The following is a 277373-nucleotide window of genomic DNA, read 5'->3' as shown; positions in this document are numbered from 1 at the left end:
GTGACATGTTTTAATGAGCTTCTACAACCTTCTTTATCAAACTTTTAGACTATATCATGTGACCATTTCCCCTCTAAATACGATATTTGTTAATATAATTTCGAGGTGGTAAGTGTAAATTTAAAATCTATTAATATTTCAGTAATCGAATCTGTAGCATAGAGTTTTTTATGCAAGAAAATACATGGTTATTTATTTAACTAACCAGATAGAATATTTACAGTGAGATTATCTAATTTCAAAGGAGAATGATAGAAATAAAATATTATATCTTCTCAATATTTTTAATTATTTGTTAGCATGACATTTGACATCACTTTATACGTTATACTCCTACCTATATTCCACATGTTGTAAAAAAAACTAAAAATGCTCTTTTAAAAAGATAAGCTTTCTTTATATATTGTACTTATATTATTGGTCTTTTATCATAATTTAATAATGTTAATTCGGTCCACTGCTAAGTGAATTTTTTTTTTTAAAAAAGAAAAACACTACTACGATTTGGACAATTTTTTTTTAGGGTGACCACCCACTTTTTTTTCCCTCCATTTTCCCGACTTTCCTTTATTTACCCAACTTCAATTAACAATACCCAAATTATATTTTCTCTCTAATATTTTATTAATCTATACCAGATTCGAACTTGAAACAAAATAGCAAAAATTTAAAAAAATTTCGACCTGTACCCAAAACATCACTATAATTTATTTGACATGAGCATAACAAAACCGAAAAAGGACATTTTTTATGGATGAAAGTAGTACTATGTCATATGTTCCATATAGAATGCGCACAATTTATAGAGCATAACAATCACCTAAAGATTCATAGTGACACACTAATGAAGTAACAAGCATCAATTATAGAATAGACATTAATAACTGATATACATCATACAACAATTCAACAAAATCCCACATTTACACTAGAGTTTCAAGGGTAAAGCAATGCTAAATTCCATTTTTGTACTTAAGAATTATTTCCACATTTCCCTTGCAAATCATGCTTACCCTAATTGTTGCAAATGCCAGAAACAAACCGCGGTCAATTGGCCCCACGGTAGATAGCTCCGGGCAACAGCTCGTCCATGCTATCGACGTTCCTATATCCATTGTACTCTCTCAGATAAGTCCACCCACGGCGTGAGAGGAAGTCGCGAAAATCATCCTCCGTGTAGAAGGTTTTGTCCTCAGTGTGCGGCATCGGCCCAGATTCCTCGTAGACGCACACTTTTATTGTCAGCCCTGCATCCAGCAACATGAATCCATCATCAAGATTCAAGAAATCTCACAAGGTTTAACGTTATGCAAAGGTCTCCTTCTCTCTACCTTCATCAACGTGGAGAGTGTAGTTTCCAAGAGGCATGTCTCTGTCGAGTGACCTGACCACATTATCTTCGTCTTCCAACCAAAATGCACGTTTAGTCCTTAACCTGAAAGCAGATTTGATGGCTTCCTTGATGGCATCTGCACTGCCATCAATCCCTATTCTCTTCGTATACTCTCCAAGTTTAACTATTATCACCCTTCCATCATACGTATTAGTCTGTTCGCCTGCGTAAGAACTCAAAACATAAATTACATAATTGGTTAAAGTTTGTGTTTTCAAGCACAACGTTAGACTAACCACTTCCGGGCGTCTCCCTCCAATTCCACGGAGAAACTCCACTCGCTCCAACAGCATCAGCAGCAGTTATAGCAAGAGGGTGCCCCTCTTGATCCAAACGTCGCTCTAAGTTGAGAGTCGACCTGCCATTAGCTGTATCAAAATAGCATTTATGTCATCAACATTATTAGGAAAGCTAAAACAATTCAATTTCTCACTCATATCTACGACACACGAATAATCAAAATCGCAGTAAAGGAGCATGTAATGACCCAAAAATACCCCCATTTTTCGGAACTTAACCAAATCACCTCTACCCTAAAAGGTAGTATTTTAGTTTACTGAGTTTCTTTGTTATATGTAACTAGGCATGAAACATATCGATAATGAGACAAATACATCTTCATACTTTTCACCATTTCAGCTTAAAAATCAGTCGTGACTACAAAACTACAAAATCAGATGGTAGCGGCCTTGAAAAGACGACAAAACTTCAACTGAGATTTACCAAATCCGAAAGCAAGTGAAACCTACTGAGACTTTTAACATACCTTCTACCGGCCCAAAAGTAAGACTGGCGTCATCAATACCTGTAGACGCCAAATAACATAAATGTATGCTAGTTAATGAGATTCATATAAATCAGGAATCTTTAATGCATTTAGATTGAAGGGAATTTATCGGTGAAATGTAGCACGTGGAAAGTGAAAAAAACATAATACTCATAAATAATCTAGATCAGATATGGTAGTAGAATCACGAGCAGATAGAAGAACCCCAAGGTAATAACCACCTCAGTGCTAAACTATACAAGAATCATCTCAAAAATTAAATATAGATACTATAAAAGAAGATTTGAATTTCTTTCATTCATAATACCAAGAATGAACACGACATATGGACCAATTTCTTTAAATAGGGTTTCTTTATCGTTGAATTCATATTCCAGCAACAAAGTAGGCCATAAAAGGATGAGAAAATTTATTTGCTAACTCATTCATGTCAAACAAATGGAGCTAACAACCAAACCATAAAATTCATCCATGATAAAGTTAGTATTCCAAACTTCAAAGTTTTCCCAAAGAATGGTGTGGCTTCTGTGTACGAAAGAATACGATATACATGACAAACGAGTTCAATTGGTATCCTACTTCTACTGCCACTGTTGAATTGGAAACAATCATGAATCTTGATCATCCACAGAGAAACTTAAAAAAGCAAAGAGGATAGACGTGGCAAGTGCATGCTCCTTTGCCAGTAAAAAAAGAAAATGAAAAAACACATACGACCAACAACTTACCATATCCATTTGACACAAGACTTATACCTAAAAAGCATCCATGATAAATTCAGTAATCAAACACTAAGTTCCTTTTTTATGTCCTTAACTGATAAAATACTGTAGAAAAGGGTAAAAACACCAGGGGGAAAACAACACACGAAGCGGCTAAGGATATAAACACCATGCTACATTTCACATACAAAGTTAAACAAGACCCAAGTTCTGCAGCACTCCAATCATCAAACAAACACATAAAATTAGCAAACATAGAAAACCAAAACACCTCAAAATCACACATCTCAAATAAAACACCGACGCCATGAACTCCTCCCTTTTTCACTAGACACAATCATGAATTCATCAACATCCAAAACACAAAACACGCCTATCCACCAACTGCAACGTAATGCATAAAAAACTCCACTTCGAATAGAATAACATACACCAAAAATCAAATAAAACCAACTTCCACATCTCTACATCCCTACACACTGCCATATAAAAACAACAGAAATACTAAACAACCATCCAAGCAACACATACCAAATACATCAAACAAAACCAAATTCCACATCTCTACACTCCAAAACCAACCATACTAAACAATGTTAGCAGAACCTCAAAAGATCAAACCTTTATCAGAAAACTGCATAAAGGAATCAACTTTGGGAGCCCCAGCACCGTTCCCGCCTTCAGAACTCTTCCAATTAGGCGGCCCATCTCTGCCCCTCTCCCTCAAAATCTCCTCAATCTCCTTATAATAGTTCATCTTAGCCGACCCATTCCCACTCCCATCCCGATTATTCTGCTTCACCTTCTTGAATTCCTTCAACAGATTCCTCCATTTATCAGTACACATAGTCGGAGACCTATCAAACCCTTTCTCCCTCATCTTCAAAGAAATGTTATCCCACAAGTGCTTGTTCGATTTCGAGGTGTTGAACAGCATATCTATCTCTTTCCGGAACGAAATGAGAGACCTCGTCTCCTCCTGCACCCACGTCTCGGCCCTTCTCTTCGGCGCGGCGGGGTGGCTGGAAGGAGCCACGCTGGGGGCCGGGATGGCGTCCTCGGCCGCGAGGGGCGGCGATCCGTCGTCGGGGAGGTGGTGGGGCGGGAGCTGGATGATCATGGCGGTGTTTTGGAGAGGCCCGGCTTCTGGTTTGTAGAAATCTACGGCGGATTCTTGCTGCCGTTGGGGTTTCTCGGACATGTACATGTTTTTCTTGATTTCTTAGTGGATTTTATGATTTGGGGATTTTTCCTTCAAATTGAATTTGCGATGAATCAATTCGATTTTGGATTATACATTATGACGATACGTACCTCAATTTCTAGGTTTTGCTCTATTTTTTTGACATGGACCTGAGTAGGATTTAGCTAAACTAATTAATTACAACGTGCTATTGTAGTAACTACTCCTAATACTCTGACTATGGATAAACATACCAAAAATACAGGAGTTAATTCAGTAGCAAATTTACTACTAATAAGATACTACTAGGATCTCATACTCATCTCGATTTAATCTCGTAGATGAAAATGACGAGAGTGAATTACTTTTTGAGAAATTAAGCGATTGTTCGCGATTAGTGTAGAGTGTAAAACGATTCCTTTTGATTGAATCATTTTGAAAGTAATTTAATTATGAGAACTATATTCATCAAAAATAAAATTTGAAAAATCATTTACTATGAGTTAGATAATCAAGAAAAAACATCATGATTTTAAATTTCTATTGATTAGTAAAATTTAATTGACAAATAGATGAAATGGTTTGTTTACTGAATAATAGTAGGAGTAATATTTAAATAAATTTGTTTGGTAAAATTCATGAAATTTCACGTATTAATTAATTTCTCAAAGCCTGCACAATCACTCGGTTTGATGATGGAACTAAATAAACAAATGTCGCTTCTATGGCAAATGGTTAAAAATACAACCATTTAAAATAAACTTTCATAAGTGGACTACTAATTCTTTAGCTATTAACGGCACACAAAAAATAACAAGACAAACATCTTTATCGCCAACTATTAATCTCTACGCTACGCTACGCCAAATGCAAGTATCAAGAATAGATAAACTTCAGCAGACTAAACCACAAAATAGGCTGAGTTTGTCATAAACATGCATCAAACCCAGGAATCATAAATCAACTTAAATCTAAGCAACAAATAAAGCAAATAAGAAATAACGCAGTAGCCAATGAAACTTAGTTAAGTGTGCCATGAAACATCATGGCAAACTTTTATTGATAAAAACTATCCACCATTCCTGAGGCAAATAGCAGCACAAGAAAATAACAAATAGAAATCAAGAAACACTCAGTTCCACAAGAGAGGCTGTTGATAACAAGAAGAAATAAAAATGACGTCGTCGATGTCGCCATAACCTATGTGACGATCCCTGCAAGAGCACAGACCCCACCAAGTATATATCTCCAATCTACCAAGAGCTAGGAGCATAAGCACGACCAGAAAGCAGGACACACATCCAGCTTTCCAAAGCAAAGCACGATCAGCTGAATAGAGGCGAGGCAAGCTCCCGCCTTTAGTTGACATGTCAACTAATATCTAAAATCTTCACAAGGTCAGATCTCCATTTTGCTAGAACTACCAACTGCCTTCAAGGACAAGTATTTTTTATGATGCCTTTTCCTCTTTTTCCCCTTCTTTTTTGCTCTTTTTATTTTTTTATTTTTTTTATATTTTTTCCTCCTTTTTTCCCTTTTTTGTGGGCGAATAGCCCTTTTTCGAACATAACAATAGACATATCAAAGCAAGAAGAAAATGAGTAACCAAGAGTGGAAGCTCACAGGGTGACCTGGATCATGTTGGTTCTGCACCAAAGGCGGAGACTACAACAGCAACAAATACAGCCTCATAAGCGTGGTCAGTCAAGCAACCATGCTCATGTGGTCTCCACATGGGTCAGCCTTCTCATTAAGCCCGTCCTGGTACTTGAACCAGCTGCTTGAAACAATCTGAGCATACCAAATCTAAACAGAAAGTCTCCTCATACTCATTGTCGTTAATGCAGGTGCCGCACTGTGAGCACCTTGTTATACACAGCGTGCATGCTCTGCAGACTTGGGATCCATTATCTTTCACCTGACATCCCTCTGACGGACAATCATAAACCAACTTGAATTTCTCACATCTTGGGCACATTTCAATATCTATTGCGCGGTCATCATCATATGGAAGGTAATAGTTTCCTCGATGATAGATATGCGGCTTGTGATGACTCTTGAGGGTGTTGTCATCAGTACCCAAAAGAGACTTCAACTCCTCGAAGTGTTCATGCGTGACACCATAAAGGCCACCGATTCTCAGGAACTTTATACCTGGGGCATCTTTATTAGAGTTATGGGTCCATACATTTTTCAACATCCCTTCAACAGTGAGCCTTGTACATCCAGGAACAAATAGCTGCATTGCACTCACAAGAATTAGCACACAACATCAATGGAACACATGATATAAACATAATTTTGAGGGAAAGCAGAAACAAGCATGAAGATACAGCTCCACTGGAATTGGAACAGACATCCATTGATTATCACAACATGAGAAGAAGTTTAAATGTGTTGATTGTCTATCTTCAATCTTCATTACAACAAAAACCTGATGATCTCATGTAAATTAGAAGACTCGTAAGTAGCATGACCCAATTCATGGCATACTAACACCCCCACCAACTCAAACTATTTACTGTGTAAAAACTTTTACTACCTCCGTCCCTGAAAATTTGACACAGTTTACCATTTCGGTCCGTCCCTGAAAATTTGATGCACTTCACTTTTACCATTTTTGGTAGTGGACCCCATATTCCACTATCTCATTCCTACTCACATTTTATTATAAAACTAATACTTTAAAAGTAGGACCCACATCCCACCAACTTTTTCAACTCACTTTCCATTACATTTCTTAAAACCCGTGTCGGGTCAAAGTGTAGCAAATTTTGGGGGACGGAGGTAGTATAAGATTATAGTACTTGATAATATCACAATATGGTCCAAAAGAATCAAGAGTTAAATATTCTTGCAATTACAATTCAGTTCCAATACAATAATAAAAACTACAAAATAGTCTACAACTGAAAATGCTTCCCAATTTTCCAGTACGAAAGTTGCATATCAGTACTTATCTTGCAGCAAAAAGGAGAAGATCATATTTACGGAAGTTCCATTAGCTCCAGCATTTAAAAAATTTAAGAATACAAAATACCATTGCTCATCACGCATGATCCAAGAAAGCAAGTTCATACACACACTAGCATTCAAAACCCTACATAATACCACTAACCTTTGTTAACCGTGGATTGGTTTCAAGTACACGCTTTATGCCATCATCTGTGATTTTCAGGCACTCCACCAAGCTCAGGCTTTGAAGGGTACCATCAGCCCTACAAGCCAATTCAAAAAGAATGTCATCCGTGATCTTTTCATTCAGAGGCGGGTCAATGTGGATACTCTTCCACAACAAAGGTTCACCTCGAACCTCAGATCGAAAGTAACTACAAACTGTTTCCATTGACAAGAGGTCTTTCACCCCCAGATACATTAGACAAAATTTAAAAGCATCATGGGGTGCTTCATCAGATTTGGCAGCACCCTCCACTTTTTCTCCAAACTGCAACTCAGAACTGTAGCTAGTGCCCTCGTTGCTGAAATCCATCATCCAACTTTCTTCGCAGGCTGGAGGAAATTCATTGTTGTATGAATCCAATGAATTCTCCATCTCTGTATCGACATTATTGATAGCATCTAATGTCTCATCAGGTTTCACATAAACCTGAGGACTGCTTGAAAGGGGCAGGATACTATAATTGACATCCTCATTGGACTGAACACCGCTGGAAAAGGGCTGGGGCTGGGAATTTAGAGCATTGTTATATAACATACAACACCCAGCAAACAAATTATAATTCTCTTGGTCGGATCGTTGACTATTGCTCCTAGTATACGCACCATAATCGACCTCCAAGTCCTCAAGCCATCCCGTAAGAGCTGTGAAGGTAGTCTGTATATCCATCCCAAATGGATCAGAAGGTAAACGATCAGCAATGTCCCTCGAGTTCGACTCTGGTGAACAGCAGCGACCAACTGCATCCTGGCTAATGAAATCCCACTCCCCCATCTCTTCTTGGCTCGGATGCCAAGGCCTTAGATAACATTCACCATAAACTTCAGGAGAACCCTCAGCAAGACAGCCGTTCACAGTCCTCAAAGGTGACCACAAAGTTTTTGCAGAAGTGTGAGCCGGGAACACAGGCCGATGTGAATAGTTCAAGGCCATTTCAATATCTCTACCTCAAAACCTCTCCCCTTCAACCACTCCCTCTCCTCCAATCTAAAGTACAACCAAAAGATAGCGGATTTTTCACTTGCAGAGGTATATGGAATACCTCCTATTTTCCTTTTTTTTTTTTCTTTTTTTTTTTTCTTTTTCTCTTTTTTTTCTTTTTTTTTCTTTTATCACAACCTCTATTAGGGGTTAGACGAATTTCTTACAAAGATTCAAACAAGAAATCCCTCGATTTTCAATGACAAACTAAAACGGAGCACCAAAAACTTCACTGAGCCTTTCTTGTAACGAACCCAAACCTTTTTCAGTTTTTTATCAGCTAAACCTATGAAACCAATCAAAAAAAACGCTACCTGCTATTATATACACAAAAGAATCAAAGAATTCCTAAAAAAAACTACCCAAAAATGGAAAGAAAGAAAGCACAATCAAGATTAACCAAACCTAGGTTATCTGACAATCAATCTCTCACATACCCTACCCGGTCAATTTTTCAAATAGAAATACAGATAACGAAAAAAAAACAAGAAAATAAAAAAAATAAAAGCGATAAAAAAAAATCAGATACAATGAATACAACACAACCTTATCCCTTTCTTCAAAACCCAAACCCTAATATTTCCGCCGCAAGATATCGAGGGAGATATAGATATGGAGTCCTTGAATCATTCAAGGGGCTCGAAATCGCCTGCCCTAGGGGCGATCCGATCAGGAAAGCACGCCGAAATCGGGGGAAGGAACAGTATCTGCAGATCGAAGATTCAACGGCCGGAACGGTAAAAGGAAAAAAATTTGAAGAGAAATTGGGGAAGGAAAATATATTTATGTCGGGGAGGGGCAAAATGGGATAAGCGCCCAAAACGGGTGGGAAGCTTTGACACGTGTGCGGAGGGAAAATATTTTCCCGGTATTTTCCGGTGGATTAGGATAGGAAATTGTCCTTCCTATTTTTGAGCTTTTTCTCTTATTTTTTAGTATATTATTAATCCACTTTTTATTTTCACCCATAAAAAATGTACTCTCTTCATCATACAAATATATAGTACTTGTACCAATTTGAAGTAACGTATCCTAGATTTGGGTTGAATCGACAAAGGATGTCACTAAATAACTACTTACGTGTCTAACTATATTATTTAATCTTCTATTACATAAAGTTGAAATATAAAATGAGGGGAGTATTTAAGATTTTATGGGCCGTTGTAAGCCCATTTTAAGCAGCCCATTACTGAAAAGGAATAATGGGCCTAATGTATTGAGGCCCCACTCCGTTCTGTGTCTTTGAATAAATAGCGGTAGCAAACAATTTGGGAAGAGATCTATACATTATTTTGTCGTTGAATTCTAGGAATAGATTCCTGACAAAAAATTCCAGGACATAGAATGGAGTTTGTGTTTGGTATAGTACAATTTTAGCAAAAGTTTCAATATTATACTATAGAATAAGAATATGTATCACATGTGTGTTGGCAAGATGTGTGCGTCATTCATAAGGCAAGTTAGCTAGTTGGGTGATGTAGTCGATGAAATTAGCTGCTAAATAGGTAGTAGTTCACTAAGTTAGCAACGAGGATCACCTCCAACTTTTCCTTTCCTAATATATCTCCTAATTCACCCTTTACATACGTGGTAATAAGCTCCATTATCATATTTTATGTATGTGAGGGATGGATTAGGATATGTATTAGGAAAAGTTGTAGATGATCCTTTCCTCTAAGCTAGTCGAAAAAGATGCAATTGTCCATCAAAGTTAAATTGTTATAGAATAAAACCGTCAATACATTATACATATAAATTACTATATAATAGGGGAGCACTATGGTCCAAATGACCCTTTAGTGTTAAGTTCCAATCTAATTATAGCCTTAGGATTAACTAAATGGACGGATTAGATTTGTTGTTTAGATGATTCTCCGTGTTACATTATTATGGTATCCGATTTACATTATAGGGGTATATTTGGAACATCTACAATAAGAATAGGTTTACAAAATAGAAGTTCCGAAATGAGCGCGATTTAATTTCAACCGACCTCCCACATCTCCTCACTCTCGATTTCTCTCCCCTTTTCAGCCCATTCACTCCAAAACCTAGTTCGACTTCTCCACACATTCAACGCTTTTCTCTACACATTCAACCCCAGATGATTTCATTTCCACTTTTCACGGCGACGGTGAAATTGAAGCGGCCATTCTTCGATTTTTTTTGAGGTAATTTACAGACTGCGTTTCTTTAATTAAATGGCTCTTTTGAGTATTGAATCGGTTGAATCCACTCTTTTAGAACAAAGGTTGTATTGTTTGGTTACATTATGATTTCAGTAAAGTATTTTTTTAGGTTGTATTTTTTGGTTACATTATGATTTCAATAAAGTATGATTTCTGTTGTTAAAGATTGTACTTACAGTGTGTATTAGCACACATTTCGGTTTTGAAAAGTGATTACATTGTTTAGTATAACTTTGGATAGGTTGTTTGCTTGTTTGTTTGATTTGGGTTATTTTGAATTCTACTAATCCGGGTTGTAATGTTGTGGTCATTCAGTAATATCCGATGGATAAGGTAGAACGTGGTAAAAAGAGGGCGACCATTCAAGGCCATTTCGAAACCCATAGAAGGTAACATGTAGCTATGTTTTTGTTTACATTATTGACGAGTTCCTGTAACATTATCCACATGTATAACAAAATAATGTATTCTAGATTTATCAACAATGTAACTTAATATGTAATTTAGTATGCGATCATTTAAGGCCATTTCGAAAACCCACAGATGTGGTAAGGGTTGTAACTCTTCTTGCTGTTACTAACATATAGTCATGATACATTATCAAATTTATTTACATTATTGATAAATACTTGTTACATTATCTGAATGTAGAATGAAAATTGTAGTCTTGATTACGTTACATTATAGACCCAATCAATACATTAAAACAGTCTTTATACACAAATCTATATACATTATTCAATTGGTGATGCAAAATTATGTGTTATAAGCTAATTATATTGTAATACATATTGTAATCGTCCATGTTTTATGTACTTATATATAGGGTCTAAGAGGGCAAGAGTAGTTGACATTGATGATGATTCTTGGGATGATTTCATTCCCATAGCAGCCGCTAAACAATACCGAAACGAGATGAAAGAGTAGGAAGCGAAGATGGAGGAAGATGATGCAGGGGACGGGGTTCACCCAAAAAAGAGAGAGAAGATGTATTGTATTTCCAAAGAACATCAAAGGAATACGTGGACATGATTACAAAGCTAAATCCCCCGACAGATTGAAGTTGTCCATGAGCTCGGGTTTGGAGGTATTTTGGACTACAAAATACTAGAGATACCAAGAGAAATGGCCCAATGGATACTTTCTGTGTTCAACAGGGAGCGGTTTTAGAAGATGAGTTTGTTCGTATCACATAGGATGACGTGCATCTTACTTTCGGCTTTCCAAAGGGCAATGGCCTGATGGACCAAAGAACTAAATAGATAGATTTCGCATTCCAGGAAGAAATAGCGAGGCAGCTAATAACATATTAAGTTGTTTGCTGGCATTATTTGCATATCCTTTGTTTCATTATGTACCATTTAGTGATACATTATCCAGTAGGCAACTGAGAATAATGTATAGCATGTTTGTTAACATTGTTGTCATGCGAATGAGCTTTGGAATGCGTGTTTGTGATATACGTTACATTATTAAGCCAAATCAGTACATTACAACAATTTTAATACAATAATGTATGCTAATAAAAACAATAATGTAAACAAGATGCGTCTTCATGTTGTTAATTTTAATACAATAATGTATGATAATAAAAGCAATAATGTAAACAGGATACATCTTCGTGTTGTTGTTATATACATTATTCAGTTGGTGCTGCAACATTATGCGCTTTCAACATAATTATATTTTAATACGTTTGTGAAATATAGTACTCTGAAGAAACATTATGCACTCTCTCTCTCTCTCTCTTCCGTTAAATTTATCTTTCGCTCCATCTCTTTCTCCCCCAATTTTACTTATTTTTCCTCAGTTTCTGTAAAAATGGTAAACATATAGCTAGCTTGCATAGACCTCATCAATAATAATTTCTACAAGTATAAGCTCATTTCTATTAGCCGAATTTCACTCGAAAGAAACAATATAGCCTTCAACTTCTTCTTCTTCGGAGCGACGCCGGCGTGACGGAGGGAGTGACCATGGTGGATTTCTGTCGGAGGCATAAAATATACTTACAATCTTCTATTGTTGATAATAGCAAATTAGAGTTCGGGAAATTTTTTTGATTAAGTTCTAAAAATTGATTGTATTATGACTAAAATACAATCTTCCTATTGTGATTCATAAAAAATTGATTAATCTTCCATGGCCTCCGAGACGTTCTAAACATTTCATAATCAACTATCATGACTAAAATACAATCTTCCATTGATGAATCACGGCGCAAAGATTCTTACTAGATGATGAAGGACGGCGTGGAGATTAAGTTAACGAAAAAAACAAATCTCAAGACAAAAATTATTTTTCCCAAAATGATTTGCTTTCAATTAAAGGGGAGAGAATAAAATCATGAAGTGGCGTGAATCATGGAATGGTAGTAACCGAATCAAATATCATATGCCATTCTTACCCTTTTTTGATTTTAATACCTATTTAAAAACAAATAAAAGAGAGCCATATGATCCGTTGGATTGATAAAATAAATGGACAAGATCAACGTGGATATTTGACATTAATTGGGTTATGAATTTGAGCACTCTAATAATATTATGTATGAATGAAATTGAAATTCTGTGTGATATAGACAGAAATTATCATTCTTCTTCCATTTTGTTATCCTTCACTGAATTTATTTATTTTTATTTCATATTAGATTTAATTTTACAAAATTTTAAATTTTAATTTTTAAATATCAATAAATTTTTTTAATTATAAAAATTATTAAATAGCAAAAATTAATAGTTATAATCAATATTTGATAGTGTATAGTACTATGTAATCAATAAGGTATGACAACGCCTTAGTTTTAATCAATATTTAATGCTCCCTCTGTCCCACGTTACTTGAGTCATTTCTTTTTTGCACTCGTTTTGGAAAAATAATACTCCCTCCGTTCCATAGTAATAGAGTCATTTTGCCATTTTGGTACGTTCCATAGTAATAGAGTCATTTCCCTTTTTGTAAAAGTTAACACATTTTTCAACACCTACTTTACTCTCTCTTACTTTTTTCTCTCTTCACCTCTCTACCTTTTTTATTTTCCACTTTATTCTCTCTTTACTTAACTCACCTAAACACAATTTTTCTTAATCTCCGTGCCGAAAAGTTTCGCCTTCATTACTATGGAACGGAGGGAGTAATAAATAGTTAAAATGGAGAGAAAAAAAAGTAAGAGAGAGAATAATGTAGAGAAGAGTTTTAACTATATTATTCTTTTTTTTTACTTTATTTTCTCTTCACTTTAATTATTTATTATTATTTTTTCAAAACGAGTGCAAAAAAGAAGTGACTCAAGTAACGTGGGACGGAGGGAGTAGCGTTATCATAAATAGATTATATAACACAATTTATTCTGAAATAAATATGCATCTAATGTAAGACTAACATAATTTTCGTTTATTAATTTGAAAACAATCAAAATTTACTAGAAAATTTCAACAAAAATACTCCTATATAAAATTTTAAGTAGGATCAAATTTTTAGTCAACTTCATAATATTTAATCACAAGCAATTATAACAACCGAACGGAGGCTAAATAGAATAACTCTTATTTTTCCATCATGATTAATAGTATTTTTCTGTACTTCTTCAATTCAATTGAATATTATATTAAATAACAAAAATTAATAGTTTAATCAATATTTATAGTGTCCATGAATTAATAGTTTTCATTAAAAAAATTTATTGATATTTAAAAATCTAAATATTAAATTTAATTTTATAAAATTAAATCTAATATTGAAAAAAAAAAATTCAGTGAAGTATAACAAAATGGAAGAAGAATGATAATTTTGAAATAATATCAAAGTTAGTACATAACTAAAATAATATCAGATTTAAAATGTTAAAAGTGTTACAAGACCAAATTGCCCAAACCCCCCAAAATAATATCAAAAGGTATTTTCGTACCAAAAAAAGCCAAAAGGACCAATTTCGAGATAAACCCTTAGTACAGGGACTATGGACGAGATAAACCCATAGTCTAGGAACTATTTTTGTAGTTCACTCCAAACTATAAAGTCTATGGGCCCATTACTCTCTAAATAGTATAATGTATGAATGGACCCATAACTCCAATAGAATTTATAATTGCATTCACTTTATAAGGATTTCAATTTCTCAAGCTGTTTTAATTTCTTGGTGATAGAAATTTGGGTTTAATAGGTAGTACAATCGATTTGCTATGCTTGTAACCAACTAAGATATCGCCGGCATAATTTCATAACGGATCCAATTCTTTTTCATAAACTTGACATATGTAGGCATCTGGTATAGAGCTTCTATTAAGGAAATATTAATATGCATTTTTTTCAAAAATCCAAAAACTTGAGAATCGTGCATCATTTTCCAGTTTATCTTATTCGGCAATAGGGCATGGAAAGGAACCTTTACCGTACGTGAGATGAAATAGACGTGTTTTACCGATTAAATTGCGCTTTATTATTTGTGCATTAATTTTCTTAGTAATAGAATCAATGATTTAGACTTTATCATCTGTAATTCTGTATATTGTTTAATTAGACCGGATAAAGTATTAATTAACTATAGTATTTTACTAAAAATATACTTGAAATAAGGAAAAATTATCATTTAAATAATTAATTTTGGTTGATTTTTGGTCACTTTTTTAACTTTCAAAAGTAAAAACTAATTAAACCTACCTTTCACAATTATCTCATATTATTAAAAATTCTAATGAAATTTTTTATGACTTTGTACCTTTCACAATTATCTCGTATAATTAAAAATTTTAATGAAATTTGTTATGACTTTGTATCTCTTTTCATTATACCTTCACCAGTCACCACATGCACCATAGTAATTAATTTCATTTTTTTTGTCAATCCAAATTACTCGTCAGCATTAAATGAACAGCCCACAGGCCAATATCTTTGACATAATCCATATCTCGTCGGGCAGAAATGGACAGCCAACTAGGCAACTACAGTAGTACATATTTATGAACGATTTTTAATATTAATATATAAATGTCGGTTGATTGGAGAAGAAATAAAAGTTTAGAACTATACTAATTTTATGACTTTAAGAAAGAACAAACAAAATATTTGTATTCTTGAAATGGTCAAAAGTCAACAACTATACTAATTTTTTGACATTAATAAAAGAAATTGTGATGCAATGATTCGATCGAATTTGGACTTGAGACATTCAAAATCGTAATAATTCAATCCATTGGCATTAACTCATCCCCAAACAAATACTGAAATATAGTTAGATTTTGGATAAGAAAAATAGATCTCACGACGTAGATAGCCATCATGCAACTTTAATTAATTAGAAATTATTGGCTTTGTGGAGGAGTTGGAGTGAAGAGTTGGTAAAGCTATTTTCGTCAAAATTAATTAATATTTCGTGGTTTGAAAAATCAACATGCTAGTTATAGAAAGGATTATATAATATATAATTAAAAATTGTCAACCAATGGTTGTTTTCATGCCATAATCATACCAGCGAATAATTTGCCATAAAAAAAAGATAAACGTATAGGATAATTAATGCATGGTGTTACTCCTATAATAGATGGATAGCTAGTCAAATAGAAAAATATGATAGTATAATGTAAAAAAAGAGAAAAACACAAACCTGATGCGGGCGTAAAAACAATTCGTAACCTAAAACACGCTATGATTAAGAGAGTAGATTGTTTTGAAATACCAAAAAAAAAAAAAAAAGTGGATTCAAGGAGTTATTTTTGTTGTTCTAGTTTTAACATGCATCATTTCTAAAGATAAAAGGGCATATCGTAATGTGAATCTTCTAGATTGAAGACTCATGAATTTGCCCCGAACTTATTCTTGTAAATAAATCCAACAAATAAACAAGATAAACCAAGAAATGGAACAAGAAAAATAGATAAAAGGATAGATGATGGATTAGTGTTATGATTTAGGTGAAGAACAAGAAAGAAATCCCAAAGGCACTTTCACATACAAACACCTAATGGCTCCACAAACTAGCAACACAAGAACTAGCAAGCATACCTTTACAATCAACCTTAGCCCGGCAAAAGATCGAATGCAACCCGAAGGAATTTGATAAGTCTTCAAAAGATGAAGAAGGTGAGCTCTCAAATATGGAGAAATAGTCTCTTACAAATATTCAAAAGCTGAGAATGAAAACCCTACAAAACAGTATTTATACTAAAACAAAAGTAATAGGGAAAATAGTCTTTAAAATCTTAAAAAATGGCATTTTCGGGCAAAACGCCCGGCCCGGGCGTTTTGGGGCCTTTCCCGGGCGTTTTCTCTGTGGCCGGGCATTTTTGGCAGTTCTGCGCGACTTTCGTCAAACGGCCATAACTTCCTCATCCGAGCTCTGATTGAGGCGTGTAAGGTACTCACGCGAAGCTCTTTTGACGATATTTGGACATCATTTTGATAGGAAAATTCTGGTTTGAGTCAGACCTCCGAATCCGGCTTGGCTCCTTGTCATATCTCCACCTTCTTTTCGGACCCCAATCAACCCATGGCCCTCGATGTCGTTGCATCCTATGATTGTGAATACCCGGATTCACATCATCCTCTCCTTCTTTGTGAAAGGATTTGTCCTCAAATCCGGTTCTTCGATTATTCTCTAGGACACCCGAATTCACATCATCCCCTCCTTCTTTTGAAGGATTTGTCCTCAAATCCCGATCAAGTTCACCTTGGGAAAGAGGTGATTCAACTTGACCTTGCGTCCATGAGTTCATCACCGGTAAGAAGTCACTCGGTGCATCCACGACTCGAGGTTCACATTCCAATCCTTCCAATTCCTGTCTCAAAATGTCATCCAAGAGAAAAGACAAGTAATAAGAGTTAGTGAAATAAAAGTCATTCTCCCCACCAAGGGCAAAAATGATAGGGTGGTTTAGAGCCCTCCCATGGGTGATCTTAGAATCTAAAAAGCAACCTTTTTTTCTCACATGCTTGTGGTTTTTCTCTCTTGAAAGTGTTGATTCACACTCACCCCACCACTCTCTCTTGACTTTTGCATCTCACATTTTCGCCTTTTCTCACGCTCTATTTGCTTTTGAAGCATGCTCTCATTTTCTAGCTTTTGCTCTTTCTCTCGATTCCCTCTCAAGTGCTTATTCCCATTATCAACCTCATGTGGCTTTGGTTCGTTGTTCAAGATTTAAAGGGCATTTAATGGCTCACTTCCGTCCCCGGCTTCCACTATGCTAGACATTCCATCATTGAAAGTTGGGCGAGCGTTTTCTCCATGTACGGCCGTGGAAGACTCTTCATCATCATCGGCAACAAAATCCACTCTATGCTTGACATGCTCTTTAACAAAGTGGTTAACATCGCCACACTTATTTTGATACAAGCTCTTTGAAGTAGTGAAGTTAGATAACAACCACGATGAAACCTTCGTGTGATGGCTAGGATGAGATCGGTCCACCTTCTTTGGTGGGATGCTTATTCGGCTTGTGTCATCACCATAATTTCGAGGGCTTGAGCTCTCCCTTGATTTACTTGAGACTCCCTCTCCTATTAACCACTCATGCACCTTAAGATGACCATGATCATTCATCCTCTTAGAGTTAGACTCTTCATGGAACTTTGGTACTTGTTCCCTTCTACTCCCTCTATCAAGTCCATCATCGTGATACCTTGACTTGTAGTCACTCCTATCATGTCTCTCTCGGTCACTAGGTGCTATGGAATGGTTATGCCTAACTCGATCTCTTATGAGAGATATATTCTCATGGTATGCCGTAAATCCCTCTTGCATAGAATTCATGATTCCCCGCGCATCGCGCATCTCCTTCATGATTGAGGAAAACATCTCTTTGAGGGTGTCGTCGGATGTGGACGCGATGTCGTCCCCATCCTCCCTTCTAGGCGAATTGTGCTTAGAAATCCTCGTACGTGGTGGCATTTTCGGTACCTACAAAGAAGATAAAGAGGACTAGGGACACATCCCTTTTGTTAATAACACAAACAACGCACACACCCAAGAATGGAGACTTTAGTTAGGAGCTCATTTCCCAACCCACAAAGTATGTCCCCAATTCCGCAAACTCACACCCAATGTCTCTCGGAAGGTTTAGAGATTTAGTGGCTAGATACTCTCCCTCACTTGCTCTCGATGATGTAATCCCAAGGGTTGCACAAATAGCACAAACAAGATACACAACTAGGCAAGTGAAAACTAGTCCAAGAAGCCATAAGATTAGTGAAAGTAGGGAGCTAAGCCAATGGGACAAATTAACAAACACTTTGTGTGCACAATTTCACCCAACAACAATAGACCCAACAATTGATGTAATTTCGGCCTACAACTTTCCAACAATCAAATTGACATACCCAAGAACACATATATCAATTTATAGCAAAAGCCCATGGATAGGATTTGAGATCTCTCTTTTTTTTTTTTTTTGACAATTTTCTAACAATTTTACTCTTTGAAGAATTTTTTTTTTCTCTTTTTTATTTTTTTGCTTACAATAACAAGAACCAATGGCTCTTGATACCAAAAAATGTGAATCTTCTAGATTGAAGACTCATGAATTTGCCCCGAACTTATTCTTGTAAATAAACCAAACAAATAAACAAGATAAACCAAGAAATGGAACAAGAAAAATGGATAAAAGGATAGAGGATGGATTAGTGTTATGATTTAGGTGAAGAACAAGAAAGAAATCCCAAAGGCACTTTCACATACAAACACCTAATGGCTCCACAAACTAGCAACACAAGAACTAGCAAGCATACCTTTACAATCAACCTTAGCCCGGCAAAAAATCGAATGCAACCCGAAGGAATTTGATAAGTCTTCAAAAGATGAAGAAGGTGAGCTCTCAAATATGGAGACATGGTCTCTTACAAATATTCAAAAGCTGAGAATGAAAACCCTACAAAACAGTATTTATACTAAAACAAAAGTAATAGGGAAAATAGTCTTTAAAATCTTAAAAAATGGCATTTTCGGGCAAAACGCCCGGCCCGGGCGTTTTGGGGCCTTGCCCGGGCGTTTTCTCTGTGGCCGGGCATTTTTGGCAGTTCTGCGCGACTTTCGTCAAACGGCCATAACTTCCTCATCCGAGCTCCGATTGAGGCGTGTAAGGTACTCACGCGAAGCTCTTTCGACGATGAAGATAATGGTGGTCTTAGAACAGAATTTGGACATCATTTTGATAGGCAAATTCTGGTTTGAGTCAGACCTCTGAATCCGGCTTGGCTCCTTGTCATATCTCCACCTTCTTTTCGGACCCCAATCAACCCATGGCCCTCGATGTCGTTGCATCCTATGATTGTGAATACCCGGATTCACATCATCCTCTCCTTCTTTGTGAAAGGATTTGTCCTCAAATCCGGTTCTTCGATTATTCTCTAGGACACCCGAATTCACATCATATCGTCTCGAAAGTAGCAGCAACGCAAATGGAGCTTTGGCAAACTAGTTGAATAGGATGCGAGAGCTTGAGCTCGACGTGACTAGTCAGAGCCCCCCACGAGGCTCACCCCGTTGTAGAGCCACGCAGTACTGTGATGTCTTGAATTTTTCTAAGAAAGGATTACAAACAATTTTCCATTTATTTTTGTGATGCTTTGACCCCCCATTCTATTGGATGCAATTTCTTGATTTAGCTTACGTGATTTTAGCGTAGCACGCGTATTGTTGGCTCTTCCTATTTATTAATTATACCGCTATATATTATTAATATTATTATTATATTTTTTTTAGTTACTAACAAGTGTTAAATTGTAAAAATGACAACAAAATGTATGATTGTTGATACTTAGAAAAAAATACAGTTACACCAAGCATTTACAATAACATTATTATTGAATCTTATACCAACCAGACAACTAGTATAGAATCATCCGATTATATGTTACTAAAAGGAAATAAATATTATATAGACATTTTGATTACAGTTTACTAGTAGTACTAATCATTAGTGAGGCTTGCAATTGTCCATATCATGTTAGTTCAATATGATCATCGCCTCAATTCCATTTCCACCACACTTGGAATCCATGAAATAAACCGTATTCATGAGCGGAAACCAGCCCAGTCCGATCCAAACCGGTTTTCCCAACCCGAAATCCACCTCATAACCCGGAAACCCAACCAAACTCGAAAAACCCAACGAAACCACCTCGTTACCAATCAAATCCGCATTCTCTTCCAAAAAATTCCTACCCCCTCCGTCGACGGCCTTCACGGCTTCCCGCATTTTCCGGACAACCTCAGCGCCGTCGTCTCCCGCCCCCGGATTCACCCTCGACATCCCTAATATGTTCCCGAAGCTATATTCCGACATTGGCGGGTCGACCCGGCCCCGTAGGTTTACCATATGCGTGAACGCGCATGTTTTACCCAGGTCGGATCTCACCGTTATGAACCGGGTCCATATAAAAGCCGTTAAGGCCTCGGACCGGCTCGGCCTCCGCCCTCCGCCGGCTGAGTACGCGATCTCCGACTCCGGGAAAGTGAAGATTCTCACGACGTGCTCTTCTTTCGCCAGCGCCGAGGCGGTCACGTCCACGGGAATATCCCGTGGCGGGAAATAGGTGGCCGCCTCGAACTTAGGCGGCGGCGTTGCGCCGCCGGTGGAGGAGGAGGACCAGGCCTTGGCTAGCATGAAGGCGGATAAAGCGTCTCCCACCTTGTGGGACATCGAGATTGCGACGGCGACGCCGCCGCAGCAGAAGTAGGTGGCTTGAACGGCCATGCAAAGGCCTAGGGTTTTTGGGGGGATTGCGAATTTGTAGGTGTTTTGGGGGTGTGGATTGGTGACGGCTTGAGAGCGGGTGCAGTTGGCTTCGGCTTCGGCGAAGGGGACGCCGGCGTCGTTGCAGTCGACGTAGAGGATGCCGACGAGGCGGCCGGCGAGGGGGTAGTAGAGGGAGAGGGTTTTGGAAAGGGATGTTTTGAGGTGGTTTGAAAATTGGGATTGGGAGATTTTGGGGTTTGATGAGTAAAAGTAGACGATGGGCATCAAGATGGGTGCAAACATTTGATCAAGAAAGGAAAGGTGGTGTTTTTGGAGAGATTTTGGGGTTGGGGAAGATGGTTTGATGGTTTCAATCGATGTTACTTTTGTTTCAATCTCCATTGTAAAACGGATTTTGATGGCTTTTGATTTTCTTCTCACAACAATGTTAGAAGTAGGAGTATTATATAGTGGCAACCTCCAAACGTCTGACTATTTAAATTGAAAATGTTGACGTCTTGATCATTAAAATATAAAAGGTGCTTGAACTTGCTCTGTGAAGGCAACTCTAGTAATATAATACTCCCTCGTACGTATCCCTATTAATTGTACAATAGTGGAAATATTGTGGATTTTGATAAACTATTTGACATTTTAAAGAAAAGTGTGAGGAATTCTATTTTTTATATATATACTACTCCCTCCATCCATGAAATATTGTCCAAAGTTTGGCTCGACAAGGGTTTTAAAAAATGTGAAAAAAAATGAGTTGAAAAAGTTAGTGGAATAAGGATCTCACATTTATATATTAGTTTCATAGTAATATGCGAGTGTAAAGAGTTAGTGGAAAGTAGGGTCGAATTACTTATAATAGAAAAAAATAAAGTGGGCAATTTTTGATGGACGAACTAAAATGCCAAAATTGAATAACATTTCACGAACAGAGGGAATATTAGTTTTATATTATGAATGAAATGAATTAGTGAAATAGGAAGTCTTATGAAAATAGTTTTATATTATGAAGTCTTGTGACACAAAAGTTTAAAATATACTCCCTCTATCCCATTAGAAATGAAACGTTTGCTTTTTCACACATGTTTTGAAAAAATAATAATAAATAGTTAAAGTGGAGAAAAAATAAAGTAAAAAAGAGAATAATATAAAGGGAACTCTCCTCTACATTATTCTCTCTCTTACTTTATTTTTTCACCACTTTAGTTATTTATTATAATTTTTCCAAAACAAGTGCGCAAAAGTAAACGTTGCATTTTTAATGGGACGGAGGGAGTATTATTTTATGTGTTAAGTGGAGAGAAAAAATATTTTTTTTAATATTAATATAAGAATTTTTTCTATAAAAGAAAATGTGATATTTTTTCAAACTAAAAAACATCCAAGATTAAAGTGTGGTTATTAATTGGGAGTCAACTTGTGATTTTAAATATTTATATGAGCTACAAGATATATTTTGCTGAAAATAGAATTTTTAGTTATAGTCCATATTTTGGTAATAAAATAGGTGGACATAAATGAAGTAGTGCACGTGTGGAAGTGTAAGAAGAACAACAAGTGTATACGTGTCTAGCTAATAGAGAATTAAACATACATTTGTAGTATGACATGGTCAAAAATTTCATTGGAATATATAATTTAGTGTAATTATAATACATAAGGGGAGTGGTCATCTAAAACCGACGGAAGGAGACACATGAGTTTATGTATATGCATGTATACGAATTTCTTAAAAAAAATAAAATGAGAGAAGTGGAGAGAGAAAATAAATTGTTGGAGAGGATATTTGTTTTAAAGATATTTTTCAGAATTAGAGTCATAAATCGGGAAGCAGGAATTTGTGTTCGGTAAAATTATTTATTTAAGTAAGGTTTGTATAAATCTTATTTTAAATTTTATAGTGTTGATTTAGAGTGAATATAGAGATTATATGAGGTGAACTTGATATAGCTATATCTTATTGGACAATGGTGGTATAATATGATATGAGTATATGATTGGTGCAATGGATGTATTTATATATTTTATTAGAATTATTTGGTGGGATATGATATGGATATGAGATTAGTACAATGAATATGTTTTACATATGATATTGAAAGTACGTGAATCATGTGAATTAAAGAGGATCTGTGACGATCTTGCTCTGGATCTGAAATTTTAGAAGTAAAATACAGAGGGACCTTCGGTTCAAATATAGAGGGACCTATGAGTCTAATCGAAGGGTCATAGAGGAATCCTGGACAGATACCAGACTTAATTTGTCACAGAATAATAAATGGAATATGCATATGGATATTAGTTTGTTAATGATATTTATTGCTCCTGGTTATATATACTGCTTAATAAATATATTTGATATTTGTGTGGTCTGAAATTAAATGTGAAGTTTACATACACTGAGTTGTGGTTCATTTAAATCACTAGTATTTTTTAGATAAGATATCAATGATGTTTAGTTAACATGAGTTATGCGAACTCAACGTGTTATCAGAGTCGGCAGCGGACACATTATGTCAACCTTCTCCTTTTGTCATTTTTCATGTAGATAAACATATACTCCCTCCGTCCCGCTTTAGCAGTCCCATTGACTTTTCTGCACTCGTTTTGTAAAAATGATAATAAATAGTTAAAGTGGAGAAATAATAAAGTAAAAAAGAGAATAATGTAGATAAGACTCTTCTCTATATTATTCTCTTTTTTACTTTATTATTTCTCCACTTTAACTATTTATTATCATTTTTACAAAACGAGTGCAGAAAAGTCAATGGGACTGCTAAAGCGGGACGGAGGGAGTATCATATAGAGTGATGAGAGAGTCCCACTATAGTTCAAAATATTTTGAAATACGTATCTGATAAATTATGGTTTATGAAATTATTATGATATATGGTGTTTTGTGTTCTTAATATTTGGTTTAATTGTTCCAAAGTTGGGAGTTTATCATTATAAGAGAATACATAATATAATGAGGTTTGGGTGTGACAACTCCCTCTGTATTAAAAAAAATAGAAATATTTGAAACTGACACACGGATTTTAATGCACAATTGGTAAAGATAATGAGAAGAGAATTGATAAAGTAAGAGAGAGGAAAGGAAAAATGAGTAAAGTAAGAGAGAGGAACAGAAAAAGTAGTGAGAGCAGAATTAGTGGATTGTGGGGTCCATGTCCTAAAATAGAAAGATTCTGCAATTTCTATTTTTATGAAACGGCCCAAAATGGAAATAGTTACTATTTGTAAAAAACTGAGGGAGTAAAATATAACATCTGCGTATCAATGAAGGGAGAATTGTCCATTTTATTTTATTCTCTCAGTAAAATAGACAATGCTTGATCTTCTCTCTTGTTGGATTCAACATAAGACCAAACCAAGAAAACATGTACTACCTCTATCTAAAAAAAAACGGACTAGTATTACCATTTTAGGCTGTCCACCAAAATTAGACCAATTTTTAAATATAGAAAGTTTTAAACAATTAAATACTAGTATTAATAATATAGACTCCTCAATCCACTAACATTAGTACTTCCACCACTTCTCTTCTCTTTTTTATTTTACCAATTGCATATTAAAACTTGTGTCATTCACAATCTACTCTGACTTTTGTGGACGAAGGTAGTAGTATGATTGATGCTTAATATAAAATTGCGAGACAAAAAATTTACGTGGAGAAACAAAAATCGAGAAAGACGATGAGACCAGAGTCTAGATATCTTCCACCATGCATATAACATACGAAATTCTCCCTACACTCTAGAGGAGAAACACAAATCTCAAGTTTTAGTAACTTGAAAAACACAAAAGGATTGAGCTACAATTTTAAGGGAATTAGGAAAAAAAATCCATATGATATTTTCTGACCCTTTCTTCTCTCAGAAATTTATAATGCATGCATTCACCAAACTCTCCCGTTTTCTATCCCACTAGTTGCTAGTGAAAATGAGCTCTGTTATAAGAGAGTTGAGCTTTTCCTTTTATTCTCGTACAGCCGCCCTAGTAGTAGAAGAAGAAAACTCATATAGGTGGCTTAAAAACCCATAGAATACTTTAGTGCTAATATATACTGCAATTTGCTACTGCCATTTTTCTTTCCTGCATTAATTGCAATAGGACTTCACCAACTTGATATATAGTCAAAGATGGTGTAAGGACTTGGTAAGCATATGAAGTCTAACTCATGTAGAGTGTCGATTCAAGGAGCCCTTTTTGTTGCTCTAATTTGACCTCTGATTCAAACATATATAGGTAAACTTGATAGTTTGGCTTTTCTATAATGTATGCATCAAATTTGTACAATCTATATATCTAGAGAGTAAGATCATAAAATACAGTCATGAAATTAATTCACATAAATTACATTCAATCAATTTAAGGAACTGATATTTTGTTAATGTTCCAATTTCCTTGCAGTGTGTTGGCATTTGCCTCATATCTCTGTTTTGATCAAAAGCATATGGCTCGAGATGGACCTTTATTAACCAATTGAAAATTGTGTTTTTTGTCGATCTAGGATATAAATGCTTCTTTCAAAATTTTATATGCATCAGATGTATAGAATGCCGCAAAAGACTAACCTATTAGGAGAGAGAGCTCATTTGGTCTATATTCCCCACACCAGTTGTTCTCACAACCGATGTGGGAATTGAGCCGTAACAACTGCCTTCCCCGGAAAACTCCTCCCAACGCCCCCCCGCCCCCACAGCGTCTTACACTCTGACCTGTGATTCATTTATCCTCAAGCAGGACAGCTTTTCAACCATATGTTATGTTATTCCTTTCTTACTACATGGAGTATTAAATTTTGGCCTAAGAGCATCCGCAATGGTGCTTAGGCCAGCCATAGGCCAGCCATTCTCTCCCCTGCCACGTCAGCAACACTAAAAAAATCACCTGTCACATCAGATTTAGGCCAGCCATAGGCCAGCCGCAATAAAAATAATTCAAAATATACTACATTTACGGAATTAAAATTACGATTAAAATACGGAATTAAATTTACGACACATATACGGGAAAATTCATTAATTGCATTTAAAAATGTTACATAGATAAAAAAAAATTACATGCATAATAAAGAAAAAAAACTATCGCCGTGCAATCCTCCGTGCCTACAACTCTTCAATTATATCCTTTTGGAGTTGAATATGAGCATCCACTTGGCGCATGTTGGCAAATTCCTTGAGTCGGTCGGCTTCATCGAGAGGTACCCCCTGTCGTACACTAGGGGTGGCCGTTCCGTGGCTTGGACCGGCTTCATCGTCACTGACCCAACTAGTCAGTTGCACGCCTTCGTCTTCGACGATCATGTTGTGCAGGATAATGCAGGCGTACATTATCTCGGAAACGCATCCGACATCCCACAAACGCGTTGGACCCTTAATTGCCGCCCATCGAGACTGGAGCACACCAAATGCGCGCTCCACGTCCTTGCGCGCCGACTCCTGTCGTTGCGCAAAGTAGGCCTTCTTTTCATCACTTGTTTGTCGGATCGTCTTCACAAAGACCGGCCACCGAGGGTATATCCCATCCGCCAAGTAGTAGCCCATATCATGCCGGTTGCCGTTGGCCACAAAAGAGACGGCTGGACCGACGCCCTGGCACTTCTCGTTGAAGAGGGGAGACGAGTTCAGGACGTTGAGGTCGTTGTTCGACCCGGCTACCCCAAAATACGCATGCCAGATCCACAGCCGGTAATCAGCTACGGCCTCGAGGATTATCGTGGGGTTCTTTGACTTGTAGCCGGTCGTGTAGGCCCCCTTCCAGGCAGTCGGACAGTTCTTCCACTCCCAATGCATACAGTCTATGCTGCCTAACATCCCCGGGAACCCATGCTTCTCCCCGTGCATCTGCATCAAATTCTGACAATTTTTGGGAGTAGGGCTTCGAAGGTACTGCTCACCGAAAATGTTGATCACGCCCCCACAGAACTCCTTCAGACATTTCAGGGCTGACGACTCACCGATGTGGAGGTACTCATCCCACATGTCTGCCGCGCCTCCGTAGGCCAACTGCCTGATTGCCGCCGTGCACTTTTGGATAGGGGTGTGGCCGGGTCTGCCAGCCGCATCGTGCCTGAAGCGGAAACACAGATATTGACGCTCCAATGGCCCAACGATGCGCATAAACAACTCCCTGCGCATTCTAAAACGCCGCCGGAACATGTTGGCGGGAAACCGCGGGTACTCTGCAAAGTAGTCCTCGTACAGCCGCTGATGTGCAGCTACGTGATCCCGATCAATCACTGCTCGGTGGTGGACAACTCGTGGAGGGCGAGGTATCGCCTGCTGTTCCACCATACGCATGTACCGCTCCATCCCGCGGTTCATGTAGGCCTCCATAGCCTCGTTCATCCTCCGTTCGTACTCCTCAGGATCCACACCACTACCACTACCACTACCACTACCACCTGCGTTACTCATCGTTCGATGATGCTCTTGTACAGAAAGTTAGAGAGATAGAAAACTCGTTTTAACAAGTGGTGCAAATGAAAATGAAACGAAAATCGCGTTTATATATGATTAAAAAAAAAAAAAAAAATGAAAATCGGCGCTGGCCGATCGGGCCTCCACAATGGCGGCTAGCCGATCGGCTAGCACTTCGGCCAGCCCACGCCGATCCGCTCGCCGAAATCGCCCTCGCCGGTTGCAATGGTTCGACTAGCCGATCGGCTAGCGCGACGAATCGGCTAGCCGGTCGCTAGCCGACCATTGCGGATGCTCTAATGTTTAATTTGTTTTCTAGTACTAGGAGTATTTAAAGATGTCCTTTTTTTTATAATTAACCGTTTTGAGGAGCATAGACAGAGGCTTTCACGAATCACGAGGGGAGAGAGAAGAAGTCTGCGTATTTAAGTACACCTCTAGGCTCTAGACGAAGTTTTTAAAACCATCTCCAATGCTAATTTAAAATTCAAAATGGATTAGATAATTAGTTTTAATAATATACTAATTTTTAGATTTACACTAAGACAAATTTAAATTATTTTTTAAAATTTTGCAAGAAAATATTCAATTTAAATTAAAATTTAGTGTAAATTGTTGAATATTTTTATACACATTCTAATTTTGGAATTAATAAATACTACTAGTCCAGAGCACATGATGCAAAGTGCATACACAATTTTGAGATCAGTATGCATAGACTGATGGGCCCATTATAAAATGGACCCATTACTTCAATAATGCATGCACCCATAACTCCAATGCATTAAATTCTATGGAGATGAGTACAACACGTTAACATAACAGACTTAGAAAATCAAAACAACACGGCATTTATAACATGATTGAATCGTACATGGCAGAATCATCCATTTATAGCAAGTATACTGTATATCTATGCTGTAAAAAGGAAATAAATAACGCTCCCTCCGTTCTTTATAGTTGAGTCATTTTTTTTTATTTCTACTCCCTCTGTTTCTTCATAGTTTCATCATAGTTGAGTCATTTCCATATATGACAACTTTTTTCTCTTTATTACTTTTCTCTCTAACTTTATTCTCTCTATATTTTCCTCATTCTTACTTTTTTATCTATTTATTTAGCACACCCAACATTCATTTCTAAAACTACGTGCCAAAAAGTTCCGCCTCAACTATGAAGAAACGGAGGGAGTACTATATTAATTTTGATTACAAATTACTCATGAAAAATGAGGCTTCAAATTTATCCATATCACATTTGCTCAATATAATCAACGCCTCAATTCCACCACACTTTGCATCAGATAAATAAACCGTATTCATAAACGGAAACCAGCCCAGCCCGATCCAAACCGGTTTCCCCAACCCGAAATCCACCTCATGACCCGGAAACCCAACCAGGCTCGAGAAACCCAAGCAAACAACATTCTCATTATCAATCAGATCCGCATTCTCTTCCATGAAATTCCTACCAACGCCGTCCACCGCCCTCACCGCCTCCCGCATTTTCCGGACAACCTCAGCGCCGTCGTCTCCCGGCCCCGGACTCGCCCTCGCTTGCCCCAATATGTTCCCGAAGCTATATTTGGACATTGGCGGGTTGACCCGGCCCCTTAGGTTTACTAAATGCAACAGCTCATAAGTTTTATTCAGGTCGAATCTCGCGCCCGTGGCCGCTATGAACCGGGTCCATATAAAAGCCGTCAAGGCCTCGGACCGGCTCGGCCTCCGCCCTCCACCGGTTGAGTACCTTTCCCGAAGAGCGGATATCTCTGACTCCGGGAAAGTGAAAATCCTCGCCACGTGCTCTTCTTTCGTCAGGTCCGAGGCGGCGGCCCTGTCCACGGGAATATCCCGTGGCGGGAAATATGCTGCAGCCTCGAACCTGGGGATCAGCGTGGCCGAGGAGGAGGACCAGGCCTTGGCGAACATGAAGGCGGATAAAGCGTCTCCCGCTTTGTGGGATATCGAGATTGCGACGGCGACGCCGCCGCAGCGGAAGTAGGTGGCTTGAACGGCCATGCAAAGGCCTAGGGTTTTGGGGGGGATTGCGAATTTGTAGGTGTTTTGGGGGTGTGGATTGGTGACGGCTTGAGAGAGGGTGCAGTTGGCTTCGGCTTCGGCGAAGGGGACGCCGGCGTCGTTGCAGTGGACGTAGAGGTTGCCGACGAGGCGGCCGGCGAGGGGGTAGTAGAGGGAGAGGGTTTTGGAGAGGGATTGTTTGAGGTGGTTTGAAAATTGGGATTGGGAGATTTTGGGGTTTGATGAGTAGAAGTAGATGATGGGCATCAAGACTGGAGCAAAGATTTGATCAAGAAAGGAAAGGTAGTGTTTTTGGAGTGATTTTGGGGTTGGAGAAGATGGTTTGATGGTTTCAATTGAAATTACTCTTGTTTCAATCTCCATAACTCAAAAACTTATTTTGATGGTTATTGGTTTTCTTCTCACCACAACACAAGAATTATATAGGTGCGAACGCAGCCTCCTCACATCTAAATAATTGAGTTCAAAATGTGTGTGCGCGTGCATTGGTCTATTGGTAGAATGATAATGTTTGAAGCTGCCAGAAGTTTCGGACTTGAATCCATTATGATACGGTTTGTGAAAGTTTCTATTTATATATCCATTGAAAAAAAAAAGTGATGTTCAAAATGTTAGCGTCTCAATCTCAATCAATATAGAATATACACTTGGAGGATAGATAGTATTAGAGTGAGGGGTATAAGCACAGAAATTAGACCTATTTATTACCCATAAGATCTAATAATTGTCATAAAGATTTTGCATTATCATCTTAAAGGTATTATTGTATGCGCAGGGAAATAAGAGTGCGTTAAATCATTTTTTTGAGATAAATATGTGTTTGTTGACTGATATGTTCGGTTTATTATATTTATAACTGTTCGATAAAGATGTTTATTTTTAGTTAAAAAAATATTGTTTGGGCATGCTATGATATTTTATCCAGTGATATCCTAATTAGTAGGATAACATTGATTGTTTTTTGTGATACTTTTTTGAAACTAATGCATTTATATGTTATGATGATATTAGTTTATTGATGCTATGGTATAGGGGTGGCAAAATGGGTAGCGGGTAATGGGTAATTCCCATCTCGACCCGCTACCCGCCTGGTATTGGGTACCCACTACCCGACGATAACGGGAAACGGGGCGGGATCGGGTAATGCGTTTTAGAGTTTTACGGGTAGCGGGTATACCCACTACCCGCGCGGGTTACCCCTTAGTCCCGATAATACCCGTTATTATTAGTATTAGCCATATTCCATCTTTTAATACTCCCTCCGTTCCATATTAATAGACGTGTTTCAAATAGTTAAAGTAGAAAAAAAAACAAGTAAATAGTTAAATAATAATAGCCTTATACGCACTCATTTTGAAAAATTAAAAATATATAGTTAGAATGGAGGAAAAATAAAGTAAGAGAGATAATAATGTAGAGAAGAGTATTTCTATTATTATTTTTCCAAAATGAGTCAGAAAATGAAATGTCTCTATTAAGGTGGAACAATGGAAGTACTTTATCTAAGAATTCTTTTGAAACATTTATATATTCCAACGAACATACAATTGAAAACTCACCGAACTAGCTATAGAGTGTTCCCTACCTTTTATTCCCAATATATTCAACGTTTACCATTGATATTAATAAAGTAAATTAGGGAACATAGACGGTTGTTATGGTTTTCAAATTTTTTATTAGGATTTCGGGTCGGGTACGGGTACCCGCAATGTCGGGTACGGGATACCCGACACGGGTATCGGGTAATCCCGGTACGTCGCGGGGCGGGTATCGGGACAACAATTTAGCTAAAATCGGGTACGGGTACCCGACTTGTCGGGTGCGGATACCCGCGGGTAACCCGTTTCGCGAGATTATTATTGTTTACAGAAATTAAATCAAATGGTTATTAAATTCTTTACTTATTTACTTTTTGTGTATATATACTTTGTGAATTGAGGGGGACCACCATATTATAATTGGGCAAGACACGATCATAAATTGATTAAAAAATATCTATCCTCTTCCTCTATGAATCTTCTTCACATTCTCAATTATTCAATCAAATTAATTTAACAAACATTATAAAAATAATTGGGTCCACTACTATATGTAAAGAAAAAAATTGTTGTTTATTCATGTATCCGGGACTTGATATTGCTCGTTGAATATATGCTCTTTGAAAATCCAAATTTATTCCCATCTATTTTAATTCATAGTAGTATAATTATAATTTGGCTAGCTAAAACAATTTTCTCTGTAATACTGACATTTCAAAACTCAACGTTTGATTATACTAAGTAATTATCCCTCCGTCCTATTTAAGATTATCCATCTTTCTTTTTAATTTGTCTAAGGTTCATATTAAAATATTCAATTATTTTTTTTCTCTATTAAAATTCTGTAGACATTTTGAGTGGGACGGAAGGTGTAGAAGGTGTCTACAATTAAATCTAATCCATCGATGGCTAAATTGTTTCATTTTCACACTCTGGCAGGTCACAGGTGCATGCATCGACGTTTTACGACGCAAACCGAAATGCAAAATCTTGAATGTATCATTGATTTGCCCCTAACTAAAATCCGCTTCACACAACTGGTACCAGCAAAGTAGAAGCTAATCTTCATCACTTGTGAAATCTAATCATCCTTCGTTCATACCACTTTAACGACTTTCACGAGGAGGGATAAGAAGAAATTAGTGGAATTTAAGACAAATTCCAAAGTTTGTGTATTTACGTGTACAATTATTCGTATTTAAGTATTTTTTTTTTTACTTTATTAATGAAACTATTTATTTCCTATTATCTGTACTATAACCAAAAGCTAATCATATCATATGTGATCCGAATTGAAAATCTCAAAATCCTAACATGCTACATGGTCTAAGACAAGCTCCGTCTCATATTCACACATATGGAATAATCCTTATAACATTTGACACGGATGGAGTCCTAATTCATGGGAATATGTCAGATGATCAGAAGTTGATAACAAGATAATTCTTCAACAAAAGCAAACAAGCGTCTGATTTTGGAGATTGTACAAATTATATTCCATTTTAACAAACTGTGGATCTATAGAATATTATGCGTACTGCGTAGGTATAATTCTAAGAAAGCAATTAAATGCATAATATATGTATGAATAATATGCTTAAATAATACTAATACATTACCATAAATCTTGATTTAATAATAGATCGAGCGTTAGAAAAAAATTCTTCAGACAATATGTTTAGTTCCCTGTCATCAGGCCCATATGTTTACTAAATTAATGCACCACAACAGTCATTGCATCGATTTCTTAGTTTAATTAACATGAGATGGAATCAACGATAGAATTCAATATTTGAAAGGAGTAATTCACATTGTTATGCATCAAATTAATACAAAGCATATACAACAAAGAAATTTTTCAAGACAACATAAGCTAGCTAGGGATGCAAACTTTGCAAGATCAAAACAAAAGAAAGATAATGTAACTACGAATTACTATGTGAATCGAAATTTGAAATACGTTTATGACGTAAAAAGAAGCTTCTGCAACTCCAAATCAGCCTCGAATTTCTCCATATCATCTCTCTTCAAACTAACCCACGCCTCGATTCCATCTCCATTTCTTGTATCCTTAAAAATAACCGAATTTTTGTAAGAGAGCCCGGGCGATCCAACCCAGACCGGTTTGCCCCACCCGAAATCCGCCTCATAAACGGGAAGCCTACACAAACTCGTGAAGCTGAAGCTAACCAGCTCGCCCTTGTCGACTTGACCCATTTTCTCCTTCAACGAACCCAAATGCTCCCCGCCCTCCACAGCTTCAATGGCTTCCCGCACTCTCCGCACCAGCTCCACGCCGCTGCCCCCAACCGCCGGCTTAGCTATCGCCATCCGGAATATGTTCCCGAAATGGTATTCGGGCAGGGGCGGGTCGGTCCGGGTCCGAAGGTTAATCGCGTGCTGAACCGTGTAGATCTTACCCGCCTCAGCTTTTAAACCGCTTGCGGATATGAATCTGGTCCATATAAACGTCGACAGGGCTTCAACCCGAGTCGGCCGCCGCTGCTGCAAGTCATCTCCGGCGCCGGCGTATCGTTCCCGGAGAATCTCGATTTTCTTCGCCGGAAATGTGAAAATTTTGGTGGCGATCTCTTCCTTCATCATTCCGGCGGTGGGTTTGTAAACGGAAATGTCTTGCGGCGGGAAATAGGCGGCTGCGTCGAATTTTGGGGGCGGAGAGGCAGCGGCGGCCGCCCAGGAATTGGCGAAGGAGAAGAAGGAGATCGCGTCGGCGATTTTGTGGGAGACTAAGAGGCCGACGGCGACGCCGCCGCACCGGAAAAAGGTGGCTTGAACGGCCATGCAGAGATCAAGGAATTGGTTGAGTGCGAAAGGGAGAAATTTGGTCATGTGTTCAGGGTTTGGATTGGTGATGACGTGTGAGAGGTCGCAGTCGGCTTCGGCCTCGGAGAAGGGGGCGCCGGCGTCGTTGCAGTGGACGTAGAGGTTGCCGACGAGGCGGCCGGCGAGGGGGTAGAAGGTGGAGAGGGTTTTGGATAGGGATTGCTTGAGGTGGTTTGATTTTTGGGAATTGGGGATTTTGGGGTTTGAAGAGTAGAAGTAGACGAGAGGCATGAAGAAGGGTGGAGCTAGTTGGTCTAGGAATGAGAGGTGGTGTTTTTCTAGTGATTTAGGAGTTAAAGTAGATGGCTTGATGGTCTCTGTGGAGATTATGTTTGTTTCAATCTCCATTTTTGTGGGAAAATTGAAGTGATCAAGTGGTTTTGGTTTCTTTTATCCACGCGTAGATGACACTTTTATAAGTGTCACCGTGTGAGTAACAATTTCGTGACTGGAAAGTTACAAGTATTATTAATCTGTCTTATGATTAAGATGTAGCTAGTTTATTGTAATCAAGTCAATGTAAGCATGTTTGAATGGGATTTATTTAATTAAGAGTGATTCAAATTTAATTATGATCACTAGCCTCGAAAGTTTTTTTTAGATTTTTTTTTTATTTTTGAGTAACGATTTCATGACTGAAAAGTTATAAAATTGGATAGTATTTTAATTTGTTTTTATCATGATTAAAATGTAGCTAGTTTAATGCAATCAAGTCAATTTAAGCAAGTTTGGATCCATTTCCATGGGCTTTATTTAATTAAATAGTAATTTTATAAGAGTGATTCAAATTTAATTATGAACACTAGCCTCGAAATTTCTTTTAGAATTTTATTTTTGAGATGGAAGAAGTTTTTTCTCTCCTAAAGGAGAAAAAGGCATATATAGGTTAAATAAATTATTTTCCAATATTTCGTTACATATATAACTCATTCTAGTTGGTGAATTTTGAACTCAGTAGTATTCTCTCTTTCTCATTTAAGATGATTAAGTTTTTTTTTTATTTGTCTCAACAAAAATAATCCATTACTAAAACTAAAATCGTCTTTTTTTAAAAAAATTATTCACTTTCTCATACATTACTTTCTCCACTTTAACACATACTCTCTGTGTCACTGAAATTTGTCGATTATATCCATTTTCATTCATCCTAAAAATTTGTCACCTTTTACTTTTATCATTTTTTATAGTGGATTTCACATTCCAATAATTCATTTTCATGCACATTTTTTTGTAAAACTAATAGTATATAAAAGTACGACTTATGTGCCACTAACTTTTTCAATCCAATTTTTATTATTTTTATAAAACATTATCGAATTAAATGGTGACAAAGTATAAGATAAAATTGCAAAAAATTTTGTACCACCTAAAAAGAATATCTTCCTAGCTTGGAGTGACAGAGGGAGTAACTCTTAATATTGCTAAATGGACAAGAACAATGCCTCACGTGTAATAATAATGTAACAAGTATCTTTACTTTAGTGATATAGTATAGTCTTTCCTTTCTGGAAATCGGAAACCATGATCTAGACATGTGGAAGGTATATATCATAGTGCAACATCACATTCATAATAAAAAAATAGTGTGGCATATTAACATTTTCTTCACTTATCCGGTTATCCCAATAGTGCGGTTTGGTTTTTCCATTAATTAATTTATTCATTAATTCAAATAAAACTTGCAACTTTCAATTTACAATTCCCCTAAATTGAATTCCTTCCAACTGTATATTTTTATATAGGATTATTTGATTAAAATATATTAGTAAGATTTTAATAAAAATAAGAATTGATTTTAATACAAAACCAAGTTTAAAATCATGAGATTTGTCGATGTGATGCTAGCATATTATGTGAAGTAGTATTTTCTATAATTGTCACAGTTAGTTACTCCGTTTTTAGGTCTTTTTTAAAAAATTCGGATTTGAGGTTATTTTTAGATTATTTTAGATTATCTTTTTAGAATGATCTAAAAATACATTATTTCTTCCTTTCTCTAATAATTGTCCGTTTTGATTCGAGTTTTAAAAAATATAAAAGAACGCGGGTTGAAATATAGGTTCCATTTTTATATATTAGATTTATAATAAAATACGAATAGAATGAATTAGTGGAATGTGTGGTCTACTATCATTTATAGTAAAAAGTGAAAGCAAACAATTAATTGAGAACGATGAAAATTTAAAAAAAAAGAACAATTAATAAGAGACATAAGAAATAACAATGACCACAATTATATCTAAAATTGATCTCAATATTTTTAGTTTTGTGTTCTATATTAAGATTAAATTTTACGTACATATCACGAGTTTATATTAATATACGTATTTATCCCGATAGTGATGATTGAAATATTCAACAAATTAGGTAGCTTAATGCACAAGTCACGCGGTTTTTCCTTGGTTGAAATTCATACAACAAACTAATTTATTTATAATTAGCATTATTATATAACATTTATGAAAGTCAGCCACGCAAAAGTATAAATAATTAATTGACCTAAAAAAAATAAGTGATATTTAAATTGGGGATGTCACAAAATAGCAAATTGCGATATTATTTCTAGTGGATGGAAACTGTATATTCACCTATGCTATATCTATCTATAAAATTAGACCAATTCTAAATATTAAAATTTTTAAATAAATACTATCCTCAGCGGCATATCCAGTATAGAACAAGGAGTACAACTGTACTCCCAAAACTTTGTCTTTAATACTATATATGTCGTTCTATATTAACAAAATCCATTAGTAGTCTAGTGGAATATGGGCTTTTACTGCAGACTAGAGGCCTGTGTTGGTCCTCTTGAGCACATTTCCCTCGTTTTCCTTTTTACTGTAGCCTACCTTTCTCTAAATTAACCAATAGCTTGCTCTTTTTTCATTTAATAGTTTAGTCTTTCATATTTTTTTTCATTAATTATTTTTAATAAATACTTATATGACTAGTATAAACTATAAAGTAATAGTAGTATATTTTTGCAACAGTGTACAAAAAAGACTCAACATAAATTACTAAATTAAAATAAGTAGTATTATAAAGTAATATTTATAAAACTAACCTCCTCGTAACATTCATATCTATATAATTATATTTCTAAGTAACAAAATATGGATACTTATATTTCAAATGTAAGTATAATTTTTGTGATACTATATACTATCTCCATTCCTGAAAACTTGTCCCATTTTTCTATTTCCGTCCATTTCCTAAAATTTGTCTCATTTAATTTTTTTTTTATCATTTTTGATAGTAGACTCCATATTCCACTAACTCATTCCTACTTACATTCCTACAAAAGTAAGACCCACAATCCACTAATTTTTTCAACTCATTTTTCATTACATTTCTTAAAACCCGTGCCGAGTCAAAGTGGGATAAATTTTGGAGGACGGAGGTAGAATAATTTATTTTTATTTAAAATAAAACTTTTAGATAAAAAAAATAAAGAGAAAGATTTTATTTTATAAAATAGAATAATTGAAATAACATAACAAAGAAAATATAAAAGATTAGTTAAATTTGAAAATTTTATGTCTGTAATTATTTTTTGCACCCCATATCAAAAATTCTGGATACGCTACTGACTATCCTTACAGATCATTCTAAATTTAACCCCACAATTCACTAACACTACTTCCACCATCTTCTCTCTCTACCATTTGCGCTTTAAAACCCACCATTTATAACTTTGTCTAATTTTTTTGGACTCAGGTTAATAATATACTCCCTCCGTTCCGCAGTCATGGAGACATTTTGCCATTTTGGTATGTTCTATAATAGTGGAGTCATTTTATTTTTAAGCAAACGTCAACACATTTTTTCTTTCTTGCTTTATTCTCTGTTATTTTATTCTCTCTTTATCTTTCTATAATTTTCATTTCTTGCTTCATTCTACTTTTACGTAACTCACTTAACACAATTTTTCTTAACTAGTGCTGAAAAAAATAACCCCACTACTGTAGAACAGAGGAAATATTATTATATTATGCTTGATGGGTTGGGACCAGGTCATCCCATGCCGCGCTGGATTGGGACCTAATTGATAATTCTAACCACACATTAAACTGATGACGTAAGTTTCATTATCCACTATAAGTATTTCAATTATTTTTCTTTTTTACTTTTAATACTTGCCAATGCATTTGTGTTGTCACCAAAATCTCCTATTTTAAGGAACATAAAAAGTATTTTAAAATAAATATATACTGTACTATTCCCTTCGTCCTATGATTTTTTTTTTCTTTTTTGTTCGTCCCATAAAAATATTACATTTCCATTTATAAAAAATTAACTAAACTCATTACTCATAAATATCAATCCAAAAACTTGGTGCACTAATTATTAGTGCTAAAAATACTTGCAAATATACAATGTAGATCTAGTATAGCTAAAGGTCAGTACCGAGATATCGAACACAGGGAATAAGATTGCAACTGTCTATTACACAGGAATAAGATTGCAACTGTCTATTATGTACTAAGCGTCATATACTATTTAGAGACACGAGATTTTTGGGTTGATTAATTAAACTAGGCAAAAAGAAAGAAAGAAATAATAATAAATAAAAACAAATAATACAAAACAAACTCAGGAATGCAGAATTTTAGGAACCACAATCAAAAGCTAATATCCAAAGGACTTTCTTGAATTACGGTCTCTAGAGTTACTAAGCTATCACATACATAAAACTATATCTTCTCCCAAAGCACATAATTTGTAGATTGCTACCTATAACCAGTGGCGAAGCCAGGAATTCGGAGCTGGGGGCCCCAAGAATTTTTTTAAAAAATAAAACATAAATATTATTATAAAAAAATTCAATGTTCAAAAATTGAAACTACATCATAACATTTGTCTTCTATTCTTCATTTTCTGAAATCGCTGCATAATAGCTTCATTAGTAACATTAAGAAGCACTTCTCTTTCAATATATGGAACTAAGCAATCATTTAATAATTGGTCTCCCATACTATTGCGTAGAGAAGTCTTGATGAACTTCATTGCTGAAAAAACTCTTTCTACCGAAGCGGTGGCAACTGGTAAGATCAATGATAACTTAATCAACAAATAAACCAATGGAAAAACTTCATGTTTCCTGGTAGAAACCATCTTTTGTGAAAGACCTCATATCCCTGATATCTGTGAAAAATTTTCATCTATGCGCACATCGATGATAAATGTTTCAAGTTTCCTTTCAAGCTCATACAAAGTAACTTCCGAAAATTCTGATGGATAATACCTTGCAAGATGAAGCAGCTTCTCCGAATCAAATGCAGAAAATGAATCTCTAGGATCGAAACATGTCATGCATAAAAGTAAATATGTGTTGACTTCATCAAAACGTTGATTCAACTCTTGAGATTGCATGTCAATCACTGAATAGAATAGCTCAACTCGATAATGGTGGAGATTCTTCGTTTTCTCAGCTCCCCGTCTTACTCTTCTTTGAGGTACAAACTCATCTTCCATGTCAAGCAGAGCTATGTTATGTTCGCTACAAAACTTTGAAACATCAGTAAGCAAAAGCTCCCAACCTTTTTCTCTCATTGTTTGCAAACGTAATTTTGTCACCTTAACAAGATTCATTGCATTAACAATTCATGTGTGATTCCCAAGATTTGTTTCATAAGATGTAACACAAAGACAAACTCAAAACGAGTTATAATTTCTGACACATCAACAGCTTCAGCCCTCGTTGAATCATCAGTACCATTCTCCTCAACATACTCAATAACATCAACAACAGAAGAAAATAAATTTATCAAGTTTATGAGAGTACCATAATGTGAACTCCACCGAGTATCTCCAGGCCGCTTCAATGACATTTCTTGATTCAATCCTCTTCTAGTGTTAACTTCATCACTTGCAATCCTTTCAATAATCTTTTCTCTTTGTCTCTCCCGAAGTATATCTCTGCGCTTACAAGAACCTCCAGCAGTGTTACATAAATGAGCGATAGTATTATAAAAAGACCCAATACTTGTATGTTTTTTAGCAACAACAATTGTGAGTTGAAGCTGGTGAGCAAAACAATGTACATAATAAGCACTTGCGTTCCTCTTTAGTATCAAAGTTTTCAGTCCTTTGAGCTCACCTCTCATGTTGCTTGCACCATCATATCCTTGACCTCTCAAACTAGATACACTTAAATCATAAGTAGATAATAAGGAATCAAGTGCTCTCTCAAGTGAGGTCGTTGTTGTGTCACTAACATGCACAAGACCAAGAAAGCATTCCAGAACACATCCACTCTTGTACACATATCGTACGACAACACTCATTTGCTCTTTGATAGATACATCTCGACATTCATCAACTAGTATGGAGAAGAAATCATTTCCCATATCCTGCACAATAAGTTTTGTTGTCTCAACAGCAATTGCATTTACGATATCTTTCTGAATATCTGATGAAGTTAATTTGAGGTTTGCAGGAGCATTTTTTAGTACAACATTAAATATCTCTTCACTGCAAGAAGCAATAACTTTCAAAAGCTCAAGAAAGTTGCCTTGATTCAAGGATTCTTCAGACTCATCATGTCCACGAAAAGTCATGCCTTGCGTGATAAGATAACGAATAGCCATAATTGTTGCATTTAATCTGCAACGGTAATCAAGCTAAGATTGTGTTGATTGTTTTACTAAAGCAACCTCAATGTGTTGGGCTTGATTCATCAAATCTTGACTTGCTAATCTACACCTATTATGAGCACTAGTATGATCTCCAACATGATCTCTCAATCTTTCTTTTTTGCACTATGTTTTAAATCCTCCAGACACAAAAGCATCTTGTCCATTTCCATATACTCTCGAAAAAAGATAGCAATACAAGCAAAAAGCTGCTTCTTTGGTAGTACTATACTCGAGCCAACCCTTAAATTCATCAAACCAATGTGACACAAATTTACGTTTTCGATTTCCATTTATTGTAGGACGAAAATCATGCTCACGTGGTCGACATGGCCCTTTAAGTAAGTAAGCTCTACAAACTTGTTCTATCAAGTTTGGTGGATAACTCATTATATCCGGTCGTTGCCCTGGATCACTTGGAAGATTGTCTAGATCGACTTCACTTTTCTCTTCATTCTATAATTCTTGTGGTTCAGTATGTGGAGGTCTACTAACCGGCGAAGATGAAACTTCAAGACTAGGAGAAACTTTCTTGAAATAACGTTCCATTTACCTAATTATAATTCAACATATAATAAACTTTATTAATCTAAAACAATAGATAAATTATCTAATAATTACTGCAGTTAGCCAGTTAATATTCTTGATAAATTAAAGTATAAAACTAAAACGCATTAAGTGTCGAATCTAATATAATCTCTATTTCGTATGATCATATTCAACAATTCAAAAACTTTGGTGTTTGAAGTGAATCTCACAGCACAAGACAGAAATCAGTAAATCAAATTATTTGTTATTTAGTAGTTTTTTTTCACATCACAACTCCAAAAATCTAAACAATTATAATAAGTAAAATATATTTTAATCGGCTATCACAAATACTTACAGAAATCTAAACAATTATAATAAGTAAAATATATTTTAATCGGCTATCACACATACTTACAAAAATCTAAATAATTATAATAAGTAAAATATATTTTAATCGGCTATCACAAATACTTTGCCTATAGGAGAGGCAAAGTAATTGAGGCAAAAGTAATTGAATATGAGTATACGTGTAGTTTAGGTCATATTTATACCTTTATTATGTACATATAGTGAAATTACCAAAATACCCCTAGTTATTTTACAAAATTCATGGGGGGCCATGGGCCCCTGATGGTTCCAGGTTCTTTCCCTAGTTTTACGTATGCAATTTGGAGTGTATCCAACTGATCAGGAAGAGATTCCCGACCCAGCTGAGTCATTGGTACGACAACCGGGACCTGGCTTCAAACAAGTTTCCTCAACCCACTTCTAATGATTAGTATAATGGAGGTAGGGGTCGAATCCCACGAGGATGGACACGTTTTGATAACTGCGGTGACTTTCCTGGGTGTTTTGGTTAGCTACCACGCTTGGGTTGAGATTTTACCTAGGCGAGAAATAAAGGTGGTACTCTACTGACTAGTAGGCGTGAAAATAACAGGCATGTGGTGGTGTTCGTGAAAATAGGGGACAATGTGTCTCAGATGCATATGGAAAGTAGACAGTTACTAAAAGAGGAAAATTAGACAACAAGGTATATCTGGTGGCTGGGGCTCTCTGACAGGTCTGGATAGTACAACTGAAAAGTAGGGAACAAAAGCAAAAGTAACTTAAAAGTAAAAGTGGTCCAAACTAAAGTTGATTTTGACGTTTTCTTCTTCACCAAGTATTGACAAAAATCATATGAACACAAACACCATATATAAACTTCAGATTCATAAACTCAAGCTCAAGATCCATCGATTAAAATGCTCAAACTTAAATTAAACGGTGAAACTGCAACCTTACTTCTACTGACTGACATGCAAGGTGGTAATCACGGCGTAGAAAAGAAACTCATGCACGGAAATTTGACTAAACATAACTGCAACTTCAAATTAACAACTCCAGATAAGAAAGCACTCAGAAATTAAAAGCAATAGTTAGATCTAACTTCCCTAGGCAGAATGAAGCAAACTCGAACCAAAGCGACATGCGAAATAGAAACTTCATAACGTAAATGTTGAAAAATAACAAAGTACTTCAAAAGGCAACAGCGAAGAGTGTTTGCAACAAAAACAACGACAAAAACAAGTAAGGATTAAACTAGGAAACAAAGTAACGATTGTTTGGCCACTCCGGGCGATGATGCTGCTATACTACTACGATAACTGGCTGGAACGGCGGGCTGATGACTTCTCCGGCAGACTCTTGGACGTCAAGTGACCATGGCTGTGGCAATGAACGAGAGATTGGATAATGCTGAAGGAACTGATCTTCTAGAGAGTATTCTAACTAAGTGTGGTAGCTGGACTCTAAAGGCGAACTCCTTCTCTCTCTCCAAGTGGCTTCTTTTATAGGGAGGCTTGCCCTTGCTTTTAGGGTAGACTTCCTTCAAGTTTTAACTTTTATGCCCTTGTTAATGATCATCCCAGCTATCCTTCTTCTCCATCTCAAGCCTTTTCTCTGGCATGCATCCTGGTCAGTATTGCACCCTTTTAGCGCCCTTTTCACTTGCGTCACCTGAATCGTTTCTTACTGACTTGGATCCTTTAATCCTGCACACTTGAGCAACTGTTTTGCAGATAATGCATGCATTTCACGACATACTGACCAGTAACCAAGGCTTAGAATACGACTTATCAGCCCCCCTGGCCCCTCTTTACCTTCGCCACTGCCTATAACCGAAGTCTCCTTCCTAGAACTAAGGCAACAATTCCTAAAAACTCTTAAGATAAATTTGCTTCATTCAAAGGATCAAATCTTTCGATTTTATTGGCAAAGACGTCAATTTCTCCTCTTTCAAATTAGACTACTCACTTCTCAGTTCTTGTAGTAAAATCCACATGCACTCATAAGATGGATAATCAAACAAATGTATAAGCACAAGAGAAATTGAATTAACTACAAGAGCTAACAAGGAAAAAAATTGAATAAATAACTCAAAATCAAAGCGTGTTACCAAAAATTGCACAAAAGATGTTTACTACTCATAGACAAGTAAAAACAACAAAAAGTACTAGACATGAAGAAAAACAAAATAAAACCCAAGGTTGAATTATGCAGTCTTCAGTTTTCTCTTGTCTGGATCTACAGAACTCCGCTCCAATGGATGATGGAAGAATAATATGTGGAATATATGGGATGGAAGAAGAAGTATAGGGATGGAGAGGGTTGGAGGCTCCGAGATGAATATTATAAATTAGGTTAAAGGGTATATATAGGATTTTAAAAGGTTTATAATAGGTAAAAAGTATAATACCCCAACTTTTTCTACCTTTTTATTTGCTCTTGAAATGACGTCGTTGTGCACCTGAAAATTTTTCGCTTTGTTTCTTTTGTCGAGAGAAGGATTTTACAAACTTGGGCTTAAACAATTATTATTTTCTAGCCAATTTAAAACCCACTTATTATGAGCCCAAAACTTTTTTATTTAGTGTTTCCTTCTTTGAGCCCATCTTAGATCAATAACCTAGTCAGCAAGAATTTTAAACGTGAAATCACCACTCATTTTTCTGTTCCACAAAATCCGACTTTGACAAGCTGAAAAAGATTTCTTGAAATCAGTTTTCTATGTATATATATCTATCTCCCCATGAGTGCACGTTTCATCACAATCAATTCCAAGAAAATCCAAAGAGTTAGAAATTAGAGAATGAGAGATGATATGCACTATGTTTTGAGAAGAGTTGGGCCAAGGGAGTAGAGATGATGTGAGAGGATGACGGAGAATTTCGCTGAGGAAGCGACGGCAGAGGCGGCGCTGCACCGCTGTGGAAAGTACAACTGCGATTGATCATCGTGGAATAGCCGGTGCATACGGAGCCGAAGGCGGCGGCGTGATTTCGAGTGGATGAGTGCAGCGGTGGTGCGAAGCTGATCGGGACAACGATGGCACTGCTTGTACGCTCGATGAATCCCGAACAACAGCAGCAACGATTGAGGTGGGCTTTCTTTTTAAATAAGGGCAATGCCCTAAGTATATTTTTATGTGAAAATGAATATTTGTCATGCCGTGTTTTGTTTTATCTATGGAACCTATCTGCTGTGGCTTTTGCCATCTATGGATAATCGATTTCGGGTCTGACTAGGGAGTGAGTCCCTACTCAGGCTAGTGTACACCAATGGGGATCGTGAGCCGTCTTTTGGGGACCGGTCTAGTGACTTGGAATGTGGCCACATTCCTTGTCATCAATGGATCAGATATGGTAGACATCTATGAGAAAATGACTGCAGTCGAATTTTACAATGGAAATGATTTTAGTGTCTCGGCATTTTTAAAGTTAAACCCCGATTGCACTCAATGGTGGCATGATAAATACTTATTATAAAAATGTTTTCGGCATGAGTCCACTGAGTGCATCTCAGCCCTGCATTTCTTTTGAAAAATGTGCAGGTTGAGCTGTGACGAGCGCGGTGGGTGTTGAGCATAAAAGTGAAGAAAATAACAAATAAAAGATATCGAATATATTATGTCTTCATACATAGTATTATTCTTCTCTCGAATGCTTCCGCTGAATGTTGTTTCTTTTATTCCAAGTATTGTTGATAATATTCGTTTCGAGTTGTTGATTGTTGAATTGATACTCTGATTTTATTCGAGCTATTCCATTTATGTTGAGCTATGGTCGAGTTTTGTTGTTTCCCCCTTTCTTCCCCGCTTCTTTAACCCACCCCTAGTCGCGATTCACCGTGTTTTCTATCCTTAGAAAATGCGGGCGTGACAAGTGTCCTCCAAGTAATAAGAAATATGGTAATATCGAATCCTTCAATTAATTGGAGAGATTTGGTATCACAAGGCAACAATTTCTTTCCTTCCTTAATTTCCACCTAATTTTGATTGCACTGCGCAATGTTCGTAGAATTTCCATAACTTTCCCCACAGAACTCCGATTTAGATGTTCAAGGTACCCACAAAAAGCTATTTTGAAGACAAAGAGAATGGTATGTAGTAGGAACTGATTGGACTTCAAACTCATTAGCAGAATGGGATCGAACAGAGGCTGCTGCACTTTAACCTTTTTTGCACCTTTTTTCTATCTTTTTCTATCATTTATCAACAAACACATCAAAATACCAAAATATACAATATATGTATTTTAAGAACATAGTTTGCATGATTGACATTTAAAACGAGCCAACTCTAGGCCTTAAAAACATGCAAATCCCGTGTTTATCAATATATTTATTTACAACTTATACTGCTAGGATCTACCATTAAACACTATTAATAATGTGGGTAACTGACATGGAATCCAACGTACATACACCAATAGCTACGGCAGAGACGGCGATCAATTGGCTTGGACACAATGCTGAGACATTTGCAACTACGGCGATCAGTTTGGTTTGAGCACCTCCTGTAACCAAAAGCTAATCATATGTGATCATAAAATCCTAACATGCTATATGGTCTGTTGGGTCTCAGTGGTGCACACCCGAACTCCACATTAGTATGATATTGTTCGCTTTGGGAAAAGTCCTTACGGTTTTGCTCTTGGGGTACTCCCCAAAAGGCCTCATACAAATGGAGTTGGGGAAAGCTAATTTATATGCTTACAACTCTTGTCCATTCTCCATTGTGGGATATGGTTTGCATTACCACAATCCTCCCCTCAAACCAAGACCACCAGACAACATATCACATGTCTACCCCATGTTACAGGTCCCTAGGTCACCGCGGGTCTTGGTCGAGCTCACTCAGAGACATTGGAGAACTTGCAAGCTCAATCCACCGAACCCCGAGCCACACAGGCCTAGCCCTTGAACCAGGGCTCTGATACCATTGTTGGGGATCAGTGGCGCACACCCGAACTCCACATTAGTATGATATTGTCCGCTTTGGGCAAAGACTTCACGGTTTTGCTCTAGGGGTACTCCCCAAAAGGCCTCATACTAATGGAGTTGGGGAAGCCCATTTATATGCTTGAAACTCTTATTCATTCTCTGATGTGGGAATTGTTTACCCTCACATGGTCGAAGACTACTCTGCATCATATTCGCACATAAAGAACATGTCAGATGATCAGAGGTTGATAACATGAGAACTCTTTACATGGAGAAAAGCAAATTATATTCAATTTTAATAAATTGTTAGATCTTATGCAACAATGCTTTTCTTGGTTTTCTAATTCTATTGATGGTGTTAGATCTTTTAGGGTGTATTTAAATTGGTAGATCGGAATAGTTAAAGGGTATTTACTTGTCCAATCTAGTGTTTGAATTGCCATATAAATATTATGTGTGACCCATTCATAGGGTAAGAGCCAATTGTAATAGGGCAAGAAAAGAGAGTATTACTATCAACAAAAATTCAGTAATAGCAATAAATGCCAATTTTAAATTAACTGAAATTAGTCAATTACTAATATAGCCTTCAGATTCAATACACTATAAAAACTTAGAGGATAGTTTTGAAATTTCACACTATATAGTGGTAGTATATAGCATATCAAACATATGTTATTAAAGACAATAAATAATATACCTTCAATTCAAACACCATAAATAGAATTAGAAAACCAAGAAAAGCATTGTTACAAAATGATTGTGCTCTTATCTAATCTAAATGAAATATTAACTAGAATTCAAACAAACTCTTAATAACACATGTTTGATATGCTATATACTACCACATTATATGTGAAATTCCAAAACTATCATTTGACTTTTTATAGGGTATTGAATCTGAAGGCTATATTAGTAATATCAGTTAATTTAAGATTGATACTCCTTCGTCCCAAGGAAGATGACCCATTCCTTGGGCGACACGGGATTTTATGCAGTTATATTTTGTGTGGTAAGAGGAGAGAGTAAAGTAAGAGAGAGGGAATAAAGTAGAGATAAAGGTGTTTCCATTTTAAGTAATGGATCATTTTGATTGGGACAAACCAAAAAGTAAAGTGAGTCATCTTTAATGGGACGGAGGGAGTATTTTATTGCTATCACTGAATTTTTGTTGATAGTAAATACACCCTTTTCTTGCCCATTTACAACGGGCCCTTGCCTTATGAACGAGCCTCACAAAATATTTATATGACAATTCAAACACTAGATTGGGCAAGTAAATACCCTTTAGGCCATGTTTGTGTGATATCCCTAACCCGAAACTTACATTATTTTGCATATTGACATATTTTTATTTATCTTTGCAATTTATATTGTTAGTTGTCTAATCAATAATAAATATATATTGATACTTAAACATATATATAGTGTATATACGTATAGGGGAGCACTAGGGTGCCACCATAGTAAGAGTGACAATGTACCACTAATTACATTTGTTGGATCTCTATATAGACGCGTCAGATTGATTTGTAGAAATAGAGTCCGAATTGCATGTTACTGTATTAGATATTGCTTGCTAAGGGTATATTTGTCAATCCATATTAATTTGATTTTGAATCAGTTATGGACATCCACTAATTTAGGGAACGTATTTTTTGTAAATCAAATTCTAAATGAGAAGAGACTCTCTCTCTTCACTCATCCATTACACTCCATTCCACCCATGACGTCGATTTCGATACCAAAGGAAGACGCCAGGTTTGAAGATTAAAAGCAAATCTCCAACCGGATTCTCTGCAATTTCTCTTGAGTTTTGTAGGGTTTATAGGATTTTCACAATCACGCCTCTACTACTCTCATAAATCCTTATGTTCTTTCTGTTCTGATATATTTTCTTTCGATATCTGCGGTTTTTGGTGGAGTTTACAACGACCCCAATTTTCACTTCGTTGTTGAGGGTTTTATTGACATGGGTGGAGCATAGTTGCAAGTGTTTCTGCTCTAGTTCTGCCATGGAAAGAGTCCGCGGATTTCTAATATAATTTTGTCATTCAGTTGCCATGATTTTTAGGACGATTTCACCGTCACTGGGGCCTGGTTGTGCATCTTCATTCTGATTTTGGTGTTTTCATCCCTATGTTTTTTGTTGTGGCTTTTTAGTGTATGTTATAAAATGTTATAATTCCTTGCTTTTTCCTTGGTAATTGCTTGATAATACTAGAAGTGTTGCTTCTCTGTTTTGTTGTCGAAAGATTGGATGGCTATCTATTAACTACGTCATTTAGTTGGTGCTATTTTTAGGTCGATTTTTGCCATTGCTGGGACTTGGTCCTGCATCCCCATCCTGATTTTGATATTTTGGTTCCAATGTTTTCGGTTGTGGAATTTTGCAAATCTAAAAAATTGTTCAATCAATGTGAGTTGCTTGTATTTTGTTTGATAATTGCTTGCTTGGATAATTTCTTGATACTCATGTAAGTGTTGCTGCACTGAGTTTTGGGTCGATTTTGTTAGGTAGCTTGTTTTATGGTTGAAATCGCTTGCTTTGTGATACAACATTGCTTGCTTTTTCTTTCGTAATTGCTTGATAATCATGGAAGTGTTGCTGCTCTGATTTTTGGGTTGATTTTGTAAGGTAACTTATTTTATGCTTGAAATTGCTTGCTATATGATAAAAAAATTGCTTGTTTTTTCTTTCGTATTTGCTTGATAATCATGGAAGTATTGCTGCTCTGATTTTTGGGTCGATTTTGTTAGGTACCTTGTTTTATGGTTGAAATCGCTTGCTATATGATAAAACATTGCTTGCTTTTTCTTTCGTAATTGCTTGATAATCATGGAAGCGTTGCTGCTCTGATTTTTGGGTCGATTTTGTTAGGTAGCTTGTTTTATGCTTGAAATTGCTTGCTATATGATAAAAAATTGGTTGTTTTTTCTTTCGTAATTGCTTGATGATCATGGAAGTGTTGTTGCTCTGATTTTTGGGTCGATTTTGTTATGTAGCTTGTTTTATGGTTGAAATCGCTTGCTTTGTAATAAAACATTGCTTGCTTTTTCTTTCGCAATTGCTTGATAATCATGGAAGTGTTGCTGCTCTGATTTTTGGGTCGATTTTGTTAGATAGCTTATTTTATGCTTGAAATTGCTTGCTATAAGATAAAACATTGCTTGTTTTTTCTTTCGTAATTGCTTGATAATCATGCAAGTGTTGCTGCTCTGATTTTTGGGTCGATTTTGTTAGGTAGCTTATTTTATGCTTGAAATTGCTTGGTACATATGATTAAAAATTTCTTGATTTTTCTTTCGTAATTGCTTGATAATCATGGAAGTGTTGTTGCTCTGATTTTTGGGTCAATTTCGTTAGGTAGCTTATTTTATGCTTGAACATTACTGATTTTTTATTATGTTGGGTAATATACTATGTAATATAATGTAATAATATTTATTCTATGCAATGTAATATTTGAAAAATAAAATTATACACTGCACATGTTTATAATAAATTTCAATTGATTTTTGTTTTTTTGCAGGTTTATGGAAATCGAAGAATACGAGGATTTGTTGTGGATCAAATTTGTTACATTTTTATGTGATGGATGGAAATCAATGTATTTTTCTATTTCAATAATATTTCTATGTAATGTAAACTCTACAACAATTATTTCATGATTAATGCAATAACAAATTGTATATAATGCAGACTCTTTTATATTGTAATGCGTAATGCGTTGTACTGCACGTATTAAAAAAAATGTAAACTTCAAATATGAAGTACTTCATAAATCACATGTAAATATTATTTCATCATAAAGCAATACTCAACACAATACTATGCATAGTAGTCATATCCTGTACCACCATCACAGTGAATGAAATGTGGAATAAACAAAATAATATTATTATATAGTATGCAAATCTTAATTTAGTCACAAGCAAATTCTAAGACATTACGCTGCACTATGGTAGGCATATTGTATGCGCTAACAAAAAGTATGGAACAAAACACAATAATATGTGTGTAATATGCAAACCATAAGTAAAATGTAATATTCAATAAATAACGTTGCAATATTGTTATTAACAGAATAAGGTAACACTGCAATAATGTTTAAAATAATATCATGCATATGAAAAAATTATGGTTAAAGAAATAAAATAATATCATGCATATGAAAAAAATATGGGTAAAGAAATAAAGGAAATCAAATAGTCGACATTATAAGAGAAATAAATCTATAATTTTTACAAAATATAATGAACATGCCATAATATTAGGAAGAATAATAACTTACCTTATCTACCATACTCTTAATTGCTTGAATTTATGGAAGAATAAAACCGTCCAAATCAGATTTTGGTGGCATACCTTTAATACCCCTTCACGTCTAATCCCATATTTTTTTTTATATAATTATTATACCATGTGGCAGTTTATATATATCCACATCTCACCCAAAATCTAACGGCTCAGATTGGTGGCACAGTGGCACCCAAAATAGCGTTGTCATTTTAACATCTCCCTATACGGATATTACATGACTATTGAAAAGTATAAGTGTGTGTATGTGTAATAATGTGAATTTGCGTATGGAAATATAGTATTATTACACGTCAAAATGTGCATGGAAGTGACTAGTGTCCTAACTATTAAAAGCTATGGTTATATTTATACTTAATATATGAAATGTTTTTTTTAAGTAATCTCTACCTCACCACTAAATATATAAGTGACACGTAGCACTAGTACTTAGCTAAGAATATGCCATTTGGAGTTAAATTATCATTATTTACATGCATGAGTCGGCTATTGACCGACGTGAATGTTTATAAATTATTAATCATATTATGCATAAATATATATATAAAAAGAAAAAGAAAGAGATTTTTAGGAGAGTTTAGTGGAAGAAAAATAAAAAGAACGAGAAGGGGAAGAAAGCTTTCAGCAAATAGCATCACATGTTGTGGAACGAGAAGCAGAAACAAGTTCCCGACTAGATTAATTATTGTAAAGGTGTGTATAAATCATACTTCTAATTTTATATATTTTATGTGATTGATTGCTATGTGTTAAATTGGAGTGAATATTTGTATTATATGATGCGAGATTAAAATGATTATGTGTTATTTGATATTGACGATGGAATATGATATGGATATATGAGTGGTGCAATTGATATGTTTTTATATGGCATCCGAATTACTTGAATCATGGGATTAAAGTGGATATGTAACAATCTTGCCATGGGTCTGATATCAATAGTAATGAAAATAGACATATGGGTCATATTCAATCATAATGGACCTACGGCTCAAAGAAAATATGCAAAGAGGGGTCTTCGTGGAAATGTCAAATCAAAGAGGGGTCTTCGTGGAAATGTCAAAAATGCAAAGAGCGGCCTTCGTGGAAAGGTCAAATCAAAGAGGGGCCTTCGTGGAAAGGTCTAATAATTAAAAGGGACCTGCAGGTCGTATACAATGGAAATCTCGGGCAGGTACCAGGCTTGATCTGTCACAAAATAATAAAAAGCACGGAGAGGCATAAGAATATGAATATTAAATTTTTTATGATATTTATTACTTCTGGTGATATATGTTCGTGAAAGAATGTGTTTGATATTTGTGTGTGAAATTAAAGGTAAGGTTTATATGCACTGAGTTGTGGCTCATATAAACCACTATAATTTTTCAGGAATTAGATATCAGTGAAATTATTCGTTGACATGGGTCGTAGGAACTCCACATGTTATCAGGGTCAGCGGCTGACGCGTTTTGGCAACCTTCTCCTCCTCATCATTTTTGCATGTAGACAAATGTATAATATATAGAGTTGTGAGAGAGTCCCACTACAGTTTAGAATATTTTGCAATATGTACTTGATAAATATTGTTTTTTGAAATTATATAATATGTGTGTTTTATTTACTTGACGTGTAGATTATTTGTTTTAAATTTTGAATTTATTTACTATAAGTAGTTATCATACAAGGTTGGGTGTGACAGTTTGGTTGTCAGGATTCTGTCTGAGAAAGTAATCTGATTCCTTTAATTTTAAATTTCTGTGTTTGTTTTGGTTTTTAATCAAATTGGAAAAGTAATCAGAATTCGAGAACAGAGAAAGTTAGTACAACTTTCCAAGATTCTGAATCCTAACTATTCTTAGGTATTCTTTTTCCCAGTTTTAGGATTCTTACATATTTAATGCAATATAGTATAGTTTATTATTATTATTATTATTATTATTATTATTATTATTATTATTATTATTATTATTATTATTATTATTAATTATAATGTTTTAAAAATAATTTAGATTCATAAATTATACTAGTACTTAATTTCAGTATGATAAATAGCTACAATTAAAATTATCGTAATTATAACTATATTTTATAATATTTCATCATAGTAATTACTACCTACGTCCCCCAAATATTGGCACTTTTTGATCTGACACGGGTTTTAAAAAATGTAATGGTAAAAGCATCTCCAACACGACGGCGGGCGGACGTATTCCCGGGACGTCCGTCGCGACGGCGGGCGGACGTCCGCCATTGGGCAGACCGACGGACGTCGCCGGCGGACGCCGATGTGATTTTTTAATTTTTTTTTAAACTCTATATATACGGCTCGTTGCAAATCCTATATATACAGCTCGTTGCAAACTCTAAATATATGGCTCGTTGAAAACTCTATGTATACGATTTTTAAAAAAATTCTAACGCATGTATTATCATTGAAAATGAAGGACTAACATACAGCGAGACCTCGTCCTGCTAGCGGCAAACTATATAGATTAAACGCATATGTATGCTTTTTTAAAAATAAAATCATTGCATTTTCTCCATATTTGTGTCGAAATTTTAATTCCGTAAATTGTTTAATTCCATAAATTGTTTAATTTGGTAAATTTGTGAATTTTAATTATTGTGGAAGTCCGTCGGGATGTCCTTTGAGATGTCCGCCACTGTGCAGTGGGATGTCCTTATGACGTGGCAGTGCTGTGGGAAGTCCTTATGATGTGGCCTGAGATGTTTTTTGGAAAGTCCGTCGGGAAGGGCGATGGGACATCCGTCCCATTGGAGATGCTCTAAGTGAGTTGAAAAAGTTGGTTGGATATGGGTCCTACTTTAAAAGTATTAGTTTTGTAATAAAATGTGAGTATGAATAAGTTAGTGGAATATGGGGTCCATTGCCAAAAATGATAAGAAGTGAAGTGCGTCAAACTTTCAGGGACGGACCGAAATGGTGAACTATGTCAAACTTTCAGGGACAGAGGTAGTAATAATTTATTAAATAATTTAAATATAACTATATAATATTAATAATATAATGAATAATAACTATTATATTTTATAAATTAATAATTCATCAATAAAGTCGTATTGAAATTTTAAATAATAAAATTTATTCAATAATAATATACGTAAATATTATAATAATAATAATAATAATAATATTTATTATTTTAATAAATGAGTATAATACTCTATGTAACTATAGTTACAATTATATTATTATATATTATGATGGACAATCCATATTTAAACTATCCATCATAATAATAAATATAATAATATAATAATAATTATTATTTAGTAATAAAAAAGTAATAAATTTATTTTTAGTTTGGTGTTTAAATTTAAAATTATGATATTTTCCAAACACTGGAAAGTAAAGTTTCTAGGAATCATATTCCTAGGATTCATTTTTCCAGGAATCATTTTGCTTTTCAACTTTATTTTCCTGTCAACCAAACATGGCCTTAGGGCATCCGCAGCGCATCTCGCTGCGGTCCCTATCTCTTCTCGAAGAGATGAGCTGGCATCGAGACGGCGATGCGGCATGCATCTCGTCCCGAATAGACGAGCCAGCTCGTCGCGCATCGCCCGCGGAAGAGGCCGGCCTCGAGCTGGCTCGCCACGCGCGCGTGCCACGTGGCGCACGCTGGCACGCGGCGTGACGCCCACTCGCACCGGCGAGTGGGCGTCGTAATAATGAGGTCATAATTTGTTTTTTTTTTAATTCGATTTTTCAAAAAAATAAAAAACGGTAATTATGTATTTTTAATTTAGAGTATTTTAATTATATATTTTTAATTTTCTTTTAGATTTTAATTACTCCCTCTGTCCGCGAATAGGAGTTCCGTTTTTTCATTTTGGTCTGTTCGCGAATAAGAGTCCCGGTTCATAATTACCATAAATGGTAAAAAGACCCCACGTTCACCTAACTCATTTCACTCACATATCATTTAAAACTAATATATATATATATATAAGTGGGACCCCTATTCCACTAATTTTTTTTCACCCACTTTTCTTAAAATTTCTTAAATCCCGTGCCGGAAACAAATGGGACTCCTATTCGCAGACGGAGGGAGTATGTATTTTTTAATTTTTTAGGCCTTTAAATTGTACTCCCTTCGTCCCAGATAATCCGTCCCAGTTTTTCATTTCGGTCCGTCCCACATAATTTGCCCCATTTCATTTTTACCATTTTTGGTAGTGGACCCCATATTCCACTAACTCATTCCTACTCACATTTTATTATAAAACTAATGTATAAAAGTAGGACCTACATTCCACTAACTTTTTCAACCCAATTTTCATTGCAATTCTTAAAACCCGTGCCGGTCAAAGTGACCCGAATTATCTGGGACGGAGGGAGTACTTTTTATTTTATTTAATGAAGTGTGTTTTTATTAATTGAATTTGTTGGAAATAAAAATAAAAAATGAAATTGAATGAATAGTTAAGGGATGAGATGTTTAAGAGATGGAGGGATGCATATGCTGTCTCTTAGTTAAGAGATGGGCTGAAAAGTACAGTGAGACCCATGAATAGTGAAGAGATGAGACGGTTAAGAGATGGATAAGAGACAGGAATGCGGATGGCCTTAAATGTTCCTATCTACCGATTCAAACACACCCTTAGAATATTATGCATATATTTAATTATAAGAAAGCAATTACCATAGTATATACTGTATGTATGAATAATATGAATACATCACCATAAATCTTGATTTAATCCTAGATCGAGCATTAGAAAAAAAAATTCATACAATATGTTTAGTTTCCTGTCATCAGGCCCATATGTTTTTACTAAACTAATGCACCACAACAGTTATTGCATTTATTATATCATATTTCTTAGTTTAATTAAAATGTAATGGAATCAACGACGATAGAATTCAATTCAGTATGTCATTTCAAAAGTATTGGTTATTAATCGGTAATATATTTGAAAGGAGTATTAATTCACATTGTTATGTATCACATACAAACCATATGTTGTAAGATCACAAAACTTTGCAAGATCAAAACAAAGATGATAAATTAACTACGAACTATGCGAAGTGAAAGAATTTTTATGATGCAAGAAGAAGCTTCTGAAGCTCCAAATCAGCCTCAAATTTCTCCATATCATCTCTCCTCAAATTAACCCACGCCTCGATTCCATCTCCATTTCTTGTATCCATAAAAGTAACCAAATTTTTGTAAGCGAACCCAGCCGACCCAACCCAGACCGGTTTGCCCCACCCGAAATCCGCCTCATAAACCGGAAATCTACTCAAACTCGTGAAGCTGAAGCTAACCAGCTCTCCCTTATCGACTTGACCCATTTTCTCCTTCAACAAACCCAAATGCTCCCCCCCTTCCTTCAGCCGAGCCACGTAGCCGCCGTCCACGCCTTTAATGGCTTCCCGGACTCCCCTCAGCAGCTCCACGCCGCTGCCCCCAACCGCCGCCTTAGCTATCGCTAGCCGGCTTATGTTCCCGAAATGGTATTCGGGCAGGGGCGGGTCGGTCCGGGTCCGAAGGTTAATCGCGTGCTGAACCGTGTAGATCTTACCCGCCTCAGCTTTTAGACCGGTTGCAGATACGAACCGGGTCCATATAAAAGCCGATAGGGCTTCAACCCGAGTCGGCCGCCGCTGCCGCAAGTCGTTTCCGGCGCCGGCGTACCGTTCCCGGAGAATCTCGATTTTCTTCGCCGGAAATGTGAAAATTTTGGTGGCGAGCTCTTCCTTCATCATTCCGGAGGAGGGTTTGAAGCCGGAAATGTCTCGCGGCGGGAAATAGGCGGCTGCGTCGAATTTTGGGGGCGGAGCGCCGCCGCCGCCGCCTCTGAAGGCGGCGGCGGCCCAGGAATTGGCGAAGGAGAAGAAGGAGAGCGCGTCGGCGATTTTGTGGGAGATCAAGAGGCCGACAGCGACGCCGCCGCACCGTAAAAAGGTGGCTTGAGCGGCCATGCAGAGATCTAGGGATTGGTTGAGTGTGAAAGGGAGAAATTTGGTCATGTGTTTAGGGTTTGGATTGGTGATGACGTGTGAGAGGTCGCAGTTGGCTTCGGCCTCGGAGAAGGGGACGCCGGCGTCATTGCAGTTGACGTAGAGGTTGCCGACGAGGCGGCCGGCGAGGGGGTAGAAGGTGGAGAGGGTTTTGGATAGGGATTGTTTGAGGTGGTTTGATTTTTGGGAATTGGGGATTTTGGGGTTTGAAGAGTAGAAGTAGACGAGAGGCATGAAGAAGGGTGGAGCTAGTTGGTCTAGGAATGAGAGGTGGTGTTTTTCTAGTGATTTAGGAGTTAAAGTAGATGGCTTGATGGTCTCTGTGGAGATTATGTTTGTTTCAATCTCCATTTTTGGTGGGAAAATTGAAGTGATCAAGTGGTTTTGGTTTCTTTTCTCTCGAGACGAGGTGTAGATGACACTTATATAGGTGTTGCCGTGTGAGTGACGATTTCGTGACTGAAAATATGTACTCAATTATGTACGTGTGCATGAGAAAGGGATGGCAAAACAAAATTGGATAGTATTATTAATTTGTATTTATCATAGTTAAGATCTAGCTAGTTTATTGTAATCAAGTCAATGTAAGCAAGTTGGATCCATTTCCTACTACGCGGTATTGAATAATTGAACAATGCCCCCAAATTATTTGATATGATATGAAAATTAGATTGGATGTATGCATTTCTTTGTTGAATTGATGGAAAACCCACGATCGGAAAATTTAGTTTTTTCCAAGTGCAATTAATTTCACTACAATTCTTTAATTGTGTACGTCCACTACAACATTTTCATGTTTTTATGAAAAATATAGTTTTCGTGATAAATTATGGAATAGTTGCATGAAAAGCTATAAAGGTTGGCTAGGTTTCACAAGGGTGTGAATGCATGGACGTCGGTGCTTCTCTTTATATATATTACGACGGTGATGTGTGTTTTATCAAATTTCAAAATGGAAAGTATGAATAGATTGGAATATATGTGATGTAAGGCTTTGAATTTTCACTACTGCTAGCTGCAAATCACACACTACAGAGTATAGACTATAGAGTATAGTATAGCAAATTAATTATTATATCCTTTCAACACTGCTTCAACCTTTCCAGCCTAAATAAAGAACTATATCAGCCGTAGATAACTATTTTGGTTCTATTTGATTGTTAAACCCTTTTATTTTTTTGAGTGACAAACTGACAAGAAACCACCCTAGATAAAATTATCTTTTTTTCTAATTGAGAAAACGAAAGAAATGCTGCTTTGAGATTTTTTAATATATACCATGGACTTTATTTAATTAAATAGTAATTTAATTAGAGGGATTCGAATTTAATTATGATCACCAGCCTCGAATCTTTCAGATTTTTATTTTTGAGATGGAGGAAGTTTTTTCTCTCCTAAATGGAGAAAGGCATATATAGGTTAAAAAATTAATTTCCAATATTTTGTTATGATGTGGAAGTAAAAGTTATACTAGTAAGTTAGAAAGTTGTGTAAGTGGATAAAAAAATGAATATTTTATTAAAAAATTGATTGAGGTTGGGTTAGGTGAGGAGGGTTATATATAGATGAAGATAATTTTAAAGGAGAAAAGACATATATAGGTTAAATAAATTAATTTCCAATATTTTCTTCCCTTTGGAAATCGGAAACCATGATCTAGACATTTGGAAGGTATATATCATAGTGCAACATCACATTCATAATAGTAGTGTTGCATATATTAGATCAAAAAATAGTGTGGCATATATATTAACATTTTCTTACCGTATCCGGCCGTTATCCCAATAGTGCGGTTTGGTGTTTCCACTTTCCATTAATTAGTGTATTCATTCAAATAAAACTTGCAACTTGCAATTTACAACTCCCCTAAGTTTGAATTCCTTCCAACTGTATATTTTTATATAGGAGTATTTCTAGGGATGTCAATCGGGCCGGCCCATCGGATTTCGGGCCAATCCTACTCGGGTTGCGGGTCAATCGGGTGCGGGCTTGTCGGGTGGTGATTTCTTTCGGATTGTAAAAGTTCGGCCCTAACCCTAAAAGCTCGAGTTTCGGGCTAGCCCGACGGGTTAATCGGGTTGCTACCGATAAGGTTAAGGCCCGAACAATCCAATAAATCATGATGAAAATTAGTTATATTATAAAATATAAAATATTTAATTATGATAAATTTGATATATATGCTTAAACTCAATCATAAAATACTAATATTTGTGACATTTCGTGAAATTTTAATGCATGTTAAAAATTTAAATATTCTTTTAGTGAGATTAATTTATTTAACAATTATTATATTAATTAAAATTTAATATATAATTTATATATTTACCATAAAATTGAAAGTTATCTTTTTTTAGTTATCTATGTCATAGAATTTGTCAATGAAGTGTCGAATTAGGAGTAAAAAATTGAAAAATATAAATTTTACCGGGTTATCGGGCTAGCCCATCGGGTTTTCGGGTCTGGCCCTAACGGGTTGCGGGTTAATCGGGTGCGGGCTTATCGGGTTTTATTTTTATCGGGCTAGAAATTTCCGACCCTAACCCTATAAATTTAGCGGGCTATTCGGACCAGCCCACGGGTTGCGGGCTACATTGACATCCCTAAGTATTTCATTAAAATGTATGAATAAGAGTTTAATCTAAATATGAATTGATTTTAATACAATCAAATCCTGATCATGAGATTTGTCAATCTAATGCTAAAATATTATGCATTTTCTACTAATGTTATTATTAGTTACTCCATGTTTAGGTTATTTTTTAAAAAATCGAATTTGAGGTACTTTTTATATCATTTTAAGTAACTCTTTTAGAATAATTAATCTAAAAATAAATTAACAATGACCTCCGTTATACCTAAAATTGACCTCAATATTTTTAGATTTATGTTATACAATAAGATTGAATTTTTACATATATGACAAATCTGTATAAATATATATATATATATATATATAAATATATATATATATATATATATATATATAGAGTTGTGATCAATGTCGAAGCAATTTTAAAGACCGAACTAGAGACTAAATCTGGGCCATTAGATCTAATTTTTTTGATGAGATGTGCTGCTGTGAAAATTTTTTCGGCTTCATTACAAGCCCATTTTACTTCATTGTATAGGTTCATTACTTCATTCTGTACGTAATACCTTGAAACTATAACATGTTTTTACTTGCTTCCAGTAGGTTTTGAAATGATTCAACATATGCTTCATTCAAATTCATTGACGTGGGTTTTTGCTTAATTAACATTTAAAAATGCAATTTATTCAAGTGAGTTTATTACTTCATTCAGAAACGTTATTACTTCATTGGATAAGATTTTTACTTCATTCCAGTAGGACTTCAAATGCTTCTACATATACTTCATTCCAATAATTTATTACATTATTCCATGTGTTTATTAAACCATATTAGCACCATGGCAGTGGCGATAGATATTGTAGAGAGAAAGAACGGCACGCGACGGCGAAACCACATTTACGTACTGGAATGAAGTAAAAACCTACTGGAATGAAGTAAAAACCTACTAGAATGAAGTAAAAACCTACTAGAATGAAGTAATATATTCTGGAACGAAGTTAAATTTTCGTAACATGTTAGTATGACTTATTTACCTTCGGATGAATTAAAATAGGCTCGTGATGAAGGCGAAAATAATTTATAAATTTATGTATCTTATCCATAAAAAACTAGATCTAAAAGCCCTAATTTGATAGGGTTCGGTGGTTCGGTCTTTAAGAGTGGATTTGTGGATAATGGGACTCTCTCTCTCTCTCTCTATATATATATATATAGGGGTGCGTTAGGCTCCTTTGCACCCTAAGTATCCTATTTCCTTCTTAATCTCAGCCCTTGGATCCTTGAATTGGATGGTTGTGATCAATGCATTATTAGTCTATAATGTTGCATTATTAGCCGTTGTGCATTATTAGAATGAAAATGTGCATTATTAGTCTATAATGTTGCATTATTAGCCGCTGTGCATTATTAGAATGAAAATGTGCATTATTAAATGACACGTGGCATTAATCTAACCGTCAGATGACAAAATCGTGGGGCTAGGATTAAGAAGGAAAAATGACAAAAGATATGAAAAGGATTTGAATACATCCCTATATAGGGGAGTGTTATATTGCTAACTCAATGCTTAATTGCTAACTACAACTCAATAATAGCCATTAGATATTCAAATTAAAGGCCTAGATCATTAACCACAAAATATCAATACGATCAACAAAAAACGTCAATAAGGCTATAGGATTAATTCCAATAAAAATCAATAGGGGTATTAATGTCAAGTTAGTTATAACTAACTTTTAAAAGAAATCTCAAAACTTTAAATTCATATAACATATATCAAATTAAAGATAGTTTTATAAGGATTCCAACGATATACTACATGCATATGTTCCGACGTCAAAATTTGAAATTTTTTTTTTAGAATTTTCGTATTTTTCGTACACAGGCTAATGTCAATACAGCTAAGATAATATGTCAATATAAAGCATATACAATGTCAATCCTAAATTTGTGTTGACATTCTCAAAGCATTGTGTTGATATTTTCAAAACACTATATTGACATTTTCATCCAAAACCCTAATTTGGCGTTTTTTTTTTAATTTTTTTCGATTTAATTAATAAAAACGAAAATTACACGTGCCAAATTGTAGACCACACGTTTTTTAAAATCATATAACCTTAAATTAATTGTAGTTAGCAATTAAATGATGAGTTAGCAATTGATCACTCACCTCCATATATATATATATATATATATATATATATATATATATATATTTATCCTGACAGCGATGATTGACAATAAGTCAACAAATTAGGTAGCACACGCAAGGATGAAGCTTATTTTCATTATAATTTGTCAATATGGTGTACTAGTAGTTTAATCCACAAGTCACGCGGTTTTTCCTTAGTTGCATTTTCATACTACAAACTAATTTATTTATAATTAGCATTAACATCTACGAAAGTCAGCCTCACAAATATATAAATAATTAATTGACAAAAAAATTAAATAAAATAGCAAATCGGAACATTATTTCATATATGGAAAGAGTATGTTCACTTATACTATCTTCGTCCACAAAATTCAGACTAACTTTACCAATATTTTGGGTTGTCCATCAAAATTAGAGTAATTCTAAATATGAGAAGTTTTAAACAAATATACTCCTATTAACCTTACAAGTTACATATCATTCTAAATGTAGACCCCACAATTCACTAACACTAGTTTCATCATCTTTTATCTCGCTCTCTCTTATTTTACCAATTGCGCATTAAAATCCGCCATTTATAACTTTGTTTAATTTTTTGTAGACGGAGGTAGTAATAATATACTCCCTCTGTTCCGCAGTCGTGGAGACATTTTGCCGTTGCGATACGTTTCACAATAGTAGAGTCATTTCTCTTTTTAGTAAAAGTCAACGCATTTTCTTTATCTTGCTTTTTACTCTCTCTTACTTTCATCTATCTCTATATTTTTACATTTTTCTTCTTTTATTTAACTCAATTGACACAATTTTTTTAAATAGCATTCCCAAAATTACAAACTAATAAAAAAAAGTTAGAATAAGCTACTTAAAACTTTTAAAAGAAAAATAATTATAACGATTCGTGGGACTGGGCCAACCCATGTCATGCTGAATTGAGCCAACCTAGCTAGTTGATAATTCTAACTACACATTACACTAACGATGTGAGTTTCATTATTCACTAGTTGTACTTTAATTATTTTTTCCTTTATTTTTAATACTTATCAATTCATTTGTGTCGTCTCAAAATCTCCTTTTAAGAAAAAAAAAGTAATTTAAAATAAAGTTTATATTGTATTATTCCTTCCATTCTATAAAAATAAGAACACTTTCCTTTTCCGTTCGTTCCATAAAAATATCATATTTTTATTTATGGAAAGTTCTCCCAAACTCATTATCCATATACTATATTAATTTATTTACAACTTAGACCACCAGAGTCCACCATTAAACACAAATAATGACGTGGTCTCACTATGCACTAACATTATTTTAACAATCGTTTTCCGCATCTCTCTTACGGTATCAATTATGCATTAATTCTCATGCCGTTCTAAATGTTTTTTTTTGGACGGAAGACGTAATATTTTTTTTTCATTAAATTTTATTTGTTAGAAATAATGGAATATAAAATTCCCAAGCCGTTACAGGCGGTACTCTAACTATTACAATCGAAGGAAGATAATAACAATAAATGGAATGAAAACTACAACGGAAATAATAAAACAAACCGAACTATAAGTCGAGTCGAGGGAAGCCCTCTTTCCGCAAGACAAATTACGCCCCGGCTAGTGCTCACGGAATGGCGTATTGTCCCCAAAGATAAAACGACTTCCTCCTAGCGTGTAGAAGCACCTCAAACCCGCTGGGCACCGGCGAACTTGATGGAGTTCCGAGAATCAAACTATGCAATGCTACTATGATGTAGAGAACTAGAGAGAAGAGAGAATGCTTTTTGTTGTTGTATTCTCCACTCCAAGATCAAGCCTATTTATACGCTAGAGAAAGCACTTGAAAGGCCTTGCAATCAAGATTATCTCTTAATGCGTTTGGGGGTTACCTAAGATGAAAGGCCATAGGTCTTGGCCACCTCAAAGGTCTCCCACATTTTTCACATATTTTTTCCACAATCCCCCACATTGGTTAGAGCACTGCAAGCTCAAACCAACACAAGACGTGTATGCATGCATGCAGACTCTTCGCTCAATTCTCGAGAAACAATATTACATTTGGAATAGTAGCTTGGGGCTTTGAACTTTCCATAGTCAACACTATCGGGCAATACCGGCGGCCTGGTGGACGTGATGCCTTGAACCATTCCTCCTTGGTGTATACCGAGACAATAATAGTGACACAATACTATTTACAAACTCATCAATTCTCACGTTTGTGTCCTTTACTGGCCATGGAACACCACTTTGGATTCATAAGTGATTCACATGTTGAAGCGGCCCACACTTCTTCACTTACATAGGTGATTCTTTTCCAGGTATCCTGCAATACCCACCTCCTCGAGGCTTCTAAGAATCATTAAAAGTCAAAACTTAGCCTCTTACCACATGCAGGTTACAACACTCGATGCTTTCAAAAGAATGAACGAAGATAAAATATCTTCCGAGTGTTACAACTAGAGTCATATAGCTTTGTTTTCCCATTGAACCAAGCCCATGGGATCTCCAATCGTATGGTTGGGTTACCACTATAATCATCTTTTAAAATGTGGTTTTCAGTCCCATTCCTTTTAGCAATTTATACATTTGATCACGGTTTAAACTTTTCGTTAACGGATCCGCTAAGTTATCCACTGACCTTACATAGTCAACTGCGATAACACAACTTGTGATCAACTGCCTCACGGTATTATGTCACCGACGAATGTGTCGAGACTTACCATTGTATAAGCCACTATGTGTTCTCCCTATAGCCGCTTGGCTATCACAGTGTATCACTACTGTCGGCACTGGCTTCTTCCAACATGGAATATCTTCTAGGAAGTTTCTAAGCCACTCGGCTTCTTCCCCTGCTTTGTCTAAAGCGATAAACTCAGATTCCATGGTCGATCTAGCTATACATGTCTGTTTTGTTGACTTCCACGAAACAGTTCCACCCCACACAGTGAACACATACCCACTCGTTGAAAACGAGTCTTTTGAATCAGAGATCTAATTTGCATCACAGTACCCTTCAAGTACTTGGGGATAGTTTGTGTATTGCAGCTCAAAGTTAAGAGTATACTTCATGTATCTCAAAACCCTACGCAGAGCTTTCCAATGTTTCGTGCTTGGGTTGCTCGCATATCGGCTCAGCTTATTCACCGTACATACAAGATCTGGTCGTGTGCAGTTTGTGATAAACATCAAACTCCCTATGATCCTTGCATATTCTTTTTGAGCTACAGGCTCTCCCGTGTGCTTACTCAAATGCACATTGAGTTCCAATGGAGTCTTAGCTGGCTTACAATTAAAGGAGTGAAACTTCTTAAGCACTTTCTCAATGTAATGAGATTGTGTCAAAGCTATTCTCTCAGGATTCCTTTTAATCTTGATTCCGAGAATCACATCAGCTAGATCCATATCTTTCATGTCGAAATTTCTCTTCAACATATTTTTGGTCTCGTTGATAATGACACTATTGCTGCCCATAATCAACATATCATCCACATAAAGACACACAATAACGAACCCATTATTTTTGTTCTTAATGTAAACACACTTATCACACTCGTTGATAGTGAACCCATTTGACAACATCACACTAGCTTGTTTTAATCCATATAGAGACCTCACTAGCTTGCATACCTTCCTTTCTCGGCCAGGTACTACAAACCCTCCAGGTTGCTCCATATACATTTCTTCCTCTAATTCACCATTCAGAAATGCAGTTTTCACATCCATTTGGTGAATTTCAAGATTGTGCAAAGCAGCAATTGCAAGAAGCACCCGAATAGAAGTGATTCTCGTAACGGGTGAATACGTGTCGAAGAAGTCATATCCTTTTTGCTGCTTAAAGCCTTTTACAACTAGGCGAGCTTTGTACTTTTCAATAGTACCATCAGTTTTATATTTCCTTCTCAGGATCCACTTGCACCCTAAGGTCTTACAACCTTCTGGAAACTCTACTAACACCCATGTGTTATTTCTCATAATTGATTCAATTTCACTATTGATTGCTGCTTGCCAGAATGGCGCATCTGGGCCAGACAGCGCTTCCGCCAACTACTTTGGTTCATCATCCAACATAAAGGTTATGAAGTCGGGACCAAAAGTCTTAGCAATTTTAACTCTTTCACCACGCCTTGGTTCTACATCCTCAAGACTTGACCTCGTCCTTTTTGGAGGATTGGAATTAGTGGATTCATCCATCATTCTTTCACTAGAACGATCCTCCTGCCTCTTGCAAGGGAAAAACATTCTCAAAGAATATTGCATTCCTTGACTCTATCGTTGATCCTTCAGCCACGCCAGGCACAACTGACTTATGGACTAGGAAATGATATGCACTACTATTAAGTGCATGACCAATAAAGATACAATCGACTGTTTTAGGGCCAATAGCAACTTGTTTCGGACGCGGCACTTCTACCTTTGCTAAACACCCCCACACTTTGAGGTATGAATACGAAGGTTTCTTTCCTTTCCACAACTCATAGGGAGTCACATCCCTATTTTTAAGTGGAATCTTGTTCAAGATATGATTCGCCGTTAACACAGCCTCCCCCCACATGTTCTGGGAAAAACCTGAACTAATCAACATAGCATTCATCATCTCTTTAAGTGTTCGATTTTTGCGTTCAGCAACACTATTCGATTGAGGAGAATATGGAGCCGTGGTTTGGTGAATTATACCACTTGCATGACATAATTCTGCAAACGGCGCCACATATTCACCACCTCTATCACTTCGAACACACTTAATTCGACAATTAAGTTGATTTTCGGCTTCATTTTTGAAGTCTTTAAATGCTTCAATTGCCTCATCTTTACTTCTTAATAAGTAAAGGTAACAATACCTTGTGCAATCATCTATAAATGTGATGAAATACTTTTTACCACCTCTTGTTTGCACAAATTTCAAATCACATACGTTTGTATGGATCAACTCAAGAGGTTTTGTGCTCCGCTCTACCGAATGGAACGACAACTTAGCCATTTTGGCTTCAACACACACTTCACATCTTTCTTGTGTGTTAAACTTATCAACTTTTAGTAAATTAAGATTTACTAATCTTTTTATAGCATTTAGATTTACATGTCCCAATCTATTATGCCATAAATCAGAGCTCTCAAGCAAATAAGAGGATGTGTCATCTTCCTTATTGCATATTCCTTTTCCACGGTGAATGACGGTAACATTCAGCTCAAAAAGCCCATTCACTAGGTGGCCTTCACCTATGAATTTTTCATTCTAGGTCAATATAACCTTTTCACACTCAAATTCTAGTGAATATCCATGATTTACTAGAAGTGAGTCTGACACCAAATTATTTCGGATGTCTGGGACATGCAGCACATCCTTAAGGGTAAGAACCTTTCCAGATCCTAGTTTTAGGAACACATTACCCACACCAACTACCTCAGAAGAGGCTTGGTTTGCCATGCGTACTTTTCCAACAGATTTGTAAGTAGAAAAAACGTTTCTCTCGGAACACACATGACATGTGGCACCCGTATCAACAAACCATTCATTTGGATTATTACCATGGTCCACGTCGGAGACCATTGCGACCACCTCGTGATCTTTGTTGTTTATAACAATACGTTCAAATAATTTGCACAATATTGTCTCCAACAATAAGTACACAATTATATTGAACCATATGTGCATTGGTATATTCAACACCACGTGCATCCCAATTATTACTACCAAGTCTAAATTGGTCTTGCTTGTCAAATGACAAACGATAAACACATTTCTCAAGAAAAAAGATCTCAAGGAATTAACCACTTCAGTGCGCATCGACATTGCGACTGTTCGTTTCTTCATTCCAGCTTTGGAGCTCACGTTTCCTCCAACTTCGATTGGTATAACCCTGTCTTAGAAGAGTACACTAATTTGTCTTGTGATTGTTAGAAATAATGGGATATAAAATTCCCAAGCCGTTACAGGCGGTACTCTAACTATTACAATCGAAGGAAGATAATAACAATAAATGGAATGAAAATTACAACGGAAATAATAAAACAAACCGAACTATAAGTCGAGTCGAGGGAAGCCCTCTTTCCGCAAGACAAATTACGCCCCGGCTAGTGCTCACGGAATGACATATTGTCCCCAAAGATAAAATGACTTCCTCTTAGCGTGTAGAAGCACCTCAAACCCGTTGGTTACCGGCGAACTTGATGGAGTTCTGAGAATCGAACTATGCAATGATACTATGACGTAGAGAACTAGAGAGAAGAGAGAATGCTTTTTGTTGTTGTATTCTCCACTCCAAGATCAAGCCTATTTATAGGCTAGAGAAAGCACTTGAAAGGCCTTGCAATCAAGATTATCTCTTAATGCGTTTGGGGGTTACCTAAGATGAAAGGCCTGTTGGAGAACCTTGTGAGAAGCCAAGTGATAGTCAAGCAAACTCTACATGTCGCATTGAAGAAGTAAGTGCACGAGAGAAGTCTGATGGTGATTGTACACAATCACAACTCAAACCAAAGCCTGTTGCAGATTCAACAGCCAAGTCAGGGGACCACTCACGTACTTGGAGAGACGTGGTGATCAATGGGACCTCGAAGAAGGTAGTATAGCATATTCTGTTATGCTTAGTTTTAATTAATGGGAGATTATGATGTAGTACAAAGATTAGAAGTAGTTCTAGATTGTTCTGAGGTAGACTATATATATGTTGGAACTTTGTAACATTTGTTTGACCACGAATGAAATACTATCTTCTCCCAATTGCTATTCATGGCATGTTTCTGCTTTACTTTCCTCTTCTTGAATTCATATGAATGCTTTCATGGTATCCGAGCAGGATCCTTTTGACCCTGTCTCTCCTACCTAGTCTAGCCTATCTAGCTTTTTTTGTTTTTATTACATAAAATGGCAGAATCAAGTGATTCACATGCCAATGTCATTCCTCAGTTTGCAGCATTACCCATATTTTCACAATTACCCCCTATCTCTGTGAAGTTAACAGATGTAAATTTTCTCATGTGGCAGTAGCAAGTAGATGTTGCTGTGTACGGCTATGGCCTAGAGGGTTTTCTTACTGGGGAAATAAATCCCCCACCTCAAATGGTTCCAGATCCAGACGAAGGGTCCATGGTGATGAATCCAGCTTTTGTAGCTTGGCAAAGACAAGATAGGAGAGTAGCAGGATGGCTTCTTTCCTCACTTTCTGAAAGAGCTCTTACTCTTGTTGTAGGGCTCAGATCTTCCAGAGATATATGGAGGGCTCTAGAGACCAACTTCGCCAGCCGCTCAACTGCCAAAGTTATGCAGTACAGACAACAATTGCAAAATCTGAAGAAAGATGCTCTCACAATGAGTGAATATTTGAGTAAGATGAGAACATATTTTGATTTGCTTGGCTCAGTTGGTTGCAGAATATCTGATGGAGAACAGGTCTTGTACATCTTGGGAGGATTGGGTCAAGAATATGACCCTGCAGTGTGTGATGTTACTTCAAGAACAGATTCATGGAGTATTGGGGATGTCTTTTCTTTTCTGCTAAGTTTTGAGTCTAGAATGGAGACAACTAGGGCTCACTCAACCAACACTGAAGGCTCCCAACCAGTTTTAAACTTGGTCCAACAGTCAGGACAGAAAAGAGATGGTCCTCCTTATAACAACAAGTTTGATTCTGGAGGGGACAGAGGAGGTTTCAGAAACCAAAGAGGTGGACGAGGCAGAGGTTTTGGAAGAGGTGCAAGCAAAATTATTTGTCAATTGTGTGAAAAGCCGGGCCATTCTACTGCCAAGTGTTAGCACAGATTTGAACAAAATTACACACCACCACAGGTCCAGTTCAGAGGCAATGCACCACCTCCTCAACAACACCAGAGCTACTTTAATCCTTCAGCTCATCTTGTGCAGTCAGTCCCAAGGTCTCCATCGAGCTTATTCTCTGTTGGAAATCAATCTGAGTTCAACTATGATTCGAGTGCATCAACAAGCTGTTGGTATCCGGATTCAGATGCCACTCATCATGTATCAAATGATCTGAGCAACCTCAATATCAGCTCAGAATATAATGGAGGTAAAAACTTACTGCTTGGTAATGGAGCTGCTGTCTCAATTGCAAATATTGGTGAAACTTCCTTTAATTCTCACTCAAGTAGCTTTTCTAGGAAACTCCATCTCAAAAATCTTTTGCATGTTCCTAACATTACCAAGAATCTTCTTAGTTTCTCACAATTTGCCAAAGATAACTTAGTGTTTTTTTAGATTCATCCTAACTTTTGTTTTGTTAAGGATCTGGGAACCAGGGAAATCGTGCTCAAGGGAACACTTGAGAAAGGATTGTATCATTTTCTTCTAGATCATTCCTCAATCAAGAGAAGCTCCAGCTCCAAACCTCCTTCCAGCCAAGAAAATCCAACGGTTCACTCCATCTGCATAGACAACTCTAAATCTAGCAGTAGTTCAGAAAATAATTCTAGTCTAAATATAGCCTTGTGGCATAGTAGACTTGGACATCCTACTCTAGATGTTGTTAAGAATGCATTGGACAGTGGTAAAATTCCTTTCACTTCAATGAAAAATCCTTCTCTGTGTCATTCTTGTTGCGTTTCTAAAGCCCATAAACTCTCTTATTCTCTTTCCAATGCAGTACACAATTCACCACTTGAGCTAATTCACAGTGACTTATGGGGACCTTCACCAATCATATCCAGAAATGGTTTCTTGTATTATGTGTCTTTTGTTGATCACTTTTCAAGATTCACATGGATATACCTTTTAAAGCACAAGAGTGATGTATGTATTGTCTTTAAGCAATTTAAAGCTTTGACTGAGAACCTTTTCAATTCCAAAATTAAAACTCTACAGTCTGATTGGGGAGGTGAGTTTCAAGGTCTGACTTCCTTTTTGAAGGAGAATGGTATAGCCCATAGAGTGTCATGTCCTTATACTCCACAACAAAATGGCCTTGCCGAAAGAAAACATAGGCACATCATTGAGACTGGTTTAACTCTTTTAGCACAGTCGTTTCTACCTCATAAGTTCTGGGATGATGCCTTTGTGACTGCAGTTCACCTTATAAACCGCATGCCTTCAAAAACCATAAATAATCTGTGTCCTTATGAGAAATTGTACTCAGAGAAGCCAGACTACAATTCTCTTCGAGTTTTTGGGTGTCTCTGTTACCTTTTGACTAGGCCCTATAATAAGCATAAGTTGCAATTTAGATCAGTCAAAGCCACCTTTCTTGGATATAGTACATCTCACAAAGGCTATAAAGCCCTTCTCCCTGATGGTAAAGTCATTGTCACTAGGGATATCATATTTGATGAAACAATCTTTCCTCATCAGTCAGTCGGTTATGCTCAAAATAAGCAACCATCTTTCTCTTCTCCAGCTCAATTCCAACCTGTCTTTGTCTCACATACTCCACCTCCACCTCCACCTCCAGCTCCTTCCCCTCAAGATACACACACTCCTTCATCACCTTTCACACCAAATACTTCATCTAATCAACCATCAGATTCATCTCAACACACTTCAGCTTCAGCTAGAGCCTCACTCTCTAATTCTCAATCTCACTCTGCACCACCTTCATCTCACTCTGCTGATCAGCCTCCTCAAATACTTCCACCTGCTCAGACCTCTCAATCCACTCATCACATGACCACAAGATCAAAGCTTGGTGTCTTCAAGCCCAGAATCTTCTCTCTGACCATTTCACCATATTTGCTACCAAAGTCAGCTCTTGAAGCTTTGCTCATTCCTATTTGGAGAGCAGCCATGTTGGCTGAATTCATCGCCCTTCTCAAAAATTGAACATGGATTTTAACTACTCTTCCACCTGGAAAAAACCTCATAGGCTGCACTTGGATTTTTAAACTGAAGTTTCACATTTCTGGTGCCATTGCTCGACATAAAGCAAGGCTGGTAGCTCAAGGATTCTCACAACAACCGGGTTTTGATTTTAATGAAACTTTTAGCCTGGTTGGCAAACCTACAACCATCAGGGTAATTCTGAGTCTGGCAGTATCTAATGGTTGGACAGTCACTCACTTGGATGTGAACAATGCATTTTTGAATGGTCAACTAGAAGAAGATATCTACATGAAACAACCTTTGGGATTTGAGCAAGGAGGTCCTCACCTGGTTTGTAAACTGAACAAAGCCATCTATGGCCTTAAACAGGCTTCCAGAGCTTGGTTCTTCACTGTCTATTAAGTGCTTCTTTCTCTTGGATTTTCTCAATCACGTGCAGATGCTTCTATGTTTTCCAGACAGGGGGGAGATGAAGTCGTATATCTACTGATATATGTAGATGATATGCTTATCACAGGTAATTCCTCCACTGCTATCCAGGATATCATTTCTCAATTAAATTCCCATTTTTCTTTAAAAGATCTTGGGGAGGTGAGCTTGTTCTTGGGAGTGGAAGTGATTAAAACTGCTGACAATGGACTACATCTGTGTCAATCGAACTACATCAAAGATCTTCTAAAGAAAGTAAACATGACAGGAGCAAAAGGCTGCCCAACTCCCATGGTTTCTAGCTGTGAGTTGAGTAAAAATGTAGGTGAACCCGTTTTTGATCCCAAGTTGTATAGAAGTGTTGTTGGGGCATTGCAATATGCGACTATCACTCGGCCTGACATAAATTTTGCCGTGAACAAAGTCAGCCAGTACATGTCTTCACCGTTGGACACTCACTGGAAGGCTGTTAAAAGGATACTGAGATATCTTTCAGGAACTTTGGACTTTGGAATCCAAGTTCACAAATCGAACGGAAACATTTCAGCTTTTTCAGATTCTGATTGGGCTGCTGATTTAGCCGATAGAAGGTCGACTACAGGTCTCTGTACATACTATGGAAGGAACTTAATTTCTTGGTGTGTGAAGAAGCAAGGAGTGGTTGCAAGGTCAAGCACAGAGGCTGAGTATAGAAGCTTGGCTCAAGCTGCTTCAAAGGTAGCATGGTTAAACTCTTTACTTGGAGAATTAAAGATCAAGAAAAAATCAAGTCCAGTCATTTGGGTGGACAATATGAGTGCCAAAGCTTTGGCTTCGAATCCTGTTCTACATGCTAGGACCAAACACATAGAACTTGACATATACTTTGTTAGAGACAAAGTGTTGGGAAAGGAGATAGAGCTCAGACATGTTCCCACTACTGATCAAATTGCAGATATCTTTACCAAGCCTCTAAGTTAGCAATCCTTCGTTAAGCTGCGAACTAGACTTGGTCTAGTGTCTCTAGCCTCGCTCGGATTGAGGGGGCGTGTTGGAGAACCTTGTGAGAAGCCAAGTGATAGTCAAGCAAACTCTACATGTCGCATTGAAGAAGTAAATGCACGAGAGAAGTCTGATGGTGATTGCACACAATCACAACTCAAACCAAAGCCTGTTGCAGATTCAACAACCAAGTCAGATTCAACAGCCAAGTCAGGGGACCACTCATGTACTTGGAGAGACGTGGTGATCAATGGGACCTCGAAGAAGGTAGTATAGCAGATTCTGTTATGCTTAGTTTTAATTAATGAGAGATTATGATGTAGTACAAAGATTAGGAGTAGTTCTAGATTGTTCTGAGGTAGACTATATATATGTTGGAACTTTGTAACATTTGTTTGACCACGAATGAAATACTATCTTCTCCCAATTGCTATTCATGGCATGTTTCTGCTTTACTTTCTTCTTCTTGAATTCATATAAATGCTTTCAAGGCCATAGGCCTTGGCCACCTCAAAGGTCTTCCATATTTTTCACATATTTTTTCCACATTATTTAGTACTACTAGTTTTCTTAAAATTTGAACAAATTACAGACGGGTCGGATTAGTACATGTAAATTTCCTCGCTCAGTCGCTCTAAACAGGTGGATGTTCGTGGACAAGGATTACACTATTTGGTGCGTGATTATTCATGCTGTCAAATCATTAGGATCAAGTCGTGTCGGTGTTATTTAGTTGCGGACTTGCGGTACAAAAAAAGGCATCTCATTATTTAATTGTTGACCTATTTCTAGGTTTAATTTGATAATGATGCTTAGTTAATTTTGCAGATTCAAAATTTTGGGGTCAAGAAGAAACATAGTAAATCACAAGTCGGGTACTCATCAAGTCGTGCAAATGACATAATTCAGGGACTATTTTCTATTTATAAACTTTACTCAAGAAGCTCGATCATATTGTTTGAGCTTTAACAATTACTATAAATTAATTTAAATCTCCCATATTTTGAGTAAAAGAAACCGTTGATTTTGTTCTCTGTAAATTTTATTACAAACAGTTAATTTCTAGTAACAAATTATTAAATAGGTAGCGCGCGATACAAAACATTCAACTAAAAAAATTGAGACAAGAATTTCATATTCGAAATTCCAACCCAAAGTAAACATCTCAAGACTTTACAACAAGTGCAGTTCAACTAAACTAAAGTCGGCAAAATTTATATACTACTAATCAAGTCATAATCATCTCTAATTCGATGTATTTATTCGTGCAAGTACTATGATTATTCATAATTGCCATACGAACTCGAGGGTGTCTAAAGTAAGACCACATATATATTCAATGTCTATTTAATTAAAATACAATAAAAAATTGCAACTCAATCACATAAAGATTTGATACACAGAACATCTACAGAAAGCATGATAGATAAAAATAAGGCGAAAATTCCCCATAACCAGAATCAAAAGGTACAATAATTGCAATAATAAAATAAAAAATTGAAAATAAAAGAGTTGCCCCCCATGAACGGAGCTGCCTTGTTGTAAAAACTTTTGTTTCTTCCCACTTTAATTTTATGCGAACGTTAAATTGCAATAAAAAACCATGTCAACGACAACCAACTACCCATTTTTCTACTAAAAATGTGGCTGAATTCTAATCATTTGATGCAGTTTATAACGACACAAAATAATGTCAGAAATAGTTCTCTAAGCATGAACCATGATCTTTTTTTGTTAGTGACTTTAAGCTCAATAGTTTTGTAGTTTATAATCTTTTTTTAATTTATTATTAGCTGGAAGAATCTTGGTTTTGATATATATAAGCACTAGTTGCTTTTCTATCTTTATTTTGCAGCATTCATTGCATTTTTTTCTCTCTGATCAAATCATGGGAAGACAACCTTGTTGTGAGAAGGTGGGGCTTAAACGAGGTCCTTGGACAATCGATGAAGATAATAAACTCATGAAGTTTATCCTAAATAATGGGATACAATGTTGGAGGCTTGTTCCAAAACTTGCAGGTAAATCATTAAAAAAAGTACTTGTAATTTGTAGGAATATTTATGCAAAAGTTTGTCTTTTTTTTTTTTTGGAGTAAAAGTTGCAATAACTTGTTATACTGTATTAATTTTTGATGTTAATGCAGGTTTAATGAGATGTGGAAAGAGCTGCAGATTGAGATGGATAAACTATTTGAGGCCGGATTTAAAGAGAGGTGCATTGACAGATGCAGAAGAAGACATGATCATTGAGCTCCATTCTCGACTAGGAAATAGGTAAAAAATACGTTTTATGTCAATTAGAGTTATCGAATGAGCCGGACTGGAAACTTTTAGCTGGCCCAATATAACAATCTTGCTAAACCGGTTTTTGGGCCAAATTGGCACTCTTTAGTCCAGTCCTGTAGATTCTTATTTGCTTACAAGTGCGTTATGTTTGTTTTTTCTCAGGTGGTCTAAAATAGCCACATACTTTCCGGGAAGGACGGACAATGAGATTAAGAACTATTGGAACACGAGGATTAAGAAGAAGATGAAGCTCAACGGGTTGGACCCGGTAACCCACAAGCCGGTCCTCTCCAAATCTCACGATTTCGAGACGAACAAGGAAGAAATGAAGCACCAACAAAACCTTGGATTTCAAGAGACCATCTCAATCCCAAGTCTAGAAGATTATAATCAAATGCAGCATAAGACAGAAGGGTCGTCGCTCTCGAATCAAAGCAACGACTATTCTTCCTGCATCACGAATTCGGACATGGGAATGGGATCTTCAATTGTGTTCCAAAACAAGGAATCTTTGGAGAATTTCACTATGGATTCTTATCCGAATTTAATGGAGAATCCGTTTTTCTGGGATTGTTTCAATGGCCTGGGAGAGAGTTTCCCATGAGAATTTTTATTGGTATTGTTGGTGCAATATGTAAAGCTCAATATCAAATTTTCATGTCACATGATACCTATCACGGGCAACAATTTGACTAAGGGCTCGATTTAATCATTTGTTCTATTTTAACTGTTGGATCCTAAGCAGTGCAGGTTTATTAACAAAGGGCAAATTGCAGGAAAAACTATGAAATTTTATAAAAAGTCTGATTTTTCCATAATTTTAAAAAATGTCTGGTAAAATTATGAAATTTGACATTGTTCTAAATTTTTTATAATAAACATTTCACAACATACATGTAATATTATTTTATGTATGTATGTCTCAAATTAATGATGTGGTGGTGTAAATGTGAAGTGTGTTGCCAATCATATGAAAATTATGAATTTGAAGATATAGTTAATTTTTGTCACAATTTCATCAAAAATTAAAACTCATAGGGCAATTACAAACAATATTTAAAATTATATTTTTTCAAAAAATTTTCCTCTAAAGTACATATGCGTCTCCAGTCCAAATTTTCAAAGTTGCATTAACATTTTTCGAGTAGTTACTCATTTTCTAGTTAGATACTGTACCACACAATATTAATTTCCTCTAATTTTAAATTGTTATCAAATATTGCATCAACTAAAATTCTTTTATATTTTAACCCCCCCTAATTTTATATTTCCCCAAATTATATTAATACATAAATTTTTGTAAATATAGGAGTAGAAAAAAAAAATCGGAAATTAAAGTTATCAGACAACGACATGAAAACAGAGTGGACCGTTATGGTGTATAGAAGCTTCTTCAACCTCCGGCCAGCTTCTGGAGAAATCCAGTAAATCCGACGCTTCCAGAATCCTCTCAATTTCTATTTAAATCTGCACCCAAACCTTTTTCTCACTCTCACCAAAACCTCAAGAATTAAACTCAGACATTTAAACCTCAACCAATCATCAACTAAACACATTTGTAAAGAAGAGATATGTCACACTGTTTATCCCTTTACACTCCCATTTCTCCCACTTCAAAATTTTCCACCTCCGGCAGAAATTGTGCCAAGCTCGCCGTCAGGGCGGCGGCGGCAGACGGCCGAGAAAATCTCGATCATTTGCAAAAGCAAAGTAGGCCTCAGCAGCAGGTCAAGAAAAGGGCCACCCCTTCCGTGGCTCCAATTGGTATGTGCATATGTTCTTTTTCTTACTCATTAGATTCCCAAATTAGGCCATTTCTTGAACTAATTCAGTCACATCTCCAGGTTTATGGGACAGGTTTCCAACAGCTCGGACAGTGCAGCAAATGATGGAGACAATGGACAGGATGATAGACGACCCTCTCGTCTACAGCAGCGCCTGGGCAGCCCCCTCACCTGCAGCCGACGCGGTGAGCAGCTTCGGGCGAGGGAGGACGCCGTGGGAGATCAAGGAGGGCGAGACCGAGTACAAGCTGAGGTTCGACATGCCAGGCATGACCAAGGAGGACGTCAAGGTGTGGGTCGAGGAGAAGATGCTCGTCTTGAAGGCCGAGAAGAAGGCCGCAGAGGGCGAGGAGTGGCCGGCTAAGAGCTATGGGAAGTACAACACCCGGATTGCCTTGCCTGAGAATGTTGAGTTTGAGAAGATTAAGGCTGAGGTTAAGGATGGTGTGTTGTATATCACTATACCCAAGGCTAGTATTAGTGCTAAGGTTTTTGACATTAGTGTTGATTAAAAGAGATTAATGTTAAATGTAATCATTGTTAGATAGTTTAATAAACATCTATTTTCCATACAATGATCATTGATGAATGGAGTATTGCAAATGCAAGAAAACAAGCTGAAACATAGCTAGATTCACATGTAGTAGGTGTGTGTTTTGTTGCAAGTGATGATAGAAATCTGATCATTATATATGGTTAGTTACAGAGGCACACTTTTGATAAATGCTGAGGCATCCATATTAGGAATGTGTCACTCGCTTTTTTTTTTGACATTTCACAAGCAATATATAGTCCTAATATAGCGAGGCTCAAGCAATGTACAGACCCTCGTCTATTACAGGGTCGAGCGGGAACTTTAGGGAAGTGACTTCGGTGATGAGCTCTTGACCGTTGAAACAGAATGGGTCTATAGTGCCAAGGTAGGGATTTGGTGGGTATGGAGAGGTGTAATCACACGCGAGAGCTGATCCAGTTCCAAGAAGCGCGTTTATGTGCCAAGGTTCGTCGTATAGATTCTGTTCGAAGCTCTGGCTGGTCTTAGTGCTCCATATGGAGCTCGGGATTGGATCAATGGTGTGGCAGTCTGTAAAAGGGCTTTCGGGCTGAATGCAGAACAAGGCTGCAGTGCTCTCAACTTTGGTTGCCTTGCTCGGTTGGCCCCTTTTTGCCTTGCTGTATGGAGGGTCTGTTGCAGCTGGTGATGGTTTATCGGAGGTTTTGTTATCCGTCCTGTGATGCATGGCCACAGGAGTGTGATCAAACCGGTGCTCTGCAACGAACAATGGTTTCTGATGCTGCTCTTTCTTGAACCGGAGAGGTGGTTTCTGCTCTTGCTTGAATCCAACGGGTGGGGCTCTGGCTTGAGGCTTCTGCTCGGGTTTGAACTGGAGAGGCGGAGCTCCAGCGCTCCACGAGTACTGAACTTGGATCGTGGGCTCGGATTTCGCATCAGAACTCTGTACAAAAGGGCGATCAAAGCTGATACTTGAAGTGCTACTTTTTGCAAGATCACTGATCTCAGCAGCCTTGGCCTCTGCCATTGGCGTAGGACTCGCCTTGGCGATTCCTTCGCAGTTTCTAGGATCGTCGTGATGAACAGAAATGTTCTGTTTAGAGCTCTTAGTGGCCAGAGTTTGAAGGGACGCGTTTCCTGGGCCAGCAGCAGCATCTTTCGGAGATAAATCCGAGTGCATCGTCCCACCAAGCGTGGTTCTCAGCTCGTTCTCCTTTTGTAACCTGCTCAAGTAGAGTCGATACTTCTGAAAGCATTAAAAGGAATTTCTTAGGACTGTGAAGCAACAGTCAGGGGCGCGGTTTGGAGAAGGGCAACGAGGCTAGGCAACGAGCCCTTCGTCCCTATCCACTTTCCCCTTCAATCATGATCAAGAAGTCCCTATGTTTCTAAGAGGAGGTAGAGTTTTACCTGTAGGTGACTAGCAACATTCTCTCTAGTTAGCCACGGAACGCCCATCAGATCGAGGATTTTCTTTGGACCGACTTCTGCAACAAACATGACGAGTGAGACGATCAGCAACAGTTGGTTTATCAGCAAGAAAAACAAGGGGATGATGAGAAAACTAACTCTCAAAACCAATGAGATTGACAGCTTTGACAAACTTCTGATGAAGTTCGACAGTCCAAACCACCCTTGCCTTCTTCAATGAGGAGGGATCGCCTCCCACGCGGTCATCACTCCTGTGATCAACGTCCTTCCTCTTCTTTCCGGGAACTGGATCCCCACCGAAGAAGAAGCCATCATCCAAGAGGTCTGCCCCGCTTCTGAGCATCATCTCATCAAGGCTCTCGTGGCCTTCAATATCCCTCACCTCGTGTATCCTCTTCCTGAACACGTGCTGCCATATGTTGCGCAGCTCCTTCATCCTGATCGGCTTGAGAAGGTAGTCACAAGCACCGTGCTGGACGCCCTTCATAACCCTGCTCGTCTCCCCATCCACAGACATCACTGCACAGATACAATCAATTAGTGCCTGCCTGGTCATACGGAACACAGCTATTTAAGGAAGCCGGTTAGACTCACTTATGACGGGCAGATCCATCTCCAGGCCAACGTGCTCTAGAAGCTTAAAACCATCCATATCTGGCATGTTAACATCGCTGATCACAATATCAAACCCATCCTTGCGCTCGCGCAGCAAGTCGAGAGCCTCCCTCGCCAGATTACATGTTGTTACTGAAAATTCCACAAAAATACCAGTTAAAAAATAGCTACTCTGATCTTCCACAAAAGGAAGGTACTTATCGATCATTACATTACTCAAATCCAAGCTTGAAGGTATACAGAAAATGCATATTACCTTATAATCTCCAACAGTTTATATACATCAGATAAAATTCTTGGAATTGACTTCATAAACTAATGAAAAATGCAATCTTTTTCCATTTCTTTCCTCTGATTTATCACAATTCAACCAAAAAATCCAAAGATTCTGAAATTTACTGAGTTTTATGATCTCATCAACACAAATAACCAAGTGAAATTTTGGTATAGTAATTTAATATCAGACCTTATCATCATCTTAAATTTTTCTTTCAATTTTCTTCCAAAGCCCAAAAACACACCCTAAATATATGCTAATCAAGGGAACAAAAGAGAATCAAAATAGTAGTACAAACACACAATCACAAAACATCTATAAAAATCCAATCTTTATCACCGAAACACAAATCAAGAACACAAAAGATGAAAAAGGGCAGTTGCATTTCAAAAAATCTAGGCAAAAGTGAACCTTCATAATTGCACTTTTTAAGCATCTTTTCAAGAATCTTGAGCCACGTGGGATCGTCGTCCACCACCAGCACCCGGAGACCGGCCGGAAAACACTCGGTCCGCGGCGAAGAAAACCCGCACGAATCCATCAAGAGCAAAAACAAAAAAGGGGCCGGATTTTGAGGTCCGAAAAGGGACAAAAAAAGAGTGATGAGTAGCTTGTGGTGTGATGCTACACTAAGATATACAAAAACAAGTGTGTATGTGTTGGTGCTGCGTATATATATTATTCCATGTTGACAATTATAGTATGTGAGAGAAAACTAGAGAGAGAGAACTCCAAAAGTAGAGTAATGTGTGGATTTTTATGGGAAGGGAAGGGAAGCGAGAGAACAACGAATATTTGGCGCCGGCCGTAATTTGTTGTTGTAGCTTCTTCTTACCTTTCCCATGTTATTACTATTCGATCATATTAACGAGTGATACATATCAATTTCAAGATTTGTGAATTCATCATGCTTTTGCTTCCAATTGATTTTGGCACTCTTAGATTTGGATCATTTTGGTTGTGTCTTATCTATTGATTGATCAAGATTGTCGTATGACTTTCAAGATTAGTCAAAATTGAAATGAATATAGTAAAATTAAATATGACATGATAACAAAATTACTTTGTTTCAGATGTATTGCCATCTTTTGACAATAATCAATATATATGATATCGTCATTTTGTAAAAAATAACGCATTTTGTTGTCATATCATATTTGATTTTGTCATATTTAATTTCAGTATTGACCAATTACAGGACAATTGAGAAAGACTAAAGTTATGAGATTGATCAAAGGCCACCTGAAAGTATGATTTAAATAACAATTAATCAATTATCCATTATGTATGTCTATGAATATAGTGTCGACTTAAGTTGTGTCTTATTTTAGTTTATTTTGATTTTTAAAGATTTGTCATATAATGATAATATTTTGTATCGATATGAATATTGTGTCGACTTACAGTACATGTTATATTGGAGCCCATTTTCAAGAAGAATATCTGATCAAGAAACAATCATCCTACTTGACAATAATAAATTTTAGATAAATAGGCGTATTAGAATTAAGATATGATCAATCCTAATTAATAAGTACTGCTATTAACTAAAAAAAATCCTAGAAGATAAACAACCGAAAACAGTAATAGTAGCATAGAGAATCTTGAGTAACAAACATAATGCACTAGTAAAAATTATAAATTACCACATGTACTTAAAAGATGCATCGTTACTGTTTTAGAATATATTTGAGATGCAAAATAAGTGGCTTTAAAACTAATTATTGCATCAAATTGAAAGTTTAATTGGTTGATCAAAGAACCTTGTTTATTGTGCCCTGTCTTTAATTGAGCCAATATTTCATCAACAGCTAAACCTCTAAATGGTTCCCACTCCATAAAATGCCATTACTATTTTCTTTATTTATTTAATAATTATTCATTTGCAAGATGCCCAATCATTCACCACATTAGTAAAATCATATACTACCTATTTTATCTTTATAAAAGCACCTTGTACTAGAATGGGGCTAGTTAGATATTAATCACCATTTGCTTAACGATTTAATTCTAATTATTGCAACCTCGTTTGATGGACGGAGCCCAAGTGTACCACTCTCTCTTGGGTTACGTAAATTTGTATGAGACTTTATGTCTTTATCTACGAAACAGATTAAAATTTGAATTAAAATTTTTAATTTAATTAATTGCATATTTAGAAATTTGTTGATATTGATAGTATATAACAGATGCTATTGAATACTCTAAATTTAGATTAGAGACTCGCCCCAATAATGTTGTCCATCATATGATTCTGGTAATTGACGTGCCTTTTGTCAAATTTGATAATAAAAAAAAAAAATTATGGAGCTCCCTGCTCCCTCTTTCATTATGGAGGCTAGATTCATCTAATGACTTAAGATTTAAGAACAAAATTATATTTTAGAAGATGGATCCAAATTGGAAGGCTGAAAGATAATTTCATTATGGAGGCTAGATTCAAGGATTATATTAAAGAGTGAAATCCAAAGTTTCCTTTGATGGAGCAAATATATGAGGAGTGAGTTCATCAAGATTAGAAGATGGTCAGATAACAAACATAGGACTTAGAGTTCAATGAAATACCACTAAAGATTGAGGCGACATTTTCTTGCCTTCGATTTGTGATTTAGTGCTTTCATCCTTGGTATTACTTACCTTGTGGGTTTTGACGCATGTGGTGTGTGCTTTGAATGAAGGATTGTGTGCCCTCCTTTTTTGGTCTTGTGCTAGCAAGACTTCTTTTTCTCTTTGGACTGGGCTAGGTTGTAAATTTTTATAGTGGCGTTGTTAGACTCTTATTTCTGTGATTTGTTTGAGCCTTCAATTTATCGAGAAAAAAATTCTCATAATTGACACCGTAATATACTTGAGATTTCCATGATTTAATTATATTCAATAATAGATCATATATTATAATTTATTGCTATACTCTTGTTATTATTAGTTTTCTTTTGATAATGAAAGAAAACATGAAATTATTCGTTTTTCCCTTAAAAATAAAAATAATCTATATTTAAAAGTACTAAATTGAACTCTTACCCCCCTATTGATCTAAACGCTAGTCCTTTATTTAGTTGTATAGTACATTAAGAATTTAAGGAAAAAATTGTTTATTTTCGGATTTGAACTTCTATATGACTACCTCGCCAAAAACAATTCCTCGAGTGTTTCTTTAGTACGAAAAAAAAGTAAAAAATTTAATGAGTGGGGGAAAATCTTATAGTTTGACACATGCTAATTTTGTTTCCAATTATGAAACGACAAACGCAATGTTTCTTTTCGTTAATTCTATTTTAATTTCTTTATATGTGGAAACCAGCGTAGGACATTATATGATTTATATCCCATTCAAGTCATGTTCGAAACCCTAGTTGTCGCCAACTTGTTGGAGCGTCACTCTCACGCACCTCTCCAACAACTTATCCCCCTACTTTTAAGTTGAAATAAGATTCCTAATTACTTAAAAATTAAACTTTTTACTAAATTTAATTTCCCAAGTGTTTTAAGAATCTAGAGAGTGTGACAGAGATATATGTGCATTTGTTAATTTATATTCAGAAGATTCTCGATTTCGTATTCCCAACACTTTTATTGGAATAATTATAATTATTATAATACATAGAAACCCTCAAGTAAAAAATTCAAGTAGATGAATTTACTAGCAAAAAAAATACACACTATTTGCAAGATTATATAATTAATGCTCACTAATCAACACGTCAAGTAATAAATTAATAAATCATGACGATAAATCACACTTAATTGGTTTTGTGGATAAATTCAATTATTTCAATCAAAAGGCATGCTTAATTAAATAGGTTATTATACTATACTCCATTATTCAAGTGTGACCACTTTAGCAAAGGAAAATCTATCTTTATCTAGAGCAGCCTGAGTTAGCTGATAAGGTGGCAGCAGCCAAAACACTAAATATTTCCACTTTTCATGAAAATGTTTTCTTTAATAATTTCAAACATAAAATAATTGTATAACATGGTTTGCACTATCATCTTTAAAATTTTCACCACACACTTAGCAACTGAAGCACCTGTGCTGAGCATATTATGACTCAATTGACACTATGCATACTTTGTTTCAAGTACAAAAGTGGAAGAACCATTTCCACAATATTATTATATTAATCTACTAATTCTGATCAACTTTTTCTCTAAAAGCACACATCTTATTTTTTAGTTCAACCATTCTGTTTTTTGTACAAATCATGTCCTGTATTAATATTTTTATTTGACATATATCAGTCAATAACTAATACACATTCTCATTTTTCACATAAACATGAAACAGAAGAATCCAGAGGGTTTAATTTAGTCTTCTCATTTTGTTTGCTTTGCTTTTTTCTTTGTTTTGCTTATAAAGTTGTGAAATTTTAATTTTTAATTATGTGTGAATCATTGTGTAAAAGCATCTGTCCAAATTATACGAAGTCTTTTTAAAATTTCAAACTCGAGATATCGAAAAACATAAAAAAAAAAAAAAAATACATTCCACGTACAGTCTTTCCATAGAGTTCAGTCAGGGAAAATAATATTTAAAAAGAAATTCAAGACTTTATAAAATTATTCAGTTTTATATTGTTCAAACAGGGAGAAGGATAGACATAACTTCAAACCAAAGGAAAAATGCCTATATACAAATACTAATTAATCATGGTCTAATCATCTCATAATCCACACATTTACACACACTTTTGTTGCAAGATTAACGGTATATGGTGATTATCTTTATACAAAAAGGCACCCCATAATATTAAATACATTGTTTACTCACTCATATTTTTTTGTTTCATGTTTCCAATTAATATATTTAGGGTATTGTTTAAAGGCATAGCTTTTGAGAGTGGGGTAGGTTTTGAAAAGAAAACCCTAATGGCTCAAAAAAGGAAATGCCCACTAATTTGAAGTTCCTTTTGGCTAAAGAGAGAATTGGAGAATGATTGGGTCTTAACATATTGTGAGGATGAACTCCATGCAAATTCTCTTTAGTGGACTATTTCCTTTTCATTTTTTTATTAAAAAGTGAGCATTTTCAAACCCTCTCCCTGTGAGTTTCTTGATTGCTACTACACATGCTTATTCTTCTTAATCTAGGCCTTTTCAATTCTTAAGTATGGTGCTTTATGTATGGTGATTGGTTCTTGAGTATATGCCTCTAGAAAAAGTAGAATTTAGGCATTCTGTTTTCTAGCCGTTTCCTTTTATTTTAGCTTTCAAGGAGGGTGTGGGGGTTCGTTTTCGTTCTATCCTAGCTAGTAGAATGTATACTTATATTTTTTTAGGTAATGTGCGTGTTTATGACTTTATGTTTTGTAAAATGTTTCCACCTACAAGGCTTACTAATTTTGCAATAATTTGAGATTCTTGCTAGGTTTACACCTACAATGTTGATTGAATATTAAGACTTTATTTTGGTTCCAAAATCCAAGCAAAAAAATTATGAAATCAATTAACATATTGGTGTAATGACGTTACATGTAAAGGCCCAACAGTTTAATGAAAAACAATCGGAAAATTAGGCCCATTGCAGATTAGGCCCAATAAACTTTGTTGAGCAGTAGTACTACTATTTATATTTCATCCGTCCAAAAAAAATAGTGGTCCCTCCGTCCTTTAAAAATAGAAATTCTTTTCTTTTTGGTTCGTCTTCTAAATATAAAAACTTCTTTTTAAGAAAATTTCTTTCTCTCTAATAAAATTTGACTAATTTTCCACTAACATACTTTTCTTTCTGCATCACTTTTACTTTACTAATTTTACACTAAATCTCGTGTTATTTCTAATGTTTCTATCTTAATGTTTTATGTTTAACTTTCTACTAAAATTAATTTCTATCTATTTCACTACAAAAAAAGTCTATATTAGTGGCGAAAAATAGTGGCGGAAATATTCCGCCAGTAGTACTGGCGGCATAGTGGCGGATAATCCGCTAGCAAATTTAGTGGCGGAATTCTAACGGACCAGTGGCGGATTTTAATTTGCAAATATCTGTGGCGGATTAATTCCGCCACTACAAATCATTTTTCAATAAAATATATAAATATTATAAAAAATAAATTATAGTGGCGGATTTTCCGCCACTGTTTTACTGAGTCTGAATTAAATCTAGGGCACATTTACGCTTTTCATTCCCTTCACTATTGCGCGAAATTCTCCCCCCTCCTCCGCCATTCGCCGCTGTAGCTCGCCGCCGCCATTCGCCGCTCCAGCTCCATCGCCGCCGTTCGCCGCTCCAGCTCCGTCGTTGTCGCCCGCTCGCGTTTCACAACAACCGTCGTCGCCACCAGGTAATCAATGTACCATTCCCCCCATTCCCCCGCCTCTTCTCGCCATTTCCTCTTTTGCCTCTCAATTGAAGTTATCTGCGTGTCAATGACTGCTCCAATTTTGTGAAAATGCGAGAGTGCTCATTTCTTCATTGTTTAATTTTTCACTTTCCAAAACTTAATCTCTCTTTTAATTATGAGCTTATTTTTCCTAAACGGTGGATTTTAGTGCAGATTACTTTGTGATTCTCTTTTTGAAACTTAATCCTTACTTGTTGTTGCAACAGTTTACTTTTTGGATCTCACCTCACCTTTGATTTTCAACATCGTCATTCCCCCTATCTAGGGAATGATGCAAGTACGAAAGATTTATTCCATATGCTTTAAGTATGCTCTTTTGTTTGTTTTCTTCAATATGCGTGTAAGTGGAAGATTTGAAGAGGATTATTATATTTGATTTGATTAGGTTATCCGAATAGCGTACATGATTTATATTTAATCTGCTTTTGCTTGTTAAATATATGAAGATATTGCATGTTTCCTATACCTAAGATGTGGATGTTTCTAGGACATATGAGTTTCACTCACTTTTGCTATGCCTTTGCAAGTAATCTTAGTATCTTACATATGGAATAACTCACATGAGACATCATTTTTAGCAAAAGCTTTTCATCTAGAAACTGTTTTTAGTTGTACTCACTCCTATTTGTTTAAATATAATATACTTAACCCTTAATATTGCCTCAATTATTTAGTTCAATTGTGCTTACTGCTAAGTCGTTGTTAGAAACTGAGCTTCACCTATTTGAAGTTAAATAGGATTAAGATCTTTAGGAGGATGCTTGTTTGGGATCTTAAAATTGCAACTTTAAAATCCAAGTTCCATTATTCATTCGTGTACAACTTTTGGAAGCCAATGATCTAAATTTTGAATTCACTTTGCCTTTCAAGATTTGGCATCTAGAGCTGACTTCTCTCCTCAAAATCTTTAACTAAACTTAAGTTCTACTATAAAATAAGTTCACCCAATTCCAAATCTCTGTTTTGGATTAGTAAAGACATTGTTGAATATTGTGTTTGTAGGCCTTGTTTGAGATTTTTCTTTGTGCACTAATTGAATTTTTTTACAATTTTTTTATTTAAAGAATGGAGAAAGCCATCATCATGGTTGGTTTGTTGAGCATATTGATTTGTTCAATTGCTCAAGTCAATGGCAATTTGTTAAGCTTTGAGAGTAGTGTCAATGTCAATGTATATCTGTTGTATTCTCTAAGTGTCATGGCGAGTTCTTCTTTCTCTCCCTCTTTTCTTTTATAATCTTTATTTGCAGTTTTTCTTCTTTTTTGTGATATTGGGAGTGATACATGGCACTTCTTCTATTCTTGAATTTGTGAATAAAGTTGAATGTTGTTATGATATTTCCCTATTTTCTTTTAGGAGTATGTAAATTGCAGAGGTGTGCAGCTTTTCACTTGCAGATGGCTGCCTTTGTTTTCTCCAAAAGCTTTGGTTTTTCTATGCCGTGGTCTCTCTCTCTCTCTCTGTGTGTGTGTCACGTGTTTAGTGTAAAGTGTGGAAACTTTATTTGGGTTTGCTTGTAAAAATTAAACATTGATGAATGTTGTTGCAGGTTATGGCATGGAGTGTAGTAATTGTAACATCCCGAAATTCCGTAAATTTAGAAAAAAAAAATTGTTAAAATGCAATGGAAGTCGACAATTAAAATTAAATTAGAAGTCTCGGTGAGTAAAGATTTGCGTGTTGAATTAGTAGGAAAATAAATGGATTAGATACGTGTTTGTATTGATTGTAAAATGTAAAATCTAGACTAAGTGTTGTGGTGTAGGATTTTAGAAGAAAAGTATTAAAATTGAGAAAAAAAAAGAAAGGAATTAAGAAAAATGGAAAATGGAAAGGTTTGTATTTATCCCTCAAAAACTAGAACCTACGAGATTCTTCTCTTGGCACACACTTTTACACCTCATACACACACTCACCGTGATACATATATTGATACACACACACACCCTATGGGGGAGATACGCAGTCCCTCCGCCGGCAGCATTGCGCCTCCGGCAACCTTTGTTCTTTGTTGAAAGTGGCACCCTCTCCTCGTCTCCCTCTCTGTCTCGATCTTTCTCTTGCTACTCACAAACATATGGTACTTTTTGTGGCTGATCGACTATTTCTAGCCGTCATTACTTGATTTCAGCGACAATAGATTAGCTTTGTCTCCCATTTGTGTAAGTAATGTTCCTATTTTGTGTATTCTTTGAATTTTATATGTGACTGAAAGTTAGGGCTTCTTTTTGAAATTTATCCCCAAATTATTGGTTTAGCAAATTGGGTGAAATTTTAGTATATTAATGGACATTTCTGTTCTTACTTATGATTGGGGAGTTGAGTTGGACGATAACTATGAATCTTGTTATTTAAATGAAGTGTTAGCTTAGAGTTCTTCCATATAATTTATGGAAATTGTATTGCTACTTTGGATTGACTTTAGAATATCTAAATCTATATGTGGGAGAAAAGTATTTTTGGTAGGGAAAAGTTGGGACAATCCATTGACTAGTGAGAATATTGATGATTTTTGCATATTGTTGTTTAAAGATGCTCAAATGAGTTCTGTTATGCATTCATGGGAATATTTGCTACATGATTAACTAAAGATCAATGAAGAAGAGTTGATACTTGAGGCTAGGTTGTTTAACTGATTCTGGAACTCAAGATTTTAGAGCAATGATAGAATTTTATAGAAGTTGAGAATGATATAAAAGGATAACATATTTTATATTTAAATTAGTTTGTATTGATGTTAGTATATGTAATAAAATATGCTAAAAAGGTAATCTTTACCGAGATATAATACGGGCAACGAGCAGAAGTAGGATTAAGGTGATTCTGGTTTCAAGGTGTTTTGGAATTTGAGATTAAGTGATCAAAGTAGCTCTTTTGTTGTACATTTTCCCAAGTTGGGTCGCTTGCCAACCTTTTGTGTTTGGGTAATTCTTTTGTTATGCTAGTTGTGGCATGCACAAGAAGTGTAATATAGTTGGAACATTTAGTTACCGCGTGCACCTTTGTTGAATATGTATATTTGTAAATTGTTATCCCAGTTCCATAAATATGTATATTTGTAAATTGTTATCCCAGTTCCATATATATATATATATATACATAGACTTTTAGAGCAGTTTTCTTTTCGATTACCAAGTAATGAAAAACAATTCATCTATATATAAATTAAGAATCAAGGATTTTCTGTTAATTCAATACTTGTACCAAAATGTGACATCACTTGCATGATTATTAAATTAATCCGGTAAGGGTGTTACAGTAATTTCATGAAAGGTATGCCCCATACTATATATAGCAACTTCATTATTTCTTATTTTACTATTTCAGACAATAACAACATCTGCATTTCAGATATTTCAGTTTTTTAGTCTTACTCATATCTAAGATTTATCAGAGTAATAAAATTGGATTTTTAGTCATGATTTCCACTATTAGGCAACACCAACTTTCAATATTTCAGACAATAACAACATCTGCATTTCAGATATTTCAGTTTTTTAGTCTTACTCATATCTAAGATTTATCAGAGTAATAAAATTGGATTTTTAGTCATGATTTCCACTATTAGGCAACACCAACTTTCAATAATGATCGCAGTACTTTTTCAATAGTGTTATTATTTTCCCTTAATTTAGTGATTTCTTGCTTACAACAATTTCCTTAGTGTATAAGAAAACATGAAATTAAGGTATGTGATAAGAATTTGAAAATGAGTTTGGTGGCTTACTTTGGTCGATCTGGTAAATGAATCTTGAATTCATCGGCGAAGGAATGTATATCTGTTGTACAGTATTTCTTTTCTCATGCAGTTGCGAATGTTGAAACTAGGCGCTGCCCTTTCTCCATAATTTTTGTCCAACATATGATTAATTTTATGAACTCACATTCAGTAGAAGTGAAAGTTGTATACATTGTTTTACTGTAGGAGGAGATTGTTACAAATGACTACTTAAAATATAGCTGCTCAACTAATTCATTACACAAGAACTTCTATTCAGGTATTTCCATTGTAATAATAAATAATGAATGCAAACTCTTAGATCATCACTTATGCATCCAATACATCTTTGTGTGAAAGATATTGACAATATAGTACATACTGTTATCATCTATGTCATGACTTATGGGTATTTTTGTATTGAATTTATTATTGTTATTGTTGTTGTTGTTGTTGCTGCTGCTGCTGCTGCTGCTGCTGCTGTTGCTGTTGCTATTACTAATGCTAAAGATTTTTGTCTTTGTGTTTGTGTGCTTTAGAGAAAGGAAGCAAATATCACTTGCAAAAAGCTCTAGCTAACAGGTACTTGTTATTGCTAGTCAAAGAGTAGTTCTTATGATAAGTTTAGGAACAAGTTTTATAATCTTTATCATTATTCTGAATGCTTATATGATCTGGACGTCGTAGTATTTTATTATTCTTCAATTTCTCGTGTGAACCAATAAGATATGTTAGGCCTATATATATTATGCATTGCAAACCTAAGGCTGAGAACTTTTCTGGTTTCTTACCAACTCTTGTAGTTTCATGTATCAAAAGCTGGCTTAAGAGATGAACAGATAAATTTGATCAAAGATTTGGAAAGGAAAGAGACGGAGTACAAGGACGGAGTTCAAGAGACTGAGAAAAAACAAGATATGTGTAGATGATAAATTTGCCAACAACATTTCCACTAGACATGAGACTAAGGAACATGAATCATTATTTGTTACTATTAACTAAAGTTTTAGAATTTGTATTGATGCTCAATATTATTACGCTTTGGTCTTATGAGTAATTAAAGAGTATTGGTGTATCTATTGTTACTTTTATCATGAAATATGTACTGATTTGTTGAAAAAATTATCGCAATAGGGTGGGTATAAAATAAAATAAATAAAATGAAAAATCTGTATAAAATAGTGGCGGATTCATTCTGCCACTAAATAGTATTATATAGTGGCGGAATAGTGGCGGAAACAAGTTCCGCCACTAATAATGGCTCACCCAAATCCGCCACTATTTTAAACTTTTAGTGGCGGAATTGCTCTGGCGGACTATTTTCCGTGGCTAATCCGCCACTACATTTCTGTGGCGGAAAATATTCCGCCACTGATATTTTAGCGGCGATTATATTGCCGCGGCTATGTTCCGCCACTAACTCGTTTAGTCACGGAAAAATCACTATTTAGTGTTTATAATAAAAAAAAAATTTATCTTCAAAATTAAAAATGTTTTACTAGTATATTAGTCAAATGTATTTAGATAGTCAAAGTTTTCAAATTTAAGTAACACATGTCATCTTATCTATATATCTTAACATTACATTTGTTAGAATTGTCAATGGCGGCCTTGAGATTTTATTTTTCTTCTAAATCTTCAAAACTATTAATTTTAAAGTACTATTAGTTCTTTATTAAGTAATCTATACTTTTCAGACTGGAGACCTGCCAATATTTTCTTTATATAATTATTTTATAACACGAAAATATTAATCGTGAAAATGACTACATATATTTTTTTTGTTAAAGTATACTCCTCCGTACTATATTGTCGCGAAACAAATTCAAGTACCCCAATTATTGTTAAATTTTCCCAAATTTCCACGTGGAATTCGACATTTCTTCAAAAAGTTGGCGCTGAAACCTGACAATGGCGATTTGTGCTGACAGAGGAGGCTGCCCCAGCGACTATGTTGCCGTCTCCGTCGCTATACTCTCTGTAATCCTGTAATTCTCCAATCTATTCATCTTCCAAAACGTTGTTTTTAGCTTTTAGATGTTTGTGTTTGTGCTGTCAATATTTACAACTTTGAACTTGGAGGCTCTTCATGTTTTGCTTGATATGAACTAGGATTTTGTTATTTCTGATCAATTTTGAATGAAAATTATGATTTATGGTGTAGATTTGATGATTTGATTCTGAATTGAGCTGATTTTGTATGCAGAATAATGTCAATTTAACGATTGTTTTAGGTTTGAATGCTAAATGCTTGGATGTAGTTAAATCCCAAATGAACGAGGAGATAAAAGGCTAAAATAAGCTTAATTTGTAGGGATTTTGTAGTTATTTCCTCATTATTAGTAGTTGTTAAATTTGGGTGAAACATTTAGCAAAATATTGAAGGAAACTGCCTTATATCATAGTAGAGGAGGAATTCGAGTCCAAATAGGGGGTTCTGTTTCTAATTAACCACGTCTCTTCAGAACAGTATAGGCTATAGGTGGGTGGGAATGAATCACTATGTGATCATGGCTGTTGTATGTATATACAAGACTTGTTGAGATGAGAAAATTGCTTCCCTGTTGCAGGCTTCTTGCAAAGGCTGGTGTGCCCTATCTAATTCATAAGATCCCGAGACCTAAAGGCAGTGGCTTTTGGCTTGTAGCAATGCAAGTTATTGCCAGTTTCAACCTTTTACTATCGATTGTGGTACTTTCTTTCTCTTTTTCCCTTAGCCCTTATTCAACTTTTGATGTTTCGAGATGTACGTTCCGTTTCACCTACATGTTGAATGTGGTGTGGTCTATACAGATGGCCCTTGGTTTTTTGAGGTTCAGAAGGAAGCATTGGTGGAGTTCTTGCTATATATGGGCTGGTAAATTTACTACAGCATGACTATATGAGTATCTTCGTGTAATATGTTGTCTATTGAATCACTCATGCATTAGTTTGTACCTAATTGTTCGTATGTTCCCAGTTTGGGTCGAAGGTCCATTAGGATTTGGCTTGCTGTTGAGTTGCCGTATTGTACAAGCATTTCAACTGTATAACTTATTTGTTAAGTAAGTAATTCTTTCTGAGCTGTTGGAATGTAATGGATAATGATGCATTTGTATCTTAGTGAATTTCTTATTCCCAATATTTAGCTTTTGAATAATGGAATAAAGGGGCATTTGCATACATGCATACTCCATGGAAAATGGTGATAGAAGGTGGTGCCGAGTATATACTGATAAGTTAGTATAGGAGCAAGATCTACAATGAAATAGTTTAGCCAGGAATTGTGTTAAAATTATGTTATACGGAGTATAAAATAATCTAGTTGAGATTGATATTCAATAGGCTTGCTTCCACCAAAGTGTAGTTGTTGAAAGTTGGATATAAAAACTAAAATGAGAAGGGTATGGTAGTAACACTATTGCTTCATCATCATCATCATATAGTATACTAGTATCTGTTTTTACCCTATGTTTCTATACCATAAAATTCATACAAAGAAACTCGATTAAGATCTTACTTATTTTATTCTCTTGATGCTCATGATCTCTCAGGAGACGTTTGCCACCCATCCGGTCGTTTATATTTCTTTCACTGGTTCTCTTTCCCTGGATTGTGGGTTCGGCAAGTAAGTGTCTTGCAGTTACTTCTTTTGTTTGCATTTATATCCATGTGCTCTTTGCCAAGAATGTTAAGGTTCTTGAGGAGTGATTTGATAAATCTACTGATCTCGTCTTGATTATTTAAGTTCATTTAATTTCTCTCTTAGTGTATTGCTACAAACATTTTCGGCTAATGAATTGAGAATTGTAATGTAGTTATTCAAATCACCCAGCCTCTAAACCACCGTTGCCACATGAAAACTTATTGGATCATCCCAGTTATTTCTGTTCACGCTCTGTATATTGCTGCTTTGGTTGGATTTACTGGAGCAATTCAGCATATCGAGTTTAGATTTCATGAACTCAAGGACCTCTGGCGAGGAATTCTCGTCTCAGCTTGTTGCATCGGTACATAATTTCTGCTTATACCTTCTACTTTATGAGTTTAATAGTATAAGTTTCTAAACACGAAAGTTAAATATTTGAATTCATAACTGCTATCTGAGTCAACAGCTCACTTACTGCATCTACCTGTTGTTTCTCGAAGGAGTATGGGTGGTCGCTTACACTCTGAACGAGATCTATGAAGATAATGCATTGGTCCAAATCATTTCAAGATCTGTATTACTAATCATGGTAAGCGTAGCCAGTTTCTTCAGATGACTAAGATCCTGTTTTATTTTCGTTTCACAATTTTCATTTTCCATAATCATGCACTTTTACAGACAAGTTTCCTTCTACTGGCATTCTTCTCTATGTCAATATCACAACCACTTGCCTCACTTTTGAGCTCGATGAAAAACGACCAACAGGATTACACCATGATGGGCCGGGCCCTCGGCATTCCTGACAGTGGTCTTTTAGTACAACAGGAATCAACACAGTCGATAAATCCTAACGATCCTTTGGATAAGCTTCTTGAAAACAGAAGATTCCGTCAGTCATTTGTTAAGTTTGCAGATAGGTCAATTACAGTTACAGAATCTATATAACTCCTCTTTTTCCCTTGCGTCTTAACTTCTTCCCCCCGTGTGATGATATTGAACTGCGTCTGCATCCTTATGCAGCTGTTTGGCAGGGGAAAGTGTCCATTTCTACGAGGAGCTGCTGCAGCTCGACAAAATCCCAGTTGACGATCATGTCAGGAGAATCTATATGGCACGCCACATTATTGACACGTATATCACTCCCGGTGCAACAATGGAGGTGAACATATCTCATCGTTGTAGGCAAGAGATCCTATCAACTCCAGATTTGGCACACCCGGACCTCTTCAAGAATGCGTTGATTGAGTTGATTCAGTTGATGAAAATGGTTAGTCTCTTTTCTTGATCCGTACATACATTGTCTTACCTGCTAAGGCTCTTATATGGCCTAATCCAACACGTTGCTTGAAGAATTTGGCCAATGATTATTGGTCATCGACTTTCTTCATAAAACTGAAAGAAGAGGAGATGGTGAAAACAGCCGACTATGAGCAAGAACAGAGCAGTTGGAACTCCTCGCACCGGCTGAGCTCAGTGCATTGTGCTGATGACCCTTTCCACCAAGAACACAGTCCCTGCAAGTTGAGTTCGAGTAGCCTTGAACTAGAGCTGCAGTGACCATCCGCCTTCCTAAATCACACGCATAACACGAGCACTTTCTAGGTCTGGGATGAGGTCGGCTGCTTCCTGTGGATAGCAGCTAACATGACATGGCAGAAATTGGAGACGGGGGCACTTCTGCTTCCATATTCGAGATGTATGTTCTTCTTTACCTGCTAAAATTTTTGGTGTTCAATTATATATGGAGTAGAATATGAGTTTAGCAGCTTTTTCTTGGAAATTAATGTTTAGTGTATTTGTTAGGCATTTACATTTTATAGTAAAGGAGGAAGGAAACCAGTAAGTGTTGGTAGATTTCTAGGTTTCAAGTTTCTTCCTTTTTTTTGTCTGGATGAACATAAAAGGCTGCTTCACGGTTATGTAACCTTATGTAAATGTCTTAGTCTCTATTAGGAAATGATAATTTACTGTCACACTTCGTTTTGGCAAAATTGATATATCATGAAATAAGGAAGATGTCCCAAGTATAAAACCTTAAAATTGTTGAGGTGGTATGTATGATGTATGGTTGTTTCTTTTTGCCGTTCAATAGAAAAACAATCCTAAATTTTTAGTTTTTTGAAATGATAGGAATTTAAGAGTGTCCACGGTAGAGTGGCACAGTCACAAAAATTCTTCCACGGCCATAAAAACTTGTCCCGATCAATAGTTGTCACGCCATCATCACAAATCACATTATTTTATTAATTATTGGTATATTTTAATTGGAATGAAACAAAATTAATTAGACAAAAATAAATAAAATAGAATGGAATGAAAAATATGATTTAGAATAGATTATTTATAAATAAAGATTTTTAAAATAAAAAAAATCAGAAATTGAGAGGCGGCGGCCACCTATTGTGGACACTTTTTAAGAATTATTGTTGTACAATCAAACATCCAATTATATTACTCCTAATGTAAGAAGAAATTAAGTCTCTTCACCAACTTGCATCAAGTAGCAAACTTTCTTAGCTGGTGGTAGATCTTAATTTGTACACGTAATTATCGATTTTAATTTGCAATAACGTGCCATTGTCCTAAAATGTAATTTGACATCTTAACCTACAAGACTATAATTTGCCAAAATTAAAACTGAAATATAGAGTATAAGATAGTAGTACCTTAATTTTCCAATCTCTTATTTTGATGTCTAATATATTCTTTACAAAATATTATAATCCATGTCCCGAAATTATATAATTTTCCTTCATTTAGGATGTATTTAACTAAAAGGCAATGTTTTACCCATTTATTATTAAATCCATATTAAAATCTGTGATTAAAGTATTAATTAATCATAAAAAAATAAATATGAGGCACGCTAGAAAATTCATTATTCATAAAGATAATTTTATTATAGTTTATTATAGGCCAAAATGTATATTGTGAAATTACAAGGACTAAAAACGAAATCCACAGCCCTCGAATATATCACCTTGCATTGTATACTGCATCTCCATCCAGCTCCAGATTCCCCTCTTATGGAGATTCCATCCCTCTTCATCCTCGCCGTCGCCTGCTTCGGCTTCATCACTCTCTCCAAATTCCTACTAAAAATCCTCTCATCGACATGGTCCACATTCATCCGGCCGGAAAAGGATCTGAGATCGTACGGCGCCTGGGCGGCAATCACCGGCTCCACCGACGGCATCGGGAAAGCAATAGCGTTCGATATCGCAGCGAGAGGCCTCAATCTCGTCCTAATCGGCCGGAATCCTTCGAAACTGGAGGCGACGTCGCGAGAAATCCGGCAGATTCACGGCGAGGTGAAGGTGAAAACCGTCACGGTCGATTTCTCCGGTGCCTGGCGAAACGGGGAGGAGATGGCGCGATACGTGGAGGCAGAAATTAGGGGTTTAGATTTGGGGATTTTGATTAATAACGCGGGATTAGCGTATCCGTACGCAAGATTCATGCACGAGGTGGATGATAGGTTGATGGAGAGCGTGGTCGGAGTGAATTTGGCGGCGTTGACGTGGATTACGAGGGCGGCGGTGGCGGGGATGATGGAGAGGGGAAGAGGCGCGATTGTCAACATTGGATCGGGCTCCTCCGCTTGCCTTTCGTCGTATCCGCTTTACACGGTGTACGCCGCCACCAAAGCGTAGGTGTTACTTCACCTTAATTTTATTCATTTGATTTTAGGTAAATGTTAATGTTGAATTTGCAATTTTGGTGTTCTGTGTTCAGATATGTGACAATGCTGTCAAAAAGCATGAATTTGGAGTATAAACAATATGGAATTGATGTGCAATGCCAGGTTGGTGAAGAATTATTAAACAAAGAATTTTTTTCTGGAGATTTAACAGATCTTTCCTCTTTCTATTTTTTTGCATTGCAATTTATCCAATTCAATTCATTTGTTGCAATGGAATAGGGCTCGTCTATGTATAATTTTTTTGGTGTTCCATTTTTTATTAATTTTAGTTTCTTATATAGTAGTAGTAGCTTAATTTTGATTATTTAAATTAAGGTACGCATACATTTGATTTTTAATGTCTTATAAAATTAAAGAATTTGAGAATAAAATGTGACTTGGTCATTAATAGTGGAAAATCGAGTCACATAATATTAAAAATTGAAGTAGATTAATTTTGAAGGACATGCCAATGACAAAAGTGGTTTTATTTTTGAGGTAGAGGTAGTATTAGTTATTGGTATTTACTAACTATCACTAATTTTATAATAAATACTCCATCCGTCTGTCGACGAAAAATAGTTATATTTTGCATTTTGGAATGTCCATGAAAAATAGTCACATTTCAAAAATGGAAACTTCCTCTCATATTTTATTCATTTCTTTTTCTTTCTTTTTATTCTTACCTCTCTTGCTTTATCTAATTTTCTTCATTCTCTCTTACTTTATCAATTTCTCATTAAAACTCATGCAGTACACAAATGAGACTATTTTTCATAGACGGTTAGTATGATATAAGGCACTGTGATGCTGAAATATTTATTCAATAAGAGACTTACTACTCCCTCAGTTCCATAGTAATGGAGGTTGTTCTTTTCGTTACGGAGATTAAGAAAAATTATGTTAGGTGAGTTAAGTAAATGGAGAGTAAAGTGGAAAATGAAAAAAGTTGAGAGATGAAGAGAGAATTAAGTAAGAGAGAGTAAAGTAGATGTGGAAAAATGTGTTGACTTTTACTAAAAATGGAAATGACTTTATTACTAATGACTCTATTACTATAGAACGGAGGGAAGTATAATTTAGTTTATATACATTGCACTAATATTATCCGCCGTTTTAATTCTAAATATATCATTAGACATCTTTTGGCATATTGTGTTTGGAGTACTTTTGCATTTTTTAAAGCCTTTTTTGGGTAAAAGTTCTATTTATTTATATTTAAAACGCAAGAATGTTGTTGACAGATCCCAATGTTGGTGGCAACAAAAATGTCATCTATAAAGAAAGCATCACTATTCACTCCATCTGCAGAGACATACAGCAAGGCTAGCATGAGATGGATTGGCCAAAGTGATGCCATCTGCATACCTTATTGGCCTCATGCATTGCAGGCCTTCCTGATCTCCTTCTTCCCCAACCAACTTGTTGACAACCTTGTCTTCAGATATTTCGTCGGGATGCGGGCCCGTGGCCGGAGGAAGGATCAGAAGCTTCACTCGACTAAGCTTAACTAAACCGTGATCTTTCAAATTGTAAATTGGAAAGTGTATGACTTCATTCTGAATTGTTCACTCTACCAAGTACCAACTAGCTTGATTGGATTTTTTTTTTTAATTATCAAGGGTGTCCACCGGTGATCCTAGTGATTAATTCCCGTGCTGATTTATAGACACCTCAATGGATAGGACAACTGGTCCAATAATTTAAAGCTACTCCATACCCAAAGGCAGGGACCATCGATGTACCAAGTGGAGTACCAACTAGGTTGATTGGATTTTTTAAATACTCCTAAGATCTAAGATCCGATTTGAACTCATCAAACTTTCTAACTGAACTAAAGACTTTGGGCCCATGGGCTTTGCATCCTTTTGTCTGCAATTATAATCCATTAGAGCACTCCCAATGGGCTCGGCGTTAAACTCGGCGATTTTTCGCCGAAAATCGCCGAGTTTTCACCGGCCAATGGGACGATTTCGGCGAATTCTCGGCGTTATTCCTCCCGAATTAACGCCAACCGACGATCCATCGCCGAAACATCGCCGCCCACTGTGGGCGCGATTCGGCGATGTTCGGCGATAATTTTTTTTTTAAACGGCTATATCTATAATTCCACCACTATAAATACTTCCTCTTCCTCCTCCATTCATCACACACAATTCTCTCAATTTTTCAATCTCTTATCTCAATCTTCAATCTTCAAAATTATGAGCTCTAGTAGGAAAAATTCTCGAAAAAGTAAGGATAAGGGCAAAGAGTCGAGTTCGCAAATTCCCAACACTGATGAAGCAAATGAGCAGTGGATGAGCTCGTTGTTGTCGATGGGTTCTCCTCCCGGCCAATATCCATATGCGGGTCCGTCCCCATTGCAGACTCCTACGCCACGCAGACTTTCTCCGTACTTCCAGTCTGCCCTCAGCATGCCCTCTCCAGCCGACGATGTGTATCGCCCCCAGATAGTCACATCGTTGTTCGACACCCCTGGATCAACCCCAGGCGACGAAGAATCTCAGGCCGCGACGTACACAACGGATCCGACACTCAGCACGGACGACTACGAGGTGGAAGAAACGCCCGCCGAGCCGCCTTCCAGGAGCGGGAAGGGGAAGGCGCCGGCGTCGACGGCTGCGACTGATACGGCTTTCGATGAGAAGCCGAAGCGGACAAGGACTACTTACACTCTCGAAGAGTCCGAGCTGATAGCCAACTGCTGGGCGGACACGACGCAAGACCCGGTGCGCAGCAACTACCGGACTGAGATCATGTTCTGGGCGCAGGTTACGGAGAAGTACACGACCAACAAGACTGCCTCGATGAAGGACCATGGCAGTGAGGCGATCCGCCGGCATTGGGAGCGTCTCATGAGGGACTGCGCCCATTTCAACGGTATATATTCTAACTTGATGACGAACATGACGAGTGGCCAGAACGAGCACATGGTCCGAGATGAGGCCATCCGGATGTATAGTGGCCAGTTCTTGTCGAAGGGCTTCAAGTATTGGAAAATCTATGATAGGCTGAAGGATCTCCCCAAATTCCGGACGGAGATGCACAGCGCGCTGCACGGGAAATCGGTGCGCTCGCGACTTAGCGGTGCGGAGAGTGAGGGCAGCGCGATCCCCATCGACTTGTCTGAGGATGGTCCGCACGAGCGCCCTGTGGGAGCGAAGAAGGCGAAGGGGAGGCGGAAGGGGAAGGGCACATCGTCAGATGCCCAGTCGGAATCCCCGTTCTTACAACAAGCCACGTTCTCTTCCAATGCCGCCACTCTGGCGCAGTTGTACACGCTGTACTTCACCGGCGGCGGAACCCCAGAAGAGAAGCAGTCCCTCTGGTCGACCATCCAAAATATGAAGATCAAGATGGACCTCTCGTCGGACGCTTCTCCCTCTTAGTTTTTTAAATCCTTGTTTTTTATGGTTTTTTATTTGTAGTTTTTTTTTTCTCGTTGTATTATATTTTCCAATGATTAATACAACGACGAATTGTTCATTTATAAATCTATTTATTAAACACATTTGTAGGGAAAATTAAATAATATTAAAAATGATGATGTAAAAATGAAATGTTGAGTTAGGGAGAAATAAGGGAGAAATAAGGGAGAAACCATTGGAGCAGAAAGTTGGCTAAAAACTGGGGATAAATTTTGGTGCTGATGTGGCGCTGATGTGGCAGGAGTTAGGGAGAAATAAGGGAGTTTTTAGGGAGAGAATTGGGAGTGCTCTTAAAGCCCATGATTTTTAAAGACAAAATCTTGTGGGCCCACGAGGCCAAGAACCTTACAACAATACATTCAAATTAACAAATTATCCATTTGCAGTTCAAAGTCCTAACAAATTAAACCCTAACAAAATCAAGATGAAGAAAATTGTGCCAGAAAGAGTTTCTATTATTAGGAATAATACAATCACATGCACATGAAAAAGAGAAGAAGATTTCATATAATTACACACATCCTTTTTACTCAATCCGATCTCATCCTGTTAATCTGGTTCAAAGCAGGCTGCAAGATGTTGTAAAGCACCCACCCAATCGCCGGCGCCACCACAAACAGCAGCAGCTGCCCCCTGTTGTCCGCCGCCGCCTCCGCCGCGGCAGCCGCCTCTTGCGGATGGAGGAGCCCCGCCGCCGCTAGGCCACCGCCGAGGCCGGCGATGAGGCCCTTGGTGACCCTCATCTTGTTGATCTGGTTGAGCGCCGGCTGCAGGATGTTGTAGAGCACCCACAGGATCGCCGGGATGATGGGGATCAGGAGGGCGATGCCGCGGTTGTCCCCCTCCGCGATCTCCGCCAGCTGCTGGGCCGCCAAGGCCGGCTCTGCGCCCGACAGGGCCGCGAAGACGGTTCCCGCCACGGCCGGGGCGGAGGCGGGGGTGAGGAATTTGGGGAGGGAGAGGAGGGGCTTTGTGGGCTTGATGGCGGTGGTGGGAGTGAAGCATTTGGGGTTGAGGAGTGCCATGGTTGTGGCCATTGTGGCTGCCATTGTGTGTGTGTGTGTTTTTGGGGGTGAATATGGGTGATCAAGAAATTAGTGTAATTAAAGTTTTGGAATGTGAAAATAAGGGAAAATGGGTAGAAATATTTGGGAACCAATGGGAGTTAGGATTTTGGATTGTTTTCTTATCTTGAGGGTGTGATTGGTGGGTGAGATTTGGACCTCATGTGGAATGTCCCACTTCCATTTTCTTATCACAAACTTTCTTCTCATATTCTTTCATAATTAGGTATATAGTGTTTTTTTGTGATATTTAGTGGAATCGGATGTTGAAAGTATTCACAATAGTAGTTTGTACAGTCCCTTTGTCCGGTCATAAATGTCTCATTTTTTACTGGTTCGGACTTAAGAAATCATTTGACTTTATAAAAAAATGAAGATAAAAATGTTATTGGAACATGAAATATATATTTCTATTAAAAATTTTAGTAATAAAATGTGGATGTAATAAGTTAGCGGAATGTGAGGTTCACTCGCTAGAATTAGGGAGTAAAAGTTAAATGAAATGTTTATTGATGGATCGGTGAAAAAGAAAAAATAGGATACTACTCCCTCCGTCCCAGCTAAAATGACACGTTCCTTTTTTCACATGTTTTGAAAAAAACGTTCCTTTTTTCACGTGTTTTGAAAAAAAATGATACTAATAAATAGTTAAAGTGAAGAGAAAATAAAGTAAAAAAGATGATAATATAGAAGATAGTGTCTTCTATAATATTCTCTAACTTACTTTATTTTTTCTCTATTTTAACTATTTATCATTATTTTTTCAAAAAAAGTGCGAAAAAATTATGTGTCATCTTAGCTGGGACAGAGAGAGTAGTATTTAATAGTGGACGGAGAAAGTACTAGGCTTATGTATGATATTTAGCCCATGATTTTGAGATCCTTTATCCCGATTTCCAAAAGCCCAATTCACGTTTCTGTAATTATCAATAGTTACTATTTGAGTGTCTGTAATTTCATTGGGCCTTTGGTTGGGCTCCCTCTACGTATAATTAATGTTTTAAAACGTTTTGGGCTACTTTAGTAGATTATTACTTATTAGTAATTACATGATATACGAGTACATCGATAAATAGAAGTATAGAACCCTTTTAATAAATGGAGCAATTAAAATATTTCTAAATTTTATTAATAAAACTTGTCCAATATTGTTGGTGTTTGGATGCTACTCTCTCCCCCAATCAAAAGTTCTAATTTATTGTAGGTCCACTCATTTTAATTATTTTAGATAAGGTATCTAATATTTAATTAATTAAAATAATTAGAAATATAGGACATATATTCCACCAATGCCTTTATACAATTTCATAAAATTCATGCCCAAACTTAATGGACGTACATATCAAAAATAAAGAATTTTGAAAAGTCAAACATAAAAAGGTTAGAGTGAGGGGTAGTGTATAAGATGTTAACAATAGCTTGTCGTATAAGTAAAAGCTAGCATACTAATTAGGAGTATTTTTTATTCAACATATGCATGTTTCTTATAAGCATCATGAAGACCAGTACTATAAGTTATGATATCCACTACAACCATATAGTAATTGTCAACAAAATGAAAGCTACAAACCTTGTTACTTTCCCTTTTTCATTACGGATTTTCATTCACTTAGAAAAACAAAATTTGAACCAACACTTTTTCGGTGTTTCAGTTTTTTAACCGATGAATCATTATTTTAACATCTATGTAAAAATGTAAAATCAGGGCATCCGCATCGCGTCTCGATGCGGTCTCTATCTCGTCTATCTCGTCTCGACGAGATGAGACAGCATCGAGACGGCGATACGGCATGCATCTCGTCTCGAAGAGACAAGCCATCTCGCCGCGTGACGCGTCCCGAAGAGGCCGGCCTCGAGCTGGCGAGACACGCGCCTTGGCGACGTGGCGTGCTCCGGTTCGTGCGTGACGCCCACTCGTCGGCCCGCGAGTGTGCGTCGTTTATATCCGTTTAAATTTTTAATTTTATTTTTTAAAAAAAAATCAGGAAAATTCGAAAATAAAATAAATTAAAATATTGTAATTTTTAATTTTTGTATTTTTCATTATTGTAATAAAAATTGAAAATTAAAAAATTTAAATTAAAATTAAAAATACTCCATAGGATTTCAATTATGTATTTTTCGTATTTTCGGATGTTGTAATTTTTGTGGTGTTTAATGATTTAATGAATTATTAGTATTAATTTAATATTTCAATGAAATATCAATTGAATTTGTTGGAAATAAAAATTAAAAATAAAATTGAATGAATAGTTAAGGGATGAGATGGTTAAGAGATGGAGGGATGCAGGTGATGTCTCTTAGTTAAGAGATGAGGTGAAAAGTACAGTGGGGCCCATAAATAGTGAAGAAATAAGACGGTTAAGAAACGGATAAGAGACAGGGATGCGGATGCCCTTAGAACATACATAGAAATGTACTAAGGAGTACTAGTATATTTAAACGCAGGACATCTATATAGTAGCAAGTGTATGGACGATTGTACCATTATGTTGACATTTGGTATGGACTATGTTGACATATATGTACATTCTAACACCCCTATGTGCCAAACAAAATGAAACATTTCATTTTTAGCATGAATATTTTATATAAATGAATTGAGTAGAGAGATTAATAAAATTTATATTTTAAAAAAATGTCATTTTAAATGGAACATCTAAAAAATGAAATTGAGTTTAAATAGCGCGGAGGGAGTAAAAACAAAAGAAATTCATTTAAGTGGACAAGTGGTGGTAACATCTTAGTAGGACTCATGACATTCGTCTTAATTATTTAAATACTATATTAGTTATAACTAAGGTATGGTGGGTGATTAGGTCATATACATTTTTTAGTGCATTGTAGGTCATAGAGTATTACTGTTGCAAGTAATGTCAGGAATCTTAATATTTGTTAAGTTGGGTAAAACAATATTTTTTTTCTTTAATATAAATGATTGCTTGTGTTTATTTGCTTGATTGACAAACAAAATAGATTTTAATGGGTAAATTAAATACATTCTACTATATTATATATCAAGACGCATTAAATTGAATCACAGTTTGAAAACATTGAATTGGGCATCGTGGCCAGCAAAAAACATGCGGATTGAGTGTAAATACCTCTTCAATTAATATCTATAAATATATATGTAATTTAATAAAGACTCTACTGTAGGGAAGTGTTAGGGTGCCACCACCTCTTAAAATAACATCATACCACCATTCCTAGCCAATCATTTATACACATGGACGAATAATAAGCTGCCACGTGGTAAAAAACATCTGAAAAAGATGGCCAGTAATATTTTTCTTGGCCAGCAATATCCAACACGTTATACAACAATATATAGATTGCTGTTTAGCATTTATAATATTGTTGTGTAGCGTTTATAATATTATTATATAAGTAATGTCACGGTATCACTTTAAGAGGGGTTGTCATTTTAATACAAACTCTCTACTATATACATATATATACACATTATTTCCATCAAGTGCATGAATCCAACCGTGTCAGGATTATTAAACCTTGATATTCTCAAGTGGATTAAATCGTGATATTATATGAATAATTTATCACACATTTTAGGAATTGTATAATAAAAAAGCTTAGTTAAAAAGTAGAACGAAGCATCGATTATGCAATTCCCCTTCCCTTTTTAAATTTTCAATTACCAACTATTCAAGTATTCAATAACAGATTACGCTATTTAGTAGAGAAAAAAATAAATTAGTAAATGGTCAAAGTTCAAGAGGGAAAATGCCCTATAATATATGAACTCAAACATATTATTTTGGTTTTCTATGTATTCCTTTCGTTCCAAAAATTATCCTCTTTTATTAACTTGGTCTGTTTCCGAAAATTAGTCTACTTTTTTATTTTAAAAAATTTACACCTTAATTTACACTATTAATTATATGATTCTTATTATCAACTAACACTACTTCAAAGTAATTTTTTATCTTTTTTCACATATTTTACTAATTTGCATCATAATTCGATCGTATTTACCCAAAGTCTCTATTATTAGATGCTGTATAGATTGTGTTATAAATATGCCATCCGCTCAGTAATAGGGTATCACAATTTCCTATTTTCGTCATTCACCAAAAATATACTCCATCAATTTCTTTTTTTATTCATTCCCACCCCACCTATGGGATGGCCCTTTTCTCTATCATGTCGAATACATAATGGAGTATATTAGTGATGGGAGTTCTTTATATGCTATTTCTCTCTCAGATTGCACATTATTTTTAATAACATTTGGACTTTCCAAATATATTCAACAAGACCATGTATTTTGATCTCTTTAGGTGTTTACATAATTTGTGAAAAATGAAAAAGACCACCACCACCACTACAAAAGCAATCTAGCCACCAGCTTATTAGCATCTCTCCTCACATTTTTGCCATATTGCTATTTATTAAGATGATACTTGTATTTATGAAACTAACTTTGTGCGCATATACATGGAGAGAGTATTTATATAGATACATATATTGCAATAAAAAAAATAGTTGCTTCACAAATTTACAGCACTTGACAAATTTAGACCAAATAATATCACATTCCCTTATCGGAATAATATATAATGCCCAGTAGTTATGAATCAAACATGACGTGCCAATTGAGATAATATGCCACCAATATTTAATTGGGCAAAGCTCCCAATAATGGATGAAGAAATTGACTCAATCCTATGGTCCCTTGTCACACACATTTAATATCACTGGTTTATTTTAATACGATAGCAATAAGTCCAAAAGTGGGGAAATTAGGCCAATAGATAGCCATGACCTACATTTTATATACATATTTTTGTTCCTATTAAATAAAATAATTATGATAATCCAAATCAATTGGATCAACTGAGCTCCCTCTCATGGTGACACTTTTATCGTTGATTATAAATCAATATTGTTTTAAATAAGGATTTTGTTTCTTATTTGGGTATATATATTCGAATGATTTGCTATTTCAAAACCTTGAAATTTTATGAAATGTGGATGTTGAGTTCTTGCTTTTCTAATAAACAAGCTATATACCACAAAACTTTACAATCACTCTTCCTTCATTTTATTGAAGTGTATTATTCTATTTACTAGTTAATTACTATAAATTTATAGCAAATTTAAGATAATAATAAACATATACGCTACATTTATATGTGAGCAACTATAATTGGTTCTCATTTCTAACATAGAAATAATAGGTTTCCACTATCCTCATCTTTGTTATATTATCATATATTAATCTTTTAGATATGATTGGGAATCGCAATTTGAGGTCACACCTCAAATTATACAATCTTGGATTAAGTAATGCATAGTAAATGACAATTTCACCCTTGAGATATAGAAAGGATATTCTCCATTACACAATCATTCATTTCATTTTTTGATATATTTCGTAATTGCACAATACTACGAGATAATTATAATACTCCATATAAGGTGAGATTGTGAAAACGTTATTAAGAGGATAGCATTGGTAAATTCTTGAATTTGTTAGATTTGGATAAATTCAATCTCCCAAAATCTTGGGATTGTAGTTAGATACACCCAAATTTCTTTATCTTCTTCTGAAATTCACCATTTTGCATGTAAACAGTATAATTTTCACGCAGTAAAACGTGTGAGTGTGAGCAGAAGCCACAGAATAAAACAGGGTTGACACCTCATATCTTTCTGTTCCCTTCAATTTCAATACATTCCATCCGATTTATAGAGAAAATAAAGGCGTTCTATATAACCTCACACACAGTCACACACATACTATCTCTTTCCGAACAAAAACTCCTCCTTTTCTCTCTCTTACCCTTCTCAAAGAAGAGGAAGAATTCTACACAAATATCCCATCATCAAGATCAAATTTTTAATCATCTGCGAGGCTAAAAATTCAACCGCAAGTAATCACCTGAAAATTCCCTTTTGATCATTGTGAAACCCAAATTCAAGGCTGTTGCTTTGTGATCGGAAATTTTGATGTGTCTTTCATAAGTGGGTTTTTGGGGAAATCTTGTGCGCCTATTGCATGTGAAAAGCTTTTGCTTTTCTGGGTTTTTTTACCCCTTTTGTCTCTTGATCTGTTTTTGTGTAACAATGTGCAGAATCAAGACTGCCCCTTGTTGGTTTTTGTGATAAAATCCCACTTGATCTTCAGTTTGTAAAGGAAATTTAACTTTTTTGGGCGATCGGATGTTGAAAGACTGGATTTTGTGAGGTTAATTTGTTTTGTTGGATTGCGATGATCATTTAGAATCATGATCATCAGCCAAATCATTTCTGGGATTTTTAGATTAACCCTCTTTTTGTGAGAATTCCTTTGTATTTTTGGGTGCTTTTGGTGTGTTGGGATATTCTGTGGTGGTTTTGGGAATGCTTCATTCAACAGTATTCTTCATTTTTAGTATACGTACAATCTACGCTTACACCTTTCTTTTTCTTGTGGAGAAGATAGTTGCTTGTTTGAATGTGTTTGCTTGTTGGATATCATTTGATTTGATGCTTTAATTTGGGTTGTTACCTTTTCTCATTGGATCACATATTGTTTTTTTGTTGATTCTGGTTTGATCATTGATGGGTGCTTGTGTTTCTCACTTTAGCTCTCTGTGATTGGTAGTTGTGACTTTTGGTGTTGTTTTCTTCATCTTTAGCATCTCTTTTGACTTTTCATTCGTTGCATATATTTGATTCTTGATTGTGTATTCATAGCTGTGTTTGTAATGCAGGGTTGATTTTAAAAACAGTGAACAAGTAGCTAGAAAGGTACTGATTATTGTATCTCCTACATTTTACATTTTGTTGTGAATTTGTGATCTTTGAGTAGTTCGATTATCTGTTCTTGCCTAGTTAGAACGGTAGAAAAAATCGAAAAAAAAAGCTTACATTTTGTTGTGAATTTGTTATATTTCAGTAGTTAGACTATCCATTCTTGCCTAGTTAGGGCACTGCAGCGATAGAGCGGTGCCCATGGATGCCACGGCTAGTGGAGCATCGAGCGTTCAGTACCACAACATCACCGAGCAGGCAATCGCGCCCCTTGCTCCGCCTCCCCATGTTGCACACCAGAGGCAGCAACGACATTGCTTTGGGAATGCAACCCCAGGGGAGTTCCCGTTGTCTGCTAACCCCTCCATCGTCCTGCATTTCCTGTCCGCCTGCAATTTAGACCCGCAAGATCTTGCCAAACTCGAGGCAAGTGTGTTTTACTTGCCATTTCCCAAAGTTGGATTCTTGATTGACATTAGAGTTGATGATACCGCTGATTGAATTCATAATGCTTGTTGCAGGCGACTTGTTCGTTTTTTAGGCAGCCTGCGCACTTCGCCCCTGACCACGAGCTCTCATTGGCTGAGCTTGCAGCTCTTGATATGTGCCAGAAGAGGGCCATATTCAAGCCAATGACCATAGAGCAGCAGCAATGCTTGAAGCAGAGTTGTGGTGGCTCGTGGAAGCTTGTCTTGAGATACTTGCTGGCAGGGGAAGCATGTACGAGGAGGGAGAAGTCGCAGGCAATAGCCGGCCCTGGCCACAGCCTCGCTGTGACCTCTAAAGGAGCCGTGTATTCATTCGGTTCCAACAGCTCCGGCCAGCTTGGGCATGGAACCACAACTGAGGAGACGCGCCCTTCCCTAATTAGGTCGGATATGGATATCCTCTCTAAACCTTACGAGAACCCTAGATTTTGCAAAAGGGTAAAGTTGATAGATAATGCACACTTGTTTTGATGCAGATCTCTGCAAGGAATCCGCATTATTCATGCTGCGGCTGGGGCTGGACGAACAATGCTGATTAGTGATGCAGGACGCGTCTATGCCTTTGGGAAAGATTCTTTTGGTGAAGCCGAATACGGGGCTCAAGGGAATAAGTTAGTGACTACGCCTCAGCTAGTCGAATCTTTGAAAGATATCTTTGTTGTCCAAGCTGCTATTGGGAACTTCTTCACCGCCGTGTTGTCTAGAGAAGGCAGGATTTACACCTTTTCTTGGGGAGACGAGAGCAAACTCGGCCATCAAATGGAACCTAATGATCTTGAGCCTCGCCCGTTGTTGGGAGATCTCGAAAATATACCTGTGGTTCAAATTGCAGCTGGCTATTGCTACCTTCTTGCTTTGGCATGTCAACCTAGTGGAATGTGAGTTCCCTACTATCCTTATTTAAACATCAAATTTGTTGAGTTTTTGGCTTTGTGAGTTCCCTAAAACAGACATGCCTCGTTTGTACGTGATTTTAGGTCGGTATACTCTGTCGGGTGTGGGCTAGGTGGGAAGCTTGGGCACGGTACTAGAACGGATGAGAAGCAGCCGAGATTGATCCAACAGTTTGCAGTGTTGAATCTTCAGCCCGTTGTAGTTGCTGCCGGTGCTTGGCACGCTGCAGTGGTCGGGAAGGATGGAAGGGTATGCACGTGGGGATGGGGGCGGTACGGTTGCTTGGGGCACGGGAACGAGGACTGCGAATCAGTTCCCAAAGTAGTCGAGGCACTGAGCAATGTCAAGGCCGTACACGTTGCAACAGGGGACTACACGACCTTCGTTGTCTCGGACGATGGGGACGTCTATTCTTTCGGGTGTGGAGAGTCCTCGAGCCTTGGACACAACACCGCTGCTGCTGATGAGCAGGTTTGATCCCGTCCCAATCCGTGTCTCAGTGTCTCATCTCATGTTGAGACGAGACACTGATTAGGATCTCTCTCTTTTTTTTTTCCTTAAAGAGGATCAATAATGGTTCTCCACAGTTGATGTCTCAATCCGTGACCTAACGTGTCCGTTTGCTCGATTGCAGGGAAACAGGCACACGAACGTGCTAAGCCCGGAGCTCGTGACCTCGTTGAAGGAGGTGAAGGAGAGGGTCGTGCAGGTAAGCCTCACGAACTCGATATACTGGAATGCGCACACATTCGCACTCACGGACTCGGACAAGCTCTACGCGTTTGGGGCGGGTGACAAGGGGCAGCTCGGGGTCGAGCTCGCGGCGAACCAGACGGAGAGGGCGAACCCGGACCGCGTCGAGGTGGACCTCAGTTGACTATAATCTGCCTGTACTGCCCTTTGCCTTTAATCTCATTATTAACATTGCATTGTAGATATATGATGGTTTCATCTCATGGTTTATTGGTATGTGTAAATAGAAACAGTGATTGTGAATAAGGGTAGGATTTAGGAGCTGCAGAATTAACCTCCTTTAGAAATTCGTTAGCTCTTTGTCTGAAACCAGTAAATAGTTTTAAGAATGACTCATCAAGATTTCTTTTTTAACTTATTAAGATTGGTGAAAAAATTGCCTTTTTTAACCATTATTACTAGCGTGTGAAGCTTCTCTTTTGTTCAATGTAGAGGAGTATCTTTAATGTGTTTTTGGTTTCTGTGTTTGGAGATTTGTTTTTATTTTGATGTATTGTGCTGTGTATATTATTGTGCGTAGTGAATGTTAGGGTTGTATTTTTACATTTTTTGTATAATTTAATTCATGTTGAAATTACATTTTTGTAAATTTAAATGCATGCTGAAAGCTGAATGATTTTATTTGGCCTGCAATTTTAAGAGTTGATCACCAGATTAAAATTGTTCAGCCTTTTTATATGAGGCAAATTGCCAAATAAATCACATGAGATGTTGAATTCTGATCCGGTCTACAAAATAAATTCTCTCTCTTTTCGGCGTTTATATACTAATGTTGCAATAGGTTTAAAACGCGTGGATAAAACAATGTTGAAAAAATGAGAGGTTTTAATTATGTTTGAAACGCCGTTACATAACTGACTGACACATATGTGGTAATTTGCTAAAAAGGAAGGAATGATGAGATAAGTACAAAATTCTCATCTTTGATGATTATTATAAATCATAATTAAGAATTTTTTTCCATATATTTTTGTCATAGCATCAGCACCAAAATAAAAAATCTTAATTTGAATAAAAAGATCATGATCAAGATGCATGAAATTTTTAGTAATACTACAATAATAAGAAATTACTAGTAATGGTTCCTTACATAAACATGCACTGGAAACCTAGACGTTTTTTATTGACACGTTTTTTTATTTATACAATAGTGAGCTTATTTCTCTATCTTAATATATTTTGTTATCTCTTCTAATTTATTCTCTCTTTTTCTTTTATTTTATTTTCTCTTACATTAATATTTACAATTCACTAAAGATCACTATCTAATTTCTTATGCCAAATGGCAAATAGAAACATCTTACATAGGCAGAACCAAGGAAGTGTTATAATATTTGATTTCTAGTTGAATTGCATATTTTTGCTAAGTAAAACTGACTTCAAACGCTCTAAAACTTACCTGCAATTTACTAATGTATCCTAGCAATATTTCAATTTACGGTCAAATAACATATCGTTGGCTGAATATTACAAAAAATTAAAATGCTCACGAATTATTTCCATGATTCCTGCATTCCTGTTGAATTTGACTGGAGTATATGATTAAATTTAGAAAATTTTGTATAAAGAAGACGAAAAAGTGTAGAGAAATATATAAAGCCCATCTCAAAGAGAGAAAACCAAAGTTCCACATAAGTTAAAACGAGGTCCTAAAATCGACCAATTCCACAACCCAAGAAACCTAAGAAATCAGGTCCTAAAATCGACAGCATTTGATAACAGCAAAATTTAAGATTTCAAGCAAATCATGTAGAAAAATTCAATACTCCGAAGGTGAGATAACATCATCAATCTTCAAAATCATCTTCACAACTTGTGTTGCAAGCAGAATCTGCTGCTGTTTCCCGATCAGAGTCTCAAAAACGTTCTGCTCACGCATGTCGTTTGTGCCAACGTCGTTGCAGTCGATACCGCAGCAGCTGTTGTTTTCCTGCACATTGAAGATCATGTCCATGTTAGTACTCGTGTTTACAGAAAGCTAGTGATGCAAAGGGCGGTCATTATCTGATTCTGATGAAAGGAATGCGCGAGACAAGAAGCCGGGTGTGAAATTACCTTGATTTGCTGGGATTTGACAGCGGATAGAGTTTCTATAGGTTGGAGGCCGCTGTTTTCAGCCAGTGCCATCGGGATAGCATCTAAGGCATCTGCAAAGGCTCTGATTGCATACTGCAAAATTGGAAGATTATTGTTATGCTAAAAATGTCTTGAAAGTGGAAACTGAAGGTTCAAGAGGGAAGGATGTGGGCTGACCTGCTCAACTCCGGGGTACTTATCAGCTGCTGCTTCCACAGCAATTGAGCAGGAAATCTCAGCTGAGCCACCACCATATACTATGGAGTTGTTACGGATGAGATTCCGAGCAACGCACAAGGCATCATGAATACTACGTTTTGTTTCCTCTATCATCATCTTATTACCTAAAGCATTGTCAGGAAACAAGAATCAATCCGCATCCGTGTTCTAGCATTTGACATGAGCACACAACCCAAAGTAAAAACATAAAATAATAAGTGAATCGACCATGGAAAATCTCAACTGCCTCTGATAGATTTAAAATCATATCAAAATGTAGAACTTGAAAGAATACCTACCACCACGTATAAATATGGTCACGGCCCTTGAATTCGCACAGTGTTCAATATATATCATCCGATCCTTAGTGGTGCCAAAAGCCTTTTCTCGAACCAAACCGGCCTGACATGAGTAATCAAAGAGTTAGGTCATATGGTTTCTTAGATGTAAGTATGACAACGTACAAGCTTACCTTGCCCAACTTTTCTGTTGTTAACTCCTGAAATCTGGGAACAATTCTCCCACCTAATAACAAAGTCGAGAAAATGTTTTGTAAGATGTGCCAACTAGAGAAAGTAACATAAGTAAAAAAATATTCAATAAATTGTAGGATTGCCAAAAACCTGTGGCTATGGCTATCAGCTCTAACTCCACACCACCAACCCATCGGACAGCAGGCAAATTCCTGTGCATCAACAGATGGTTTGCCTCATCATCAAAACCCCATTGGCAGATCACCAGAGTGGCCCCAACATCCTGTGACAAATTGATGATTTTAAATTACACCAAAGTCTTTACTTCTATGGATTTCAAGCATACATACCAAACATAGATCAAACCATGACAAGGATGGACATGATTTATTGTTGCCACAAATTTTGCAAAGATTGTAGAAAAAACAATTATGAGCAAACAATATAACATACATAAAAAAGTCACCTTGCATTTTTGAACCATATCATCGAAGTACTTCTGCTCTTGTTGACGTAAAGTTTGGAACTTTTCCACAGTATCAATATCGACCTTATGTTTAGTCTTTGGCTTTGGTGGCTCAAAGGGGCAAGTCAAAATTGCAATATGTGCATCCTCAATCTGTTTTGGCATTTGGGGATGACTCATATCTTTGTCTACAACAATTCCATATATTAGTTCTGTATCCTCTAGCTTCCCGCCAACTTTCCCTTCTACTTTAATCAAGTCAAGATTGACATCCCTCCTCTCTAAATCTGCAACAGCGAGCACGGCTTTGACTGCAATTTCAGCCAAACTGCGCTTGCACCTATTCACTCTGCAGAGCATATTTTACAATACAAAAACAAGTCAAAATCAGCAGGCTGAATATTAGTATTTGGAACTTAACAATCCAATAGCAATTGAATGTAAAGTCCATTAAGCAAATTTTCACATGATCAAGACAATAATAACTTAATAATGCTAAGAGCATAAAAAAGACAATGAACAAAATTTCATTCTGAAAAGCAGCAGCAGAGAGGGAAAGAGACATTGCTTTAGCAGAACTCATCAAAACAAGTTCTTAAGCTTCCTCACTATGCACAATGAAAAGAACATCGAAAACTGTAGCTCAGATCTGGATCTCCTAAGATATGAACACTCCACTAGAGTTCACAGTACCCATCAAAAATTTTAAAAACTTGCCAATTTTAAAAATAAGATAACAAAGAAAATGCAATATACTCAAATAATAGCATGAGTTTCAAAGAAGGGCATATCAGCACTTACATCTTAGAGGATAAAGTAGTCATACAAGTCCGGATCAAAGGCTCCGCATCTGCGCTGCTAAATTCAAATTTATGCGCTATACTCTCCAAATGCTCAAAGGCAATCTTCGAAGCCAGCTCATATCCCTCAGCAACCCTAATTGGGTGAATTCCACGCTCCAACAGCTTCTGAGCTTGTTCTAGAAGCGAACCTGCCATTACAACAACTCCAGTCGTCCCATCCCCTATCTCATAGTCCTGACTCCGCGACAACTCAACCATGAGCTTCGCAATCTGGTTGTCAACATCCATCTGCTCCAAAATCGTCGCACCATCATTTGCTGACATCAAAAGCAGCAATTATTTACACAGAAAAAATCAAGCAGAAATCTAGCACGGAGCTATCAAAAGCAGAAAACAAGGAATAGTTTTTACTCGAAGCTATCACAATGCTACATATTAAATCCAAAACCCTAGGAGTTCAATTAAAAGGAAAGGGAGCAAAACAGAGTGAGGGCTTACTTATGGTGACCTCGCCGTCGGGGCTCTGGAGCATTTTATCCATGCCCTTGGGGCCTAGGGAGGTGCGGAGGATCCGCGCCACCGCTTTGCCGGCGGAAATGTTGGCCTTCTGAGCATCGAGGCCGCGCAATCTGGTTTTCTGCTCCTGCTCCCGTATGATGAAGAAGGGGCGGCCGAATTCGTCGAAGGCCAGCGACATTGTGCGGGTTCGGGCGAACGGATCGGATCTTCAAGCAGATCCGAATAGGAAAATGGGGAAAAGAGGAAGAGTGGAGGGAAGGAGAGTGATTTCAGAAATTTCTCCAAGGTTTAGATTTATGAATATAGGTTCTGTGCCCTAGTTTACTTCAGTGGCATTACTGTAATATTGTGTTTATCCAACTATTTTTATGATTTTTTTTTAAAGTTATTAATTACAAGAATATTATTTAATTACAACAAATTTAAGCTGCATTTGTGATAATTCATCTGTATCTTTAAAATTCGAACTTCGCCACAATTTTTAAGTATCGACTAAAATGAAAAGTATTGCTTATAATTTGGTGATATCAATTCGATGCATTATATCAGTAACGGTTACTATTTGTCTTGTAAATACAGACTTTTTACACTTTTTGATTTATTTTTCTTCTCAGCTTTAATATTTGTATTCAAAACATAAACTTTGAGATTTTCTTATTTTTCAATCGATAAACATTTCCGGCTAAATCAAAATTGATGTGGAACACTTGGCATATTATCACGCACGTAGCAAAAATGGTGACAAATTACAACATATTTTGTTTTTTCTCTAGAACTTTAATGTATTTTTATTTAAATACATAAATTATGAGATTTTTTCCCATAAAAAACAATTTAAAAAATATATTTAATTATGAATTGCTATAATTGTGTCATTTTCTAAATTGTAGTATTGTTTAGTTTTTTAGACAAATAGTATTTTTTGGACTATGTTTAATGTCTTTGAAAAAATAAAATTTTAAGAGATTATGATTCGAAATATTTGCAATTTTTGTCTTAAAAATTTCATTTGGTAGGGTGATAATTATTTTATTTTTTATACATTATTAATTACTAATGCCTATTTTTTGTGATTTAGAATGATAATAAACTAATGATGAGATCCATCATAATATTATAACAAGGAAATCAAGTCCTCCTTTAAAAAAGGAAAAGAATCACTATTTTCTGTATCTAATAAAGAAAAATAATCCACTATGATCACTTAGCTAGAGATATAAAATGATCACTGAATAAAAAATAAAGTAAAACGAAAATTAACCACTTATTACACCGCTCCCTTATTTAGTAAAAGAAAACGGATCCAACAGCGGCGGCGGCGGCCACTGCGGTCGCTGCGGCGGCGTTGGTTCCATGCTCTGCAGCGGCGGCGCTGGCCGTAGCATGCGAGCCGCCAGCTGCCGGTGGGGAATGGGCGTTCTTCAAGGCTCCTCCGGGGGCAGCTGCTTCGTTGAGAGCTCCGAGCACGGCGTTAGGGTCCACTCCGGCGGCGGCGGCGGCGGGGCCTAGGTTGGCTGCGGCGGCGTGAACGTTGGGGTCTTCGGCGGTGGCTTGCATCCCCACGGCTGCGAAGAAGATGATCAAGGCAACGGCAATCATTTGTTGTTTTGCCATTTTTAGTATTTTCTTCTTTTATTATTATTATTATTTATTTTTTTTGTGATTTTTGAAAGAGAATACCGCAGCTTGTATGTGGAGATGTGAGTTGCGGTGGTGGAAATGGTGGAGGAAGGAGGTCATTTATAGGGCGGAGGAGCGGCGGAGGTTGCGGACTATTCATGCATGCAAAATAGCCTAAGTTGCGTTATTTCTTCCAGACCATTGCTATATTTGGCATGAAAGATGGATCATCCAAATATTTTAGGCAATTTAGGACCACTCATTATTTCTTTTTCAAAGAGTAGATATGTGTATCCTATTTGAATTTGAGGTTTAATATTCTATATTCAATGTGCACAACATATTTTGGAAATAAGTTACAAGGTTTGATGAAAATGTACAAGGACATATCTATGGCCACGAAAATTCAGCTAATGTAAAGAAATTCATCAACTCCAGAGATGGTATATTCATCTTTCTAACCAGCATGATGCAGAGGTGAGACGAACGGGTCGTCTTCATCGAGATTTTCCTTTCGAAATCATAAAAGAAACTGCATTGGGCTGCTGCAATCTGATGGTCAGTAAGGAACACATGAAATGGTGCTGACGCTGGTGGCTTTGTGATTTTGATTTTGACCCGAAAAATTGTCTTCTTCACAGCTACAAGAATCTAGTTTGATTGATCTTCATGTATATGAATCAATACATTCCCTTGAAAACTGGGTTTGTGCGGCATATGCTTGCTCCACATTCCTCATACTCGGCCTTCGTATGGCAAGCCTGTGTGAGGGGAAGATATTAAGGTTTAGAATTTAGGATTGACAGAGAAAGAGACAAGAAGTCTACAAGACAGTAATCTAACATCATAGCTGTCGAATTTATAGAGATCAAAGTCATCAACTGGCAGCAGTTCTTGAATTCTACTCTGAGCTAACTAAATTGAAGCCTTTATTGAGATAGTAATGATGATGCCACATATTTTTGGGTATAGTGATCTTAAGCTTTGAGAGGATATGTAGGTAGTAAAACTTACCGTGAAAAACTCAGGAGTGGATGCAAGTACCGAGCCTCCAAACCAAACTGCATATCTCTGGATTGGGTGGCTAACAACATTTACTTCCACAGGTTGCGACTGTAAGAAAAAGTTTGTGGCACTCAACTTCAGCAAAATAGCGCATCACAAAATATCGTCAACAATCAAGTTAGGAAAAGAGCTAATGCTGTTACCTTTATTTCACCAGCTAGCCTAGCATCAGATGCAAGAACTCGGGCATCAACAATCTTCTTTATATCCCTTTGTAGCCTCCGGTTGAAGTCCTTGAACATGGTTGATCCTCCAGATAATACGATGTTCTACAATATTGCAGATCAGCTCTAGTAAACTGAAAAAGGCAACCTAAGGATGGAAGTTTAGAGCTATTTAACTAGTTTATAGTAGTACCTTATACAATGCCCGTCTTGTATCTATTGGCGCTGACTGAATACATTTATCGATGACATCAGGCAGAGGGGTGGTAAAATCAGTAGTGTAGATTTCAGGGTTAAAGAAGACCTGAACACGAACCACAGAACATAAGTTTCTGTGTTATTACCATTGGATATATTCTATACCATTAACACGTGGAAATAACAATACAAAGAGGTGAAAAAACGCTCATTATAGAATTTTGGGAATTACTATGTAAGATGATAGATAGTTTACAGGGGATAAAAAGAATAGTACAAATAGTGCTGCTCGGATAAAACACACACATAAAAAGAGTAAACGAAGCAAACCTCAGGACCGAGGAACCTTTCGTAGCCTATATCACAAGAATACGGAGCCCCAGTCTTCGGCTTGGTACCCCTCCACTGCTTGATGTATTTTGCAGGCTCTCTGTCATGCTTATTGAACTCCTGGCTTGTCAAAGAAAACAGATAATACAAATTATTACGATCTATGTAACAGAAAATATCGAACTTTTTTCAAATTATGCCTTGGTATTTAAGAGATTGACTGCATCTACTTTCTTGAGCTTTTTGAGAGATTATAAACAACAGATCCTTAATTAAGAAGTTGGTATTCTTTAGACCATACCTTGACAATGTCCGAACAAGTGTAACAATACATTTCCTTCACTCTCCGGGCTACATCAAAGGAGTCTTCAGGTGGAACATGCTCCCCCCTTTCCTAAACGGAGTAAATGGAGAATCTGAGAAATAATAGTTGGCTACTACTAGTCTGAGCAAAGTTTATCTTAATTAAGAATACTGCAACCCCCCCTTATAAAAAGAACACCACAACCAACATCATCTCACAAGAACGACAAAGAAAAAATATTGTTTGATTTCACGAACTAAACCATATACTTCTCATCATATTCTACGAACCCTCTTCAATGATGTACAATCCAAATCGACAAATTTCCGAGTCCAGCATGGAAATACATGTATTTCAACTATTTGCAAACGATTGACCAATTGTAAATACAAAGCAGTGTAGAATCATACTTTCATGAGCTGCTGGATGAACCGAGTTACATCTTTCCCTGCAATTGGAATGGACTTAATGCTGCTCCCGATAACATAACCATCTGCAACAGGCACCACATGAGTAGCCCCATCTCCCACGTCCACTACAACTCCTGTCATTTCACACTAAGCGAAGTATTGAAAAGTAAGAAAAACAAGAAATCACGAACAACTACTCGGTTGTGTGGTAATAATGTTCATCCTATTGTCTACATGGCTCGTCTTGCTTTATCAGTGGACAGTCAAAATGACATTAGTTGTTACTAACTATTCAATCTCAAATAAGTAGGTTACATATGTGGAGTCAATCTGTAAAAGAAAAAAAGAAGAACACCAATCTTCCCAAATTGATGATTGAATATTACTGTTAGGCAATCATTTTCCCCCTTTACTGGAACTATCCTCAGATCGCATATGTCACTGAATCAATGACTCATATTGATAACTTAAAGATATAAACTTTCTGCACATGTTCAGCCATTACACAGACCAGTGATATCCTCAATTAACGAAGATTTGAAATCAATAGATGCATCTAGCTTAACTCAACCATAGACTAATTCATCTCACACAAAACTTCACTGAAAATCACGGAAAAAATTTGCACAATTTCAACTCCCATTGTTGAAAATATTAACATGCTAGCTCAATGTTAAATAAGTTACTATTATTTCTAAACAATCAATCCCTAAATTTCGAGAAAAAAACAAAAGCATTCCAATTCCGTTATTCCAAGACTGCTAGAGTTAGCACCAACCTTGGATGTGGTGTATCCAGCAGCCAAAGCAAGCACTGGCTGAACCGCGATATAGAGCCCTGGAATATTAAATGTCTCGAACATGATCTCTCCGGTGTACTCCCGACTCTCCGGTGCAGTCAAGGCGCTCTCCGTCAAACAAAAATAGTGATCCTCTGGATCGCACCGTAGATAGTTGAATATACAGTGCTGCCAGAACCTCTCCATTGAATCCCAATCATCCACCTTGCCTTGCTTAATTGGATAGCTCAAATTGTAAGTGCTGCTAGATTTAGATCTAGACAACGCTTCTTCGCCTATATAGAAATCCAGATCCGCCATCACCCCTGCATTGTGCTGTCCTATCCAATTGCTGTTTTTGGTCGAATTCAGCCGCGGCTGGTTCAAGAACGAGTTGTTTGACGCAACAACAGTCGGAACTATAAAGCACGGCTCCACATTTCCAGCAAATCCCATTTTTGTATACCTAAATCCGATCAAAACACAGCATTCTTTTACAGATCGAAAACAACGAGCTTAAAAATTGATTCATTGAATATTCAGCGAAGTCAACACAACTGGACTCATTGACGCATTTCAACAAACAGATTCGCCTCAATTTCAAAAAGGGGGAAAGACCATTGAACAAAGCTGGACTCATCATTGACGCATTTCATCAAACAGATTCACAGGAATCTCAATAGGGTAAATCAAATACTAATTGAATCCATCAACTTACCCGGTGCCATTGTCGATTACCACAGCAGGGCGGGAGGCGCCGGAATCCATTAGAGTAAACACTCCAGCTGCTTAAAAATTGCGATAGTTTTAAGGAGAAAAACGATCATAGTCTTTGGAATACGTCAACAGAGTTTGGTGGGAATGAGCTTGACTTCTCAACTCCGGGTTGGTGAAGCAACAAACAAATCTAGTAGATGAAGAAATAGTCGCGAAATTCATCACCCAGACAAAAAAACAGTCGGCTTGCAGCTGGTTTGAACTCTTATTGAAAAAAAATTGAAAAAAAACAAGAGGTACAAAATTTTATTCTATTTTTTCCTAATTCGAGCAATCAAACGAGTAACGGTTGGAATCTGGATTCTGAATTAAATGCTGTTGCTCGATTTTGGTTGGTGAAAAGGGTTCTCATTGATTTGGTAGGCCATATTTATTTTCTTCATTTTCTTTACATGAAAGCAAAATTGTAGTTGTTGAATTGAGTAATGACAATAGTGGACCTGGTGTTCGTGTTCATCAAAAAAAAAAAACTGGAAGTGCAAAATATTCTAGTAATGATATTTGTAATATATTTGATGATACATTTAATATATTTGAGTTTTAGCACGTTTATTATATAGTATTCCTATATTTTACAAATAATAGAGATTAAATAGATAATTGAGCGTACAAAATTTACTACTCATATTTATAACATATTTGATGATACGTATAAGAATATTTAATCATGGGTTCTATTTAATCTCTATTATTGTTCATTTGTAAAATATAAGAATATTTAATCATGAGTTATAAAAATATTTAATCATGGTTATTTTTTTAATATTTAATCATGGGTTCTTTATATAATAAAGGTGCTCAAACTATAACTTAAATCAATTCATATTATTAGTAGTACTAAGAAATAAAGTACTCTACTGCATTTCAGATACTTCCCCATACAACAAGCATTTGAATGACGCCTAATGCAATGCAACTTTCCCCAAGTATCAAAGCTCATCCTTTGGTGGCGACGCTGGTGGTTGCGGATTATCCGACGATAACTTGATAGGATACGAGGCATCCATCGCGATTCCACACAATCCTTCTCTTTCTCCAACACCGCGTTGCATCCTAATATACCCTTGCTCACCCCACTCAGGTCCCCACGAGTTCTTCACTATCCAATATTTAGTCCCATCCAGCGCGGATCCATAACCAACAACCGCTACCCCATGGTTCAGCTCCGTGCCACATTCGCCCGTAAACACTCCCTATAATCAACAAAATGATTTATAAATCTGAAAACACGATTTTACTGATCTATCATAAAATTTTGAAATGTTAACTGCACCTCGGAGTAAAACTGGAAATTAGAACCACCAGCATCTATAGCAACAGATACAGGTTGATTTGCAACGGCTTTCATCAACGCATCCTCATCGTTTTCTGGCACGTTCTCGTAGCCGTCAATTGTAACAGCCGGTGCATTCATCTGCAACACAATATTGCTAGTCATATAAAGAAACACAATATTATAATAAGTCAGATAAAGAGAGAGAGGTTAAAATATATATGCTGACTTTGGTTGCATCACAATTCCCATCGGTGGCTGTGTAGGGATAGATGCTCTCCGTTGCTAGGCCACCTTGTTTCTTGATAAACTCAAATGCATGTTCCATCAATCCTCCATTGCAACCTTCGTTATCTTGCTCACAATCAACCAATTCTTGCTCAGACAAAGACACCAACTCCCCACTTTTGATCTTGTTGATGCCCTCAACTCCCACCACAGTTGAGAAAGCCCAACAACTACCTACAAAAAACAAGATTTAAAATAAATACACACAAAAAAAATATATATGATCAAGAAAAGGCCTCCTACCACAGCTGCCTTGATTCTTGACTCCAGTGACAGCACCCTGAGCCCTCCAATCAACCGAGGCGGGCAGATCCCTGGCCTCCTCGTGCATGAACCCGGTGCTGGCCCTGGCACCGCGCAGCATGCGGTGGTGCCTGATCTTCGAGGTGTACGAGGCTCTGAACTCGTGGTTGGTCATGTCAGCATACTTGTTGAGCCTCAGCTTGTAAGGCTTGTCCATCTTGTTCACGGCGTGGATGTGGTGCACATTGGCCTTGAACACATTGAATCGCCTCTGTTTCTCTGCTAGATCGCGGGAGACGGTGTGGTGGCTCCTCCATCTCTTGTACAAGTCCCACAGGCTCTCATCCGAGCTTAGGTCCTTCTCTGTGAAGTCTATGCTCACTGTGAGACTGAAAACTGAGGCAATGAGAATAGAAAGAAAGAGAAACTTTGCTATCACCATGATTTGAAATCTAGAAACTGAATTTGTTGAAATTGGATGCATGAATTCACTATTTATGGAGCTTTGATAAAGTTAGTAATCTCACAACTTTGATGACTACATACAGACCTGGAGCCCTTTTTCATCTTTTTTAGGATAAAGTTGAGGAAAAAAAGTGGCTATTTTTGGAGGAGAGTTATGATATGGCTGCTTAGCATGAAAATCATGCTGTGTTTGTTTAGCTTCTTCTGCAAAAACGTGACGATTTATGTCATAAAACTGTTTGAAATCTCATCAATTTTCTATTCTGTGCAAAAATCCAACCTTTTCAAGAAACAGAAAGTGGAAAGCAGGCTATTTTAATTTGTAACTGCACTTCCCATTCTGATTTGTTAGCTTCTAATTCCCTATCTCCTAGATAATTGCTGTATTGTATTACAAGATTCTTGCAGCTGCTGAATGCAATAAAAACGAAAAATAAAAAGGAAACATAAACACTCTTCAATAGATGATTATGATTGATTCAGCATACTTAATTAGCTTTGTTTGGTATTGTTAATGCTAGTTAGGAAAATTTTATACAACTATATAAAGGATTATCAGAATCAAAAATATACAAGGAGATTAATCACATACAGAGATTTATTTCATCAAGATATAATAAAGCCCTGTCATGTGACAAAATACAATATTAACATCAATGGTTCATTTTGAACAGAGAAACTGTTTGAATGGCATGAAACTATGAATATGAACATAAACCATTGGGCATTGGCTACAGAGCATATGATCTATTGCTCCCAACGCAGAAAACTCATATTAACAACAGTGAAACTGTCAATGGTAATAAGGCCTATTCAGGAAGAAGCATTCAGATCCCAAAGTTCAAAAACAACACAGGCATTCTACACAAAATATACCAGAGAGTTACCAAGCAAGACGAAGAAGTCTGGAATAACGAAGATCAATGGTTTCACACCACAGTGTTGATCAATCAAGAGTTTTACAAAACATATCATATAGTAGAAAATAAAAGGACCTGCTGAGAATGATAGATTGGAAGCACAAAAACTGTAAAGCCAATCAATATTCATAGTGAATCGTCAAATCAGCATGTATGGTACAAGATCCACACTTTATCTGAATACAGTCGAGCATTATTGCCAGAATTTAAAAATGACAACAAAAAGATAGACCATGATCGCAAGATTAGACGCTAGCATCCTTCTCTCTCTGTTGCTTATATAGCTCTGCTTTCATTCTCCTTATCTCAGCTTCATTCTCCATTCTCTCTTTCTGCAGTTAACAGCAACATCAAGAGAGAAATTGTGAGTCAACATTTTTGCAGTGAATCAATCAAAGATCATGCAATTGTTAACACATACAATTCGCAGAGAATCAATTGGTGACCAATATAATGCAATGTTAAGACATTAAAGGTTCAGGCCCAGAGCTCAACCATAATCCATATAAACGACGACGTTTGACTCTGATGCTAAATATCAGAAGACAGCATTCACCAAGTAAAACCATAACTAAGGTACTACAATTCTATTAATTACATTTCCCAAGCTCAAACTCCGGCTTCCAGACATTAAATGAGTAATTTCAAGGAACCCTAAAAGTTAGGTTTTGCGAATAACGAATTCAGTAAAAACATTATTCTCCTGAAGCAGGAGACACATATTTAAGAGAAGAAATCAAGATCCAAAAGGAAAATTTCTCAATTCCTGTTCAAAGATTTCTCTACTCAAGGAGCTGAACGAGTGAAAAGTAATCTGATCCAAATCGAAAACGCCCAATTGAATAAACCCTAAATCTCCAAAAATCGCCAAATTCCGATTTCGAACAACATTACTCATTTTTCAGCCCTATATGGAACGAAATCACCCGATTCAAAAACCGCAGATCCCGAAAGAACACATTAAAATCATCAATCAGAAAACAAGCGAGCGCTCATAAGAACCAGAGGGTGCGAAAGAAATACCTTCTCATCCTGGTGAAGAGCGATCCAGACATGGACCTTGTCCATTGTTTCCCAGAAAAGGAATGCTCCGAATGACATAGCGAAGAACGTCCCAACTTTCACCATCTTCGAAAAATTGCAGCAAAATCGACGATTTTCCGAGAAGCTGAGTTCACACTACCTGTTAATTTTGGCCATTGTAAGGTGAAAGAGTCATAGTATGCGGCATGTCAACCCAAAACGACATCGTTTTCATGCATAATATAAAACGACGGCGTTCAAGCAATTACATTGAAATTTAATTTAATCGTTGAAAAAAATTTGCAAAAATAACCTAATAAATTTCGAAACCTTATAAACAAATAATTAAGCAACGGAAAAAGCTCAAAAACAACTTCCAAATAATACATTGTTGATCGCTTCGACGTGACTTCTAAAGTATTCTAGTTTTCATTTTGCCATTTTGGTATATAACTTTATATATACTCGAAGAATATAGAATTGCAAAGAATGCATTTGTTTTTTTAACTTGTATAAAATGCCTTTTAGTATTCGGTTTTATGTGAAATGACTTCACATTTTCCCAAAATTGTTACATACAATGACAAGCCAGTAAAATAAAAGAAGTTGAGTGTGACAAACGCAAAAAGATTTAAGTTTAGATATTAAATTGATGGGGAAATAATTTCCTTTGGAGAAAATTTGTCGTTCTCAGGTAAACTAAGTACTCCAGTATTTGATTTTTCTCAAATATACATATCTACACAAATAAAAGAAGAAACTATAATGTTTGTAACTTTGTTGTGACAACTTATGTGAAAGTTATGGTTCTTTACAGTTGGACTAAATCTGATTATTAGAATAGGTTTATAAATAAGATTCTCATAGACTAATATGGGCTAATTCTGCTTCTTCTTTTTTGGCTGAGTGTGTATACATCATAAAAAGTTAAAATGTTTACTAAAATTTTAAGATAGGATTTCGATACATCTGCAGTCATTTGTTTGTTCATATTCTATTTATTCTGGTAGATGCTACCTATGATGACTTCAATCATCTGTCTTCATCTTAATCCTGCAATCTAGCCAAAGCCTTGTGCCTGCATATGATAATGATATGATGTCTCCACTTTCATTATTTATACCAAAATCTAGAGAGAGAAGATGTGATCATTACATGTATATATCAAACATTTTCACTACTTGCAATCTCAAAAGAAAAAATGAGAGACCTTGTGAGGAGTGCTGATAGTGTTGACAGACTGCTCATGCTTATAGGCACCGTGGCCGCCATTGGAGAAGGCCTGTCGTCTCCTGCCACCATGTACATGTTGAGTGGAGCAATAGACGCGTTTGGCAGCGCGGATCAGTCCATTTCCAATGGCGTAGTGAATAAGGTTTGATCAAAAAAATTGTTTTTGATATGATTTGAATCATGCCTTTAACTTACTTTTTTTAATCTGTTCTTTTCTTGTGCAGTATGCACTTAGGTTGCTTTATGTTGGTGTAGGAATTGCATTTTGTGGTTTGTTAGGTTTGTATCTATAATCTTGGCCTATTTTTTTATAACAAATAGTAGAAATTTGTGAGCAAGATTGAATTTTTATGCAGAGGGGCTTTGCTGGACAAGAACTGCTGAGAGGCAGACATCAAGAATGAGGGTGGAGTATCTGAGATCAGTTCTGAGGCAAGAAGTTGGATTCTTCGACAGCGAAGATGTTTCTTCTAGAACCTTCCAGATAGTCTCAAGCACATCCACAGATGCTCACACCATCCAAGATGTCATAGCCAACAAGGTTGTGAAATTTCTTGATTTCCTCTCTTTGTTTGCCTTTTTTTATGGGAGTCAAATGTATCTCTTCTCTTGCAGATCCCAAATTCTCTCGTGCAGTTCTCCTCACTCGTGTTTGGCGTTGCTGTAGCGTTCTTTCTCTCGTGGAGACTAGCACTAGCCTCTCTCCCATTGGTGATCAGCTTCATCATCCCAGTTTTGGCCTTTGGGAAGGTGATGACTGAGATAGGCATCAAGAGCAAAGATGCATATGGCGAGGCAGGCGACATTGTGGAGCAGGCGGTCTCCAACATACGGACTGTCTACTCGTATGTGGCTGAGGCGAAGACAGTGGACAAGTACAGCAGCGCGCTTCAAGAGAGCACGAAGCTCAGGATCAAGCAAGGACTGATGAAAGGGTACATGATAGGGAGCATGGGGGTGATGTTTGCAACGTGGGCGTTTCAGGCATGGGTCGGGGGCCTCCTCGTCTCAGAAAAGGGCGAAAACGGAGGTCGTGTCTTCATTGCTGGAACCTGCATCATCCTAGGAGGAATGTAAGCTAAGCCCCAAAACATACAAGAAAAAACACATCCCATGTTAAAAAATTAGACCTGATTTGTTATATGTCCATTTTTTTCAGATCCTGCATAACAGCTCTGCCTAATGTGCCATACATCACAGATGCATCGGCTGCTTCAAAGAGGATATTCGAGATGATCAACCGGAACACTGACATAGACGTTGAAGATGAAAGTGGGAAGGTTTTGGCAGCTGTGAAGGGGCAGATTGAGTTCAGACAAGTTCATTTCAGCTATCCATCAAGAAAAGATGAGGCAGTTTTTAAAGGGCTCTGCCTCAAGATTAGGCCTGGCAAGAAAGTTGGCCTTGTGGGGGGAAGTGGCTCCGGGAAGTCGACAGTCGTCTCGTTGCTCGAGAGATTTTACGATCCTACAAAAGGAGACATATTACTTGATGGGCACAGGATCAAGAAATTGCAGCTGAAATGGTATAGGTCTCAATTTGGCCTAGTAAGCCAAGAGCCAGTGTTGTTTGCCACATCCATAAAGGAAAATATTCTGTTTGGGAAAGAAGATGCTTCTCTTGAAGAGATCATAGCTGCGGCTAGGGCCACCAACGCGCACGATTTCATCATCGAGTTCCCTCAGGGATACGACACGCAAGTAGGGCAGCTCGGAGTTCAGCTGTCGGGAGGGCAGAAGCAGAGGATCGCGATAGCACGAGCATTAGTCAGGGACCCGAGGATCCTCTTGCTAGATGAAGCTACAAGCGCGCTTGACTCACATTCCGAGAGCCTCGTACAGGAGGCCATCGAGCAAGCTGCACAGGGCCGGACAACAGTACTAATAGCTCACCGGCTCTCCACAATCCGAGCCGTTGACACAATCATGGTTCTAGAATCAGGGAGGGTGGCAGAATCAGGCAGCCATGACGAGCTGATGGGGATCAACGGCGGGATCTACAGACGAATGATGGATCTCCAGACGTCGTCTATGCACAATGAGGCCACATCACACAAAATTGGTCATTTTTCACATAGCCTGATGAATTCCCAAAGTTTTAGATCTTTCAACGACTCGAGCATACAGGGTAACCCTGCTTCCCCCTTCGCGCCTGCATTGCCCCTAAGCTTGCTCTCGTCCATCCAAAACAGCCCGACCTCCTCATTCAGTGCCCCTTATGGAGGAGATGAAGAGTCAGACTCAGACGGTTCATCTCCTCCAGATCCTTCACTCTGGCAGTTGCTGCATATGAACTCGCCAGAGTGGAGGAGAGCCTTACTAGGCAGCTTAGGAGCAATCGCGTTCGGAGCAGTCCACCCCATAAATGCATACTGCATGGGAGCTCTTGTCTCTGCTTACTTCGAGACTACGCCCTCGAAGATCAAGTCAGAGACGAGGCTCTACTGCTTTGTCTTTTTAGGACTTGGAGTCGCCACCTTCGTCTCGAATATACTCCAGCACCACAACTTCGCAATCATGGGGGAGAGGCTAACGAAGCGCCTCTCCGTAATGGTCCTTGAGAAAATCCTAACATTTGAGATCGCCTGGTTCGAGAAAAACGCGAATTCGAGTGCTGCAGTTTGTGCTAGGCTCTCCACTGAGGCGAACATGGTTCGTTCTCTCGTGGGGGACCGCATGTCCCTGCTCATGCAGGTCTCCACGAACGCCTTCCTTTCCTTCGCCCTCGGCCTAGTAGTCGCGTGGAGACTCGCGGCCGTGCTGATCGCCATCCAGCCCGTGATCATCACCAGCTTCTACTTAAAATCGGCACTGATGAAACAGATGTCGATCAGAGCCCAAGAAGCCCAATACGAAGGAAGCCAACGAGCAAGTGAAGCAGTGATGCTTCACAGAAGCATCACGGCTTTCTCCTCACAGGGAAAGATTCTTTCCCTGTTTGAGGCCACCCTGGCAGGGCCGCGGGCACAGAGCCTGCGCCACTCCTGGATTTCAGGGGCAGGGCTCTGCGCCTCGCAGTTCCTGACAGTGGCCAGCATAGCGTTGGCCTTCTGGTACGGCGGCACACTGATGGCGCGAGGGCAGTTAAGCGCGAAGCAACTCTTCCTCGCCTTCTTCATCCTCATGAGCACCGGCAAGACCATCGCCGATGCTGGCGCCACATCATCGTCCGACACAGCTAAAAGCCGTAGCGCGGTGGTTTCTGTCTTTGCAGTGCTGGCCCGTGAAGGCAAGACTCACAGGGCAGGAGCGAAGGTAGACAAGGTTGAGGGTAAAATAGAATTCGACAACGTCTACTTCTCCTACCCGTCTCGCCCCGCACAGGTGATCTTGCGGGGGCTTTCCCTAAGGATCGAGGCGGGGAAGACGGTGGCGCTAGTTGGAGATAGTGGCTGTGGGAAATCAACCGTCGTCGCGCTGATCGAGAGGTTTTACGATCCGATGAAGGGGACGGTTCTGATTGACGGCCGTGATGTTAGGACATATGATTTGAGAGAGATGAGATTGCAGATTGCGTTGGTGAGCCAAGAACCGGCGCTTTTTGCGGGAACCATCCGTGAAAACATAATCTACGGTAGAGATGGTGCCACGGAGTCCGAAATCGAGCAAGCTGCAACGCTAGCAAATGCTCATGAATTCATAAGGTATATCATTTGTTATTTTTCAAATTTTGAAAAGTGTGAGACCGATAAGAATTTGACTATCTTTCGTGATTTATTTGTTTATTTGGGCATTTTCAAATAAAAGGGCGATACATTTTTTGAAAATCAGTTAATTCAGTTATGTAATTTTTTTCAGTTCAACAAAGGATGGGTACAATACATTTTGTGGGGACAGAGGAATCCAGCTGTCGGGAGGGCAGAAGCAGCGAATAGCGCTGGCTCGCGCCATTTTAAAGAATCCTAAGATCCTTCTTCTTGATGAGGCAACGAGCGCTCTGGACAGCTTGTCGGAAATTCTAGTGCAAGAAGCTCTAGATAAGGTTATGATTGGCCGGACTAGCGTCGTTGTCGCCCACCGCCTCTCGACGATACAGATGGCCGACAACCTTGTATTCATCAAGAACGGGAAGGTCGTGGAAGAAGGAAGTCACTCTGATCTAATTGCCCGTGGAGATGGTGGTTTCTACCATTCTCTAGTTAAGTTGCAACATCTCTCTCTCTCCAAATCCCTTTAGAATTAGAATCCAATAAAATGGAGAATGTGTATGAAAGGATGTGGGAATTAGTTCATTGTATTAGTGATTGTATTGTACTTTTTTGTTCTTTTTTATGGTGTTAGTGATAGTATTGGCAAATCATTATGAATATAAAAACTCAACTACATGTTTTGCGAAAGGATGAGCAAATTAGATATGTTACCTACCCTCCCCTAGAAACATTTCAAGTATTTTAAAAGCTTTTAGTTATGGTCGTATACTACTGTCAAATAAAATCACAGAGCACGAATTGGTGATAGTGAAATCGAATGTTCATATTACATGCTGATGGAATCGTTTATTACTCCCTCCGTCCTACTCAAGATGGCCACATTCTTGAGTGGCACGAGATTTTAGGAACTGTTGTTGGGTGGAATAAAGTAGAGAAGAAAAATGTAGTTGAATATTTTGATGAGAAGAGAGGTGAGACGAGGTTATTTTCAAAATTGGAAAGTTGTCATCTTAATTGAGACAAACAAAAAGGAAATGTGACCATCTTGAATGAGACGGAGAGTAAAAATTTTCATATCACATCACATAATGTTAGGGCCAATGAACAAGGTGTTAAAAATGGGTTGTTTCTTGATTAAGACACGTAAATTACACATTATACAATTATATACCGTACTATATATATAGCTGTCCCATTTGAATTTCAAGAAACATATTCTTGTTTTAGACATTCAGACACAACAATCTGTTTTATATAGTGTTTCAAGGCGGCAGACATATTGACTAAGCCAAAAACTTAGATATCATTGAGGATTGATTCCGTGTAATTATGTCATAATCTTGTCTAAATTGACACTTTCAAGAATAATCACAAGTTTACACTTAACAACCTGTAAGTTAATGGATTAATTGTGCAGTTATTTAATTTATTTCAATAATCTAATATTATTTTATGCGGATATATCAATTTGATGGACAAGTGGGTCACTAATCTTTTGTCATGGAATAATTCATTTACCAATTATCTCATCTCTTCAGAAAAATTCAACAAATTAACCCTCACTCGTCACATTATTACCCTTTTATTTAAAAAACATTTTTTACGTTTCGGGTCATTTTTTATTTGTGAACTCATGTAATTATATAATCCATTATTCATTTTTATTTAAAGCAGCTAGTAGCTACATAGCTATGTTTTTTAGAATGGAGACTGTAACTATATTTTTTATATTCAATTAGGAACAAATTTGAATGGATGGAATTATATTTTGTGCTACAAAATATAAAGACTGATACAAACTCAAAATAGTAATCCATATACCTAATTTCAAGAAAAACTGCACATTCACGACTGACATTAACTAATTAACTCATTGTCGAAATTCATTTTCGATCAAGACGAAGAGTCCCAAATTCTGAGAGAATATTCTATTGTCGATATATGCATATATACCTAATTAGTTAGGAAATCATAGGAAATTGTGCATTGTGTCTATTAATTATAAAAGAAAGTGTAGTATGAAAAAGCTCAACTTGGTTAATAAATTAACGAAGTCGGCGATTTTGATTATTGACTAAGAAATTAAAACCTCAAAATTTTAAAAATAAACCAATCTATGTAAACGCTCAAGCCCAAATGTCGCCCAAAAGCCCTCCTTTTGAATTTTAAAAAATGTGATAAAAAATTGAATTGAATGGAGTAAAATATGAGTCTCTCTTCTAGCTTCACCTTCATTGCATGGGCTACCTAATTTTTAAAAAATTGTACTCCTAAATTCAGTTTTAATTACATTACTAATAACAAATAATGTTGTTAGGATATTAATTGTAATAAAACTTACATCTTTCAGTTTGAAAGGTTGTATAAATTTGTAAACGGCATTGCAATTTACAACTACCTAATTTGTTTTGATAGAGATATAATTATTAGGGATATGAATTGCAAAAAATATCGCATCTTAATTTTATTTTTTTTTGCTAAGTGTGCCGTGGTGGGATTTAACCACAACATGTAATTTGTAAAAAAATGGAGAATCAAGTTGTATGAAGAAATTAATTGGAGAAGAAGAAAATGTATAATCCGAGAAGAAGATGATGAGTTTTTCTTGAATAATGTCGATAAATGCTAATTAATTATGTGTTAGAACAATAGCTCTCTATCTCCCTTGAATATTTATACAAAAGTGGGCATAATTACGAAGAACAAGCCAATCTTTTTTTTTAACAATCCAATTTATTCATTCAAACTATATTTACTAACTAAAATTTTAAAATATATGCTTAGCTATCGTTTTTGGAATGAGAGGGAGTAGTTAAACTTTATTGGACAATACTCAATCAAAGAATGCACAAAATTATATATACTAAATTGGGGAAAAGGTTGAAAATGTCAGTTACAATGCATCAAATCTATATTAACAAGATTGCTAATGGTATTTTTTGTCACGCATGATTAGTTAATATTATCAAGAGAATATCATGCAACTTCACTTCAATTCCTGCTTACAAAAGTTGGATTCTTTAGCTGACAATAGAGGTTTTATTAGAAAAATATATATATTGCATGTCTTGTTGCTTTCTATTAAGAGAGTAATCTTTGATTCTTTTGGATGAAATTTATAAAAATGATGCAAGATCTGAATTCCAATATAATATACTAACAAATCAACATTTTAGCTGACTATAGAGATTTTATTAAAAAAATTACACACTTTTTTCATTAAATATCTTGTTTATTTCAATTAAAAAGAGTAAATGAAATACATAAAAAAAATTACACACTCTGATTCCCATTAACTGTTTCGTAGTTGATCGATATAGGCTCCAAAAATTATTTGACTTTGTAAGGAAAAATGCGATAAAAAATTTAGTGAAAATATGGTCCACTTATCAATAAGTAGTACTCTCTTTGTTCTTTCATAGTTGAGTCATTTTTTCATTTTGAAAAGTTTATTCATAATTGAGTCATTTATATATAGTACTAACTTTTTGTCTTTCTTACTTTACTCTCTTACTTTATTCTCTACTTTATTCACTTTTTACTTTATTCTCTCTACCTTTTTTTTTTCTTTTTTATCTATTTATTTAACACATTCAATATTCCTTTCTTAAATTTCGTGTCGAAAAGTTTTGCCTCAATTATGATGGAACGAAGGGAGTAAAAGTAAACAAGACAATCAATAAGGAAATCATGGAAATGGCAAAATGGGACAAATAATGAGAATAAGAGGGAGTAATACACAAAATAAAAATTACTCCATCTGCTTTCTTAAAAATAAGAACTTTTGAAATAATAAGAGTTTTAATCCAAAATTGATAAAGTAAGAAGGAATAAGATAAAAATGGTAAAGTAAGATAGATGAAGTAGTGAAATTAGTTTTAGTGATTTGTAAAGTCTATTTTCTAAATGGAAATTTTCTATTTTGAAGAAACCGACAAAAAAAATTATTTATAAGAAATTAAGGAAGTATTTTTATATGGTTATAATCAAAATTGAAGTGCATATTATTGCATAACTAATATAGTAGTACTAAGTACTAAATATCGGTGTTAGGATCGGATTGATGTTGCATGGGCATGACAGCAAAATTTAATTAATTATAATTGTTAAAACTAATGCTTAATCATTATTAATACAAATATTTTTTACTATCATGTAATCCAATTTACATAATAAAAATATGTAATCCTTTTATACATATTTTCATATACTGAGATAAATATTTCATTGATACTACATAGATGAATTTTGATTTATTTCAAAAAATTAAACAAAAAAAGCAAATAAGTATACTATATGAAGCTATAAATAATTATACAATTAAATATACTAAAATTATGAAGCTATAAATGTATGTTATTCTGATGTTTAATCTTATACGAAAATAAGCAAACATTATTAATTATATGTTCCCACATTTGCATACCATAATTAAAACACAAATCGATATAATCTATATATACATACAAACTTTCCTTATCTTTCCTCCCGTCCTTATTTGCACTCCAAATCTCTCTCTCTCTCTCTTCGCCGGCAGCTTACAAAAAATGAAGGTCCGATCCTGGCTTTCAACATGCTCCTCCGCCACCTGCATCGCCACCTCCGCCGACTCCTCCCCACCCCCTCCACCAAAATCCCTATTTTCCGACACCAGCAGCAGCTACTCCACCAACAGCAACAGCAGCAGCAGCATTCAATCCAATCTCTCTCTCCTCACCCTCCCCTCTCTCCCTTCCCTCCAAAAGCTCACTCTCTCTCCCCTCAACCCCGCCTCCGCCCCCTCCGCCGCCCTCCTCACCTCCCTCTCCCCCACCCGCCGCGCCCACGTCCACTTCCTCGCCCTCCACAACCACCTCCTCTACGCCGCCTCCGCCGACCAAATCCACGTCTACGAAACCATCACCAACACTCTCCTCGACACCTTCTCCGGCGCCGGAGCCTCCGGCGCCGTAAAATCAATAACCTTCCGCCGCGCCAGAATCCTCACCGCACACCAGGACTGCAAAATCCGCGTCTGGAAAATCACAGATCGGAAAAAGCACAAACTCGTCGCGACTCTCCCCACGCTCGAGGATCGCCTCCGCCGATCCATCCTCCCCCAAAACTACGTCAAAATCCGCCGCCACAACCACCGCCTCTGGATCCAGCACCACGACGCCGTATCCGGCCTCGCCGCCGCCGAAAATCTGATTTTCTCAATCTCGTGGGACCGGAGCCTCAAAATATGGAACTCCGAGAACCTACACTGCCTCCAATCGATCAACAGAGCGCACGACGACGCGATCAACGCCGTCGCGGTGTCCGGCGACGGATTGATCTACACCGGCTCGGCGGATAGGAAAATCAAGGTGTGGAGGAGAGAGGAGAAGAAATTCGCGGCGATCGCGACGCTGGAGAAGCACAAATCGGCGGTGAACGCGCTGGCGCTGAGCGGGGACGGTTCGGTTTTATTTTCCGGTTCGTGCGACCGGTCTATTCTGGTTTGGGAGAGAGAGGACAGCGCCGGGCACATGGCGGTGGCGGGGGCGCTGAGGGGTCATGCAAAGGCCATCTTGTGTTTGATCAACGTCCGAGATTTGCTCATGAGTGGATCGGCTGATCGGACGGTCAGGATTTGGCAGCGCGGATTTGATGGGAGATTCTGCTGTTTGGCGGTTTTGGACGGGCACCGGTCGCCCGTCAGGTCGATTGCTGCGGCGGAGTGCGGCGGCGCCGGTGTCAGAGTTTTTAGTGGTAGTTTTGATGGGGAGATTAGAGTGTGGGAACTTGGTTTTTGAATTTCATTTTCATTTTCATTTCTGGAAATGTGGACTAGCATTAATTTTGTATAGGTTTTTGGATCATACATACATTCACTTATTTTCAATTGAAATAGGATGAATTGATTCGAAACTTGACAATAATTTTTTTTAGAGTTTAGCTAGAACACTCAAACTTTGTATAATTAGCAAATGCCAACTTACAAAGCTTGATATGGTTATGCTTCTTCTGTTTAATGTGGGTGTTGATTTTGATTTCATGGCTTTAATCATCGGTTAAGTAGATGTAGGATTCATGTGAATAGAATCTATATCATATTAATCAGTGTATTTTATATGCACAAAATGATACTATAAAATAAATAAATCATTTATAATTTCAGATGGAATTTCTGAGCACTCTTGGATTTAGGCTTAACATTCATCTAGATCGTCACAACTAATGAAATTCCCCAATGCAAGTTTCAGATTCATTATACTTTGATTGGAGTAGTTAGAAACAAATTACGGTGTACAATTAAGTTTTTTAGATAATAATTTGTATATCTACATTTCAGAAAAAAAAAAATCCTCATTTAAAATATATTATAGGAGTATCACAAACAAGCTTGCTAAAGAGATGATATTTGTCGTTTGAAATAACAATAACAATAACAATAATAATGAGAATATAAACAGGCTATCTATGTGACTATGTTGTTAGTTTGAAATACTCCACTTGGCATTCATATCATTTACTAAATCCCAATTTTTAGAGGTAAGTGAATGGGACTAACTTTGTCCTATCTCACCAATTAAGAATCTATGTATATACTATAGGCTAGTGGGACTGTGGGAGACTTCAAATTTGGATTTTATGGAAAGATAAAATTCAAACTCTTGTTTTTTTTCTCCAATTTTATGACATAGTTTGCATAGTTCTTGAACAATGTTTTATAGTCTCAAATGTTCTTGATCGTCGTGGTGAAGTGGACGAATCTATTGTCAAAACCTTTTAGTTTGAATTCATCTACTAATATTTTCTCACTTTCGAATCTATTGCCTAAGATGTTTTAATGAGTACAAATTTACACTGATTTTTTTTTGGAATATACCAGTTGAGTTCGAATTTTATAATGAAAATTTTTCATTTTGTAAGTGGTGCTAATTCCACGACAAATGCAATGAATACTACCCCATGACCATATTTTGTATGTTTAATCAATTTACGCAATAAATTAAAACAATATGTAATGTAGCCATCAAACAAAACAATGGGCGTAACGTGGATTGCGGAATCAGCCTATGCCTGAAGAGGAACTGAGCAATTTATTACGAATAATTTAGGAATCTAATCAGATGCTAATTTCTTATATTAAATGTTAGTTATGCTTAAATGCCAAAACTAGAGCACTAGCTAGCTTGGTAGCACGTGCTAATCCGTCGTGATTAACTGCTGCTTTTAAGGTTAAGATATATCATTAGCATGCAAATTTTTTGTTTGACTTACTAAATCTGATTACTTTTAGTTACAAAAGGTCGTCCATAGAGACAAATCAAACCTTTTTTTATCGCCAGTTTACTTCATTAATTAATTAACTTTGTTTAATTAATATGAGTACTAGTATTCTTTTCTAGTAAGTTGGATACATATTTGAAACTTGAAATCTACTATTTTAGGCTATTATGTTGTAAATGGTGTATTTTTAAAGTAATGTGAAAAACAAAATCGGTGCAAAATTTTATGTATTTTTCTATAAATATCCCTTAATTATATATGTCATTAAAGATTTACTAGAATGAAAAATTTAAATTTATTCCGCCAATTAACCTCTATGTAATAATCGAATAAGGGTGGTTATAAGAACGATTTTATAATAATCAAATAAGGGATGTTAATATAACCACAAATGGTGCGCATAAATTTCTTTGCAGCAATTGCAAATTGCCTAAAGTCCATGGCTCAAAACTATCTATAGTTGAGAGAGGTAGGACAGTCGTGCTGCAAAAGTTGGTGGAAAAATGTTTGCTTTCTCACATTTGCTTGCTTAAAAACAAGCCAACAATGCTTAGAAAAAGAGAAAAACTAAAAAAAAACAAGCTAGCTAGCAAATTTTGGATGAACTTGAATAATAAAAAGCATAAACTATATGATATCCAATATTTTCTTTCCTTTAGGCAACTTGGCAAGTTGAATTTGAAAACGGGTAATTAAATATATAAATTTAATTTCTATAAAGTTGTGTAAAATGTTGAACTGGTCACCATTTCAATCCATGGTTCAGTCTATATTGGAAATCCTACGATATCACTATATAAGTGTGTCAGAGTGTAATGATATGATATCCACATATTTATATTTAAGCTTTTTTATCCCTAAAGATTTAATCTAAAAACTTGTAGCATCCTCCACAACCCACATTTTAGCCTTTTTCATTGAACTCAGGTATATCTAAAATGATACTGTCCTAGCTTGAAAACCTGAGATTCAATCAAATAGACTAAAATACCCTTGAGTGGCATAAATGTAAAAAGGGGCATAAAAGATTGAAATAGCGAAAAAAAATGTTCGAAATGTGATTACCCTAAGTTTAGATCCCTCTTACCTGAAACATTCAAACTCAATTATCCAGATCCTTATTTTGTACTCCCTCCATCTATCATTTAAAGAGTCATTTTGATTCAGCATGAGTTTTAAGAAATTGTTTGACTTTATAAAGAAAAGTAAAGAGAGAAAGTGAGCGGGACGTGAGACTCATTTAAATATTAGTTTTATATTGAATTGTGAGTGTAAAAAGTTGGTGTGTGAGGTCCGCATACTAAAAGTGGGATAAAGTAAATGATTATATATATCGTGGACAAACCAAGATGACAAAAAGATTCTTTAAATGATAGACGGAGAGAGTAATTCACTCATAGTAAAATTACATAATTGGAAAAAACGAAGCTATTCATAACTTCCGAGTAATTGAGTCTTTAGGGTAGCGCAACAAAGCATCATTAACTCCAACTAGTTTCATTTTCGCAACCATTACCCCCCTATTCTCAGTCTAAGGAGTCGAAGATGTGGTCACTATCTTCTATCCATTGGACGACTTCTACTCGACGTTTGGCTCACCTCCACGTTCTCAAGAGCTTTTTCATAAGCGATGTTCATTCTCTTACTTCTACGTCGGAACCATCAGATCCCTATTTCTAGCAGTCTCACTTTAACACCCTTTACTCGATTAACTAAATAATCGAACAATCAATATCACATTTTGACATGTTCTCTGTCATCAAACCACATAAACATTTTAGAGATTTTGTTTTGTTTTTGCTTTCGTTCCTGGTTTCGTAGCCTAATAAACCTTCATAACAAACCTCCCGCAATTCTTGTTTTACTCACAAAATTTCTCTGGATAGAGTCTAGATATATCAGGATTTTTAGAATAAAGTGAAAAATTCTAAAATATGGAAAGAATGCCAGTATATACTGTATAACATTATTCTTCACAAGTTGAGAAGTGAAATAATTTAAGTTTTTGCCAAAATTATCAAATATCCTAAACTATTTATTCATATAGTAAACCACATTTCTAGAACCTAAGGGCATCCGCATCGCTGCGCGATGCTGTCTCGGTCTCGTCTCGACGAGACGAGACAATATCGAGACGGTGATGCGGGATGCATCTCGTCCCGATGAGACGAGTCGTCTCGATGCGTGACGCGTCACGGAGAGGCCGACCTCGAGCTGGCAAGACACGCGCGCGGCGCCACGTGGCGCGCGCTGGCAGATGGCGTGACGCCCACTCGCCGGCCCGCGAGTGGGCGTCGGAATTATGACGTCATAATTCATTTTTTTTAAAATCAATTTTTCGAAATTTTTAAAAAAAAAAAAAATGATAATACAACTGTTCAACGGTCATATTTTAAAAAATTTTATTTTTTAATTTTTTTTATTCTATAAATACTCTTCTCATTCTCCATTTTACACACAAACACACATCTATTATTCTCTCATCTCTCTTTCTTTCCTCTCCAATCACTTCTATAAAATCATTCCTTTATTTTTTTCTTCTCCCAAATTTAATCCATTATGGATTCATTTGAGCAAATGCGTCGAATAATGGAAGAATCGCTAGAAGAAGATCGACGTAGGGAGGAGGAAGCCGCCGCAAGTTTGGAACGTGATTACTTCAGTCCGAACCCGGTATGGGGAGATATCTACTTCCGTCGCCGTTTCCATATGTCACGCGCGCTATTTTTGCATATCGCGAGTACATTGGCGGCACGGGAAGAGTAATTCAGAGAAGGGTTCGACGCTGTTGGCCGTCCTAGCCATTCGACTCTCCAGAAATGTACTGCAGCGATCCGTCAGCTTGCTACTGGACAAACGGCATATTCGTTCGACGAATACCTGCACGTCGGAGAATCCACTGGGAGACTTTGTTTGTTGAACTTCTGCAAAGGCGTCCGGGCAGCCTTCACCGACGAATTTCTGAAGAAGCCAACCACCATAGATTGTCAATTTCTGCTCCAACTTCACGAACAAGTGCACGGATTCCCCGGGATGCTCGAGAGTGTCGATTGCATGCATTGGCAATGGAAGAATTGTCATGTGGCGTTGAGGGGGTCATACACGAGCGGCCACAAAGGCACCCACCCCACCGTTATACTCAAGGCCATCGCCGACTACCGGCTATGGATTTGGCATGCGTATTTCGGGGTCCCCTGCTCGAACAACGACATCAACGTGCTCAACAATTCCGACCTCTTCAGCGAAGTTCTGAATGGTAAAGCGCCGACCATCAACTTCATCGCTAACAATCGCCAGTATAAAATGGGGTACAATCTTACCGACGACATCTATCCGAAGTGGCCAACCTTCGTGAAGACGTTCAACAGGCCTGCGAACGAAAAACATTCTCTTTTTGCTCAGAAGCAAGAGGCTGCTCGCAAGGATGTAGAGAGAGCGTTCGGGGTTCTCCAAGCTCGATTCAACATTATCAAAGCCCCGGCTCGACAGTGGTTTATGGAGAATATGGTCGACATCACGTATACGTGCATAATCTTGCACAACATGATTGTCGCCGACGAAGGACCTGAGGCGGGAAATTGGTTCGACCCTGAAACCCCGGGAAGCTCAACCGCAAGTAGTCCGCCTCGAACGGGAGTGCATCCGTCTTTGCAAGAGCGGTTGTCTATTCGGGCAAGGGCACGTGATTCTACCGCCCACGCCCAACTCCAGAAGGATCTAATGGAACACATTTGGGCAAAATTTGGCAACCGTTAGATGATCGTCACTAGAGTACTCCTTCTTCTGCTTCTTTGCCTCCATTTTTTTTTATTTGAGTTTAAGGGTGCAATTTGTAATTTCTAGTTTTTTAAATTATGTCTTTTTTATTTTTTTTAGGTATTTAAATTTTAATTTAATTTTATTTAATGAAGTGTGTTTTTATTAATTGAATTTGTTGGAAATAAAAATAAAAAATAAAATTGAATGAATAGTTAAGAGATGAGATGGTTAAGAGATGGAGGGATGCAGGTGAGATGAGCTGAAAAGTACAGTGGGGTCCATGAATAGTGAAGAGATGAGACGGTTAAGAGACCGATAAGAGACAGGCATGCGGATGGCCAATGGATGTGAGAATTGAAGAATGACGTTAATATGATAACTATAAGTTGCACTAATGTTTGTATAAAAATTGTGATGAAGTCTAAGCTTACGTTTTTTTTGGACTCGTTCATTTGTCTGATATGGTAAGAAATGGAGAAAAAACTTGACATTTATGACTATCCAGTGTGTTAGTTTAAGTTTCATTCCTTGTAGCCTACTTCTCGCTAAGCTCGCACTGTTCATATCACAAATGGGGTTTTTCAATTATGAGGAAAGAGGTGGCTTTTATTTATGCCTCAAAAAAATCACCAAGAATTGAACTCAAAGATACAAATTTACCACGTTCATTTTCGGTTCCCCTCCCCCAATTTCGTCCTCCATTTCTCACTTCCGCGAAGCACATCCGTCGTGAATGCCTGCCCACATCGTTGGCTCTACTTCCATAAATTTCAGCAATGGCCGAACATTGTTCATAGCCCAGATCTAGATAAAAAAGAAAGCTCTGTCGTGTGGGCCTACCCATTATAGAAAAGAGAGACATTTGTTCAAGAAGTAGGCTGCTATTGAATTGCCACAGATTACATGGGCAATTAAAGGCCACCTCCACTATCAATTCGATAAGTATTCCCATGAAGTGGGTGTTTAATGGGTATACCCTATAGGCGAGGTGGATGGGTTTTTTTTTATGCCGGAGACGGTCTCTGTGTTTAAAGGCCTAAGAAGTAAAAAAAAAATGAATGTGTTATAAACTTATAATACAAGTTAGATTGGACCAAAAATAGACTCAAATTTGGATGAAGAAATAGTTTGTGATAATCTGAATGAATAAGTTGAAAGAATTTGGAATCAAATTTGAAAGAAAAATATATTACGAATAAAGTATAATTAAAAGAAATTTGGCAAAAATCTTAATAATTAATTAATTATATAGACTTCAAAAATTTGATATACTCCCTCCGTCCAACAAAGATTGTCCTACTTTGACCGGACACGGGTTTTAAGAAATGTAATGAAAAATGAGTTGAAAAAGTTAGTGGAATGTGGGTCCTACTTTTATATATTAGTTTTATAATAAAATGTGAGTAAGAATGAGTTAGTAGAATATGTGGTCCCCTACCAAAAATGGTAAAAGTGAAATGGGACAAATTTTGTGGGACGGACTGAAATAGAATAATGAGACAATCTTTGTGGGACAGAGGAAGTATTTGCTAAAAAGTGGATCCTGTATCTTAGTTTGATATTTGTGGAACAGATGCAAAAATGTAAACAAAAAAACAAACAATGCAGATCTTATTGATGAACAAATAGTAGTAGTAATATGGCATCAATACAAATCACTCAGCAGCCAGCAACACCAACACCGCTGACTATCCTCAACAAAACAGAACTATAAAAAAAACATACAAACATCTTCAAATTTTTATTTCATGCCAAACAATGCATGTCAACCACTCCCCACCACGGCGGCGCCACCTCCTCCTCCTCAGTCGGTGCAGCAGCGGTACATCACAAACTTGTCCATCATCTTTCCACACTCGGTACACACGACTGTCTCCGGTATGTAGCCGGCCTGCCCTGGGAGTATGAGGCGGTGGCAGTGGTGGTCGGGGTGGAACCCGGACAGGTGCTTGTCCAGCACCGGCACGAACTTGTCCGGGTGGTCCACCTCGTACGCCCACTCCGCGTACCTCTCGACCACGGGCAGCACCTTCTCCCCGATCCCCATCGTGATCTCGTAGTTTCCCCTGCTGAAAACGGCCCACCCCTTCTCGCTGCTGTCGAACGTCAAAAGGTCTAGAATGCCCTTCATGATGCGGTCGTCCTCCACGGTCCGTCCGATCTGCTTCTTCGAGTTCCACATGCTGGCCAGGCGCTCCCAGAAGTACCACACGTAGTCGTAGTACTCCGGGGCGAAGATGTGGCTCAGATTCTCCCGGGTTATGACGTCGTGGCACTGCCGCACCTTCTCGCGCGGGTTGCGCTTCCCCACGTAGAGCATCTCGAGGGTCACCCCGACCGAGCGTGCAGCAGCACGCGCGGCCGCGGTGAAGTTCCGGATCCAGACTATGTCGTCCCCACCGTAGAGGCAGATCACCTTGTTCGCGTTAATCTATCAAGAGTAAAATCGGAAAAATGATTACTTTTTTATCTTTAATAATAAGAGACAGAGGGTAAAATTGTAAAAGTGAATACTATATAAAGAGGTTGTGGCAAAGACAGAGTCGCAGTGGCGAAGCCAGGAATTACCCATTCTTGGATGCGGGGGTCAATGTGATCTGCGAGGAGTTCGATGTTCCAGTCGGACTCCTCCCAGAGCTTCCTCTCCCAATCCTTGGTGAAGGGGAACGCCTTGGCGCCCCAGATCCACATCATTGGGAGGGCGTTGTGGTTGGAGAGCTTCCCATGCGGGTCGAGGACCACGAGCAGCGGCCTATGAGTGAAGTGGAGCTCCTCACGGGCGTACCGGATGGCCACCGGGTTGACCATGTTCGGGTGGTCAGCAGAGTACCATGGCATGCTGTTGCGGAGGTCGTAGAATTTCTTCTCATCATACTCGGTCATGGTGCTCCCGTGGGCCATGATCGGGAGCCAGAGCACCTCGTAGTCGTGCCTCACCGACCGCTCGTTGTGGATGATGTGGAGCACGTGGAGCTCCTCCGGGGGCAGCTCGAGGTCCGAGATCAGGAGCAGGACGTATTTCATCTTCAGCACTGTTAGTTGCTCCTGTTATGAAATCAATAGCCGGTTTCAAGTTAATCATTTCTGTTAATAAAAAAAAACAATCGAGGTGAATATAAAAGTTATAGAAATCCGACATTAGTCCTTCTTGAGCCATCGTAGAGCGGCCTTTGGTCTTCTCTGAAGCGGAAGAGCTCGGTCAGGACTCGCATGTTGTCGATGTGAGCCGTTTCTAGAAGCCTCTTGAATTTGATGTAGGCATCTTCAAACTTCTTCCTCTCTGCAATCCAACATAGTCAGTATTAATTAAAAACCATATATACCAATCAATTTTGCTTAATGGCTGAGATTCTCACCAATGATTTCCTTGCAAATCTTCATTTGATTCTGCAAGTGATCAAGGATGACTTTGAGCTTGTGGGCCAGGTTGAGTATCTCCCACGAAGCAGAGGTGGAGGTCATGAACTCATGGCCGCCGCCGATGAGGTTGAGGAGCGTGGATGCGCAGACGAGTAGGCCTCGGATGCTCCAGTAGACGGCAGAGGGGATGTGGGCCGTGGCAGCAGTGATCTCGGGCGACTGAGAGTTGATGTAGAGAGGCGGCAGCTCCTTGAACTCGATGATGCAGTGGGTGACCTTGAGTATCTCGGTGAGCAAGTCGATGACAGCGTCGAACTGCTTCCTCAGCTCGCCTCCCCCGGCCACAGCCATCGTGTCCGGGAGGTCCTTCAGAGTGGCAATGTTCTTGGCCAGAGGGTTCTTGGTGTGGAGATGCTCCACTAGCCAGAACTCCCCGTAGTTGATGGCGAAGGCCGCGAAGGCGATCACGATCTTGGCATCCCAGGTGTAGCTGGCTAGCGATTTCAGGAGGTCCATTGTCACCTGGTGTGACTCTCCCCCACCCGCAGATTTGCAGACGATCTGTTTTCGGATTGGGGGAGGAAAAAAAAAATCAGGTGTTACAGACTCGGACCTATAAAAGTCGAAAAATGTCTAGTTTTGGGGTGCGTACCTCGCATGAGACCTTGTTGATGGGGAAGGCTAGTATTTTGACAATCTCCGTCTCGAGATAAGAGGGGCTGTGGTAGGCCTTCTCGTCGCGATAAGAAGGTTGGTAGGCCTTCTCGTCGCGATAGCCAGTCTGATAAGGCTTCTCGTCGTGGTATGCACCGCGGGAGACCTTATCGGCCGACATGTCCAAGTGGGGATGAGTCTGAGCTCCCTGAAAAAAAAGAGAGACACATTAATTAGAATAATTGATTAATAAGGCAATGTGATTTGTAGCAGCAATCATACATGAGTAGCAAGAGCATTAGTGGGGATATGTTCCTCGGCTGAAGGTCGGGCGAGGCGCAGGATGTCCTCGATGATGGCGAGGACCGGCCTCACGTTGATGTCCTCCATATCGGGTGCGTGAGTGGCCTGGATCTGCTTGTTGAGGGCACTCTCGTCGGACGAGAAGAAGCCGCGCTCCCCGGACATCGGGTGGCCGCGACCTGCCAAGCCCGGTCTCAGGGAGAGGGGCTTAGTGGAGACGTGATCAAGTTCGTGGCTAGGCCTCAAACTGTGATCCGCCACGGGAGTGTGGGCCCTGTGGTCAGTCACAGGATTATGCATCCTGTGATCGACCAGAGGGGTGGTGAGAGTGGATGCTCCTCCAGTCAGAGCCGGGGTGGTTTTGGTGCCCTGAGGGAGTTTCTCACCGGCCAACGGGGGGTTCTTGGTGGTTGCCGGCACAAGATCGCGGCCCGCCATTGCAAAATGAAGGGAAGGGAAAGGATGTGTGAGTGTGTGTTGTAGTGAGAAGAGAGTTGGTTGTGTTTCATTTGGTTAGTTTTCTAGGCTTTATATAGTGTTGGAATTATGGCCTTATTCTTCAAGCGCAAGAGATATCAGAGAGAGATTTTGATGATTAGAATAAAGTGGTGATGCATCTTGTTCTTTGCTTCCGTTGTGAACTTATGTTTTGAATTTCAGTTACTATAATTTTCTAATTACATGAGATAGACAAATCCTCTTTCGTTACAAAGTAAAAGGCCATTGTCCTATGTTTTCTAGCAATTATTATTGATTTATTTCAAACATTTTTCTGTTTCAAGAGGAATCAATCCCACAACGTGAGTCATGTTTGAACCTTCCTTACTTGCTGTCAACACTATCCTCAAACAAAAATCTTGTACTTGGATAATTGGATCAAGTTTGTATTTTAATTTCTTGATTTAATGGTACGTACAATCAATAAACAAAAATACGTTCACAAATTATTATTTTTGTCGATTATTTTGTATATCTAAATAGTCTGCAAGTGAAATATGTCGAGACATTTTTTGTACTACAATTCCTGAGATTTTGCTGTCTGTACTACGTAACATTTTCAATCTTGAATTAGACAAAGAGGTTGATTTTGATAGGAATAATCTTTATGTTTGTCTATATCTCAATCTGTGCTACTTTGCTTGACACTTTAGGTTATTTTAATGGTCCCCTATATTATACTTGTAAGATTCTTACTATTTAAAGTGCACTTCAAGCTGTTGAACTATTTCCTGTTCAAGCCAATCCTGCTCTTAGTCTGTATTATTATTTTTGTAAAGGTTACACGCTTTAACAGTAGCAATACCATAATGTATTATACGCACTAGTGTTAATAATGTTATTTTTCATTTATAATTCTAGCAATCTAACAAGTTAGCTAGGACTAGTATCTCACTTGTGCCGATTGTTTTCCTTTAAAATTAGGAGTATATCAAATTAATATACACCACAAGTAGAAGAATTTAAAAAAAAAATTAAATTAGCCCATAATATTGACATACTTGGATTTTACATGGTTTTAAAGGGTGGTTATGTATGAATTTGATCATATTTTGTCTATTATTGGACATGTTTATATCTACTTCTCTATTATATTGGTATGTTGACCATTTTGTTAAGAATGTGTAGAAAAAGGTACAAAATATGTGGATGTGCAGCAGCCTTGCTTTGAGACAATATTTACTGGAGATTTTGAAGTCCAATCAGCCCATAATGCATACCAATCTCTTCGTCTTTGAAAGAGATTCACGTGGGTATCTTGCACGCCTCAATCGAAGTTCGGTAGAAGAAGTTATGGTCGTTACAAGAACACTGCACTATCCAGAAACTTACACGCGGCCGGGTGAATTTTTACACTGTAAATTCACCCGGCCGGGTACTGTAATTCTGCGCGGAAATGGCCAGAAAGGGGTCGAAAATAACCACCCGGCCGGGTGAATTTTACTCTTTATAATTCCACTCAGCCGGGTACGCTATTTTGGCGTATTCTTTTGCCAAAAACGCGATTTTTTATGGGAGATCAAGGGGAAAACGCCTAGGGTTCACATTGATTCAACACCTACCGCCTCCAACACTCACACACACCTCCAAGAACACCTTTGAGAGAGAGAATTGAAGATTGAAGACTTCCAATCGGAAGATTGAAGTTGCAATTCCATAGATTCATTCTCACAGGAGTATCTTAATCTTTTCTCCATGTATTTCATTGAAGCTTTTGTTTCAAACATGGTTTTTATGAAGAACATGAGTAGCTAAACACCTTTTTGTAGAATTCTTGGTGAAGATGCACTAATTTCATAGTTTTTATCTAATTAATTTTGTTTTTGCCTTGCTCTTGTAGTTATTTGATTGTTCTTGGGTTTATTCCTTTCAATTGCTTGATCACCACTTGATTGTGTAGGATTAATTAGATTAATCGGGAGATGAAATAATTAATCTGGAAATAGAAATAGTTCACACCTTAATGCAATAAAACTCGGGAGAGTTGAGGTTTTGAGTGAGGTCTTTGACCTAATCGAGTTTTTGGGAGTTAGGGGTTTTAGGATTAGAAGAGGACTTCAATCCTAGCACTTAATCTACAGGTTTCTCACCTCGGGAGGGGGTTTAATCTATAATAGTGGTTGACTTAGTAACTCTAGAGACACCAAAAGGTAAGACAATTTGATTGGATAAGAGCTTGGAATTGTGCATCGGATCCTTGAGTTCTACAATTTTCTCCATATTATCTTTTCACTCCGTGTTTATTTGTTTTTATTTATCTCTTTGTTCATTATATGCTTTTCATAGTGTTAGAACAAAACCAAACATTTCCTGATTCTCTAAATAGTAGTCAATATTTGTTCGTGGCAGTTAAGTTGATACGAATTTGTCTCTGTGAGATACGATACTCTTGCTTGCTAATTGCTACACTAGCCCCGTACACTTGTGGGTATCATTTGTGTTAAAATAAGTCGAGTCAAATATCAGTTAAAATATTGAATTTGGAATTGAATTTGAAGAAATTGGATTCTAATTCAATTCTAAATCCTATGTTTGGTGAGTAATTTAATAATTGATCGTGAGTGCGAGTTAGCCTAGTGGCACCAAAAGTTTTGGGTTCGAGTCAACCGTGACACAATCATTAAATTTATTCGTTTGCATATAAAAATATTATAAAACAATTGATATGAATTTATATATAATTCCAAATTTTTTGTTGAGTAATTATTTAAATATACGGAATTTAGGAACCGATCTATTCTTTAAATTTTGTTCGAGTAAACCGTGACGTAATCTATAAATTTATTCATTTGTATACTAAAAAAAGGTACTATAAAAGAATTGATATGGAATTATATATAATTCCAAATTTTGTTGAGTAATTCTTCAAATATAAGGAATTTAGGAGGCGATATATTTTTTACTTTTATTATTCAAGTTTATGCTTTTTATATAATGCTCTTATTTGTTGTCTTATAAATCCAAAATTGTGCTACTAAATACCTGAAAGCCAAATATCGGACCAAACCACACCGAAATTAACCTTATCAACATAAGTAAGCTACTCTCAGACACAATTAGTTCCTTGATTTATGTCTTTTTGATAATAAAATAATCAAATACTTTCTGCTAATATCTCAAATGAAAACCTTGAAGTACGTAATTTGTTTTTGGGTAACTTGTGTTAATCACACAATAGGTTTCTTACTATCTTACTACTAAAAATTGCTAAATAAAAAACCTAGTATGATGATGATCGACTCAAAAGTTAATAAATGGAGTAATTAATTAATAAGAAATTATAAGCATATGGATTTTAAGGTTTTATTTCTCGGGTTCCATAGGTCTTAAAGCTCAAGTTTTTGTTTTCCAAAGTGTGAGACACTGAGTCGCGACCATCTTCGAAAATAATGACTTAGATTTTGATTTTCAATGTATTTTATAAATATTGATATTACATCTGGACACAAATTACATGTCATATTCTATGTCAATGTCAAAGCAATTATGCCACGTCAATTTCTTAGTATAATTGTGAACGTTTGAATGTGTATTTTGATGAATTGAAAAGTCATTAAATTATTACATTAATTGTAAAACTCGTCTAAATTTAACATCGGAGCAAATTTGTGATTTTTTCAGCAAATGTATGTAAAGTCGGGTTGGATCCAAGCCCATCTGATCGGCCCAAATGATGATTATGGGTAATTATATAGCCCACTAAAAAGCAATGTTGCACCAAAATTAGATGATCTCACACAACTCACTTAAAAGGGTCAAAAACACACTAACAACAGCAAATTATATCTATATTACTATAGTGCTGTTAACCTTAGATAAAACACTCTCTACGCCTCACATTTGTAGACAACAAACTTCTCCATAGGAACTCTGCATTGCCCACAAATCTTTGTTTTCTCAGCCAATCCTTCTTCATATTCTACCACTTCATCATGCCTGCACCCCCTACCATCACCCGGACCCTCGAGGGCGGCCCTGAGGGCGCCCGCCAAGCCCGTCACCGTCTCATTTCCACGCCACATATGCAAGGCCTCGAGGCCTTGCTCAAGCACTCCTTGCTCGAGCATCACCACGTCTTTTGACCACCCCTTCCCGATCACCCCCCATCCATCTTTGCTTCCCGAATCCAGCAGCTCCCCTACCCGGGCTGCGATCTCATCACATCTGCCAGCCTGGCCCTGCTGCCCTATCGATCTTTCTAAGGTCTCGAGCCTAAACCAGAAGAAATCTATACTGGTGAAAGTGATGGAACTGCTCAGATCTTCTTGATCAATGGTGTGTATGATGCTCCTCACATTTTCACCAGGATTCTTGCACCCAACGTATACGGCTTCAAGATCGAACCCTAATGCTCGTATTTTCTTTATCTTTTGGCTGAAGTTTCTGATCCAATCTATGTTGTCACTCCCATAAATGCAGAGGTTCCTGTCTTGCTCAATCTGAAATTTCACAACATGAAGTGTTAAAAGGCTTTAAAGTGAGAAATTCACTAATTCAGACAGGAGTCTTACCCATTGAGACAATAAGGGGCTGATCCCATCAACCAAGAGGCCTACTGTCCAATTTGCTTGCTCCCACAGCTCTTTTTCCCTCTCACTGGTGAAGGGAAAAGCTCTAGGCCCCCATATCCACACCATATCCATCGCGTTTGTGTTGGAAACGAGACCATCTTTGTTCAACACGACCAAAACCGGATCATCTCCGAGTCCCCACTCCTGCCTGAAGAAGCTCACAACAGCTGGATGCAGCGACCACGGCCTTCGGACAGAGAGCCATGGCACGCGACTTGAGAAGAACTCGAAGCTCGTCTTAGCAGCCGAGCTCCACCCGTTTGTAGACGGAACTGGGACCCACAGCACCACACAATCCTCTGCACCAGTTGTTTGCTGTACTAGAAAATATGCTTTGTCTAAAGGGAGCAGATCAGGCTTTGTGATCAAGAGCAGAACTGTCTTACTCTTCAATTCAAGAATGCCAATCTGTTTTAATTCAAATAGTAATTACTAATTTATCCGAATTCTTATAAGATTTGGTAAAAAAAACTCACCTTTTTTGAAGAACAATCCTTGAAAGGAAACTCATCCTGCCAAGAGAAGAAGGCGCACAGCGCCTTCTGACTGTCTCCCTTCTCCTCAAACACATGAAGCAGTTTCTCATACAGCCTTCTTTCTGCAAGACAACAGCCTTAGATTCCCAGACTAAGCAAAGATAAACTATTTTCAACACAAATAAGCAACCTATTTGCTGCTGGCATGTATCAATACATTCTCCAAGATCATTGCACAAACAACTCAACTTGTTGCCTAGACTGTAAAGCCCCCATGCTGCGACAACAGCTCTGTCTGAACACCTGCAGAGAAAGAGAGGGAGAGAGTTTACGCGCCTCATAAACTGAAACGACATGGAAAACAACAGAAAACAGAAACATGGAATGGAAAGAACATGCACTTGCTCAAGGCTAAAGTTTCTCAAATCCGCAATCTGTGAAAAGCAAACCAGTAAGCTTCTACAGATCCAGTAGCATGCCAAGCAGATCTTCGACCTCGTCATCTCCCTATCTTGATTATCCACCATCTCGTGCATGGCGGACCAGGACTCGTAGCTGATCAGCAACCTAGTCAGCCTCAAAATGGTCCCAACCAGCAGATTCAAGGCCTTAAACCTCGGCCTCATGAATGTGACCGTGCTAGGGATTCGCCTCACTACTGCAAGCAAATGGGATAATGCATTTTCTGACTGCATCTGCAAAACAAGCCAGAACACGCCATAGCTGTGCGTGAAGGAAGCTAGAGCCACCACCATTTTGGCATCCCATCTAAAGGGGCCAAGCACTTCAAGTATCTGTATCGTGCTTCTGTGCAGATCTTCGCCCCCAATGCAACGCGCAAGCATCTGGGATTCCAAGATTATGCGTTAGGACATCAAATCGAGAAAAAGGGTGTCTAGGTTTTAAATTTTTACCTCGTTCGAGACCTTGTATATGGTGCGACAAACCGGCTCCTCTGATGCAGATAGATCATAGTCGAAGAACGTGTCTTGATCAAAATCCTACAAAAAAAAAAAAGAACATGTGTAATGCAGCAGGTGAAGTTGGGAAACAATCAAGAAAACTACAATGCAGAAGGCAACCTACGGTTGGATTCTCTGTCATGCAGCTGAAAATGGCCTCTACTAGAGTCAGCAGCAGGTCGGGATCGAGCTGCTGCTGATCATCAGGGTCGTGCGTGAGCACGATCTCCCTTATTAGAAAATCATCAACATTTCTTGTAGGTGAAGGCATGATGCATGAATTTATCAATCAATCAATCAATCAAAAATGATGCTTGTTGTGATGGAGAGAAGCAAAGATCCTCATTTGAAGGGAACAAGCAGCAGCCCTTTTTGCAAGATTCCATCTTGTGTAATCTTGAAGAGACAACATCAAATTTTGTACTACTACCATTTTTACATTATGGCTTAAGACACTATACTTAGTTGAGGCTTCACTTTGGTAAGAATTGTTTTTTTTTTTTTTGGCCATTTTCTTTTGCTGTTGTAAGTTGGTAACTTTAGCTTTGGAATCTGTTGATTAAAGCTGGTGCTGCAATGCAAAATTTGGGTGAGGAAACTCACGATATTTATGGGTGAAACAAGTGGAATCTAAGTGGGGCAAAGGTAAAATGTGGTATTGACTACAACAAGAAAAGCACAAAATTTGCAAAAGTGACTGTTGTTAATTGTGTTTTTAATTCCTGCATCGTTGTTGAACATGTGAGTAATATATGTTCATGTGACTTATATTAATATTATTCATAAAAAAAAAGTTGCGGTAGTACTTCTTCGGTCCTTTATAATTTGTCATCATTTGATACCGTATAAGTTTAAGAAATATAATAGAAAGCGGGTTGAAAAAGTTACTCACATATGAATCCTACTTTTATATAATTTCTTCGTCCACGAACAAGGTCTCATTTCTTTCCGGCACGGGTTTTAAGAAATGTTAAGAAAAATGGTTGGAAGAAAGTCAGTGGAATATGAGTCTCACTTGTATATATTAGTTTTAAATGATATTTGAGTTAAATGAATTGGTGGAATGTGAGACCTTTTTACCATTTATAGTATGAACCGAGACTCCTATTCGTGGACAGACAAAAGTAGAAAAACGAGGCTTATATTCGCAGACAGAGGGAGTAATAGTTTTATAATAAAATGTGAATGAGAATGAATTAATGAAATGTAGGTTCCACTCCTAGAAATGATAAAAGTGAAAGTTGACAAATTTTTAGGGACAGACAAAAATGGAAAGCTTAATAATTTTTGGACAAATCGAATGAAGTGAGTGAGATTTGAGAATATTAAGAAAAGCTTAATCTATTTTTCTCAACACCAAGCAACCAAATTAGATTTCTTTTCTAAAGTCATGGGCTTGAGGTATATTTCTATACTTTTTACCTATAATATTATTTACTAGTATTTGTATGTAAGATAAAGAATTTAGTGGGAATTTGTTGGTGTTTTGTATATAAGTCGAACAATTCAAAAATTTGTTTGAAAATGAAAATGTAGTGTAGTACACATATTGAGTAGAATTTTTATTCAATGTATGGTGGCGATTTAGTTAGGAATAGAATAAAAGACGTGTCATTGTGATAAATGATCGGTGTTGGTTGTTATGAAAAGAAGAAAGATCTGGTTTGACAGTGAGACTAATTAGTTGATGATGAAATACTTCAGGTTGCTGTGATTCTCGGAGCAGATAGCAACTGAAGGCTGCGTATCAATTCTTGATTCATTTTTGCTAATTAGATGTTAAGTATTGAGTGACTGTGTCAATAGTATCTACTAGTGCTACTAATATTTTGCCATTTCATAGGCATGGTTAGTTCCCAGCTGAAGCTGTTCTTGACTCCTGAGTGTAGGTAGGCCTGATTGTAAGCTCTCTTTCTTGGACTTAGAGAATTAGAGAAGTCCATATCCTTTTCAGTTTAATTATATAATGTGATTTAGCAGATGGATGAAGGAATTGAAATGGTTGCTCATCCTATCTGCTCTGGAATTTTCGATCATCTTGGATGTATGGATGATAACAAAGGTTTCGTTTTGAATTTTGATATCCTTGTTGTTTCCTGCATCTCAACTTTTCTACACGTTTCCAGGGAAGCTAGACTGCATATATGATTGAGAAGGGCTATTTGAGAAACCGGTAAGTGTCTTCTTGTCTAAATAGCTAGCGAAGCTCAGGTGATTCTATCACGGAAAATGCCTTATTGCCTTTTTGCGTTATTGCTCATGAAGATCACACCACTGAGACACGATGAAGGAATGAGAATTCAGTAATAACTCAGAAAACAATCAAGTAAAAAATCCTATCTATCTATCAAATCCAAAAGTAAAAAACTAAAAAAAATGAAGCTCTCAAATCTTGATGTAGAGTGATCTACATCTCCATTATTGATCAGAATCAGATAGAACATTTCTTCAAACTATTTACAGGGGTGCTCGGCACCTTGGATCCTCAGTCGATCCCTGCAATGGTTTCAGGCGACAAAATCTTCAAGACTATCAGCAGTTGATGGCTAAGGATACAGCTTTATTCTGGTTGTGATGATGCTCCTGCAAATCGGACAGTCTTCGAGGTACACTCCACACTCACAACAGGTCTGTTTTGGCACCAAATCCACACACAGTTTAGTGTTTTTACTACTTTATTGAACTGAAATGGCTGCTTTTATTACCTGGTGTCCACAGCCAAAAGCCATGTCTTTCGCGTTGCTGAGGCATATGGGGCAGATCTATTCAAGAAAACACGAGCTTAAAACAGATATGGATTGTCAGAATCACAAGACACCATATTTAGGAGGATTCTTCTTACCTTGCTGTCATAAAGAGAGGTGGAAGATGAGGCTATGCTGTGAGCAGGAGCTGTTGTTTCGTGTGGATCGGGATAGTATGAACCAATTCTGTGGAAACTGCTACTCGAGCTGCTGTAAGGACTGTATCGGTTGCTGCCACCCCTCGCTGTGGAAGGCGGCCGCAGAGCAATTCTGCTCGGATCTTGACCTGTTTGCCGGCTGTTCAAAAACAGACAAAACTGCTAATTAGTACACATTTGTCTGAAGGTAAAATGTATCACGATGATCATGCAGGAAAAAAAATTGATCTAAATTTGTTTACTTTAAAATGTTGAGCTCTAGGGTAGCTTGGTACTGTGTTGGAATCTCCATAAGAGCAGACAGTGCAAACTCTGCCTCTTTTCTTGATTGCTCCACATTTCTTGACATTATGTCTGTGAAGTTGACAAACTGAAACACCCAAAATTGTGAATAATTGGAAAAAAAGAGTAAAATGTAGTACTCTACTTATTAATCTGTGATCCATGGGTGGCTTACTTGAAAGTTGTCGAATGCTCTCTGGGGGAGGTTGTCGTCGAACTCCTTCATCATGTCCCAGGGGCCATCGCCAACACCAACGACAACGATGGACAGCGGATAGTAGCTGGCATTGCTTGTCCAAAGATTGTTAGGATTTGCACAAGTGAAATGTGTTTAATTTGCAAGAGGGATTGTTGTCACCTTGCTCTAACAATTGCATCTACTGTTTGTCTCTCTTGATGGCTGAGTTGTCCATATGGAGTGTCAACACTTCTTGTTACCTAGATCATCACCCATTTTTAGATGAAGATCATAGTTTTGATTGATGGATGAAAGAAGAGAATTTACTTGTCCATCTGCTATAATGAGGAGAACATGGTATTGGCCACGGCTCTCATCGACGATGCTCATAGCCATCTCGATAACCGGGGCGAATGACGTCGGCCCAGAAAGGCGAAGTTGGGGGACTAATTCTCTGTATCGTGTCAGGACCTCCTCGAACCCCTCACAAAACCTTCCGTCCCCATAAAAGCTAAAGACGTCTTGATCGTGTGTCGATGCTATAAAAATGAACTCAGCTGGTAACACGCTTCTCTTTCAACCATGTGTAAATAGTAAAGTCAATGAAAAAAAATGAAAAAAAGTACCATCTCCAAATCCGAAACATGGAATCAAATTATCATCATCAAAAGCAGACAAAGTTTTTCCAATGATTGAGATGGCTTGCTCATAGGGATTTGGTCCACTCCCAATTGTGTGTAAGCTTTTCCTATTGAATGATCTTGCCCCTACAATTATTTTCAAATAATTACTAAAAACTAAAAAAATATCTAAATTAAACAAAATTAAAATTTAGATGAGAAATTCAACCTGTCCACTCATTGCTTTTAGTAAAATCAATGCCAACTATCAGATTTGATGACTCCAATCCCGACCTAGAAAGAGCTTCCGTAACCTAAGACGATACGAAAGATTATTACAAAATGTGAAATTAATTTTTCTAAGATAAAAATAAATAAAAAAATTGACTTGGGTTGACTTCATGCTAACCTGATCGAGAGTTTGGTAGTTATCGGCGATTCTCGAGAATTTCCGGTCAAGACGGCGGCGGGGCGGGGAAGGAGTCGGGGGAGGCGGCACGTAGCTGTAAGCGGGCGGGGTGTGGTGGTGGCGCGGGGTGCAGCACGGGTGGCGCGGCGTGGCGGTGTAAGAAGGCGGCTGGCGGTAAGAGTATTGATGATCATGATCAAATGAAGATGAAGAAGTGAAGAATCTTCTTGCACTTGAATTCTTGTTTCCCATCAAATAAACTATGCCAAAAAACAATATCAGCAAGAACCACATAAAACTGTTTTTTTATTTATGTGATACTCAACTTCTTATGCAGGGATTTAGTGCTTTTGTAGAGTTGCATACTTGCTTTTCTATGCAATATAATAGTGCTATATATATGACTTTTTTGTTGGAAGAATTCATGACTTATCCTATTCCTTTACATTTAAGTAGTTTTATGGTTGTTTGGGAATCGCCTAATTCAGATCTAAAATATGTTTCACTTTGTTAAAATTACTAACTTGGAACTCGAGATCGCATTCATTGTATGGCTGAAAATGATTTTTTTATTCTCATAATAATTAAGGTAATAAAATGCGTTATCCTTGATCTATTGTATTATTAAAACCTGAATTATTTTATTAAAACCTTAACAATATTCGCGGTTCACAAATTGTCCAGATGGCGAAGAGGATTGCACTCATGGCTACAGTGGCGATCATATGGAGGACCCGGAACAAGATTATCTTTGATGGGAAAACTTGACGCAACTAGGGTCATCTTTGAGATCAAAGAAGCACCTATAACATCCTGTACTCACACTTTCTACATGAGCAGGTTCTTCTCCACCTTCCAAATAAATGATGGAGTTAGTTGGATGTTTTGGTATTAGACACACTTTGAGTCACTCATCAGGGAACTCTTTTTCCCCTTGGGGAGTTTTATACCATGAGGTTTTTTCGGCAAGAGGTTTTAACGAGGCCTGCCCACTCTGGGTTTAGATAGGTGACTTGAACTGTGATCATCCTTTTTGGGGCTTGCCCCGTATTGTTCATTTCTCGGTCTTTACCATGTTGGTTTGTACTAGCCAACTTGTGGCTATTTCTCTTGTACTTCCTAGGTTATGCCCGAGTGTATGATGTAAACATTTGGTTTTGGTTCTATTTGATTTATTTATTCATAAAATAAAATAAAATTAAAACCTGATCTCCAAGTATTAACAAAGTGATATAATTTTTAATAATAAGCAAATCTTGAACATGCGAAGACTTGATGCAGTTTGGTCAACGGAAATAAACTTAATATACATGACTTTTTCATAAAGTTCAATTAACTCTCAAATTAAATTTCTAGAAAAGTGATTGTTTTCTATTCACATGCAATTTCCAAGAAACTTTGGTAGAGTTGGAAAACTGCGACAAGTAGTTTCTCACCATTATACCATGAAATAAATATGGTCAGTCAAAAATTATAAAAGTGTAAATGTGTAATTAATTAAAAAGTCGTTTGATTTTGATGCAAGAAATGAGCATCTTGTACGTAATCGTTGAGAGGGCACCACGACAGCCCATTTAGGTCAACTAGCTATCTGCAGTTAAATTTTATTTTATCAATTTCTATATTTTTATACATCACATTGTGAGGAGGAAATGTGTTGTCCATCTTTATCTAATCAGAGGGAATCCAAGAAATTATATGTTATAATGTGGTAGTTACAAATTTGAATGACTTGTTTGTTTGTAGGGATTTTTGGGTCCTACTTAGATATAATCTTGTTATAGATAAGAAAAAAAAGGGTTATGTCTATTGATGAAAGTATTCCTAATTAATCATACCTCCCCTTTTGTTTCTTTGGGTAATACTCGTTTGAATTTGGGCTATTTATAATACTACTACTGAATATTGTTCAACTCTTATAATAATGTCTCATCCATATTTTTATCACGTCGTCTATTTTTTTAAAATTAAATTCGACTAACATTGTTGGTGTATCGAACTTATGTAAAGGGCAGAAAAGGATAATCTAAAAAGCCACTAAAGACCCAATACATTTTGATATTTGTATGATTTGGGCTTATTATCTGGGATTGTATAAGCCCACGAATGGGCTAGGAAATGAAATGACAGGCCAGCTTTCATCTTTGAAATGTGAGTGTGTGTGTGTGTGTCTATAGGGGGAAATTGAAATGATTTTATATTTAATTAAAATATGAGAATTCGCATCATTCTCACATTGTGATTATAACAGCACAAGGAGGAAACATACGAAAGACTCATGATGGATTATTCCGATAGTAATCTGGCATATGGTTCAAAGGTGTAATGTATGCATTTGGCATATAGTGGTATGGTCGGTCAATCACTATAGTGAGTACTTACGTGTTTCGGAAATAACGATTTACGAATGTTTGCATCATTTTTGTCGTAATGTGATGAAATTTTCGGAGCACATTACTTGAGAAAGCCAATGGCTGATAGCTACGGCGATTGATGCAAATGTACGAGGAGAGACATGACTTCCAAGAATGTTAGGGTGTATCATTTGTATGCATTGGAGATGGACATGGAAAATTATCTGCATGAAAATGTCACTTTACTCGCAGTGTTCATGGAGCATGGAGCCCCTACAAGCTAGATGATAGGAGTTGCAAGAAAGAAAGTGTAACGAGTATTTGAGATTTTTCAAGCTTGTTGGTCCATGATTAGAGGTGAAAGGTAAAAAAATATTGTTAATTTTATGTTTCCTTGTAGCATTATTAGTGCTAAAAATTTAGGATGAAATGAAAATTGAATGGACAGGTCAAATATCAATCAAACACATGATTTTATAGGATGATTCATTGAGTAAATCCACATAGGTGAAAGTTGAAACACACAAAACAACCTTCTATATGACATAGCATATGTGAGCACGATTTAACAGTATTTAATTAAGGGTGAATTACCTGTAAAGTCACGAGCTTTTATATAATTTGTCTTTTTCTGTGAATTTTAAATATTGCATGAAAAAGTCATGAACTTCACTCGATTGTGTAAATTTCTCATCCGATCCGATCCGATAGATTTCTGACATAAACATATCATATGTAGCGCGCGAATGCATGACTTGGCAAATGACAAATTTATGTTTCAATTTGAATTGTGGAATTAATGCTACTTTTATGCTGAATACGATTTGTATGTTTTCATTTGTGCTACTTGTACGCTTGTGGTAAGTCCGGTGTTAGAAGTTGCAAAGATAGAAGAAAAACAATAAGAATTAGTGGAGTTGCCAAGTCACGCCTCCGGCGCGCCACGTAGGATAAGTTTGTGTTGGAAATCTGTCGAGTCGGATAGAAAATTTACAAAGTCTGGTAAAGTTCATAACTTTTCATGCAACAATTAAGTTCATAGGAAAAATCAAACTATTTTAATATAGAACTAAAATTGGTCATAAAGCACAAATTGATTAAAGGCTCTTCTCTTTGAGGTGAAACATATGTTTCGTGGCCAGAGTTCATGTGATTTTACTGTCAGGCTGGAACTGGTGGTCGGAGTTTATGTGCTTTGTGGCTGACGAGAGAAGAAGAGAGATAAAGTGAATTTCCTTTTTCATTTTAGTTAATTATGGGTTAATATTCTAATTTAGTCAAAATTTTGCTAATCGTCCGTTGTGCGTTAGTTTTTAATTGAACCGTCCAAAATGAACTGATTTCGGCCTGAGTTGAAATGTGTTGGATGCAATAATTCAAAATATAATGTCTGAGACCAAAATCGTAAAATAGTCATATGCTTATGACCACTTTTGGGCCTTACTCTTGCGTGTATATTTTCATCCTGAATTTATAATAAATATTCGGCGTTATACTATCAATTTCAATAGTATTATTAATCAGTTATTTCAATCTTATTTATTTATTATTTTTTATATAATTAAAATAATTTGTAATTATATTATGGAGTATGAAAATAGTTTATCCATGCAATTAATTTAATTAATAATAATAAAAAAAAAAACCATAGTAATTTGCCAACCTGTAATCTTTGGCTTACTCACTCTCTCTCTTTCCCATCGCTTTCTCTCCATTGAAAAACAGCAACCTTTGTTGAACGGATCTTCTATAATTTTGTATGTGTATCCTCTCTTTAATTATTTAATAATAACAATAGGAAAAAAAGAATCTCCTTTCTCACTTCGCAGTAATCAAATCTATGCTGTTCATGCCCAACGACCAATTCACTAGTTCATGTAAGTTTTCTTTTTAAATCTATTTCTCTTTCAGTTATTGATGCGATTTTTAGCTATTCTATAGTATTTTAGCTCAGATTGGTCTTTGTCGAATCCAATTTTCTCCTTTGATTTTGAGCAATTATTTTTGGTCTCCTGAAAGCTATGTAGTAGGTTTCTTTTTAGTGAGGGGTTTGGGTTAGAAAAATTGGATGAATTATTTGAGATTGGAGCATTAATTATTGACTTTGGGATGTTTTTTTCTGTGAAAAATTTGTTGTTGTGGGGTTTAATTGAATTGGGGAATTTGTGAAAAGCTTCGTCATTTGGGGGTTCATTGCCCTAATTTGATGTGTACTTGTGGGAATCGGGAAGTTAAGTTTAGGGATTTTTTTTTTGGTGGAAATGTGACTGAGATGCGTTGGGCTCTTGTTTATATATAGTACTAATTTTTAGGCTTGATTTTGGTTCATTGCCCTAATTTGATGTGTACTCGTGGGAATTGGGAAGTTCAGTTTAGGTTTTTTTTTTTTTGTATAAATGTGATTGAGATGTGTTGGGCTCTTGTTTTTATGTAGTACTACTAATTTTCTAGGCTTGATTTCGGTGTGGTTTATGATAGGGTTATCGAAAGAAATTCTCAATAGGTTTACTTGGTTTTACAGATTGGCAGTTTAGGTTTTGAGATGTTAAGGGAAGAAGAAAAAGATCAGGGATCCAGTGTTGGTTGGAAGACGTTCTCGAGGTCGGTCTCATGGACTGAGCGTCCACCGAGAAAATCTAATTCTAATTCGCAATGGAATAGCAAGGCGAGGGCGTGTTTGTCACCTCTTCAGCCTCTTTCTATTGCCCGACCAAGTATTGAAGAATGGCCAAGAGCTGGGTCAGATGATTTAGGTGTATGGCCTGATCCTCCGACTCCCGGTGCAAGGCCTGGATCAAAAACACCGCGCGGAACCTCGAGTTCTGATCTACCTCCAAGAGAGTTTAAGTGCAGGAAGGACAAGCTTGCGTTTTTTGACAAGGAGTGCTCAAGGATTTTGGATCATATATATTTGGGAAGTGACGTGATTGCCAAGAACCGTGAGATCCTCCGCCAGAGAGGGATTACCCATGTGCTGAACTGTGTGGGGTTTGTTTGCCCGGAATATTTCAGGAATGAGCTCGTTTATAAGACCCTTTGGCTACAGGACAGTCCGTCTGAGGATATCACTAGTATTCTCTATGATGTGTTCGATTACTTTGAAGATATTCGTGAACAAGGTGGGCGTGTCCTTGTCCACTGTTGTCATGGGGTATCTCGATCAACCTCATTGGTCATTGCATATCTTATGTGGAAAGAAGGGCAGAGTTTTGATGATGCTTTCCAACATGTCAAAACAGCTAGAGGAGTGACTAATCCGAACGTGGGATTCGCTTGCCAACTTTTACAATGCCAGAAGCGTGTGCATGCTTTGCCTGCCAGCCCAACTTCTGTTCTTAGAATGTATCGTATGGCACCTCACTCACCTTATGACCCCCTTCATCTTGTACCGAAAATGTTATGTGAAGCAGAAGCCAACAGGCTCGATTCCCGTGGAGCGTTCATAATTCACATTCCTTCTGCTTTATATATCTGGATAGGGAAGCACTGCTCCTCAGTGATGTCTGACAATGCAAGGGCAGCTGCTTCCCAAATTATTCGTTACGAGAGGTTTAAGGGTCCAGTTATGTTCATCAACGAAGGTGAAGAGACAGTTGAATTTTGGGATGCTTTTGGCCATAGGAAAGGTCTGGCTGAAGGCTGTCATGTGAAACCTGTGGAGATAAATGGGCTCTCTGCAGGGGTTGACATGGCTACTGCTGTTCCATGTCTGAATCAAAGGAAACTTGATGAGTATGATTTGGATTTTGATATCTTCCACATGGCACTTTCTGGTGGGGTCATACCGCCTTGTCCATCATCTGAAACAGGATCCGAGACATGTATTCCTTCCCGAGAGAATGGTTGGAACAGATTAAGAAGTAAGTTTACAGATGACACTGTGAAGGAATTTGCAACAGACTCTGTTGTCTTGCAGGGATGTGATAAAGTTGAACCGGTAGATATGTGTTCAGTGAAAGACACTGTCTCGTCTGCTGATATATCGAGCTCTTCGAGTATGAAGAATGATTCCAAGGATCCATTCGCTTCTTGTGTATCCAGTAGCCTAGGTTCTGATGCTTCTCTAGTGGACTCTCCACCGTTCAATCTGGTGGATTCTTTTTCCTCATTCTTTGTTAGTAAAACGAAATCGAACTCAACGTCGCCGTCAATCTCACCTTCAACATCTGATTATTCAAGTTCCTTTAGCTTCTCACCATCGTCCTCTAATTTGTCTGACTCGTCATTTGTATCTGCTCAACCATCGCCTCACACACTTGAATCAAGTGATAGTGATCATAGTAAAAGAGGTCCTACAGAGGAAAGTCTTCGTTGTGTAGCTGAAAGTACATGTTTACGTGACATCGCAACTTCTCCTCTATCAGGAGAAGCAACCTCCCCTTGTCATGTTTCAAGAGCCGCTGGTTTATGTTCATCCTCTGGACAGAGTTTGCCCTCCCTTGCAGAGCGTAGAGGCAGCAGTCTTCCTTCTCGGATGATCTTGGCCTCCATCGATGAGGAGTCTCATGTTTCAGAAAATTTTCCAAGATTCTTGGAAGATGATGCTGTCAAGGATGTTGACTGTGAAAACTCCCATCCTGGCGTTTCTCTGGAAAGTACAAAGGAAGAACCTATTCGTGATGCAAACGGCCATGTTGCTGATGTTGACTGTCCAACCACATCTCCAGTTGAAAAGAAGTATGACATTTCATGTTACAGCGGATGATATGACAGATGAAAAAACATTAACTACTAATCTAGGAGTATCATTTAAGTCATCTTCTATGCATAAATTGGACATGCTTTAGGCATCTTTAGTTCTAGTCTTCTAGATCAGTTTGTAGTATACTTTTTCTCCTACAAAGCTTTCTGCTCAAATTTCATATTCCTTTTATGTGTGGATAGGGTGTAATGGGACATTGAAGGGAAGTCATAGTTAGATGATTCAGTACAAACGTCATAATTTTCTCTTGAGGAGGCTTTCGGCATAGGTGCTCTAGTTAAGGTAACGTAATCCTCATCTAAACTTATTATACATGCATTGACCATGTTAGGCTGAAAAACTAATATGTACACGCTGGGTGGGGAATGTATTGTGAGCAATCTAAGTCGCAGATTGTACCTATGTGTTTTTTATCATCTATTTTAACCTAGGAAACTGGTGCTCTACTAATCACACTTATCAGTATATGCAAACCAAATCTAGAATTTTCTATATGGGTATCTACTTAAAGCTTCCTGAGTGCTTAATATTGAGGATGCCCCTTTCTTAATATGTCGAAATTTGTAGATGTGTGTATATGTGTGAGAGATGTATGTCTAATGAATATTAAATGTGAAATATTTGTTTTGTCAAGTAGGAGAGTTTGTTTAAATGCATGTATAGTGTTAAGTGTTAACCATACATATGCATTATATGAATCTCTAACATAAATGACCAGCAATTCAAGTCGGATGGACACGTAGATGTTAGATTAGTAATATTGATGACAATCTATTGTGCAGTGACTAAGTTCTTGAATTTGCCTTTTTTCATGTCTTCCCAGATAGTCAAGGAAGGTGAAGAACCATTGTAGCTCCTCAAGCATCTGGCGTGCTTCTTGTTAGACAAGTATCTAGATAGTGGGATCGAGCAACGATGAGAACCACCATTCAGGTAGGCAGCATCTTTATTTTTTTCTCTTTCGAACCTTTGATCACAGCTCTAATGTTGACAGCTCTAATGAGTTGCAGTGGCATCCCAAAGCAGGAGATGTAATGACAGAATTCATTTTTAATTCTAAAAACAGGGAATAATTGTGTATGTTTATAGGAAGGATTTTATACTACAAGTCTTCATGTAATAAGTGCTATACCACCCTTTCTATAATCATCTTCGTCTACTTATGTCGCCATCTCTCTCGCCATACAAGGATTTTGAGCTATGATTTTACTATATTAGTGTTGTCTGCATTCAAGTATTTGATTTATTCGTCGAATGGTTCTTGATTTCAAGGTCTGCATACCTATGCTTATGCTGTTCTTGAAATATGATGCTCTTGAAATGCTTCTGCAAATCCATGATTTAGAGGTCTCTTGCTGCAAATATTATCTAGGGGATTTTGCCCTATTTGAATCAGAAATCATGCTAGTGAAAACTGCACAAATTCACATTGTTCCATGTCCAATTCTTGAAATTTGTAATGATATGTGGACTATGTTCCTCTTTATTAGAAGAGAGTAAGATTAAATGATTTTGTTGACCACTTTTAATATGGAGTATGTAGTATGCAGTGACGCAATTGTTACAATTATTTCATTTTTGTGAAAGGTGATGCACTTGCCCCATTGAGGGAATATTCAAAAGGCCTATAGGAATCTTAATAGTAATATAAAAATATTAAATCAAATAAAGTGCATGGGCACGATAAAAAATTGTACAATTAAGATTCAAATATGTGATCTTTTTATTACGAGATCTTCTTCTAGCCAAATCTTACACTTATCATTACGTCAAGAAAATTATCCATTTAGTTTGATTATATATAAATGTTTGATTATATATGTACAATTATGTATATTTATTATCACTACCCTTTTGGCCTTTGCATAATAGTATGCATTGCTTTTTCTTGCACGCCTTTTCTTATGATTTTTTTGTAGGAAGCTTTCATGCAGCTATCTTAGTCAAGCTTATTAAAAGTTCTAAATCAATTTGGTTACATATTTTCATTATTAGAATCCTTTTGTCGATTGTGTCATGTGACTCACACTAGTATAAATAAATACTTTCATCACATGATATCATTAAATGCCTAGATATACGTTATTCTTAAATATGCTTATATAGAAACATTTTTTTTGAACATAATATCAAATTGTGTTGACCTAACGTTAAATATACACATCAATATAATCCCATATTTCCACACTTCCATTTCATTTCCTCCAATCATTTTTTCCTTATATCTATCTTGATCCTTGAGTGTATATTTCGTCTTGAAAGAAATAATTAAAATAGACTTTAACAAGTCACGCGATATAATAATTTGACTTTATATATTTATTCAATATTTTATTTTTTAAACTGAAAAAAAATCTCACAGATAAAAGAATTTAAATAATCCTGTATCACCAAAATCATGGTACCAAATTAAACTTTCACTAAAATCAAAGCATATCATAAAAAAAAAAAAAAAAAATCTTCCATCATCTACTGACAAATAGTATGGAGCTGCCATATAAGGTCATTTTCAAGATGAATAGCAAACCTATGTAACCATATTCAATCTAGAAACAATAGCCTATCATTATTACTAGTAGTACTCCTACTATATATTTTATCATTACAAAACTGAGAATATCTCGCTTTGTTCATATTTTGCCGCCTTCTTTGAAGGATCTCTCTCAGCGATCTTCTCCATTTCAACTCCGACAAACCCACAAAAAAAAATGGGATCTTTCACAGCAAGAACACACCTTTCTACATCTCCTCCACCCTTCTTCACAAACCCACCAAAAACAAATTTCATGGACGCAGGCCCCTCACACATCCACCTCAATCCGCGAAAACCCGCCTCCAAAAATCCCCCAGTTTCAAGATTTCCCTTAAATCCCACGTCGAAAAATCCAATCTTTCCGCTCTCCTGCGTCGCAATCGAGCATTACAAACCCTCCTCAAGCGTGTCGGAGAAGTTGCAGAGATTAGGCTTCGAGTTCCGATCTCTACCGGCGCCGATTGACAGAGTAAGAAGACTGCTGCAATACGCGGAGATTCTGCCCCCATTCGATGAATCTTGGAGGGTTCAAGAGAATCGGGTGCAGGGGTGCGCGACCCAGGTTTGGCTGGAGGCGGGCATGGACGGGAATGGGGCGATGAGGTTTCGAATCGACAGTGATTCGGAGATTACGAAAGGGTTCTGCTCTTGCCTGATTTGGGTGCTCGACGGCGCTGCGGCGGAGGAGGTGTTGAGCGTGAGGGCGGATGATTTGGTGGCGATGAATGTGGGGCTGCCTAGTAAGGGGAATTCGAGGGTGAATGCGTGGAATAATGTGTTGATGAGTATGCAGAGGAGGACTCAGGTTTTGGTTGAGGAGAGGAGGACATCCTTTTATTTGTTGTAATCAAACTCAGGTATGAAACTTTTGTTGTAAGTACCTTGCAAGAGTTTGAAGGTTTTTTGTTTCAGTTTTGATGCTTGCTTTTGGTGGAATTGCATGTGCAGGTCTCATTGGCTTGTCTTGATTGTGTTGAGAGAGAGAGAGAGATGTGAATTTGGACATGCTTATTGATTTTGTTGAATGCATTTTTCTGATTCATCAGTTTTGAGTGTGTTTGAATGCTTAGCTCATTAGGGACGATTCCATATTTCCATAGTTGATTCATGAGAGGGAGAGAGATCTGCTTGTGAGAAGATCTTTTTGATTAGGGACATCAATGATCACATACACGAATATTATATATATAGGGAGAGATTAGAAGATCACATTACTAAAATATCTTTTGTTTAAGATCCATAGTGATATCTGATGCAATAATCTTGGAAGACCAAAAAGTGGAGTGCGTATTGTATTTCAGTCCAACTTGTGTTCATGATGGTGGTGGTGACTGGTGAGATACTATAATGGAAAGATGTTGTATCCATTTCAATACTACTAATAGTCATGGGGATTGGTTCCATATCTAACTTTCTTGATCTTTATGGCTCCAAACATGCATTACCAAGAATTAAGATTCTTTTCAACTAAGGTGGAGGGCTTGAATCATGACAGATGGTGTTTTCAAAGATGAAATGAATGCAATAAGAACAGAAGCATTTTGATAGGTGACATATAGCTATATATTTTGTCATTGTTCGATAGATCATACTACTACAATGTAATGTGTGTTGAAGTAGGTAGTTTTCTTGATGAAGTGTAATTTGAGTATCCCATATACTAATTTACCAAATTTACAAGTTGGAATATAGAAAACAAGTTATAGTCAAGATTTAAAACGTGAACTAGTTTGCTTAAATTTTGTAGGAATACGAAGTCATTAGATAGCTGTCCTAGCAATTTTTCATTAAAAGTAAAGGCACCGATGACATCCACAAATTATGTTTAGGTAAGAAAATGACACTTCATATGTTTAGCCTTGAAATAGTGCAACACCTCGATTTTCTAATCCATATCTACATTTATACGTTTGAATTACAATGTTTGAAAAGCAACACTTTCGTAGGGAAATGTACTTATAATTTTAAACGTGTATCTATTTCCACTTTTGATTGTTTGAACATTTATATTTTTGTATAGGTATGAATTTATAATATTTACTATTTAAACGTGTATTTATTTTCCACCATATTAGCTCTATTGCGAAATCTACCTCATAGAGGGAATGTTTTTTCTTTTGTTTCTGCAAAAGTGGAAAAAAGATAAGTTGCCCCTTTCACAAATATTCTAGAATTTCTAAATCGTGAGGACATAAGTGACAAAAATAATCAGTTTAGATACACCATCACAATATGTTTTTGGTTTATATGGTGTTGAAGGTTCTAGTCTTAATCAAGAATTTGACTAGTCCAAAATAATGTAAATGTTTATGTGTATTTTAGAAAATCACTAATTTTAATCGACCTTACAACCACATATTATACTAATTTTTGCAAAATGTTTAAGTTATAGTATCTATTTTCATGCTAAAAGTTTTTTTTTTTTTACAATTTTAAAAACAGCAATCCATTTTTCATCAAAACGAATCCGACAAAATGATATTATTGGGGAAAAGTTTATATTAATTCTTAAACGCAAAACTATTTTTGCAAAAGGATATACATAAATTAATAATTTAAATCAGTAATCATGCACTATTATTAATTGTTCTATTTTAATAATATATCAACAATTTTTAAATTTAAAATTATAATACAAATTTGAAAGTTTTGAAAAATGTATTCTAAAAAAAGATTTAGGTGAGCAATCATAATGGTTGTGTAAGGCCATCTTCAACCATTTACACCAAATTCAAACCCATTTTTGAGTTTGGGTCACACCAAAAAGTAGTTTTACTCCAATCATTTACTCCAAACTCAAACCCAAAAGAATATTCCATATTTATATTCTTTTTATACCTTTTCAATTATACCTACATATTTACTTAAATTACATATTAATCCCATAATATTTTATCAATAATTTATGTAACTTAAATAATTATACAAATTTTTTTATTAATATATTTATGTATTAAATATATTTTATATTAAAAAATTACACTACTTTTAAAATTAAATACACTAAACTTGCAATAATAAAATTCAAAATATAAATTGAAACTCATTTAAATATATCGCAATTACATAAAACATATCACGATAAACATAAAAAATAGCTAAAATTCAAGACTCGAAATTTGTGTATTATTCCCACAAATGATCAACTAGCGCATTTTGAAGTTCCAGATAAGCACTTTTATTTCTTATTGTGTCATATCAGGCCATATACTCTTGAAATAATAACAAGATTTTTTCTGCAATATTCATTCCTATTTAGTTATTATTTGTAAAAAAACATAATTTATTATAATATAGTCAGCTTGCTAATTTCTATTTAATTATTTTGATTAGAAAAATATATGTAAATTCCATGAACAAATTGTGTCTAAATTATGTGGCTGATAGTTTGAATCAATTATCAAGTACTACTGTACTAGTACACAAATTGACAGTATACAAATTGGCCGCCGGCTGATTCAACAATCAAAATAATAATAAGGACTATTATGCAATATTTAAAACTTTTTTGCAGTAGATACTCAATTTTGGTGTTCACTTCAAATTTGGTGTTGTTTGATTAAAAAACCCAAAAATGGGTATGAGTATGGAGTATGGTTGGAGCACATTTTTACACCAAAAATGGGATTTGGTGTATGGTTGGAGGTGGTCTAACATCAATCTTATCTTAAAACACATTTAATCCATTTTGTCGGAAATTGTTGATTAAACAACTAGATAATTGCCATTTATATCTCAATCTTTAGACATGTCGCAATTAGATTCATATATTTAAGATATATTACAATAAATAATAATTCAATCGTTTCATTTGTAGCAAGCCAGGCTCCCATATTTTAAATTGATTTACTTGGTTTCAAGCCTATTGTTTGTTAATCTTGTCATTTAGCACGTGGTTAAAATTAATAATTTGAACGAGAATTCAACCAATCAATTTTGATCCCTGAGATTAAATAATGTCTAATCTCAATTACAGTCTCAGCAAACATATTAGAAGGAGAAATTTGCCAAAAATGAGACTTGGTGAAACAAAATTTATAGCATCATCCTCACTTCGATGAATGGGATAGTAATGAATAGCATTGGCTGTGTAGGTGTATGTATCGACACATATGTTTATCCAACCACAAACTTGTATGCAATATTTATTATGATTGGGATGGATATCTATGAAATTTAATCCACACTAACTCCATTGGTCATGCATTCAATAAAGGTAGGCATAGTTGGCTTCTATAAATTGGAGAATGTTGCAGCGTTTGTACACACAACATCACCTCAGTAGGCTTCTTCTTTCTGTTCGTCATACACTCATGGATTTGCTCGTGATTTTATTAAGTGAAATATTTGTTTTGCATTTTTTCATGTATGCATCAAATACTTCATATGATTATACTCATATATTTCCCATAAAATATTTGATACAGTGTTGTGAACGGTGTACCACCACCACCACCCCCTTTTGTCGTCACATATGGCGGGCTGATGCACCGTTCGCGAACCATGTTCACCAGTTAAATGTTCCTAAAGGATCCGTAATAAGTAAAAACGAGACATTAGTAAAACATTTTAGTTGTAAATAAAATTCAATGTTTGAGATTTGAATGTTAATATCTCTTAAATGATCATTTAAATAAATAAACAAGCCAATATTTGATTCTCCGCCCATGGAAGAAAATATGATTTCTCCACGCCCACTATGGCTAACAGTTGAATGTCTTAACCAATCAAATTACTCCACGTCATCAAATTTTATTTGGGGCACCCTAAACTCTGCTTCGTCCAGGAAATATTTTAGCTGGAAGTAATCTAAGTTAACGCTATACTAACCGTATAGTTTTTTGGAAATAAATAATTATCTAAAATATTTACTAATATTAAAAAATGAGTCCATATAAAGTGGCAGCCAATGAAAAGATTCCACATGAGTTGAACGTATTTTTGAAAATAATTTAAATTGAATGAGTTTTATAATTAAATGTGTGAGTCGTGACCTTGTTGGCTTAACTGTAGTCTTATTCCATCTCTTGTGTTTCTATATTTAAACTCTCAGATTTTGGGGGAAACGAGAAAAAAAGGAAATTATACTCCACAAAATTCACATTTAATTGCCAGAGATCTTTGCACCAAATGTCGAAATCGCCATGGGGAGTCGGCGCCTGGGCCGCCGAGGCCGAGAGGGAGGAGGCCGAGCAGCGCGAGGCTGAGGAGAAGGCCGCCGCTGCGGCGGCGGCGGCGCCCGCGGCCAGCTTCCCTAGCCTCAAGGAAGGTGTCAGCACCGCCAAGCAGAAGAAGAAGACCAAAATGTCACTCCAGGAATTTAGGGTTATGCCTTCTCAGGGCCGCGGACTGACGCCGGAGGAAATGCTCCGCCTCCCCACAGGGCCCAAGGAGCGCTCCGCGGAGGAAATGCAGTACGGCAGATTGGGCGGCGGCTTTTCCAATTACGGCTCCAGCGGCCCTAATTCGGGTCGGAGGGAGTTTGAGGGCCGGAGATCTTACGGATTTGAGGATGATGGGCGGAGGGGGCCTCCGCAGCAATCTAGGGTTTCGGAATTCGATCAGCCTTCGCGTGCTGACGAGGTGGATAATTGGGCGTCGATGAAGAAGCAAACGATCCTACCCGATCACGATTCGCGTGAATCCCGGGCTGGGGGTAAGTACACCTCACTTGGGGGAAGCAGCGGCGGAGCATCGCGCGCCGATGAAGTGGACAATTGGGCGTCTATGAAGAAGCCTGTTTCACAGCCGCAGCAGGCGAGAAATTCGAGCTTTGGCTCGGGCTTTTCGAAGCCCGAGACTGATCGTTGGACCCGTAATGAGAGCTTTGGGTCTGGAGTCTCAAAGCCTGAATCCGACCGGTGGGGGGGTCGGAGTGAGCAAAATCCAAGCTTGAGTTTGAGTTCACTTAAAATTGAGGATGGGGATGCGGTGAAGGTTAACAAGCCGAATCCGTTTGGGGCGGCCAGGCCGAGGGAGGAAGTGCTGGCTGAGAAAGGTTTGGATTGGAAGAAGCTGGACTTGGAGGTTGCAGAGAAGAAACACTCGGTTAGTGGTGGGAGTAGGCCCTCGAGTTCTCACTCGACTGGTCTGGAGTCTCCGCAGGTGAGCGGGTCAGAGGCACCTTCTGCATTGGGCGGAGCTGGTGAAGCTATAGTGAGGCAGAAACCTAAAGTAAATCCGTTTGGGGATGCTAAGCCTAGAGAAGTTCTGCTGGAGCAGAAGGGCTTGGATTGGAAGAAGATTGATCTTAAGCTGGACAGACGTGTGGACAGGTAGTTATTAATTATGCAATGCATTTTGTTGCTGTCGTTTCATTTTTGGAAAGGTGTATAGGGCTGTGATGACAAGTTTATGGTTTGTTTGGTAATGTCCATTTTGGCTTGATACATGCAATCATGGAAATTGGTGAGTTTTTTTGTAGTTATTCTTGACTTTTAGGGGTATGGTTTAGTTTTGGCATCATAATGATGGAGAAAGGAATATTTGGAGGCGATATAGCGGATATAGATATGGTCTCTATTGTTTCGTATCATCAATTATAAATGTGGTAACATGTATAAAATGAATTTTCATATGCGAATTGAATGGGACTTTATAAGTGTCCTTATGATGAACAAGTGAACTTTGGCAGTTTAATATCTGTATCCAAGGGATATTTCTGTCAAAAAATCTTGAAGCCCACTGAGTAAAGCTGTATCCAGTTAGAGCATTTATGACAAACTCTGATTTATATCCAGCAAGATCGTTTATGACTAACTCCAAACATACATTTGTTTGGTGAAGGAATTAGAAGTTCAATATCAACCCAATATGATTAATTTATAGAGTTACGCAGAGATGTGAGCTAATGGTGACTGGTGGATGGGACTAAGGATGGATGTTTGGGTTATAGTTGTGAGGTTTATAAGTGTTTTTTTTAACTCCTAGTATTATGTAGTAATAAACAATGTAATTTTATGGGTCAAGGTAACATTAAATTGGCAAGTATGCCCAGAATATCAGATGGAGGTATGGAATTCAGTTGCAAACAAAAGGCCTAGAGGACTGCAATTAGTTTAGGGCAAGTTATTTCTTGATTTATGCATAATTCACTTCAGTTTAGATGAATGCAGAGGTTTCCGTTAAGGTGTCACAATGCTTTTTAAACGCTTGATGTAATAGCACTTATACTGTTTTATGTTCTTGATTGTGATATGGGAGTAGGTGCTGATGGTGTACTATTTTTAATAGTTGTAAACTGTTTGTGGTATCTTTTAATTCATTCTCTGGTAGTACTAGATTGGATAAATTCGTTTAATCAAGATGAGCATAAACATAATCGTTGTTACCTCTTTTACCTACAGCGAATCTGAAAAAAATTGAAATGGTAAAAGCTTTAGCATGGGTACAAGATACTTTTGTTTTTAGCTGAAGAGATAACATTTTCAGGCCTGAGACAGAAGAAGAGAAGAATTTGAAGGAAGAAATCGAGCAACTGAAAAAAGAATTACCGCAAAAAACTGGTGAAGAAGAAGCTGGCGTGCAAGACCAAATACATAAAAAAGAGCAGGAGTTGGAACTTCTGGTCTCTCAGTTGGATGACAAAGTTCGCTATAGTCAGAGAAATTTCGAGAGGCAAAGCCCCGGGGCGGTTCGGGGTGCTGGATTTAATGATAGACCTCCTTCTCGAACCGGATTTAATGAGGGCAGATCCGGCTTTCATGACCGACCTCCTTCTGCGCCTGGACAATATGAGGAACCTAGAGCAGGCTATCAAGAGAGACCTCGATCTCGTCCAGGTGCATATGAGGATTCAATAGCTGGCTTTGCTGAGAGACCTCCTTCTCGACCAGGGGCACATGATGATCCCCAAGCTGGGTTACATGAAAGACCCCGTTCGAGGCAGGGATCCTATCAAGATACCAGATCTTCCTATTCTCAGAGAGCTTCTTATGCAGATGGAGCATATCAAGATCCCAGAGCTCTTGATGGCAATGAGAGGCCTCATTCGCGTGGCTCTGTAAATCCATGGGCGAGACCAAGTGACGACAGAAGATATATTCAAGGAAGTGGAGGCAGAGGATTTTCAGGTGGTAGAGATGTCAACAGGTACTGCGTTTTCTTTTGATTTTCTGTATTTCATATTTTCTCCTGCGTCCTGCGCTTGCAAGTTACCTGACCCAGCTCTTACTACTATAAACCTGTGGAAGCTTCTTGAAAGTCTTCCTTTCTTGATGAATATGTTTGAGATATTGGATCCTAGTAATCTTTGGCATTTATTAACTAGCAATACGAGTAAGAGAAGTGGCTTCATATAAAAACCATTCAAGTCTGTTATTTCTATTGGTAACTTTAGAAGGGACTGTTGTAGCCCTTTTGGATGTGTGTACTTGGAAAATGAAGGTGTCACCTTTTTCTTGCATTACAATTCTCACTTGCATGGCTATATCATGTAACTGAGCTTCTAGCTTTGCTGGGGGAACTTGTACTGGTAAGTCGATGATGTTAGAAACAGTAGTCAATGCAACTGTGATATCGGGACACTCCTTGCTGCCTCATGATTTCTACTCATCGCACTTAGGATATTCTTACATGCACACTGTTAACTTCTTTTCATCTCTGCTAAAGTATGATGAATTCATATGATCACTGATAACATAGAACTTCCCCTATAATATCATATCTGGTGGTATAGAACTCACGATTGATCGTTGTGCTTGTGTCATTTGACAGGTCAGGGTCGAGGTGGTGAACTCCTGCACGAGATTCTCCCAGGACTCGATTTCTTCCAGTTGTCCTTTTGCTCGCTCTCTAACTAGTTAGATGCAATAATACATTGGCACCCCTATTCATCATTTCATGATTTTTGCTGTGCGGAATGGAGCTGGAATATCTAAATTCTGACAACATACAACTCTTGCATTAATTGTTGTTGCATCTTGATGATGTGTAAAATTCTCATTTCCCCCCCTTTTCATTTCTTTCTATCCTTTTGTAGTGGGATCAAGTTTCCATATTCTCCAAAAAAGGGACATTGTAATGCACAACACTGCCCTGGTTTTTGGTCTTACTCTGTTTTTACCTCGGAATATATTTGTTTGTGTACACTCTATTCCTGCCTTAATCCTATGTTGTTTGACAATTCTTACTCTAACTAGCAATGTTGTTCCCATGTCCTTGCTAAAAATAGTCAAAACTATCCAGGCTGCTATGCTTCTTGGTCTTCGTCATCTTGTTTTCTGTTTAAAATGAGGGCCTATATGTTCGATAGATGACATTGTAATGATTTTCTTGTTGGAATAAATGGGCCATTTGCTATCATTTTTTTCATTCGATTAAATGAATTGGAAGAGTCGATGAATTCCAGTTGGAAAAGTCAGTTTGATGGGGAGAGTTCTGGAAGGCTACATGCTCAAACTTATGCATCTCAGCAGCAAAACTAGTCAAATATGATGTGATGTATATCCGTCTATTCTTCCCAATTTTCACTCTATAAATCCAATAATTGACATACTAAAAAGTCCCCTCATAAGACTACCTCATATTTCATGGAGTTCAAGGTTTCCACACTGCATTTCCTGCTCATAGCTCAGATACTGAACCCAAGTTCAGCTCTTGGCTCAAACACCTGCAAATTCCCAGCCATCTTCAACTTTGGCGACTCGAATTCTGACACCGGTGGCTTCTCTGCAGCATTTGGCCAAGTTCCTCCTCCCTATGGGGAGACATTCTTCCACGCCCCGGCTGGCCGCTACAGCGATGGCCGTCTCATCATTGATTTTATAGGTGTGTACCATTTCCTTGGTTCTTGAAATTATATGTTTGTGTTGACAACTTATATTGTCACAGCTCAGAGCCTAAGACTGCCTTATCTCAGCGCTTTTCTTGATTCTGTTGGCTCAAACTTCAGCCATGGAGCTAACTATGCAACTGCTACTGCAACCATAAGGCCTCAAAACTTATCCCTTTTCAGTGGAGGGTACAGCCCGATCTCCCTCGATGTGCAGCAGGTCGAGCACTCGGATTTCATGACAAGATCACAAGTTGTTAGAGAAAAAGGTGCATACTTTAGCATATTTTCATGTCTGGCTGGTTTTCTCGCCTCATATTAGATTCATTCCTGTGAAGGGTTCTTCCACAGCTTGTTGCCGGAGAGGGGCTACTTCTCCCGGGCTTTGTACACGTTCGACATAGGCCAGAACGACATAACCGCCGCCTATGATCTCGGCTTGACCACAGAGGAAGTCAAGGCACAAGTTCCTGATATGATAGGACAGTTCTCCTCTGCCATTAAGGTTTTAACTCACCTTACTCCTTTTGGAAAAACCATTTTTTTTTAAAAAAACTTTTGGGGCATCTTAAAATCGCGTTAAAAATCTTGTTTGTGGGGCAGAAAATATACAGTTTAGGAGGGAGAACATTTTGGATACACAACACAGGACCATTAGGCTGTTTGACCTATGTTATTGATGCTCAAGCAGCTACTACACCGGAGGTTGATAGATATGGTTGTTTGATCCCTTTCAACGAGGCTTCGCAGCATTTCAATGTGAAACTACACAAAGCCGTGTTGCAGCTGAGGGAGGAGCTCCCTCTTGCTGCAATCACATATGTTGATATCTACTCAGCCAAGTATGCTCTCATAAGCCAGGCAAAGAAACTAGGTGAGTACTAAAAGATGCTGTCATTTGAGATTTATCGAGCCATGTTGAAAGTTCGTTTGTGCAGGATTTGAGGATCCATTCCGAGTCTGCTGTGGCTATGGAGGGAAATACAACTACAGCAGGTTTTCTAGGTGTGGGGACAAGACAGTAATGAACGGGACAGAGTTCGTTCTTGCCAAGTCGTGCAAGGATCCATCTGTTTGGATCAACTGGGACGGTGTTCACTTCACCGAGGCAGCCAATAAGTGGATCTTTGATCAGATTACAAATGGCTCGTTTTCAGATCCTCCGGTTTCACTTGAATTCGCGTGTAACAGAAGCAGCTGAAGATGGCATTAGCCCTTCATACAGTTCCATTGATCTCATGAGTTGTTGAATGCTAGGCATTTGTTAGTGTATTAGAGTTGTAATTTACGGAGTTTTATAGTAGCAACTTTGCATCGCACTGCTGTACGCACTCTTTTCTTCCGTTTCAGAGTGTTCCATTTTTCAGTTCAAAATGACAGTGAATCATCAAAACCATAAGTGAATTATCTTCTTAAAAAGTCACATAACCACTTTAAACTCGTTTAGGAATAACCGATTCATGAGGGGGTTGGAGTATCACAGGAGGAACTGTAACGAATCCGGGGATTTGGAGTTACGAAGGTGTAGCTGGGGCACATATATATTGTGGGAAATCACTACTTTGTAGTGAATGTGAAGCAAAATATTAGGCTACCAAGTGAACAGCATACTGTATGTTTCAATATATTATCACAAACATTGCTGATTAATCAAAAGATTATTCATAAAGATTGCTGGTTAGTCAAAATGGAACACAACAAAATATTAGTCAATGATAAGGTTGGTCAGCTGTCTATTTTTCCCAGTTTCTCACTCATGACATATCACAATTAAAAAAAATAAAACAAAGAAAAACTTAGTGCTGACTATACTTTGGCCTAATCAAATCCTATAAAAAGAAAATTCAGGTTTAAACATTCTGAAAATCTTGTCAAAAAACCATCTCAGATTTCATGGAGTTTAAGGTTTATTCTCTGCTTCTGATATTTCTTCTTCTGCCAAACTCAGTTCTTGGCTCAAATAAGTGCAACTTTCCAGCCATTTTCAACTTTGGCGACTCAAATTCAGACACCGGTGGCTTCTCAGCCGCATTCCGTCAAGCTCCTCCTCCCTATGGAGAAACATTCTTCCATGCTCCTGCTGGCCGTTGGAGCGACGGCCGTCTCATCATAGATTTCATAGGTCTGTGAATTTCCATATCATAACTGAGTAACCATTTTCTAGATTATTGAAAGTGTATGTTTATATATAGTGTTGCTTTTGTTACAGCTGAGAGTTTGGGATTGCCTTATCTCAGTGCTTTTCTTAATTCTGTGGGCTCAAACTTCAGCCATGGGGCCAACTTTGCAACTTATGCATCAACCATTAGGCCTCAGAACTTGTCCCTTTCCACGGGAGGCTACAGCCCGATCTCCCTCGACGTGCAGCAAGTCGAGTTCTCTGGTTTCATGACAAGATCACAAGCTGTTAGAGAAAAAGGTGCCTATTTCAACATATAAAATGGTCTGTTTTTGCCTATTTTTCATAGTTCATTTCCATGAAGGGCTGTTCCTCGACTCTCTCCCGGAAAAGGACTACTTCTCCCGGGCATTGTACACGTTCGACATAGGCCAAAACGACCTCACTGCCGGCTTGGATCTCAACTTGACCTTGGAAGAAATCAAGGCACAAGTTCCTGATATGATAGGACAGTACTCCTCTGTGATTAAGGTATGTACATTTTTTTCACTAGCTTCTTTAAGAAAATTTTCGAGCACGAGTGAAATCATGTTTTGTGAGGCAGGAAATATACATGCTAGGAGGGAGATCATTCTGGATACACAACACAGCACCATTAGGCTGTTTTGCATATGTTCTTGATGCTCTAGCTGCCACTACACCAGAGGTTGACAAATATGGCTGCTTGATCCCGTACAACGAGGTTTCACAGTTTTTCAACGTGAAACTATACGAAGCCGTGGTGGTTCTGAGGGAGGAAATCCCTCTGGCTGCAATCACATATGTTGACATGTACTCAGCCAAGTATGCTATCATCAGTCAGGCAAAGGAACTAGGTGAGTGAGTAGCAAAACATGCTCATTTTTTCGATTTATGTAGCTAATGTTGAAGGGTGGTTGGTGCAGGATTTGAGGATCCATTCCGAGCATGCTGTGGGTACGGAGGGGATTACAACTACAGCCGGTATGCTAGGTGTGGGAGCAAGGCAGTTGTGAATGGGACAGAGGTGGTGGTGGCTAAGTCGTGCAAGGATCCGTCTGCTTGGATCAGTTGGGATGGACTCCACTTCACCGAGGCGGCTAGCAAGTGGATCTTTGATCAGATTGCGGATGGCTCGTTTTCAGACCCTCCGGTTTCACTTGAATCTGGGTGCAGCAGAAGCAACTAAAGATGACATTAGGCCTTCCTATTTTGATCCATTTTATGTATTTAGAGTTGTTTCTTTGCTGCAAATGGTTGGAATTCAGTTAGGCCTTTTGCTGCTGGTACATTGATCTACAAATTCAGACATCAGTGAAAAGTTCCTTATGAAGAAATACTAATGTGAAACCATCTGCATATACAGGTAGAGCCCAAAACGGAAACAGAGTCAAAGTCTATTTTGGAATGCTGAATCTTAGAAATTTTCAAATTAGTGAAATATTTTATTCAGTTTTGTTGACTTCTATTCTATCCAATGGGGTCGACCATTATAACAACTCAAATCATTCGAACAGAGTGATGTGTACCTATATTCTACTGTTACTACAGTCCACCAAAAACGACAACCTCAATACTGACCTTGGCCAATTTATTAAAGAAATTCAAAATTGTAACATGCACAATCTTTTTTTTTTATTCACCAAATATTAAGAGAGACAGCTACTCAGCTACAGACTTCAGTTGCTTCTAAAAATTATGGAGTTACTCAAATTGCATTTAATTGCCCTATTTCTTCTTCCAACCTCAACACTAGGTTTTAACAAGTGCAATTTTCCCGCCATTTTCAACTTCGGCGATTCCAATTCCGACACCGGCGGCCTATCCGCGGCGTTCGGCCAAGCTCCTCCTCCCAACGGAGCCACATTCTTCCACTCCCCCTCCGGCCGCTACTGTGATGGCCGCCTTCTAATCGATTTCATAGGTCTCTCTCTCCCTCTCTCTCTCTCTCTCTGTTTTTGGTAGTGGATTAATCTGCTTTTGCTGCAGCTGAAAGCGTGGGATTGCCTTATCTCGATGCATTCCTGGACTCGATGGGAACAAATTTCAGGCATGGATGCAATTTTGCGACTGCTGGATCGACGATCAGGCGTCAGAACACAACCATTTGGCAGAGTGGGTACAGCCCCATCTCTCTCGATGTTCAATACCTCCAATTTTCGGATTTTATAACAAGATCACAAAATTTTAGAGAAAAAGGTATGAATATTGTTATTCATTCTGCAATTTTTCACAGTACATTAATTGGATATTGGTCATTTCTTCTCTTCTTGTTTGTTTTTTGCTGAAAAATGGATCTTGATTCAAAATTAACACACAACTTGAGATGATTTAACTGCATTTTCCCTTAAAAGGGGTGTTTCAGAACCTGTTTCCAGAGGAGGACTATTTCTCCCGAGCTTTATACACCTTCGACATTGGCCAGAATGACCTCACCGCCGGCTACAAACTCAATATGTCGACTGAGGAAGTCAAGGCCTACGTTCCTGATGTGTTAGGCCAACTCTCTCATGTAATCAAGGTAAGAAAACAAACGGTTTAGCCCTCACTGTCGTTGCCAGATGCAAATAATGGCTGTTTTACTGTTAAACAGCTGATTTATGGCCAAGGGGGGAGGACAGTTTGGGTGCACAACACGGGGCCTGTTGGTTGCTTGCCGTATGTCATGGACAGGTTCTTGGTCACTGCAGCGCAGATTGACAAACATGGCTGCTCGTCTCCATACAACGATGTCTCACAGTATTTCAACCTCAAACTGAGGGAGCTCGTCTTGCAGCTCAGGGAAGAGCTCCCTGCAGCTGCAATCACGTATGTGGATGTTTACGCGGTTAAGTATTCTCTCATCAGCCAAGCAAAGAAACTAGGTATGAGTTTCCCACTTTTTTTTCTGTTTCTGCTGAGGGATCTGTGTTTATTCGTGTTTTAGTCTGTGTTGATGAGAAAAATGGCAGGATTTGAGAATCCATTCGTTGCTTGCTGCGGCCATGGAGGGAAATACAACTACAATAGGTTCATCAAATGTGGTAGCAAGACGGTAGTCAATGGGACAGAGACTGTTCTTGCTGTTTCGTGCAAGGATCCCTCGACGAGGATCAGTTGGGATGGGACACACTTCACTGAGGCAGCAAATAGGTGGATCTTCGATCAAGTTGTTGGTGGGGCGTTTTCGGACCCTCCTGTTTCGTTGAAGTTTGCTTGTAATAAGATGAACACCTCACAGAAGTAGCTGTGGTCATGTCATCAAACACAGATCTTGAGACATTGTTGCACAATGAATAAATATGTCACATTTCTTGCAGCCTTAGTAGATGTGAATTTTTATGAAGCATGAAACCTTAAATCTGTGAAAAAAAATACTACTAGTACATTTATAGAATATATCAGAAACTACTTAGCAACTACTAAAGATTCATGGTTATAATGGTTCAAATCAATTATCATGACAGTTATGTCATCCAAACTACCCCTGCCAACAGCAAGATCAGCAAGCTTCTTGCACGCGGCTAGAAGCCCTCTCTCGTTCAAGAATCTGTTCTCGTTTTCTGGGAAACGAGTCTTCATCTTCGTCTTCGTCTTCTTCACCACTGAAATTCTCCTGGACTTGGCTGGAGGGCTTCCATCCTCGTCTGCACTTCCTCTCTGTCGTATGCTGTCCATTTTCCGGCCACTAGGGTTTCGTATCCGTTGCTTCTTGGCACTTGAACACGACTGCATCACGACATCTACTGCTTCTTCATTGCTCACCTATCACCATTGCACAACACAAAAACAAGATCGCCGGTGAGCAGCTGAATTCTTGCAAAACTACATCAAAATCGCGATTTTCACTCACCTCTTCCCAGAGGCCGTCGGATGCTAAAAGGAGGTACTTCATATCCGGATCCAAGCATACAACCTTCGTGTCGGGTTCTGCCATCACCCAGTCCTTGAGATGAGCATCTCCGATGCTTCTGGAAACTGCGAGGGTCCCATGAACTCTCCAAGTACCGCGATGAATCTCCACATATCCACCCTATTATGTCACATGATCATCAAATAAGCTCCAAAACTCATTTCAAGATTCACTAATTGTGTGCATATGATCAGAAAAGGAAGGACTCATGAGAAGTAGAAATACTTTATCCTCTATTCGCCTTCGCTCCTCTTCTCGCATGGGTCTGTGGTCCGTCGTTAGAGCTTCTGCCGATCCACCTCCCATACACAAAACTGCTCTGCAGTCGCCCAAGTTCGAAACCACCATTTCCCTCCCATCAATCAGTGCAGTCACACAACAAGCACCACTATCCAGCCCCTGCAATTTCAGTGTAAAAGTGAGTTTTGTGCAGAAACTCATCATATGTTCCAATTCAAGAAAAAGAAGAAAGATTACCTGTTTCAAGAATTCCTCATCTGTTTTCAAATAGCCTGCTTTACATGCTGCTTCCTTTTCTTTGTTTTCTGAAATGCTTTCTAACATTTCAAAAATCTTTAGATGCAAATTCTCTGCCACAAATGCTGCTGCTTTGCTTCCTCCATGCCCATCATACACTCCAAAGAATCTCTACATTTCAAAACACTATCACTTTCCAAAAATCATATGAATTGATGGCAAAAGCTCCTATCACAGAAACAGCAAGAATCCTAAATTCCAACTCTCCAAACACCAAAAATTTATCTTTTTAATACATGAAAATGAACAAAAACTAAACAAAATCCCAAGAATCGATTTTTGCACCTACCTTATCACCATTTGCAGAAGCAAAAACTTTGTAGGAATCTTCCATGAACTTCTTCTTCCCCTTCAACGAATAAACACCCACCCCAGAATCAGCAAAACAGCACACAGGATCATCGTAGGATTCCTCAAAATTGGGAATCTCAGACAACACAGCTGGAATCTCGATTCTCAGCGGCCGTTTTCTCTTCAACGCGCCGCTCAAACTTGGGCCCCCGGCGATTACAGCTCCATCGTTCATTTCTTGGAAGGTTTGAGCTCGAAAATTGTGAAATTGCGAATGGCGCAGTTTGGATTTTTAGCTCGTATGATTGGGTGTAACGGTTGGGAATTCAGGTGGGGTCAAAAAACAGCATTTTTGTGGGAGTTTTTAAGGTTTGATTTTGATAAAGTCAGAGGTGATTGGTCGGAACTTTGAATGTTTGTTACAGAGCCGTTAGGGATTTGGAGATTATTTAATAAGCATATGATTATGTCAAACCAATATTCAATTTTTTAATTATGAAATTTATAATTGTATATTGATTAAATTAAGGGAGTACGTAATTGAGAAATCTTGTATGCTGAAATGAAACTATCCACTAAAATAAAATGCTAAATGGAATGTGTTTTAAATAATTACATGAGTACATAACATAAGCATAGAAATATTATAATACAATTTTATTTATTTTTATTGGATTGACAAAGTTATTTTTACTCACAGTCGCTACATCATAGACATGTCAATTAATTTCAAAAATTTTTACTTTATTCAAATTATGTCACAATAACGTTTGTTTAATCTTTTATGTCAAGTATATATATACTAAATAAATAATTAAATATAATTAACTTTTGTCAATCAATCTTGAAATTTTCAATACTGAAGTTGAGCTCATAACCTGATAACAATTAACAAACGAAATAATCTTTTGAATTTATCTAATTATTTGACATAGACAATGGTTCTAGATCATTGCCATTTGCCGGCACCATTCTTCATAATTAATTCTTCAACTTTTTCATTGAAATATAGCAACCTAGTTACTTGTTCAAATGCATGCCACAATTTTAGTATTTTAGATTGTGAAGTAATTGACCCACTCAACTTTTTATACTAGTAGGAGTATTATGCAGTGGTGGCAACTTGCAAGAGCCAAAAAATTGGAAAGTGATGCCTACAAATCTATATCAAGATGATATTCAAATATTCAATCCTACCAATCACACTCATTAAATCTCAATCTTCAAATACCCGGTTGTGCCTTAACTAGCTACTCCAAAACACTAAAATTGCACCAAATTAAAATAACTCAAATGTGGCATCGTCATATAGTAACGAAAACAAATAAAAACTCAAAAGATGTCACACTAATGAATTGCCTCCATAAATATACCAAAAAAGAGCAATTAAAAACCATCCAATTAATCTCAACCAAATAAGGCAATTAAAAGCTACTAGTAACTACTTATTTACCAATATAAAATCATCATATTCATAATAGCTAGCTACCTCTAGATAATCACTCTACTAATTCCCCAACCTCAACCAATAACACTTGATCCGATTAATACGATGAAAGTCGATTCTTGACATATTACTCTCAAAATGTAACACAACTTCTTTTCTTCAATCCTAAACCACATCCCCTCAAAAACCATGCAAAACCAAATCCCATCACCAACCCTTCTCTCAAAACCAATCTAATCCAACACTATGCAAAGAAATCCCACTCAACCCATGCATCTCATCACCCCACCATGCAAGAAAACCCTCCTCCTCCTCCTCAGTCTCCTCCTCCATCTCCACCCCACAAACTCCGAGATCGAAACCTTCCACCTCCACTCCGACACCCGCCCCTTCATCCTCCTCCAAGACTTCGGCTTCACCTCCCCCGGCTTCATCTCCATCTCCGTCTCCTCCATCTCCATATCCTCCTACCCCACCCCCACCCCCGCCCTCCTCTCCTCCATCGGCTGCTACTACGCCCCCTCCCCCGCCCGCCCCGCCCTCGAGCAAGCCCTCCTCCAACACACCTGCATAACCTCCGACCCCTTCGTCTTCCCCATCTTCACCCTCAACGACCCACTCAAACACTTCAACCAAACCATCCTCATCTCCATCCCCGATCTATACTTCATCTTCTTCCTCAACTGCGCCCACAACTCCTCCATCTCAATGACCCTAAATCTCGAAACCTACAACGTTAAACCTAACGGCGATCTTGATTTCATTGATGACCAATTCGCCAATCTTCCCAACACCCTTTTCCTCTTCTCCTTCATCTATCTCTCCTTCCTCCTCGCTTGGTCTTATTACTGCAACAAAAACAAACAATTCGTGAGAAAAATCCATGAAGTTATGGCCCTTTTGCTTTTCTTTAGGGTTTTTGAGCTCCTTTTCCATGCCTGCAGCCAGCACCGGATCAGCCAGATCGGATCTCCCCACTTGTGGAAAAGCTTGTGGCTTTTCATTTATTTTATTAGAAATGTTTTGTTTATACATGTGATCATGCTAATTCGGGCTGGATGGTCACTTTTTAGGCCTAATTTGCAAAATTTGCAAATCAGGGCTATTTTTGTAACTGCCGGGCTTCAATTTGTTGCAAGTACTTGCTTTGTTTTGAGTAATGGACTAGGCACCTCGAGCAGCAGCTATGGGTTATGGACAGTGACGTACTACGCCGTGGACTTCATATGCTGTGTCATCATGACTTTGCCGGTGAGTCCGTCTATCGACAACGTGGTGGTGAGTGCAAAGATCGAGGAGAAGGAGGAGAAGAAGTGGGTGTACAAGAGGGCTTATGAGAGCTTTGCATTGGCTCTTTATATCTATGTTGGGTTTACTAGGCTTGGGATGTTCTTGATTAGGTCTATCACGAGTTATAATATGTGGGGTTTGAGCATTGCTTTGGAGTTGACGATTGAGCTTATATTTTATGGTGTTGTGTATTCGATGTTTTGGCCCAGTGAGAGGTATGACTATGTTGTTCTTGAGGATAGGGAGGAGGATCATTGTGGTAATGGTAGTTTGGCTGATTTGAGGTTGTTGGAGTTTTGAATGTTGATGTAAAGACTTGAATTTTTATGATGATGATTCTTGTGATTTCTTGTGGTTGTGATTGTAGATGTTTTTGTTTGTAGAAAAGTGGGAATATTCAGGGCTTGTAGTATTTACTTTCTTGTTTAACTAGAGTTTTGAAGTTGATGTAATTTAAAGGTTGTTTATTGTGTACATAATTAAGTCCAAATTCGAACTTTGAATGTGAGACTTTTATGTTGATTAAAGATTCGATCTTTATGTTATTGGTTTGAAATGAATTGGCAGTGAGTTTCACTAAATGTGATTAATTTAAGGTCAGAGCTTTGGAGTTGATGAAATTTTATTGTTGCTTTTATCGTACATAAGTGCGAAATGGAGCTTTGAATGTGAAACTTAGGTATTAAACATTCGATCTTTATGTTATTTGGTTGAAATAGATGTAAACTTTTTTTTGTATCTTGTGTACACAGCTAAAATTTATACAGGAGAAGTCGGCTTAGTAATAAAATGTTAATTGCTTTTAGACGATGATTTAACAGATTCTTGAAGTTAATTATTTGTTGGTATACATATGAGACAGAATGAAAGACAAACCTCTTTCTCTCTCTCTCTCTCTCTCTCTCTCTCATTGCTGGCTTTTCTTCTCATATTTCTATATGCAACATTCTTAAACGTAAATATCATTTCTGGGATTTTCCCAATGGTATCTTTCTTGGGGAGATGCATTACTATGTTTTGAAGCCACTGATTTTGAATTTTATGATTCTTCAAATAATTCAAGTAAGCCCAGTTGTTAATTTGCTTGATTTTACCCGTGTTCTATCTTATAGTTCTTGAGGGTTGCACATGGAAGGTTGCTTGATAAGTTTTTAAATATTGCAACTTTTTGCTGATATAAGCTTCTGCAAATGTCAAAGGGTTGCACATGGAAGGTTGCTTGCTATTCATGGACAAAATTGACATGTTGTTCTTAACTTTTGATACATGAATCAGTTCCATATTGGAACTTTCACACTACTATGATAGAACTTAAAATATGAGTATATATTTAATTGCTTCTCATCATTGAGACATACATAGTTTCTCTTACTGAGCTAATGAATATTGACAATCCCTCTGCATTTTGTGATTCTTCATCCTCTGTCTTCATTTAGCTGATCAAGATAACGTGTTGCAGTCATTGGAGTTGTGAGCATGGATTCAGTGAAGGGCAATAGCAAGGGATACATTGGGCACAGGTTGGTTTCTTTTGATTGCAATGCTTTCAACTATTTTTCAAGAATGCTGAATTCATTTTTTATCTTGTGATTTTTCTCAGCACAATGGCTAAGAAACCAATTGAGAACATCAGGTTTCTCATCAGTGTTAGTGTTGGAATCATGTTTGGTTTCTTCATGGGAGTGTTGATTCCCAAACTCCCACAAATTAAGGTGACTTTTGAGTCTGGTTTTGTGATCCATGTTTTTTTTTCATTTTATGAATGTGTTTTGCATCGGTTTCTTTGTCAGATAGGCACGGAGTCTGTTGTTCTAGATGCTTCCATGATCTACGGGGGAAACGTCTCTGCTGCCTCCACAGAAATTAGCAGAAACGTATCTATTGGAAACCAGCAAATTTCAAAGGTTCAAATCTCTAGTTTTCCCTTAATGCATACAACCATTAAGATAGTTCATCCTCGTATCAACTGGTTACCGTTCAGATTTGGGTGCCTTCTAATCCGAGAGGCGCGGAGAGGCTTCCTCCGGGCATCGTGGCATCAGAGTCGGACCTCTATCAACGAAGACTGTGGGGACTGCCTAGAGAGGTGAAACATAAGCTTTTGATTCTTTTTGGTTTCTATTGTAATGATGCATCTTGATATATGAATTTATGTTTCTTATTAATTTATGATGTTTTAGGACCTGCCCATTACACCAAAGTATCTAGTGACTTTCACAGTTGGTTATAAGCAGAGGTTTAACATTGACAAAGCAGTTAAAAAGGTTAGTTTAAGCCTTTTTCTGCCTCTCTCTGTCTCTGTATTTCTCACTATCTGCATTCTTGCATCAGTTTTCAGAAAATTTTACAATCCTTCTGTTCCATTACGATGGAATAACCACTGAGTGGGACGAGTTCGAGTGGTCTAAGCGTGCCATTCACATCAGTGCTCGAAAACAGACAAAATGGTAATAAGACTCATAAACTTCTCTAACAGAGTTATGGTTAGTCTGATTTGAGTAAAGCTGACACGTGTATTATCAAAGGTGGTACGCAAAGAGGTTTTTGCATCCGGACATTGTTGCATCCTACGACTACATCTTCATATGGGACGAGGACCTTGGAGTCGAGCACTTTGATGCGAAAGAGTAAGAAGCCTAACCAGTTTCACAGAAAAATATTGGCCTAAAACAAACTCTCACAGTTCTGTTCTTGCACAAACATGTCAGATACATTAAGCTTGTGAGGAAACATGGTCTTGAGATTTCCCAGCCGGGCCTCGAGCCAACCAAGAGCATGCCATGGAGGATGACAAGGAAACGCGATCACAGTGAGATTCACAAGTACATAATCTACAAGAAAACACCATCCACATTTCTTCCTTTTATTTGATTTCTTACACACTTTGTTTTGAATGTAGGGTCACAGAGGAGAAACCGGGCTTGTGTCCTGATCCACATTTGCCACCGTGTGCAGCGTAAGACACCTCATTCAACTCAAAATCTCTTCGTTTCATTGGCCTACAACCTCAATTTCTTACCTCTTTTCACAATATACACAGCTTTGTGGAGATCATGGCTCCTGTCTTCTCTAGAGAGGCTTGGCGTTGCGTGTGGCATCTGATTCAGGTAGTTTGTCCTTGCTCGACTCTGCTTATGACAACATTCTTTCTTATCTTACAGATGCTATTTTTTTAAGAATGACTTGGTCCATGGATGGGGTCTGGACTTTGCCCTCCAAAAATGTGTAGAGGTCAGTTTCAAAAATCTTGCAAAATGCTTTCATGAGTATATCTTTAGCTGCTGATCATGCTTTGATCATAGCCTGCACATGAGAAAATCGGAGTCGTTGATGGGCAATGGATTGTTCATCAAATTGTTCCTTCATTGGGAGGCCAGGTAAATATTTTGTTTTGTGATGAACCTAAGTAATAAAAAAATAGAAATCTCATCTTTTTTTTGATGATGCATATATGTGTAGGGTGAATCTGAATCTACTAATGGAAGGGCTCCATGGCAAGAGGTATGTAGCCTTTCTTTCATTTGGATTGTTTGCAGTTCGGGTTCTCTATTGCAAAGATTACTAGTGAAAAAAATGAAATAGAATGCAAGATTGAAATTTTATTTTATTTTTTTGTGATTGTGTTAACTTAGGTGAGACTAAGATGCACTAGAGAATGGGCAATGTTCAAAGCTAGGATGGCCAATGCAGAAAGAGATTATCACAAGTCTATGGAGATTGATTCTTCCCATTAGACTACTTGACCCTTGAGGCATACTAACAAGGTGCTTGGATACGGCCTTCAACTTCAAACACTCAACAACATTGTTGTAGAGATATCATATGTCAAAATTTATTTTGGGAAATAGATTTATTTTTTGAAAGGACATACAGCATTATAAACATTGATCATTCAATAGTGGTTCCCAAACACACAAACACAAACAACTCCATTTATTTAGTAGTGGAACTCTTGAATATTTTTAGCCAAAATCCCTTCATCATCATATGCTATTACAAATTACAGAAGCGAAAACCTTGTGACATCATTCTGCATCAATTATAAATTTAAAAGTCAAAAAATTAAATAACAAGATTACAAGAAAAAAAAATAGTGTATATATGATTAAATATCAATAGACAAAACGTTGAAAACGTGGCTTTCATGTAATCAACAAAAGATAGAAGTATTACTACAAGATTGCAATTCTAACTAAGCTCGAGATAACCCCAATAATTTTAACTAACCAAGAAAATAAAATATAAATTATAAGTCTAAACTTATTCATAACTTTAACCAAAACCAACTTAGTCAATAATCTAAATCATCTGAATTATGTAAAATAATTAAATCATTTAATTGTAACCATTTAACTAGAATAAAACCAAGTCCGAAAATTTTATTTATAAGATAATCTCCAACCACAATACATTAAAATGCAACAATCACGGTAAATATTAATACATATTTACAATTAAAAAATAATACAACTATTTCAATGTAAATTAATGGAAATATCATTCTTAATCGTCCATATCATTTCTGGGATTTTCCCAATGGAAATATCATTCTTAAAGTAAATATTCCCAACTTGTTTTATCTTGATTATTCATGGGGTTGATACATTACTATTACTATGTTTTGAAGCCATTGATTTTGATTTTTATAATTCTTCAAATTATACAAGTAGGCCCAGTTGTTAATTTACTTGATTTACACTTCTTGTAACTTATAGTAGTTCTCGAGGGTTGCAGGGGAAAGCTAAGTTTTAAAATATTGAGACTTTATGGTGATATAATTTTATGCAAATGTCAAAGGGTTGCACATGGAGAAAATGGGGGCAGATAAGTTATGGTCAAGTCTTATTGTATTTGTCATTATCAAGTCGACCCAATAAAAAACCAATGATTTCGGGTTAGATTCGGGTTATCGGTTTAAAAAATTATAAAATTATTATTTTAATTATTTTTATTAAATTAAGAAATATTATACTTAGACATAAAGCATGATAAAGTTTTCATCATGTTATAACAGATTTTAAGTGTGCAATATCATATTTTATCGTGTAATATCATATTTTAATTGTGCAATATCATATTTTGGTTATTATCGTGCAGTGTCAGATTAAATTGCATTAACGTTAACAGTAGGGCTGACAATTTTCCACATGAATACACACGAAGTTAATGGTTAGGACCTTATAAGAACCCAATGATTTCAGGTTGGATTAAGGTTTGACTTTATTGGATTGGATCGATATCGGGTTGACCCAATATCGACCCTATCCGCATGATTTGAATCAGTTTAATATTGGAAATTAACACGTTCTTGATAACTTGTAAACTTGTAGTATCAGTTTAATAGTGGAACTTCACTCATACTTAAGGGATTTGATATGTTGGAATGTCTATATATTTAATTGCTTCTCATCATTGAGACATAGTACATATTGACAATCTCTCCGCAGTTTGTGATTCTTCATCTATCTGTATGAGCATGGATGCAGTAGAGGGCAACAGCAAGAGATATATTGGGCACAGGTTGGTTATAAGCAGAGGTTTATCATTGATAAAGCAGTTAAAAAGGTCAGTTTAAGTCTCTCTCTCTCTCTTCTTGCATCAGTTTTCAGAAAATTTTACCATTCTTCTGTTACATTATGATGGAATGACCACCGAATGGGACGAGTTCGAGTGGTCTAAGCGTGCCATTCACATCAGTGCTCGAAAACAGACAAAATGGTAATAAACTTGTTTAAGACAGGAATGGTTAGTCTGATTTGAGTAAAGCTGAGGCATGTAATGTAAAAGGTGGTACGCAAAGAGGTTTCTGCATCCGGACATTGTTGCATCCTACGAATACATCTTCATATGGGAGGAGGACCTTGGAGTCGAGCACTTTGATGCGGAAGAGTAAGATGCTTAACCAGTTTCACATAAAAAGATTGGCCTAAAACAAACTCTCACAATTCTGTTCTTGCACAAAATATGTCAGATACATTAAGCTTGTGAGGAAACATGGTCTTGAGATTTCCCAGCCAGCCCTCGAGCCAACCAAGAGCATGCCGTGGAAGATGACAAAGAAACGCAATGACAGTGAGGTTCACAGGTACATCCTCTACAAGATAATGCCACATTTATTTCTTTTGTTTTGAATGTAGGGTCACAGAGGAGAGACCGGGCTTATGTCCTGATCCACATTTGCCCCCATGTGCAGCGTAAGACGCCTTGTTCAACTCAACATCTCTTTGTTTCATTCGCCTACAACCTTAAGTTCTTACCTCTTTTCACAATACACACAGTTTTGTGGAGATCATGGCTCCTGTCTTCTCTAGAGAGGCTTGGTGTTGTGTGTGGCATCTGATTCAGGTAGTTTGTCCTTGCTCGACTCTGCTTATGAAAACGTTCTTTCTTATCTTATAAACGCTAGTATTATTTTAGAATGACTTGGTCCATGGATGGGGTCTGGACTTTGTCTTCCACAAATGTGTTGAGGTCAGTTTCAACTACTTGAAATCTCGCAAAATGCTTTCATATCATACACCTTTTGCTGCTGATGACGACGATCATGCTTTGATCACAGCCTGCACAGGAAAAAATTGGAGTCGTTGATGAGCAATGGGTTGTTCACTAAATTGTTCCTTCACTTGGAGACCAGGTAAATATTTTGCGTAATGGTACTGCTCCATGGGAAGAGGTATGCAGCCTTTCTCTCGTTTTGATTATTTGCAGCTCGGATCATCTATTGCAAAGATTACATGTGAAGAATGATTGAAATTTTATTTTATTTTGTTTTTTTGTGACTGTTAACTTAGGTGAGACTAAGGTGTATCAGGGAACGGGGAATGTTCAAAATTAGGATGGCAAATGCTGAAAAGAATTATCACGAGTCTATGGAGATTGATTCTTCCCATTTGACTGCTTGAGCCTTGAGGTGTTTGGATAGGGCCTTCAACTTCAAACACTCAACAACATATTGTATGTCCAAATTTATTTTGAGAAATAGATTTAACTTTTGATAAGATAGGATATTACATTGATCATTAAATACTGGTTCCCAAACACATACACATACAACTCACTTATTTAGTAGAGGAATTCTTGAATATTTTTACCCAAAAATCCCTTCATCATCATCATCATATGCTATTACAACATCATATATATCTCCATCATCAGTCTACAATGCTCTTGAACTCCCAGACTGAAAACTTCTGATTTGGTGGACAATATTGCCCCTGGTGGGCCCCATATCCACCATGCTTCATCCCTCCTCCTTGATGACCAAAATACCCCTGATGACCCCCATAACCATAACCACCACCATGCTTCTCCTCCTTGTGAAGTCCAAAGTGCACTTGGTTGGCCTCGTACCCACCGCCATACTTCATCCCCTCTTCGTGCTGACCATAATGACCTCCATAACCATAACCACCACCACCACCACCACCACCACCACCACCATATTGCTTCATCCCCATCCCCTCCTTTTCAGGACCAAAATACCCCTGATGACCCCCATAACCACCACCGTGCTTCTCCTCCTTGTGAATACCAAAGTGCCCATGATTGCCCCCGTATCCACCACCATGCTCCACCCCTTCTCCGTGATGACCATAATGCCCCTGACCACCACCATGTTGCTTCATCCCCATCCCCTCCTTGTGACCTTCGTGGTGCATCTTGCCACCTTGGCCATAATGCTCACTCTTGGCGCCGCCCCAGCCTTCATGCTTCATCTCTGACGACACCGCCATGTGGCCCTTCTTCTCAAGGTGGTTGCCACTGGTGTAGGAATTATTGTAGTCGATCTTTGGCACGCAATGCTCAACAGGAGGCTTCATCATGTGCATGGAGCCGTTGCTGTAGCTGTATTCGTCTTTGTAGAGGAATTCCTCTTCCGTGGAGTAGTAGTCTTCCTTGTACATCTGCATTTTTCTTGATTATCTCACTCTCTCTCACAATTGAATGATGGTGGTGTTGTATCTGCAGCTTCTACTTATAAGGTTTATCATGATGGGGATGAATCATCTGCATCAGTTCCCATTATGGTTAAAGTTGGCTTCTTTTTCATTTGGAGGAATTTTCTTACAGCTTCGATCCCACTTTGGGAAGAATCTTGCATGGTGATCGTGCATTTGGACATGGGAATGGGGCCTTGAATCAACAGTTGAGATTCTAACTGTCTATTCTCACATTTGTGTAGATAAGATAAACATTGAGGCCACATATTTCTAAGATTTGTGAGAATCATTTAGTTTGTGGAGGATAGAGTTATTCTATTTTTTGTCCCTTATTGATTTAGCCAATAATAATAATATAAGTAACAAAGATATGAAGACATGAAGTATAGTAAGGTTTTTGGTTTAAGTTATAGTACTACAATTTGTGTTGAATAAAGCAAATGTAATGAGCTGCACATCCATCAGTGGCAATTCATGACTATATTTTCTTGATAAAAGTATTCGGACATGCCAACCTTGAACAATGCCAAAAACCATCATAAATTATTGAGGGTATCAGATTCTTTCTTTCATTTGACTTTTTTCTTAATTTCTTTTCTTTTTTTACAATAATTCATAGTTCAACAAACAAGAAACATTGAGAATCCTCTGTTTAAGACAAAACTTAGCAGTAAAACAAATTAAAAATCTCAATTTCAAGAGCTGAATCATATCATTCTCCATTAGAAATTCAAAAACAGTTTGAGAGATCCAAAATGAAGTTCACAGTCTGAAGATGAATCTATTAGCTCACACCAAAATATTTCCTAAAGAAAAACGGACAGCAACAACGATGAACCAACCCCCCCGCTTTCAAGGGGGGCATAATGCACAGTCATATCGCGTTTATGTAACTAGTTACAACGAGTAGTTCCTAGCAGAGCCGCCTTCTCTTTTTCCCTCTCACTCAGTCCACTGATGCCATCAGTTTGCTAGAAAATCGAGTCTAACAAAGATTATATACAAACCTCAACCTAAGAAGTCCGAGAGATATGTCCCTTTTTTTCGGTATCTCAAAAGCTCGAAGGCAAGAATGATATAAGCATGTAGCATGGTTATAAAAATAACACACTGCAGCCATGAATTTGGTTAAAGGGCACCCTTACCCGGGAGTCGAGCAGAAGCTTGCTTCCCCGCCTGTACAAGAAGATACACAGCCTCGTTTGTGTAGTTTCAGCCACTCTCTCTTTCTCTTATGCAATTCCCAGGTAGAAGGAATTTGTATTGATCAGCTTCTTCCAAGATATATGCAGGCAGATGAACGGCCGAGTAGGAATGTGGGATCGGCCCCATCTTCCCGATTATCTCTTTGAACGTGTACTCCTCGGGAAGCATGTCAAACAAGTCAGCCCCTTTGCAGATCACTTTCTGGATTCTCTTAGGGCTCAGGAAATGAGAGAATCTCACTCGATCCACGTGGCTGTAGGCTTTCATCTTGAATATAAACTCGCTGATTCGTCTGAAGCAGAAGCTACAATGCCACCCTGCATCGGCCAAGATCTCATCAGATTGTCGATAGTGAGCATATTTCGTCTTCCCAGACTGGTATACGTGGACAGACGCCCTCCAGCTGTTGTTATCAACAAAGAACTCGAACGAGTACAAATAATTCTTGAGGCGGAGATGAAGAATTGGCGGTATGTCATCGCACCACCTCAAGAGATTAATTGTGTGCCTACTTGGGATCTCATCAACATCCGACATTATCAACAAGTCATCATCTTGAATCCCGGCTTGCTTGAGAAGATAATCCAATGCATATCTCTGATACGCCTCTTCAACAAAAGGGTTCTCCCCTCTCTTGAATCTCCCCGGGACTTGGCCATAAGTTAACCGGGGCTCAACAAATTTGAACTGATCACGGACAGTTGAGAAGAGGTAGGGCTTAGGCAGCCCAGTGAAGGTGGAGTTCGACTCAAGGAGCACAAACTCTGTCACATACGGATATAACTCCTTCCAGCGCATCTTTAGGAGGTCCGCCTCGTTGCTGAACAGCACTGCATCATACACACGTCTAGGATACTCACGAATTCCCCAGCCGTGAAGCTTGCACAGATTCTCCATAGACACATTCTCGTGATAGTAGTGAGGTCTCTCGTGGAAAGACTTAGGCGGGGACTCCCACAACGGTCTCAGAAAGTACGTGATCTTCTGGCCATGGACATATATAACTAAGCCGCACGTAGGGATCAACACAAAGAGAAAGAGCAATGCTTTGAAATCGAGCCCCCGGAGAATACATCTCAATCTGGTCATGCTTAAAGGCCTTCCTGAATCCTGCAGTTTTTACAAACACCAAACAATTTATGAAAACTGCAACAATCATATAATGTTAAACACCAACTCTAACAAACATATACACAACTTCCACAAGTAGATTTTCTCCAATGTTTTGTTTATTTCAATATGGACCCTCACAAATTACAAATAAAGCAAGAATCTTACTTTCCCTATATCATTTTTAAGGAGTTCAAATAGCTAATTAATGGTCTTCAATAGATTAATGAAAACTACCCAACAAATAACAGCAATACAATTGAAAATTCAAGCACAAGAGCTAAAAATATATTGAGAAAAAGACATTCCATTCAGAAATCACTCTGATAAAAAAAACACAGGATCTTCAAATTTCTTGGAGCTGATATATACCACCAGAAAAAATTATAAATGCGAGAATTTGACCTAATCCCCTAATAAAAGACATAAAACATGGTCTAAAATTGCTCTAATCAAAACAAATGCCAAATGTTCCTCATCCCAACATCCAAAAGCCAAAATTTATGTCTCATCAATCACTCTGATTTATAAAAAAAAAAGGTTCAAAAACTAAAAAGGCAACAGAAACAAGACATTCAAGAATTTTCTAGAGAAAAAAGAAGGGGATGAAAAAAACCCACACTTTTGGTATGACATACATTAGCAAAAAAGCAACCCCCAAAAAAAAGATGGGATTTTTACCTCACCACAGGCATCACCACATATATCATCAGATTTCTTCGAACAATTCCGAGATCCTCCTTCGGTCATCATATTCACCTTCTCCCAAATTTTTGATACACCGCTCATCTCTCTCTCTCTAAAATAACCTAACAATCACCCTCTTTATCCCAATAAAATGCAGACCCAAATCAAACCAAACAAAACCCAGATGAGATCTCCCTCAAAGCTAGAAACTTGACGCTCCGGCCGTAGAGAGGGAATGCAACAAGTGACCCTAACGTAATTTCCTCAATTAATATTTATATCACAATAATAAAAAAGGCCCTTTTGCGAATTACTCAAATATGAATATAAAGAGAGTATTTGTGGCGTGTTGAATCTGTGGCAGTTGTCAAGATTACAATGTATGCCGTTTACTCTGTCTTGTAGCAGACAGATTTATAGGCTCCAACGTTAGAGAATAGTAGTAGGGTTTATTTGGCGGAATTGCCCTTGTTGGTGGCCGGATTATATGGGGATAGGCATGGGTGATTTGGTCTTATCTACTTGTCTAATGGGTTTAGGATTGTTAGACGAGTCGTTATCCCAATTCGAGGAGTATTAGTATTAGAATTATAAATATGTTAATGCATTATTATGTTGATTAAAATAAGTATTGAACTTTTCTTTTGAAAGGTTGTGATATAGTAGCAAATTGAGGAATTATTAGAGTGGTTTGAAGGATATAATCATATAATCAGTGTTATTGATTAGGAACTTTTCTCCATTGCTATTTTTTTTCAAATAAATTGTTGGTTGGTTTGAGTTGAATATGGTCTTACTTTAGCCTCTAGCTAGGTCAACTCTCATTTACATGATGTCAATTGATTTTTGTACCTATATTTGTTGTTTGTAATTTACATTTACTTTATAGAACTTAATAACATTAATCATAAACATATTATGGACAATAATTTAGAGATATTAATGTCTTTTCCATAATAAGAATGAATTTAAAATTTGTGTATAGCCTCTATCTATAATAGTATTCTGTTTTTATTTTATTTTAAAAATAAATTTACTTTATTTTATTAATACAACAAATAAAATCATCTATATCATGAAACGGTTACTTAGCTTGTTTTATGAGAATATTATGATACGAATTAAAATTGATATACGATATGTTCGGAAAAATTAAATTTAAGATGAACTAGTTATTGATCATTTAAAGTTTTTACACCGTATTAATTATCTAAAACTAAAGAACAATATGTAACTCCTTATTTCATAAATTTTAACTCAATTTTAATAAAATTTAGAACAAAAATGAACTCCTTCCGTTTAAACAATTCAACGCATGTTCTGATCTGGTCGATGTTGCAAGTATGCATTCAATTTCAAATTGTGTATATGTATAAATTAATGATAAAAATATTCAATTTTATCTGATTTCTCCCTACCCATAATACTACCATTACAATATAATGTACATTAATTAAATATAAAATACAATTTTAAAAAAGACACAATGATATAAAGATATTGTGTGAATTTTTTTTGTTATATTTATATTGTAATTAGGTTATATTAATTGCTCAATATTTCGTCATATCCAATGGAGCTTTGGATGGACCTGAATAATATCTGGACAACATTCGCAGAGCTGTATGTATTGGACAATATTAAATTATTGTATATGCATAACATGAATGAGTAGAATTCAATGCGACCAACAATAATTTTCAGCTATTAATTTATTTAAATACTATACAATACGTATAATTTCATTGTATTGGTTTATCTCTAAACAACAATTACCCCAATTTTTTTGGTAGAAATTTAGTTATCTCGAGCATGATAATAGTACGTACTAGTATTATCCATTGTCACATTTTAAAAAGTATTTCGTTATAGTATTCTTTAGAAATATAAGCTGAAAAATGGTTTTATATAATCTAATCCCAAATCAGCGGCGCACATGGTCTTTTAATCATTGGCATATTGTAAAGAGTCGCTAACGATTATTTTGGATTTTTCTTTATCAAAATATATTCTGAATTGGTTTATGCTCCAACTCCATTTATTCCTCTTTTGTTAAAAACAACAGTTTCTCAAACTTGAATCCATCCAATTAACAGTTTCCTAATCCAAATACTAAAAACTATTTTTCACTTAAATATGCCTATAGTTATTGGGTGTTTGAACATTGTGTGATAGCTAGACTTGATAGGTAAAAATATATAGTCGAGCATTTAAAGAATTTGATAATTAAATAAATCTTAAATTAGTGCTTATTATCTATATATCACTAAAAGCGAATGCAATCCCAATAATATTTTTTGCAATTAACAAATACATGAAGTTATTAGTATGTTATTAATTCCAAGGACGTTATATATATATTACGTGAATAATACTGGTATATTATTTTATTTGATAAATTAATAGTATAAATTTAAAAGTTGTGTTAATGGACTCGAGATGTTAAACACTCTACTACTAGGCAACACAAGTATATATAGTAGCACATTTTATAGGGAGTAATTTATATGGGATGTGGGAATAGGTATCACGATCGACACACTATTTCATTTGATCTGACCCCAAACTAAAAGTCATACAGTAATATAATGGAGTTCTTATTAATAAATAATGAAACAGGTTTGCTGGTTGTCCTTGACTGAGAACTCAAAGCAAATTAGGGCCTAGCTAGTTAATACTAACATTTAAATAACTAAGACAGTTGAGAAATACACTAAAGTAGAAAACCTAAATTAATAATTGCAGTGCAAAATAAAATCCAACTTGGGAGATGAGACATTAATCCTCAGCATCTGCGAAATGATCATATGATTTGACCTTGTAATGTGTGACTATTTCAATATAATTAGCCTTTTTCCTAACGCTTTTAGAAAATTAATTAATTAGTTTTTAAGCGGACAAGGTTTTGATATTATTATTTGTTTAATGGTACAAAAGTCAATCTCAATTTTGCACATTGTTGGAACCGATAGTTTTAACTTTTAAGGCCGATAATATGGGATATGTATCTAATTGTATAAAACAAATTTTGTATATGGTATAATTTATTCAAATAACAGATGGAGTTTGTTTTACACGTGTGTACTTATTTGGCAAGTATGACTAACTAATATTTAAGCTTGATTTAAATTATATGTCACTTCTAAATGCAATAATTTACTCATGTTTGGTGATAAGTGGTTTAATATTCTCCATAAAGATATAGTCCAATACTATGAAATTTCCTAGAAATTAATATATTTTTGGTTTTATTACTAAGAAAAGGCAACAATGGTAATGTAACCAAATATAAGACGTAAAGGATTGATAAATTACCATTTTGAGGGATATCTATGAGTTTTCAAGAAAGCAATATATTACTATATCAATCTATATCACTAAGATCTCAAACGTAGCAACTAAATACATGTATATACATAGAAAAAACTGTTTTCTCAAGGATATGTAATCATAAACTCCAAGTTCATTATTTTCCAAAGAGATCATTGGTCTTGATTTAAAAAAAGTGGACAGATAAACTATATTCATGAAAATGAAGATAGTTAAACAACATTCTCACTTGGCATAAGGTGGAAATATGTAAGTTTTAGTTATAAAAATGTCTCCAACACAAATCTTATAATAGTATTTAATTAGATTGAATCTGTCATAAAAAAAAATCCGATTCGAGACAAAAAGAACATATATTCTAGATCGTGCTCATCGCACATCGTTTCCACATGTAATATTCCGATAAGATCGATTACGATGATTAAGTTAAAAATTATGTTTTGATGATTGATTATTAATTATCACTCTTGTAAACCGTGTAGCTAGGGCAGGTTTCAATTGGGGTTTGCCTAATTAGTGCCTTGTTTGGGTCAACTAATTTATCTATAAATCCGACTACACAATCCCACGCCATCTATACACGTTTTGATACGACTGCTCAATACTAGTGTTGATTGCTCAGTCAATTAAAATTTGCACTTTAATTAGAAAAAATGCCAAACATGTCGCTATCTTTGGCCACATTGACTTGGTAGTCATATAACTTATAGTTGGGTTATCAAAGGGCATTGACTTGAATAAAGAAAATAATTGAAAATTCTTCTCAAGTCATTTCCTCGAAATTAATAAGATATGTATATATTGCTCAAATCAAGTTGGGTCATTACATAGTTGCCACTCGTCGCTATTATCTTTATTTCTTTCTTTGTCTTCAACCCATTTGGAATTTGGAAATTGAAAGGACCAATTTCAAGTTGCGAGTTGCTACTTGCCTAGCTACTTGGTTGGAATAATAATTATAAGTTGCTATCTTATTTATTACTCATGTTATTCAATTTATACAGTGACTTATTTGACTAAGTCCGCGTGTATACTATGGATGCATCGATCAAAGAACCGTCGGTTCTGATTCTGAAAAAGTTGGAACTGATTCACGTACAATTCACAAATCATAAGTTTTTTTGGTGAATTTTGTGATCTTTAATTTTCAACAATTTTTAATTTTTTCAATTTTGGCAAATCAGTGTCACAATTAAAAATATAGAAACAGAACCAGATTGATAGAGCCGGTATGCCAATTCGGATAGATGCGATAGGTGCCGGTTTAAGCCAGACATCCCATAGAGTACACAAGACAAGAACCTCTTAAATCTTTGTATATAAGTTATAACTAAGTACTTGATTAAAGGTTCCTGGTAGGCTAAAATTCAATTGTCTCCATGTGAATTTTTTAAACTAGAACTAGATAAACATTTAATAAATGACTTCACTTCGTATTGTAATTAATTGATATACTGGGACATTTCTTAGCGTGTGACAAATTATCTAACCTAAAATGGAACATATTTTAATTGGAACCCAACTGCTCTAGATACTATGCATGTGCTTGAAAGGACAATATAAAGAGAGAACATAATTAGGCCATAAACCAAATATTTATTGCCTTCTGGACAAACAGCTCACGTGCTTTCTCTACCAAGTCTATAAAAAATTCAATCTCTTTTCAGCCCATTAATCTTTATTCTTCAAGAACTTCTACCTGCTTTACAACAAGACATGGGTAAATAAATATATACTCCACATATATAAAGTAAAAAAGCAGTCCCACTCCCACCTCGAACAACATTAAAAGCCTTTAATTAGTTTAAGGTAAGAAATCATGGTAGGTTTTAACATATGGTGTGTGAGATTATGGTTGGTGCATAGGGTTGTGTGTCTCATTTTCTTTCTTTTTTTTAAGAATAGGGTTGTGAGAGTTGGTATATACCATATACTTCATCGATATTCGGAAATGTGCTATAATCAATAATCAAAACGTATATCATAGAAATAACCAAGTTCACTCTTATTATATGCCATTATTGCATGGAATGTGACATATAAAAATGAGACATTTATCTGGGAATCATATTTATTTTTGAGTATAATACATATTCGAAAATTGAAATAGTAAACACCATGATTATGGAGCAAAATGTTGCGAGGTTTATGTTTAGTTGATATTTATTGCGTGTAGTATCTTATAAATGTACAAGTCAATTAATACATGTGTAATAGGATCGTATTATGTACCAAACTAGTGTTCAAATGCAAAACGTAGAACAATTCACTATAAGATATCATTATAACTTTACTTGCGGTTCATTATTAAAATTCAGATTTTGAAAAACACAGATGCTATTGTATAATTTTAAAAAAAAAAATTGAAAACAAGGATCTCATATATTTAGCGTTTATAAGTAGTTTGGAGTTGATCACACTCCATGTGTATAATGTATGGGATAATCTCGAATTACTTGATATTATTGCATATTTTAAGTGATCCCATTTTATAGGAATGTAGAGTAAAGGTAAAATATAAAGGCCCAACAATAGTTATTTGGGCTTACAAATGAGCAGCAGAAACTGAATAAATTTCTCATCTCTAACAAATGGGCCTTAAATACAATAAAGGGTTTTAATCTAGCCCAATATCCATTTTATTAAATGGGCCACTGGATTTTATGATATTTTCCGAATTATGAATTCCTTTGCGATTCTTGATTTATAAAACCAAAAATCAAACACAATTCGAGAAGAAATGGTTAAAGAGAAATAAAACAAGTGCCTTTAAAATTACAAAAAATAGAGCCCCGTTAGCAAAATCCTATAGATAAATCCCTAAGGTGGCATTCGGTTGTCATAACTAATAATCATGAGACTATCCATCTAGGATTAAGTAGTGGGATTATTTTAGTTGGAGGGGGAGACTATGACTAATTATCATGAGACTATCCATCTAGGATTAAGTTGAGGGAATCAATCTTATGAACCAAACATGATACATATTTAATCATGAGATTTAGTCTTGCCAACCGAACACCACCTAAGAAAGCACAATATTACATGACATCAACATACATAAAAACAAATTCACATCTAGGTTTTGGATATGGATGGCATGCACGTGTGTTGAGTATAGACATGTTTGGTAATATGATCTTCTCAATATCCCTTTACCAAGAGGCCATTTAACTCTTTCACTTGAGAATTAGTGTGGTCAACTATTTCATTTTGGGGCCATGATTTAACATTTTATCAAACGAAATCAATGCCTATTTATTCATCCATTTATAGGTTAATTATTGGCATGTAAGTACATGAGTTATAGACTCATAGGCCATATACGAAATTTGTCTACATGGACTTGACTTGTGAAATGTTGATAGTATGTTTTTGGCTTGTTATTGGTGTTTACTAATTTAGGAGAAATTTCGACATCCATGTTAGCTTAAACTTAGAGGAATTACAATCTCTAGGTGAACTCAAATGAACCATGCAATCACATAGATCATAGAAAATTGATATTCACAATGTTTTATCCAACTTTCTATAGGGGCATCCAACCAATTTGTGAACCAAGTCTTCTTTAGTAAGCCATATGGATACATGAACTTAATTAGACGCTTACAACATTTGTATTAGAGACTACTAAAAATATTAGTATCACATAGAAAGATGTGTTTGATGTTCTTTCATTCTTTTTATTTGAAACTATGCATATATCATCCTCAATTCCATCGATATCAAGTCTGCCGAGTCTTTCATTAGAGTTTGATATTTTTTTAGGATGAAGTACCATATTTAAAGTTGTGCTCGTGATAGAAAGACATTCTTCCAGACCATCCACCATATCCATATGTATGTTTAATGCTTAGTTTATTATAAACCTTTCAACTTGTCCATGTATAAAAGAATTATATAAAGAGAAATTTAATAATACTAGTAGATAAATATAATGATTGAGATGTGGTTCTAGTTCTAGATATTTCAGCAAAAGCATGGACGACATTGATCTATAAAGATTGCGTCACAAGATTAAATTTATTTAATTATTATATCTTTGTATAATAAGTGTATTATCTTTAGCCTTTAAAACTCATCATTTTTTCCCACTTTAGTAAAATCGATGAGGACCCATAATTATCTCTAATTGATTCTCATCAAATCAAGTACTTCATCTTTCCCAAAATAAATTAGTCCACACCAAAATGGGATAATGAATGATATAATTATCGATAATCATATCATTCATCATGTAGAGATGTATGTAAAGATCAATTTATAAAAATATACTTAGAAATGATAAGGTCATCGATAACATTGAAGCATCAAGCATCATTACGTTATTAACTCCTTTCAGGCATAAAAAAATTATCAGAAAATAAATTGTATAACTTAATTATCGTAATTTAATACTATTTCATTATTTTTTGTAATATAATTGACGCAATGTAGCACCTACAAGCTCATTAATAGAGCATAACTCACATATTTACAATTTATAAATAAGTTCTTTTCCTACGAAACGATTAATAAAATAAAATCTCAAAGTAAAATTTGATATGATATAGAATCATTTTTATGCAACAATGATTGCGCATTTTTTCAAGGTGAATTTAGGTCAAGTCACACTCATAGTGTCTTCCCCAAAGAGCATCTTTGACAAGCACTACATGTTAAATATTAGCTTGGAAAACCGTAATGCTAAAAGAAAATGAGAAAACCTAATCTCTGAAACCCATAACTGTAAATTTATAATTGGATCATAAAATGATTGTTAAGGTTGACAAAGAAATTGTTCTCTTCTTTTTCTTGGTAGCATTGTATGTGATTCACGGCAATGAAATCATTGAAGTATTAATAATGCGGAAGCAATTGAAATCTTCCATTATTTCAACTTTGTGATGTGGCCATGTGGGAAATCCATAGCCACATTTGTGGTTGCCTTTTTTTCGATAACATATACAACTCTCATTTTTTGTTATAAACGATATAGTAGAAGTATTAATTAATTAATCATAATAACATAAAACAAGATATGGATAAAAAAAAAGGCGATACTTTGAAAATTATATTATTATATATAGAGAAAGAGAGGCCCACAAGAGGCCCAATGGAGAAGTGTGGCCCATTTAGGGGAAAGGAGAGAGGGACAGTTGCATGATAGAAATTGTAGAGTGGAGCGACTGCAAGCGTCACAGACCAATCAACGATGTTTACAACTCAAAACCTTAAAGCAAAAGATACACACACAGCGGTCTGTGACAGTAGCAGTTACACATCTATTTCAGTTGTGCATGTGTGCGTGCACACTCTTATGCTTATGCATGCACGACTCTACCCCAAATCAAATTGCATTTTCGCTGCCTATATAAATAAAACTATATTCCGGGAAAACTCCGGAAATTTTTTTAGTTGACTTATGGTTTTCAAATTTTATTCGGAAAAAAAAATTTGTTGATTCAGATCATTAATATGGGTTTTTAACAATCTAAATCACCTAAAAATATTTTGTTCGAAATAAATTTTAATCAAACAAAGGCTCTAAATTTTGTTCAAAAAAAATTCAGATCATTAATTTCTTTACGAAATGGTTATTTAGAAATTTAAGATTATAACTTAAAGTGAATATTGCCAAAAAAGAAAATCAATCAAGCCATGCAAGTGCAACAATTTAATTATAAAAAAATATATGGGTAGAATGAGTCATATATTGAGGACTTGAGGTCAACTTTCCAATGGAGTAGAGCATTTTTGTGCATAAATTTAGCGATAAATGGGTTAATATATAATGTCAAAATTCATATGCCAAAGTCAATTATATTGTAACGTGGATTACCTTAAATCCATTGGTGACAACTAGATTATATAGGATTAGTGGTCGATTAGATAAGAAAGGTTTATACTTGACCATGTCCCTATACATGCATCTTCATATTTTTAATTATATGTACCTTTTGTTACTTTTCTCAGTGATGATTCTAAAATGAATCGACATTGAACTTATAAAGATCATGATTTCAACTCAATACATTGGAGCACTCCCCATGCTCTTCCTAATAACTCCCTTATTTCTCCCTAACTCCTGCCACATCAGCACCACATCAGCACCAAAATTTATCCCCAGTTTTTAGCCAACTTTTAGCCAACTGCTCCAATGGTTTCTCCCTTATTTCTCCCTAACTCAACATTTCATTTTTACATCATTACTAATTTAATTGTTTTATTTTTGTATATAATAAAGCTAGCTAATTTAATTTATAAGACAAAACAAATAATATTAATAAAGTTCGTTGTATTAAACACGAGTAAACATTACAACGACGAAAATTAATTAAAAAAAAATAGTACAGGAATGGAAAAAAAAATTCAAAGTAAAAAAATTCAAGGGCGGTGGGCGCGGTTTCTATTTGCCCACAATTCTTCGATCATATCGTGTTGTAGTGCTCGATGGGCCTCCTTTTGGTGTATGTCCATGAACGCCTTGAACCGTTCATGTTCGTTGTACGGTACACCCCGGCGGGCGGACTCGGACTCGGTTGAGACACCATGACTCGATGATGCAACACTGGTGTCGTTGGTGACGTTGAGGACGTCTTCGTGTTCATCCTCGATGATCATGTTATGCATGATGATGCACGCATACATGATGTCGGCAATATCCCCCTGGTAGTAAAAGCGCGTCGGGCCCTTTACCAGTGCAAATCGTGATTGGAGCACCCCAAACGCCCTCTCCACATCCTTGCGCGCAGACTCTTGCGCTCGGGCAAAATACTTTCTACTATCTCCGATTGGGCATCTGATCGTCTTCAAAAACACGGGCCATTGCGGATAGATGCCGTCAGCCAGGTAGTACCCCATGTTATGCACATTGCCATTGGCCGTGAATTCGATGGAGGGGCCTAACCCATTGATCCGCTCGTTGAAAAGGGGCGAGGAATTGAGAACATTTAGGTCGTTGTTCGACCCGACTATACCAAAATAAGCATGCCAAATCCAAAGCCGTTGGTCGGCAACGGCTTCAAGAATGATGGTGGGATGCGTACCTTTGTAGCCGGTAGTGAACTGGCCTCGCCACGCGGTTGGGCAGTTCTTCCACTGCCAGTGCATACAGTCGATGCTGCCGAGCATCCCCGGAAAGCCGTGGGTCCTCCAGTGCCAATCCAGCAGGAACTGGCAGTCAGCTGCGTCTGGCGAGCGAAGGTAGTGCCCCCCAAATATCTCTCGCACGCCCTGACAAAAATTCTTCAGGCACTCGTTGCCAGTCGTCTCGCCGCATTGCAGATACTCATCGAACATGTCGGCGGACCCTCCATATGCCAATTGTCGGATGGCAACAGTGCATTTCTGCAGGGGCGAGCTTCCCTGTGGCGTCTCGCTGGAGCCAGAACTCGGGGTAACGTGCGGACAACGCATTAACAATGCGCAGGAAGAGGGAGCGGCGCATTTTGAATCGGCGACGAAATACATCTGCCGGATAACGTGGTTCCTCAGCAAAATAATCGGCGAACAGCCGATCGTTCCCACCAGCGTGGTCGCGGGGGATGTATCGGCGCCGCCTGCGGATTGGCCGTTGGGGTGGCTGCTGCATTCGAGCAAGCTCGCTTTGTATGAAACGGGAGATATAGTTGTTGACTGGGTTGTTGGCGAAACCCGCGACATCCCATCCGGTGGGAGCGGGAGGTACCTCCTCTTCGGAAGAAGAATGAGATATCTCCTCGTCGGACCGAGAATGAGAAGATGATTCAGAATTCATTAAATATAGATGGAGAGAGAGAAAATAAATGAAGAGAGAAAATGGATGAGGATGAGGAGAGAATGAAGAGAGAAAAGGGATGAGGATGGGGAGAGAATGAAGAGAAGGTGTGTATTTATAGGGGAGTAAAAATAGCCGTTGGGTATTAAAAAAAAAAAAAAAAAAAAAAAAAAACGCCGAAAATACGCCGAACGCGCCCTACTGTGGCCGGCGTTCACTCGGCGATAAATCGGCGTTAAAACGGGAAAAACGCCGACTTCTCCCCATTGCCGGCGAATACTCGGCGATACCCGGCGTTAAAACGCCGGTTTTTATCGCGGAGTGCATTTGCTCTTATAGTAGTATATAAATTTCACACTGTATCTCTCTCTACAGACCAATGTAAATCGACAATACAGAGGATACAAATTTGTATGTATAGTGCATATTTAATGTTATGTTCTTGAAATGTCTTAATATATGGGGCACCGACAGACAGGAAAATTGATTTCTTGGCTACAAATTTTAGCTTAGACCGGACCCTGCTCTCTCCTTTGATATCCACCTATCACTCTTCCAAACACTACGGTTGAAATATTTATTATATCATTAAAACGCAAATTTAAAAGCAATAAAAAAATTAAATGAGCAAAGACATTGATTAGTTAATGTCTATCACAACTGAGAAAGAAGAAAATGAATCAACGTGAAAATCAAAATATACTTTTATGTGTAAAAAATTTGGATATGCTCTAAAATATCCCATGTTTTTGTACGTGGTCATATTTGAATTGCTTGATTGATTCAAAATTTGACACACAAGATATGGGTCTGGTTACCACAAAAATTTATACTATGAAATATAATTCCTAAAACTTGAAAATCGAAATTGCAATTTGGCAACATGTGAGTAAAAGTGAAAGGTGTGTATTTTGGCAAAGCTCTAAATGGATGCAAAGAAGAGAAGGGGCCATCTTTAAAGAATTAGGGGGCATTTGGGACCCTTATGTCTATTGTTTGCCTAGCAAGGATTGAGACTCATCCACTAGAGTAAAAATGACGAAATTGCCCTTGAGACTTAGCCCGTGGTCCAGTCGAGGCGAATCCATGTTAGTCACAAGATTGGCCTTGAGCTGTCATCTTGGAATTCACTAGCTTCACTAAAATCGAACTCACGATATAAAATTAATCCTCTGACACCACGTCAAATTTGTGAATTTCGAAGGACCGGTATTCTATAGTTAAGCTAATGAGCAAAATGATATCTCTAAAAATCAATAATGTGGAGTAGTATTTATTAGGATATCTTTAGTTGAATACTATTTAACTCTTCTTCCCAAATCTATTACGTACTAAATCATTAAACTACGGATTCAAGCACATCGGGGGTGTAGCTCATATGGTAGAGCGCTCGCTTCGCATGCGAGAGGCACGGGGTTCGATTCCCCGCACCTCCAGTAACTAATTTTTAATTATTTTTCCCATTTTATTTTCTTGTATTTACATTTTATTTTACTTTCAATTCAATTGTAGCCTCAAAATTCCACTCATTGGTTTTCTAGATTTTTTTGCAATCAACAACCCAGTTGTTATTTTAGTATTAGATGACAACGTATGTGTGTAGTAGGATTTACTTTCTTTTTGGGATTAAATAAAAAAAAAAAACAACTTTTACCAAAGAATCCAAGGCAGAAAATTAGGATGAGCCCCACCAACTGACATATTACCTAAACTCTAACTAACAAAGTTTAATAATTATTATTATGTTCATAGCAAGACATAGAGTTAAAACACACGTACACACATATTGAGGGGAAAAAACAACAGCCAATGATTTTGTGAACAAAAAACAACAATTTTCAGTATGCATAATGATCTAATCAAATTTATGCAGTATTATCTACATAGGGCGTGAACCAAAATTTGATCTTTTTTTAGCGATAATAATAATTTGATGGGATGTAGATTCTTTTTTTGTTTCTCATGTCCATGTCAATTGGGGTAGATAATTTGACTAAAGTGATATGGATTTATGGACTGGTCTGATTATTTGAGATTTAATTTTTATTTTTATATTTTTCACTAGTTCATCATTATATATAGTACAAAAATATCATTAATACGGTGGCTTGTTGTTACTACTACATGTGAGTGTATTTCTTGCAATATTTCTAATTTTTTAGAAAAAAAATTCACCTTTAGCTTCAAGTTTCCTCAAGGTAAAGTGGGATTTCAGTTTCTGTTTTCCTTTTTCTGCAATTTTGGTGGGAGGATTCCAATGTCTGTTGTTGTTCTAACAAAGTGAAGAACATGCTTTCCTTTTTGTCTATTGTTCCTGTGTGAATCTCAAAAATGGTGTTTTGAGTTGGATTAGGCTAGTTTTAGGAATAGGAAAGAAAAACTCAGAGATGAAGTTCATGAAGCTGGGATCTCGCCCTGACACATTCTACACCACAGAGGCTGTGAGGTGATTTTTTTGTTTTTCTGAACAAAATTATATTTTATTATTTTCAAGAAATGATTGAATCTTTGAACCCTTTTAGTTCAACTGCATGAATTCTTGAGCAAAATGCAATCTTGCTGTAGTTTGATGGAATTAAGGAGTTCTTTTTTGTCTTTGCTGTGAGGTGATTGTTTTTAAAAACTCAATCATACCTTGATGTTTTCAAGAATGATTGAATCTTTGAACCCTTTTAGCCTAACTGCATGAATTCCTGATCAAAATGCAATCTTGCTGTAGTTTGATGGAACTTAAGGTGTGTATTGCTTATTTTTTAGGTCTGTTTCATGTGAAGTTTCAAGTGATCTTATAATCCAAGTAAAAGGGAGCAGATATTTACTCCATAAGGTGAATTTCATGCTCATTTTTCATTGCATTTGAGCTCTTTCAGTATAGAAATATAAGAAATGATCCAAATGCATAAATTTGATGTTTGCAAGCACAGTTTCCTCTGCTATCCAAATGCCTCCGCCTGCAGAAGCTGTATGCAGAGAGCCCTGAGTCGACCTCGGAGCTCCAGCTGATCAAGCTCCACGGCTTCCCGGGAGGGGTGGAGGCGTTCGAGCTCTGTGCCAAGTTCTGTTACGGCATCACCATCACGCTCAGCGCCTTCAACATTGTCTCGATCCGTTGTGCAGCAGAGTATCTCCAGATGACAGAGGATGTGGAGAAAGGCAATCTCATATACAAAGTTGAGGTGTTCTTGAACTCTTACATCCTTCAAGGCTGGAGGGACTCAATTGTGACATTGCAGACCACCAAGGCTTTCCCCTCACTATCGGAGGAGGTGGGGGTGACCGGTAGGTGCATTGAGGCAGTTGCCTCGAGGGTTTCGGCCCACCCGGATAAGGTAGGCCGGGCCCACAGCTGCTATTCGAGCAATGGAACAGAGAGCCATAGGCATAAGGATAAGGATAAAGGGTGGTGGGGTGAGAACTTGGCAGAATTGGAGATAGATCTTTATTGGAGAGTGATGGAGGCAATCAAGTCTGGGGGGAAGGTCCCCCCTCACCTCATCGGGGATGCTTTGAGAGCTTATGCGTCGCGTTGGCTCCCAAACTTGGGTAAGGCAATGGATGCTGAAGGTGAAGGTGATGATGATGGTGAGGTAGATTCAAGAAATAGGCTGATTTTGGAATCAATTGTTAGCTTATTACCAGCAGAGAAAGGGGCTGTTTCTTGCAGTTTTCTGCTGAAACTGCTCAAGGCAGCTAATGTGCTAAAAGCCTCTGTCTCATCCAAGAAAGAGCTGGGAACAAGGGCAGGGCTTCAACTAGACGAGGCCACGGTTGCTGACATTCTACTGCCCCGTTGCTGTGAAAATGGGACGAGGCATGATGTGGACACCGTTTTGGCCATGTTGGAGGAGTTCGTGTGGCGGGGGCCGAGCCCCCCTAGAGTTGATGTTGAGTTTCAAGAGATGAGGAGATCATCCTCTGCATCACACACCTCCAATCTCAAGGTTGCAAAGCTTGTTGATAGATTCTTGCAAGAGATAGGTAAAGATGCAAATCTGCCTATGTCCAAATTCATTTCCATTGCTGAAGCAGTCCCAAATTTTGCAAGGCTCAATCATGATGATCTCTACAAAGCCATTGATGCTTACCTAAAGGTAGCAAAGAGATTTCAATTCTTTGGTAATTTTTTTTTTTTGAAGAATGTGTTGTGATTGTGACTAATTGTGCAGGAGCATCCGGAGCTGAGCAAGGGCGAGAGGAAGCGTCTGTGGCAAATCCTCGACTGCAAGAAGCTATCCGTGGAAGCTTGTATGCACGCTGCACAGAATGAGAGGCTCCCTCTAAGGGTGGTGGTGCAGGTCCTTTTCTTTGAGCAGGCACGGGCTTCAATGGCGGGTGGCCAGCTTCCAAACAACATGAAGGTGCTCTTGGAAGGGCAGCCGACTCCTTCAAAGGCGAAGACCTCGTTCAGCACCTTGCCACCGGAGGACCAGTGGAGCGCCTCCGGTATAAAGTCCCCAAAGTCTAGTGTTTCGACACTAAAGATGAAGCTGGCTGAGGATCACGATCGCGTGGCTAAGCCTTCCAAGATGCCTAGCAAACCTAAGAGTATTTTCAGCAAACTCTGGCCTATTAGTACAAGTGGAAGTCCAAAGAATTGACAGTTTTTTTTTTTTTTTGCTCAATATGCTCTAATTCTAGAAGACGTCATTAGGAGATTTGGACTCAACCAAGATTAGCTAGATCATAAGGGAATAGTTTACTTCATTTGTAATTTTGTATAATAAATGTATTTCTTGTCAATTATAATTGTAGCTTGTTATAAGGTGTTGATGATGACTTAATACTTTATTGTCGATTTTGTGTTATAAGTTGATGGAGTTTAATTGGTGCAAAAGTTGTGAATGAGACCAAGATGAATCAAGATTTTGGATATAGGAAATTTTAGTAAGAAACGACGTCGTTAGGAAGTCCCAAACTCGCTGACCTTACACATCTGATAGATGCGTATGATCAGCCTAAACATACACATAGACATGACATCTATGACTACTGAGCATCCACTGCATTGCTCTGCATAGGCACAAACGGCGTCGTTTCACCTTTACTTTTAGATTCCCCGTACGCAATGCTCTTGCTCCTACGGAGGGTAGGGGAGCGGTGCAGCCTGCAACGGAACGAGCCAGCGTGCGTGGTAGGGGAGCAAAGGCAAGAAATGGACTTGGTTCTTGCCAATGGAGGTGGGGTCACCTCTGGTATTTCCACCTTCATCTCTTTTCTCATCACTCCATTTTCCATTGCATCAAAAAAAACAAGGCTTCTTGATTTTGGAGTGGATTTGTGCAAGAGTTGGAGAAGCTACACTACAACTTGTTTGGGGAGTTTAAATAGAGAGAATTGAATAATTGAGATAAGAAAGGTGGTGGACATTATTGGGTTGGTATATTTTATTTCATCATCAATCTTTATCATTCACATGTTGGATAGTCTAGTAACCAAACTTTGAGTCAAATCCAACCACAAGAAAAAAAACCCACTTTTTATAAAGCTTCTTTTACCCACTCTAGTGATTACACACACAAAGATCAACAGGAAATTTTATCCGAATCTCTTTACTTTTTGATAATTTATTGATCTATTTTGTTTTTATACATGTTCTTGCTTTGGATGAATCATCAGAATAACGAGGCAACAAGAGCACTTTCTGGAAGGGTCCCATTTTCCATGCCTTCATTTGCATCATATGGTTGGCCACTAATTGTTATTTTGGCATATAAGAATTGCTAATGGTGCTTAGGAAATCATTATTTTTTTATATATTGAATGTTTACTCTCTTTTTTTAATTAATAGTAATACAAATTTTTGTTGAATAGTCCATTCTTCTAAATAATTTTCAATTTCAGAAATCTAGTAGTATTTGGTAAAAATAGTTGCTCATATATTTATAGTGATTTGAGTATATTTATTTGTTTAGATGTCCACAATCCCAAAGAAATGAACTCAATTCTCACCCAAATCAATCGAAGAAGAAGAAAAAGAAAAAGAAAATGAAAAGAAGTAATTTGACATTTTGACGTGCCAATTCCTAGTTCTAAATGTTTGGGCTTTGGGTCATTAGGTGTAACTGGGCCTTCATATTGGGCTCACTTCGAATATCTTATTTATCTAGGACTTTGGCCCATTAATAACAAGAATATGAATGGACTGAATGTTTGATTTGTATTCTTCCATGTCGGATAATTTCTGAGTGGTTTGTTTTTAAGTGGCAATTGAAAAGTATTCTTTTTTTTCTTGTTTGGAGATATGCATTAATACATCTAAAATACTACAAGATAATTAGGCTTAAATTGTGACATAAGAATCCGACACACGTTAATTAATTAAACGAGGTAAAAGGTGAATTGATAGCAATTGAAAGGTGTTATATATATTGTGTACTGACTATTAATGAAACACGTATACGGTATATATACGGCACCAAATATTAGTCAAAATGGTTGATATAATTTTGTCATTAATTTGATGATTTAGATGGATTAGTATTTAGTGTGGTACAATTCCTTACTCATTATTTCTTGGTTTTAGATTTACTTCAATAAATAATTTCACAACAACAAATTATTTATGACCATATGGCGTATAAATAAATGTGGAGAATATTAAAAAAAAAATATGTTTTTTTATAAATATGATAAATATAAGACATCATAACTAGGTAAATAAACAAATTAAACAAATATTAAAATTTACAAATACCTACGGATTATCGATACAATAAACCATCAGCATAATGTAGGTTTACTGACGGACGCCTACCCATCGATAATACGGATGGAAAAACTCGTCGGTAAGCCACATATTTCAGCATCACATGTACACTGACAGACTCCTTCGGTCATCTAACATTGCACCCGTTCCAACATCATAATCATTGGTAAAATTTGATACTACTAGACTTTTTAGATTTAATTTATCGACACGGAAATCTATCGATAATCTCCACTTTCGTAGTGATTGGTTGGATGGTGCGTCTTACTAACTGAACAACTTTTTGTCTAGATGCACAAATTTATGTAACACGTAAAATTAAGTGGATTCAAATTTACCATAATTAATCCAATGTTTATTCCATTTAATTTTATTTGATAGTATATTGTATCACAGATTCACATGCTATTACTACTTAAACTAAGTACTAGCTCTTCCACACACATTATTACAAACATGCTTTTAGGTTTATAATAATTAATATTAAGCTCCTATACCTTCATTTGATTTAATATTGCGAGATTATATCTGGAATCATAGAATAAGCTAGGACCATTATTTAATTAGTTGGTATATAATTGAAGGAGTAATAAATAAGAGAAATTAATTAGTGAGTAGAATATATTATCCACACTTTACCCTTGCTAACACGCAGACGCAGGAGTTTCAAGTGTAATTATGGCTAGCTTAACCCAAAACTACAATGGTCCACCTCTTTATTTGCTTTTAATTAATTATTGAAGGTTAATTACCGTATTCATTTTGGGAATACCTATACAATAAACTAACTCATCTATATACGTCTTTATGGAAATACTATTTCCTTTTATTATTCATACTTGATAAAAGAGTACATAAAAAAAAAATTAATAATTAATTCGTATAGATTTGGAAAGAGTACGCACTACGGAAAAAAAAAAAAAGAACGGCTAAGGACATTTTTTAATGTTAATAAGGATGCTAATTTATGTGTCTAATTATACCACCAATACTTCATAAAATGTTCTTATTGTTGGTGTCCAAACAAATAAAGCATCCTAGAAAATAAAAGATTAAGATAATTTGCCTTCAACTTGGACACGCTTTCCTTTGCGTATTTTAAAAAATATTCAGGCGTTGGTAATTGCGTTTCAATTTTTGTGTTGTTGAAAGATAAGTTTTTTTGTAGTGACATATAAATAATTATCAACGAATTTTTGTGTCGTTGAAAGATAAGTTTTTTTGTAGTGACATATAAATAATTATCTCTTCGTTGAGAACTAAATGTCTCAATTCGGAGTTTTAGAAAATGCAAGACAAGTTGATTATAAAAGTTAAGTGGATTGCAGATTTTGCTACTTCTGTATAATAAGATATTAATAATGAACTGATAGTATGCCAGATATATTTACTACTACTAATAATAAAAAAAATATATTTAATTATGATTATTATAAAATGATACTTACATAGTTTCATTGATTCATCCATAATTGAGGGAGGTTGTTATTCTTGATTCGTCCTGATGTTAGCAAAATGTATCCCTTTCAAAAAAACTGGAGTTCTTATATACGCTCTTCGCACGTGATTAGAATCTTGGTTTGCTATTTTGGTCCGTTTGCTATTAGAAGTTGCGATTTACCTTTATTACTCCGTTCGTCCACTAAAAATGGTCTCATTTTACTATTTTAGGGTGTTCACAAAAAATAGTCCTATTTCTAAAAATAGAAAGTTTTTATCTCATACTTACCCACTTTTTTCAATTCTTTACTTATTTTTTCTACGTATCTCTCTTGATCTATTTTTTCTCCTTTGCTCTTACTTTACCAATTTTTTATTAAAACACTGTCCGCAAATGAAACTATTTTTGTGAATGATTAGAATATATGATAAGTAGTACTCCCTCCGTCCCAAGATAAGTGACTTGTATTCCTTTTTGGGGTGTCCGATTATAAGTGACCTATTTCCATTTTTAGCAAAAAGTCATCCCTCTTACTTTATTCTCCACCTACTTTATTCTCTCTTCTCTCCTCTACTTTTTTTCTCTCATACTTTACTCTCTCCACTTTAACTTATTTAAATATCATTCCTTAAATCTCGTGCCCAAAAGAAGTAAGTCACTTATCTTGGGACGGAGGGAGTATGCACATTTCACTCACATGTTATATAAAAGTATAAGTCATTATAAAATTGAGGCTCAAATTTCACTATTTTTTTTTATCAATTTTCACTTGTATCTAGTACTTCCTCTGTCCCATAAAAAATGCAACGTTTTCCTTTTTTGGTTGTCCCATTAAAAATGAAACGTTTCCTTAAATGGAAACAACTCTATCTCTACTTTTTCATCTCTTACTTTACTCTCTCTTCATTAACTCACAAAATAACACTACATAAAATTCCGTGTCGATTCTCAAATGTTACATTTTAAGTGAAACGGAGGGAGTATTTCTTAAAATTTGTGATGAACTCAATCAGGACTCCTAGCAACTGATGGACGGAGGGGGTATATATTGGCCACACATTAACAACAGCTCGTGCGAATCATCAATAATACAAAGACAAATGAATAGATGTATTGTTGCAAGATTAAAAACTATTGTGAAAAATTATTGTCCATCTTCAAGATTATGTTGTTTCAATAAGTTGGTTTTCTCATAAAAGCAGCCGCACACGATTTACATTAAAACTCTTTTAAATTTCTACTGCTTAAACTTTATAAGACCGCGTTTGGCTCCTCTATGATTGAGCCCACGTCACGAATGAAAATAATACTACTCCTACTCACAACTTACTATAAAAGGCAATACATTATTCGTATATCATTGGTGATCAAATAAATATTCTACCCAAGATGCGGATAATCCTAGCTATTGAAACTTTGCAAACCAATACATATTTTTGTTAGCATCTTAAATATAAGGTGCATATATATGATATTAAAAAGAGGATACGTATTTTTTTTTGTAGTTGATCCTAATGTACAAATCATTCGTTGGGTCCATATTAATTTAGAAATGAAGAAATATTTTGAAATTAGACACCAACAGAATTATACTCCCTCCCTCCATCACAAATTAATTTAATCGTATTCACTTTTGATCTGTCCAAACTATTCGAGTAATTATTTATGACAAAAAAATTATTCTCTCTCCTCCTTTTTTTAGTTTCATATTTTATTCTCTCTTTCTTCCAAAATTATCAAACACCAATATCATAAATCTTATGCCCAAAAAACACATAAACACTACAAAAAATAACAAATTTACGTACGAAAGTTTCCGTCAGTGATTCCAATTTTACCTACGGTAAATAGTGTTACCGACGAATTTTTTTGCTATGGACTATGGGAATTCCGTCGGTAATCCATCAAATCCGCCGGTAATAATGTTTTCCATCAGTAATCTGTAGGTAATCAACGAGAGATTGGCCACCGCTGGTAATTCAAATTGTTTTTTGCAGTGAAATATATTAGCACATCATACAAATACGACACCAACATGAAAGCAACACAATTTAATTTGTGTTGACATAACTTAATAATGACACGACAACCATACATAAGTCCAAATTCTTTAATTTTAAAGACTATATAATACTCAAATAAAGCATAACTAGTAAACTACTACTACTAATAATTAATGGCAACGTGTTACACGAATCCGATAAAATTACGAACCAAATACGAAATTATCATATTGCTATGTAAAAATACGAATACAGTATAAGAATGATCATATATCAATACCGTGCTTTTGTTTCATGTAAAAAATTTATTAACCCTAAATTTAGGTACAATCTGATTGGTATTAACGCGTCAATAATCACATGTTTGTCGTTTGGAGATACACCAACCTGATTGAAAATATTTGATTAAAATTCTAGACTCGTGACAAAAACAAATTTAATCGTGAGATTATTAAATTTACATTTAAATTTTAATCGAATATTCTTGTAATTACGAGATATTCAATGTCGTCTTAACTTAATGTAGTTTTCCAAATGCAACATTCAAACCCTATAGGCTATAGCTATTTTTGATTTCCAATTGTGTTATGGTTTCGGATTAATTAATTAATCGTGAAATTAGATCAGAGTTTGTGATTTTAATATTAAACGTTCTCTTCCGAAATAAGTGAGTTGTGATCTTATCGTCCCAAATTAAAGTTACATGTACCATATAAATAATCAATGCATACGTAAAACAAAAATGAGTAATAACTTTAAAATGTGGACTTATAATCAACCAAATAAATTAAAATCTTACGTTTAACACCAGATCAGAAGACTAGTTTTTTGCCCATAAACAAGAAATTAAATACACAGAATTTGAGAATAATATTCCATGAAATTGAAGAACAATTTCAGGTGGTTGAGTTCATGCATTCTGCATGTTAGCTTCAAGCAGATTCCCACTCTCCTGATAGTTGAAAATCTCTGATAAAATCCCATTTGTTTGATTAATCGACCCCTCAAATTCACTCTCAACAAATCCAAAACAGTTGTTCAGTTTCCCAAATTCACCAGAAAACCCTAAATATTCATCCCCTTTCGGCAGAGCAAATTCCTCCTCTTCAATTACGCTTTTCGTCGAATTTGGGAGAAATCCGTTGAGAACTTCGTGCAATAGGCCGGAATCAGACCTCTCAGTTGGGAAGAAATCCATGCAGTTATTCTCATTCCACAGAGCTTCTCCCTTTTTGTTCTCGATGTTTTCTAAGCTGAGCGGCGCGGCGGCGAAGGCGGTCTCGGAGACTACGGTGGCGGAGGTGGCGGTGGCGCAGAGAGAGGAGGAGGAAGAAGATCCGGTGAAATTGGAGGAATTTCTCAAAAAATCGGAGGTCAGAGTGAAATTGGAATTGGAATTGGTATCGAGATATTTAGCAGTGGATGAGGTGATGTAATCGCGGAGGAGAAATCGGTGAGAATTTAGGGAATTTCTGGTGAAATCGAATTGCGCGGGAGAGAGGAATTGGCGTGAGGAGGAGGAGAGGATGGAGGGCTGAGATAGCTTCCCGTAGGTGAAGGAAGGGAGGAGATTCTCGGAGGGCGAGGCCGGGTACACGAAGTTGGTGCGGGCCTTCACGCCCCGCATGGCGCGTGCGGCGCAGTCATACGCGCACGCCGCCTCCTCCGCCGTGTCGAACGTGCCCAGCCACCGCCGCTCCTTCGACTGCGGGTCCCGGATCTCCGCCGCGTACCGCCCCCATGGCCGCCGCCGCACCCCGCGGTACCGCATGTTGGTGCCGCCCGCGGCGTCCTTGTGTGGACGCTTGGCGGCGGAGCACCGCTTTGGCGCCGCCGCGGGCTTGGTAGTTGGGGCGGCGTTGAGCCTTCTCAAAGCCTCTTCCATTGTGTGTGTGGGTGATGAAAATAGATTCTTGTGTTTTGGAAGAAATGTAGAAAATTTTAGGGTTGAGAAATGATTGAGAAGTGAGGTAGATTAGGAGATGTTTTATAAGGAGAAGAGCATTGATGAGGAGGTGTAGTTAGTAATGTAATGGCGAGGACACACATTTTTAATGTATAAATAATTAGAAAATATATAAAATTGAGTAGGAGCTAGGTATTCAAAAATATTTATTTAAGTACATGCTTTATTCAAGTACAAATTCGATGTGTCAATAGTATCTACATCTCAAGGTAGGACCGTAGGAGTCTAGTGTTTCTCAATTTTATACGTATGATCGTATATGTGCTGGGGAAAGATAAGTGAAAAAATATTTTTATGTGAACATTGATAATACGTATATATATAATATACAGGTCTAGTTAAAAGCAAAACATCCCCTTAAATTATTTACGGTGAGGATCCAATCAACATAATTATTTCATACATATATTGCTTCTCTTCAAATAAGTATATATATGTAATTATAAAAATTATATACGGAGTAGCTTATTTTCCTGAGTTTATTGAAAACGTATTCAAACCCTAGAAAGATTGAAAAATTATGCAATAGAACTAATCATTATTTTTTAATCAATCAAATTAAATAACATTTGAGGTAAATCGACGTCTAGGTGTGGGTTAAGAGGTAATAATGTTAAACCTTACAACTAGTGAAACACCTATCTATGTCATAGGTTCTATATTTGACTTATTGAAAAGATCAATTAAGTAAACTTACATCTTAATTTTCAATACATTCTTAGCTCCAATGACTAACTGCATCGATTTATAAATATTTACTGTTTAAAGATAAAAATGGAATGATTAATTCTGGAGTATTTCGTAATTATTCAATTGCATGGGGAGCCTCACGTTTGCAACAAATTTACGAATTAAAATGATCTGTAGAGCTTTAATATTACTAATATACTTATATTAATTATATGGACAACCTGACTGAAGGAACATATATATATTTCTAATAGATAGAATATGAAATAAATATGTTTGGTTAAATGATTGGATCCCGTACCTAAGTTAAGATACATCATTATATACTAATTAATCACTAATGCATGCATATTACTGTTACATACATTATATACTAATTAATCACTAATGCATATTACTGTTACCCCAACTATGTCTCGTATTTTTTTCTCAATTAAATTGAGTCATTTTTTACAACAAACAAAACATTCAATCACTCTACTTTATTCCATCATATACTTTACTCTCTCTTTATTTTTTTTACTTTATTTTCCTTTCCTAATTTTCAACACAATTTCTTAATTTCTGTACTTAAAAGTTTTGACTCAATTTAATTGGAACGAAAGGGAGTACAAAGTTATGATTAGTTACACCGGGGAATTAGAGATATAGTCTATGTATGAAACGATTTGATAAAAATCAGGTAAGTATATGCTTTTTTCACTGCCTCAAACCAACTAATTAATCACTCATATATTAACAATACCATATTATACACGTTGCAGTTAGAGGTGTGGTGAAGTATGTGTAATTTCAAATTCTCATATATCTATATTTTATTATATTTGTCGATTGATGCTTATAAATTCTATAATTAATATAAGAGGTGTGGTTGAGGGGTAGGAACTCATCCATCTTTAACCAAAGGTCATGAAATTGATCCGGGTGTAACCGATGGATCACCGACATGCTAAATCTTGGTGATTCAACAACGGATCAGGGACATAATTTTGTACGAAAACGATGTGAAATTCACTGTCCACCTTACTGACAATTCCTGATCACTAGGACACATCTGTAAATGCAATTTATAGTATATTTTAATTTTTAAAACTATAATTTTATGATTAGCCAATGTATTGGCGACCATCATTAATTCACTAACGGTCATTGTCTCTCAGTAAGTTTAAGTGTTGAAAGTAAAATTAGATTTGAAGTATAATTTATTCATCATAGTCATTATTGTGATACGCACATGCGCCAACTTCTTCTCATCCTCCAATGTTGGGGTTCACTTTCGTTCTACATTTGTTATCAGTTGCTAACGATGGTCGATGCACTATTCTAATTTTCGATGCCCTTTAATTGTGCCTCACCCTACAAGTTTTATTTTCTAGGTCTCTCTGCAGTGTGCACACAATCTTTGCTAATATAATACCCATCAACATTGCTAATTCATATATCATACATATCAAATGATAATATTATACTCACGATGCATATTTAAATAAATATACATAGGTAAATATAATAAACAGAAAACAAAATTTTAATATCAAGTCTACCGGCCGGTATCAACCTAGCTAGTTAAGTTAATTATAACTAGATGTAGAAGGTCCTAGCTAATGGCAAGCATACTTAACCACTCTTAATTCTAATGGTCCTAACTCTTTAATTAGTTAATAAATGATGTAATAATAATCTAATTCCCATTACTTCCACATTTGTTAATATAATGGGGGAACTTACCAATATAGATGACAAAGCAATCGAATTGAACGTCGATATAATTGATTTTGTAAAAGTATAGTACTTTAAGTATGATTTGTTCAAATTTTGTATCTAGGTCCTAAATCATGTTAGTTAGTTTTATGGTGAAATATGTCATGGATTTCCAATTGGGTTGAATATTGATTAACAGCATAAATTTTTTGTATCTGTTTTTTTATTGTTGGTGTCTTGTTCTTGGTTGAGCTGGTGGTGTGGCTTTTTGTTGAGGAATGGCTTGTGCTCGGATTGCTGCTGGATTGTAGTGTTTCTTTGCTTAGCTTATGGGTTTTTGGCTAGTGGCAGATTAGTGGAGGGTTTCTACTTTGTTTTTGGTTATCTTTTTTCTTTGTTCGTTTGTTTGTTATCGACTATTTTGCTCGCTGTGCCTTCAGCTTGAGCTTTTATCTTGTATCAAAAAAAAAAAAAAACAGCATAAATTTTTTTTCGTATTCCAGTTTAAATTTAAATGAGTGGTTACTGATTAGTCAATCATTTTTCGTTCGTCTTTTTTTTTTCTTTTCGGTAGACAATTTATAGGCACACTTGCAATATATATACATCAATGACGTATATATAACCAAAAAAAAAATACTATTGTCGCCCCCAAATATTTAAAAAATGACGTTATTTTATAAGTATATAGGCATTTGAGATATTGTTGATGATAGTATTAGATTTTATATATAAAAACATAATATGCATAGATATTTGAAGTGTTTGGGGTAACAAGTGGAAAAAATCGATGGTTGATCTCATACACTAAATTTCGGGCAATATAATAGAAAATTATTGAACATTAATTATCAATAGTTATGGTCTGAGAAAATAGTATAGGAAAATGAATTATGAAGTTGAATTATTTGTCTGCACGTGCGATTATAATGTAAGCAATTTAACAATACTACTTGTAAATCTCAACTTTCCAGCTATGTCAAGTTTACTATGGCAGCTGGTACATTTTAATATACTCCTATTTATTTTCTGGACCAAATTATTATAACTTACTATTCAAATATATAATTACGAAAGGAAATATGAGAGAGATTTAAAATTTGAAATTGTTGGATACGGAGTATATGATATCACAAAGTCCTCTATAGTATTTTAATATTATATATCATGTTTTTTTAAATACAAGACTTTCTATAATACTCGGATATAATTAATTAGGTTGCTGATTGCCTGATTTCTAATTGGACAGTGTTGTTTCATGGAAATTGATTTTTATTTTAATTTTTTCTATTTCTCTCTATTCATCTGATTGGAACTACTATAGTTCCCCGTTATTCTATAAAAAAATGTTGGCTGTCGTGGCAATTTAAAGCCAATAAATTGGGAAATACATTATTGAACTCTGAGATTAAAAGAGGATGGAATAAATTTGCCCGAGCATTAATTAATTATTTGTGCATCGTAGCTTTCTTCAGAGAATTATTGATATTGCATTGGCCCATGAATCTTACATAATAAAATTGCATTCATAGATAAATAGCTTTCCTACGATATTCATGTTTAATTTCACGTGTTTGTGCATAGATGGCAATAATATTTCATACAACCAACATATATTAATATGGTATATAATTTAAAATAGAAACATAAAAAATTAATATAATATATGGCTGGAGAGAGAGTAAATGCCAACCAGATTTTAACGACAACATGGGATATTAGAGTATGTGTAATTAATGTATATATTCCAGCATTTTCTTCTCCTGTTTATAGAATTTTGACATTTTCTTTTGACTAATTACTTTGCCAATTTTTCTATATTGACAATATTTTTTAATTTTGAGAGCGTATTAAGTCATGTGAATTGTTGTAACTACTAAAAAATTATCTAGATGGAACCACCTTATATAATTAATTTATTCATTAAATATACAGCAAGGTCTAAAAGCAAATTAATATTTAGAGTTGGCACGAAAGATCTTGTTTTGAAATACTATGAATTTAGGTCTTGTTTAATATGTGTATAAAATCTATGGTAAAGCAACGGCCTGTTATTTATAGGTGTAATACATTATACTACTACAAAAGATGAGTATAAAAAATATATAAATATTATTGGGTAGAGATACTCTAGGAAAGTGCATGCAAACGAGAATAATTCAATATACATCATCTAAACAATAAATTAAATATTGATATACTATATAGTTAAACCGGTATAAATATTATTGAGGAATATGCACAATTATTTACAAGCTAACCTTCTTGAATAGACATATGATTAAATTTATAAAACTTGACAAAACCTTGCGATGTAAACGAATAAAAAGTGGCAATTAAGTACACTAATTTTTATTTTTATTTTTAAAAAAAGGGATATTCATTCTTGTAACCTCTGTTGTCTGGTAAAAACAATAATTATTGAAACCTCAAATGCATGCAATTTAATATCTCCATTGATTATATTTTGCTGTGTTTGTCAGGTTTTGCTTCCCTTTGATTGGAAAATATAATGAGTTTGGGGCGCATGCGATTCTTTTGATTACACAAAACATGCATTTCCTAAAATGGTGGAATTTCAGGGTTTGGCTTCTGATTTTTTACATGCATAATTCACAAGCCATAACTAGACATTTATCCCATTTTGATGCTAACCAATGTCAATTCTATAATTTATGACTAATTAATGGTCATATTAATAGGAAATGTAACAGTCAAGATTTTCACACACAAATCTTGCTATTGAAAACGAAACCCTATGGATTGATAATAGACATGTATTTGAAATATTGTATGATTAGTTACGCACAAATTTGTTCAATGTATCTTAGTTGTCCCAAAGTAGAGTACTTTTAGTGGATGTTTTTATTTGATATACAAAAATAATATTGACTAATCTTTAAATAAATAATTTATGCGACTTATAATTTTTATTAACACCTCAAAACTACTCCTAGTATATTTATCCACCTACAAAACTAGGTAATTGAACTTTTTAAAATATTCTTTATTAGAACTTTTTCTGTCCCAAAATCCCAATTTGAATGATTCATTCATAGTCTTTTTTGGAGATTCTAAGTTATATTTTTCTTTACTTGTTTACTTCATCTATTTTCTTTAACTTAATTGCTTTTGTAAATTTCGTCGAAAACAAAACAAAACGCTTTCTTTAATTTGAGCCCGATGGAGCATACTTTTAATTCAAGGCAGCCCATGTAAATATTTGACTTTGTTGGAATTATTTTTTGTTTTTAACTTTTTCTGCGCAGACACGCAGTAACTGTAACTTCATATGTGTTTGGCTTAAAAAATGATAAGTAAAACAGACAGACATTTAATGATGCTGTAATGCATGTATGTGTAATAATTGGGTCTATGGTTGTTCTTGAAAAAGTAAACTTGAATTAAAAACTATGCGCAGAGATTTTAATTATTTTCTCCGTTTATTTCTCCTATACATAAAATGAAATTGTCAGAATCTTTCAATATACCTCAACAGTTACTTGGAATATAATTTGTAAGGTTTATAAATTTTAATTAAAATATTTTCGTTAACTAACTTTTTAATTAATAGTCAAATGTAAGTGCATTTCCTACAGGCTTACACAAACAAGATGCAGATATATCATAACATAGGGTAAAGATTAACTCTAATCCTAATTTAACTTTTCCTACTAGAGTAGTACATGCCCATACATGTTCATATTTAATTTTATATGGGACCATACTAGTAATCACTAAATAATTTCTTTCTAGAAACTATAAAAGCTTCTCAACTTTCCCATTGTAGAGTTTACACTCATCTACCTTCTTCACAAATATCATCTATTCCATCATTACTTTAATAAATTTATTTAAGAAATTGATGGTCAAGATTAATAATTATGTATAATGAGAGATGTTGGCATCTGTTATAGGCAACACCTTTGTTGCCTCAATATATGTAACAGGGTCAGGGGTGCAGCCATGATCTTAGTTGAGAGGCAAAATTTCAATTGGTTAAGCAATAAGGATTTAAAAGGGTGATAAAATATACTCCTTTTTTATTTTTGTATATTTAGAAAATAATGGATACTTATAATATATAGAAAAAATAATAGAAATACGAAATATTCATAAAATGCTATTTTAGCCGAACATGAAGAGTGACCTTTCCTAATTCCCTATTTGTTTAGTAATGAAAGAAAGAAAATGAGCTATTTTCGGTTGGGCCGAAGCCCAAATACTTTTTAAAGGGCTTTATTTAATTGGCCCAGTTGCATGTTCATTGTTCAAGTAACGAACATCATTTTTCAGAAATTTAATTTATTAAAGAAAATCATTGCTACTTTCTAGAGGAAAATACTGCTCTTAACTCCATTAATTTTCCAACAAATACTTATACATTTTTTTAATTATCTATTTTATAGTATGAATTTGAACACATTACATGAAAAACGTTTACTTTCTACGGGTCCAGACACGGTATACATAAAAAAGACCACATTCAATAAATAATGATCAGTACAAGTCAGAAAATATCCTTTAGAACATAACAAAATTTGGTAATGACCAATATAAATCACAAAATTCTGGGGAGGGAAGCAACAGCAGCAGCAAAACTGGTGAAGTCCACATTCGATCCCATCGAAACGGGTCAAAGATTACGGGATTTAGCACACTTGGAGAGGAATACTACATCACGGTAGCGGTGATCTTGAGCAGTCTCCTATTCCAATATGGGGTGTGGCCATAAGCTAATACCATGAAGCTTCAGTGAACTTCCTCGAGTTGGTAATCTGATTTCGTACATGAACATAAAAAGGGAGGAATACCTCAATACACAGCTCTTTGCCTTTCAACTGCGTCTTCGTGCTCAACCTAGCACATCAATAATAAGTGAATATCCATCTTAAAGTAGTTATGTGAAGAGAGAGAAATGTAGCAGTGGAGTTTACCTCAACTTGGACTTTGATTTTCTTCTTAGATTTGGCCGCTTGTTCTTCTTTCGCCAGCTTTCTTGCAGAACTCTTCCTCCCTCTCTTATAAGCAACAGACGCACTTTTTTCTTCTTCATCGTCATCGTCGTCGTCATCATCATCACCATCATTCAAATTATCTGTAATAGATGTTTTTTGAGAAATGGCTAAAATAACCACATATATTGAAGACGATAACAGCAGGGGTCTCTCTCCCAATTTGAACCCCAGCAGAAGAGCTATTATGTTGTATGTTAATAGAACTGTGTAAAGAGAAATTGCAAAAGTCTTACCATTATCATAATCTTCTCTGATAGCAAGACCACCAAAATCTTCCATATCATCCTCCTCTTCAAGTTCCTCATATCCCTCAACATATTCTATTACTGGTTCCTGCAATATCGAACACATGGGCACTATGAGCAATGAATCAAACAATTGAACTGGAGCAAATATGTCGATGCAGAACCTCCTCCTCTTCATCTTCACTAATAGTAGCTTTTCCAACTTCTTCCTTATCAAGGATTTCATTGTATTTATCAACGGGGTAGTTATAGATATCACCATAGACTCCTTTCTTGAGGCGCTCAAGTAACTCCTTTTCAATACTCTGAAATTTAATGTGAAAGTCAGTCCAAGCAATACACAATCAAGTGCTCCAATGATTGCAGGTTAAACAGAAGCAAGAACTGACGTACTTTCTCCAAAAGTGCTGCCTTCTCAGCCTTCTCCTCTCGTCTAGCTTCCCTTTTCTTTTGTTTGGTTGGCACTGTCATAATTTTCTCTCTACACAAAGAAAAAGAATCAAAAGCATGTGATAGGCTACCGTATATTGATACTTAAAGAAAGAGAATTCGGATAAAACACTGCCCAAAAGGAAGCTGCAATGTGCATAAGTAATAAAAGTATAACCACTTTCTTTGAGAACTTAGATAATTCACTGTCCCAGTTCATATTGATTAGTGAAGCATAATATGAAATCGAAAGTCTTTCGATGGATGAACAGTGATTTGCCTATTGTCAATCCCATCCATTCACTCTAAGTCAGAAAAGTTACTTTGCTTGATCTCTCATAACTTTGATCTGTCGTCATACTACATATATTTACCCTTTTATAGTCATTTACCAGCTCTTGATTTTCATGCCTTGAGTGGGCTAGGAAACAGGAATATATGTCTCCTATTTAAGTCCAAATGATATTCATTACAGTAAAGTGAGATAAAGGAAGTGGGTCTGAACAAAAGCGTGACACAAAAGTAGGCAACAAGAAACACCAGATAATGAGATATGTTACAATCAATAAGATAAGCATGCTGCAAGTGCAAAGATGAAGAAATGGCGGATGAACCTTGTTTTCAAAGCTAGTTTTCTCATGCGTATCCGCATCTGTGTCATCTTAGTTAATCGCTGCTTTGTTTTGTGTACCAACAACTTCGGCCAATACATCTGTCATATTAAACAGCAGGCCAACAAAGCTCAAAACTTACAGGAACAATCCGACTGCAGCTAAAACAGTGATAGCAACAAGATAAATATTGATTACCATGTGCTTGTCAATAAGCTCAAGGGCTTTTGCATAATTTCTCGGCATTTTAACTCTTTCCCACAATTTATTTGGCATATGCGCCCTCTCTATTGTCTTCATATACAAATAAAACACTCCTACAGAAAGAAAAGGAAGAAAAACACCAAAATCCCAAATTATTTCAGCTACATATAAATTAATTAGCAACGAAAGCAGTCAAATTTATACATTTAACGCATGAATGGAAGTAAAAAGATACCGTCATGATCCCGAATAGTGGCGTATCGACTGTTGGCAAGAGGGCATGAGCTCCGATTGCAAATCCCGGTCACGTTGTAAGGATTCCGGCAGAAAATCCCAGTTTCAATTCTATAAATTTCGCCATAGAATCAACAAAATTAAATCTTCGAAACAAAAACCGCCACAAAACAAGCAAGCAAGCCATCAAACTTACTTGGCCATGAAACTGCAGTGTTTGTGCCTGATAACTTGCCAGATGACCTCATCGTGCTGCATTTTTTCCCGCTAAATTGAACGCGCGGATCAGTGTCGGAAAACTTGTTCAGGTGTTGGACCTTGAGATGCTGGCGAGCGGAGGTTTAAGATTGGGGAGGAAATTAGGGTTTAGCCTTGAGGGATATGAAAATAAAAAACAATACTGATGCCATATAATTTACGTATAAGAATAGCAATTTTAAATACGTCGTGTCAATTGTGTTTTTGCACAATTATCGTTGAAAATTAGAGGCAAAATACATATACTGCGATTTCATTACATTACATTCTTTTACAAATTTTTATTCTCTTGGAATGTTGTACCAATTTTTTTTTATTAAGTTTTTTTATAATTTTTTATTTCATTAGATCCGTATTAGTATTAATTTAGTTTGATTTAAGAGATTTTATAGTTTTATTTTTAACTAGTTGGATCTGTATTTAAATGTAATTAACTTTTTCTTATGTGAATTAATCTGTTTATGTTAATTAAATTTATTTATGTTACTTTCTTATTTTTATTTTAAAATTAATTCAGTTACAATATTGACTCAAAAGTTTTTAGAATTTGAAAAATTTGCTAATATTGCCCACTAAAAAACTTTTACTACTAAATTTTATAATTCTCCTATGATTCTCGAGTCATATTTCAACTGAAGTAATTTAAAATTAAATAAGAAAAAATAAAAAGTTCAATTAATACATGAAAATTTAATAAAATTTTGAAATTTGTTAAATAAAGAAGCTCTTAAATCAAAATGAATTAGTACAATGTACTATCTAATTAACAAAATTTATAAAATGATCTAATGAAATAAAATGTATTGGTACAAGGATTTAATAAAACCAAAATTTTAGAAAAAAGATGTATTTGTAGAAAGAGATGTGTTGGGCCAAAATTAGATATCACCTACATTAACATCCAGGTAATTCGTTTAGGACAGATTTTTACACAAAATATTTTGTAACATGAGTGGATCCTTAAACAGTGTACAAAGCAAAATATATAAGAAAAAATACATGTTAGCTAAATTTGTTGGTGTAAGAAGGGGGTCAAAAAACTGTTATATCCACTGTCAAAATCAGAGAAACTGAAACAGGATGATTATGGCTGTCTATTAAGGTGAGATGTTCAACCGTCTCTGTAGCTCCGCCACGAGTCTGGTTCTTGGGACTTCGTCCTCAGTTGCGGCAGTGACATCTTTCAGTTTGACGACGCCTTTGCTGAGCTCCTGGTCGCCTACTATCACCATGTAGGGTATCTTGGACCCTATGGCACGGTCTATGTGCTTTTTTAGTCTCGTATGCACCATAACTTCAGCCTTCAGCTTGGCATCCCACAGCTCACTCGCCAGTTCGGCGCCTAGTGAGATGTCGTCGCCTAGGATGCTCACCAGAACTTGAGTTTCAGTTGCTCGTATATCCTGGGACGAGGACACAGAACGTCAGAAGCCCGAAATTAAGATTGTGCAGAATCGGAGTTTAAAACTATTTGAATTTTTTAACAGCATGCTTAAAACTGTGTACACAAGTTAGCAGCATCAGAAATTTTATAAAAATATGAGGTTGGCATATTGAAGTTGCACTATGAGACCTCAGAAACTCAACATGTCGCCTACTTTATTCAAATTAGACACAGTTCGAATGCATTTCTTTTCCTTGATAAAGGTAGGTTTCTAAATAATGAGAAACGCATACCTGGTCTTTTTGGATTTGCTCCATGATAGCAAATACTCTCTCTATTCCTAAGCTGACTCCAACAGCGGGAACCTGCTTCGTGCCAAACATACCTATGAGATTGTCGTAGCGTCCACCAGCAGCAATTGAACCAATCTGTAGACAAGTTTTTGTAGAACCCTTCAAATAAAACTCGTGTGGTATGATTCACATTAGAACTAAAAAGAACAACAATTGGATAAGGAAGGGAGAAGTAATGTAGCAGCAGACAACAAAACAATTCTCCATTGTGACGAAAAACAATGAAGAATACCAGTAGTCCAGTACAAGTTCTTGCAAGAGTTATAGGTGTAGGTGTAATAAGTTGATTGAGTACTAAGCAGATTCAATTTTTCGAATTCATGCTAACGAATGATGGATAGATAAAAAATAAAAAAATAAAAAAAACCCAAGCTAATCTACCATTTTTACTTTGATGGGTTGATTGATTCTGAACTTATTTGATCTTCTTTTCCTTCAAATACTCAATCATATGTTATAGGAGTAGTATATACTCCTGTTTTTGATAGATAGTAGTATCTAGTATACAATCTATCCTATCAAGTAAATGCCCCCTAAATCGTCAAAATGCTCCTGTTTTTGAGGCAATAATTAAATGTACATAAAATTGATATATACCTGTGCACCCCCTTTGAAAACAGTTTCAAATATGACTCCAGTGTAGTAATCCAGACCCCTTGCCAGACTCAAGTCGAAAACTACTTTGTTTATGCACTTGGACTTCAGTAGAGCTTTGAATAAAATCTCCAATTCATTCAATGCAAGCTCTGCTTCACTGTTTGATAAGAACTCACTGCCTTCCTGTTTTAACTTGGACAGTAACTCCATAGGCGATCCTCTATTTTCAACAAAACTTCCAATTTTATTGGCTGTCTCCTCAGTCAAACCTTTTTCTTCTACCTGTAAAATTGAAATATATGCAGTCTATGAATCCACAAAGGATAGGATAATCCCACAAAATGAAAATCAAATATCATGTCATGTAATGGGATAGCTACTCTGCCAGTTTCACTTTGTCAACCTCTCGTGATCAGATCCACGCACTCACCATTTCCTTTTTAACCTGCTCAAATGTTTGCTTGTCTAGCTTGTCAATACTTGAACAAATAGTTCTAAATTTCTCTTGTGGCACCCCACAGATAGCCAACATGCCATCAAGTAACTTCCGGTGGTTTAGCTTCACCTGAAACAAATATTTGATACGGTTAAACACGAAATAATTTCCTTAACTATGAGTAACACAACCAGAACTTCAGAGGTCCATAAAGCAGCGTGCGCAAATAATTTCACACAAGTAAAATATTTATTCAGATACAGTGTACAAGATAGAAAACATATAGTGTCATCCAATTTTGTACTACTAAAATAACACTATGATAAAAAAAAATAGTTCTTTTAACCTCGTAATCTCCAATAGCTAGTTCATCAAGCAACTCTGTCAAGATTTTTATGACCTCAAAGTCTGGCAACATTTTTTCAAATTGACCAGCAAAGTCAAAGTCACATTGATAGAATTCACGATAACGTCCCTTTGATGGATTGTCCCGTCTGTAAACTTTTGCTATCTGGTACCTTTTGAAGGATGTCAAGCCATTCATAGCAACATATCGAGCAAAAGGAACTGTCAGGTCATATCGGAGTGAACAGAGTTCGCCACCCTGCAAAGTAGATGGTATTTGTATTGAAGTTAGACTGAAGACAAAAAAGAGAAGGTTCGGTGGAAACAAAAAGCTCACCTGATCAGCAAGGTCATAGATCAATTTTGAGTCTTCTCCATACTTTCCCATAAGAGTCTCTCTCATTTCAAAGACCGGGGTATCTAAAGCTGTGGCGCCGTGCCTTTTAAAAACCTCGGTTATAATTTTGAAAGCTTTCTCTCTAACTGCCATCTGCTCTTTTGCAAAATCACGGGTACCCTGCACATGAAAGCAAGAGTCTATAATATAATGCAGAACGTGTTTGTTTTCCATGTTGTCTTAAGGTACAATATGAGCAGATACATGAATGACAGCCAAATCATGGGGACACAAAAGGAAGCCACATTCATGGAGTGCCATTGCTCATAAACTAAAACACCTCAGTAAGTTTGGGATTGTAGTAATACTTTTAAAATGAACACAACAACCTAGCAATTACAGATCATCTCTTCAATCAAGTATATTCTATAGAAAAGAAATCCAGGCTTTGTTATGCATCATAACTAGTAATGTGATAACACTCCTCCGACCATAAATGAGAAATCAGCGTAACATGGAAATCAGTTCCAATGGCAGAAGTAAAGTTGAGTTTTTGTACCACGGAGTATCTTAGTTTAAACAACTTCTCTCTGTATCATTATATCTTCCTCTTGAAAATGGCATGATTTGTGAAATGCAAAGGAGTACGATAGCAAATTTGTTTGCTTCACTTCTTGAAAATAAATAGGCCATATATAAGAAACATAATAAAACAGTCCATCAGATAAAATGCTACTATCGGCTTTTCTAGAGCAATGCTTATGGTTTCTTCTAAAGGGAATCGAACTTGCTTGATCATCAAGAGATTAAATATGCCACCTCGATTATTCAAGATACAGAAATTTGCAATCAATCCAACAAGAGAATGCTTACGCTTGCCAAATATTGTAGCAATGACAGACCATCTACAAATACCCAAAAAATAATGGCAGCGTTATACCTTAGGTAGCTTCGGAAGCCTTCGACTTTCATTGGTTTCCACAATCTCTTTCACTTTCACGACGAGATCATTAAAACATGGACCCTCTGCATCCAGTAATGACTGGAAATCCTGAGCGAATTTTTCCAAGTCAAATTCTGCAGCTCCCCCGAGCAACTTGTCCTTGATAAACTGCATGAGAGCATCTGTTCCTTTCCCCATAAAAACTTTCTTCTTCTTCTTCTCGCTTTTCTTATCAGCTTTAGGATTATCCCCAATTTTAGGCTCACTCAAACTCCCATTGTCCCCTTGAATTCTATCGCCAAAAATCTCGCTTCCTCCAAGTGAAATGAACGCAGCTGTAGCCTCCCACGAAACTACATTCCTCACCACGTCGAGTAATTCATAAATTTTATGGACGAATAACAGATAATCCTCTTCCAAACGAGCAGTTTGAGAAGATGCGTACAGCTCCTCCAGAGCAGGGCGCAAGGATTTAGCAGCTATCATTTCCGAGAGACGAGAACACAATTCCACATCAGAAATGGAACTGGAGAGAAGAAGATGGGTTCGACGAATGCTATTAATCCCCAAATATGACAGGCACGAAGCCAAATTCCCCAATGCCATCGACAAAACCTTCGCCGAGCCAGCTCCGAATCCGGAATTCAACTGAACTCTAGCTCTCGAGTGGAGCGATCGAGAAACATCCCTGAAATCTCCATGGAGCGACGGAATCTCCGCCACGGAATCGTCCGAAAGCTTCTTCCCCGAATTAACCAGCTTCGAACCGTTAAAAAACACCTTAAAATCAGCTGCCACAGCAACGGCGTCCTTCGCCGTTGAACCATCTCCGGAGTCCATCAAATTGAAGGGCGACACGTCAGCTCGCAGCGCCTCACACGATAAAGCTGCAACAGCATCAACAATAGAGACCAAAGCGGAAGTGTGGTGATCCAGAATAGCAGAAACGCCAGCAAGCGCAGCAGCAGAGTAATCAACCACAGCCAGATCCTCCGATGCGACATTATCAATTGTATAATCCAAACCTAAAACATTCTGTTGGAGAATTTCCACCAATTGAGCACAGGCGGAGGAAGAGGAAGAGAGCAGCAGCTTATTCAATAGAAGGATTAGAGACGCCCTAGCTTCCTTCGCCGTGAAATAATCAGGAATCGTAAAGGAGAACTTTGCGGCGGAGCTGGTAGAAGAGGAGGAGCGACGAGATAGTGCTGAGGAGTCGATTGTGACGCGAGCTAAGCCGGTCGCCACGTAGAAAACGGAGGATGAGTTCAGCGAAGATCCTTTTCCGCCGAGAGTCACCGTGCGTGGCCCTGCCGCCGCTGCCATCGCCGCAGAAGAACTGAAAACTGACGAGAGAGAAAAGAATCAGAATCGGGGGGTTTTAGTGGACCGAAATTTGGGATTTTACTGAAAAAAGAGCCCAAATTTAATCAGGCCCTTTTTGGGCCAATTAAACTGAGTTTGCTTCTTACTCCATTCGTCCACGAATAGGAGTCCCCGTTTTTCCATTTTGATCCGTCCACAAATAGGAGTCCCGGTTCATAATTACCTTAAATGGTAAAAAGACCCCACATTCCACCAACTCATTCCACTCACATATCATTTAAAACTATTATATACAAGTGGGACCCCTATTCCACTAACTTTCTTCCACCCACTTTTCTTAACATTTCTTAAAACCCATGTCGGATAGAAATGGGACTCCTATTCGTGAACGGAGGGAGTATTTATTTAAGAGTAAAGGTCAAAATTGGTCTTGAACATATGCTCATTTTATCATTTTGGTCCTAAATTTTATCTTTTGGATTTTTTGGTCCTGAACATATGGAAATTTGATGATTTTGGTCCTCCGTCAACATTTCCGTTAATATTTAACGATCAACCATTTTAATCACAATTTTGACCAACTTAAGTAATTTTTAATTATTTAATAACTCTTAATCATAACTTTAATTATTTTATTCATTTTTTTTTATTTTTCATACTTTATGAAGTCTCCGGCGGCTGTGGTGAAGTAAATCCCATTTTGTTCTTGCCACCCATTTGCACCGATTTTTCATACGTTATGAATCACGCACTTCCCCATCTTGTCGAGAATCTCCCTCAGGTCCAGCTGCACCGCGACGCAGCCGACCAGCTTCCCGCCGCCGCGGAGGCCGCATCCGGCGGCGCCACGGCGGTGGATCTCGATCTTCAGAGAGGAGGATCCGCCGCTTTTCTCGGCCAATTTCTCGAGGTCGAGCCTGCTGAGGGAGAAGCAGGTGTTGATTTTGCCGTCGACGGCGTCGGAGTCAGAGGATTGGACGGAGAGGTCGGCAAATTCGTTGGGGAAGGGTTTGAATTTGAGCTTGCAGTAGTAGGAGAGGGGGAGGTGGGGATTTAGGGGGAATCGGAGGGAGAGACTGGAGATGAGGATGCGATGGAAGGCGGATCCATTGTGAGGAGAGAGTGATGGATGGGGAAAGGAGAGAGGGGAAGAAGTAGATAAATGAAGGAAATGGGGAAAATGAAGAAGGAGAAGGAGACAGGCCGCTCGGCGGCGCCGTCCTCTCTCGCGTTTTTAGGGGAAAATGTTGCAGACTTCCTCTTTTATCTTCTTTTTTAAAACTTTAATTTTTTATTTTAAATGATATATTCTTAAAATAATTAAAGTTATGTTTAGGAGTTATTAAATAATTAAAAATTGCTTAAGTTGGCCAAAATTGTGATTAAAATGGCTGACCGTTAAGTATTAACGAAAATGTTGACGGAGGACCAAAATGATCAAATTTCCATATGTTCAGGACCAAAAAATTCAAAAGATAAAGTTTATGACCAAAATGATAAAATGGGCATATGTTCAGGACCAATTTTGACCTTTACTCTTTATTTAACCACTTACATTTAATTCTTTCTCGTTATTGTTAATGTCTTTGCATTTCTTACTAGATTCAATCTTAAAAATTCGTCCACAATTAATTGTCTCAATTCAAAGAATTGTCCTGTTTTACTATGATTGACAGTAGGGCTGGCTATTTTTGACACAACACAATAATCCGACACGAATCCGCACGAAATTATTGGGTTTGGATCAACTCTTATTGGATGTGGGTTATCATAGGGTCGACCCACTAAGAACACGAAAAATTCGGGTCGGATGCGGGTAACCCGTTAAAAATTAATATTTTTATTTTTATTTTGAGTAAAGTTGAATTTACAAAAATTGTATAAATAAAATGCCCTTCAAATTTTAAAAAGGATAATATTAATTTATTTTGATTCTATAGCATCATTAATTACATATTTTTGTGACTAATTTGACCTTATTTATAATTTTCATTATTCATTTGTATTGTTGTACAGATATGTAACATACCCTTATTAAAAGATAAAATTTTAGAAAGAATAACCATCCATAGTATTTTAATGGAGTAATAATGGAATAATTTTTTATTCACTTTATTTAAACTATCACAATGATATAAAGATAAATAAATTGCTTTTTTTTTACAATGTATAAATTAGGAAAACACTCTTTTATTTGAAAATTCTCTCATATTATTTTTGAAACCATTGATATTTTATCATTAGTTTCTAACTTTAATTTTGAAAATAATATTATACATATTGGTTGATTATTCTATCTAAAATTATTAACAATATAATATGGATCATTCATTGATGAGACATTGTTGGACTCAACACATATAACAGTAATACAACATTCAAATGTATAGCACTTGTTGCATAATTTGATAAGATCATGAAAAATTATTGTTGCTATATGATAAATCACAATATTTTCAATATTTCATTTACTATATTATTTTAATATTACTTTTATAATTATTTTCATAGTGCGTAATAATATCATCGTGAACTCTCATAAATTGTCATTCCTGAATTTAGGTTTTCAGAAAGAATCCTTCTCTTTTGGTGCAAGAATTTTAAACAGATTATCTTCTCTTCGTACTCCTCTCTTCACATTATCTCTCTTGCTCCTCAATGAATCCTTCTTTTTTGGTGCAAGAAATCATACGTAGCGTCTCTTATGCATCATTTCTGTGTTGGTGTAAATGACTCGATTCTCAAATACTAATTCTAAATCGGTGCTTCTTTGTTGCAGATGGTAGATGACGATAGAGGGCAGGGGGGAAAGGGGGAACGAAGTTTACCCCCCTTCCATCTTCTTTATAAGTCGTTTCTCAAGCCCTTTCCTTCACACAAGTCAAAATCCGCCATGGAAGAATCACTGATCGACATCTGTAAACTTCTTCTTAACGTAGATCTACTTATATATATTTTTTAATTTTGTAAAGTTCTAATGCTTTTTTTTATGCAGTGAACTCTTCTTTGGACAACGTGAACCTGCATAAAGCGAAGCTTCATCAACATGGATGCCGAGCAAAGGGGACAACATTTGCGCCGTATTATCACCACCGTGAAAGAGGCTGTCAACAACCGTGTTGTCGCTAGTGTCAATACTGAGAAGGTTACTTTGTATTGCGTCTCCAAGCTCGAAGTTGCTGAGACTAGTGTTGTTGTTCCTAGTGCTCGACTGGATGCGGTGAAAGCGAACTTGAAGATCGGTGTTACTGCTGCTGCCTTGATCAACAAAAAAGCTCGCGAAAATATCTCTTATTACCGTCAAGTCAGGTTTGGACGACACCTCGGCTTCTTTGTGTTGCTTTCTATGCCGACATGCTTTTTGCTAGCCAACTGCAGTGATACATGGAAGGAGATAACTACGGCCTTTGTCCCGCAGCTCTACACTGTTATCTTCAACCTTGTTGAGCATCTGTATAAGGTTCAAGTGGTTGAGAGTGAGAACGACATGAATGTCAACCATGTGGTGCATCGGGGCTGTGACCTGGTTGTACGTCTTCTCGAGCATGTGCTGGCTTAATTCTAGGTGCTTTTTTATGTTTGTTGTCTTTCTTAGCTAGCTAGTTAGTACTTAAGTAGTAGCAGATCTGCTAGGGTTTAGGTTTTCTAATGGTTTTCTTTTTTTGATGAATCAATGAATGGAATTAAGAAAGTCGGAAAATAAAGTACAAGCAAACTCAGGCATACCCGAGGGGATACATGCCGACTAGCCGAAGATAGTGGACCGATAGGGGGGGAGGGAGTGACTTTGGGGAAAGACCCCATGATCGAAAAATACAACGTACAATAATACTCGGAGAAAGGGTGCTTATGTATGCCTATTGCAGTTTGGACTGCCCGATCTAAGTACATCTATGATAAGTCCACATCTGATAATCCTTTTGGTCACCTCTCGATTCCCCATTGGTGTTGCTTGATTCCATGCTCGCTGTCCCCACATTTACCTCCAATTGACGAGAGGTCGGGCCTCGTTAAAACCTTATAGGGATAAAACTAGGGCTGGCAATTTTTGACAGGACACGATTATCCGACACGAATCCGCACGAAATTATTGGGTTTGGATCAAGTCTTATTGGATGTAGGTCATTATAGGGTCGACCCACTAAGAACACGAAAAATTCGGGTTGGATGCGGGTTGGATGCGGGTAACCCGTTAAAAATTAATATTTTTATTTTTATTTTGAGTAAAGTTGAATTTACAAAAATTGTATACACAAAATGCCCTTCAAATATTAAAAAGGATAACATTAATTTATTTTGATTAGATAGCATCATTAATTACATATTTTTGTGACTAATTTGACCTTATTTATAATTTTCATTATTCATTTGTATTGTTGTACAGATATGGAACATACCCTTATTAAAAGATAAAATTTTAGAAAGAATAACCATTTAAAGTATTTTAATGGAGTAATAATGGAATAATTTTTTATTCACTTTATTTAAACTATCACAATGATATAAAGATAAATAAATTGCTTTTTTTTTACAATGTATAAATTAGGAAAACACTCTTTTATTTGAAAATTCTCTCATATTACTGAAACCATTGATATTTTATCATTAGTTTCTAACTTTTAATTTTAAAAATAATATTATACATATTGGTTGATTATTCTATCTAAAATTATTAACAATATAATATGGGTCATTCATTGATGAGACATTGTTGGACTCAACACATATAACAGTAATACAACATTCAAATGTATAGCACTTGTTGCATAATTTGATAAGATCATGAAAAATTATTGTTGCTATATGATAAATCACAATATTTTCAATATTTCATTTACTATATTATTTTAATATTACTTTTATAATTATTTTCATAGTGCGTAATAATATCATAATAGAGATGGTACGAGGATAACAACATGTGGAAAACCCACCGTGTAAGTTGTAACATGTCCTTTAATTATATGACTCCTATATAAATTGATATATTTAAATATTATGGTAAACCACAATAAATTTTAGACCCATATTATAAAATTAATTTATGATTAATAATCTTATATATTTTATAGTGCATCAAATGATACATAAGAGCTAGTTCGACGATAGAAGGTTGTTGCTCTCAACGTCCACCTAGGCCTGTGACACAAAATATATAATTATGTCTTCATTCATGTAATCTTGGATAATCTATACATATATAAAATGCGAGTTTTGGGCTTATTTTTAAATATTTTTGAATTATGGGCTTCAGTTTGAATATTTAAAAATTTTAGACCAGATTTGTAATAGATCAAAATATTGGACACCAAACTGATTCAAGCGTTTTCCGAAGTAACGTGCTAACGTATATATACATTGAAGAATTTCAATCATTAATTCATTATAAATTAATTCACTAAAGTTATATATAAGAAGTTTGTTGGATGCGTCCTGCGTTAGTTTCATTTTATTTTATTTTATTTTGTACATTAATTTGTTTGACATCAAGAAGAAATTAAGGAGGGGTGGAATATTTGATGAGGCCGTTACATGTGTTTCTCATTCAAATATTGATGCCATTTATTATTTGCTAGAAATTTGATATTGTGTTTCTATTGATTTAACGAAGGATTGCAACTTTTCTCCCATTATGCGCACGTTGCCTTCATTAAATACAAAGTTGTATTCAATGTTATTAGTAACGTATATATTTATATACAATAAAACTAATTCAATTTCAGTCTTTGTATAATTTATATACACAAAACGCCTATCATAGCCCGCCCCTAAAACCCTATTTTCTCTCTATAAATAATCTTTCACCCAACACATTTATTCAATCAAAATTCCATATTTGTGGTAGTAGTAACGGTGTGGAGAGTGATATGCCTTCGAATGAGTATAGCAGGATCAGTAGCAGAGGATTTGAGAAGAATGGAAATTAGAAAGTGAGGCGCATCTTTTATAATTTACAAAATAATTCTAGAATTAGTGTAAATTCTTGGATGCTACAACGTGGAGTGCTAATTGAATGCATGTAATTGTTGTAATATAAATTCAACCATTGGTACTTTTGGAAGCTTATATTTTTATATTGTTAGCCTATTTCGCAGGATACAATAAGTTTATTGATGCATAGATGTTGTATGAGTATACTTTTAATGTAGGGTTACATTATGTGCTTCTATGATTTATGGTGGAATTTTAAACGTTTAGAAAATTTATGCTAACCTTTAGTTTTTGTTTATATCATTGTGGAGTTAATTTTTTCGTGTGGTTATGTGTTTTTTTTTTTCATTTCAGGGCAAATTGCATAAGAGAATGAGTAGAGGGTCGTGGACGAAGGTCAACAATGTGGTGGTATATCTGTGTTGCGTCATTTTACTGCCGCCATACTCCTATTCAATTTTGCATGGATTTAGTCTTTCTCAATATTTATATTATTATTATTAGTCTGATTAATTATAAATTAGATCTATTAGTTATTGGAATGAACTATTGGCATTCACTAAATTTAGGTTTCTCTATATTATTTGCCAATTATATTTTTGTTTTTGTTATTAGTCCTCACTAATTTATATATTACCACCATTTTATTTATTTTTTTCATACTTTAATAATTATAATTTTTCTTTTCAATAGTAATCATTAAAATTTTCAGTTGTCATTCTATTTATATATTATTAATTTTGTGACATATATTTTATTATTTAAATTTTGAATTATATATATATTTTTATTACAGTTATAAGAGGTGCAACAAATGGCTCTACGCAAACCGAGTCATTTTATCTTCAAGTGTTGTTGGAAAATGAAAAGAGCAGTAAAATTTTGACGATTTTAGTTTGTGAAGACGATGCTACTGGTTCTTTAAATTCTAAAATTAAGTGTATAATAATTGATGGAAGTGGATTATAGGAGTTTTAGTTGGAGTAGTGGCTATTGATTACAATTGGAAGTGGACCGATGGATGTTTTATTTTAGTGGGAATAGTGACTCTTAATTAATCTTGGAATGTGGTTTACAAAGATTTAAAAAATACTCCAAATCCAATATACTAACAAATACATGTATATTATAGTGAAATAATTGGTGAGTAACAGGATTGAGAAATGTGTAAAAGTGGTGATTTAATTACCTACTTTTATAACTTATAACTTATGAGATGAACCAAAAATCAATTAAGAAATTATGATTTAATTGACTAATCATAAAATAGATATAAATAACTATCATAATGTTAATAATAATATGTATGTATATTTTTGCCAAAATCACCGATCAATATATTTGTGTGTTATTTTTTTTCTTTATTTGATTTTATATTTTTTAATAATTCTATTTTATTTTATATATTTATGATTTCACATTTCATACAATAATATTTTTATGAATTTATAACATCATTTTACATTATAAAATAAATTTAAATAAAAGAAAATGGATCGTGCATCGCACATGGGTGATACTAGTAATATTAAATGACCAGTAATGACCCTACTTTGCATATTTCTCTATATGTTATAATATATAGAAAATATTTGAAATTACAAGCTTCAAATTATACTTCAAATTACAAAAAATAAAGTAGTTGAAAGAAATGAAATAAAATACAATGTACGTGAGAGATCCAAATGAAAAATAATACTAAATCAATTAGTGTTTAGAATAAAAGGATAATTTGAATAAATTTATGAAAAATAAGTTTATACTTATAGATACAAAACGTAATTCAGATATTATGTACTAGCAAAACTAATCTACAAATAATTTTATAATATAATTTATTACTATTATATTCTTTTTATTTTGATTTAATAAATTTAATTTAATTATTAGTGTTTTCACTCTTTTGTTTTGTTCTTATTACTTCTTTAGTTCTTTTAACTTGTTTAAAATTATTTTTTTGTTAAAACTAGAAAAAAATATGATATAAAATATTTTTCTAAATATAATAAAACATTTTTGTTAAAATTATATAAGCATGTTCAATTTTTAATCAACATTAGAGGCTATAATGTAAAATTAATGCTATAACTAAAATAGGTAAATTCCTTAACTTTTGCAAATGATAGAAAATGACAAAAATAGTAAAATACCTTAATTTTGTATATCGTGTTGTTATCGTGTCGGGTCAACCCAAAGCGGTTCGTGTCGTTATCGTGTTCGGTCGTGTCCGGGTTTGAAGGTGGCGGGTTGGGTTCGTGTATATAAATCTATGGGAAACAATTATTTTAGTAGATAGATTAATAACTATACGTACATTAATACATAATCCAATTTACATATTAATAACTATACATACATTAATATTATTCAAACCAAATATGGTATCAAATATAATAAAAAATAGTTAAACAGTAATACTTAGTTATTAATTAGTAAATCTTATTATATTATTTAATTTAATTTAAGATATTAACAAAATGTCATGGGTTAGTATGTAATTTAGATAAAATATATATGTACGATTAAAAAGTATAAAAAGTTAGTGGTTGAGGAATATTGTTTAAGTTTAGTGTAAATGGTTGGAGCAAAATTAATTTTTAGTGTGACATTTACACTAAAATGATGAGTTTGAGTTTGGTATCATGGTTGTAGATGATCTTAGCTCCAATAGTACTTAAAAACCAATCTCATTTTTGGTTTTTGAGAAAAAAATAGGTTTACACTAAACCAAAACCTAAATTTTTTTCAAATTTTGTGAATAAAAATGGCATAATATAGAGAATATTCTTTTTAAATTTGAGTTTAGTGTAAATGGTTGGAGTAAAATCATATTTGATGTGACGTTTACACTAAAATGGGTTTGAGTTTAGTGTAAATGGTTGGAGTAGTAAAGACTAAAGAAAATGAAGATTGAAGGATATGTGGTAACTGCAGCATGCCAAGGACCTCCTCAGTCACGAAGTGAGCATCGTGAGACCGTCAGACCAGAAACCCTACGGTTACACGGATTACCGCATTGCACCGGCCAACTCATACACTAGATGGCACCACACTCTCAGAAACACAATAAGAACACAAGTATCTCCCAAAACACAACACAGAAAATTCATCCTCCGACTTAGCAGGAAGAACACAACCATTCAACCAAGCGTCGGACTACGCAAGGCAACACAAAAGTCGCCTCTGCTAGAGAAACCTCTCATTCAGAGAACGATGATCGGAAGTGATTTTAGAAAGAGAGAGAGTTATAGAGAGAGGGAGGAGAACAAACCCTAATCGAACGGTCACAATCGGACAGTCCTCATCCACGATCCTCGTTGAGTGCCACACGGAGGCCAATCGGCTCACCCAAGGAAAGTAATGGGTTGATCCGGATTTGGGTCAGCACCACTAATTCAAATGACTGAGCCCAATTAGAATTAATACTGAGCCCAATTTATATCCCACAGTTTCAAATAAAAAATTATAAAATTATGTCTTCACAGCGGCGGATTAATATCCTAATTTTTCTATTCTGCTTCTCCCTACGTAATTTGTTGTAGAGTAACTGCTGACCTTCTCTACTGGATTTTTGTTGGTTGGGGTTTCATTCTTCTTTTTGTATTATTTTTGTATAAATATGACCTATTTCTTGTAAAACAAATTTATTGTTAATAGTTTTATGCTTTAGTTGTGCTTTGAAACGTAACATAAGACAGTGTTGTTTAAATTGGATTGCACTTTTATATATTAAAATGCAATTATTTCAATTGTATTTTATTTATGATCTCGTCCGATTTTTCGATTATCAATTTTTGGCTTTGCCGTTATGTATTCATAACCCAATCCGACTCGACAGGATGTGTGAGTCAGACTCAGTCACAACAAAATCTGATGGGGAATAATTAATGGTGAGGTGATGAGCTTTCCAATAACGACGATGGATAGAAGCAAATATCTTTTCCAATGTGTTGGATTGATTATCTCTGTCGTCATCATATGATTTTTTATATTTGCTGATTAAATTCTTAGATCAATATCTTGTCCGCCACATTATGCATTGCTTTCGTACTATCATGCCCCTTATATAATTTTGATTAATTTTTCGTTAAACTCGAACTAAACAGATAGTAAAATGGTGTGTTGTTGATACTTGATAATAAGTTGGTTTATCTTTAGCTTCCTACATGTTTTATATAACTTGGGTAATATAAAAACTGAAAAAAAATATAATTAAACACATTGATAGTACTAAGTCCTCCCTCACAGTTTAGGAGTGCAATTTAGTTATGGCACGTGTTTTAAAAAATTGTTAGAGTGTGTAACAATTGAAGTGATGTAGTGGTTCTTGGAGTTTGTAATAATTGAAGTGAGGTATGATAGTGGATTCCCTTTTAACTTTTTGTATTTTAGGATTTTGTTTTGTTTTATTTTTATTATAGTAATGACATTTGAGTGTAAATTTCATTAACAATGAGGTTAAATTTTATGTTCACATATGGTAAATTCTAAATGAGACTTTTAAACTGGGACGGACGGAAATAGCAAAATAAGACTCTTGAATTGCGACTAAGGGAGTATAAATTATACAGTGCTCCTATTTATTCAGTTAGTGAACGACAATCCACTATGAATATCAACTATAGAAGTTATAATACTTTAGTTAATTTCTTTCTCGTTAATATTTAATTTGATTTTTAAGGAGGGATATTATGGATAATGGTGATGATTTTCTTTCTTATAAAATAGTTTACAAATAAAATATGCCCTTAATCTTATCCTATCCATAGATTAAAAAAAATATCGACAATAGTACTTAGATATTGAAAGCGGCGATTAATCATTTGGATTCTTTATTGAAAATGAGACGTATCAAATGCTAATTCAGAAGATAATTGCTAACTGAAAGCCAATCTCCCCTCAATAAACATCAATTAAAGAAACCAACCATTATATCTTTTTCTTTTTAATGTTCTTTCCAATAATAATATGTCTGTTGAAATCGTATTCATATTTATCATCATGTCCGTCATGATCTCATCTGTTCACAAAGGAGATAAGATTTTGATTTCTTTTATTTTTGGTGGCTTTAATTATTCTACGTATATATAATAGTTTTTCTATTGTGCTAATAGTGATGTCCTTGTCATGCACCCCCAATTTGCATAACTTAATATCATAGTAATACTCTTGCTTGGACCGAGCCGATGGCGACTAAATGCATGAAAATATATAAAAACAATTGTGACATTTATTATGCAGCTGGTGTGAAAACTAAGTAAATTGAAGGCCATTTATTTCTATACGCAATTTAGACTTCTTGCGACGAAGACATTTTTCCGTTGTTTTCTTAGTCAAATATGTACATAACTCAACAAAAGCTAGAACACTTACAATTTATTTTTGAAACCACAATAATGTCAACATTTGATTCGACGCCGGTGAAAGAAGTACTATAAGAATTAACAAAATCACATTTCGAATTATTTTAAGGATTTGGAGTAACATTCAAAAGCAAGAAAATTTCAAATCAAACCATGACTTCTAAAATTCTCTACAATTTGGACATGTATTTATTTTTTTGGTTTTAAAAGCAATGTAATTTAAGCCGTCAACCCGAAATAAACTAAAAATGGTCAAAGATGACAAAACTTTAAATCACATCTTATACAAGTATGTCTTTTATTTTCATGGATCACGTATTAGTGGGGCAACATAAATCTTATACATCTCCACTTGTTTAACTTTAACCTCAACAATCTCATCACATTTTGTTTCTTTTTTTCACCCTACTTTTACACTTTGTTACAAGTGTGTCACGGTTTATCTCATACTAGTTCTGAATTACGAAATTATAGGAGTAATTTGTAAGGTGCAACTTGCAAGTTCGATGGATGAATGTCCACATATTAAATGTCAACAGCTAGCTGTGACATGGGCCATGTAGGACCAAAGATTTCCTAGTCTCGATAACTTGGAATCCATGGCGGTTGGGAAAGTTCAACTACTTGATGCCTAAAATTAGCATGCCAATTAAGTCGCAACTGTGGATTCACACGCTTTTTTCGAATTTGTCCAATGTTAGCGTTTTTCCATATTCCTCTTTCCAAATTCGAATCCTCCATGTTCATACAACCTGACCAGAAAAAGTTGATTTTGAATAAAACTATTTAGCAGAAGTAATTGAAGTCATGAATGTAGAAATAATTGAAAATTTCAAGGATATGAAATTTTGAAAAGGTCCAAATATTCGTTTTCAAATTTCAATGGTGAAACAAACAGCTTTAGTTGAGAGAAACCTTTGTAGAAAAATGAAACCTTTCGTTGAAATAGTAAATAGTTTCATCTTCTGTCAAAAGTTGAAAGAACAATTATTTCCATACCTTTTCTTCAATTCGGGTAAACTGAAGTATCAAATCTCCTCCAGTTTCATCAGCATGAATCCTCTAATTATAATGATATCAATTAAATCCGAGTAAGGAATTTAGCTCGGAAAATAAAGGATCCTTCTCCACCTGCAAGAAATGAAAAACAGAAACTTTTAGTAAAGCACATAATCAAAACAGAAAATCCACCTGCAGGAGATGAAAAACATAATCAAAACACATTACACAGAAAACCAACAATCGTAATGCATAAATGGAAATTCCAATTGGGGAGAAAGAAAGCCTAAAAAGAACTACCACAACACACACAGAAACAGAATTTACACGCTACTTGTTTGGTATTATATGTGGCTTCTGGTAAAACGCAAAATGGGAAAAATTTACCCACAAAGAAAGAAAAAGACCTCACCATCACATTTGCTGGATAAAACGACAATGGACTCAAAACGTTTCATTAATATCGAGCACGCACATATGGATGGATCAATGGAAAAATGGATCCCCTTCTTAACATATACACAGTCTCATACGCATCTTACACATCATAAACCTCCTTTTATCTTAAACTTTAAATTTAGGTTCTTTTCCATCTTTGGATGGATTAATGGGGTCTCCACTTTCACCAGAGCTTTTCTGCTATTGCCAGGGGCTGCCATTTTGGATGACATACACCTGGCCACCATTTCCATGGCTATGACCGTGATATTGATACACATAGTTATGAGGAAGTTTTCCGGCGGCTTTCTCACCGATAATAGGATACACAGGAGGCCTCGAAGCATGCCGGACGCACCTCCCGCCGCCGGAGGACGGATAACGAGGCGGTAATGAGGAGTAGAACGGTGATTTTGGCGACGTGGAGCCGTTACTGCTCGAGGAGGCCGAGGAGGAGGAAGGGGATGATGATTTTTTCGTGGATTTGGGGACCGAGAGGAATGCCCTAATTTTAGGAGACGCCAACGGCGACGACGCAGCAACACGGTCGTATTCTTCAAGTAGGTTAACGAGATCCTCATCGGAGGTGATCGACACTAGCGCGTCCAGATCCTCCGTCGGCAATTGGCATCTCAGATTCACGGTATGTCCACACAATTCCCTCATTTTCACCATCAGCTCTATTGAAAACGGAAGCAATTTAAAACAAAAAATCAAAATTGGGATACGAATTGACCTAATTCGGTTGTGAGAGTGAAATTAGACGTAATTGAGCTGAAAAGCGGGGAAATGGGAAACGGAACTGACCGGAAAATGAAATGGAGCGGTCGACGGAGAGGACGCGGGTGTCGCCGCCGTGGTAGCGGAGCTTGCCGTCGGGATAGCGGGGGATGATGCGACCGCCGTAGCTGCAGAGGAATTTGAGAGTTAGCTTGTGTGAGTTGAGAGTATCTCCGATCATGATTCGCTCCGATCTAGGGTTCCGAAAGGTTGAGTGAATTGGGGATTTGGGCGCTGGCTTAGAGAGAAGAGGGGATTGAAGAGCTTTGGGGTTGGCTTCTTCAAGCCCTTGTATGGTGCAATGCGCTGTTATTTATAGAGTTTTCGAGAAGGATTGAGAAGAGTGGGGTTATTGGGCCCTCTGCCCGAATTGAGTCGGGCAGCTAAGATTCTCTGAATTGGAGGCCACAAATGTAATTTCGCACTTATCTGGGGTCGACGGAGAATAATTAGAATATAAGCTCAAATTATATACGCCAAATAGGATATCCTATTTAATGAATATGCCCATTTAAGAAAACACACAGATAAAATATTTCTTATTTGAAGAAACATAATAAAATCATTAAATATATTATGTCTAGCACAAAATATAGTTCGTTGAATTAGTGTAATATAACTAGAGGCTTGATTCTTGAATATTTTTGTTACTAAAACAAGAATATTTGTGATGATTTCTTATTTCTGTTAATGTTGTAATACTAGCATTTTTGGTGTGTAGTATTATATAAATTTTATAAATATTTAGTACACTGCCAATAAGATTTTAATAATAAAAAAAAAGACGTTACTTCCCGTGATGAACTTATATGGAGTACTAAAATAAAGTTATCTCCAAATATTAGTTATTATTTCAGATTCATTTTGTTTAATCTAGCAATTGTATACATGTATTACTCCCTCATTCCATGTTAATAGAGTCATTTTTTTTATTTGAAAGTTTAAAGTTAATTGAGTCATTTTTATTTTTGGCAAAAAAAGTAATTCTCCATTTTACCTTATTCTCTTTTCACATTTCTTACTTTATTCTCTCTTACTTTTTTTACTTACTATTTAAAACAATATTCTTAAATTTCGGGCCGAAAATAAATGTCTTTATTAACAAGGAACGAAGGGAGTAGTATATACTAAAATATGATTGGAAACACATTAATATTAAATGGAGTATGTATTTCACATTTCGTTTCATACCTTTTGACTTAGTACATTTAAACCTTTGTATCCGTTTAGTTTATTTGGCTAAAGAGGTAATAGTATCATACTATCATCTTTTTGTGTTATTGAGCATATATTAGGGCCAAATATTCTTTTTCTACTTTAGTTGGGTATGATACCTCAATAATTCGTAGGCATCTTTAGATAATATCCCATGCCACTTACACAACTACTAAATTACTAGCAATCTAATTTATTGACCCGGATATGAGGTTAAACTATCAAAGGTTTGATAGGTGAATAGTATTAATCCATTTTTTAGCAATAACGTGACATATTTATTTATACTTTCATCAATTTGGCACACAATATTTCAACATTATCACTCGATCAGTTTTAAACATCATTATGAATGGTGGTAGACCGGTAGTTCCAATGTAGTCTGAAATGCAATTCAACAATGGACTAGCTGTGTGGTGGGATGGGGGCGGTGAGAGCATCCATGGTGTCGGACTTAAAATTCAGTCACAAATCTATTTTTCGATTGTCACTTCAGCTTTTCGAATTCCACCCCAAAAACTTCAATATAGTTCGTCCCAAATTTCCGTAACAACTCAGTTTTATAAAATATTTAAGACAGAAAATGAAAATTACTCCTTCCGTCCACGATTAAGAGTCTCATTTCTAAATGACGCGGGTTTTAAGAAATGTTAAGAAAAGTGAGTGGAAGAAAGTTAGTGGAATAAGGGTCTCACTTGTATATATTAGTTTTAAATGATATGCGAGTGGAATGAGTTAGTGGAATGTGAGGTCTCTTTACCATTTATGGTAATTATGAACTGAGACTCTTATTCGTGGACAGACCAAAATGGAAAAACGAGACTCTTATTCGTGGATGGAGGGAGTATTTGATATTATTTCAAAATAAAAATTACATAAATGCAAATATTAAAAAAAACTATATAATTCCCGTTTTTTAGAGTTTCGAGACCATCTTCGACCAGCGGGTGTGTTCCTTCGAAGTCATCCGGGTAGGGTCTACGCCGGGGCCCGACTTATACTAGTGCCACAATAATGCTTTCCCAACAAATTTCATTAACAGGTCCAACTCGGCGGCGGCAGGGGACGTGGAGGCGGAAGCGGAGGTGGCAGAATTGCCCTTCCGCTTCGCAACCTTTTGACCTATGAGATGAACATTGGACACCGCATGTGTGCCAAAACTCTCCACCATCCACCGCTGCCGCTGCTGGTGTAATGCCTCGAGGCTTTGGTCTTCGTTATCTTGGGGCAGCCCAGATCAGTACCAAATGCGAACTTCGAGTGGTTCTAGACCACAAGGTAGACATCGTACAATCGAAACTCTTTTTTTTTCTTACTCGTGGAACGTGTCTTGGCACTTGGCTCGAATGTTGTCCAAAGTCACTTCGCTCTGCCATAATTTCTTCACATTCCTACTCGCGCTCCTTTGCCCATCTCGGCTTTGTTCGGTTGTACGCCTTAGCAATCCTCTCCCAAAAAGTGCGTACATTTTGCTCAGAACTGACAATCGAATGCTCTAAGACATCAATCTAGCAACAGTCTTCGACTCCTCGATGGAATACTTCTTCCCGCCCATCGCAATAGCCTTCGCATTCGCATTGCCTTGCCCTTCAGTTGGGAACCGGAGTGAACTCTTCCTCGAAGGAAGATTTGGGCTTTATATCCAAAATCCCGTAATTATCCATGTTGATTCCAGATGCGTTAGTACCCAGAGTATCGAAATCTGGGAGTATCATTCGTGTGGCCGAAACCTGGATGTCAGTAACTACAAATGTTGGCTGAAATGGTGGAATATTATTCCACGTATTCACGTTGTTTGGGTCCCAACCCAAAACATCGCCCATTGCCACGAACGCAGCTTGCGCATTTGGATCCATTTCCGAAAATTTAGAGTTGAGATGAAAATGAGAGGCTCTGGAAAATAGAATGAACTTGTGGGTATTTACAGAAGGAATTAATAATATAATAAATAAAAAGATAGGGGGGGGGGGGGATCGGCGGCCGCAGTTGCTACAATGCAGCCGCAATGGCCAGCGATTCAGTCAGGATGTAGAAGGGCGGCCAGACTACTGCTCGTCCTAAGGTACCTGCAATGCAGTCCCGTCTAGCGGCCACCCCAATCAGGGCTGCATTGCTGATGCTCTTAGCACTACAATTTTGATTTTTTTTTTCTTTCAATTTAGTTGATACTTCCTCCGTCCACAAAAAATAGGGTTATCCCATTTTTATCCCTCGTTTTGGAAAAATGATACTCCCTCCGTCCCATAAAAGTTGAGACAAAACTTTTGGGCACGGAGGTTAAGAATTTATATTAAATAAATAGGAGAGATGAAAAAAGTAGGAAAGATAAGAGAGAGATAGTAAATGATGGAATAAAAAAATTGTGATTAAATGTTTTGTCTTTTGTTAAAAAAAGGAAATGACTCAACTTTGTTAGGACGGACTAAAAAGGAATACGACTCAACTTTTTTGGGATAGATGGAGTAATAAATAGTTAAAGTGGAGAGAAAAAAAAGTAAGAGAGATAATAATATAGACAAGAGAGATAATAAATAATTAAAGTGGATAGAAAAAAAAGTAAGAGAAAGAATAATAGTATAGAGAAGTCTCTTGTCTATATTATTCTCTCTCTTACTTTTCTTTCTCTCTACTTTAACTATTTATTATTAATTTTCCTAAAACGGGGGATAAAAATGGAATAGCTCTATTTTTCGTCGACGGAGGGAATATATTTCCTTTGGGCACCAAAAGAAATTGATGTTAAATGGTTAAATAATTAAAAAATAAAATAGAAAAAAGAATAAAGTAAGAGACGAATAAGAAAAAAAATATAATAAATTTTTTGCCAAAAAGAAATGTTAATGAAGCAAGTAGCTCCAAACACAAGGAGTATGTTAGAATTATGTTTTAGATGTCGAAGCTTTAATTATGCGGCAATTTGGTTCTATAATTATGTAGTAATTTCTCTTTATTGTAAGATCAATATAAATAAATAAATTATATAATAAAAATTACAGTTTAAGGACATTTGTTAAATTTTTGTAAAGTTAATTTTTATTTTTGATTTGATTAAAAAAAGTATTTCTGCATCACAATTTGTATAAAAATCTTTCTCTTAGGTAGAAATTAAGGATATGCAACAGAAAAGGGTACTCCAAATATGTTGGGGTAGGAGTTGTACCTTTCTTAATTTCCCAGTTATCTGGAATTATTGATATGAAGAATAAATCCTTTTATAATTGGCAGAAAAATACCTTTCATAATTTCCCGTTTATCTAAATTATTGAATTGAGGCGTAAATCCTTTTAATTTTCAGCCCATATAATAAATTACTCCCTCCGTTCCATAGTAATAGGGCGTTTTTCCATTTCCGTCTGTTCCATAGTAATAGAGTCATTTCCCTTTTTTAGTAAAAGTCAACATATTTTTCCACACCTACTCTACTCTTTCTTACTTTTTTCTATCTTCGTCTCTCTACCTTTTTCATTTTTCACTTTATTCTCTATTTACTTAACTCACCTAACACCATTTTCCTTAATCTCCGTACTGAAAAGTTTTGCCTCCATTACTATGGAACGGAAGGAGTATCACGGAGACGTGATATCGCAATTAATGTAAGTGGGCCCAATGTGGTCCCTGATAGAGCAAGATGCCTGGGCCCATCTTACAACTGTCACCAAGCTATTGGGACCCCCAACATATTATTTCCCCCTTATAAGAGTATATTTTAATAATTCGTTAAAAAATGAATATACATCATGTAAGTAAGACAAAAAAATATACTAATATATAAAAACAAATTATGTGGTTTTTAAATATTCGATATTGCAGAAGTAGTCGAAAGAGATACATTTTCATATTGATGTGAATTATGTAGATGAAATAAATATATTTTGAAGATTTTATAATGAACTGTGATTTTATGAATAAAGTCAGTATTTTAATTTAGAGTTTAAAATACTGAAATATACATATGGCTAGCAAGTGGATAGCAGTGACCACATAGTACGTGACACAATAGTTATTTCTAATAAAATACCCAATCTCATTCAAACAAATGGAAGATTATTTTGAATTTTCCATTTTTGGAATGTACTTTTTTCATCTACAAATATATAGATGCCTAAACAAATGAAATGTTAAATGTTTTTACTTCGATTTTTGTGAGTTATCTTATAGTACTACATTACATGCACAATCAAGGTGATTAAAATATCTAATTCATTAATTAGAAGACAAATGTCCTCATTTTTGTCATAAAATAAATTATTATAAATCCTTCTGTGGCCATATACAATGTATATTTAATATTTATGTGTGCCATGTTTACCTTTATATTCACATTTAATTTGCCTAAATTAATAGTCAATGATTTTCTTATCAATTGGGAATATATCATTTTCAAGAAGTACTCACATAATATCGATGAATTCAACATCATTTTATGATTTTATCCATTGTCTATGTTAATCTTTTTTAGATGCTGATCGATTGATTTCATAATAATAGTATTTTCCTAAAACCAGTAGTATTTCATAGCGAAGTTTCAAGAAATGGTGGAAGTAATTTATTCTACGCTTATAAGTACATTTATTTATTTAACCATATCCAACTTTAATTTATAACAATATCGGTATTATTGTAATAAAACGTAGAAAACGCAAACACTGGCCTATAAAAATTTTCCATCTGTTAAAAAAGTTATTGTTATGATGATTTTATTTGGAAAAAAACGTAGTTAATTGCTTTAAGGATTACTTGTTGACTATCTAGATCATATTCGCAAATTTGTCATTTTCTTTTATTTTCGTGGACCATATTTGATCCGATATCGACGTGGAGAATACGAGATAATCATAGTAACTCCCAATAAACAGTTTATAGGGTATAAATAATTTATATTATGAGCACGACTACACTATTAATATTGCTAATCATGATAATCTCTACTTAGTATAGTAGAACGTAGAAGTATATGCTCTCTTTCTCGACATTAAATGTTCTATTTTTTTTTCATCTGTCTGCCAATAAATGTCATATTGAGCTTTTTATTATAATGAGTAAATGGAACATACTTTCCACTGACTCACTTTAGTCAAATTTTATTATAAATTTAATATATAAAAATAGATTTCACGTTCCAATGACTTTTCTACCCACTTTACTACATAAAGTCAAATAATTTCTTAAAGTTCATTTCGGTCAAATATGAGACATTTAATCACGAACGGATGATGAAGGACAAGATTTGAGGTTTGGAATACTAAAAAACGCATCAATCGATGCCCAACAGTTAGGTTTTTTTTTTATATAAAAAATGGACTTTTACATAATTATACCGGTAAAATAAATTATCATCCCAAAACAACAAAAAATGTCCGAAATTCACGGAAAGATTACGTAGCTCATCAAATTAGTTTTTACGTAGTAATAATTAGACAATGAAACAATGTTGGTTTCAAGCTAGCTTATTTTCTTTATGTTTCTATTAAAATCTTTCTGTACAATCTTTTCGTGGCTAGGAGTTGATCAATTATAGCTATCCGTCCTTCCCTAAAATTTTATCATTTATTTTTATTTTCACATGTTCCTAAATACTCCCTCCATCTCACGTTACTTGAGGCGTTTCATTTCGCCATGAGATTCAAGAAAGTAGTGTTTAGTGAGTTAAATAAAGTAGAAGAGAGAATAAAATAAGAGAGATGAGAGAAGATAAAGTGAAAAAAAAAGTGATTAAATGTTTTGTTTTTAGCCAAAAAGAGAAATAACTCAAGTAACTTGGGATAACCCAAAATAGAATACGACTCAAGTAACTTGGGACGGAAGGAGTATTTATCACCTTCACTTTTACTATTTTTGGTAGTGGACCTTAGTTACATTTACACTTCACCAACTCATTCTCACTCACATTTTTTATAGTGGACGTTACATGCCATTAACTTTTTTAACCTATTTTCTATCACATTTTTTAAAACTTGTGCCAAGATAAATGATGACAAATTATACATAAGGGGTGGAGGAAGTATCATATTTTGATGATTTAGGTATTCAAGTATATGCATATATTTCCTCTGTCCTCTAAAAATAAAAACTTTGCGGGAGATATAAAATTTATTATGAAATTGATAAAGTAAATGAGAGAGACAGAGAAAAAAAAGTGATTTAGTGTTCCTTACATATTATTAATAGTCGTTGGTTGCGAAAATATATTATCAAAATGGATGATTTTCGTTAAAACATTTTTATCTTCGTCAAGTAGTACTATGGGTGATTTCGGTATAAATTATGTGGATCCCAAATTGTGGGCCCTATGTGTAAAATTATGGCCTCAAATGAATGTTTTGTGTGTGTGTGTGTGTTTCTTTTCCTTTTTTTCTTTTTCCTTTTTCCTTTTTCCTTTTTCGCTTCCTCTTCGGATTTTGGGTAGTTGTCATAGATGGAGGAAAGCATATCCACCTTTATCATCTTATCCTAGTTGAGTATTGAATGTGAAATGAGAGAATGGAGGAGCATGTTCCTTGCTTCATCCTTCATAGTCTATACATATTAGTATACCACAATAAAATAATTTAAATAGCGAATCATACATGCTTTTGAACGAATCTTGTTTATATGTTCTACGTCTATATGCTAATTGTTTCAACATTTATGGTGTTTGAAGAATAAGATTTCGACTTTGATTAGTTTCATTGACTTCTTTTTTGCGTATCAGATCCACAAATAATTTATACTCCTATAAAGTATAGTTAAGAGTTAAGACATAGTGAAGAGTTGGTTCCTTTCATATTTTTGCAATAATTTAGAGCCGTGTTTTAAGAATTCATAAAGTAAGCACATGCATGAGCACCTCTTTAATTAGTACTATATCAAAACAAGAGATAAATTCCACTCTCCAAACTATAATGCATTATTCCGACATCTTACCAAGTAATGAATTTTGAGTCATTTGCCAAAAATAATACCAGCATCTTTTATTTTCTATACTTTATTATTTTTCTTATTTGTTTGTACTTTATCTATCCCCAAATAATTGTCTCCTTATATCATTTTAGTCTTGTCTTATAAAATTTGTAGAATTCCATCTTGGCAAGTTTTTTTATCATTTATAAGGTGGACCCAATTCTCCAATAACAAATAATAATACTCTAATTATTTTTTTTCTATCTATCATATATACTTTATCAATTTTACATTAAAATTCATATCGATCATAAAGTTTCTATTTTTAAAAAACGGAGTAAGTATTTCCTATTTTATTCTTCGCATACACTAAATATTTCTTTCTTAAACCTAATAGTATAAAAAAGAAAGGACGTAGAAGTATTATATATTAAGTACTCCTGTATACTACGTTTTTCAAATAATACACTTTTCATAAAAAATAGATTAATTTTACCAATTTAGACCGTCCACCAAATTAAATCAATTCTAAATATAAAATTTTTTAAATAAATACTAATGTTACCGTTCACATCATTTTAGTATTTATGTATAAACAAATACTCCCTCCGTCCGCCATTAGAAGTCCCATTTATGGGCGACCCAGGTTTTTAAGAAATGTTAAAAAAAATGGGTGAAAAAAAGTTAGTGGAATAAAGGTCTCACTTGTATATATTAGTTTTAAATGAAATGTGAGTGGAATGAGTTAGTGGAAAGTGAGATCCTATTATCATTTATGGTAAAAATGAATCGAGACTCTTATTCGCGGACGGACCAAAATGGAAAAACGAGACTCCTATTTGTGAACGGATGGAGTATTAGAGCATCTCCAAGGGGAGAGGTAAATGGAGAGGTAAAGTTATATAACTACCATATTTACCTTTTTTTTCAAGAAAAATCATTCTCCAAGGGAAGAGGTAAATGGAGAGGTATTATACCTTTTTCCACTTTGAAGAGGTATCTTTACCTCTCCATCAATGGAGAGGTAAAATTTTATAACTACCATATTTGCCTTCTTTTCATGAAAAACCATTCTCCAAGGGATAAGGTATTTGAGAAGGTATCACACTTTATGTTTTTTAATGCATTTTGTACTATTATTTTATGTTTAAAAAATCATTTACCTTTCTATATACCTTTTTCCTTTGGAGTATGTTTCTTTTTGGAAGGGTATATTTCACTTTTTGAGGAGGTATATAGATGATCTATCTCTTTTATTTACTCTTCCTTGTTAGAGATGCTCTTAACTATATACATCATTTTTTACCTTTATAAATATGTGTTTTTTTTACGGAGATTGTAATACTTATAATTCTTAAATGAATATAACGAGTCCCACGATCATATGTGGCGTAATTCTTGGTGGAAGAACAAAGCCAACGACCAGACAATGGAAAGTGCCAAAAAGAAAATATGCAGATTTAATTACCATTTATGGCGACAGAGAAAATGATTTTTTCCAAACACCTCACCGTATCTCGAGAAACATTATGAAAAAAAAACAGAATATTCGAACTTAAAAAAATACCAACCTCAAATGCTGCCAACGTGTCGATAGAAACACAATATTTTCTCTCCGTGTGTTTTTGTAGGCCTAAATTACACCAAAACCGGTTAATTGGTAGGAGATTTGGCAGATGATGATTTGACTCTACATTCTACAAGATGCAATTATTGGTAACACGTGTCGAGATATAAGTAATCAAGTTTGCCAAATGTTAGGTGGTTTGGCATCCACACACATGCATATATGCTTTCTTAAAATTTTATTCAATTGATTGATTATGTGATTTGAGGAAACACCAAACATGGTATACATGTTTTGACTGATTATGTTAATTGACGAAACACCAAACATGGTACATGTTCTTGTGTTGTTCGTGATGATAGAGAGATGGAGAGGGATGGATCATGGGAGAGAATAATCAGAGAAAGAGTATTAGATCAGTGGGGGTGTTAATTAATTTACAAAATTTTGATGCGTAATTCGTAAGAGCATCCACAATAGCGGACGTCCGATCGGCGAGCAGCTCGTCCGTCAGGGACGTCTACTATTGGGGCGGACAAGTGGGTGACGGACGTCCCGAACAGACGAGAGGTTGTCCGTGGTCATGCGTTAACGTTTGTCGGGTCTCTGTCATCACGTCCGCTATTGTGGTCAGGCGACGAACAAGAACATTTTTTGATTTATTTATTTTTTTCAAAACTCTATATATACGGCTGGTTGCACTTCATTTCATTTGCACCACGGACGAGCGACCAGTTAACACATGTATTATCATGCACAACATGATCATCGAAAATGAAGACCTAAAATAAAAACATATCATAGCATCGGGCCAGGGGCACTCCGCCCACTGGGACCCTAGGCAAGGGGGCGTCGGACCCCATTTCGGCTAGCGAAAAACTATACAGATTCAAGACGTACTAACATGTACTTTGTTTGAATTGTTTTTTTAGTGCTAGACTATTATTGTGCAGGATGTCCTAGTGATGTGGCAGTGCAATGGGATGTCCTAGTGAAGTGCATGAGGTGTTTTTGGATGTCCTAGTGCTAGGCTATTGGGATTCCGTCTTACTGTGGATGCTCTAAGAATCTACTATTTTATTGATAAAAGAAATAAATATTTATAAGAAATTTCAAGTATTTTAACAAATTTGAAATCATGTATTATGATGTTTTATTTATAATTTTATTGGTATTAGAAATAAATATTAGTACGTATTTGGTGCGAGATTCTGTATAGATAAATTTGGAGTAGTATTTTTGTGGGATGAATTTAAATAAGTTTATGTCATTTCAATAAATAGACATGTATTTTGCAATATCAATTCGAATGTTCCGTTTGCAAGTGAAAGGGGAGGGATGTCCGCCAATCACAAGCCAACATGGTATGCCCAATTGCCCATCATGAAAATGGACATAATTTTTTTTTTATTTAAATTCTAATTATAAATTGTTTTTAATTATTAAAGTTGAATTTGAATTATACTCCCTCCATCCCACAAAAAATGTTACACTTGTGGACAACACGGGATTTTAGGAGATTTTATTTTGTAGGTTAAATGGAGAGAGAAAATATTATTTTTATATTCATGTGAGACAGAATTTTTTCTAAAAATAGAAATGTGACATCTTTTGTGGGACAAATTAAAAAAGAAAGTGTGACATCTTTTATGGGACAAATGGAGTATATTTTTTAAAATAAAATAAATACTCACTAAATTTTTGTAGGTAAGTTTTTCACTCCAACATTTCTTAAAACTTTCAATGTGTGATATTGGTATTGCATTTAATGAGAAAGTTTTCATTGCTTTGAATATAAATGTGTTGATTTTATAAATGATGTTGTTAGCTTAGTGGTAAATGAATTTCTACTATCAAAATGATCGAAGATGATAGACTAATTCAAAGAATGAATGCTGGATTGTGGGTTTTGTTTAGTTAAAAGTGGTGTGAAATGTAGAACTCATAAATAATTAAAGGAATGACTGATTAAAGGACGTGGGTTTGGAGTAAGTTTTTTGGGAAGTACTCCCTCCGTCCCAGTTTTATAGTCACATTTTGCCATAAAAGTCCGTCCCACATTTAGAGTCACATTTAGAATTTTTCATATTTAGACATAAAATTTACCCCATTATTCACTAAAATTATACCTAAATGTCATTATCTACGTTAAAATAAACCAAAACAAAAATAAAAAACCCAAAAAGTCAAAAGGGACCCACCTTCAACCAACTCACTTCATTTATTACACACTCTATCATCTCACTTCATTTATTAGAGTGTCCACTATAGGGGAAGCCGCGGTCGGGCCACGGGAGAGCCGCGAGCCGCGGCTCCCTGTACTGTAGTGCGGGGGTGGGCAGCCGCGGTGGGGGGGGGGGGGGGGTGGACGTGGGCGCGCCACGATCGTGGCCTGGCCGCGGCGCTTGGGCGCGAGCCGTGGCCCTCCTATAGCGATGGCCACGAGCCGCAGCTCTCGCCTTTTCAGAATTTTTTTTTTTTTAAATTTTCGAAAATTTTTCTATTTATACCTAAAATTCATATTTTATTTTTACTCCATTCTCACACACAATTTACCCTATTCCCTTCAATTTGAATTTTTGTGAAATGCAAGGCGGAGACGATCCCGGTTATGGAGATTCGGGACAGGGGGGCTTTCCACCCCCCCAACGCTGGGGATCGAGTCCCACCCCTCCTCCATCCCAGATGTGGAGTCCGCCATCGCCGGCGCCGTGGCTACAAACACCCCAAAACCGGGGGCAGTCCTCGGCCTATCAGCAGAGATATGCGGGTCGTACCCAACCAGGGACGGGCGACTATCGACCCAACATGGACGCGATTAACTTCCCGTCCCAATTTCAATCCTCCCCATTTCAGAGCAGTCATTCTCCGCTTGATGAATCTGATAGATTCACATGGGAACAATTGATGGGGTCGGCTGATACCCCGACGCCGACGCCCGGTCGTGTAGAGACGGGGAGAGGAGGCGGTGGAAGAAGCGTCGGTGGCGGCGGGAATGGCGGGCGAAGGGGCGGCGGCGGGCGTGGCGGAGGATCCGCGCGAGGTGGCGGCGACGGCGACGGCGGGCAGGGCGGCCGCGGTGGTCGCGGACAAGGCGATGGCGGCGGCGGGCAGGAAGGCGGCGGCGGCGGTCGACGAGGGTTTTTGTACACAGACGCCGAGTCCATTGCTATTGCTAGGGCATGGGACGCGGTGACGACAGATGCCATAGTTGGCACGGATCAGACCGACTTATGCTTCTGGCGGAAAGTCTTGGTGGTGTACAATGAATTCAAACCGGCGGGGAGCGTCGACCGTACACCCTATCAGATTCGGAAGAAGTTCGGCAGGATCACTACAGCTCTTCGGAAGTTCATTGGTATATACGAGAACCAACTGCGCACTGCTGAGAGTGGCCGCAGCGAAGCCGACATAAAATCCCTGTCGATGCAGTTGTTCAATGTGCAAGTAGGCAAGAAGTTTACCTACTGGGCAGAATTCCTCGTTCTGCGGGACTCCCCAAAATTCAGAGCCATCTGCGAGAACGCGTCTGATTCTGGGCCAAGCCGTACAAGACGGGGCAGGGGCGGCAACTGCAGCAGTAGTAGCGGCGGTTCAAGGACCTTCGACCTCAACGACGAGGTCATGGAGGAGCCCCCCCCGTCACTATCCCGGCATCCACGGCCCCTGGGTCAACAGTCCGCAATCCGAGCCGCTAGATCCGCCTCCGCCGCTGCCTCCCAACAATCTGCTGCGGGCCCGTCTGCACCCCCTCCCGGATCGGCTCGAGCGGCGTTGCAAAACACCCTAGTCGTGCAGATGATAAAGGAACTCAAGGACACTCTGGCCTTGTATGAGAAGTCGACCGACCCGACTACCAAGATGATGTACTACGACCTTATAGTGAGGCTGAGGTCGTTGTTGGGGTGGGAGGACACGGCGGCGGCGGCGGCGGCGACGACGGGACCTCAGAGCGGTGGCGGTGGTGGTGACGATGATGGTGTTGGCGGTGACGATGCAACGGGTGAAGATGAAGTGGCGGATTCTGATGATGAGACCGAGTAGTCGGCGATGGCGGTGTTTTTTTATGTTTTTGTTTGCGTGTTCCAAAACAATTTTCGTTGTATAATTTTACCCCATTCTATAATACAACGAAGATTTGGTTTTCGATTTAGTTTTCATTAAATTATGCATTTTATTTAATTATTGTAGTCTAACAATTTTAATTGTAGTAGAATTAAAATATAGACAAAATGGAAAAAATAAAATTTTTGGTGGCTTGGCCATGTCCACTATAGTGGGAAACATGGGCATTGGTGCCCGACCACGATTTTGTGGCCTGGCCACACTTTGTGGCTTGGCCCGGCCAACTATAGTAGACATTCTTACACACTTCACCATCTCACTTCATTTATTACATACTCCACCTCTCACTTCATTAATTATACACTCTACCATCTCACTTCATTTATTACATACTCCACCTCTCACTTCATTAATTACACACTCCATCAATTCCTTAATACCCGTGCTATAACTAAATGTGACTATAAATGTGGGACGGAGGGAGTATGATAAATCGAGTTTTATATGATAGCTAAAATTCATTTGCCAATATAGTTATTTTAAATAAAAAAAATATTTCCTTTTTGTGTTGAAAATTGAGTTCATATTGCAAATGGAAAAATTGGTCTGTACTAATATTTTCAAATTCAAATTTTATTCAATGTTCAGTTTTTTTCTAGCCTATCTCAATTTACTTTTACCCGAAATTAAACTACGCAGTATTTGATTAGATTTTTCTAGCTTTTCTATCGATTTTTTGAATTGTAAGAATAAATAAAAAATTGAACTTTTTTATTTAATTTTAGCAACAAAAATTTATCTTTTTTAGCCATCTTAATATCTACTAAGACACACACAAATTTATAAGTTATTGTTGTACATTTTTGTTAAACATGTTTGTATGCTCAAATTAACTACTCCGATTTGTGTACGAAATTAATTAAGGAATAGGCAGATCTTGACACTTTTGTTGCGTCTGCGTAACATTCGACGTTTTCTGCCTGAATATTTATTGCTTAAACGTGACATTTTTAGGACTTTGAAATTCATAAAAAAATAAGATAATTATCGCATACACAAAATGTATACATGCAAATGTAGGTGCATCGAGCAACAAACATATCCAATTTTGATGGCTATGTGCCTAAAATGCCAAACACGACGAGTCATCACTTACCATTCATGACTCAGCAAATAAAATGCCAAATATGATCACCACAAATAATCATTTTAACAACTACATATATTGTGATGCATAAAAAGTTCAGCATACACAGATCAATCACAGGAAAAATGATTTTAAAATAAAATTATCCATCCATATATCACAATTTAACACAGGAAAAAAAAAATCTCCCAGCGAATAACTAAATACTTGTATATTACAAATTTGACATCATGATGGAGCTATTGCACAATAACTCACACAAAATATGTCAATAATTTGAGCAAATTTTCACAATTATTTATAAAATTTAGAATGCACTGCATCGAAATTTTCTGCATTCGTCCCTGATGATGTTGCACACACCATCCAATGTATGGGGCGACGTGTCGAAGTATGGGCATTGGGCTTGCGTTGCTGATATTTTTGCAGTGGGAGAAGTGGACCAGCTGCATGCATAACTGCAGCAAAATTGATGACAATGAAAATAAAAACAAAGTTGAATAAATACATGCAAATGTGGGAGACATGTATGTTTGCCGTTACACAAGTATGGGCTCCCTATAGAAGTGTGTGATTCTTGATTTGGATCTTTAACGGAATATACCCTTTTTTTTGTAGGCCAGTCTTGCCCCTACAATTTCTTTCATGTATTTATTTTCATGTTATCCAAATCACCTACTTTAAGTCACAAGTCACAACCTCGTCATTTATACCCTATTTTTACGTATGTGTGCATTCTAAGAATGAATTTTCAACTATTCCCAAACGATCACCTTTATCTACCATTCAACTTTTAAAAAGTGTTACAAACGATTTTATTTCCCAAATGATGCTTTCTGCAAGTAGCAAATGTATAATTCAAATCCAAAAGCGTGGGATTATTAGTTGTAACTCAAGCCCATTATATTAGACCCGGCCCGGTAAACACTGAAATGAGTACTACTACTAGCAAGTTGCAAGTATGTGGGCCAATTGGGCCACCAAAGAAGCTACTGGGCCCTTACTACTTTTCTGTACGTTCACTATCTCCACTCCAGGAATAAATAGAACAAATTTTGGGTAAGAGTTAGTTATTTCTGTGTTAATATAGGGTTAATTAGGCAGAAAAAATTATATAAAACGATGTCGTTTTAGGCAAAGTCCAGCTCAACATCTCACTAAGCCATGTCAGCGAAATTTGACCATCGGGTCACACTGAAGTTTATCAATTTTGAAATTTGTGGTAAAATGCAATATTTTATTAAATTGCGTGATAATAATCGCTAATAGTTTTTTTAAAAAGCTTAATGCATACATACTACTATGAATTTGCAAATCTTGTGCCCAATTCGATTTCTGGGCACAGAATAATACTGAAGAAATTCATTAGGCATCCGATTACGAGGAAAAGCTATTAATTACATGTGACTAAAATGTTGATAGGCTATTACAACCACTTTTATATTTAACTCATATATTAGATTTTGCTAACTTGTCTCTTTGCCTCTTCTTTCCACACTCCACTGTTTCAGCCTTTCTCCAGCCTTCAAGCACTGCAAAATGCCAAAAAGCATAAAAAATAGTACTACTAGTAGAGGTGCCCACGGTTCCGGAACCGGCGGTTACGGTTCGGAACCGCCAGTTCCGGTTTTGAAAATTGCCGAATCGGAACCAAACCGCGAGGGTGTTTCGCGGTTCCGGTTCCGGTTCCGGTTCTAAAATTGCCGGTTTCGGTTTTGGTTTCGAACCGACGGTTTTCCGGCGATTTTTAACGGTTCCAAACCGTCGGTTTTTTGCGGTTCCGGCTTGGTTTTACAATTTTTCGGTGATTTTTCGCTGTTCCGGTTCGAAATTTTTTTGAACCCGAACCGAACCACGGTTCAAAAATTGACAGTTTCGATTCGAGTAAATTCTCACGGTTTCGTTTTGGAACCGTAACTGGCGGTTACGGTTTCGGTTTTAATCGCCGGTTCGGTAAACCTTGGACAGGTCTAACTACCGGTACTAAAATAGAGTTCTAATTTAATTTTTTTAGTAAAAAAATATCATATTTTTTGTTTAAATTCACATATAATATGTGCATATAAAACTAACCTCTTTGTTCCAGTTTGCAATGCATATAATCCACAACAATAGCCCAGTTTGCGTACACAAACCAATCACCATCCCACACCAAAGTCCCTAGAAACCAATCCAAATTATATGAGAGTATTGTTGCTAAATTTAATAGATCTTGCATTTGATATTTTTACACAACTCACCTTGAGTCCCATTTCAAACTTGTATGCCATTACTGTTCCAAAGGGCACACCTAATAGGAAGTAGCATCCAACGCTCAGGTAAGCAACCCGAACCTGCCACCCCGCCCCGATAGCCACTCCTACACACTCCACACTCAGTTCGATCCACGCAAAAACGTACTATCTCAATGGGACAGAGAGAGTAATACTACAATACAATGAAACAATACCTTGTAGAGTGAATTGAACATTCGAGAAGACAATGCTTATCCCTAGCAACGGCGTTAGCTCTTCCACGACCTTCTGAACTTGCTCGTTGCTCGAGAAAATAGCAGGATACTGCTTCCGAGAGGCTACTAGGATGATGGTGAAGAGCAGCCCTGTTAGTAGAGAAAACACCCCGCTCACGACCACTGCCAACCTTGACCTCCCAGGCTGGCCACGGCCTAGCTCATTCGACACCCTCACACTGCACGTGCACCAACTCATTAATTAGACCTTCTTGAAACAGAGCACTTTTTTTCTTTGTGAAATGTTCAAGAGCACGTACGAACCTTGTGGCGATGTTGAGTCCAGTTGCCACCATGCCGGACCAACCAAGCACGTTTATGCTGCATATTTTGTGACATAGATTATGTCAAACTTGAATTTGTTATGAATTTTGAGCTTTTTAAGATGTGTTTTGTGCTTATGAAATTTGGCAATGTGCAAAATGTAACTCACCATATTGAGAAGGCATCAATTGATATCTCAGCATCTTCTAAGTATCCAGCAAATAGAGTGAGAGCAAACACATACCATGTTTCCATGCTACACAAAATTAAACAATAGTATATCATCATTTAAATGTATGTTTCAAAATTAGGTGAAAGTATATTTCAAAATTAAACAAATTTTTGTAATACGGAGTATTATTCAATGTTGTAGAATTTCAATAAGCTTAGTTTGATTTGACTCAGATTTTAAAAAATATACTACTACTCTGTCTCTAAAAGTTTATCACAATTTACCATTTCGGTCCGTCCCTGAAAGTTTGTCACACACTATTCACCATTTTTGATAGTGGACATCATATTCCACTAACTCATTCCTACTCACATTTTATTATAAACTAATACTTTAAAAGTATTCCTACCAACTTTTTCAACACATTTCTTAAACCCGTGTCGGATCAAAGTGTGACAATGTTTGGGGGACGGAGGTAGTAATAGAAAGTGGAGGGAAAAAAATGACAAATTGGACGGATTAATGACGGACGAAGAGAGTAGTAACTAACTCACCAAGTCATCATTGCCGAGGCAAGAGACATCTTAACAAACATCCACAAATCATGAAACGCCCTCCACGACAGCCCATTCCAAGCCTCGCCGCAGCTCCCAGCAACGACGACGGAGAACTGCGCCACGGCAATGAACCACCACGACGTGTCCAGGGCCACGGCCGCCCCCACGAGGCCCCAGCCGAGGGTGGAGACGAGGAGCCAGGTGAGGGAGGCGTGGAGGCAGAGCGCGGCTGTGGCTATGGCCGCGAGCACCACGACCTTGCTCTGAGCCTGCAGGAACTTGGTGGAGGGGTAGGTCATGGCGTAGGCGAAGTGCTCGGGGATCATCCACACCGCGAACCTCCCGGCCTCCCTTGACACGGCCGGGGTCTGGCCGAGGAGCCGGAGGACAGGGGTGGCGAAGAGGAAGAGAGGGAGGAATGCGAGGGCCACGGCGTTGAGGATGAGCCATGTTCGTTGCATATAGATTCCTAGCATTTCGTGTTGGTTGGCTCCATAGGCTTGCCCACAATATGTCTCTAGTGCACTTGACATTCCATACTGCGTCGAAAGGAAATCAGTTCCGACTCAAACTACATCAATTAGTTTAAGAGTCTGTTCTGGAATTGGAATTAGAATTCTACAGAGTAAAAAAATTGAGTTACTTAATTTCAAATCATTTGTTCATGATAAGTATATGGGAATGTATTTGAAAGAATTGATTTGAAGTTTGTGTATAGTCTATGCAGTGTATGAATGTGTCAAATTTTTATAACTATTTGAATTCTAATTATCTATTTTTAATATGAAATTCAAATTTTTGTGATACCAAGCATTAGATTTGGATTGGAAGCTCCAATTCCATAATATTGATTGGAGTTAGAAAGACAAAACTGTCTTGCTAATTAAGTTGTGTTTCACTTATTGATTGACACATTTATAGATTGGTTTAGTGATAGTTTATCAACAATTTTAGTCTACTATGGAGGGCTACACTTTTATACTGTAGTTAATAAAATAGATAATTAGGTACTATTTTTATTTTCAATATAAGGGTTTGTTCCCCCTACCAATATTAATTTATAAGACTTGGAAAAGATGAAAATTGAAGCTAAAATTTAATGTTACTAAGACTCTGTTTGGTTAATGAAATTGGGGGGTATGTAATGAGAATTAGAGCTTTCAATTTTGAATCCCAATATACACAAAAATACTTGAATTCGAAATTGAATTACAATTTCACGATTTGAATTTAATATCTTAAATCCATAATTGAGATTTTCATTGCATATATTTATAGCTCACACATTCACACATATCCATAGCACACACACAAACACAGACTGTATGTGTGTGTGCAATGTGTATTACTCCATGTGTGTAAACAAAAGTGTAAAAGGAAGAAATTGTGACATACAATCAAGGCAAAGGGGAATCCTGAGATGATGGAGTTCTCGACGGAGACGGCGGCAAGCTGCACGGTGCCGAGGTGGCCGGCGAAGATTTGAGTGACGGTGATGAGGCCATACTGGCAGAAGTAGGTGAACATCGCCGGAGCAGCAAGGCACCACAGCCTCTTTGATTCAATCAAGAATTCTCTCCCAAAATCTACCACTCCATTGATGGCCTCAATGTCGTCGCCGTTGCTCGCTAGCAGCGGGGAGTTCTGCTCCACCACCCCACCGTCTGCCATGTTTTATTTTATTTGCTTTCTTTTCTTTATGGTCTAGTGTTTTGGTCAGTTGAAATTATATCCAAATCTTCGACGGTATGTGAATTGCGTTTTCACTGTGAAAAAAACGACTCTTAAACTTTGTAAAATGTTTGATTTAAGTCATGCTTCACATAATTCGATGTTGAAATTGCGATTTAGCTTGCCGAATTATTAGGTGGACCAATTGAAATTAAATCACCTCAATTTTGAAAAAAAACGTTTAAAGTTTACGATACAAAACAAGATTAAACTTATTTGTTTTAATACTAAAACACTGTCACTATTTGCTGAAAACAAAGGAATGCGCACATTTAATTTCATGAGTTGGGGAAAACATATTACTTTTCGGAGAAGAGTTGTTAGTTTAATTTGGGAAAGAACTAATTTCAAACAATTAATGTGTTTCAATCGTTTGAGTATCTTTTGAAGTTCTATAGTTTTGTTGCAAATAATAAATGTCTTTCACTCGTTTGGGAATCTTTTCTCTTCTTCTAGCGGCAATGTTTAGGGACTATAGTGAATTGAAATTACCACAAACTACCAAAATTGATATTTTAGGATTCAACTACCAAAACTGAAATTACCACCAAAATTGATTTTTGAGGGTATGGACAAATGTGGTGTTTTGAATAAGTCCAGAACCGTATTTAGAAAGGGACAAATATTCATAAATTTGTGAAAATTTATCTCTCGATAAATTTGAGGAAATTTTTGTTTTGATCACGTTGTCTCATAGTAGTAAATCCGTGTCGGTTTGTTATACTGGCTGGTAATTTAAGGCAGTAGAAATCAGTTACTTTGACCACTTCTATTCATTTTTTTCATATTTTCTCAACCAGAAAGATGCAAAGTCTTCTTAATTCATCAATTCAATTTTTAAAAACTGGGCCCCCACATCTCTTATATTTTGTTCATTTTCCATAATAGAAATATGGAGGCCTATGAACTAGAGATTTAATGGTTTCGGCGCAAGTCTATGTTACAATTTATTTACAATTAATATGAAGCCCAATAAATCATCACAACTGCTTTTGCTTCTTTCATTTCATTTTCTCTTATTATTTCTATTCTTTCAATTTTTTTGCTTTCTTCATTATATTTTTGTCTTGTAACTTTGTGCGTCATTGAAACGAGCATGTTTTAGTATTGAAATGAGCATTGTGTCAAATAGTGATTTATACCACAAAATTTATATAGACGATGATGATTTGTCTCCAATATAAAAGTCAGAAACTAACCAATCTCTTGCCAAAATATTCTACCTTGTACTGTTTTGAGCTTTACTGAGCATCTTATCTCATGTTTAGTAAAACGTGGCTTTCAATTTTCTATTACATTGCAAAATTACATCTTACGTCCCACATCACATATATAACAAATTAACAATATGACAATACGTACATGCAGTGATACAAGCATATGAGACGTACCACAATAATGACTGATCAAATAAAAGTTTATATCGGAATAAGACGGATTAAAAGTAATCTATTTAAAAAATAATTTTCTATCATGTGCAATTGTTGACTCATACGAGTATTCATATCTTACAAATGATTCAAAAACATTCAATAAAAAAATTATTATACTAGCCGAATTTCTCTTTTGTTGTATACCATGAAATTGTATTTAACTAGTCATTTCCCAACTTATTCGCAGCCCTAACTTGATAAATTTGATAAGAAAGAAGACACACTTTTAACGAATATTGTCGCTATTCTTCATCCTTTCTTGTCTCTAATTTTGTCGCGCGGGTCTACCAAGATGTGGCGACATGAAGCCCCTAGCCAGTGGCGTATGCATGATTTTTGATTCGGGGGTGCGATATTTACTTTGATATAGAGAAATTATTGCTCATTTTTCTTTCATTTTGTTAGTTGTGAATATAAAAATATAAATATAATAGTAGTAATTATATAATACATATACATTCAAAGTAAATCTTTTTGAAAATAAAAAAATACTCTAAGTAAACTATTGATATTGTATTGAAAAAAATACATAAACATAGTAATCTATAGATAAAAACACTTGAAAGTCTCCATTAAGTAAAAATATAATCACTTTGAAATGGAAGAAGAAAAGAATAAATTACAGCAAAAAATACTCTCAAGTTTCATGTAGGAGTACAATATAACTCCAAAATATAAAGGACTTAATAGAAGAATAAAAATGAGGCTGCCTGGAATCAAACTCACATCACAAAGAAGGCAAGAGGCGGGTTCTACCGTTGCGCCACTGAAGCTTTTTAACAAACGGTACAATATATAATACAAAACCGTATTTTTGGGGTACAGTTGGAGGTACAACTGTATCCCCTTGTACTACACTGGATATGCCAGTGCCCCTAGCTCATCCAACGTTGGGCACCTAGCAAAGGAAGAAAATCACTCCACGAGAAAAATTACATATGTGGTTCCAACTTCATGGAAGAATAAACACCAAAGATCGACTCTTTAGATTTGGAATCTGATGAATTGACGATGATGGTGTGCCCTTTGCAAGGAGGAAAGTTTGATATCTATTCTTCAGCTACCAGTTCTCCTCCAGCATGTGGTATTTTTGTTGCTTTCATCTCTTACTGCATCCCAAACCAAGTATAGCAAATCTACTCTTTTGGTGTGGAACACCGTTCACAAGGTTGATATGAAAACTTTCATGTCAATGTTCTATATATTAATATTGTCTATATAGGATATTAGGAACAAGACAGTTTTCTAAGGCCTCAATTCAAAACAAGAGATAGAAAAAAAACTTTTATGGCGCCTTCAGTGTTAGCCTGTGGACACGGGGTGGTGTCATGATTTCCCCTTCTCGCCGGGACAAATTCTTAATAATTTGGAGGAATTCGAAAAATGGGAATTTGGAGGAATTCGAAAAATGGTCATAAAGAAGGAACACATTTTATAGGGTTAAAAGCGGTTGGTTTTGGTTGTTGCATGTGAATATATGCCAATATATACCATCAGCATCATTATAGTTTATTATAGGTATGGAGTGAAATTTTTTATTCTAGATTTCGGCGTTAATTCTCATCAAGCAACAATTCTGTTGTTTTTTTTTAATTATTGAAATAGTTCTATTAAAGTTTGTTATTTTCAATATATACAACTTTGATTTTATACTTCACCGATTCAATTACCTAAAAAACTCACACAATTTAAACACTCATGAAATTAGTATAAACTTTTGAAACATATAGATGCTTTAAGATAAGCTTAGTCATACATACGTTCTCCAAGTTTTCAGCAAATTCGGAGCATGATTAAATGCATAGTAACAATTACTTCTAAGTTAGGCAACGTCTATCTCAGTTTCTCTAAATTTTAGTAACAACTATACGTCACACTAGTCCAAATAAGGATCAGTGCAAAATTGATTAAAAATAAGGGGAAATTCGACGAAGTTCATTAAACTAGAGTGTATAAAATTCAAAATTGTTGGAAAGAGAATTATTAGTATTGGGAAGAAAGATATTAGAGTACCAAAGCTTAGTATTTATGATGTATAGTCTCAAAAATGTAATTGTTCCAAGATGTATTAATGATTGTGAGTCCCTAACACCTCCTATAAATACCAAGGTGTTGGGTACTCCAAATATCTCAATACAAACAATACAATTCAGTTCAATATGGTATCAGAGCATGGTTTTTCGATTCAAAACGGTGAACTCAGAATTGATTTCATCATTGTTCAAAATACCTCTCCCAAACCTCAGCCAACTATCAGGCAAATCCAATCCCAATCACCCCAATCCCAAACCTGAAACCAAAATCAAGAGAATATTCAAATTCTTATCAAATACAGAATGTCGAAAACAGTAGAAACTGTATCAGTCGGAATGAAGTTCGACGGAAGGAACTTCCCTGTATGGTCCCGGCTGATTCTCATTGCCGTGGGCAGCCGGGAGATGTTGGAACATCTCGAAGGAGATGAGGATCCCCCAAAACCAACCGATCCCAAATTCAAAGCATGGCAGGCAGCGGACTACACCGTATTTTCGTGGCTCATCCAAAATATGGAGCAGAAAATCGTGGTGCAGTTCGCACAACACCAAACGGCCAAAGCCATGTGGAAAAGTTTGGTAACCACGTTCGGAGTTCGAGCAGATCCCTTGCAAGTTTATGACCTGGAGATCAAGACGGCCAAAATAACTCAAGGCAATAAAACATTGGAGGAATACTATAGTGATCTCCAGAATTTGTGGGTCAACACCGATGCCCGTAAACCCTGCCCATACGATTGTTGTGACAAAGCAATCAACACTTATCGAAAGGAGACAGAAAGGAAACGATTGTACCAGTTCTTGGCGGGACTGGACGACAAATTCGAAGTACTCCGAAGAGAGATCCTTAAGGATGCAAGCGAACCCTCTGCCGAAGATGCATTCGGAATAATCAAACAAGAAGAAGTCCGAACAGAGATTTGGAATCCCACAGCCACAAACGACCACAATCAGTCCGGCATTGGTTCTGGATTCGGAGCCCGACATGGAGGACAGCTTGCGCAGTATCAACCACGAGGACCACCGCCGTCGCACCACCAAGGTCCGCCATCACAGCCATCACGCGGAGGCCCTCCCAACCGGAAATCGTTCGATAAATCGAAGCTTTTTTGCACTCATTGTGGGATGACGAAGCATACAAAAGAAACCTGCTTCAAACTTGTGGGTTTCCCCGAATGGTGGGAGGACGGCCATAAAGCAAACAAAGGCTACACCGGCAAAGGCAAATCGGCGATTGGAAGAGAGGGATCTGACGGAAACGGTGGCTACTACACCGTTCCAGCGGGAAACACCATGGCTACCAGCACTGGAAACGATGTCAATCAGGTGGGAGATCCGTCGGTGACCGGCAAATGGTGGGGAGCGAACGGCGGAGGTGGGAACAGGGGAGAAGAAAGCGGCGGAGAGGCGCCTAAGGGAATTGCTGCATTCACCCGTAAAGTGGAAGGTAAAGGGTTTGGGAATTTATTCCCAAACCCTCCTACTTTGAATTTATTACATAAGACACCCAACCCTTTTAAGTGCACCACCCCTCAAACTTTTTTGAAATTACAAAATAACCCCATTGTCCATACTTATACAAAAAATAAGCATGATATTGACATCAAATATGAAAATACATCCCCAATACCGTGTAGAAATAATTTTTCCGTACTAGAAAATAATCCTGATATTTCTATGGCATGTAAAGGTAAAAAAACGGAGGTGAGAGATGAGAGGGGGTGGATTTTTGATTGTGGAGCTACAGATACAATGTCGTATGATAGATCAGACTTTGGGGAACTGAAAATTTCAAAGAGGGTGTATATTGAAACTGCGGGTGGGGATCTTGTTCCTGTTAAGGGAGCAGGCACTATCCAGATAACCCCTACGATGAAAATCTCTAATTGTCTATATGTCCCGACCTTATCACAAAAATTGATGTCCGTCAGTCATGTAACACGAGAACTCAACTGCAGTCTTCTCATGCAACCAAACTCTTGTTTTTTGCAGGATATTCGGACGGGGAGGATGATTGGGCGTGGCACTGAATACAATGGGTTGTATTACGTGGACGAGATAGCTCAAACTGGCAGAGGAATGCTGGCTCATGGAACTACAGAAAAGGAAACTTGGTTATGGCATAGGCGGTTAGGGCATCCGTCTTCGAGTTATTTAAACATTTTATTTCCGAATTTTGTTAAGAATCCTGTTTTTGAGTGTGAATCATGCATTTTTGCCAAAAGCCGCAGACAATCATTTAAACCTAGTAATACTAGAGTTGAGTCCGTATTTTCTTTAATTCACTCTGATGTGTGGGGTCCATCTCCAGTTACTGGGGGAAATGGTTTTCGTTATTTTGTTCTATTTATTGATGATTGCACTCGAATGACTTGGGTATACTTCCTTAGAAACAAATCCGATGTTTTTTCAAAATTTTCAGATTTCTATACGATGATTCTTACCCAATTCCAAAAAAAGATTCAAATTCTTAGGTCCGACAATGGGGGAGAGTACATTAACTCAAAAATGAAAGATTTTTGTATAGAAAAAGGCCTTATTCACCAAACTTCGTGTGCTTATACTCCAGAACAAAATGGGGTAGCTGAGAGAAAAAATCGTAAAATTCTTGAGATGACTAGAGCCCTCATTCTTGATTCCAAAGTTCCAACCACTTTTTGGCCTGAAGCAGTTGCTACTTCTGTATATCTTTTGAATCGTCTCCCTACTCGAATTTTGAATCTAAAAAATCCGCTTCAAGTCCTCTCTACCATGACCAAAGTCCCCCCTGCCTTATCCCTCGATCCGCGCATCTTTGGTTGTTCTGTATACGTACATATTCCCAAACATGAGCGAACAAAATTATCACCATGTGCTGTTAAGTGTGTTTTTATTGGGTATGGGATTAATCAGAAAGGGTATAGATGCTATGATCCAGAAAAACGTCAAGTACACACCACTATGAATTGTACCTTTCTTGAAACTGAATTTTTCTACAACACCCAACTTAGCGGTCAAGGGGAGAAGGAAATAAATGAAAGAACTACTAATGACTCGATAAGTTGGCTGTCTATGTCAAACAACCACCTTCCTACTTCTGAAGATCCACCAGAGTCAGCTAATACTGTCGTCGAGCACGTCTCAACCGCAAATCAACCTGATGAAATAGGTGCTATTCCAACGATCTCCCATCCGATATCCGAGGTAAACAATTCTGTTGAGAATTCTATTACTACTGACGATGTTGTTACAGAGATCATTGATGGAGATACCGGACAGTATGTTCTTCCTTTTAGAAGCACTCGCGGGATTCCTCCTAAAAGATACACTCCCGAACGGACAAGTAAACGATCAAGATATCCAGTGGGTAGTGTGGCGAAGGCGAACCTGACAAAATTGGCCAGAGCATTTGAGGCTGCTCTATATGGAGAAGAGGAGATCCCACGGACAGTGAAAGAAGCCCTTAAAATCAAACATTGGAGGGAAGCAATGATGGTGGAGTTGAAAGCTTTGGAGAGAAATAAGACTTGGAAAAAATGTCGACTGCCGAAAGGGAAAAGACCAGTAGGATGCAGATGGGTATTTACTATCAAGCGGAGACCGGATGGAACAATTGAGAGATACAAAGCTCGCCTCGTGGCCAAAGGATATACTCAGACATATGGAGTAGATTATTCAGAGACGTTCTCACCTGTGGCAAAGATGAATACTGTCCGAGTATTATTGTCCATCGCAGCAAACAGAGAATGGCCATTATACCAGTTTGATGTCACTAATGTTTTTTTGCATGGTGAATTGAAGAAAGAAGTATACATGGAGGCACCTCCAGGATTTGAAGATGACTTTGAAAATGGAGAGGTCTGTCTGTTGAAGAAGACTCTATATGGATTAAAACAATCTCCGAGGGCGTGGTTTGGAAGATTCACAGAAGCTATGAAGAAATATGACTATCAACAGAGCAATGCCGACCATACGCTATTCCTGAAGAAGAAAGGAGATAAGATTACGTGTCTGATAATTTATGTTGATGACATGATTATCACAGGAGACGATGCTGAAGAAATAGAGGAGCTAAAGAAGAACTTAGCCACCGAGTTCGAGATGAAAGACTTGGGAGCATTGAAGTACTTCCTTGGAGTTGAAGTTCTAAGGTCAAGAGAAGGGATTTTCATCAATCAGAGGAAATATACCTTAGACCTTCTAGCAGAATCCGGCTTGATGGATTGCAAGCCAGCAGACACTCCAATTGCAGTAAATCATGGTCTCCAAATAAATGAGGGAACACAACTAGCTGATCGAGAGAGGTATCAAAAATTAGTGGGAAAATTGATTTACTTATCACACACGAGGCCAGATATTGCATACGCAGTTAGTGTGGTTAGTCAATTTATGCACAAGCCACAAGTCAACCACTTTGAAGCAGCATTGAGAATTGTCCGATATCTCAAAGGAACCTTTGATCATGGAATTATGTTCAAGAAGAATGGACATTTGGAGATTCATGGTTATACAGATGCCGACTGGGCTGGAAACCCAATGGATAGAAAATCCACTTCTGGGTACTTTACATTTGTCGGTGGAAATCTAGTCACTTGGAAGAGCAAGAAACAGAAGGTCGTAGCGTTATCAAGTGCCGAGGCCGAATTCAGAGGGATCAGAAATGGTTTAACCGAAATATTATGGCTCAGATTATTGATGGAAGAAATTGGCTTTTTATCACAAAAGCCATGTCAAATGTTTTGTGATAATAAAGCCGCGATTAGCATTGCAGAAAATCCGGTTCAACATGATCGAACAAAACATGTTGAAGTTGACAGACACTTCATCAAAGAGAACATCGAGGCAGGAAGTATTGAGTTCCCATATGTTCGGTCTGAAGATCAACTTGCAGATATCCTGACTAAAGCAGTGGGAGCAAGGAATTTCTCTGATGTGCTTGGCAAGTTAAGTATCGGAAATCCCGTTACTTAACTTGAAGGGGAGTGTTGGAAAGAGAATTATTAGTATTGGGAAGAAAGATATTAGAGTACCAAAGCTTAGTATTTATGATGTATAGTCTCAAAAATGTAATTGTTCCAAGATGTATTAATGATTGTGAGTCCCTAAGAGCATTCCCAATGGAGGTGGCGAATTCTCGGCGATAAATCGCCGGTTATCGCCGAATTATCGCCGGCCATTGTGGCGAAGTCGGCGATAATTCGGCGATAATGTTGCCGTTGCTTCGCCGAGTGGCGTTCTAACGCCGGATTATCGCCGAGCGATCGCCGGCCACTGTGGCGACGCTCGGCGATAATCGGCGATAATTAAAATTTTTTTTTTTTTTTTTTGAACCCAACGGCTATTTTACATTCCACCCCTATAAATATTTCCTCCACTTCCTCCATTCATCACCCACAATCTTCATTCTCTCCATTTTCAATCTCTTCTCCCAATCTTCAATTTTCATCAAAATTATGAGCTTTTGGAAGAAAAGTTCCCGATCGGGTAAGGATAAGGGTAAGGGGAAAGAGTCGAGTTCACAAATTCCCAACACGGATGAAGCAAACGAGCAGTGGATGCAGTCGTTGTTGGCGATGGGTTCTCCTCCCGGCCAACTTCCATACGGGGGTCCGTCTCCTTTGCAGACTCCTCCGGCGCGGAGACTTTCTCCGTACTTCAACTCTGCCGGCAGAATGCCCTTTCCAGCCGACGATGTGTATCGGCCCCAGTTCGACACCCCCGGATCAACCCCAGGCGACCAAGAATCTCAGGCCGCGACACTGAGCGCGGAGGACTTCGAGGTGGAAGAAACGCCCACCGAGCCGCCTTCTAGGAGCGGGAGGGGGAAGGCGCCGGCGTCGTCGGCTGCGACTGATACGGGTTCCGATGAGAGGCCGAAGCGGGTAAGGACTACTTACACTCTGCAAGAGTCCGAGCTGATAGCCGACTGCTGGGCGGACACGTCACAGGACGCGGAGCGCAGCAACTACCAGACTGAGATCATATTCTGGGAGCGGATTGCCGCGAAGTACAGGAGCCACAAGACTGCCTCAATGAAGGACCATGGCAGCGAGGCGATCCGTCGGCATTGGGAGCGCCTCATGAGGGACTGCGGGCACTTCAACGGTATTTATTCTAACTTGATGACTCACATGACGAGTGGCCAGAACGAGCACATGGTCCGAGATGAGGCCATCCGGATGTATAGTAGCCAGTACTTGTCGACGAAGGGCTTCAAGTATTGGAACATCTACGATAAGCTGAAGGATCTCCCCAAATTCCGGACGGGAATGCACGACGCGCTGCACGGGAAATCGGTGCGCTCGCGACTTAGCGTTTCGG

At 36.8% G+C, this 277373-nt stretch overlaps 38 protein-coding genes, 1 long non-coding RNA gene, 1 other non-coding gene and 3 pseudogenes across 60 annotated transcripts; 20 read left to right on the top strand and 23 right to left on the bottom strand.

Moving 5' to 3' along the window:
* Positions 1-845: 845 nt before the first annotated feature.
* LOC125207028 (trihelix transcription factor GT-4-like) lies at positions 846-4233 on the bottom strand. Of its 2 annotated transcripts, XM_048106235.2 has the most exons (5): positions 3524-4225; positions 2160-2198; positions 1630-1761; positions 1332-1556; positions 846-1247 (listed from the first exon to the last, which is right to left on the bottom strand). In XM_048106235.2, exons 1-5 carry the CDS (start codon positions 4107-4109, stop codon positions 1048-1050), a joined length of 1182 nt encoding a protein of 393 aa, XP_047962192.1. In that variant the 5' UTR covers positions 4110-4225; the 3' UTR covers positions 846-1047. The 2 variants fall into 2 exon arrangements, with proteins under 2 accessions (XP_047962192.1, XP_047962193.1); XM_048106236.2 differs by lacking the exon at positions 2160-2198 and having other exon boundaries at positions 3524-4233.
* Positions 4234-5105: 872 nt separating this feature from the next.
* Positions 5106-9018, bottom strand: LOC125207027 (F-box protein SKIP14-like; annotated as a pseudogene). The gene is made up of 2 exons (XR_016133023.1): positions 7204-9018; positions 5106-6324 (listed from the first exon to the last, which is right to left on the bottom strand). The product of XR_016133023.1 is annotated as an F-box protein SKIP14-like (transcript).
* An 11192-nt stretch (positions 9019-20210) lies between these two features.
* LOC148923761 (vinorine synthase-like) lies at positions 20211-21525 on the bottom strand. The gene has a single exon (XM_089059840.1). The coding sequence runs from the start codon at positions 21503-21505 to the stop codon at positions 20372-20374; it is 1134 nt and encodes a 377-aa protein (XP_088915966.1). The 5' UTR covers positions 21506-21525; the 3' UTR covers positions 20211-20371.
* A 7189-nt stretch (positions 21526-28714) lies between these two features.
* Positions 28715-30128, bottom strand: LOC125204871 (stemmadenine O-acetyltransferase-like). Its single transcript, XM_048103628.2, has one exon. The coding sequence runs from the start codon at positions 29943-29945 to the stop codon at positions 28749-28751; it is 1197 nt and encodes a 398-aa protein (XP_047959585.2). The 5' UTR covers positions 29946-30128; the 3' UTR covers positions 28715-28748.
* Positions 30129-32920: 2792 nt separating this feature from the next.
* On the bottom strand, positions 32921-34325 carry LOC125208061 (stemmadenine O-acetyltransferase-like). Its single transcript, XM_048107610.2, has one exon. It carries the CDS (start codon positions 34310-34312, stop codon positions 33083-33085), a length of 1230 nt encoding a protein of 409 aa, XP_047963567.1. The 5' UTR covers positions 34313-34325; the 3' UTR covers positions 32921-33082.
* A 4487-nt stretch (positions 34326-38812) lies between these two features.
* LOC148923760 (uncharacterized) lies at positions 38813-41148 on the bottom strand (annotated as a pseudogene).
* A 10119-nt stretch (positions 41149-51267) lies between these two features.
* LOC125208323 (uncharacterized) lies at positions 51268-52324 on the top strand. The gene is made up of 2 exons (XR_007174093.2): positions 51268-51409; positions 52088-52324. It is a non-coding gene; the product is annotated as an uncharacterized LOC125208323 (long non-coding RNA).
* Positions 52325-55622: 3298 nt separating this feature from the next.
* Positions 55623-57147, bottom strand: LOC125207980 (stemmadenine O-acetyltransferase-like). Its single transcript, XM_048107510.2, has one exon. It carries the CDS (start codon positions 57036-57038, stop codon positions 55764-55766), a length of 1275 nt encoding a protein of 424 aa, XP_047963467.1. The 5' UTR covers positions 57039-57147; the 3' UTR covers positions 55623-55763.
* Positions 57148-74433: 17286 nt separating this feature from the next.
* Positions 74434-75601, top strand: LOC125207711 (transcription factor MYB20-like). Its single transcript, XM_048107175.2, has 3 exons — positions 74434-74622; positions 74748-74877; positions 75052-75601. The coding sequence occupies exons 1-3, from the start codon at positions 74490-74492 to the stop codon at positions 75491-75493; spliced, it is 705 nt and encodes a 234-aa protein (XP_047963132.1). The 5' UTR covers positions 74434-74489; the 3' UTR covers positions 75494-75601.
* A 694-nt stretch (positions 75602-76295) lies between these two features.
* On the top strand, positions 76296-77248 carry LOC125207125 (small heat shock protein, chloroplastic-like). The gene is made up of 2 exons (XM_048106345.2): positions 76296-76653; positions 76734-77248. The coding sequence occupies exons 1-2, from the start codon at positions 76461-76463 to the stop codon at positions 77183-77185; spliced, it is 645 nt and encodes a 214-aa protein (XP_047962302.1). The 5' UTR covers positions 76296-76460; the 3' UTR covers positions 77186-77248.
* A 94-nt stretch (positions 77249-77342) lies between these two features.
* On the bottom strand, positions 77343-80328 carry LOC125207124 (two-component response regulator ORR26-like). The gene is made up of 5 exons (XM_048106344.2): positions 79922-80328; positions 79213-79365; positions 78757-79137; positions 78598-78674; positions 77343-78433 (listed from the first exon to the last, which is right to left on the bottom strand). Exons 1-5 carry the CDS (start codon positions 80049-80051, stop codon positions 77483-77485), a joined length of 1692 nt encoding a protein of 563 aa, XP_047962301.1. The 5' UTR covers positions 80052-80328; the 3' UTR covers positions 77343-77482.
* Positions 80329-87679: 7351 nt separating this feature from the next.
* On the top strand, positions 87680-95174 carry LOC125204852 (regulator of G protein signaling 1). Of its 5 annotated transcripts, none has more exons than XM_048103598.2 (13): positions 87683-87933; positions 89779-89851; positions 90111-90153; positions 90375-91559; positions 92142-92262; positions 92365-92428; positions 92531-92615; positions 93105-93178; positions 93369-93560; positions 93700-93788; positions 93878-94116; positions 94220-94466; positions 94550-95174. In XM_048103598.2, the coding sequence occupies exons 4-13, from the start codon at positions 91483-91485 to the stop codon at positions 94754-94756; spliced, it is 1395 nt and encodes a 464-aa protein (XP_047959555.1). In that variant the 5' UTR covers positions 87683-87933; positions 89779-89851; positions 90111-90153; positions 90375-91482; the 3' UTR covers positions 94757-95174. The 5 variants fall into 5 exon arrangements, with proteins under 5 accessions (XP_047959557.1, XP_047959555.1, XP_047959553.1 ...); XM_048103601.2 differs by having other exon boundaries at positions 87689-88015; positions 93965-94116; XM_048103595.2 differs by having other exon boundaries at positions 87689-88015.
* Positions 95175-96153: 979 nt separating this feature from the next.
* On the top strand, positions 96154-98498 carry LOC125204579 (very-long-chain 3-oxoacyl-CoA reductase 1-like). The gene is made up of 3 exons (XM_048103266.2): positions 96154-96848; positions 96935-97004; positions 98126-98498. The coding sequence occupies exons 1-3, from the start codon at positions 96226-96228 to the stop codon at positions 98393-98395; spliced, it is 963 nt and encodes a 320-aa protein (XP_047959223.1). The 5' UTR covers positions 96154-96225; the 3' UTR covers positions 98396-98498.
* Positions 98499-100746: 2248 nt separating this feature from the next.
* Positions 100747-101428, bottom strand: PSBY (photosystem II BY). Its single transcript, XM_048102872.2, has one exon. It carries the CDS (start codon positions 101359-101361, stop codon positions 100843-100845), a length of 519 nt encoding a protein of 172 aa, XP_047958829.1. The 5' UTR covers positions 101362-101428; the 3' UTR covers positions 100747-100842.
* A 5650-nt stretch (positions 101429-107078) lies between these two features.
* LOC125207962 (ultraviolet-B receptor UVR8) lies at positions 107079-110665 on the top strand. Its single transcript, XM_048107486.2, has 7 exons — positions 107079-107273; positions 108096-108132; positions 108281-108561; positions 108657-109006; positions 109100-109501; positions 109601-109988; positions 110152-110665. Exons 3-7 carry the CDS (start codon positions 108337-108339, stop codon positions 110392-110394), a joined length of 1608 nt encoding a protein of 535 aa, XP_047963443.1. The 5' UTR covers positions 107079-107273; positions 108096-108132; positions 108281-108336; the 3' UTR covers positions 110395-110665.
* A 1185-nt stretch (positions 110666-111850) lies between these two features.
* On the bottom strand, positions 111851-115112 carry LOC125207961 (T-complex protein 1 subunit epsilon-like). The gene is made up of 9 exons (XM_048107485.2): positions 114806-115112; positions 114306-114624; positions 113505-113853; positions 113189-113321; positions 113038-113090; positions 112865-112967; positions 112524-112690; positions 112326-112439; positions 111851-112200 (listed from the first exon to the last, which is right to left on the bottom strand). Exons 1-9 carry the CDS (start codon positions 115002-115004, stop codon positions 112030-112032), a joined length of 1608 nt encoding a protein of 535 aa, XP_047963442.1. The 5' UTR covers positions 115005-115112; the 3' UTR covers positions 111851-112029.
* Positions 115113-115912: 800 nt separating this feature from the next.
* LOC125208287 (actin-related protein 3-like) lies at positions 115913-120912 on the bottom strand. The gene is made up of 9 exons (XM_048107866.2): positions 120414-120912; positions 119696-120161; positions 118918-119064; positions 118505-118597; positions 118204-118323; positions 117869-117979; positions 117655-117780; positions 117461-117559; positions 115913-117207 (listed from the first exon to the last, which is right to left on the bottom strand). The coding sequence occupies exons 1-9, from the start codon at positions 120461-120463 to the stop codon at positions 117127-117129; spliced, it is 1293 nt and encodes a 430-aa protein (XP_047963823.1). The 5' UTR covers positions 120464-120912; the 3' UTR covers positions 115913-117126.
* Positions 120913-121276: 364 nt separating this feature from the next.
* On the bottom strand, positions 121277-123509 carry LOC125207626 (vignain-like). Of its 2 annotated transcripts, XM_048107046.2 has the most exons (5): positions 122827-123509; positions 122277-122665; positions 121975-122207; positions 121746-121886; positions 121277-121665 (listed from the first exon to the last, which is right to left on the bottom strand). In XM_048107046.2, exons 1-5 carry the CDS (start codon positions 122841-122843, stop codon positions 121402-121404), a joined length of 1044 nt encoding a protein of 347 aa, XP_047963003.1. In that variant the 5' UTR covers positions 122844-123509; the 3' UTR covers positions 121277-121401. The 2 variants fall into 2 exon arrangements, with proteins under 2 accessions (XP_047963003.1, XP_047963001.1); XM_048107044.2 differs by having other exon boundaries at positions 122277-123509.
* A 138-nt stretch (positions 123510-123647) lies between these two features.
* LOC125207627 (uncharacterized) lies at positions 123648-124868 on the bottom strand. Its single transcript, XM_048107047.2, has 2 exons — positions 124685-124868; positions 123648-123993 (listed from the first exon to the last, which is right to left on the bottom strand). Exons 1-2 carry the CDS (start codon positions 124787-124789, stop codon positions 123907-123909), a joined length of 192 nt encoding a protein of 63 aa, XP_047963004.1. The 5' UTR covers positions 124790-124868; the 3' UTR covers positions 123648-123906.
* A 1017-nt stretch (positions 124869-125885) lies between these two features.
* Positions 125886-130110, top strand: LOC125206802 (ABC transporter B family member 15-like). Its single transcript, XM_048106024.2, has 6 exons — positions 125886-126059; positions 126142-126196; positions 126274-126458; positions 126533-126990; positions 127077-129560; positions 129715-130110. Exons 1-6 carry the CDS (start codon positions 125886-125888, stop codon positions 130091-130093), a joined length of 3735 nt encoding a protein of 1244 aa, XP_047961981.1. The 3' UTR covers positions 130094-130110.
* A 3959-nt stretch (positions 130111-134069) lies between these two features.
* On the top strand, positions 134070-135562 carry LOC125206801 (Transducin/WD40 repeat-like superfamily protein). Its single transcript, XM_048106023.2, has one exon. The coding sequence runs from the start codon at positions 134114-134116 to the stop codon at positions 135341-135343; it is 1230 nt and encodes a 409-aa protein (XP_047961980.2). The 5' UTR covers positions 134070-134113; the 3' UTR covers positions 135344-135562.
* Positions 135563-142166: 6604 nt separating this feature from the next.
* Positions 142167-145395, bottom strand: LOC125206058 (protein SIEVE ELEMENT OCCLUSION B-like). The gene is made up of 6 exons (XM_048105343.2): positions 144879-145395; positions 144595-144804; positions 143939-144503; positions 143720-143862; positions 143151-143627; positions 142167-143013 (listed from the first exon to the last, which is right to left on the bottom strand). Exons 1-6 carry the CDS (start codon positions 145335-145337, stop codon positions 142387-142389), a joined length of 2481 nt encoding a protein of 826 aa, XP_047961300.1. The 5' UTR covers positions 145338-145395; the 3' UTR covers positions 142167-142386.
* Positions 145396-149058: 3663 nt separating this feature from the next.
* Positions 149059-151811, bottom strand: LOC125208126 (sieve element occlusion protein). Of its 3 annotated transcripts, XM_048107685.2 has the most exons (7): positions 151531-151810; positions 151359-151445; positions 150844-151289; positions 150635-150747; positions 150445-150566; positions 149909-150376; positions 149059-149836 (listed from the first exon to the last, which is right to left on the bottom strand). In XM_048107685.2, exons 1-7 carry the CDS (start codon positions 151675-151677, stop codon positions 149225-149227), a joined length of 1995 nt encoding a protein of 664 aa, XP_047963642.1. In that variant the 5' UTR covers positions 151678-151810; the 3' UTR covers positions 149059-149224. The 3 variants fall into 3 exon arrangements, with proteins under 3 accessions (XP_047963642.1, XP_088916711.1, XP_088916712.1); XM_089060585.1 differs by having other exon boundaries at positions 150635-151289; positions 151531-151811; XM_089060586.1 differs by having other exon boundaries at positions 150635-151289; positions 151527-151651.
* Positions 151812-153691: 1880 nt separating this feature from the next.
* Positions 153692-156245, bottom strand: LOC125203783 (Copine (Calcium-dependent phospholipid-binding protein) family). Its single transcript, XM_048102225.2, has 10 exons — positions 155798-156245; positions 155618-155702; positions 155395-155535; positions 155096-155307; positions 154949-155028; positions 154766-154871; positions 154551-154678; positions 154249-154447; positions 154112-154168; positions 153692-154036 (listed from the first exon to the last, which is right to left on the bottom strand). Exons 1-10 carry the CDS (start codon positions 156089-156091, stop codon positions 153953-153955), a joined length of 1386 nt encoding a protein of 461 aa, XP_047958182.1. The 5' UTR covers positions 156092-156245; the 3' UTR covers positions 153692-153952.
* Positions 156246-159858: 3613 nt separating this feature from the next.
* On the top strand, positions 159859-164024 carry LOC125205877 (protein-tyrosine-phosphatase MKP1-like). Of its 6 annotated transcripts, none has more exons than XR_007173866.2 (5): positions 159860-160028; positions 160673-162828; positions 163036-163135; positions 163677-163786; positions 163864-164024. XR_007173866.2 is itself a non-coding variant. In XM_048105051.2 (3 exons), exons 2-3 carry the CDS (start codon positions 160694-160696, stop codon positions 163678-163680), a joined length of 2139 nt encoding a protein of 712 aa, XP_047961008.1. In that variant the 5' UTR covers positions 159859-160028; positions 160673-160693; the 3' UTR covers positions 163681-164024. The 6 variants fall into 6 exon arrangements, 1 of the variants encoding a protein (XP_047961008.1); XR_007173865.2 differs by having other exon boundaries at positions 163848-164024; XR_007173867.2 differs by lacking the exon at positions 163036-163135 and having other exon boundaries at positions 159859-160028.
* Positions 164025-165085: 1061 nt separating this feature from the next.
* Positions 165086-167501, top strand: SUFE2 (sulfur E2). 4 transcript variants are annotated; one of them, XM_048103583.2, is made up of 2 exons: positions 165086-166243; positions 167134-167501. In XM_048103583.2, the coding sequence occupies exon 1, from the start codon at positions 165562-165564 to the stop codon at positions 166231-166233; it is 672 nt and encodes a 223-aa protein (XP_047959540.1). In that variant the 5' UTR covers positions 165086-165561; the 3' UTR covers positions 166234-166243; positions 167134-167501. The 4 variants fall into 4 exon arrangements, with proteins under 4 accessions (XP_047959540.1, XP_088916562.1, XP_047959539.1 ...); XM_089060436.1 differs by lacking the exon at positions 167134-167501 and adding an exon at positions 166630-167066 and having other exon boundaries at positions 165087-166243; XM_048103582.2 differs by lacking the exon at positions 167134-167501 and adding an exon at positions 166622-167066 and having other exon boundaries at positions 165092-166243.
* Positions 167502-170395: 2894 nt separating this feature from the next.
* LOC125207857 (eukaryotic translation initiation factor 4B2-like) lies at positions 170396-174480 on the top strand. The gene is made up of 3 exons (XM_048107359.2): positions 170396-171661; positions 172818-173477; positions 174102-174480. The coding sequence occupies exons 1-3, from the start codon at positions 170517-170519 to the stop codon at positions 174118-174120; spliced, it is 1824 nt and encodes a 607-aa protein (XP_047963316.2). The 5' UTR covers positions 170396-170516; the 3' UTR covers positions 174121-174480.
* A 147-nt stretch (positions 174481-174627) lies between these two features.
* On the top strand, positions 174628-176532 carry LOC125207858 (GDSL esterase/lipase At3g26430-like). The gene is made up of 5 exons (XM_048107360.2): positions 174628-175154; positions 175218-175427; positions 175497-175663; positions 175762-176032; positions 176097-176532. The coding sequence occupies exons 1-5, from the start codon at positions 174917-174919 to the stop codon at positions 176357-176359; spliced, it is 1149 nt and encodes a 382-aa protein (XP_047963317.1). The 5' UTR covers positions 174628-174916; the 3' UTR covers positions 176360-176532.
* Positions 176533-176990: 458 nt separating this feature from the next.
* LOC125207860 (GDSL esterase/lipase At3g26430-like) lies at positions 176991-178656 on the top strand. Its single transcript, XM_048107362.2, has 5 exons — positions 176991-177280; positions 177368-177577; positions 177642-177808; positions 177882-178152; positions 178222-178656. The coding sequence occupies exons 1-5, from the start codon at positions 177052-177054 to the stop codon at positions 178482-178484; spliced, it is 1140 nt and encodes a 379-aa protein (XP_047963319.1). The 5' UTR covers positions 176991-177051; the 3' UTR covers positions 178485-178656.
* A 264-nt stretch (positions 178657-178920) lies between these two features.
* LOC125207859 (GDSL esterase/lipase At3g26430-like) lies at positions 178921-180620 on the top strand. The gene is made up of 5 exons (XM_048107361.2): positions 178921-179219; positions 179285-179494; positions 179650-179816; positions 179889-180159; positions 180247-180620. The coding sequence occupies exons 1-5, from the start codon at positions 178994-178996 to the stop codon at positions 180519-180521; spliced, it is 1149 nt and encodes a 382-aa protein (XP_047963318.1). The 5' UTR covers positions 178921-178993; the 3' UTR covers positions 180522-180620.
* On the bottom strand, positions 180568-182414 carry LOC125207861 (Protein phosphatase 2C family protein). Of its 2 annotated transcripts, XM_048107363.2 has the most exons (5): positions 182014-182410; positions 181665-181835; positions 181413-181586; positions 181128-181307; positions 180568-181039 (listed from the first exon to the last, which is right to left on the bottom strand). In XM_048107363.2, the coding sequence occupies exons 1-5, from the start codon at positions 182248-182250 to the stop codon at positions 180683-180685; spliced, it is 1119 nt and encodes a 372-aa protein (XP_047963320.1). In that variant the 5' UTR covers positions 182251-182410; the 3' UTR covers positions 180568-180682. The 2 variants fall into 2 exon arrangements, with proteins under 2 accessions (XP_047963320.1, XP_088916616.1); XM_089060490.1 differs by having other exon boundaries at positions 181413-181835; positions 182014-182414.
* A 1318-nt stretch (positions 182415-183732) lies between these two features.
* On the top strand, positions 183733-185052 carry LOC125206800 (protein CANDIDATE G PROTEIN-COUPLED RECEPTOR 7-like). Its single transcript, XM_048106021.1, has one exon. It carries the CDS (start codon positions 183733-183735, stop codon positions 185050-185052), a length of 1320 nt encoding a protein of 439 aa, XP_047961978.1.
* A 1019-nt stretch (positions 185053-186071) lies between these two features.
* Positions 186072-188647, top strand: LOC125207784 (uncharacterized). The gene is made up of 14 exons (XM_048107263.2): positions 186072-186272; positions 186353-186464; positions 186543-186656; positions 186734-186838; positions 186933-187016; positions 187084-187199; positions 187278-187379; positions 187461-187574; positions 187652-187708; positions 187793-187859; positions 187930-187983; positions 188055-188129; positions 188212-188253; positions 188385-188647. Exons 1-14 carry the CDS (start codon positions 186229-186231, stop codon positions 188484-188486), a joined length of 1188 nt encoding a protein of 395 aa, XP_047963220.1. The 5' UTR covers positions 186072-186228; the 3' UTR covers positions 188487-188647.
* Positions 188648-190228: 1581 nt separating this feature from the next.
* Positions 190229-192146, top strand: LOC125206799 (uncharacterized; annotated as a pseudogene). Its single transcript, XR_016132892.1, has 9 exons — positions 190229-190244; positions 190329-190470; positions 190540-190641; positions 190724-190837; positions 190890-190946; positions 191031-191097; positions 191170-191223; positions 191312-191425; positions 191544-192146. The product of XR_016132892.1 is annotated as an uncharacterized LOC125206799 (transcript).
* Positions 191736-196086, bottom strand: LOC148923759 (uncharacterized). Its single transcript, XM_089060489.1, has 2 exons — positions 195690-196086; positions 191736-195008 (listed from the first exon to the last, which is right to left on the bottom strand). Exons 1-2 carry the CDS (start codon positions 195795-195797, stop codon positions 193905-193907), a joined length of 1212 nt encoding a protein of 403 aa, XP_088916615.1. The 5' UTR covers positions 195798-196086; the 3' UTR covers positions 191736-193904.
* Positions 196087-208126: 12040 nt separating this feature from the next.
* TRNAA-CGC (transfer RNA alanine (anticodon CGC)) lies at positions 208127-208199 on the top strand. The gene has a single exon. It is a non-coding gene; the product is annotated as a tRNA-Ala (tRNA).
* Positions 208200-208868: 669 nt separating this feature from the next.
* On the top strand, positions 208869-211525 carry LOC125207349 (BTB/POZ domain-containing protein At1g67900-like). Its single transcript, XM_048106643.2, has 4 exons — positions 208869-209209; positions 209521-209590; positions 209688-210854; positions 210930-211525. The coding sequence occupies exons 1-4, from the start codon at positions 209151-209153 to the stop codon at positions 211359-211361; spliced, it is 1728 nt and encodes a 575-aa protein (XP_047962600.1). The 5' UTR covers positions 208869-209150; the 3' UTR covers positions 211362-211525.
* Positions 211526-217689: 6164 nt separating this feature from the next.
* LOC125206795 (ethylene-responsive transcription factor ESR2-like) lies at positions 217690-218888 on the bottom strand. Its single transcript, XM_048106018.2, has one exon. It carries the CDS (start codon positions 218796-218798, stop codon positions 217824-217826), a length of 975 nt encoding a protein of 324 aa, XP_047961975.1. The 5' UTR covers positions 218799-218888; the 3' UTR covers positions 217690-217823.
* Positions 218889-225737: 6849 nt separating this feature from the next.
* Positions 225738-228412, bottom strand: LOC125203606 (uncharacterized). Its single transcript, XM_048101994.2, has 10 exons — positions 228208-228412; positions 228013-228122; positions 227772-227890; positions 227577-227674; positions 226927-227014; positions 226698-226838; positions 226522-226621; positions 226208-226368; positions 226085-226130; positions 225738-226006 (listed from the first exon to the last, which is right to left on the bottom strand). The coding sequence occupies exons 1-9, from the start codon at positions 228267-228269 to the stop codon at positions 226086-226088; spliced, it is 924 nt and encodes a 307-aa protein (XP_047957951.1). The 5' UTR covers positions 228270-228412; the 3' UTR covers positions 225738-226006; position 226085.
* Positions 228413-229136: 724 nt separating this feature from the next.
* Positions 229137-234072, bottom strand: LOC125206643 (histidine--tRNA ligase, cytoplasmic-like). Its single transcript, XM_048105885.2, has 7 exons — positions 232662-234072; positions 231722-231901; positions 231386-231643; positions 231034-231168; positions 230604-230885; positions 229947-230081; positions 229137-229672 (listed from the first exon to the last, which is right to left on the bottom strand). The coding sequence occupies exons 1-7, from the start codon at positions 233988-233990 to the stop codon at positions 229367-229369; spliced, it is 2625 nt and encodes an 874-aa protein (XP_047961842.1). The 5' UTR covers positions 233991-234072; the 3' UTR covers positions 229137-229366.
* A 657-nt stretch (positions 234073-234729) lies between these two features.
* Positions 234730-237549, top strand: LOC148923758 (uncharacterized). The gene is made up of 3 exons (XM_089061604.1): positions 234730-235035; positions 236770-236925; positions 237022-237549. The coding sequence occupies exons 1-3, from the start codon at positions 234730-234732 to the stop codon at positions 237547-237549; spliced, it is 990 nt and encodes a 329-aa protein (XP_088917730.1).
* A 7994-nt stretch (positions 237550-245543) lies between these two features.
* On the bottom strand, positions 245544-247794 carry LOC125207639 (protein PAL OF QUIRKY-like). 2 transcript variants are annotated; one of them, XR_016132978.1, is made up of 4 exons: positions 247529-247794; positions 247036-247401; positions 246284-246415; positions 245544-246036 (listed from the first exon to the last, which is right to left on the bottom strand). XR_016132978.1 is itself a non-coding variant. In XM_048107064.2 (2 exons), exons 1-2 carry the CDS (start codon positions 247680-247682, stop codon positions 246923-246925), a joined length of 633 nt encoding a protein of 210 aa, XP_047963021.1. In that variant the 5' UTR covers positions 247683-247794; the 3' UTR covers positions 246712-246922. The 2 variants fall into 2 exon arrangements, 1 of the variants encoding a protein (XP_047963021.1); XM_048107064.2 differs by lacking the exons at positions 245544-246036; positions 246284-246415 and having other exon boundaries at positions 246712-247401.
* A 15887-nt stretch (positions 247795-263681) lies between these two features.
* Positions 263682-267613, bottom strand: LOC125204505 (protein DETOXIFICATION 30-like). The gene is made up of 8 exons (XM_048103181.2): positions 267272-267613; positions 265874-266415; positions 265317-265403; positions 265148-265204; positions 264824-265062; positions 264615-264733; positions 264448-264534; positions 263682-263906 (listed from the first exon to the last, which is right to left on the bottom strand). The coding sequence occupies exons 1-8, from the start codon at positions 267545-267547 to the stop codon at positions 263841-263843; spliced, it is 1473 nt and encodes a 490-aa protein (XP_047959138.1). The 5' UTR covers positions 267548-267613; the 3' UTR covers positions 263682-263840.
* Positions 267614-277373: the final 9760 nt, after the last annotated feature.

This window comes from Salvia hispanica, chromosome 6 (genome assembly GCF_029641045.1).
Source record: "Salvia hispanica isolate PSC_SH4W2 chromosome 6, Shi_PSC_v1, whole genome shotgun sequence".
Taxonomy (NCBI): Eukaryota; Viridiplantae; Streptophyta; class Magnoliopsida; order Lamiales; family Lamiaceae; genus Salvia; species Salvia hispanica.
The sequence above is the reverse complement of the archived record's forward strand: the minus strand, read 5'-3'. Positions and strand labels throughout refer to the sequence as shown.

What these genes read in the sequence shown, in the direction of transcription:
- LOC125207028 (XM_048106235.2), bottom strand. Translation starts at nt 4,109, where the DNA reads ATGTACATGTCCGAGAAACCCCAACGGCAGCAAGAATCCGCCGTAGAT. An exon ending in GAGGGAGACGCCCGGAAGTG is followed by an intron (nt 1,557 to 1,629) that starts GTTAGTCTAACG and finishes GTTCTTACGCAG; the next exon opens with GCGAACAGACTAATACGTAT. An exon ending in CACTCTCCACGTTGATGAAG is followed by an intron (nt 1,248 to 1,331) that starts GTAGAGAGAAGG and finishes TGCTGGATGCAG; the next exon opens with GGCTGACAATAAAAGTGTGC.
- LOC148923761 (XM_089059840.1), bottom strand. Translation starts at nt 21,505, where the DNA reads ATGGAGATTGAAACAAAAGTAACATCGATTGAAACCATCAAACCATCT.
- LOC125204871 (XM_048103628.2), bottom strand. Translation starts at nt 29,945, where the DNA reads ATGGAGATTGAAACAAGAGTAATTTCAATTGAAACCATCAAACCATCT.
- LOC125208061 (XM_048107610.2), bottom strand. Translation starts at nt 34,312, where the DNA reads ATGGAGATTGAAACAAACATAATCTCCACAGAGACCATCAAGCCATCT.
- LOC125207980 (XM_048107510.2), bottom strand. Translation starts at nt 57,038, where the DNA reads ATGGAGATTGAAACAAACATAATCTCCACAGAGACCATCAAGCCATCT.
- LOC125207711 (XM_048107175.2), top strand. Translation starts at nt 74,490, where the DNA reads ATGGGAAGACAACCTTGTTGTGAGAAGGTGGGGCTTAAACGAGGTCCT. An exon ending in GCTTGTTCCAAAACTTGCAG is followed by an intron (nt 74,623 to 74,747) that starts GTAAATCATTAA and finishes ATGTTAATGCAG; the next exon opens with GTTTAATGAGATGTGGAAAG. An exon ending in CATTCTCGACTAGGAAATAG is followed by an intron (nt 74,878 to 75,051) that starts GTAAAAAATACG and finishes GTTTTTTCTCAG; the next exon opens with GTGGTCTAAAATAGCCACAT.
- LOC125207125 (XM_048106345.2), top strand. Translation starts at nt 76,461, where the DNA reads ATGTCACACTGTTTATCCCTTTACACTCCCATTTCTCCCACTTCAAAA. An exon ending in CCCTTCCGTGGCTCCAATTG is followed by an intron (nt 76,654 to 76,733) that starts GTATGTGCATAT and finishes TCACATCTCCAG; the next exon opens with GTTTATGGGACAGGTTTCCA.
- LOC125207124 (XM_048106344.2), bottom strand. Translation starts at nt 80,051, where the DNA reads ATGGATTCGTGCGGGTTTTCTTCGCCGCGGACCGAGTGTTTTCCGGCC. An exon ending in GATGGATCTGCCCGTCATAA is followed by an intron (nt 79,138 to 79,212) that starts GTGAGTCTAACC and finishes GTATCTGTGCAG; the next exon opens with TGATGTCTGTGGATGGGGAG. An exon ending in CAATCTCATTGGTTTTGAGA is followed by an intron (nt 78,675 to 78,756) that starts GTTAGTTTTCTC and finishes TGTTTGTTGCAG; the next exon opens with AAGTCGGTCCAAAGAAAATC.
- LOC125204852 (XM_048103600.2), top strand. Translation starts at nt 91,483, where the DNA reads ATGGCGATTTGTGCTGACAGAGGAGGCTGCCCCAGCGACTATGTTGCC. An exon ending in GCTATACTCTCTGTAATCCT is followed by an intron (nt 91,560 to 92,141) that starts GTAATTCTCCAA and finishes TCCCTGTTGCAG; the next exon opens with GCTTCTTGCAAAGGCTGGTG. An exon ending in GATCTGTATTACTAATCATG is followed by an intron (nt 93,789 to 93,877) that starts GTAAGCGTAGCC and finishes GCACTTTTACAG; the next exon opens with ACAAGTTTCCTTCTACTGGC.
- LOC125204579 (XM_048103266.2), top strand. Translation starts at nt 96,226, where the DNA reads ATGGAGATTCCATCCCTCTTCATCCTCGCCGTCGCCTGCTTCGGCTTC. An exon ending in GTGTACGCCGCCACCAAAGC is followed by an intron (nt 96,849 to 96,934) that starts GTAGGTGTTACT and finishes TTCTGTGTTCAG; the next exon opens with ATATGTGACAATGCTGTCAA. An exon ending in GAATTGATGTGCAATGCCAG is followed by an intron (nt 97,005 to 98,125) that starts GTTGGTGAAGAA and finishes TGTTGTTGACAG; the next exon opens with ATCCCAATGTTGGTGGCAAC.
- PSBY (XM_048102872.2), bottom strand. Translation starts at nt 101,361, where the DNA reads ATGGCAGCCACAATGGCCACAACCATGGCACTCCTCAACCCCAAATGC.
- LOC125207962 (XM_048107486.2), top strand. Translation starts at nt 108,337, where the DNA reads ATGGATGCCACGGCTAGTGGAGCATCGAGCGTTCAGTACCACAACATC. An exon ending in AAGATCTTGCCAAACTCGAG is followed by an intron (nt 108,562 to 108,656) that starts GCAAGTGTGTTT and finishes TGCTTGTTGCAG; the next exon opens with GCGACTTGTTCGTTTTTTAG. An exon ending in CCGCTGCTGCTGATGAGCAG is followed by an intron (nt 109,989 to 110,151) that starts GTTTGATCCCGT and finishes GCTCGATTGCAG; the next exon opens with GGAAACAGGCACACGAACGT.
- LOC125207961 (XM_048107485.2), bottom strand. Translation starts at nt 115,004, where the DNA reads ATGTCGCTGGCCTTCGACGAATTCGGCCGCCCCTTCTTCATCATACGG. An exon ending in ACTACTTTATCCTCTAAGAT is followed by an intron (nt 113,854 to 114,305) that starts GTAAGTGCTGAT and finishes TATGCTCTGCAG; the next exon opens with AGTGAATAGGTGCAAGCGCA. An exon ending in TCAAATCCCAGCAAATCAAG is followed by an intron (nt 112,201 to 112,325) that starts GTAATTTCACAC and finishes TTCAATGTGCAG; the next exon opens with GAAAACAACAGCTGCTGCGG.
- LOC125208287 (XM_048107866.2), bottom strand. Translation starts at nt 120,463, where the DNA reads ATGGATTCCGGCGCCTCCCGCCCTGCTGTGGTAATCGACAATGGCACC. An exon ending in GTAATCGACAATGGCACCGG is followed by an intron (nt 120,162 to 120,413) that starts GTAAGTTGATGG and finishes GATCGGATTTAG; the next exon opens with GTATACAAAAATGGGATTTG. An exon ending in CTTGTTCGGACATTGTCAAG is followed by an intron (nt 118,324 to 118,504) that starts GTATGGTCTAAA and finishes TTGACAAGCCAG; the next exon opens with GAGTTCAATAAGCATGACAG.
- LOC125207626 (XM_048107044.2), bottom strand. Translation starts at nt 122,760, where the DNA reads ATGCATCCAATTTCAACAAATTCAGTTTCTAGATTTCAAATCATGGTG. An exon ending in CAAGAATCAAGGCAGCTGTG is followed by an intron (nt 122,208 to 122,276) that starts GTAGGAGGCCTT and finishes TGTTTTTTGTAG; the next exon opens with GTAGTTGTTGGGCTTTCTCA. An exon ending in ATTTCCAGTTTTACTCCGAG is followed by an intron (nt 121,666 to 121,745) that starts GTGCAGTTAACA and finishes TGTTGATTATAG; the next exon opens with GGAGTGTTTACGGGCGAATG.
- LOC125207627 (XM_048107047.2), bottom strand. Translation starts at nt 124,789, where the DNA reads ATGGTGAAAGTTGGGACGTTCTTCGCTATGTCATTCGGAGCATTCCTT. An exon ending in CTCTTCACCAGGATGAGAAG is followed by an intron (nt 123,994 to 124,684) that starts GTATTTCTTTCG and finishes TGTTAACTGCAG; the next exon opens with AAAGAGAGAATGGAGAATGA.
- LOC125206802 (XM_048106024.2), top strand. Translation starts at nt 125,886, where the DNA reads ATGAGAGACCTTGTGAGGAGTGCTGATAGTGTTGACAGACTGCTCATG. An exon ending in TGCATTTTGTGGTTTGTTAG is followed by an intron (nt 126,197 to 126,273) that starts GTTTGTATCTAT and finishes ATTTTTATGCAG; the next exon opens with AGGGGCTTTGCTGGACAAGA. An exon ending in TGCATCATCCTAGGAGGAAT is followed by an intron (nt 126,991 to 127,076) that starts GTAAGCTAAGCC and finishes CATTTTTTTCAG; the next exon opens with ATCCTGCATAACAGCTCTGC.
- LOC125206801 (XM_048106023.2), top strand. Translation starts at nt 134,114, where the DNA reads ATGAAGGTCCGATCCTGGCTTTCAACATGCTCCTCCGCCACCTGCATC.
- LOC125206058 (XM_048105343.2), bottom strand. Translation starts at nt 145,337, where the DNA reads ATGGCGGGCCGCGATCTTGTGCCGGCAACCACCAAGAACCCCCCGTTG. An exon ending in TCAACAAGGTCTCATGCGAG is followed by an intron (nt 144,504 to 144,594) that starts GTACGCACCCCA and finishes ATCCGAAAACAG; the next exon opens with ATCGTCTGCAAATCTGCGGG. An exon ending in GATTTGCAAGGAAATCATTG is followed by an intron (nt 143,863 to 143,938) that starts GTGAGAATCTCA and finishes GTTGGATTGCAG; the next exon opens with AGAGGAAGAAGTTTGAAGAT.
- LOC125208126 (XM_089060585.1), bottom strand. Translation starts at nt 151,677, where the DNA reads ATGCCTTCACCTACAAGAAATGTTGATGATTTTCTAATAAGGGAGATC. An exon ending in AGGATTGTTCTTCAAAAAAG is followed by an intron (nt 150,377 to 150,444) that starts GTGAGTTTTTTT and finishes GAATTAAAACAG; the next exon opens with ATTGGCATTCTTGAATTGAA. An exon ending in GCCCCTTATTGTCTCAATGG is followed by an intron (nt 149,837 to 149,908) that starts GTAAGACTCCTG and finishes GTGAAATTTCAG; the next exon opens with ATTGAGCAAGACAGGAACCT.
- LOC125203783 (XM_048102225.2), bottom strand. Translation starts at nt 156,091, where the DNA reads ATGTGGTTCTTGCTGATATTGTTTTTTGGCATAGTTTATTTGATGGGA. An exon ending in TAAAAGCAATGAGTGGACAG is followed by an intron (nt 155,536 to 155,617) that starts GTTGAATTTCTC and finishes AAATAATTGTAG; the next exon opens with GGGCAAGATCATTCAATAGG. An exon ending in CTAGAGCTCAACATTTTAAA is followed by an intron (nt 154,448 to 154,550) that starts GTAAACAAATTT and finishes GTTTTTGAACAG; the next exon opens with CCGGCAAACAGGTCAAGATC.
- LOC125205877 (XM_048105051.2), top strand. Translation starts at nt 160,694, where the DNA reads ATGTTAAGGGAAGAAGAAAAAGATCAGGGATCCAGTGTTGGTTGGAAG.
- SUFE2 (XM_048103583.2), top strand. Translation starts at nt 165,562, where the DNA reads ATGGGATCTTTCACAGCAAGAACACACCTTTCTACATCTCCTCCACCC.
- LOC125207857 (XM_048107359.2), top strand. Translation starts at nt 170,517, where the DNA reads ATGTCGAAATCGCCATGGGGAGTCGGCGCCTGGGCCGCCGAGGCCGAG. An exon ending in CTGGACAGACGTGTGGACAG is followed by an intron (nt 171,662 to 172,817) that starts GTAGTTATTAAT and finishes TAACATTTTCAG; the next exon opens with GCCTGAGACAGAAGAAGAGA.
- LOC125207858 (XM_048107360.2), top strand. Translation starts at nt 174,917, where the DNA reads ATGGAGTTCAAGGTTTCCACACTGCATTTCCTGCTCATAGCTCAGATA. An exon ending in ACAAGTTGTTAGAGAAAAAG is followed by an intron (nt 175,428 to 175,496) that starts GTGCATACTTTA and finishes ATTCCTGTGAAG; the next exon opens with GGTTCTTCCACAGCTTGTTG. An exon ending in AAGCCAGGCAAAGAAACTAG is followed by an intron (nt 176,033 to 176,096) that starts GTGAGTACTAAA and finishes TCGTTTGTGCAG; the next exon opens with GATTTGAGGATCCATTCCGA.
- LOC125207860 (XM_048107362.2), top strand. Translation starts at nt 177,052, where the DNA reads ATGGAGTTTAAGGTTTATTCTCTGCTTCTGATATTTCTTCTTCTGCCA. An exon ending in TCTCATCATAGATTTCATAG is followed by an intron (nt 177,281 to 177,367) that starts GTCTGTGAATTT and finishes CTTTTGTTACAG; the next exon opens with CTGAGAGTTTGGGATTGCCT. An exon ending in ACAAGCTGTTAGAGAAAAAG is followed by an intron (nt 177,578 to 177,641) that starts GTGCCTATTTCA and finishes ATTTCCATGAAG; the next exon opens with GGCTGTTCCTCGACTCTCTC.
- LOC125207859 (XM_048107361.2), top strand. Translation starts at nt 178,994, where the DNA reads ATGGAGTTACTCAAATTGCATTTAATTGCCCTATTTCTTCTTCCAACC. An exon ending in CCTTCTAATCGATTTCATAG is followed by an intron (nt 179,220 to 179,284) that starts GTCTCTCTCTCC and finishes CTTTTGCTGCAG; the next exon opens with CTGAAAGCGTGGGATTGCCT. An exon ending in CAGCCAAGCAAAGAAACTAG is followed by an intron (nt 180,160 to 180,246) that starts GTATGAGTTTCC and finishes GAAAAATGGCAG; the next exon opens with GATTTGAGAATCCATTCGTT.
- LOC125207861 (XM_089060490.1), bottom strand. Translation starts at nt 182,250, where the DNA reads ATGAACGATGGAGCTGTAATCGCCGGGGGCCCAAGTTTGAGCGGCGCG. An exon ending in CTTCTGCAAATGGTGATAAG is followed by an intron (nt 181,836 to 182,013) that starts GTAGGTGCAAAA and finishes TTTGAAATGTAG; the next exon opens with AGATTCTTTGGAGTGTATGA. An exon ending in CCGACGGCCTCTGGGAAGAG is followed by an intron (nt 181,040 to 181,127) that starts GTGAGTGAAAAT and finishes CAATGGTGATAG; the next exon opens with GTGAGCAATGAAGAAGCAGT.
- LOC125206800 (XM_048106021.1), top strand. Translation starts at nt 183,733, where the DNA reads ATGCATCTCATCACCCCACCATGCAAGAAAACCCTCCTCCTCCTCCTC.
- LOC125207784 (XM_048107263.2), top strand. Translation starts at nt 186,229, where the DNA reads ATGGATTCAGTGAAGGGCAATAGCAAGGGATACATTGGGCACAG. An exon ending in GAAACCAGCAAATTTCAAAG is followed by an intron (nt 186,657 to 186,733) that starts GTTCAAATCTCT and finishes GTTACCGTTCAG; the next exon opens with ATTTGGGTGCCTTCTAATCC. An exon ending in GCGTGTGGCATCTGATTCAG is followed by an intron (nt 187,860 to 187,929) that starts GTAGTTTGTCCT and finishes TATTTTTTTAAG; the next exon opens with AATGACTTGGTCCATGGATG.
- LOC148923759 (XM_089060489.1), bottom strand. Translation starts at nt 195,797, where the DNA reads ATGAGCGGTGTATCAAAAATTTGGGAGAAGGTGAATATGATGACCGAA. An exon ending in GTGGTGATGCCTGTGGTGAG is followed by an intron (nt 195,009 to 195,689) that starts GTAAAAATCCCA and finishes TAAAAACTGCAG; the next exon opens with GATTCAGGAAGGCCTTTAAG.
- LOC125207349 (XM_048106643.2), top strand. Translation starts at nt 209,151, where the DNA reads ATGAAGTTCATGAAGCTGGGATCTCGCCCTGACACATTCTACACCACA. An exon ending in TACACCACAGAGGCTGTGAG is followed by an intron (nt 209,210 to 209,520) that starts GTGATTTTTTTG and finishes CTTATTTTTTAG; the next exon opens with GTCTGTTTCATGTGAAGTTT. An exon ending in GCAGATATTTACTCCATAAG is followed by an intron (nt 209,591 to 209,687) that starts GTGAATTTCATG and finishes TTGCAAGCACAG; the next exon opens with TTTCCTCTGCTATCCAAATG.
- LOC125206795 (XM_048106018.2), bottom strand. Translation starts at nt 218,798, where the DNA reads ATGGAAGAGGCTTTGAGAAGGCTCAACGCCGCCCCAACTACCAAGCCC.
- LOC125203606 (XM_048101994.2), bottom strand. Translation starts at nt 228,269, where the DNA reads ATGCAGCACGATGAGGTCATCTGGCAAGTTATCAGGCACAAACACTGC. An exon ending in CACTGCAGTTTCATGGCCAA is followed by an intron (nt 228,123 to 228,207) that starts GTAAGTTTGATG and finishes CGAAATTTATAG; the next exon opens with AATTGAAACTGGGATTTTCT. An exon ending in CACTATTCGGGATCATGACG is followed by an intron (nt 227,891 to 228,012) that starts GTATCTTTTTAC and finishes TTCTTTCTGTAG; the next exon opens with GAGTGTTTTATTTGTATATG.
- LOC125206643 (XM_048105885.2), bottom strand. Translation starts at nt 233,990, where the DNA reads ATGGCAGCGGCGGCAGGGCCACGCACGGTGACTCTCGGCGGAAAAGGA. An exon ending in GGCTTCCGAAGCTACCTAAG is followed by an intron (nt 231,902 to 232,661) that starts GTATAACGCTGC and finishes TTTCATGTGCAG; the next exon opens with GGTACCCGTGATTTTGCAAA. An exon ending in TCTATGACCTTGCTGATCAG is followed by an intron (nt 231,644 to 231,721) that starts GTGAGCTTTTTG and finishes TCTACTTTGCAG; the next exon opens with GGTGGCGAACTCTGTTCACT.
- LOC148923758 (XM_089061604.1), top strand. Translation starts at nt 234,730, where the DNA reads ATGAATCACGCACTTCCCCATCTTGTCGAGAATCTCCCTCAGGTCCAG. An exon ending in CAGTAGTAGGAGAGGGGGAG is followed by an intron (nt 235,036 to 236,769) that starts GTGGGGATTTAG and finishes TCTTTGTTGCAG; the next exon opens with ATGGTAGATGACGATAGAGG. An exon ending in TCTGTAAACTTCTTCTTAAC is followed by an intron (nt 236,926 to 237,021) that starts GTAGATCTACTT and finishes ACCTGCATAAAG; the next exon opens with CGAAGCTTCATCAACATGGA.
- LOC125207639 (XM_048107064.2), bottom strand. Translation starts at nt 247,682, where the DNA reads ATGATCGGAGATACTCTCAACTCACACAAGCTAACTCTCAAATTCCTC. An exon ending in CCGCTCCATTTCATTTTCCG is followed by an intron (nt 247,402 to 247,528) that starts GTCAGTTCCGTT and finishes CGTTTTCAATAG; the next exon opens with AGCTGATGGTGAAAATGAGG.
- LOC125204505 (XM_048103181.2), bottom strand. Translation starts at nt 267,547, where the DNA reads ATGGCAGACGGTGGGGTGGTGGAGCAGAACTCCCCGCTGCTAGCGAGC. An exon ending in GATTCCCCTTTGCCTTGATT is followed by an intron (nt 266,416 to 267,271) that starts GTATGTCACAAT and finishes CTTTCGACGCAG; the next exon opens with TATGGAATGTCAAGTGCACT. An exon ending in TGTTCAATTCACTCTACAAG is followed by an intron (nt 264,734 to 264,823) that starts GTATTGTTTCAT and finishes TGGAGTGTGTAG; the next exon opens with GAGTGGCTATCGGGGCGGGG.